Raw genomic sequence first — 288,358 nt, forward strand, 5'->3', positions numbered from 1 at the left:
AAAGTGAAAACCACGACGGAGAGAGAGAAATGGCTGTTTATGAAAAAGAAGCCCAAGCAACTCAAATATTTTCTCTAACCAGGGAAAAACAGAAGTCCTAAAAGCCACTTGGTAATTAAGATAATCTACGTGGAAGGTTTTTTGTCCTCCCTTTAAAATTTACATGTAATAAGATTCACTCTTTGTATCAAGCACCACAGTCATGCTAGATCTTAGTTTGTAGAATATCTCAGTTGTAAAAAGAAATGGATTTGCACTCTGGGGGGTGTCGTAAGTCTTGCTGATGGCCTGTTGAAGGTGTTACAAGTTTTGACCAAGGCTCAGAAGACCTAGACTCTCATCTTCGCTCTGAGACTAACAGCTGGGTAATTGCAGACAGGTCACCTTTACATCCTGTGAGAAGAGTGATGCAGACTGCATGACTCTGACAGCCTCAGTCGATAGTTTGTTACATTCTTTCCCTCCCTGCCCTGAGGCTCTAGTTAGGGCTTTGTTGAATGTGAAGTTTAGGAAAGGCATTCCCTGGTAAAAACTTTGAGGTGACAGAAGGGTTAATGGGCAAGAAACAGCCTTCCTGCTGAGGCAGGAGCTCTCTGATGACTTTCTAAGGTCCCAACAAGTAGACAGCCCAGTCTGTACCCACCCACAATTGCCTGGGTCATCCAGCTGGGCCAATAAGGAAGCAGAGAGAAAACTAATCCGAACTGAGTGCTCACTGGGTGCCCAGAGCTCGACACGGGTGCTCTCATTTCATTCTTGTTGTAGAATCTCCTTTGAGGTATTTATTATTCTCCCCACTTTCCAGATGAATACGCTGAGGTTCAGAGACATTACATCATCTGCTAAACATCATACAGCCCAGGAAAGCATGAGCTGGTATCAGAACCCATAGCTTCCTGGCCCGAAATACGGAAGTGTTTCCTCAATTCTCAGGTCCTGTGAAGCCTACAATGAAGTGCAGGGAGATTCATCTCCTCCAGATCTTGGTGGACTAATTTCATACCTTTTCTCAAGAATCTAGCTGTCAGGCCTAGCACACTCCTCCCACTCATCTCTGCAGTTCTCCAGACTTCTACATCTGACAAAATCAGCCTCGCCATGGTCCCCGGGAACAGATGTCTTACGACAAAAATGATCTGAACCTCAGGAACAAGGAGGATGGATCGCTCCCTCTGGAGAGAGGGACCCTAGATGTTTTGAAGTATCAACAGCAGCTCCTTCTAATGCTTGAAAAATGGAAGAGACAGCAAGGCTGGTGGTACCATCCTGGGCTAGAGCTGGGAGGCCTGTGTGACTGGGGACGAGCCACCTCTCTGGAGTGTGTACCTCCCAGAAGTGTCAGGAGATACAGAGATGATAGAACTGGTCCAGTGGAGAGGGAGGCATCAATGATGTATGTAGAAGAGACAGAATCTGGGAGAAAATCAGAGGCCTGGGATCCTGTAACAGAAGCTTAGCCTTTGGTAGAGGAAAGGACACTTCTTCCTTTGCGACAGGAAAGAAGGGAGAGAAAGGTTATGGGTACAGGTGGGTGGGTAGCTTTGGTGGAGGGAAGAAGGTAGAGTTCCATCGGCTTTTGAAGGACATACGAGCCAAGGTCACCAGTGGGGTATGGAGTCAGAGAGGGGCAGAAAGGGAGTAGTGGTTTGAAGAGAGACAAGAAGGTATGAGACGTTGTTCTGGAGGCTAGGTAAACCACCACCCCTGGGAAGCCTGGTGGGGGTGGGTGAACGCCTATTTACCTGCAACAGATGACCCCGACTTTAAAGGAGGACCCGTCAGCATGGCTCAGCTGCTAGAGTGCAGGCATCAAGGTGGCAGACAGTTGTGTTTAACTAGCCGGACGATTGTAATGCACACAGCATGAGGCAAAGAAGACGGGGTGTTTAGAAGGTTGTAAGAGTGGACCGTGTGTCCTAAATTGGCTAAAGAGGGAAGTGAGTCATGACTGAGAGTGAGTGAGAAAGCAGGAGACGGTCGGTAGATTGGAGAATGGCTGGAGCTGAAGGATTGTTGGGATGGGAGCACCAAGGTAGGTGAGTGGCAAGAAGAAGAGGCAGTGGTCAGAGAGTGGAGGTGTCCAAGGTGGTGCACTTATTGGTGAGAAGGTCAAAGAAATGACCATGTAGGTAGGATGGAGAAGCATGTCTTCATTGGAGGTGTGGAAATGAGGAGTCTGCAGAACTGACAGCCCAAGGTATTGGATGGCTCTTTTTTATTTTTTTAACTGTTAGCTTTTTGTTTTGTTCTTTCTGCCACACCACGAGGCATGCGGGATCTTAATTCCCTGACCAGGGATCAAACCTGTGCCCCCTGCAGTGGAAGCACAGAGTCCCAACCACTGGACCACCAGGGAAATCCCCCGGATGGCTCATCCATGAGGTTATTGAAGTTGCCAAGAATGACAACAGGAACAATAATAGGAAAAAAGATAATAAACCAACTGCTAGAGCCCTCACTAATGAGGAGGCAGATGACAGCAACAAAGAGGTAGACGTGACTCTAAAAGAGGCAGGAGGAGAAACGGAAGCAGTGATGGGGAACGAGAATAATTCTCCAGTTCCATGAGGAGGGGGCCAGCCTCCCCTGTGGCCTCCTCATGAGAAGACTGCAGGGGAAGTGGCGTCATTAGGTTTCAGTTAGGATAAGAGACGAGGTCCATCAGCTGCTTACTGATGGACCATACATGCTTCCAGAAAGATTGAGGAGAAGAGTGTGGGAAACAGCCCTTGCTCTCCCTAACACAACTTCCACGTACTTTCAGGTTGGTGGGGGGGGCAGGGCTAAGGCAGGAGAGAAGGCTGGGTCTTTTCCATTCTGGTGCTTGTGGGAGTCCACAGAGGAGCTGGCTGTCTTGTGTTGTTTGTTGTCTCAGATTCTTTGGAGCTCGCTGGCTTCTCCTCTCAGGGGCTGCCAACTCCCTGTGACCCCACACCCCTGACATCTCTGTTCTAGCCGGATAGAGGTGGTGATCTCTGCCTGTTGACTTAGCCCCACCCACCCTGGCAAGACGCTGGCTGATTGAGCATCCAGATATGCATACATTGGCCAAATGTCTCAGCCAGATGTCCCCTCTTACTTGCACACCTTTGGCCAGTGTTCCAACTTTATCAGTGGGATTCAGATGGTAGGGAGGAAAGCAGGAAACACCACCATGGCCTGCCCCTCTGGGTCCTAGCCCCTCACAGAGTATACAACAGGCATATTGGAGAACTGCAGCAAAGGCTCCTTTGTCACTCAGATATAATGGCAGCTCTGGGGCCTCAGCCGTTCAGTAGATTCTGCTGCTCTCTGCACACCCCACGTTCCCCTCCCCAGGCAAAAATAAGCTGCCTGAGCTGCTTAGTCATGGGCAGTAGGGAACCTCACTTATTGGTCAGGTTCTGGCCTGGACACCAACCCCTGCTTCATTCGTCTGGCTGTGGGGGATCCAGCCATAATTTATAAGCCCTAAGGACTGTGTAGAAAGAGGTGCCTGGGCACAGAGAGTCCCATACAGGATTCACTGAAAGAGGAACACACCAAGACACACCGTAATCAAAATGAGAAAAATTAAAGACAAAGAGAGAAGACTAAAAACAGCAAGGGAAAAGCAACAAATAACATACAAGGGAACTCCCATAAGGCTATCAGCTGATTTTTCAGCAGAAACTCTGCAGGCCAAAAGAGGATGCCATGATATATTTAAAATAATGAAAGAAAAAAGCCTACAACCAAGAATACTCTACCCAGCAAGGCTCTCAGTCAGATTTGATGGAGAAATCATAAGCTTTACAGACAAGCAGAAACTAAAAGAATTCAGCACCACCAAGCCAGGTTTCCAACCAATGTTGAAGGAACTTCTCTAGGCAAAAAAGAAAAGGCCACATTAGAAACAAGATGATTACAAAATGGAAAAGCTTACCAGTAAAGACAAACATACAGTAAAGGTAGGAAATCATTCAAAACAAAGCTAGCAGGGAGATTAAAAGACAAAAGTAGTAAAATCATTTGTATCCACAATAAGCAGTTAAGGGATACACAAAAAAGTGAGTTGTAAAATATGATATCAAAAACAGTAATCAGGGCTTCCCTGGTGGTGCAGTGGTTGAGAGTCCGCCTGCCAATGCAGGGGACACGGGTTCGTGCCCCGGTCCGGGAAGATCCCACATGCCGCAGAGCGGCTGGGCCCGTGAGCCATGGCCACTCAGCCTGCGCGTCCGGAGCCTGTGCTCCACAACAGGAGAGGCCACAACAGTAAGAGGCCCACGTACCGCAAAAACAACAACAACAACAAAAAAAAAACCCAGTAATCATGAGGGGGAAGGTAGTACAAAAGCAGGGTATTTAAAATGTATTTGAAATTAAAAGGTCAGCAACTTAAAACAATCATGTATATATAGAGACTACTACACAGAAACCTCATGGTAACTGCAAACCACAAACCTATAATAGATAGACACACAGAAAAGAAAAAGGAAGCCACACTAAAGAAACTCATCAAATCATACGAGAGGAGAACAAAAGAAAAAGGAAAAAAAAAAAAAGGCCTACAAAAACAATTAACAAAATGGCAATAAGAACATATATATTGATAATTACCTTAAATTTAGTCCATAAATGGACTAAATGCTCCAACCAAAAGACACAGACTGGTTAAATGGATACAAAACAAAGACTCATATATATGCTGCCTACAAGAGACTCACTTCAGATCTAGAGATACACACGGGCTGAAAGTGAGGGGATGGAAAAAGGTATTTTACAAAAATGGAAATCAAAAGAAATCCAGAGTAGCAATACTTGTATCAGAAAAAATAGACTTTAAAATAAAGACTGTTACAAGAGACAAAGGACACTACATAATGATCACAGGATCAATCCAAAAAGAAGATATAACAATTGTAAATATATATGCTCCCAACATAGGAGCACCTCAATATATAAGGCAAATATTAACAGACATAAGAGGAGAAACGCACTAATAGTAGGGGTCTTTAAAACCCCACTTACATCAAGGGACAGCTCAACAGACAGATCATCCACACAGAAAATCAATAAGGAAACATAGGCCTTAAATGACACATTAGACCAAATGGATTTAATTGATTTTTATAGAGCATTCCATCTGAAAGCAGCAGAATACACATTCTTTTCAAGTGCACGTGAAACATTCTCCAAGATAGAGAACATGCTGGGTCACAAAACAAGGCTTGGTAAATTTAAGAAAACTGAAATCACATCAAGCATCTTTTCCAACCACAACACTATGAGGCTAGAAATCAACTGCAAGAAAAAACTGCAGAAAGCACAAATACGTGGAGGCTAAACAATATGCTACTAAACAACCAATGCATCACTGAAGAAATCAGAAAGGAAATCAAGAAAATATCTAAAGACAAATGAAAATGAAAACATGATGATCTAAAACCTATGGGACACAGCAAAAGCAGTTCTAAGAGAAAAGTTTACCTCAGGAAAAAAAGAAAAATCTCAAATAAACAACCTAACCCTACACCCTAAGCAACTAGAGAAAGAACAAACAAAGCCCAAAGTTAGTAGAAGGAAAGAAATCATAAAGATCAGACCAGAAATAAATGAAATAGACACTAAAAAAAAAAAATAGAAAAGATAAATGAAATAAGGTAGTTCTTTGAAAAGATAAACAAAATTGATAAACCTAGCCAAACTCACCAAGAAAAAAAAGAGAGAGAGCCCAAATCAAAAAAATCAGAAATGAAAAAGGAGAAGTTACAACCAACACCACAGAAATACAAAGATCATACGAGACTACTATGAACAACTATATGCCAATAAAATGGACAACCTAGAAGAAATGGACAAATTTTTAGAAAGGTACAATCTTCTAAGACTGAACCAGGAAGAAATAGAAAATATGAACAGACCAATTACCATACTGAAATTGAATCAGAAATTTTAAAATTCCAAACAAACAAAGGTCCAGGACCAGATGGCTTTACAGGTAAATTCTAATGAATATTTAGAGAAGAGTTAGTGCCTTAATAGAGTCAATATCCTTCTGAAACTATTCCAAAAATTGCAGAGGAAAGAACATTTCTGAACTCATTCTATCAGGCCACCATTACCCTGATACCAAAACCAGACAACAGTATCACACACAAAAAAGAAAATTACAGGCCAGTATCACTGATGAACATAGATGCAAAAGTCCTCAACCAAATAATAGCAAACCAAATCCAACAATATATTTAAAGGATCATACACCATAATCAAGTGGGATTTATCCCAGGGATGCAAGCAGTTTTCAATATCCACAAATCGATCAATGTGATACTCCACATTAACAAACTGAAGAATAAAAAACATATGATCCTCTCAATAAATGTAGAAAAAGCTTTTGATAAAATTCAACATCCATTTATGATAAAAATTCTTCAAAAAGTGGGCAGAGAGGGACTTCCCTGGTGGCACAGTGGTTAAGAATCTGCCTGCCAATGCAGGGGACACAGGTTTGATCCTTGGTCCAGTAAGATCCCACATGCCATGGAGCAACAAACCCCATGCGACACAACTACTGAAGCCCATGCACCCTAGAGCCCGCGAGCCACAACTACTGTGCCTGCATGCTGCAACTACTGAAGCCCATGCGCCTAGAACCTGTGCTCCGCAACAAGAGAAGCCACTGCAATCAGAAGCCCATGCACTGCAATGAAGAGTAGCCCCTGCTCGCTGCAACTAGAGAAAGTCCACATGCAGCAACGAAGACTAAATGCAGCCAAAAAAAAAGTGGGCATAGAGAGAACATACCTCAACATAATAAAGGCCATATATGACAAACCCACAGCTAACATCATACTTAGCAGTGAAAAGCTGAAAGCATTCCCTCTAATATCAGGAACAAGACAAGGATGCTCACTCTCACCACTTTTATTCAACATAGTTTTGTAAGTCCTAGACACAGCAATCAGAGAAGAAAAAGAAATAGAAGGAATCCAAATTGGTAAAGAAGTAAAACAGCCACTGTTGGCAGATGACATGATCCTATACATAGAAAATCCTAGAGATGCTGCCAAAAAACTACTAGAGCTCATCAATGAATTCTGTAAAATTACGATACAAAATAAATATACAGAAATCTGTTGCATTTCTATACACCAACAATGAAATATCAAAAAGAGAAAGTAAGGAAACAATCCCATTTACCATCACATCAAAAAGAAAAAAATACCTAGGAATAAACCTACCTAAGGAGGCAAAAGACCTGTACTCTGAAAACTATAAGATGCTGATGAAAGAAACTGAAGATGACACAAACAGATGGAAAGATATACCATGTTCTTGGATTGGAAGAAACAATCTTGTTAAAATGACCATATGCAAGGCAATCTACAGATTTAATGCAATCCCTATCAAATCACCAATGGCATTTTTCACAGAACTAGAACAAAAAAATGTTTTAATTTGTGTGGAAACTAAAAGACCCCAAATAGCCAAAAGAATCATGAGAAAGAAGAATGGAGTCGGAGGAATCACATTCCCTGACTTAAGTCTATACTACAAAGCTATAGTAATCAAAACACAAAAACAGACACATAGATCAAGGGAACAGGGTAGAAAGCCCATAAATAAACTCATGCACTGGACTTCTGTGGTGGTGCAGTGGTTAAGAATCTGCCAGCCAATGCAGGGGACACGAGCCCTGGTCTGGGAAGATCCCATGTGCCACAGAGAAACTAAGCCTGTGTGCCACAACTACTGAGCCTGTGCTCTAGAGCCCGTGAGCCACAACTACTGAGCCCACATGCTGCAACCAAGTCAGACACAAAAGAGTACATACTGTATAACTCCACTTACATAAAATTTAATAATAAGCAAAACTAATCTATAGTTAAAGAAGTCAAATACTGATTTGCCTCTGGGAGCATGAGACTGGGGATTGATTGGAAAGGGCATGAGGGAACTATCAGGGTGATGGAATCATTCTATATCTTGATTAGAGTGTGGGTTACACATGCATACACATTTGTCAAAATGCATCAAACACAAGATTGGTGCATTTCACTGGGTGTAAATTTTAACTAAAAAAATTAGAACTGTAAATAAATATTGAATTTTAGCTAAGGATATGCCTGCTGAAGTATTTAGGAGTGAAAGGCACTGATTTCTGAAACTTATTTTTAAACACCTAAAAAGATAAGATGGATTGATGGACCTGTGATCAAGTAAATAAGCAAAATGTTAATTATAGAATCTAAATGGCAAATATGTGAGTGGTTAATGTACAATTTTTTTCATGTTGTCTGTATGTATGAAAAATTTCAGGATGAAATAATGAAGTAGAAGATAACATGCAACTCAGCCTCTCAGGCTCCTAACATCCCCTCCCGCTCTTACAGTAGGTTCCAATAATATTTAATTGCGTCTTGCGGCGTTCTGACTTAAAACTCATCTGTAAGCTACCAGGTCCCTTGATTCAGCCAAGTCCCTCTGCGCTCCTTCCTCTCTGAGATAAAGCACCAGGCAGAAGGGGATGGGGGATTGGACTGGAAGGACCCCTGAAAGCGGTGGCCTCACCTAGAAAAGAGGTCGGGACCTGAACTATCACAAACGCCCCGGGACCCTTACGGCAGAATCGAGGGAGACAGTTAGGAAGTGGTACCTGCTGCCTCAAGTGTTGTGGTCTCTAAGCTAAACCTGATCACCTCTTTTGAGCAAAGAGCCCTGGGATATGAAGAAAAGGAGACAACAGTCATACACCCAGCCGTGTGGATGAAAGGCTCTTGGTGCTGAAGCCAGGAGTCACTGCTGTGCCTCTGAGGTGGGACAGCTAACTTCAGGACACTGGTCCACAAGAGACCTCCCAGCTCCACATAATATCAAACGGCGAAAATCTCCCAGAGATCTCCATCTCAACAACAGCACCCAGCTTCACTCAACGACCAGTAAGCTACAGTGCTGGCCATCCTGTGCCAAACAACTAGCAAGACAGGAACACAACCCCACCCATTAGCAGAGAGGCTGCCCAAAATCATAAGTCCACAGACACCCCAAAACACACCACCAGACGTGGATCTGCCCACCAGAAAGACAACATCCAGCCTCATCCACCAGAACACAGGCACTAGTCCCCTCCACCAGGAAGCCTACACAACCCACTGAATCAATCTTAGCCACTGGGGACAGACACCAAAAACAACGGGAATTACCAACCCGCAGCCTGTAAAAAAGGGGACCCCAAACACAGTAAGATAAGCAAAATGAGAAGACAGAAAAACACACAGCACATGAAGGAGCAAGATAAAAACCCACCAGAGCTAACAAATGAAGAGGAAATAGGAAGTCTACCTGAAAAAGAATTCAGAATAATGATAGTAAAGATGATCCAAAATCTTGGAAATAGAATAGACAAAATGCAGAAATCATTTAACAAGGACCTAGAAGAACTAAAGATGAAACAAGCAATGATGAACAACACAATAAATGAAATTTAAAATACTCTAGATGGGATCAATAGCAGAATAACTGAGGCAGAAGAACGGATAAGTGACCTGGAAGATAAAATAGTGGAAATAACTACTGCAGAGCAAAATAAAGAAAGAAAAATGAAAAGAACTGAGGACAGTCTCACAGACCTCTGGGACAACATTAAACGCACAAACATTCGAATTATAGGGGTTTCAGAAGAAAGGAAAAAGAAAGGGACTGAGAAAATATTTGAAGAGATTATAGTTGAAAACTTCCCTAATATGGGAAAGGAAATAGATAATCAAGTCCAGGAAACACAGAGAGTCCCATGCAGATAAATCCAAGGAGAAATACGCCAAGACACATATTAATCAAACTGTCAAAAATTAAATACAAAGAAAACATATTAAAAGCAGCAAGGGAAAAACAACAAATAACACACAAGGGAATCCTTGTGTGTTAACAGCTGATCTTTCAGCAGAAACTCTGCAAGACAGAAGGGACTGGCAGGACATATTTAAAGTGATGAAGGAAAAAAACCTGCAACCAAGATTACTCTACCCAGCAAGGATCTCATTCAGATTGATGGAGAAATTAAAACCTTTACAGACAAGCAAAAGCTGAGAGAGTTCAGCACCACCAAACCAGCTTTACAACAAATGCTAAAGGAACTTCTCTAGGCAAGAAACACAAGAGAAGGAAAAGACCTACAATAACAAACCCAAAACAATTAAGAAAATGAGAATAGGAACATACATATCGATAATTACCTTAAATGTAAATGGACTAAATGCCCCCACCAAAAGACACAGATTGGCTGAATGGATTCAAAAACAAGACCCACATATTTGCTGGCTACAAGAGACCCATTTCAGACCTAGAGACACATAAAGACTGAAAGTAAGGGGATGGAAAAAGATATTCCATGCAAAAAGAAACCAAAAGAAAGCTGGAGTAGCAATTCTCATATCAGACAAAATAGACTTTAAAATAAAGACTATTACAAGAGACAAAGAAGGAAACTACACAATGATCAAGCGATCGATCCAAGAAGAAGATATAACAATTGTAAATATTTATGCACCCAACATAGTAGCCGCTCAATACATAAGGCAAATACTAGCAGCCATAAAAGGGGAAATCGACAGTAACACATTCATAGTAGGGTACTTTAACACCCCACTTTCACCAATGGACAGATCATCCAAAATGAAAATAAATAAGGAAACACAAGCTTTAAATGATACATTAAATAAGATGGACTTAATTGATATTTATAGGACATTCCATCCAAAAACAACAGAATACACATTTTTCTCAAGTGCTCATGGAACATTCTCCAGGAGAGATCATATCTTGGGTCACAAATCAAGCCTTGGTAAATTTAAGAAAATTGAAATCACATCAAGTATCTTTTCCGACCATAATGCTATGAGACTAGATATCAATTATAGGAAAAGATCTGTAAAAAATACAAACACATGGAGGCTAAAGAATACACTACTTAATAACGAATTGATCACTGAAGAAATCAAAGAGGAAATAAAAGAAATACCTAGAAAAAAATGACAATGGAGACACGATGACCCAAAATCTATGGGATGCAGCAAAAGCAGTTCTAAGAGGGAAGTTTATAGCAAGACAATCCAACCTTAAGAAATAGGAAACATCTTGAATAAACAACCTAACCTTGCACCTAAAGCAATTAGAAAAAGAAAAACCAAAAAACCCCAAAGTTAGCAGAAGGAAAGAAATCATAAAAATCAGATCAGAAATAAATGAAAAAGAAATGAAGGAAACGATAGCAAAGATCAATAAAACTAAAAGCTGGTTCTTTGAGAAGATAAACAAAATTGATAAACCATTAGCCAGAATCATCAAGAAAAAAAGGGAGAAGACTCAAATCAATAGAATTAGAAATGAAAAAGCAGAAGTAACAACGGACACTGCAGAAATACAAAAGATCATGAGAGATTACTTAAAAGCAACTCTATGCCAATAAAATGGACAACCTGGAAGAAATGGACAAATTCTTAGAAATGCACAACCTGCCAAGACTGAATCAGGAAGAAATAGAAAATATGAACAGACCAATCACGAGCACTGAAATTGAAACTGTGATTAAAAATCTTCCAACAAACAAAAGCCCAGGACCAGATGGCTTCACAGGCGAATTCTATCAAACATTTAGAGAAGAGCTAACACCCATCCTTCTCAAATTCTTCCAAAATATAGCAGAGGGAGGAACACTCCCAAACTCATTCTACGAGGCCACCATCACCCTGATACCAAAACCAGGCAAGGATGTCACAAAGAAAAAAAACTACAGGCCAATATCACTGATGAACATAGATGCAAAAATCCTCAACAAAATACTAGAAAACAGAATCCAACAGCACATGAAACAGAGCATACACCAGGATCAAGTGGGGTTTATTCCAGGAATGCAAGGAGTCTTCAATATACAGAAATCAATCAGCGTGATACACCATATTAACAAACTGAAGGAGAAAAACCATATGATCATCTGAATAGATGCAGAGAAAGCTTTTGACAAAATTCAACACCCATTTATGATAAAAAACCTGCAGAAAGTAGGCATAGAGGGAACTTTCCTCAACATAATAAAGGCCATATATGACAAACCCACAGCCAACATCGTCCTCAATGGTGAAAAACTGAAAGCATTTCCACTAAGATCAGGAACAAGACAAGGTTGCCCACTTCCACCACTCTTATTCAACATAGTTTTGGAAGTTTTAGCCACAGCAATCAGAGAAGAAAAGGAAATAAAAGGAATCCAAATTGGAAAAGAAGATGTAAAGCTGTCACTGTTTGCAGATGACATGATACTATACATAGAGAATCCTAAAGATGCTACCAGAACACTACTAGAGCCAATCAATGAATATGGTAAAGTAGCAGGATACAAAATTAATGCACAGAAATCTCTGGCATTCCTATACACTAATGAGGAAAAATCTGAAAGTGAAATCAAGACAACACTCCCATTTACCATTGCAACGAAAAGAATAAAATATCTAGGAATAAACCTACCTAAGGAGACAAAAGACCTGTATGCAGAAAATTATAAGACACTGATGAAAGAAATTAAAGATGATACAAACAGATGCAGAGATATACCATGTTCTTGGATTGGAAGAATCAACATTGTGAAAATGACTCTACTACCCAAAGCAATCTACAGATTCAATGCAATCCCTATCAAACTACCACTTGCATTTTTCACAGAACTAGAACAAAAAATTTCACAATTTGTATGGAAACACAAAAGACCCCGAAGAGCCAAAGCTATCTTGAGAACGAAAAACGGAGCTGGAGGAATCAGGCTGCCAGACTTCAGACTATACTACAAAGCTACACTAAGCAAGACGGTATGGTACTGGCACAAAAACAGATAGCTCAATGGAACAGGATAGAAAGCCGAGAGATAAACCCACGCACATATGGTCACCTTATCTTTGATAAAGAAGGCAGGAATGTAGAGTGGAGAAAGGACAGCCTCTTTAATAAGTGGTGCTGGGAAAACTGGACAGCTACATGTAAAAGTATGAAATTAGATCAGTCCCTAACACCGTACACAAAAATAAGCTCAAAATGGATTGAAGACCTAAATGTAAGGCCAGAAACTATCAAACTCTTAGAGGAAAACATAGGCAGGACACTCTATGACATAAATCACAGCAAGATCCTTTTTGACCCACCTCCTAGAGAAATGGAAATAAAAATTAAAATAAACAAATGGGATCTATGAAACTTCAAAGCTTTTGCACAGCAAAGGAAACCATAAACAAGACCAAAAGACAACCCTCAGAAGAGGAGAAATTATTTGCAAATGAAGCAACTGACAAAGGATTAATCTCCAAATTTATAAGCAGCTCATGCAGCTTAATAACAAAAAAACAAACAAACCAATCCAAAAATGAGCAGAAGACCTAAATAGACATTTCCCCAAAGAAGATATACAGACTGCCAACAAACACATGAAAGAATGCTCAACATCATTAATCATTAGAGAAATGCAAATCAAAACTACAATGAGATATCATCTCACACCAGTCACCATGGCCATCATCAAAAAATCTAGAAACAATAAATGCTGGAGAGGGTGTGGAGAAAAGGGAACCCTCTTGCATTGTTGGTGGGAATGTAAATTGATACAGCCACTGTGGAGAACAGTATGGAGGTTCCTTATAAAACTACAAATAGAACTACCATATGACTCAGCAATCCCACTACTGGGCATACACCCTGAGAAAATCATAATTCAAAAAGAGTCATGTACCAAAATGTTCACTGCAGCTCTATTTACCATAGCCTGGAGATGGAAACAACCTAAGTGTCCATCATCGGATGAATGGATAAAGAAGATGTGGCACATATATACAATGGAATATTACTCAGCCATAAAAAGAAATGAAATTGAGCTATTTGTAATGAGGTGGATAGACTTAGAGTCTGTCATACAGAGTGAAGTAAGTCAGAAAGACAGAGACAAATACTGTATGCTAACACATATATATGGAATTTAAGGGAAAAAAATGTCATGAAGAATCTAGGGGTAAGACAGGAATAAAGACACAGCCCTACTAGAGAATGGACTTGAGGATATGGGGAGGGGGAAGGGTAAGCTGTGACAAAGCGAGAGAGAGAGGCATGGACATATATACACTACCAAACGTAAGGTAGATAGCTAGCGGGAAGCAGCCGCATAGCACAGGGAGATCAGCTCGGTGCTTTGTGACCGCCTGGAGGGGTGGGATAGGGAGGGTGGGAGGGAGGGAGACGCAAGAGGGAAGAGATATGGGAACATATGTATATATATAACTGATTCATTTTGTTGTAAAGCAGAAACTAACACACCATTGTAAAGCAATTATACTCCAATAAAGATGTTAAAAAAAAAAAAAGAAGATAACATGCAAAAACAAAGATATTGTAGAATTAAGATTATGGAGGACTTTTTAAAATCACCTAAAACATTAAATTGTGTTTTATATTCAATTTAAATACTTTAACATCATTCTTGCATTACCAAAGTAAAAAAAAAAAGATTATTTTAGAAATTTTGGAATATGCAGAAAAGTAGAAACAAAATTTTTTAAATCTGTAAACCCATGACCCATAGAGAATCACTTAGTAACATATTAGTTTATTTTTTTACTTAATATATCTTGAACATTTTCTTGTCATTAAATGTTCTTAAAAGCATGATTTTTAGATCTTATATTCCATTGTATGTATATACTATATATAAATTATAAAAATCATTCCCTATTGTTAAGCACTGGCTTGTTTCCAAGTTTTTCTGCTGCAAACAAAGTTGGGTGAACATTTCTCTGTGTACATTTTTGACCACATTTTGATTTTTCTTAGGATGGATTCCTTGAAGTTGCATTACTAGGTCAAAAGTTAGACACATTTTTTACATTTAACACTAGCAAATTTACATACTCCAAGGAGTGTACAAGAGTCTTTTTTTTCATGCAACATAGTCACCTTGGGATATATATATTTTTTAATTCAGTTTTTTTTTGTCAATTTCATAGATGGAAGATTGTATCTTATTATAGTTTTAATTTGTATTCCTTTCTACCAAACATTTCTTTTTCCAAATTGTAATAGTGATTTGTATTTCTTTTGTGAATTATCTATCCACATCTATTTCCCTATCATTCTGGGGGATTTTTACTATTTTAATTATTGATTAACTAAAACTTAAAAAAAATTATATTAAAGCTTTTTATAAAATGAGTTTATTATCCCATGACTTACGTGCTTGCTACAGATATTTTCCCCAATTTATTGCTTCCTTTTTTTAACTGAAATTTTTAGTTTGAGATACTTGTAGATTCACATGTACTTGTCAGAAATAATGCAGAGAAATTCTGCACACTCTTCACCCAGTTCCCCCAATGGTAAGATCTTGCAAAATTATAGTAAAATATCATAACCAGGATATTAACATTGATACGGTCAATGAGCAGAACATTTCTATCACCACAAAGATCCTTCATGTTGCCTTTTTTATAGTCATGCTTTCCTCCTGACCCCAGACCCTCCTTAACCCCTGACAAGCATGATTGTGTTCTCCATTTCTATAATTTCATCTTTTAGGAATTTTGTATAAGTGGAATCATACAATATGTAAATGTTTGGGATTGTCTAATTTCACTCAGCATAATTCTCTGTAGACGCATCCCAGTTGTTGTATCAATAGCTCCCTCCTTTTCATTGCTGAGTAGTATTTCATGATACAGATGTACCAGAGCTTAACCATTCCACCCATTCTAGGACATGTGGGTAGTTTCTAGTTTTTGGCTATTATGATAAAACTGTATAAGAATTCCTGTATAGGTTTCTATGTAAACATAAGTCTTCATTTCCCTGGGATAAATACCCAGGAGTGCAATAACTAGATGGTAGGGAAATTGCATGTTTAGTTTTCAAAGAAACTCTCTCTTTTCTAGAGAGGCCATTCCATTTTACATTCCCACCAGTAATATGTAAATGATCCAGTTTCTCCTCATCCTTGCCAGGCTTGGTGGTGTCACAATTTTTTTTTTTTAATTTTAGAAATTCTGCTGGTTGTGTAGTGGTAGCTTATGGTGGATTTAATTTGCATTTCCCTAATGGTTAATGATGTTAAACATCTCTCCAGGGACTTCTCTGGTGGTCCAGCAGTAAAGACTCTGCACTCCCAATGCAGAGGTCCCAGGTTCGATCCCTGGTTGGGGAACTAAGATCCCACATACCACAACTAAGCCCGCCTGTCACAACTACTGAGTCCACGCACCACAACGAAGAGCTCGCGTGCCACAATGGAGACCCATCACAGCCACAATTAAAAAAAATTTTTTTTCCATGTGCCTATCTGCCATCACTACATCCTTTTTTTGGTGAAATGTCACTTCATGTATTTTGTCTGTTTTCTTGTTAGATTCTTTCTTCTTATTTCCTTTTTCTTTTCCTTTCTTTCTTCTTTTTTTTTTTCAAACTGTTGAATTTTGAGAGTTCTTTATGCATACTAGTTACTAGTCTTTTGTCACATATGTGGTTTGCAAATACTTTCTGCCCCTCTTAACATCCTCTTTTCATCCTCTTAACATGGTCTTTTGCAGAGCGCAAGTTTTTAATTTTAATGAAGTCCAGTTAATCCTTTTATGGTTGATGCCTTTGGTGTCAAGACTAAGAACTCTGTGTTTAGCACTATATGTGGAAGATTTTCTCCTATGTTTTTACCTAAAAGTTTTATAGTTTTACATTTTACTTTTAAGTCCATGATCCATTTTGAGTTAATTTTTATATAAGGTGTGAGGCTAAGGTTGAGGGTTTGTTTGTTTTTAACCTATGAATGTCCAATTACTCCAGCACCATATTTTGAGAAGTCTGTCTTTCCTCCATTGAATTGCTTTTGCACCTTTGTAAAAAAATCAATTAGGCATATATGTAGAGATCTATTTCTATCTATCTATCTATCTATTTCTGGATACTCTATTCTATTGATCTAGTGTTTATCCTTCTGCCAATAGCACACAGTCTTGATTACTGTAGCTACTTAATAAATCTTGAAATTAAGTAGATGAATTACTTCCATTTTTTCTTATTTAAAATTGTTTTAGTTATTCTAGCTTCTTTGCCTTTCCATATAAATTTTATAAAAACCTTGCCCATGTCTACAAAAAAATCTTTGTGTGATTTTGATAGAAACTGCATTAAACTTATATATCACTTTAGAGATGAGTGGCATCCTTACTGTGCTGAGCCTTCCAATCCATTCACGCAATGTCTCTCCATTTATTTAGATCGTCTTTGATTTCTTTCATTAGTGTTTTGAGTTTTCAGCACACAAGCCCTCTCATGTTTTGTTAGATTTATGCTTAAGTATTTCATTTTTTGAACAATTTAAAATGGTATTTTATTTTAATTTCAGTGTTCACGTGGTCATTACTAGAATATAGAAATATAATTGATTTTGTTATGTGGATCTTGTATCCTGAAAACTTGCTGAACTCACTTACTAGTTTTAGAAGGGTTTTTTGGGTAGATTCTTTGGAATTTTAGGCAGACAATCATATCATTTGCAAATAGTGCCATTTTTGTTTCTTTCCTAAAATCTTTTTTTTTTTTTTTTTTTTTTTTTGCGGTACGCGGGCCTCTCACCGCTTCGGCCCCTCCCGCCACAGAGCACAGGCTCCAGACGCGCAGGCCCAGTGGCCATGGCCCACGGGGGCCAGCCGCTCTGCGGCATGCAGAATCCTCCCAGACCAGGGCACGAACCCGCGTCCCCTGCATCGGCAGGCGGACTCTCAACCACTAAACCACCAGGGAAGCCCCCTAAAATCTTTATTCCTTTAATTTCCTTTTCCTGCCTTAATGCTCTGACTAGAACTTCCTGCAGTATGTTGATGAAAGTGGAAATACTTGCCTTGTTCCTGAAATTTGGGAGAAAGAATTTGGTCTTTCTCCAGTAAGTAAAATGTTAGCTGTAGATTTTTTTTCTATCAAATTGAGGAAGTTCCCTTCTGTTCCTTTTTTGCTAAGAGTCTTTATCAAGAATGGATGTTGCATTCTGTCAAATGCTTTTTCTGAAATGACTGATATGACTGAGTGATTTTTCTCCTTTAGACTGTTAAAGTGGATTACAGTAATTGATTGAATCAACCTTGCATCCTGGGAATAATCTCCACTTTGTTATAGTGTATAGTTCTTTTTGTATAGTGCTGAATTCTATTTTCTAATATTTTGTTAAGGATTTTGCATGTATATTCATGATGAATATTGGTTTGTAGTTTTCTTTTTTGTACTATTTTTATTTGTTTTTGGTATCAGAGGAATACTAGTTTCATAAAGTGAATTGGTAAGTATTCTCTCTTATTTTCTGGAAGAGATTGTGTAGAATTGGTGTTAATTCTTTAAATATTTTGTAGAGTTTTCCAGTGAAACCACCTGGACCCGAAGCTTTCTTTTGGGGGGAGTTTTTATCAGTTTCCTTAATAGTTATAGGGCTAGTTACTCAAGTTATCTGTTTCATCTTAAGTAAGTTGTGACAGTTTGTGTTTTTTTAGGAATTGGTCTTTTTTCATCTAAGTTGTCAAGTGTATGTGTGTAGAGTTGTTCTTAGTATTTCCTTATTTTTCTTTTGATCTCTGCAGGGTCTATAGTGATAACCTCAATTTCATTCCTGATATTGGTAATTCATGCCTTCTCTCATTTTTGCTTTGTCTTCCTAGTTTTGTCAATTTTATCAAGATTTTCAAAGAACCAGCTCTTTGTTTCATTGATTTTTTTCTATAGATTTTTCTGTTTTCAATTTCATTGATTTCTCTTCTTGTCCATATTATTTCCTTTCGTCTTCTTGCATTGAGTTTATTTTACTCTCTTTCTAGGTTCTTGAGGTTCTTGAGAGCTTAGATTGTTGATCTGGGGTTTTTCTCTCTTTTCTAATGTATGCATTTAGTGCTAAAATTTCCCTCTCAGCACTGCTCTAACTGCATTCCACAAATTTCTATATAATTTATTTTTATTTGAATTCAGTTCAATGTATTTTTAAAAATTTTTATCTAGGTAAAGTCAATTTACAATATTATGTTAGTTTCAGGTGCACAGCAAAGTGATTCAGTTATATATATATTTTCAGATTATTTTCCATTATAGGTTATTACAAGATATTGAATATAGTTCCCTGTGCTATACAGTAAATCCTTGTTGCTTATCTGTTTTATATATAGTAGTTTGTATCTGTTAATCCCATAATCCTAATTTATCCCTACCACCCCTTCTTTCCCCTTTGGTAACCATAAGTTAGTTTTCTACACCTGTGCTGTACAATGTATTTTTTATTTCTCTTGTGACATCTTCTTTGATCCATGAATTTTTTGTTAGTAGTGTGCTGTTTAGCTTCTAATTGTTTAAAAATCTCACTGTTATCTTTTTGTTATTGATATCTAGTTTGATTCCATTGTGTTCAAAGAAGAAACTCTTCATGATTTTAATTCTTAAATTTGTTGAGGCTAGTTTTATGGTCCAGGATATGGTCTATCCTCGCATATCTTGGTATATTCTGTTAGGGCTTCAAAGGAATGTGTAATTTTGTTGTTTTTGGGTGGAACATCCTAAAAATGTCAATGAAATCCTGTCAGTTGTTGTTTTCCTCTTTATCTTCGCTGATTTTCTGTCTAGCTCTATCTCTTGTTGAGAAAGGAGTGTTGAAGTCTTCAACTCCAAGTGTGGATTTGTCTATTTCTCCTCTCAGCTCTATCAGGTTTTTTGTTTGTTTGTTTGTTTTAGCTCTATCAGTTTTTGCTTCATATATTTTGCAGCTCTGTTGTTGGTATATATACATTTAGGATTGTTACACTTTCTTGGTAGATAGGTCCCATTATCACTGTGTAATGTCCCTCTTTGTCCCTGGTAAAATTGTTTGCTCTGAAGTCTACTTTATCTGATATTAATATAGCCACTCCTGCTTTCTTTTGATTGCTATCTGCATGGGAGTTATATTTTCTAAAGAGCTTCTTTAAAATGGAAAATAGATGATGAGAATTCTAGTTACATACTTTTTAAAAATGGAGTAAACTTTTAGTTTTCCATAGTGAAAAGAACCCGAAATTGTAAAGACCAAGCAGCATTGCTGAATTTACTCCCCATGCACTCTCTTGTGGGTGAACAAATTAATAAAAAAAAAGAAATGAATCCTAGTAACTTTGATATGCCTGATTCAAAGCTGACTTATACCAATCCTTGTAGAATTTATGCCAAAGAACAGAACTACAGTCAGAGGTCTTCTGCTAATTTGTATTTTATGGTGATGATTCTCCCAACCCCTAGAATTTTGCTGGATTCCCCCAGGCCTCACATTCACAAAAGATCTTAAATATAAAATTTTAATATTTTTTCCAAATGAAACCATACATATAACCACAGAGGCATGCAAACAAAACTGAAAGAGGCTTATCCAGGAAGTTTAAACTTGTGGTCCATTACTGGACCACATTGCTGATTCTGTGTTGTGAATTAATATTTTTATGAATTCTGTAATTATCTTCTATTAGCACAATTATAGTAAATTTTATTATTTCTGATTTTTTTGTATTAAAATGGCCAATTTTTAAAATGTAGATATTTAAAATATGCTTTAATACTTGTGGCCCCATTCAGACACTTCTTCATTTTATGAAGAAATGGCCCCATTCAGACATTTCTTCATTTAACTTACCAGGAATCCTAAAAAATGGCATTAACAGAGTTCTCTTTTGATGGCTCTGGTGAGTCCTGAGTCCTTTGAGTACAGTATGCCCTGATCTAGGATGACTGGATTCATATTAGCTGATTATCTAGGCTTTTATCTAGAAAGAAACAGAGCCCAGGTATTTTTCCCCTTGTGTTGGAACAGCACCCTGGAAGAATCAACACTAGAAGTGTTGCTTTCTACCCACCCTCATGAAACATCAGGCTGGGATGCTGATCTACCAATTCAAATAAACCATTTAACAAAACCAAAATATATCACATCTTGTCCTTTATGTCTCTAATAGCAGGCAGATTCCCAAACTAAATACAAATACAAAGTAGACATTTTATCACCTTTTCTGGAAAGCCAAAAGCTTTCTCAAAAATCCACTTGAAAGCTGATGCCACGACTGTGTAATATAAATACAGGCCAAGGACCAAGTTCCAGTCCTTCAAGATGGGATATTTTTTGGTGAATCTAGATATTTAAAAAATTCATATCCTCCAAATTATAGAGGATAGTGGAAAATGTCAGGAGAGTTAATGGCCTTACTAAATTGAACACTGTCATGAGTTAAAAGACAAAAAGAGGGCTTCCCTGGTGGCGCAGTGGTTGGGAGTCCTCCTGCCAATGCAGGGGACACAGGTTCGTGTCCCGGTTCGGGAAGATCCCACATGCCACGGAGCGGCTGGGCCCGTGAGCCATGGCCGCTAAGCCTGCGCGTCCAGAGCCTGTGCTCTGCAACAGGAGAGGCCACAATAGTGAGAGGCCCGCGTACCGCAAAAAAAAAAAAAAAAAATGACAAAAAGAAAAATCAGTCCACAACACAACTGACATTCATGCCATTCCACTGTTCACTCACTGGAGGTGACAGCCCGAGGCAGCACTGTGATCAAAGAGAAAGGCGGCGGGCTTCCCTGGTGGCGCAGTGGTTAAGAATCCGCCTGCCAATGCAGGGGACACGGGTTCAAGTCCTGGTATAGGAAGATCCCACATGCCACGGAGCAACTAAGCCCATGCAACACAACTACTGAGCTTGCGCTCTAGAGCCTGTGAGCCACAACTACTGAAACCCACGCACCTAGAGCCCATGCTTCGCAACAAGAGAAGCCACCACGATGAGAAGCCTGTGCACCACAACAAAGAGTAGCCCCCGCTTACCACAATTAGAGCAAGCCTGTGCATAGCAACGAAGACCCAACTCAGCCATAAATAAATAAATAAAATTTATTAAAGAAAAAGAGAAAGGTGGAATTATGTGTGGGTTATATGTTACCATCTTCATATTGGCATGGTCTGGCAGAGCCATATATAGGTGTTATGATGGGATTCAAGCCTTGAAATCATGATATTTGTGATCAGGATTAATGGAGGTTTTCATCTGTTATCCATTGCTACTTTAAAAACAATAAAACAGAATCCTTCTGAGGCTTAAAAGATAAATATTAAAAGAGCAAATGGGTACAGAAGTCTCATTAACTGATTACTTAGGATCACTTCTCTCAAACCACTGACATATTAATTTGAAGCAAAGTTTAAATTGTTTTGTTATGGTTTAAATAAGTAATACACTCACATGGGTCAAAAATCAAACAAAGAGCTGTGCAATAAGAATAAAATACCTCGGATCAAACCTACCTAAGGAGACAAAAGAACTGTACTCTGAAAATTATAAGACATTGATGAAAGAAATTGAAGATGACACAAACAGATGGAAAGATATACCATGTTCTTGGATTGGAAGAATCAATCTTGTTAAAATGACCATATAACCTAAAGCAATCTACAGATTTAATGCAATCCCTATCAAATTACCAATGGCATTTTCCCCAGAACTAGAATAATTTTAAATTTTTTGTGGAAACACAAAAGACTCTGAATAGCCAAAACAATCCTGAGAAAAAAAGAACAGAGCTGGAGGAATCACGCTCTGGGACTTCAGACTATACTACAAAGCTACAGTCATTAAAGAGTATGGTACTGGCACAAAAACAGACACAGATCAATGGAACAGGATAGAAAGCCCAGAAATAAACCCACACACCTATGGTCAATTAATCTACAACAAAAGAGGCAAGAATATACAATGGAGAAAAGACAGTCTCTTCGATAAGTGGTGCTGGGGAAACTGGACAGCTACATGTATAAGAATGAAATTAGAACATTCTCTAACACTATATACAAAAATAAACTCAAAACAGATTAAAGACCTAAATGTAAGACAGGATACTATAAAATTCCTAGGGGAAAACATAGGCAGAACACTCTTTGACATAAATTGCAGCAATAGTTTTTTGGATCCATCTCCTAGAGTAAAAGCAAGAATAAACAAATGGGGCCTAATTAGACTTAAAAGTTTTTGCACAGCAAAGGAAACAATCAACAAAATGAAAAGAAAACCTATAGAATGGGAGAAAATATTTGCAAATGATGAGACTGACAAGGGAGGGAATAATTTCCAAAGTATCCAAACACCTCATACAGCTCAATAAAAATAAAAAATGGGCAGAACCTAAGTAGACGTTTCTCCAAAGTGGATATACAGATGGACAACAGGCATGTGAAAAGATGTTCAATATTGCAAATTATTAGAGAAGTGTAAATCAAAACTACAATGAGGTATCACCTCACACCAGTCAGAATGGCCATCATCAAAAAGACTACAAATAGGACTTCCGGGAAGATGTCGGAAGAGTAAGATGCAGAGATCACCTTCCTCCCCACAGATACACCAGAAATACATCTACACGTGAAACAACTCCTACAGAACACCTACTGAACGCTGGCAGAAGACCTCCCAAAAGGCAAGAAACCCCCCCACATACCTGAGTAGGGCAAAAGAAAAAAGAATAAACAGAGACAAAAGGATAGGGATGGGACCTGCACCAGTGGGAGGGAGCTGTGAAGGAGGAAAGGTTTCCACACACTAGGAAGCCCCTTCGCGGGCGGAGACTGCAGGTGGCAGAGGGGGAAGCTTCGGAGCCACGGAGGAGAGTGCAGCAACAGGGGTGCAGAGGAAAAAGCGGAGAGATTCCCGCACAGAGGATCAGGGCCAACCGGCAGTCACCAGCCCGAGAGGCCTGTCTGCTCACCCGCCAGGGTGGGCGGGGCTGGGAGCTGAGGCTCGGGCTTCGGTCGGAGCGCCGGGAGAGAACTGGGGTTGGCGGCGTGAACACAGCCTGCAGGGGGTTAGTGCCCCACGGCTAGCCGGGACGGAGTCCGGGGAAAAGTCTGGACCTGCCGAAGAGGCAAGAGACTTTTTCTTCCTTCTTTGTTTCCTGGTGCGCGAGGAGAGGGGATTAAGAGTGCTGCTTAAAGGAGCTCCAGAGACGGGCGCAAGCTGTGGCTAAAAGTGCGGACCCCAGAGACGGGCATGAGACGCTAAGCCTGCTGCTGCCGCCACCAAGAAGCCTGTATGCGAGCACAGGTCACTATCCATGCCCCGCTTCCGGGGAGCCTGTGCAGCCCGCCATTGCCAGGGTCCCGGGATCCAGGGACAACTCCCCCAGGAGAGCGCACGGTGTGCGCCTCGGGCTGGTGCAACATCACGCCGGCCTCTGCCGCCGCAGGCCCGCCCTGCATCGTGCCCCTCCCTCCCCCCGGCCTCAGTGAGCCAGAGCCCCTGAATCAGAGGCTCCTTTAACCCCGTCCTGTCTGAGCGAAAAACAGACGCCCTCCGGCGACCTACACGCAGAGGCGGGGCCAAATCCAAAACTGAGGCCCTGGGATCTGTGAGAACAAAGAAGAGAAAGGGAACTCTCTCCCAGCAGCCTCAGAAGCAGCAGATTAAAGCTCCACAATCAACTTGATGTACCCTGCATCTGTGGAATACATGAATAGACAACGAATCATCCCAAATTAAGGAGGTGGACTTTGAGAGAAAGATTTATGATTTTTTCCCCTTTTCCTCTTTTTGTGAGTGTGTATGTGTATGCCACTGTGTAAGATTTTGTCTGTATAGCTTTGCTTCCACCATTTGTCCTAGGGTTCTATCCATCCTTTTTTTAAATATTTTTTTTCTTAATAATTATTTTTTATTTCAATAACTTTATTTTATTCTACTTTATCTTCTTTCTTTCTTTTTTCTTTCCTTCCTTCCCTCCTTTAGACAACGGATCATCCCAAATTGAGGAGGTGGACTTTGAGAGAAAGATTAATGATTTTTTCCCCTTTTCCTCTTTTTGTGAGTGTGTATGTGTGTGCTTCTCTGTGAGATTTTGTCTGTATAGCTTTGCTTCCACCATTTGTCCTAGGGTTCTATCCATCCGTTTTGTTTTTGTTTTCTAATTTTTTCTTCTTTTTCTCTTAATAACTATTTTATTTTAATAACTTTATTATATTTTAACTTACTTTATTTTACTTTATCTTCTTTCTTTCTTTTTTTCCCTCCTTCCCTCCTTCCTTCCTTCCTCCCTGCCTCCTTTCTTTCTTTCTTTCTTTCTTTCTTTCTTTCCACTAATTCTTTCTTTCTACTTTTTCTCCCTTATATTCTGTGCCATGTGGATGAAAGGCTCTTGGTGCTGCAGCCAGGAGTCACTGCTGTGCCTCTGAGGTGGGACAGCCAACTTCAGGACACTGGTCCACAAGAGACCTCCCAGCTCCACAAAATACCAAACAGCGAAAATCTCCCTGAGATCTCCATCTCAACACCAGCACCCAGCTTCACTCAACGACCAGCAAGCTACAGTGCTGGACATCCTATGCCAAACAACTAGCAAGACAGGAACACAACCCCACCCATTAGCAGAGAGGCTGCGTAAAAGCATAATAAGTCCACAGACACCCTCAAAACACACCACCAGACGTGGACCTGCCCACCAGAAAGACAACATCCAGCCTCATCCACCAGAACACAGGCACTAGTCCCCTCCACCAGGAAGCCTACACAACCCACTGAACCAATCTTAGCCACTGGGGACAGACACCAAAAACAACGGGAACTACGAACCTGCGGCCTGCAAAAAGGAGACCTCAAACACAGTAAGATAAGCAAAATGAGAAGACAGAAAAACACACAGCAGATGAAGGAGCATGATAAAAACCCACCAGACCTAACAAATGAAGAGGAAATAGGCAGTCTACCTGAAAAAGAATTCAGAATAATGATAGTAAAGATGATCCAAAATCTTGGAAATAGAATAGACAAAATGCAAGAAACATTTAACAAGGACATAGAAGAACTAAAGATGAAACAAGCAATGATGAACAACACAATAAATGAAATTAAAAATACTCTAGAAGGGATCAATAGCAGAATAACTGAGGCAGAAGAATGGACAAGTGACCTGGAAGATAAAACAGTGGAAATAACTACTGCAGAGCAGGATAAAGAAAAAAGAATGAAAAGAACTGAGGACAGTCTCACAGACCTCTGGGACAACATTAAATGCATCAACATTCGAATTATAGGGGTTCCAGAAGAAGAGAAAAAGAAAGGGACTGAGAAAATATTTGAAGAGATTATAGTTGAAAACTTACCTAATATGGGAAAGGAAATAGTTAATCAAGTCCAGGAAGCACAGAGAGTCCCATACAGGATAAATCCAAGGAGAAATATGCCAAGACACATATTAATCAAACTGTCAAAAATTAAATACAAAGAAAGCATATTAGAAGCAGCAAGGGAAAAACAACAAATAACACACAAGGGAACCCCCATAAGGTTAACAGCTGATCTTTCAGCAGAAACTCTGCAAGCCAGAAGGGACTGGCAGGACATATTTAAAGGGATGAAGGAGAAAAACCTGCAACCAAGATTACTCTACCCAGCAAGGATCTCATTCAGATTTGATGGAGAAATTAAAACCTTTACAGACAAGCAAAAGCTGAGAGAGTTCAGTACCACCAAACCAGCTTTACAACAAATGCTAAAGGAACTTCTCTAGGCAAGAAACACAAGAGAAGGAAAAGACCTACAATAACGAACCCAAAACAAGTAAGAAAATGAGAATAGGAACATACATATCGATAATTACCTTAAATGTAAAAGGACTAAATGCCCCCACCAAAAGACACAGATTGGCTGAATGGATACAAAAACAAGACCCATATATAAGCTGTCTACAAGAGTCCCATTTCAGACCTAGAGACACATACAGACTGAAAGTAAGGGGATGGAAAAAGATATTCCATGCAAGTGGAAACCAACAGAAAGCTGGAATAGCAATTCTCATATCAGACAAAATAGACTTTAAAATAAAGACTATTACAAGAGACAAAGAAGGACACTACATAATGATCAAGGGATCGATCCAAGAAGAAGATATAACAATTGTAAGTATTTATGCACCCAACATAGGAGCAGCTCAATACATAAGGCAAATACTAACAGCCATAAAAGGGGAAATCGACAGTAACACATTCATAGTAGGGGACTATAACACCCCACTTTCACCAATGGACAGATCATCCAAAATGAAAATAAATAAGGAAACACAAGCTTTAAATGATACATTAAACAAGATGGACTTAATTGATATTTATAGGACACTCCATCCACAAACAACAGAATACACATTTTCCTCAACTGTTCATGGAACATTCTCCAGGATAGATCATATCTTGGGTCACAAATCAAGCCTTGGTAAATTTAAGAAAATTGAAATCGTATCAAGTATCTTTTCTGACCACAACGCTATGAGACTAGGTATCAATTACAGGAAAAGATCTGTAAAAATACAAACACATAGAAGCTAAACAATACACTACTTAATAACGAAGTGATCACTGAAGAAATCAAAGAGGAAATTAAAAAATACCTAAAAACAAATGACAATGGAGACATGACGACACAAAATCTATGGGATGCAGCAAAAGCACTTCTAAGAGGGAAGTTTACAGCAATACAATCCTACCTTAATAAACAGGAAACATCTCGAATAAACAACCTAACCTTGTATCTAAAGCAATTAGAGAAAGAAGAACAAAAAAACCCCAAAGTTAGCAGAAGGAAAGAAATCATAAAAATCAGAAATAAATGAAAAAGAAATGAAGGAAACGATAGCAAAGATCAATAAAACTAAAAGCTGGTTCTTTGAGAAGATAAACAAAATTGATAAACCATTAGCCAGACTCATCAAGAAAAAAAGGGAGAAGACTCAAATCAATAGAATTAGAAATGAAAAAGAAGTAACAACGGACACTGCAGAAATACAAGAGATCATGAGAGATTACTTACAAACAACTCTATGCCAATAAAATGGACAACCTGGAAGAAATGGACAAATTCTTAGAAATGCACAACCTGCCAAGACTGAATCAGGAAGAAATAGAAAATATGAACAGACCAATCACAAGCACTGAAATTGAAACTGTGATTAAAAATCTTCCAACAAACAAAAGCCCAGGACCAGATGGCTTCACAGGCGAATTCTATCAAACATTTAGAGAAGAGCTAACACCTATCCTTCTCAAACTCTTCCAAAATATAGCAAAGGGAGGAACACTCCCAAACTCATTCTATGAGGCCACCATCACCCGGATAACAAAACCAGACAAGGATGTCACAAAGAAAGAAAACTACAGGCCAATATCACTGATGAACATAGATGCAAAAATCCTCAACAAAATACTAGAAAACAGAATCCAACAGCACATGAAACGGAGCATACACCAGGATCAAGTGGGGTTTATTCCAGGAATGCAAGGAGTCTTCAATATATGCAAATCAAACAACATGATACACCATATTAACAAACTGAAGGAGAAAAACCATATGATCATCTGAATAGATGCAGAGAAAGCTTTCGACAAAATTCAACACCCATTTATGATAAAAACACTGCAGAAAGTAGGCATAGAGGGAACTTTCCTCAACATAATAAAGGCCATATATGACAAACCCACAGCCAACATCGTCATCAATGGTGAAAAACTGAAAGCATTTCCACTAAGATCAGGAACAAGACAAGGTTGCCCACTTCCACCACTCTTATTCAACATAGTTTTGGAAGTTTTAGCCACAGCAATCAGAGAAGAAAAGGAAATAAAGGGAATCCAAATTGGAAAAGAAGAAGTAAAGCTGTCACTGTTTGCAGATGACATGATACTATACATAGAGAATCCTAAAGATGCTACCAGAACACTACTAGAGCTAATCAATGAATATGGTAAAGTTGCAGGATACAAAATTAATGCACAGAAATCTCTGGCATTCCTATACACTAATGAGGAAAAATCTGAAAGTGAAATCAAGACAACACTCCCATTTACCATTGCAACGAAAAGAATAAAATATCTAGGAATAAACCTACCTAAGGAGACAAAAGACCTGTATGCAGAAAATTATAAGACACTGATGAAAGAAATTAAAGATGATACAAACAGATGCAGAGATATACCATGTTCTTGGATTGGAAGAATCAACATTGTGAAAGTGACTCTACTACCCAAAGCAATCTATAGATTCAATGCAATCCCTATCAAACTACCACTGGCATTTTTCACAGAACTAGAACAATGAATCTCACAATTTGTATGGAAACACAAAAGACCCCAGATAGCCAAAGCAATCTTGAGAATGAAAAATGGAGCTGGAGGAATCAGGTTCCCTGACTTCAGACTATACTACAAAGCTACAGTAATGAAGACAGTATGGTACTGGCACAAAAACAGAAAGATAGATCAATGGAACAGGATAGAAAGCCCAGAGATAAACCCACGCATATATGGTCACCTTATCTTTGATAAAGGAGGCAGGAATGTACAGTGGAGAAAGGACAGCCTCTTCAATAAGTGGTGCTGGGAAAACTGGACAGGTACATGTAAACGTATGAAATTAGGGCTTCCCTCATGGCTCAGTGGCTGAGAGTCCGCCTGCCAATGCAGGGGACACGGTTTCGTGCCCCAGTCCGGGAAGATCCCACATGCCGCGGAGTGGCTGGGCCCATGAGCCATGGCTGCTGAGCCTGTGCATCCAGAGCCTGTGCTCCGCAATGGGAGAGGCCACAATAGTGAGAGGCCCGCGTACCCCAAAAAATAAAACAAAATAATAAATTAAAAAAACAGTATGAATTTAGATCACTCCCTAACACCATAAACAAAAATAAGCTCAAAATGGATTAAAGACCTAAATGTAAGGCCAGAATCTATCAAACTCTTAGAGGAAAACATAGGCAGAACACTCTATGACATAAATCACAGCAAGGTCCTTTTTGACCCACCTCCTAGAGAAATGGAAATAAAAACAAAAATTAAAAAAATGGGACCTAATGAAACTTCAAAGCTTTTGCACAGCAAAGGAAACCATAAACAAGGCCAAAAGATAATCCTCAGAATGGGAGAAAATACTTGCAAGTGAAGCAACTGACAAAGGATTAATCTCCAAAATTTATATGCAGCTCAATAACAAAAAAACAAACAACCCAATCCAAAAATGGGCAGAAGACCTAAATAGACATTTCCCCAAAGAAGATATACAGACTGCCAACAAACACATGAAAGAATGCTCAACATCATTAATCATTAGAGAAATGCAAATCAAAACTACAATGAGATATCATCTCATACCAGTCAGAATGGCCATAATCAAAAAATCTAGAAACAATAAATGCTGGAGAGGGTGTGGAGAAAAGGCAACACTCTTGCACTGTTGGTGGGAATGTAAATTGATACATCCACTGTGGAGAACAGTATGGAGGTTCCTTAAAAATCTACAAAGTGAACTACCAAATCACCCAGGAATCCCACTACTGGGCATATACCCTGAGAAAACCATAATTCAAAAAGAGTCATGTACCAAAATGTTCATTGCAGCTCTCTGTACGATAGCCCGGAGATGGAAACAATCTAAGTGTCCATCATCGGATGAATGGATAAAGAAGATGTGGCACATATGTACAATGGAATATTACTCAGCCATAAAAAGAAACAAAATTGAGCTATTTGTTATGAGGTGGATAGACCTAGAGTCTGTCATACAAAGTGAAGTAAGTCAGAAAGGCAGAGACAAATACTGTATGCTAACACATATATATGGAATTTAAGGAAAAAAATGTCATGAAGAGCCTAGGGGTAAGACAGGAATAAAGACACAGACCTACTAGAGAATGGACTTGAGGATATGGGGAGGGGGAAGGGTAAGCTGTGAGAAAGGGAGATAGAGGCATGGACATTTATACACTACCAAACGTAAGGTAGATAGCTAGTGGGAAGCAGCCGCATAGCACAGCGAGATCAGCTCAGTGCTTTGTGACCGCCTGGGGGGGTGGGATAGGGAGGGTGTGAGGGAGGGAGAAGCAAGAGGGAAGAGATATGGGAACATATGTATACGTATAACTTATTCACTTTGTTATAGAGCAGAAACTAACACACCATTGTAAAGCAATTATACTCCAATAAAGATGTAAAAAGAAAAAAAGAAAAAACCTAAATTAGACCTACACTACTTGAGGAGACAGCTTCTAATTCTGGCAAATCCTGAATCACATGAATTAAGAAATTGAATCATGACAAAATAAAAGATAAAGTCCATGTTTGACAACTCAAAAAAAAAAAAAAAGAAGACTACAAATAATAAATGCTGGAGAGGGTGTGAAGAAAAGCAAACCCTCCTACATTGTCAGTGAGAATGTAAATTGGTGCAGCCACTATGGAGACCAGCACAGAGGTTCCTTAAAAAACTAAAAATAGAGTTACCATGTGATCCAGCAATCCCATTCCTGGGCATATATCTGGAAAAGACAAAAACTCTAATTTGAAAAGACACATGCATATGTATAATAGATAACTAATAATAAGGACCTACTGTATAGCACAGGGAAGTCTACTCAATACTCTGTAATGGCTTTCACAGGAAAAGAATCTAAAAAAGTGGATATATGTATAACTGATTCAGTTTGCTGTACACCTGAAACTAACACATTGTAAATCAACTATACTCCAATAAAAATTTTAAAAAAGAAAAAGACACATACACCCCAATGTTCATAGCAGCACTATTTACAATAGCCAGCACATGGAAGCAACCTAAATGTCCATCAACAGCTACATGGATAAAGAAGATGTGGCATATATGCACAATGAAATATTACTCAGCCATAAAAAAGGAATGAAATAATGCTATTTGCAGCAACATGGATGAACCTAGAGATTACCATACTAAGTGAAGTAAGTCAGAAGGGAAAGACAAATATCATACAATATCACTTATATGTGGACTCTAAAAAAAATGATACAAATGAACTCATTTACAATACAGAAATAGACTCACAGACATAGAAAACAAATTTATGGTTACCAAAGGGGAAAGAGGAGAAGGGATAAATTGGGAGTTTGAGATTAACAGACACAAACTACTATAATAAAATAGATGAACAACAAGGACTTGCTGTATAGTACAGGGAACTGTATTCAATATCTTGTAATAACCTATAATGGAAAAGAATCTGAAAAATATATATATTGGGCTGGCCAAAAATTACCTTCAGTTTTTAACTAAAAATAAAAGACACATTTTTCATTTTCACCAAGAACTTTGTTGAAGAATGTATTCAACTATTTTGTTCCACTACCTTCTCCCATTTTTCAGGCAACTTCATAATTCCATCTTCCCCCAAATTTTATCTTTTTGAGCAAAGAACTGTTCCAGATGCCCTTTACAGTCTTCCAGGGAATTGAAATTTTTTCCATTAAGAGAATTTTGTAAAGACCTAAATAAATGGAAATCCAAAGGTGCAATGTCTGGTGAATACAGCAGATGAATCAGAACTTCCCAGCCAAGCTGTAACAGTTTTTGCCTGGTCATCAAAGAAACATGCGGTCTTGGGTTATCCTGATGCAAGATTCTGCATGTTCTGTTGACTAATTCCGGATGTTTTCGTCGAGTGCTGCTTTTAGTTGGTCTAATTGGGAGTAGTACTTGTTGGAATTAATCATTTTGTTTTCTGGAAGAAGCCCATAATAGAGGACTCCCTTCCAATCCCACCATACACACAACATCACCTTCTTTGGATGAAGACCGGCCTTTGGTGTAGTTGGTGGTGTTTCATTTTGCTTGCCCCACGATGTTTTCCATTCCACATTGTTGTACAGTACCCACTTTTCATCACCTGTCACAATTTGTTTTTAAAACACAACGTTTTCATTACATTTCAGTAGAGAATCGCATGCAGAAATATGGTCAAGGTTTTTTTCGCTTAACTTCTGTGGAAACCAAACATCAAATTGATTCACATAACCAAGCTGTTGCAAATGATTTTCAGTGCTTGATTTGGATATTTTGAGTATGTCGGCTATCTCCCGCCTGGTATAACATTGGTTGTTCTCAGTTAATGTCTTGATTTGATCGCTATCAATTTCAACTGGTCTACCCGACCGTGGAGAATCATCCAGTGCAAAATCTCCAGCACAAAACTTTGCAAACCGCTTTTGACATGTTCGGTCAGTCACAGCACCTTTTCCATACACTGCACAAATCTTCTTTTGCGTTTCAGTTGTGTTTTTACCTTTCTTGAAATAATAAAGCATAATATGCTGAAAATGTTGCTTTTTTCTTCCATCTTCAATAGTAAAACTGCTACACAAAAATTCACCAATTTTGACGTCTTCTTTTCAATGCACACTGATATGACAGCTGTCACATACAATCTAACAAAATTGTTTCGAATGAAGTTAAAGACAACTAAGTGCTACTAGAGCCATCTTACAGAAAAAACCGCATGAACATTTTGGCCAACACAATATATATATATATATATATATATATAAATATAAAACTGAATCACTTTGTTTTACACCTGAAACAAACACATTATAAATCAACTATACCTCAATAAAATAAGTAAATAAAATTAAATTAAAATTTTTAAGGGCTTCCCTGGTGGCACAGTGGTTCAGAATCTGCCTGCCAATGCAGGGGACACAGGTTTGAGCCCTGGTCTGGGAAGATCCCACATGCCGCGGAGCAACTAGGCCCGTAAGCCACAAATACTGAGCCTGCGCGTCTGGAGCCTGTGCTCTGCAACAAGAGAGGCCACGACAGTGAGAGGTCCGCGCACCGCGATTCAGAGTGGCCCCCGCTTGCCGCAACTAGAGAAAGCCCTCGCACACAAACGAATACCCAAGAGCGCTGCTTAAAGGAGTTCCAGAGACGGGCGTGAGCCGCGGCTAGAAGCGCGGACCCCAGAGACGGGCAGGAGACGCTAAGGCTGCTGCTGCCGCCACCAAGAAGCCTGTGTGCGAGCACAGGTCACTATCCACACCTCCCCTACGGGGAGCCTGTGCAGCCCGCCACTGCCAGGTTACCAGGATCTAGGGACAACTTCCCAGGGACAATGCACGGCGAGCCTCAGGCTGGTGCAACGTCACTCAGGCCTCTGCCACCGCAGGCTCGCCCTGCACTCCGTACCCCTCCCTCCCCCACTGGCCTGAGTGAGCCAGAGTCCCCGAATCAGCGGCTCCTTTAACCCCGTCCTGTCCCAGCTAAGAACAGACGCCCTCCAGCGACCTACACGCAGAGGCGGGGCCAAATCCAAAGCTGAGCCCCTGGGATCTGTGAGAACAAAGAAGAGAAAGGGAAATCTCTCCCAGCAGCCTCAGAAGCAGCAGATTAAAGCTCCACAATCAACTTGATGTACCCTGCATCTGTGGAATACCTGAATAGACAACGAATCATCCCAAATTAAGGAGGTGGACTTTGAGAGCAAGATTTATGACTTCTTCCCCTTTTCCTCTTTTTGTGAGTGTGTATGTGTATGCCTCTGTATGAGATTTTGTCTGTATAGCTTTGCTTCCACCATTTGTCCCAAGGTTCTATCCGTCTATTTTTTTGTTTTGTTTTTTAATTTTTTTCTTAATAATTATTTTTTAATTTAATAACTTTATTATATTTATTTTATTTTACTTTATCTTCTTCCTTCCTTCCTTTCTTTCTTTCTTTCTTCCTACTTCTACTAATTCTTTCTCTCTACTTTTTCTCCCTTTTATTCTGAGCCGGGTGGATGAAAGGCTCTTGGTGCTGCAGCCAGGAGTCAGTGCTATGCCTCTGAGGTGGGAGAGCCAACATCAGCACACTGGTCCACAAGAGACCTCCCAGCTCCACATAATATCAAACAGCAAAAATCTCCCAGAGATCTCCATCTCAACGCCAGCACCCAGCTTCACTCAACGACTGGCAAGCTACAGCGATGGACACCCTATGCCAAACAACTAGCAAAACAGGAACACAACCCCACCCATTAACAGAGAGGCTGCCTAAAATCATAATAAGTCCACAGACACCCCAAAACACACCACCAGACGTGGACCTGCCCACCAGAGAGAGAAGATCCAGCCTCATCCACCAGAACACAGGCACTAGTCCCCTCCACCAGGAAGCCTACACAACCCACTGAACCAACCTTAGCCACTGGGGACAGACACCAAAAACAACGGGAACTACGAACCTGCGGCCTGCAAAAAGGAGACCTCAAACACAGTAAGATAAGCAAAATGAGAAGACAGAAAAACACACAGCAGATGAAGGAGCATGATAAAAACCCACCAGACCTAACAAATGAAGAGGAAATAGGAAGTCTACCTGTAAAAGAATTCAGAATAATGATAGTAAAGATGATCCAAAATCTTGGAAATAGAATAGACAAAAGGCAAAAAACATTTAACAAGGACCTAGAAGAACTAAAGATGAAACAAACAACAATGAACAACACAACAACTGAAATGAAAAATACTCTAGATGGGATCAATAGCAGAATAACTGAGGCAGAAGAATGGATAAGTGACCTGGAAGATAAAATAATGGAAATAACTACTGCAGAGCAGAATACAGAAAAAAGAATGAAAAGAACTGAGGACAGTCTCAAGACCTCTGGGACAACATTAAATGCACCAACATTCAATTTATAGGTGTTCCAGAAGAAGAAGAGGAAAAGAAAGGGACTGAGAAAATATTTGAAGAGATTATAGTTGAAAACTTCCCTAATATAGGAAAGGAAATAGTTAATCAAGTCCAGGAAGCACAGAGAGTCCCATACAAGATAAAGCCAAGGAGAAATACGCCAAGACACATATTAATCAAACTGCCAAAAATTAAATACAAAGAAAACATATTAAAAGCAGCAAGGGAAAAACAACAAATAACACACAACGGAATCCCCATAAGGTTAACAGCTGATCTTTCAGCAGAAACTCTGCAAGCCAGAAGGGACTGGCAGGACATATTTAAAGGGATGAAGGAAAAAAACCTGCAACCAAGATTACTCTATCCAGCAAGGATTTCATTCAGATTTGATGGAGAAATTAAAACCTTTACAGACAAGCAAAAGCTGAGAGAGTTCAGTACCACCAAACCAGCTTTACAACAAATGCTAAAGGAACTTCTCTAGGCAAGAAACACAAGAGAAGGAAAAGACCTACAATAACAAACCCAAAACAATTAAGAAAATGGGAATAGGAACATATATATCGATAATTACCTTAAATGTAAAAGGACTAAATGCCCCCACCAAAAGACACAGATTGGCTGAATGGATTCAAAAACAAGACCCATATATAAGCTGTCTACAAGAGACCCACTTCAGACCTAGAGACACATACAGACTGAAAGTAAGGGGATGGAAAAAGATATTCCATGCAAATGGAAACCAAAAGAAAGCTGGAGTAGCAATTCTCATATCAGACCAAATAGACTTTAAAATAAAGACTATTACAAGAGACAAAGAAGGAAACTACACAATGATCAAGCGATCGATCCAAGAAGAAGATATAACAATTGTAAATATTTATGCACCCAACATAGTAGCCGCTCAATACATAAGGCAAATACTAGCAGCCATAAAAGGGGAAATCGACTGTAACACATTCATAGTAGGGTACTTTAACACCACACTTTCACCAATGGACAGATTATCCAAAATGAAAATAAATAAGGAAACACAAGCTTTAAATGATACATTAAACAAGATGGACTTAATTGATATTTATACGACATTCCATCCAAAAACAACAGAATACACATTTTTCTCAAGTGCTCATGGAACATTCTCCAGGAGAGATCATATCTTGGGTCACAAATCAAGCCTTGGTAAATTTAAGAAAACTGAAATTGTATCAAGTATCTTTTCTGACCACAACGCTATGAGACTAGATATCAATTACAGGAAAAGATCTGTAAAAAATACAAAAAAAAAAAAAAAAAAAAAAGGAAACGAAGACCCAACACAGCCATAAATAAATAAATAAATATTTTAAAAGGTGTGCAATAAAAACTTTTGCATCCTCCAATTACTCAGTTCCTATGTGCTGATGATACTAGCATCACTACTGATACTACTGATGATACACTTGCATCACTTTTTAAATTACTTCTAAGATATTTTTCAAAAAGGAATATATCATAACTACCCCCCTTCTTTACACAAAAGGTAGCATTAAGAGCATGATCTCTGAAGCCAGATTGCCCATGTTTAAACCCCAGTTCTTCCACAAATTAGCTGTGACTTTAAGCAGGTTTCATAACCTCTTAGTGCCTCGATTTCCTCACCTGTATAATAAGGTTGTCTCATATGGTTATTTGAGGATTAGATGAGCAAATATATGTATGAAGCCCTTAGGACAGGGCCTAGCACACAGTGAGCCACCTATATGTGACATGTGGTGCTGTCACCATAAGGAGGTGTGGTATCAGAAGTCCAAGTGCGTGAGCTCTGGAGTGAGACTGCCCAAGATCAAATCTTACTTCCTTACATGTGAAATGTAGAAAATAATAGTACTTACCCTCACAGGGTCGTTGTGAGATTGAAATGGACAGTGCCTCATACTGGGTAAGCATGGCTGTATTTCCTCAGGTCCAAAATGCCACGTATGTAAGACACATCATTATTTTATGGACTAAGAAAGAAAAAAAACATCCAATTAAATTATGACATGCCTTTGACTATAACACATCCTCATTTCAAGTACGTCACAAAGTGAAAAAATGCACATCTTAGAATTGATGAAATATGGGATACAAGTGTTAGCTATTACACTCTTATTTTCACTTAAAAATACATCTTGGATATCATTCTGTATTGGTGCAAAGAGAGCCTCTCCTTTTTTTTTTTTTAAGTGGCTATATAGTAATCCATTGTGTGGTTGAGCCATAAATTATTTAACTGGTCTCCTATTAGTTTCCAGTCTATTGCTGTTACAAACAATACCGCAATGAATAACCTTGCAGACGTGTCATTTTGCAAGCCTGCTAGTCTATCTGTAGGATAAATTTCCAGAACTGGCATTGCTGGGTCAAAGAGCACACGTATTTGAAATTTTGGCAGGTATTCTAAGCTCCAGTTTAAATGGTCAGTCTAATCTCACAAATTCTCACTCTAGAAAGCGATCTTACAGAAATTCTAGCACAAGTTGCAAAGACATATGGAATAACTATAGCAAGAATGTGTGACGTGGAGACATAGTGCAAAGAGCTCTACAATATAAACTCATCTAAGCCTCGCAGTCCTATGAGGTGGGGCTAATTCTCCCCGTTTTACAGTTACGGAGACTGGACACAGAGGGGAAAGCTGCAGAAAGAGGATTACGCCCAGGCAGCCTGTTTCTAGTCTGTGCTCTTAGCATGATACAAATATACTCTTTTGAAATTGTAAAAAAAAAAAAAAAAAAAAATTGAGAAGCCTGAATGTTCCGAAGTGAGTTAGTTAATATTATTATCGGCGGGGGGGATAACTTAGGAGTTTGGGATTAACGAATACACACTACTACTCATAAAACAGGTAACCAACAAGGACCTACTGTATAGCACAGGGAACTATACTCAGTATTTTATAATAATCTACAAGTGAAAAGAATCTGAAAAAGAATATATATATATACGTATCTGAAGCACTTTGCTGTACACCTAAAACTAACACAACATTGTAAATCAACTATACTTCAATAAAATATATATATGTATTGTTATAAATCTACACTGAGGGAAACAGTGTAACCATGATAAAGAATGAAGTAAATCTTCATACGGCAACCTTAACACATGTCCACAATGTATTGTCTTGTTAAAAAAATTTAAAAGGAGTCTGCAGGGCAGTTAGCACAGGCTGAGGACATTCCAATAGATGTCAGTAGTCATGTATCAATCTGACAGATAGATAATAAAAGGTCTAGAAGGATAATTAAACAATTAAAGATATTTACTCCAGGGGTTCGTGCCCTGGTCCGGGAAGATCCCACATGCCGCGGAGCAGCTGGCCCCGTGAGCCATGGCCGCTGAGCCTGCGCATCCGGAGCCTGTGTTCCGCAACGGGAGAGGCCACAGCAGTGATAGGCCCGCGTACCACAAAAAAAAAAAAAAAAAAAAAAAAAAAAGATATTTACTCCAAATCCCCGATTGTGAGCGAGTGATAGGGACTTCACTTTGTACACTTCCAAATTATTTGAATGTTTTTACTGAACCTGTTGTTGTTGTTGTTAGGAGGTCATTTAATTCCAGACAACGTTTTCCTTCATCCCTGCACCAATGTCATCAGAAACACCAAGAAATGATTGGGTATAAAAGGACACTACGGACCTTGTGAGTTAAAAAAAAAAAAGAACCAACCCAGATTCAGAGAAATATAGTACTGACCTGTACTACTGTATTACTTGGGAAATGATTCAGCACAATCATCTACTAAAGTCACTTATCAAATACTAATAGTATTTAAATGACTACAAGACAGTTCATTTTCCTTTAGCACTTTTCATATTGTTTCCTCCATTTCTAAGTTCTTTTGACCCCCTGGAATCTTCCCGAGCTGACTTGAATTTCTCTTTCACCAGATACCAATTAAAGTAAAATTTAAGATCTTTACACCAGGATGTGCGGGGGGTGCTGTCTATGAATGATCCTAAAAGGAATCCTTTTTTTTTGGAAAGGTCCAGTCTAGGCTGAGGTGGTGGAGTAGGTCTGAGCACACAAAGTCATTGATGATTTCAGGAGAGGGAATTCCCTGGTGGTCCAGTGGGTAGGACTCTGCGCTTCCACAGCAGGGGCTACTCTTCATTGTGGTGCATGGGCTTCTCATTGCAGTGGCTTCTCTTGTTGCAGAGCATGGGCTCTAGGAGCGTGGGCTTCAGTAGTTGTGGGTCGTGGGCTCTAGAGCACAGGCTCAGTAGTTGTGGTACACGGGCTTAGTTGCTCTGCGACATGTAGGATCTTGCCAGACCAGGGATCAAACCCATGTCCCCTGCGTTGGCAGGCAGATTCTTAACCACTGTGCCACCAGGGAAGTCCCTAAAGGCAATTTTTAAGGAATCAGTTCTCTACCAGGAAAGCCAAGAGGACTAAAGTTTCATCTTCCTGTAAAGAACTGGGCTGCTGAGGTTCTCAGGAGGAAGCATCTCTTCCAGTCCACCAGACCCTCTGAGGTCCAAGCCGTTGCACTCACTTCAGGCTCTGGATAAAGTTCCATCAGGGGATCCTAATTTTTCATGCCTCTCTTCTTTTTGTCACCCTTTTCATACTTCTTAAAGTGGTCAGCTCTCCTTCCAACTTCATCTTACCTTTTCTTTCATTGTTAGCTTTTTTTCTCTTTCATACTTCTGCTGAGAGTTTTTTTTGGAGTATGGGGCATTTGGAAAACTTTAGGAGAAAAATGTTCTGCCTCCTTTCTCGTTGATCTAAAAATGTGATGTTCGCTGTATCCTGGGAACCCTTTTTTTACTGTCCCATTATTATTCTGCCCTGGCATCTTGGAGGTGACTGGAAGGGGTTTCTGGAACTGATATGGTTCCTGAATTCGTAAACTCCCTTTGTGTCCCGAGGTCAGAGGGATCCACACTCTCTGGCCATGGTTGGAACCCTAAAGCTAGAAGTCATATTTGATGCTTTACAACAGAAAGGGACAGAATTTGTTGTCTCCTTTGAGATCTTTCCCATAACTTCTCATGTTCCTGGTGGACATTTGCTACTGGTGCTTTGAGGTTTGTACTTCCTTTCTTTTTCTTTACTTTCCTTATTTAACTAAAACATTGTCTTGGTTTTCTTCTGCTTCACGGTAGTATTCAAAACATCTATTCTTTTCAGCTGTTCTTCCTTCATGATGAAAGGGGTCAACTATGGATACTGGAAGAAGCCTGCTTCCTGATCCTGTGTCATTTCAAGAATATGCTTGTGATGGGGCGCCCCCCTCAGGGCCTGCCTCCTCCCCAAGGGGTGGTCCATCCCTCCCTGCCTTTCTTCTCCTTTATGAACCCGCCATCAATTCTCCTGCAAAGCTCAGCATCCAACCCCAAGCCATTTGCTCAGGAAGCTCCCTGTGCAGCCTCAGCCACAATGCCTCCCGTGCTTTTCACTGGAACTAAAGCACCACTTCCTGGTTGTGACTTTATGTGAAATATATAACTTCCTGGATTGCATCATTTCCTGGAGGTCAGCATCTCACCGAACCAACAACTTCCCCATTCAAATTTGTCCTTGTCACCTACAGTGTACTTGGAAGTCAATGCCTGATTTCAGTCCCTCGTTCAAAATTTGTTAAGAGTGTGTTAAGTGGGACTTCCCTGGTGGCGCAGTGGTTAAGAATCCGCCTGCCAATACAGGGGACATGGGTTCGAGCCCTGGTCCGGGAAGATCCTACATGCCACGGAGCAACTAAGCCCGTGCGCCACAACTACTGAGCCTGTGCTCTAGATCCCACGAGCCACAACTACTGAGCCCATGTGCCACAACTATTGAAGCCCACAGGCCTACAGCCCATGCTCCGCAACAAGAGAAGCCACCGCAATGAGAAGCCCGCGCACTGCAACGAAGAGCAGCCCCTGCTCACGGCAACTAGAGAAAGCCCGCGCGCAGCAACGAAGACCCAACTCAGCCAAAAATAAATAAATTAATTTAAAAAAGAGGGTGTTAAGTGTTCTTATCACAAACAAACAAAAGGACATAAGGAAACTTTGAGAGGTGATGTGTATGTCTATTGCTTTGGTTGTGGTAAAGATCTCACAAGTGTGAGCATGTGTCCAAATTCATAAAATTGCACACATTAAATCTGTGTCATTCTTGGTTTATCAGTTAGGCCACAACAGACCTGCTTTAAAATAACTCCAATCTTTTGTAATGCTCTGGGGCACTCTGTTTCTCTAGGCCACACCAGCTTGGAGGGCAGCAAGTATAACTGCATCATAAATAACATGAATAAAACAATGTTTCTATGACCCAATCTCTACCCACAGAATTGCAGGAATCCCAGAGGCTCTCGAATCTCTCTCAACCAGCTTAGGGAATATCCAGGTGGGTCTCACATGTACTTCCCAATTAGTCCACCAGGCCCTTAACTCAGTAGGTTGCCTTTCTCCCATTTGTCCTCCTGCGGGCCAAAGGTCACTGACCAGAATTTCCACAGGGAGGATCTCTCATCCTCCTCCCATCTGCTCTAAATAACCTCCATGTGTGGTGGGGCTCTTTTTTTGTTCCCTGCTCTCAGAACTGGGTCCCTGTACCAAGTCTGTGGGTTGGGTATCTCTCCTGAGAGAGGCTCTCTGACCTGACCTTTATGGAAAATGATTCTCCCCGCTTCAATCTTCCTGTCTATGGCCTACCCACAACCTCCAACTTTCCAGACATGCTCAGATGCACAGGAATTCACAGCTGTGGCAGCTTAAGGCTAAGCTCTAGGTTGAAGGACCCGAAGACATAAGCCCTGTCTCCCTGTATTAGTTTTCTGTTGCTATGGTAACAAATCACCACAAATGTAGTGGCTTAAAACAGCACACTTATTATCTCACATTTCTGTAGGTCAGAAGTCCAGGCAGGCTTGGTTGAGTTCTCTGCTTATGGTTTTCATAAGGCTGAAATTAAAGTGTCAGGACTGGGCTCTTGTCTGAAGGCTCTGGGGGAGAATCCACTTCCACACTCCTTCAGGTTGCTGATAGAATTCTGTTTTTGTTGTGGTTGTAGGACTGAGGTCCCTGTTTCCTTGCTGTCAGCCGGGGGCTGGTCTTTGCTTCTACATGCTGCCTTACTTCTTCTCATGCTTTCCATGTGCTGCCTCCACCCCTCCAGCAATAATCGGTTGCCCTCTCATGCTTTGAATCTCCAGCTTCCTCTTCTTCCTCATCTCTGATTCCAGCAAGATAAAGTGCTCTACCTTTAAGGGCTCACGTGACTGGATCGGCCCCACCCAGGTAATACAGGATATCTCCCTATAATCACCATAAGATGCAAAACTTTGATTATATCTGAAAAGTTGCTTACCATGTAACAAAACATATTCATAGGTTTCAGGGATAATGGCATGGTTATCTTTGGGGGAGCATGGCTTGGTCTACCACACCCCTAATTAGTTTGGAATCTTGCAGAGTGGGTATACGGCACAACCCTGACATTGCAGGCACCTAATAAATTCTGTTTCTCGGAGGATTTGGGGGGGGCCCTTTTGTCTAACAAAGAAGATTAAAGAGAGGGTTAAAATTCCTGAGAATTTAGTTTAAAAAAAGTTCTTTACTCAAATTAATAGGGGAAAAGACACTGCCGCCTTGTGGGAGGTAAATCCCTTAAAGTCAGTGGCTCTGGCTTGGTGGTACTCCTAAAGCTTGGTGTGAGGAAGCCTCTGGGTACTGTCTGCTGTTTCTGGGGTGGACAGAGCAGATGGCCCATCTCCTGTTGTTGATCAGACTGGGCAGAGTGGGTTTGCTTAGGGCCAGGGAGCTGGGGTTAAAGATGCTGGCTTTTCCCAGGCTGGCTTTTAGCCAGTGGCTTGGGAAATCTTGGATGGGGAGGCTGTGTGAAAACAAATTCACATGCGTTCGGTCAGGTACATTTTGTGCTGGGGACTTACACATTCTGGACCTCCTCGAACCTCACAGAAACCCACCGGTAGGCTGTAGGGGCCCCATTTTACAGATAAGGAAACTCAGGCTCTGAAAGAGAGGGTAAATGACACTCTCAAAGCCACTCGGTGAGGCACAGAGGCAGCACTAGAGCCTGCTCTTCTCTCATAGTTCATCCTCTTTCCTCCATTCTGCAGGCACTCCATGGGGAGGCAAGGAGCCATGGTTTGTCACTGATGTACTGGGTGACTATGGAAGCTTCTCCACTTGTCATTCAAGTCCTAGTCTACCTCTCTCCTGACCACCTCAATTTTTTTTCCCCTCCAAGTACCTACGACATGCATTCATTCATTCTGAACTCAATACACTTAAGTATTTATAACACACTAGGCGCTATGCTGGGTGCTGGAAATGAAGGCAAGCAAGACAGACCATCCGGTCCACCCACCAATGAGCTGACAGCTGCCTTCACTCTTGGAGAAGACAATTATACAAGTAACAACAGTGAAGTGTGATAAGCATTAGGATGGGGATATCGAGGATGCTATGAAATAGCAGGGTGTAGGTTCTAACCTATTCTAGTGATAAGAAGAACCTCTTGGAGGGGATATCAAAGTCAAGTCCTGAAGGATAAGGTGAAATTAGCTAGACCAGGAGAGTGGGCAAGAGTGATGCAAGCAGAGACTTCCCTGGTGGTCCAGTGGGTAAGGCTCCACTGTCCCAAAGCAGGGGGCCTGGGTTTGATCCCTGGTCAGGGAACTAGATCCCTCATTCATGCTGCGACTAAGAAGTCCACGTGCCATGACTAAAGATGCCGCACAGCCTAAGTAAATAAATAAGTAAATCAATATTTTTTAAAAAAAGTGATGCAAGCAGAAGGGACATGGCATACAAAGGCCAGGAGGCAAGAGTGCCTGGAAAAATAGTTCATGAAATCAGGAGAACAAAGTGAAACCAAGCAGCACCCTGTGGGGTCCCTCCTGGGTACAAATCCTTTCTGTGCTCCCTGTTTCTGGTTTGTAGGAAATAGGTTTCATTCAGCCTCCTGGACCTTCCCTACGTTCCAAAGAGCAGATTCAAACAATTACTAATCGGGGAAGTAAGAGAATGTAGAAACAAGGGAGGGTCAGCCAAGAAACAATAGTGTAGCAATGGGGCAGGGTCCCGGTTTCTCCAAAAGGAATATACGTAACAATATCTTTGAGTTCTTTTGCAGGCCCCCCACCAGGTGGAGGGTAATAACTTCAGGCTGGGCACAAGATTCCTGGAACACCACCCTGTTACCTCACCAACAACCAATCAGAAGCAAGTCACACATCCTGCAGCCCTCACCTCAAATTTTGCCTATAAAAACTTCTCCCTAAAAACCATCAGGGAGTTTGGGCTTTTTTTTTTTTTTTTTTTTTTTTTTTTTGCGGTACGCGGGCCTCTCACTGCTGTGGCCTCTCCCGTTGCGGAGCACAGGCTCCGGACGCGCACGCTCAGCGGCCATGGCTCACGGGCCCAGCCGCTCTGCGGCATGTGGGATCTTCCCGGACCGGGGCACGAACCTGTGTCCCCTGCATCGGCAGGCGGACTCTCAACCACTGCGCCACCAGGGAAGCCCCAATAATTTAATTTTTGACTTTTTTTTTTTTTTTTTTTTTTAACGGTACGCGGGCCTCTCATTGTTGCGGCCTCTCCCGTTGCGGAGCACAGGCTCCGGACGCGCAGGCTCAGCGGCCATGGCTCACGGGCCCAGCCGCTCCGCGGCATGTGGGATCTTCCCGGACCGGAGTACGAACCCGTTTCCCCTGCATTGGCAGGCAGACTCTCAACCACTGCGCCACCAGGCAAGCCCCAGTTTGGGCTTTTTGAGTAGAAATCTCCTGGTCTCTTTGCTTGGCCCTACAATAAATTGTTCTCTGCTCCAAACTCTGACGTTTCAGTTTGTTTGGCCTCACTGTGTGTTGGGCACATGAACTTCAGTTCAGTAACAAAAGCAAAACAAAAAGTATCCACCTGACACATTTTTGGACAACAACCTATTCTCCAACACCAGTTGGGTGTTCAACAATTCAATTCATTCTGAAACTAACCACCCAGAGTTAGCGCAGACCCTACAGCTCAGTCCCACAACACGACCTCCACTTCAGATACCAGTTTTAAGTCTCAGGCCACCCAAACCTCTGACCTACTGGCTATAAATAAGGGGCTCCCTGGACCCCCTCCTTGGGGTTGATAATTTGCTAGATCAGCTCACCAAACTCAGGAAGTCACTTTACTTACACTTACCAGCTGATAATAAAGAAGTACACAGGAAGAGATCAGGAAGGGTCCGGAGCAGAGGAACTTCTCTCTGTGAAACTGGGGTGCACCATCCTCCCAGCATGTGGACGTGCTGACCAACTCCAAACTACTCTCTCTCGCTTGCTCTTCAAGGGTTTTTATAGACCTCAACCTCCAGCGTTTCCTTACCAACTCCCAGCGGGAAATTCTCACACTTTAATCACCTGGTCCTTCTGGTAACCAGCCCCATCTGGAGGCTATCTAGGGTCCCTGCCCTAAATCACTTCTTTAGCATAAATTTAGGATAGAAAGGGATTCCTTACGAATAACAAGACACTCCTATCACTCAGGAAATCCCAAGGATTTCAGGAGCTCTGTGCCAGGGAAAAGCACAGAGACCAAATATTTATTTAATTATATAGCAGTCTATAAGGAGCAGAGTTTCAGGCAGCAAATGGCAAGAGCTGAGGCCTGAGAGATAAGAGGACCAGATCAAGAAAGATTTGTGTATAGATGAGGTTAAACAATTTCTAATTTAGGGCAGTGGGGTGCCCCTAAGGGTTTAAGTAGGGGAGTGATAGGGTGAGATTTGCATGTTATAAAGATGCCTTTTGGAGAACTGATTATAGGGACAAACCTAGAGTCAGAGAGACTAGTAAGGAAGATATTATGGTAATCCTGGTGGAGACAATGAGTGGCTTTGGGAGGCCAACAAGATGGAAAGAAGTGGGTGGGGTCACGAGAAGGTTGAGCTGGCCCGACTTTGATGTTGGATGCCTTGTGATCTCTATCATTCTTCCGGAAATTAATTGTGCTCTCCCTTACAACATTTATTTTTACATTTACTCGTACTTCTTTAATGTTGTTGTTTGACTTTTCATGCATTTATATCTATGACTCCAACATTCCTTAAAATCTGAGATTATCGCACATACCTAATACAAATGTAATTTTTTCTTTCTTCTTTTTTTTTTGATTCTTTGGGCCTCAGTTTCCTTATTGTTAACGTGGAGTTGATAACCCAGGCTTTTCCTGCCCCATAAAGTTATTTTGAAGACCTGGTATTCAATGAGATGATGGTGAAATGCTTTAATAGGATGCAGCTGTAACAGATGATGCTCAGAAAGGGATTACCTATCTGCATTAGATTAGTACTGCCCAGAGTGTATATTGGTCAGGATGCAGTCAGAAAAAGAGAAGAAAAAAGCTGGTGTGGTCTCTCTTGTGTGGTTGATTCTTAAATTATGACTTAAGTTCAATCAGTAATGGCCACATAATACTGACTTCAGCCAGAGAGAAGCCTGGAAAAATGTTTATTGTGATAATTGAGTTGGATGGTCAATGGTTTCATATACCTACTGGGGTAATCCTAACACCTCAACTCTACATGTGATTGGTTTGAACCCCATCTCACAAGGTAGGGAAAACCCAGGCCTTCTCCAAGATTTCTGTGAATTCCCTGGGCCTATGTTTTTCAGTGTCACCTGACTCTAAACTTCTTTCTTTGTTGTCTTGTGGACACGCCTTTATCTCTATCCCAGAATTGCCCCCAAAGTTGAACACAGCCCGTACTCTTTGCTGCCCACTAGCCCTGCTCCCACAAAGGCAGCTTTGTAATAGACATTTATTGGAGATTTGGAGAATAGGTTACACTGGAGAGAGGACTGGTTTGCAGAATTGCAGTCCAGAGATCTCTCTGTTCTTAAAAATCTTCCCCAATTTTTCACAGAATACGGCATTAGTATCTGACCAGATTGCTTAGTTTTCCTTTTTCATCTCTCCTTTGTTCTTCCTCATCCCCAAATTCTTCTTTTTATTTTGGCTGCACAGTGTGGCATGTGGGATATTAGTTCCCCGACCAGGGATTGAACCCCAGCCCCCTGCAGTGGAAGCGTGGAATCCTAACCATTGGTCCGCCTGGGAATTCCCACCAAATTCTTGTTCAATTCTTAGGCAGAGCCATTGAATATTTAGCTATCTTTGTTGTTTCCTCCCCACCCATGTCCTTAGGGCCTCACCTTCTATCCCCAAGGGGCCTGTCAAGGTATTTTCCTAAACAAAGACACTTCCTTCCCTAAAAAGGAACTCTGGTGCCAGCTGATAAAACAATAGCGTCTTGTATCCGCTACAACAATGACAAGGTTGCCAGACTGTATTTATTTTTCAGAGGATCTGACATTAGTTGGGTCTTTTGGCAAATGGGAAAAGTAACCTGTCTGCATCCCTGGTAATTTAGGTTTGCACCCCTTATGTCATCTGATTTGATGCTCACAAGTTTGGGAGAAAGGCTGGGTCGTTCTGATTAGCCCATTTTATGATGGGCAAAAACAGGGTTTAGAAATGACAAGTGACTGGATGAATGAGCTTCTAGGCTAGACCTTGAACCCAGATCTCAGCTCATTCAATTCTCCTTCCCTTGAGAGTTTTCATGAAAATTGACAACATCCCTTGTTTGTTAGTCAAGTAAGCTGTTTTGAGAATGAACTTAGTGCCCCTGTGTAGAAGGTCAAAAGAGACATGGGTTATTTGACAGATGGGTTTTACATAAGTGCTGGAGGAAAAGATACTCTGTCAGCAGATGCTTTTCTGTGCTGAGACTGAAATGTTAGCCTCCTCAAGATAACTATCTTGAGGCTGTTAGGAAAGGCTGAGGCTAAGGAGGAATCCAGCCAGATTACCCCCTTCTCCCTGGCGTGGATGCTTTCCCCACTTCTCTCCCATCCACACACTATCCTCCTTCAAGGCCCACTTCCCACTCCCAAAATTCTCTGGGAATCCATCCCTGACAGCCACACGTGGATTCAATCCTTCTCTTCTGGGAATCCCGTTGGCAATTACTCTCTGCTTTGCACCATTAGTGCGTTCTCGGATCAGTGGCTTCCAAACTTGTTTGGTTGCCACCCACAGTGAAAAACACGTATTTTTCCTTGCATCTCTGTACACAGCTCCCCCTCTCCCCCACACACAGAGCAATACCTGCATGTATAGCACTGAACAAAGTTTCACGCACAGTTACTCTTATTTCATATGATACACACTAATATATCTTTCCTATTCTACTTAATTCTTTTCTACCAAAAAATGCTGGTTGGAGCGCATTAAATTGACTTCATGACCCACTAAGAATAATCATTCCCCTGATCTCTCTGCAACGTAGTGTAATACTTTATCATACACTGCAGCCTCCACACACACACACACACACACACACACACACACACACACACACACACACACACACACACACACACCCTCCCCCACTGCTCCTGAGCTTCGAGGTCAGTTCCCTTCATATCTCACCTGTGTACTCCCAGAAGCTCCTCACCAGCCTCTTGCCCTAAGTGTCTCTCTTTTGCATTCTCCCCATTGGTTTCTCTCAAATGCAAATTTCATCTGATCAGTCTGATGTATAAAAACCTCCTGGGGCTTTCCATAGTGCGTTCCAGAAAATTGCCTGAGGAAAAGGCCCTTTGCAGACTGTCTGCTCACTAGCTTTCTCCTTCAGCAAGTCCAGGCCCTTTGGGCTCCCCCCGCCCGCCCCCCCCCACCCCCGTCACTCACCTGAGTCAGAGTCAGCTGTTTCCTTCCTCTGTGAATTCGCACACGCTGTCCCCCGACTGGAAGGCCTCTCTCTCTTCTCTGGTGGAAAACTACTTTCACTTTAAGAACTCGGATTACTAGAAAGAAGGAAATCCTGCCATTTGCGACAACGTGGATGGACCTTGAGCGCATTGTGCTCGGTGAGATAAGCCAGACGAAGGCAAATATCGTATATCACTTGCACGTGGAATCAAAAAAAGCCAAACTCATAGAAACAGAGAGAAGAATGGTGATTACCAGAGAACGGGGGGGACCACGGGTTTGGGGAGATGCTGGTCAAAGGGTACAAACTTGTAACTAGAAGATGGGAAGGTAATGCACTGCCTAGTAATTATAGTCAAAAATACTAGTAATTATAGTCAAAAATATAGTATCGTATACTTGAAAACTGCTAAAAGAGTAGATCTTAAACGTTCTCACCACAAAAAAGAAATGGTAATTATGTGAAGTAATAGAAGTGTTAGCTAACACTACGGTGGTAATCATGCTGCCATACACAAATGTATCAAATCAACTCCTTGTGCACCTTAAACGTACACAAACTTATATATCAATTATATCTCAATAAATAAAAAATAAAACTCAGACTACCTATCACCATAAAGTGGTGTTTTGATTGCTCCTACATACTACTTAGGAAACTGTGCACCTCAGATTGGGACTCGAATTCATGCAGCTGGGACTTGAAACCGGCCAAAACCCACAGTCTTCCAACTGAGATCACACACCTGGTTTCAGGACTTAATGAAGGTCAGTTTCTTGACGTCTCATCACCGAAAGAATTCAGTGAGAGACAAAGTGGTAGGTAAGAAGTGGATTTATTTAGAGAGAAACACACTCCACAGACAGAGTGTGGACCATCTCAGAGGGTGAGAAAGGCACCAGGGTATGCGGTTGTCAGTTTTTATAGGAGTGGGTAATTTCATAGGCTAATGAGTGGGAGGAGTATTCCAGCTATTTTAGGAAGGGGCGGGGATTTCCAGGAATTGGGCCACCGCCCACTTTTTGATCCTTATGGTCAGCCTTGGAACTGTCATGGCGCCTGTGGGTGTGTCATTTAGCTTGCTGATGTGAGCATATAGTGAGGCTCAAGGTCTAGTGGAAAAAGTTGACTTGTCCGCCATCTTGGACCCATTTGTTTCTAATCACTTTATGTCATGTCCTTGGGCTATGTCATTCTTTCAAAGGTTGTGCCCTGCCCTCTTGCCGCCTATTTCATTCCCCCCTCAGATTTTACTCCCATATTCTTATGGGAAGCAGAAGGGTGATGGTCCGTCTTGTGTAACTACTTCAAGGCTGAGTAGGGGCATCGACCCTGCCTGTCAGGGAGTAAACATCCCTGGATGCCAGATCTAGGGGGCCCCTGGGGCAGGACAGTTCCTTGTTTTAAGTCAGTATGGGCTTGGAATCCTCGCATAGCCATCATCTTGGTGTGGAACTGTTGTAACTGCTTCCATAGACTTTCTATGAATCTCCCTGATGATGAAGCACTTTTTGTAACAGCATCAGAGTACAAAAATATCTATAAATGACAAAAGACTTAAAAGGCATAGTTAAACATCTGATTACAATGTAATCGATAAAGAAACTTGGTTACAATAAGCAGAAATACGAATGATTACATTTAACATACCAAATAACCCTAGTTAAATATTTCTCTTCTAAGATACCTAGGGGTCCTCTAACGTACCCCAAAGTTAGCTGGAAATCAAAACAAGCTTAATTAAAATTTGACATTTGGGAAGTTTGTCAAAAGTTTTAAAACACTTGGTCAAATAAGATCATAGGTCACTGTGAGACAATACTTAACTAAAGTTACAAAAGATCTCAAAAACAAATACAGATCACTTAAAGGCAAAAAACTCATACTATCTGTTATTAAAAGCAACATTTCAAGAAAACTTTGGAGGGAGAAAACAAATCCAGTCTTGTCCCAGCCCACTCCCAACAAAATCCATTTACCCAACTAAATTTAATCCAATCTTAGAAAATCCTGATCATGTATAACTCTTTTCAGTAGTTTTCATTCTTCACACCTTCTTTTACTAAAAATACATATCTTACTCTTAGAAGTTGTTTTCGGGCTTCCCCGGGTTCGAGCCGCGGAGCAGCTCCCACAGGCCGCGGAGCAGCTAAGCCCGTGCGCCACAACTACTGAGCCTGTGCACTAGAGCCCGTGCGCCACAACTACTGAAGCCCACACACCTAGAGCCCGTGCTCGGCAACAAGAGAAGCCACCGTAATGAGAAGCCCGTGCACCGCAATGAACAGTAGCCTCCGCTCACCGCAACTAGAGAGAGCCCGCGCAGCAACGAAGACCCAATGCACCCCAAAATAAATAAATAAATTTTTTAAAAAGTTTTTTCACATTGAGTTACCTTTCTTGTTGACAAATTTGTAACATAGAATAAGGTCTTATTTGACCTCTAATGAACTTAGATTTATTAGAAGTATTACGCTTAACATCGATGACTCTTACATGTCTATGTTAATAAAACCAACAAGCTTAAGTCACCTTCAGTACCAGACAGCAGTTTAGTACTGAATATTTTCCAGATGACATGAACCTGAAATTCATTCTGGCCAGATTATTTTCTATTTCTGAGTATTTATATAAGCACTTAATTTTTTATATAAGCACTTAATTTTTTTCTGAGTATTTATATAAGCACTTTATTTTTAATTTATATAAGCACTTAATTTTTTTATATAAGCACTTAATTTTTTTAATTAATTTTTTTATATAAGCACTTATTTTCTATTTCTGAGTATTTATATAAGCACTTAATTTTTTTTAATACTATTAAGTAGAGTTCTTTTACGAATCCATTTTTGGCAATATCACACACCTACAACACACGTATAGATACATATGAACACACAAACACAGAGGCCTCACAGTTCCCATTTCAAAATTTCAGCCCTGGGCTTCCCTGGTGGCGCAGTGGTTGAGAGTCCGCCTGCCGATGCAGGGGACACGGGTTCGTGCCCCGGTCCGGGAAGATCCCACATGCCGCGGAGCGGCTGGGCCTGTGAGCCATGGCCGCTGAGCCTGCGCGTCCGGAGCCTGTGCTCCACAACGGGAGAGGCCCCAACAGTGAGAGGCCCGCGTACCTCCAAAAAAAAAAAAATTTCAGCCCTGAGTCAGGCACAATATAAAAGCCATCAGTTACAAGGGGCTGGATTCAAATTGGGCTCCTAGCAGATGGAACTAATCAAGGTCACCTACCTAGATGGCTGAACCCTTTTTACTAGCATTTACAGAAAAGACACTTAAGATTTCTATTTATCCTTGACAAGTAAAGTTCTAAATTACTTTTTCTTTTTCTTTTTTTTTTTTTTGCGGTACGCGGGCCTCTCGCTGTTGCGGCCTCTCCCGTTGCGGAGCACAGGCTCCGGACGCGCAAGCTCAGCGGCCATGGCTCACGGGCCCAGCCGCTCCGCGGCATGTGGGATCTTCCCGGACCGGGGCACGAACCCGTGTCCCCTACATCGGCAGGCGGACTCTCAACCACTGCGCCACCAGGGAAGCCCTCTAAATTACTTTTTAAACATTCGTTTATTTTAAAAGATAGCAGAGATAAGGGTTCCTGAGAAGACCAGATAGGACATTTGTATCTCAAAGGTACAGGCAAGTTCCTCCTAGGATGACTTGGTTTTCCTTACTAGCCTCTTAAGATAAATAGGGAAGGTTTTGGGAGTGGTAAAAGGATTGGTGGGCTTTGTATTATTTTTGGAGCCACACCTCTGATCCCCTAAAGACAACATTTGTGAAACAAAGACAGTTTTGTTTTCTTTTTCAAAGAATTGGGTGGTTACCTCAATGATACTGAAGGACTGACAGACCCATTCACCTATGTTGGAGAGTTTTACTTTTCCTCATTTAGCTTAGGGGAGAAGGCCTCTTCCAAAATTCCTATCGGGCTCTGAATATCAGCTATGGTCCGTTTAGGCAGACCGGCGGCCTGCTGTTTTGGTAATCTACTTGCAAACATTTCTGAGGATCTTCCCTAGGTTTAAGAAATTTGTACCTTATATTTAGATACTATATAACGCTTTTTACTTAATAATCACTGGCTGGATATAGTTGGCCAAGCCCGGAACCTCGATATTCCGTATTCCAGGGTTTACTAAGGCTTTTATTTTAGCTTCAGATTTTATCTGTTCCGTTTTGCTTTTTGTTAGAACCATTTGGTGATGAGGGTGGTTTCCTTGCCCCTCGAGAAACAGAGTGACCCCTCATTCAGTTAATATATCTCTTCCCATTAAAGGGATGGGACAGTCAGGCACAAACAGGAAGGAATGTAAAAACAGCTGGCCGTCGATCTCGCACAAAAGGAGTTCCAGGAAAGTGTGCCCCTGTCTCTTCCCTGAAGACCCCATTACGTATTCCTTATGGCTGCTAAGGTTTCCAGTCCTGGTTGCACCAGTGTCTATAAGAAATCCTATGAAATGGCCGCGACATCAACGACCACCCAAGAGTTAGTTATGCAGATGTATCTCTAGGCGGAGCCGCTTTCGGCCTTGGGTTCCTTTAGTTTTCTGATTTCAAAACCATCAAGGGCTGAGGGGTCCCTGTCGCTCCCTGGCATCTGGGGCATTCCCTCTTCCAATGCCCTGGCTGTTTGTAAAGGGCACATCAATCATAATCTTCCCTCCAGTGCCCCTTTTGTCCACACGGCACACACTGGCCTTGTATGGGTACCCGTGGGCCTTGTGGTCTGCCAGGGCCAGATTGGCCCAGAAAAGCCAGCTTCCCCTTTAGTGATCTCTGAGTGGACAAAGCCACTGCAATCATTTGGGCCTTTTGCATATTTCTCTTGGGTGCATTCAGCCTTTTGGGCCATATCTCTATTACTGAAAACCAAATAGGCCAATTGGAACAAATCATTCATTGGAGTCTGAGGACCAGCAATTGCTTTCTGAATTTTGTGCCTGATGTCTGGGGCAGACTAGGCTATGGAATGCATAGGCAAAAGGGTCTGTACCTCGGGGGAGTAGGGATCCATGGACCTGTAGGGTGAGTCAGTTAAAATGTCCTCTGTGTCCTTCCTAGCGTTATCCCTCCCGAGCTACATACACCTTAAGTTCCTTTTGGGTTTCATTGCCTAGATACAAGGCCATGAAAATTGGAACATAAGGTACTTCACTCCATTTTAAATGTCCTAACTCATATTGTGGCCCAACCTGATTACCTAACCTACTAAATTTTTTCCTTTTAATTCCTGTTGTCCGTATCTTTCCTAATCCTGGAGTATAGGGCCCAGAGGGGTGTTGGTTGGGATTGTTGCAGCCTGACCCATTTCAGACAAGCCTGAGGTGATGTCTTTAACTCCTGAGCTATCCAAAACTCCACTCTTAGGTCAAAATCCACCGTGCAATTTAGTCAAGATTTGTACTTACAATTTTAGATGATATCCCTTCCAAGGTAGTCTCCCAACCAGGTGTTAGTGTCCAAAAAGTCGCAAAGAAATGGCACAGAAGACGTCCCCAGTTGTGTTGACGATGAGTGGGAGTTGTTCTACCTATAAGTTGGGAATAAAGGGTCAGCACTTGTAAGGGTCAGAGGGAGGGGAGTGAAAGCAATAAAAAGTACACCTTGGTGGTCACACAGGTCTTCTGGGTTTAACAGAAGAAAGAAAGAAATAGAGCAGGAATGAACAAGAATACAAGAATATAGAAGAAAAACCTCAGAGGCAAGGAGAAGAGTATAGAGATGAACAATTCTGTCTTGGACCTGCTGTTGGATGTGCATAAGTATACGGGGTTGACCCACTGGTCAAAAATGAGCAGAGGGCTTCTCTGGTGGTGCAGTGTTTGAGAGTCCGCCTGCCGATGCAGGGGACACGGGTTCGTGCCCCGGTCCGGGAGGATCCCACATGCCGTGGAGAGGCTGGGCCCGTGAGCCATGGCCGCTGAGCCTGCGCGTCCGGAGCCTGTGCTCTGCAACGGGAGAGGCCACAACAGTGACAGGCCCGCGTACCGCAAAAAAAAAAAAAAAAAAATGAGCAGACGTCGGCAGAACATCTTCCCCTGTATGCCTGGCTCGTGGCATCCTACTGGCCTCTTTAGGACCAAGACCTGACTCTCAACATTTTCTTACCTTACCACTGTCCCTTTGTGGTCACCAGCTGAAACCGTGCACCTCAGTTTGGGACTTGAACCCACACGGCCGGGACTCAAACCCAGCCAAAACCCTGATTGGGACTCAAACGCATGCAGCTGGGACTTGAAACCGGCCAAAACCCACAGTCTTCCAACTGAGATCACACACCTGGTTTCAGGACTTAATGAAGGTCAGGTTCTTGACGTCTCATCGCCGAAAGAATTCAGTGAGAGACAAAGTGCTAGGTAAGAAGTGGATTTATTTAGAGAGAAACACACTCCACAGACAGAGTGTAGACCATCTCAGAGGGTGAGAAAGGCACCAGGGTATGCGGTTGTCAGTTTTTATAGGAGTGGGTAATTTCATAGGCTAATGAGTGGGAGGAGTATTCCAGTTATTTCAGGAAGGGGTGGGGATTTCCAGGAATTGGGCCACCGCCCACTTTTTTTTTTTTTTTTTTTTGCGTACGCGGGCCTCTCACTGTTGTGGCCTCTCCCGTTGCGGAGCACAGGCTCCGGACGCGCAGGCTCAGCGGCCATGGCTCACGGGCCCAGCCTCTCCACGGCATGTGGGATCCTCCCGGACCGGGGCACGAACCCGTGTCCCCTGCATCGGCAGGCGGACTCTCAACCACTGCACCACCAGGGAAGTCCCACCGCCCACTTTTTGATCCTTATGGTCAGCCTTGGAACTGTCATGGCGCCTGTGGGTGTGTCATTTAGCTTGCTGCTGTGAGCATATACTGAGGCTCAAGGTCTAGTGGAAAAAGTTGACTTGTCCGCCATCTTGGACCCATTTGTTTCTAATCACTTTATGTCATGTCCTTGGGCTATGTCATTCTTTCAAAGGTTGTGCCCTGCCCCCTTGCCTCTTGTTTCATTTACTACACTGAACTGTAATTACTCATTCACATATCTACATCTCTCAATAAACCCAAGGCCAGCAATTTGTGTATCTCCATCGGTTTTATATCACTGGCACCTAATGTAATGTCATTGTCCAGCAAATGTTAACTGAAAATTAGCAAAAAAACTATGTTCTCCAGCTCCATGTCATTAATTAATTTTCTCCAGTTCTAGATTATCTTAATCTCTGGCCATTTTAATGATCCAGGGGTGTGTGTGTGTGTGTGTGTGTGTGTGTGCGTGTGTGTGGGTACGTGTGTGTGTGTGTGCATGCACGCATACATGCATGTTGGTGGGGTGGGATGTATGTGTGTGTGCGTGTGTGTGTGTGTGTGCGTGCGCGTGTGTGCGTGCGCGTGTGTGCGTGTGCGTGTGTGTGCGTGCACGCATACATGCATGTTGGTGGGGTGGGAGGTGGGTGAACGGATGGATTTGGTAAACAACAGTTGTTGATCTTGTAGTGCCTGACGTACCTTCTCCCCATCCCAGCCAGAGATATTCACTGCCCGAGGGAAAACTAGGATTCTGATAGCAGGAATATATAAAAAACAATCAATACTCAGCTTCTGAGTTTCCAAACATATTTTCAAAAATTCATGGCTGAGACAATAAAGACTTTTGACAGCCTAGGGTTTTGATTTGAAGAGGAGAAAGGGCTCAATGCCAGAGGAAGCAGGTCACGGATTCTATGCCACAAACAGTAGATTGGGAAGAGGATGGGTGAAGACCCAGTGCGCCCTGCTCCTCCTTAGGCAAGATTAGGGACTGGGGACACCTGGGGTAGGGTAGGAGGAGGTCAGTGGGTGGCACCAGACCTAGAGGGATCAGGGAAGCCCAAGTCACCATCAAGAGGATCCAGAGTAGCCCAGGGAAAATCTGTGGTCACCTTTGCTCGTGCAGGAATCCATGTGAGCTGTGGTGGCAGGGAGCTGGTGGGGGGGGGGGTGGGGAGAGGTCTCCTATCAGGCTCCCTCCCGTCAAGCGTCCAACAGAAGTGACACGTGGCCAGACGTGCGTTGCTCACCCCATCCAACTACCCACGTGGGCAATCTTTTCTGGTCCAGAGGGGCCGTGGAGACATGGGAGGAAAAGCCCCAGTTCCCATTCCTGGTGAACTGAGCAGAATAAGCTTGAGGTTTCATCCCAAGGGAAACAGTTAGTAGCCAATCCTATGCTATTACATGTGTTTAAAATCTTAAAAAAAAAAAAACCCAAACCTTCCTCTCTTATTGAAAAAATTTGTTTATTGTAGAAAAATGCAGATATTCAAAAAGGATAGAGTTAACCTGTTATCCCATCACCCTGAAAAAATCACTGTTAGCCCTCTAGGTCCTCCCAGACATTCCTCTCTGCATTGCATGTGAATTTTAATTATGAATTAGAGTGGAATCTCTGTGAGAACAAGAGCTATATCTTGTTCATCTCTTTTGTCCCAGCACCTAGGATAATACTTGATGTAGAAAAGGCGCTTGATAAATATTTCATAAAATAGTTTTTTGAATGAAAACTGTCTATTTGCCTCCCAGTAGGCAAAGAGAGACAAATAAGCTACTTTCATTATCATTACAAATGACTTCACCAAAGGATGGACAAATGTGTGAATGTCAGGCATCCTGAGGCAGGTGGGGGACAGGTTAGGGTGGGAGACCCTAGGGTGGGTGGCGGACTTTCACAGGACAGTGCCAAGCAGCCCCAAGAGGTGAACAGTTCTTTTAGTGACAAAAAGAACCCAACGGAGTTAAGAACGGCCATCCCTCTGTGAGCTAGTCTGAAGGTCACTTGTTAAGCAGGGTGCAGCCAGCTCTGTCCTAGGTCCCCCGCTGGGGATGGTGCCGGTTTAAGAGAGGTATAAAGCAAGGTGCCTAGGTCTGTTGGCAGGGGGTGACTCATCTCCCATCCCAGCTCTGGATCCGTTCCTGGGAGGTCTCCTCGCATGACCCCTTTCCTCTCCCTCTTCTCCCCCTGCCCCTCCTCCCCTCCCCCTCCTCCTCCCCTAAGATGAACATCCTGAAGCCCCAGGCACCCCTTCCCCATCCCCTCCCCCCACCCACCACTAAACCACCACCCTCGCCTGGCTCCCTGTTTCACAGCCTCCCCTGATCCCTTCCCTTTGCATCAGCCAGCGGGAGGGGTTCATTCCTGCTTTAGCTGAGTGGCGTCCAGCCTCCCGGGGCAAGGATTCAGGGCTTCCGTGGTCTAGCCGAGACCCTTCTTCCTCTGCCCCGGGCTGTATCCCTGCCTAGGACGCAGCTCCCATTTCTCTCATCGGCGACTTCCTGGAGACTGCGAGGGTCTAGAGCTGGTGAGCACCAGGCCCGGGCTAGGCTGTGACCACCGGGCTGCAGAGATCTGCCTCAGACCCCTTCTCCTCCTTCCCTGCCTTTTCTTCCCTCCCTTCATGTTCCCCGGCGCTTCCTTCTGCCACCTCCTCAGCTCCCAGCCTCTTCGAATTGCAGACTCACCAGGCCCCTCCCCGCCATTGTCCCTTGGGCAGGGCAGGGAGGGGGGAGCCGCTCAAGGTCACAGAGCAGGTCAGGGGCTGGGCTGGGACAGGAACCCCGATCCAGCCTCTTTCCAGCTATTCAGAACAGAACAGGCAGCCTCAGAGGAAGGTGAGGTGAGCGCCCTCCTCTGGCCGTTCCTTGGAGAGAGCTGACCTGGGGCAGCGAGGGTCCCGCTGCCCCCTTCTGAGCCTCCCTTCTTTTGATACTTGGGGCGTTTCAGATGCTGGCTCTTCTGTGTGCCTGCATGCCACGAGGCCCTCGTGCCTATGGTTGGGTTATTCATTCTGGGGTGAAGTGGGAGGTGACAGAAGGGGACCCAGCTCCAAAAAAATGGGCTTGATAAGAAGGCCATAACCTGCCACCTGCTGGCTGGATTCAAGCTCCAAGCAAACTTCCTGGTCTTTGAATCTTGCCTTAATCACTGTGACCTTGAAATCCAAGACCTTTGTCTTCAGTGTCGCCATCTCCCTCCTCCCAGCTGAGCCCACCCTTTTTCATTGCCCCCTTGTTTCCTTTCCTCGGTCCTTCAACCCCGTTCACGTCGGCATCCCAATCCCAGGGGGACATGTATAGGTAGGGCTCTGGCAATAAGGGCAATGCTTAACCCAAAAGGACGGTGCTCATGGGGGGGATTCCAGGCAATGGGACAGCCAGCTATAAGGGAGGGGCTCTGGGACAGGAGTTTCGTAGAACTCTGCAGACCCGACCCTGTAGATGCTCACCTTCTCTCTCACAGTAAGGCTGATCCACTCGTGTCTGTTACTGAATTAAAATTCTAAGGGAAGATAGTGTGCAGGTTGTTCCCAAATAGAAACACACACGCACAGAGAGTAAGGGGCTTCTGTCAACATCGCCCTCTTCCCTTCCCTGCTCCAAGGGCCTGCATCCCCCCTCCCTGGGATGGTGGACTGGAGGGGCAGGGGTGGAGGACAGGGATCTGGTAACGCTTCCTGTGGTGAAGGTGAGTGTCTGCTTCTGCCCCAGACAGCCCTGTCACCGCAGCCCTTCCAAGCAGGAAGGCTAAGGGACAGGGCCCTTGTGGTGGAGGTGTCTGCAATATGAAGGCATTTTCCACAGTGAAGAAGCAGCCACGTTCTGCACGGTCCACTGGCAGTCTGGGATGTCTGCCCAGCGCCAGGAGAGGGTTTAAAAATGCCCAAGCCCATCTTGGGCTCTTGGGAGGCTGGCTGAAGGGAATCTGGGAGTCAGCAAATCCCTAACAACTGCCTGTTCCACACGGAACCTGGCAGAGGGTGGAACTCACCCCAGCCTCCAGGGGCTCCACGTCCTGCTGGGTGACACCATATCCATACATGGACCACTGCTTGGAGCCCCTCAAGGGCAGGCCTGGTTCTTTTTTTTTTTTTGCGGTACGCGGGCCTCTCACTGTCATGGCCTCTCCCGTGTTGCGGAGCACAGGCTCCGGACGCGCATGCTCAGCGGCCATGGCTCACGGGCCCAGCTGCTCCGCAGCATGTGGGATCTTCCCGGACCGGGGCACGAACCCGTGTCCCCTGCATCGGCAGGCGGACTCTCAGCCACTGTGCCACCAGGGAAGCCCCAGGCCTGGTTCTTTCCCATCTCTGGGTTTCCAGCGCCCAGTACTGAGTAGATCCAGCCACTCAGGGTGTGTTAGGCTGAGTTGAAAACCCAGGTAGGTGTTGGTATGTGGAGGGCTGTGAGACAAGAATTCTAGGCATGCCCCAGAGGAACCTCTCCATACAAGAGAAGGGTCTGGAGTTTAGCCTAAGATGTTCTCACTTGGAGAAAAGAAGGGAGCAAGCACCTGGTGGGGAACATGGCAGTGGGAAGGGGTACAAAGAGCTAGAGGGTCTTGTTCTCCTATATGGTTATAATAATCAAAGCAACATGGTGGGCAAGGCCGTAACTGTCAGCAGGATCAGTGTAACAGACGAGGCATGGAGTACATCCCCGTATGTGAAGAACTAAAGGACACGTGGACAACCAACAAGCAATTGATGGGTTCATCAACAAATGCAGCTGGGAAGTGGGCTGCCTGGAGAGAAACCACGTTCGACTCTGACCTTGGACAATCTGCCATAGTAAGTGATGAGTAAAGAGCTGCCCAGTTGGGCTCAGAATTGGGGGTCCCGTGGGACAGAGGCACACATGAGACAGGTCACCTTGTGCGTTCACCTGCTCCCCTGGGCCCAGGTGGGAGGAAGCGTCAGTCAAGGACCCAGCTCCACCCCCCTTCCTTGGCATCCCCGGAGAAGGAGCTCACGGAGGCCAAACTCTCAATGACCTTAGCATTTCTTTCAAGCCCAGGACTGTGAATTGATCTACAGCAGAAACTCCAGGAGTGTCTTTTTCAAATTCATGTTTAGCAAAAGTACTTTTCTGCACCCAAGTCCTGGAGGAAGCCACCCTGCTGCTTCCCTTCGCCTGATATACTTCTTGTTTGTATCACTCGTGCTAGACAATGGGTGGTCTTGGGGATCTGTCCCATTCTTCCAAATGCTGGTGTAGTGGAAACTCAAGTGTTAGACCAGGAATGGACCCTCCAATTTTCCTATCCCCCTTTTTTTTTTTGGCTGCATTGCGTGGCACGTGGGATCTTAGTTCCCCGACCAGGGATCGAACCCGTGCCCTCTGCGTTGGAAGCATGGAGTCTTAACCATTGGACTGCCAGGGTAGTCCCTATACCCTCATTTTATAGATGGAGAAAGTGAAGCCCAGAGAGGAGAAGTGAACTTCTTCCCGTCACACAGCCCGTCAGAGGCAGAGCTGGGCCTGGACCACGCCCTCCCTGTCCCGGTGTCCTGTCCACTGCTCTTCCACTGCCTTTTATCATTTCCTATCCTGCCCTTTTTTCTAAGGCTTTCATTGCTTTCCTGTGGCTCTTCTGAGTTTCCTGTGCTGTCCACACTGCCACATCCCTGTCCACTTTGCAGCCTGACGACTCTGCTCCATGACAAGTCTGGCTGGGTCAGAGAGCGAGGGTGTCCCAGCAGCCTGGCAGCCCCTGGTCTCACGATGGGCCCCAGCCCTCTGCCCAGAAGACACCCTGCCCAGCGCTGAGCCTGGCTGAGGACCGGGAACACATGCCTCCTCTGGCTCTGGGCTCAGAAGATCCTCGTCCCTGTGTGTCTTCTCCGTTACACCCGCTAAATGACCTTCAGCATGTCACACTCTGGACCTGATGGCTCTTCTGGAAAACGGGAACAGTTAGAACATAGCACCTAGAGCCGTGAAAATCAAAGGAGTCAAATACGTGGAAGAGTGCTTTGTAAACTGCGAAGCACCATTCCAATGTGAAACACTGGTGTCCTTCAGACCCCAACACAGGGCTGGACCCACAGCAGATGCCTACTGAATAACTGTGGAACAGTGGTTCTCAACTGGGGGCGATTCTGACACCCCAGGGGCCACTGGGTGATACCTGGAGACATTTTTGTTTATCACAACTGGGTTCGGGGCGCTGTGGCATCTGACTGGTGGAGGCCAGGGATGCTGCTGAACGGCTTACAGGGCGCAGGACAGCCCTCACAGCAAAGAATTATCTGGCGCCGTACGTCCACAGGGCTGACGTTCAGAAGCCTTGCTGTAGATGGATGAAAGTGTGAAATGGCATCTGTAGACACGGATGTGATTTGTTGTTCCACTAAAGCAGAGGAGCTGTGGCCGGGGAGCTGACCGTCAAGATACCATGGTGACCAAGAGCAGGAACCTCCCAGGTTAAATGAGCTGGCCGTGCCCGGGTCCGACAAGTTGAAAACATTTTATTTCAATTCTATCCTCAGGAGGCAGCATAAATAATCACAGAAGACCACAAAGGTCAGGGGGGGAAGAAAAAAAAGCTTCAGAAGTGTGGGGAAGAGGAGATGTAAGCTTACACCGTCTAGCTGCGGGGTCTGGGGGGTGAGGAGACCCTGCTTTAGCTGGCCGAGAGGGTGGAAGGCTCTTGGGGGGAAAAGCCCGAGGGGTCAGGGGGGCTTTCCCTGCCCAGGTCCCTGGGGGGGCTTAGGGAGCCCCGCCTGTGTGGATGGATGCTGTGCAGGGCGGCCGTGGGACAAGCAGTGTGGAGCACAATGCATCTAGTAGGTCCTAGCTCATGAGAGAGAAGAGTGGACACCCACTTCCTGGTGCCCAGGCCAGACCTCACCCCTAAACTGTGACTTTTCTAAGAACAGTGTTCATGGACTCCATAGGTAGTGACAAATGAAGGGAGAGAAAGAGGAAAAAAAGAAAATTGTAGAAGACCAAGTGAAATGTGGCATCTCCCAGGGTCCTGTGACCCTGGGCCGCTTTTCAGTTTCTTTATCTGCAAAATGGGGAGAATGCTCCCTTCCTCTGGGAGCTGAGATGAGGCTCAAATGGGATCCTAAGTGTCGAAGGGCTGTGTAAACTTTAAAGTGCTACACCCACGTGAGGGGCTGTGGTCATCCTACAACTGTTAAGGCTGACCGTGACTGAGAGAGCAGGGCAGAGACATGCACACAGAGCGGCCCCTGGAGCCATCCGGCCCCTGCTCGGCCTCCCCAGGGCCAGCTCCACCCTTCTCAGCCTCAGCCTCCAGGAGGAAGAGGCCTCATCTCAGAGGGAGTCCCCTGGGGGGTGGGAGCAGAAGGTGGGGGCCGGGAGGACGTAGGGACACTGAGTGTGAGGGGCCTCAACTGGGCAGTGAGACACATTGGCACTACTGGTGTTGGGAGGCTCCCAGTCTTCTCCTCCACGGAGACTTGGGCCCTGGTGATGCCCCCGTGGGATTGGCATCTTGATGCAGTGGGAAGGGTCCGGGCCTGAGGTCTGCACACCACTGGTCCTGGTCCTGGGTCCACTGTTCATCTGCTGGGTGACTTAGTCAAGCCACTACCCCATTGCAACCCTCAGTTCTGTCACTTGTAAAATGGAGACACGATTCCCTACCCTGCCTGCTTCACAAAGTCAATGGGAGAAGGGTGTTGCCAGAGCTTTGAAGAGCCTCAGGGGAAAGCAAGGGGGCATTATGGCCTTGGCGAGCGATCCTCTTAATTCCCTGAAGATAAGAGAGAGGGGACAAGAGACAGGAAGGAGTTGGGCTGCTCGCAACCCTTGTCAGGTGAGTGGGCTTCCAGGGCTGCGGGGGCGGGGGGGGGGGTGCGGGGAGAGAGGTGGGGGATGGGAGGGAGAACAGCTGATGCCGGCAATCCAGCCCTTACTGTGCGTCCATCAGGGCCACTGTGAGCCCCAGCAGGGAGCACGGAGATGTCCTGGCAGCCCCCTTTGCAGGGGAAAAGTTCAACCTCTAAGTCTCCTGGGGTCCTGGCTTCCCCCTCCGCTCCCTGGTCCATTGAGGGCACCCCTCGGGGAGTCCAAGGTCTTTGCCAGCCAAGGGGAAGCCGGGGCTCCTGGGGTGGCAGGGGAAGGGGCTGCCGGCCTGGGTCTCCGGGAGAGGCTGGGGGCTTTTGTTAGCGTGAGGTCGACAGGTCAAAGGTCAGCTTCCAGTTCTTGAGGTGGCAGGTGGGGTCCTCAGGCACTCCCCCAGCTCCAGTCCTGGTTCTGTCTCTGGGGTCACCGGAGAATGGGAAGTGAAGGGACGAGTAGAAACAACGGAGAGATCGGCTTAGAAAGCAGCCCAGCCGGGGAGCTAACAGTTCTTGGGGCTGTTGCGCAAGTTTTTCAGCTCCAGCTGTAGCTGCCGAATGCGGATGTCCTTCTGGGCCAGCTCCTCCTTCAACCTCCGAATCTCATCCTGCTGCCGGAAGAACATCCGGAGGAGCTGGGGTGGGCGAGAGAGGGGGCCGGTGAGCCGAAGAGAGCAGGGGAGAAGGTGACATTTCCAGGGGGCACCCAGACCCCCAACTCCACCCCCACGCCCCTTGCAGCCGCTGTCCTCCTGGCCCAGGCCTCCCACCCCTCCCCCATGCCGGTGTCCCAGGTGACTCAGGTCACTGCCGCTCTCCCTTCTCCAGATTCAGCGCATGGCTCCCACCCACGTCCACCCCCAGCCCGTACACCGTGAGGCAGAGAAGAAAAGCTCTGGCATATGCAGACCCGCCTCGGGCACTGATCCAGGGTCACTGAAGAAGGGATGAGTCCACACAGGCCAGTTTTCCAATATCCCAAGCTCACCCTTTTAGGGCTTCAAACCGAATACTTCATTTACCTCCCACTCGGAATAGAAAGCTTTCTAAAATGTTCTGCATCCTTCTCTTCTTAACGAAGCTCAGGATACAGAATGGAATCCAGCTTTTTTTCCTGCTGACAGGGGACTAGCACGGCGCACCAAAGTCTGCACCAGCCATCGCTGGAGTGGCCACGGGCAAAGCATGGGAATCTGACAGACCCTCGCTTAGATGGCTCCCTGGATTAACCAGCCTCTCCATTTCTTCCATAAAACAGACTGACTGACGCCCGCAAAACGCAGCCTCCACAGGCTCCTGGAGGACCCCACACACTTGAGCTGAAAGTTACCAATAAGCAGTCGCGTTGGTCCTCAAACTGCCTACTGTGAGTTGCATCTGTTTTTGTATAATGATTGCACAGTTTAATTAAATATGACATAAACTGATGAAATAGGAATACAAAAAGAGAGTTGCTGTTTCCATAAAAACTAAGTTGAATGCATTTGAGAATCTTGAAGAAGGGTGTGCTGAGAAAGTTGTTACTGAATTAGGTGTGGATGACATACACATAAAAGATGGGGAATATTCTATATCTTGATTGTATGGTAGTGGTCACCCAGCTGTAGGCATATGTCAAAACTCATGGAACTGTACACTACAAAGGATGAATTTTACCGTAGGTCAATTACACCTCAATAAACCTGTCTTAAAAAAAAACCCGGGGGACTTCCCTGGTGGTCCAGTGGCTAAGACTCCACGCTCCCAATGCAGGGGGCATGGGTTCAATCCCTGGTCAGGGAACTAGATCCCACACACCACAACTAAGAGTTTGCATGCTGCAACGAAGATCCCACATGCCATAACTAAGACCCAGAGCAGCCAAATAAATAAATAAATATTAAAAAAAAAAACTGGGGAAAACTTTGAAAAAACAAGGGCTTTGTTTTCAGATTGATTTTAAGCTCCACTTAAAAGAAACTGAAACTGGAAACTGGAGTTAAAGTGTGATTTATTTGACAAAGACATAGCAGATCCCAACTGGGACGTCCTCAAAGAAGAGGCCTTGGTCCTACATCAAAACGTGTGGAATGAATGTATATGTTTTACATTTAAATGAAAATAAATTGTTTAAAGAATATATATATGTCATTTTTGTGATTCTTTCCTTTAACTGACTTTTTTTTTTCATTAACCAACAAACCAGTCCTGGTTACATCTGTTCACAGGGATGCTGTGGTGTTTGCCCTGCACTAAGTGATGCTACGCACTCCTGTGCCTTCCAAGTTCTCAAAGTTTCTCTGTATAATTTTTTGGATCTACTTTTGTTTAAAAAACAGATTTACTGAAGTATAATTCATGTACCATAAATTTCACTTATTTTAAGTCAATTCAGTGAGTTTTAGTAAAATTACAGAGCTGTACAATGATGTCTTCTCCCCTGTGTCAAGCTACCTGTTGTCTCTTCACACTTAGACCCATGTGTCTACTGTTCACAGCCCCATTATCTCATTGGTTGCTTCCAGTCTTCTGTGATGATTAAAACTGTGGGTAAAACCAGAGTAACAGACTCTGAGCAATTTTTTTTTCCCCAAGAAGCAAAGTATCCAGGCTGTAGTGTAGAGAGATTGTGGCATCTGTGCTGTCTGCTCAGAGACCCTTTAAAATATTTCTCCAGGTCCTCCATTCTGATACAGACAAGTCCATAGCTAAAGGTTACTCATTGTAACTGCTATTCACCCTGCCTTCTCCACACCCAGTACTAGAATCAACTTCAGGTTCTTGTTATGGCCCCGGGCTATCGCAGCAATTCAACTATGTCTACCTTCTCAAGGTACTTAAAAGAAAAAAAAAATTTTTTTTAATGGAAAACAAAAACAAGTACCCATCATCCATTTTCAGGAAATAACATGCAAGCACTCTTCTTCTTCTTCTTTTTTTTTTTTTTTTAACTTTTTGGCCGTTCCACGTCGCATGCGGGATCTTAGTTCCCTGACCAGGGATCGAACCTGCACCCCCTGCAGTGGAAGCACGAGTCTTAACCGCTGGACCACCAGGGAAGTCCCCATGTGACCACTCTTGCTTCGGTTTTACTCTTACCTACTTCCCCTGTACCACCCTCCTCGCGATTATTTTGAAGCAAATCCCATGGATCACACGGTCTCATCCAGCCTTAGAAATCTGAACATCCCTCTATAATGGCACATAAACGTATTTTATAGCAATTATCAATTTACCTGCCAGTTTCACCTTTAAGACTGTGAGGTCCCAGAAGTTAGGAATGGTCTTACTTTTATGAATAACAGCGATAATTATAAGTTGGTGTCACAAGAAATCCTGTAAGATGGCCCCATGTTATCCTCTCCTTTCATGGGTAGACGGGGCCTAGTAACTTGCTTCAAATGAATAGAATATGGCAGACATGACAGTATGTCATTTGCAAGGGGAGTTGACAAAAAGACTGTGGCTTCCATCCTGGACACCCTCTCTTCCTCACTGCCATGCTGTGAGCAGCCCTGTGGAGAGGTCCATATCGCAAGGACCTGAGGGAGGTATCCGGCCGACAACCCTTGAGGGACTGAGACCCTTAGTCCAATGACCTGTGAGGAAATAAGTCTTGCTGGCAACCAAGTAAGTGAACCTGGAAGCAGATCCTTCCACAGGTGAGTCTTCAGATGCGACTGCAGCCCTGGCTGATGGTTCACACCCTCATGAGAGACCTCGAGCCGCGCTCACCCACAGATACTATGAGCTAATAAATGTTTGGGGTTTAAGTCCCTAAGTCTTGGGGTAATTTGTTACATGGTAATCGAGAGCTAATACAGTTAGCCTCTTTATGCATTTAACGTGAGCAGGAAGAGTGCTAGATACTTAGCAATGGTCTCTTTAATGCTCACAGCATCTCATAGCCCCGTTTTACCATGAGGAAATGGACTTAGGGAAGTCAGGAAACATGTTCAGGCACAGCCAGGAATTGAGAGGGCCAGGATCCAAATGCAGGTGGGTCCCTGCCACCATCTCCACCGCAGCTGCATCAAGCCCAGGGCCTGGCACACGGTGGGCATTCCGTGAATCCTGGCTGAGCTGAACTACGCTGGTGCCAGGGACCGAGGGTGTGGCTGGAAGGAGAGACCTCTGGGGGGCGTGGACAAGGCCCAGCTCCGGTTACCCCTGATGAGCTGCTCCCTTTCCAAATGGTACAAAGAGTACTTTCATCAACATGCAGCCTCTTCCACAAAAACAGGAAATCATCAGACCCTGCTGCTGCTGCCATGCCAGGGAGGAAAGCAGTGCTGTAATGCATGAGGCTGGCTTTCCCCATGAGTCAGGAATTTATAACTCCAGATGACAGCCACATTCTGAAATGGATTCACGAGGGGACACGTAACTCTGGGTTCGCGCGTTGGAGGGGCATCAGTATCCCTACCGTAGCCCAGCCTCTAGTTATTGGGGTCAGAGGCAACGGAAGCCAACAGCAGGCTACTTATGGTATTTGTCAGAGAAAGAAAAATGCCCCAGAACGGAGCTAGCTTAAAGGCCTGAAGCCCATAATTGAAATGCAGAGGTCTCGCTCTGCCAGGATGTGTGGCAGCAATAACTTATATTCCTTACCTCATTCTCTGTCCTGGGTGGGACATTTTCTAATAAATCTATTCCGTTGACCACAACGCTCTTCTTTTCTTTGATGGGAGCCTTGAATACCATTTTGGGGGACTTCTTATAGCCTTCTTTCAAAGACATCAGCACAGGATCTAAGAAAGGCAAGGGACGTGTTCTCACCGACAGTTCCATTGACTGTCAAGTGATGGTGGCTCTCACTGAACACCACGCCCGACAGTCGGCTGAGTGTGAGGGCAAGTTCAATTAGGAGGATATGCAAGGGGAAGGGGGTGGGCTAGACCGAATGCCAAGGTTGCAGTCTCCTAGCCTCTTCTGGGAAGCCCACCCCTTGCGGTACCTCGGTTGATGCCTCCCAGCCACTCATCGGGGGTCAGGGCTGGCTCTGTGCCCGGCGTCATGGGGTAAATGTCTTCCTGGTAGGAATCCGACTGCAGCGGGGGAAGCAGAAGAGTGGACAGATGGGGGGCTGCTGAGAAAGCCCGTGCTCTCCAGTCAGATTCTCCTCTTTGCTGACGTCCAACCGCATACCTGCTGCCCTGTCTCCGGCCTTTGTACTCACAGTGTCTCCCATTTGGAATTCCCACCTTAGCCAGCCAAACTGTCCTCACCTTAGAACGGCCTCCATCCCCCACCCCAATCCACAGGAAAAGGGCTCCTTCTTCCGGGCTCCGCCAGGCTTACAGTCAGTGGCGAGAAAGCTAGGCTTCAGTGCCGGGGCCCTTTGGAACCAGCCCAGCCCCACTCACCCTCCGGGGCACGATCATGGAGATAGGCTCAATCAGGCCCTTGAGAGTCACCAGCTTGTAGAATCGGAACACCTCGCAGGCAGACACATCCAGCCCGTGCTTGGGCATAACCCCTGTGGACAGGCATACATACGGCTACATGGGGTCCCGGGAATCCCCCCTCATCGCCCCTCCTTCCTGATGACCTTGGCCAGGGGAAAGGCACAGGTGGAGGGCACTAGGTTTGGAGGCAATGACCCATACAGTAGACAGGAAGGGGCTGGGGGCTTCCTGAGTCAGGCTCTGTCTCTGGGTGGTAACTTCTCAAATAAGCCCCGTGGGCCGGACCTGCCTCACCAAGGGGCACGCTATAGATTTGGGGCCTTTGAGAACTGGAAGGAGCTGCAGAACTATTTGAATCTAATCCATTCTTTTTACAGATGAGACTGTATAAGCCACAGAGACCATCACCTTCTGAAATGAACTGGTTTCCCGAAGCCTCTGTGCCCCCAGTCTTCAGAGAGAAAGAAGGAGGGAGAAAGCTTTCCCCGTGCACCCCAGAGGTTTACACGCAGCCCAAGACTGCCGTTCCGTCATGTGTCTTATAGGATCGACAGGGGTGCGTGTGTGCATGTATGTCTGCGTGGGCACCAGATACAACATCCCTAACAGCTGTATCATCTGGACACCGGCTGGGGCAGCAGTGCAGTGTGGGGTTAGGAACACAAGCTTTCGGGTGGGACAGAATCCTGGGTCTAAATCCCGACTCTCCCCTCTTTCTGGCCGGGAGTCCTTGGGCAAATCACTGCTCTCTGAGCTCCAGCTTCCCTGGTGGCCTAGAGGAGTCCAGTAGTGGCCCCTCACGAGATGGTCGGGGGACTGAGTGTGAAGATGCTTGTTAACTGCCCGGCAGTGATGAGCACAGATAACATTAGTTTCTTTCTCCCTGATCTGAATATGAGTTAAGGTTCTACCTCTCCTCGGCTGGAGCAGAAGGCTGCTCTTCCAGAGAAGGGAATTCCAGGAGCTGGAGGGAAGTGGCATCATGGTACCAAGTGAAGCCAGCAGACTTGGGTTTGAATCCTGGCTCTGCCACTTAGGAGCTACGTGACCTGCCTGGGGTGAGTGACAAAGCCACTTGGAACCTACGAAAAGTGCCTGGCTCGTGGCAAATGCTCAACAGTGGCCACAGGTGAGGAGGACAAGGAGAAATAGCTATCCTCAGTTGCCCCTCCCTCCTCCCCACGTCCTGCTGACCCAACTTTCTTTTTTTTTTTTTTGCGGTACGCGGGCCTCTCACTGTTGTGGCCTCTCCCGTTGTGGAGCGCAGGCTCAGCGGCCATGGCTCACGGGCCCAGCCGCTCCGCGGCATGGGGGATCTTCCCGGACCGGGGCACGAGCCCGTGTCCCCTGCATCGGCAGGCGGACTCTCAACCACTGCGCCACCAGGGAAGCCCTGACCCAACTTTCTAAACATCTCCTGGATCCATCCTCATCTCCTCATCCCCATGCCATCCCCCTAGTTACCATTCTCTCTTGCCTAGAAGTCCACAGGGGCCTCCTCACTGGTCTCTCTGCCTCCCTCCTGCCCTTTCAAGATCCAGTCTCCCTACAGAAGCCAGAGCAATCTTAAACCAACCTTTCACATTACATCACACGGTCCCACTCCCACCTACCCATCCACCCAAGAAAAAGAAAATTCTACGAGTTCCCGGTGAAACCCCAACTCCTTCCCCTGGGTGATGGTTAATGTCGGTGGGCCCAGTAAAGTAGGTGGCCCTCCCCAATGTGGGTGGGCATCTTCCAACCCATCGCAGGACTGAACAGAACAAAGGCCAGAGGAAGGAGGAATTTGCCCTTTTTTCCCTGCCTCGCTGCTTGAGCTGGGACATCTCATCTCATCCCCTGCCCTTGGACTGGGATTCACACCATCGGCTCCCTGGGGTCTCAGGCCTTCAGACTTGAGCTGGATTATACCACTGGCTTTCCTGGGCCTCCAACTTGCAGAGGGAAGATGGTGAGACTTCGCAGCCTCCATGATCACATGAACCAAATCCTTGCAATTCCCCTTTTATAAATATACTTGGTCGTTTCTCTGGAGAACTCTAATATACCCTGTCTAATGCATCCCATGGGAGCTGGCCCCTGCACATCTCTCCAGCTTAATCCCCTAACACTTGCCCATCTTTCGCATGTTTATGCTTAGCCACACTCACCTCCCTTCTGCTCCTAGAACATGCCAGGCTCTTTCTGGCCTCAGGGCCTTTGCACTGTTCTTTCTGCTGGCACTGCTCTTCCCCTTTCCTGCCTTTCGGATCTCAGTTTAAAATGTCACCTCCACAGCAAGGCTTCCCCCGACCACCTGGTCTAAAACAGCCCCCGTCACTCTCTGTTCTATTACCCCATCTGATTCTCTTCTTAGAACTTACTACCATCCAATATTTTCCTTACTTATTTGTTTACTGTCTGTCTGTCCCTCAGTGGGATGTGAGTGAGGCTGTGTTCTGTTTTATTGATCACTTTACCCCTGGACTAGTCCAGGGTCTGGCACACAGCTGGTACCCAGTACATGTTTGTTGAATGACTACAGGAAGGAACAGGAGACAAATACTCTGCCAGGTGTTTTGTATACATGATCTCTAAGCTTTACAACAGCCCTTCAAGGTAGGTTTAATTATCCCCATTTTAAAGATGAGGAAACTGGGACACAGAGGGGTTAGGGACACAGTCCCTAACCAGAATATAAACCTAGCTTGGACTCCAAAGTCCAGGCTGCATTTTATACTATTTGATGATGGGGTGACAGCGAGGGAGGTGGGGATGACAGAGCCCTGGGGAAGGGTGAAGTCAGTGGAATGGTCATTCGGACCTCAGGCATATCTCTGGGCCTCCATTTTGCTGCTGGTCCCTGAGAGGGGTCCTTGGGCCCCTCCAGCCCTGATGTCTCTGAAGCTGGCCCTCAGGCCGTGTCCATAATCCCAGATCCTCAGAGGGACAAAACCAGACCCAAATTCTAAGGAGAGGAGGGAACAGATCCCTGAAGAGATTCCTTCCTCTGGGTGATTTGGACCCCAAATGGGGGACTGCTGAATCGGATGCACTGCCAGTGTGAGTCACTGGGCATGAAGATTTCATTGTAAGGCTTTAGCAGTGGGAGAGTGTAGGGCGTGAAGGACGGACTCACTACACTCGCCAATCCTGGAGCCCTCTATGGGATTTGCCTGAGAACCTGGGGATGCAGTGAGGGGGACACCCTGGAATTCCTCCTGTCTTCTCAGGCAAGGACAGAGCTGCTTTGGGGGACTGAGGGTCCTGACTTCCCAGAGGCTTCAGGAAGGGACATGCTCCTGGACCCCGTTCTGACCTTTAGTTACTGAACCTCCTCCCACCATGTCAGAACAACAATGGGCTTTGGCCTCCCCATCTGCAAACGGGAATGAAGGTACCGCGCACACTCCTGAGGCTGCTGATGGCCAGAGATGACGGAGCACACCAAGCCCCATGGGGTGACGGAGCCGGTCTTCAGGCTGGCTGAAGGAGGGCGGGCTGACCTTCACAGGGCAGCACCCAGAGGTTCCATTCTGACCTGCCCATGAGCCGTGGCCTTCTGAGTCTGACTTTTCATTTTGGGGGCAGGGTGGCCCGAAAGCCAAATTCCAGTGTCTCCTTCTACAGCCTAACAACCGCAAGAGCCCCCGGACCCCCTTACCGAGGCCTTTCTGTGGGGCCGGGGAGCGGAACTCCATGAGGTAACTCAGGTAGGGCTTCTCGGTGCTGATCTCGTAGTATCTGATGTTTCCATCTCCCTAGGAGCCGGGTGTGGGGAGGGAGGTGAGGAAGGAAGAGAGGAAGGGGCGGGCTCAGCAGGTCCTGGTCCAGCGGGCTGCTGAAAAGAGCCTCTGCCATGCCTCCGAGGTGGTCAAAAGACCCAGGAGGCCTGGCTACTAGGCCCCCAGTAAGGGACTTGCTGGGGGCGGTGGGGGGGAGGTCGGGTACTGTGCGCGTGCGTGCACGGTCACGGGCCTACAGACAGACTTTCTAACAAGATCTCCTGGCAGGTGCCTCCAATCCCATCATTAGGGATGATTCACGTCAGGCTCTGATCCTTATTCCCAAGTCAAACCCCACTCCAATCCACCCCTGAAGGAATTCTCAGTCACTGACACCTCAACAGAATGAGTGTCCGACTTGAGGGTAGGTTTTGACCCATGTTGGGTCAGGGGAAGGGCAGGGAGGCTAGGCTCTTCTTGGGAGGTAGGGCAGGAGCGGGGGCCCAATGGGGGCAGGGGTCTCCCACAGCCTGTCCCTGTCCCTCCCCCATCTTCTCCTACCTTTCCAGCCAGGTAGAGCATGTGTGTGTCGGCGTCGTAGAAGGGGAACAGGAGGCCGGAGAGCCCATCGATTTCCTCCTCGATCAGGGGCATGGACAGGTCCTCCTGCGGGCCGGGGGCCAGGATCAGCCCGTATCCAGGCAGGATGGTACCTCGCCTTCCCCAATCCCAGCAAAGCCCCCGGAGTAACAACGCTTTGACGTTGCCCCATCCGCTCCGGCCTCCCTGAGGCTGACCTGGTCCCAGAGGGCGATCTGTCTCGTGTTCCACCTGGAGACCCCCGTCGTGAGAAGCCGCTTCATGTTTCCCAGGAAGACCACCCGGTTCACTCTGTGGTTTTTGCAGTTCGCCTCCTGGCAGGGACAGAGAGCTGGTGAGCCAGGCCCCAGACAATAGGGTGCTGGACTGGGCTGCCTGGTGGCCCCCAAACACACGTCCATGTTTTAATCCCCGGAACCTCTGGGTCATCCACGGGGGCCCTAAATGCCATCACAAGTGTCCTTATTTAGAAGAGAGAGGTAAAGGGAGATTCCACAGACGCAGAAAGGAGAAGGCAGTGTGACCACGGAGGCAGAGATTGCAGAGGTGAGGCCACAAGCCAAGGAAGCCACCAGAAGCCGGAAGAGACCACGAAGGCTTCTCTCCTAGAGCCGCCGGAGGGAGCCAGACTTCCGGCCTCCAGAACTGTGAGAGGATCAGTTTCTGTTGTTGTAAGGCACATCGCTTGTGGTAGCTTGTCACAGCAGCCACAGGAAATGACTACAGGTGCTGTGGGGCAATGGAGGCTGGGGACCAAGAAACCAGGCCTCGCTGCCAGGTCCCAGAGCGGATGGGGGATGGGGAAGGAGGGAACTAACTGGACCAAGTCCCAGGCAGGGCCTGAGCTGGGCTGGGTGCCAGGTGCTCTCACCAAGGCATCTCTGAACTGTCACAACAATCCCTACTGCAAGGACTCTCTGAGGATGGAGAGCTCGAGGCTCAGGAGGCCGGGGACTCATGCTGGTTCACTGCGGGGCGACTCACTTCACCGGGGGCTCCTTCTAACTGGGCCATCCTCTGCCTTCTCTCCTGCCTCTGGACTTATGACACCTCCTTTCCCTCCTAACACATGGCGGCCCCTTGCCAGGATGAGTCAGCGTGAGGCAGGACCCAGAGGCTGGTGGAGCAGTGCAGAGACCCAGGCTGGCGTCACTCACTCTGGATTTTAGTTCCAAGTTCTGCCGAAAAAGTGTAACCCTGGAGGAGTCCCTCACCCTCTCCGGGCATGTGTCCACATCTTTGAGAAGGAGGTTGGGGTCTCTGCTCTCTTACATCTTTTCTGCTTGGCATGGGCTCTGGGGTCCAACTGTCCGGGTTTGAATTCTAGCTCCTCCTGTAACTGTGAGAATCAGGTCAGCCCCTCTGCAAGGGGCAGCGTTGCCATGTGGGAAATGGGAAGAGTAACAGTACCCACCTCAGAGGATTAAATGAAGGGACGATGGGGAGGCCCGGGCACAGTGCCACACAATGAGCTCTGAGTAAATGGTGGCTAATACTAACGACACTAATAACTATGGTGATTATTGTTTGTAGTAGTAGATGACATTCTGGTCCTGCAATATTGGCTTTTTCCAAGATAAACACAACCAGGTCACGCACCAATCTTTCTTGTGTTAGGAGGTAAACCTCAGATTTCATCCAAATTTTCCATCCCATCTAGCTCCATGACTGGCACGCAGTAGGTGCTCAAGAAATGTAAATTTCTTACTCCCAAATGACATCGAATCCCTTCCTCAGAGTTAAGACCCAGAGTCAAAGACCAAAACTGGAGCTAAGTTCACCATCCACCTCCCCTCTTGGAGCTGTCCCTGGGACTGACACCCCGAGCCGCTTTCTCCAGGCTCGTCCCATGCAGGTGGCTGGGCAGTGAGTCCAAAGTCCCCTCCTCCTGTGCCTACGATGGTCAACACCCAGGGATTCAGCGGGGGTTACCAGTTTGGCCCCCAGAACAGGCAGAAGAGTCCCATCTGGGGAGAGGGGTGGAGTCTGTGGGAAGGCTACTGAGGTCCCTCTGCTTCCAGAACAAGGCAGGGCTCCTATGAGCGGAGAAGAGCCCAGAACAGATGGGGTGGTCCCCAGAGGTGCAGGCCAGGTGCTCGGGAGAGGGGAGCTGGCACAGCCTTTCCCTCCAGGGCCGGCTGAAAGCAGAGCCCTGGGTCCCAATACCTTTCCTTCCCCTCAAGAAAGATGCGGGGCTTCACCTGAAGAACGCGGCCGGAGCGGGGCTCGATCACACGCAGTTTCTTGTCCTTGCACGTGGTGGTAAGCAGGCTGCCGTCAGTGTTGAAGGACATGCAGAGGATCACGTCCGAGTGGCAGTCTATCATCTTCACCGGTTCGCCCACGTCCAGGTTCCAGATGAGGACCTGGGAGGGCGGATACACAGGAGGCGGGCTCAGCCCTGCTGCCGCTGGCACGGGGTGGCTGTCCCCAGCCTGCACCCGATGGCCCTGGGAGAGACGCCCCATGCGGGGTTGGATGTGCTGGGATGAGGGTTGGTGTCGGTGGGTTCTATATCAAAGGCTGATGTGTCCCTGTCACACAAATCCACAACTATCCTTGGGCAGATCCCAGCCCCAGCCTGGGCTCAGTTTCTGCTTCTAGCAAGAAGTGTGAGTGTTCCTGGCCAGGTTCCACTGGCCGGCACACCTCTTTTGAGGGCATGCCTGGGGGTAGGGGCTGGGGCTCCATTCTCCCCACCAGCAGCTTTGGATGCTTCTTTTTTCTACTAGGAGGGCAGCAGCTACTTCTTGGTTAAGAAGTGACCAGGCAGAGAGTGTGGGCACGGAGTGGGCATTCTTCTCCAATGTACCAGTGCCTCCAGCCTCTGTGAACCCCAGGAATGACGGGCGCACAGAAGATGCTCAGCTGTGTTGTTGAACGAGCGAATGAATGGATGTGACAATACTGGTTAACAGGCTCGGGAAAGTAACAGTGCTCCCTACAGGCCCCCCAAAGTGCCTCTCTCTCTCCCTCCACTTCCCCGCCGAGTCGGCTCTGGCCACAGTGCCCACCAGCTGCCCACCTTGTAGTCGTAGCCAGCACTGAACAGGATGTTGTTGGTGGTAGGGTGCCACTCGACCAGCCCCACGCGCCGGCTGTGCCCATGCAGCTCCAGAAGAGCCTCCGTCATGTTCCGCTTCAGCCCGCCCTCGGGGATCTCCCAGATCCGCACCTGCAGAGGGGAAGGAGGGCCTGGGCTGGCTGGGCAGGGCCAGGAGAAGCCCCTGCTGCCCTCTTCCTCAGACACCAGGCTTTCGGAGATCTGCCTAGTAAGGTATCTCCTGGCCAGGGTGGTGGGCAGAGCCCGACAGGCCTGAGGGGGAGGTTGCAGGGTGTGGCTAGAGAGAAAAGAGACCATCTCCTCTGTGCCTTTGGGAGGGTTTCCTCCAAGAAGCCTCTGCAGACCTTGGCAACTGTTCTTACTGGATATCGTGATTCTTATTGTCTAGCCAGGCCCAGAGGATCACACAGGGAGCAGCTTTTAGCAAGTGCTGTATTCAAAGCCTATCTCTGCTTCCCTTCCACACCCTTGTAATAGTGCCTTCAGCCCCAGCGCCTCTGTTTGTACCACATGGCCTGTCCCTCACTCTGTTCCCCACCCGGGATGGACACCTGAGCAGAGGGAAACCCATCTGGGAGACTGGGAGGCCCGGAGTCTCTCCTGAAAGATGATGAACCGAGGGGCAGAGACCGATGAGATGCTGGAGCCTGAGCCGAAAGGATGCAGAGCCTGGATGCAGCTATCATCAGGCTTATGGATGCTGATAAAGAAGCAAAGAAGAGAGAGGAGGGTGCAACTCATGGAGAGAAGCAATCACGCGGCCCTGGAGAGAGAGAAACTGAGCAATTTCTCTGCGATCTTTGAATAACCCCCTGATTATTTACATCAATACTGGTAGGCTTCTGTTTCTCAAGCCAAGCATACCCTGCAAGTTTCAACTGTTTCATCTATAAATGGAGCGGGGTGGGGGGAGTCTTTGCCTTGCCTGGCCTACTGGCAGAATAAAATAAGATAGTGGTTGTAAGAGTTTGTAAACTATAAAGTGCTCTAAAGACCTATGGAATTATAGTTCTTGTTATAATTGTTATCATCATCATTAATGCTGTTTATTACGATCTAACTGGGTGGAGAAGAAAAAGCACACGTGACTATAGCTTAGGACACCTTTAACACAAACATTTAGAAAATCTGAACTCCACCCTTGCCAGTAAGGAGAAAAACAGGGAAGACAGCTTTGAGATACCATTTATAATCTTCTAAAATAGCCAACTGAAAGAAACAAAAAAACAAAACAGTATGGACAAGATTATACGGGAACTTATAGATTCAGTTGGTGTTCGTGGTATTACAAAACAGAGTAACTCTGTTTTGGAAGCAATTCGGCAATCTTTAATAGGAACCATAGAGACATTTGTATTATATTCCTTGATCTAGTAATTTCACTCTTAACATTCAATATAAGCCCAAATCTCCACGCACGAAGATGTTCATTGCAATACAGAAAATTCAGAAATACTCCAAGTGACCAACATTAGGGCAACAATTTACTATGTTACAGCAATATGGACTATTAGCCATTTGATGATAATTCTGAAGGCTATGAATAAAGAGGAAAAACATGTTAAAGAAAGCCAAAGGCAGTCCCGAAGACAGGGCAGCAAGGCTGGGAACCGGGGGTACCTCTAAGGGAATTCCCTTGTGGGTTTCCCTTCTTGGTGCTTTACCCTGAGACTGTAGAAATGAGTACTGCCCACATGTTGTGTTCCCCTGAAGACCCAGCTTGGCACATGTAGACCATGGGAGCCTCCAGGTCCAGTCAAGGATTAGGGGTCACCCTTAGGAGTACCATTCTCAGTTTCAAAAACATACTTGAGAAAAAGTTTATAATTAGGGGACAGTTTGAGGTTTTCCTGTCGTCATTGAATCATCTCCTGTTGTTGCTCCAGCTCTCCGGGAAAGCCCAACACTCACATAAGCCTGCATGGTGGCAGGAGCCTGGGGGAGGGAGGTGATGGAAAGGGGGCCCAGCATGCCCTACGGTCTTTCCCCGACAGCCCTGTGCAAGCGCCTTCTGAGATGAGGTCTCGTCTGGAAATGGCAGGGAGGGTGGAGTGGGGACCAGGGTAGATGACTCAGTAGTCACCAATAAGACACTCATTCTTCTTGTCCCCAAATGTTCCAGAGGAAGGTGACCCTTGAAGAGCGGAGACTAATGCTTGTGTTACACACACACACACACACACACACACACTTCATACATACAATACCTCCCCCATCCTCCGCATTTCCTTCTTTTTTACCCAAAGGTATGCTATGACACGTGTACTTCTGCAACTTGCTTTTCTCATGTAACAAGTGCTAGTGGGCGTTTTTCCACACCACTACACATGGCTCTACCTTATCTTTTTAAGTGGCCAGAGGGACAGCTGTTATGTGGCCATGCCGTGATGGGTTTAATCAACTTCTGTTAATGGACACCTGGGCTCTGCCCATTTTTTTCATTGTTACAATTCATTCTATGATGATCAGGCCTGTCATACAGGTTTGTGCATGGCTGTGAGTATTCCTGTAGGACACATGCCCAGAAGTGTTTCACTTTTTTAGTTACTGTAAAATTGTCCTCAAAAGCTGTCCCAGGGACTTCTCTGGTGGCGCAGTGGTTAAGAATCCCCTTGCCAATGCAGGGGACACGGGTTCGAGCCCTGGTCTGGGAAGATCCCACATGCCACGGAGCAACTAAGCCCATGCACACAACTACTGAGCCCATGCAGCTAGAGCGCCTAGAGCCTGTGCTCTGCAACAAGAGAAGCCACCGTGCAATGAGAAGCCTGCTCACTGCAACTAGAGAAAGCCTGCACGCAGCAACGAAGACCCAACGCAGCCAAAAATAAAAAAAATAATTTAATTAAAAAAAAAAGCTGTCCCAGTTTTTACCAGCAGAGTCTGAGAGTGTTTCTTTACCCATGTCTCTAAAACTATACCTTCGAAAACAGGTTTCTGCCCATCAGATCAAAAATGCCATCTCCCTGTTGTTTGGATTTGCATGTCTTTGATTCTTAGAAATACCAGGCATCTTTTTCCGTGTTGATAGGCTACCCTTGTTTACACTTGAGCAGGAAGCTTGAGATGCTTTCAGGGTCAAGGGGACGAAACTTGAAGGAGCAGAAAGGCAGGCCAGCGTGGAGGCATTTGGGGGCAAAGGATCTTGTCTATGGCCAGACAAGTACATACACACGCGAACCCATGTCATTCAGTGTATAAGTGTTGATTAGGAAGGGGAGAAAATCTGGCCTTTGAGAAAATCTTTGAAACCGAAAGTTGAGTCTCATTCATTCCACTCACACCTCTTATGAGCCAGGCCGTGGGATAATGAGGCAATGGGAGGGGCGCTGAGCTTGCCCCATAGCCTGCTCCTGAGCGCACATGGCAGAGAACCTACACGAGCACAGAGCTGGGGGCCCTGAATCCAGTCTTGGGGGTGACGGGGTGGGAGGGTCAGGAGGCACAGTGTTATTAGAAGAGGGGATGTGACCCACGTTTGAAAAGACAGGCTGGGAATGTGGGGAAGGATGAGACAGAAAAATGACCCCGTGTGTGGGTTCAGGCACAGTGGGCAGAGAAGCCGCAGGAGGGTCAGCCCGGCTGGTGTGGGGCAGGCTGGTGGGTGGCAGAGGAGGCCAGAGGCCATGTGTGTCATCCCTGGTTATCGACGTCCCAAGGAATCCTGCTCGGGCTGAGGCTCAGAAGGAAGCCTTTTTCCAGAACAGCCTAATTCCCGAGAAGCCAGCTAACGGAGGCATCCCTGGATGGCATCACGTGCAGGGTAAGGTAGAGAGACACGGGGGAAGCTGTGAAGGGCGGGTCCACTCAGGCTCTAAGCCCACTGACCAGCTGGATGACCTTGGACAAGCCAGTTAACCTCTCTGAGGTTCAGGATCCTCATCCGGATGATGAATTGAGAGGTACGGACCTTCTAGAGGTGTGTGGGTTGAGCTAAGCTGAGCTTCAGGGTCCCTGTGAGTCTGAGGCTTTCTAGCCATAGGAGCTGATTTGTTGGCGTGACAGCTCTGTCTAGGAACCGAGGGGCTAAGTCAAGCGGATGGAGAGGGCAGGCACTGTCTGTGACCAGGCTCAGCCCCCGGACCGGCGCCAAGTCCAGAGGAATGAAGGGCTGCAGGGGGGAAGCCTAGAGCTGTTTTCACCAATAACTGCTAGAGTTGGGTCTCAAATGGAAAATGTCCCACAGAGAAGGAGAGAGGCGTCTTGCCTCATAACTCCATTTGATTCCAGCCACTTCTCTCCCTGGGCCCCAGTTTTCTCTTCTGCACACTGAGACGGTATTAATCTTCCAAACTTCTCTGCTTTTGACATCATTGAATGTTATCACCGGGGGGGAAGAGACTAGCTCCGTTTGATCCACCACTACAGCTAACGGTCGGCAGCACGCACGACAGGAGCTCAGAGGAGGAGCTGCAGTTCACAGTGGGCCTAAGTAGCTGGAAAAGGAATTCCAGTCCCTAAATATTCAAGGGATTTGCTGGGAACAAAGAGTGGATGGGTGTGGGAGGAGCGCTATGGATCTGTTCAGAGGTTGCTCTCAGAGAGGTTACTTCAATTCAACAGGAAACCAAACAGAGTCTGCCAAACGGGATTTCTGGAAGGAAGGGGAGGGGAGAAGTGGCAAAAGCGCTTTCTCCAGCAAGCCAGCTGTGCCTGGGACTGTCCCTTTCATAGGTCCCTGGGTCAGAGCCCTGTTTAGTTACATTCAGTTCCAATCAATCCAACGAAATATGCCTACCCCCCTCCCCCGCCCCGGTCACAGTGTTGGCCGCCGGGGGCCAGTCCTTGGTCTCAAGTAGCTCACAGTCTTGTGGGGTTGACAGCAGACGCGTGCAGACAAGGCTAAGCCACGGCGGCTGAAAGGGACAGTTTATAAAGCTGCAAAACCAAGTGTCCCTGTGCACGGGTGAGGGAGCAGCTGGGCCAAGAGAGTGAGAGCTTTGTGGCCTTACAAGCTCCGTTCGAATCCAGGCTCTGACCTTATCGGCTGTGAGACTTCAGCCAACTTATTAGCCTCCCTGAACGTCAGTCTTCCCAACTGTAAGAATAATTACACCTACGTTATAGCTGTTATGAAGACTAAATATATACCCTACGAAGCAGATTACTAAGCACTCTTAGTGATACTTAACAATGCTTGCTTAACAGTACATTAAGGATTCTATACAAGTCTTAGATAGGTCAGATTCTAGATGTGATTTCTATTTTCCATCTGTGCTTTGTGGCCCCCTGTGTAGTCAATGAATGTGGTATGAAGTCTGTCTCCATTTTATGGAATGCAAATACATTTCCTCTTTAAACTTATGATGTGATTAGGAAGGTGTCTGGCTGGGTCTCTCTGCTTTCTGATACATTGAGGATTGTGGCTGCTAGTGACTCAGGGTCAGGGCCTAGTGAGGGCCTACTCAGCCCCTCTGACAACACTGTTCTAAGGGAGAGAATGCTATGGTTAGGGGAATCGCTTGTTACACAGCTACAGCAAACAAACTACTTATTGTCTGTATCTGATGTACAGGAGCTAAGAGAAGGAGCTGGAGTTCACAGTGGTCCCAAGTAGCTGGGTGAAGCTATGGATTCCAACTCCTTAGTATTTACTTCAAAAACAACCCCGTCTGGAGTAGTGCGGGGAGGAACAGGCAAGTATAAGATATGGTTACTGCCCTCTGATGGCATCCAATTTAGCTGTACTACATTACACAGCCATTGGCCCTAGGATTTCCATCCAACAAATCCACAGAAACACCGCCTGGGGCTGAGATCAGAGCAACTCTCATGTCTCTTCTGCAGCGAGAAGAAAGAAACCGTGAGGGTCTCGCCCAGAGGGTCTTGGAACTCCCACCTCCTCATTTCTTGCCAACTATTCTGTTTACTACTAGAAATTGAGTTTACTGTCACTTACCTAAACAAGAGGTAGAACCTCAAAGTCTACCTTAATGTTATCTTCTGACCACTTAACTGTTTCCCAACATGGGCAACAAATCACTCCTAAGAGAGGGAGGTGAGAGAGGCCACCTGACGGCCCGGAAGGAAGCACGACTGAGCATCTACTGCTGAGAGTCTTGTGAGGTAGCTGCCAGCAGATTAAATGAAATGGTAAATGTGAGGCTGGACACATGAAAGGATATGTGCTACCTATGATTATTACTATTATCATTAATGACTATTCTTACACAGGTAAGGAAATGAGGCACAGAGAGGTTAGGAAACTTGCCCAGGTTGCACAGCCAGGAAGTGGGGAGCTGGGATTCAAACTCAGGATTTGAATCAGGCAAACTGCCCTGTTTCTCTCTTCTGAACCCCTGCCCCTGCCCAATCCCTTCCTTCTTCCCTGGATGGACTCTGACAACCTGGAGAGGGCATGGTCTGTCTTTCTGCTCATCTGTTCCAAAAGGGAGGTGCCACTCCCTGGCCTCGAGAATCTAAAACTTACCCCATTTGGGTCACAGACAACCTTCAAGGCTTCCCACTGATGGTCAACTCCTCCATACACGGGTGGGGTCTTTAAATTCACTGCCCTATCTCTAGGGTGAGGAACAGTGCCTGGAATATAAGAGGCACCTAAGACATACTTGTTGAATGAACAAACCAACGGAAGAAGCTGAGAAGCCCAGAAACTTTCCGACCATTAGCAGATTCAGCAATGAGTCACGTGTAAGGAAGCAGGCTAGCCCTTGCTCTGGCTGGTGGCGAGCTAGATAGATGGCAAATCACCCCTTTAGTTCTGAATGGGAAGGCTGACCTGGTGGGGATTTCTTTCCTACATTTTGAGGCTTAGCATTCAGCTTAGTCTTTTTTGGAAACCAGTGATGGAAGGCCTATTTGGGGCCTCAAGAAGCAAAGAGTGAGATACAGTGGAAAGAGCACTGTGTCTCTCTCTTCCAACCCTCTGGCCAGCCCTCACCGGGGCAGGTTATCTAAACTCTTTGGTCCCCACATTAACGGTTATGGAGTTCTTAGTAGCCAAGAAACACTATATTCCTTTTGTTCTCATGATAAGCCCAATATGGTCCCCATTTTATAGCAGGACTGTTTCAAGATCACAGACACGGGAAGTGGCAGGGCCAGGATTTGAACCTAGGCCTATGGCCTCCGGAGCCTGGCTGCCTAACGACTGAGCCACACCTGCGCACTGGTAGTGTCTCTGCAGCTGCCAAGTGCATTGGTAAGGCCTCTCGGGGCTGCTGTCCTTCCATCTCTAAAAGGAGTGTGTTGCTCCCTTTCACCTCAGAGAGGTATTGGTTCTCAAACTCGTGTGTGCGTGTGTGCATGTATGCATGTATGCGTGTGTAGGAGCAGGGTGGTGGGTGGCTTCCGGCTGCTTCCAGCAGGGTTCTCATCCTGCCCCAGCCCACCCCCAGGTTCTTCGGGGAGGAGCATCACCTGGGGGGTGAGGGCAGCTGCTGGATGGAGAAGCAGAGGAATAGAAGGGAAAGGAAAGATGCTGAGCCTGGGAGAGGGGCCTGCCTCCCTCCTCCTCCTCCCTCTGGGATCACTCTCTCCTCTCCTTGAGATGTCAGAAACCTCTCTCTGTGGCTGCTGGAGAAGGGCTGGGAGCACGAGGCTTGGAAACCCATAGCGCCCTTCCCTACCGCCTGCCAGCCGCCCTCCCTAGCTGCGGCAGAAGCTATAAAAAGCACAGCCCTTCAACAATAGGTGACATCACCCAGCAGCGGAAAGAACTGGATTCTGCCAGATGCCAGGGAGAGTTACAGCCCCCATCTCTCCCTCAGGATGGAAGCCCATTGGGAAAGGGCTTGGGTATGTGCCGTTGGCTCCCTGGAAGGATGGGGTTAGACTCCTGAGGACCTCCTCACGCTGTCGGGGAGGAGAGGCTGGGGGGAGGGGAGGGTGATCCTGAGGCACATGGGGGATGGACATCACTGGACATTTTTCAAGGGATGGGGATATGGAAAAGGAGCTGGGAGCGGGTGGGGGCTGGCTAGATCCCTTCAGTGTCCTCTGAATGTTGTGAGACAAGTAGAGGGCAGGGGAAGGGTGGCAGTGGGTGTGCAGGGCCTGCCGGGATACGTGGGCCTGGCGTGCTGTGAACGGCATCTCTCTGGGCCCCTTCAGTCTGATTCCCTCCCTAGCCCTGGTGTGTATCACAGTGCCTGGCGCATAGTAGGTGTGCTGACTGACCTCTTAACCTTGGTTCTGGGTGTCATGTCTGATGCGCAGTAAGTTGACCGTGTGGTCTGCAGAGGCTCGAGGGAGGCCTGCCCGTGGAGGGGGCTTTGGCAGAGGCGGGAAGGTCAGTCAGAGTGGTCCTGGCAGCGCTGACTGGCCTCCTCCCCCCACCTTGGGGGCCGCTGGTCCTCTGCCTTTACAGCCCCCCTCCCAGGACCTGGGTGAGGAGGCCCGGCTCCATGTGCTCTCGGTGCTCCACAAGGGCTTTGCACAGAGAGCACGCTGAGATCAAAACACTGAGTGTTGGATGGATCTGAACTGTCAGCCCTTCCAGACTCTGAGCCTCAGTTTCCTCACTTAAAACTAGGGCTGTGAGCAGGTGCTCAGGGTGCTGGCTGGGAGTCAGGAGACCTGGGTTCCAGCCCTGTCTGGGACGTGACTCCCTGTGTGACCTTGGGCAGGGGCTTCCCCTGGGCCCTCAGTGTGCCCTTCTCCAGGAGGGGCATGGTTCCAGCCTCGGGGTGTCAGTGCTGACTCCAGTGCCAAGATCCTTGGCCCTGAGGCTGGCGAGGGCTGGAGACCTGAGGGGCAAAGCGAGGGTTTGTGAGCAGCTGCTTCTGGGCAGCTGGACTGGCACCCAGAGCAAGAGCTTAGTTCCTCGCTGATCTGTGACGTCATCCCCTTCTCTCTGGACCAGTGGCTCCGGGCCATCCTCTCTCTCCCTGTGCCCCTAAGCCCGGTGTCCTTTCTCTTTACGCTCTGACATGTACCCAAGCCATACCCTTCTCTTGGGTGCTCCCCTTCTCTCTGCTGAGCCATATTCCAGCATTTGCCCAGTGTGCCTGGGCTCCACTTCCTCCACAAAGCCCCTGTGACCACCCTCCAGCCCCTTCCCTGACCCCCAGAGCGTGCAGTGTCTCCACACTGCATACGTGGTGTCCTGGCTCATGTTCAGATGGCTTGAGAAGCACAAGTCTCACTTCACAGTTCAGCTGCTCACCCTGGTGTCCCAAGCCTTCTCTCTCTGCTCCCAACCTCCCTTTGCAGCCGCCCCTCCTGCCCACTCCCCTCCCTGGTCACCACCCCAGGACCCCAGCCACACCAGATGACCCCGTCTCCCAAGAACACCATACGAACTCTGCTGTGGTCAGAATGTTTGCCTTGCCCCCAAATTCATATGTTGAAATCCTAACCCCCCAAAGCTGATGGTATTAGGAGGGGGGCCTTTGGGGGTGGGCAACAGGTCATGAGGGTGGGGCCCTCATGAATGGGATTAGTGACCTTATAAAAGACACCCCCACAGAGCTCCACCCCTTCCACTATATGAGGACACAATGAGAAGAGAGCCCTTACCTGACCATGGTGTACACTGATCTCAGACTTCCAGCCTCCAGAACCACGAGCAATACATTTCTGTTGTTTAAAAGCCACTCAGTCTGTGGTACTTTGTTATAGCAGCCCAAGCGGACTAAGACACACTCCCTCCAGGCCTTTGCCTATGTCCTTTTCCTGGGCCTCCTAGAACATTTTCTCTGCTGTCAAAGTCCTGCTTCTCCAGGGTCTATTCAGCCCTCTAACCCCCTCTACCCTGCCTGTACCTCGGCCAAAAGTAATTCCTCTCTCCTCCCTGTGCACATAGTGCTCTGTTTGACCTTCTGTGGATGCAACGACTTCACTCTGCATCCTGAGACCAGCAGGCATAGTGCTAGGCACAGACCTCGCATCCTCACAGCAACTGCCTCAGGGACGTACCAGTATTATTGCTATAAAAAGAGGAGCAACACTGAGGCTCAGAGAGGGTACATAACATGCCCTTGGTCACCCAGCTAGTAAATGGTGAAGCTGAGATTCAATTCCAGGTCCAGCAGAGTCCACAGTCAAGCTGTCACTGAAGCCAGCATCCTAGGCAGGCACACTGTGGTCCAATGTGTGTGAAGCTGAAGAGAGCCGCTTGGCTCGTGCGGTCAGGGCCGGGCCCTATGCTTTTCTTGAGCACACAGCATGGGCGTCTGGTTTATTAGCTTGGGTCCTGGAGGACGTGGTGCCTGACTCAGGTGAAATAAGGTGCTGAGCTAGAACCCGGCAGGGCCATCAGGGCGAGAGACCCCTCCCACCCTCGCCCCGATTCAGGAAGTTCAGACCTGAGGTGGAGCCAGGACAGCCAGCAACTCTGAGAGCCCAGCCTAACCTGTCCCCCGACACCCAGATGGACACTGCCCTTCTCCTTCCCAGCTGGCTCCCCGGTGAAATACGAGACACCAGGAGGGGCCTGAGGCTTCCAACACGGACTCTGTGGATTCGTGTCATCACAAGACTTCATAGATCAGGAAGAGCGTGGGCTCTGGGGCCAGCAGTCCTCCTCTCCTCTCGAGTTCTGTGACCTGACCGCAGCCCTCAGCTTGGGGTGGCAATGCCTGTCGCACAGGGTGGCAATGAGGGCTAATGGCGTATAGAGTGTCCAGCCCAGAGTGGCTGGAAAAGTTAGTGTAAGGCAGCCCTGAGTTTCAGGGGTGTTTGCTCTTCAGTGACTAGTGACAGTGGCTCAACACCAGCACAGGCAGGGACGGAGCGGGCTGTGGTTGCTGACACTCCTTGGACTCCCTGTACCCAGGAGAGAACAGTGGACAGCACCTCCAAGTGCCCTCTCTCCCACTGAGCCCAGTCCTAACCTATACTGACCACTGAGCTCCCCAGCCCCCACCAACTCCAGCTGCCTCCTTCTCAGCCCAGGAAGCGACCAGTGTCCTCGTTGCCCTCTGGGTTTCCTCACTTGTCCTGGGCTCCATCACCTGTGCTCACCCTCTGGCCTGTCGGTTCTCTGACCCCTGGTCACTGTCTCCGTCTTGTTGAAGAAAGTAGCCAAACCTGATCGGGCGTGCCCATCACAAGTTATTGCCCTCCCTGCTCACATGGGCCCTGCCCTTGATGCTGCTGCTCTCAGGAACCCTCTTGGGTTGACTCAGGGCTTTGACCTTCAGGAGTGGGTCAAGCCCATTCCCTTAGCCCCTCCCCACCACTCCCTTTTATTAGGTACTGTGCCAGCTGATCTCCTCCACACCCCCTAATTTATTAACCAATGGAGACTATTTACTGTGAATCTCATTCATTAGTTGGGCTATATTCATTCTCTCATGCATTCATTTATCTTTCCATTCTATCCATCTACCCATTCACCTTCATCCAGTCATCTATTCATCCAATCATCCTTCCTCCTTCCATTCAACTATCTATCCATTAACCATCCATTCAGTCTTCTATCCATCAATGTGGTCATCCATCCAAAAATCCATTCATCTAGTCACTCATCTAGCCATCTCTCCATCCGTCCATCCGTCCATCCGTCCATCCATCCATCCAGCCATCCATCCAGGTATCCATTCCACTGAATACCTACTATGTATTTACCATGTACTAGGCTCTGTGCTGGATGCCTGGGATTCAGAACCAAAAAGGCCATGGCCTCTACTCTCAGGAGCTCTCAGGCTGGTCTGGAAAGACAGGAGACATGAGCTCCAAAGTTCCTTCTAGTTCCAATATCCTGGGAGTCTACGACCTGCACCTGGGCTATGCCAGTGGGCACTAGAGAGATGCTTGTGGCCTGATCTTCCTTCACCCGGGAACGCCAGGGGCTGGAGCAGCACCCCCTCACCAGCTCAGCTGAGGCTCTTGCTTCCATGCTGGGGTGTTGACATTGCTTAAGGGCAAATGAGGAAAGGCATGGGGCCCCTCTCCAGAAACACGGAGCCTGCTGCCAACGCCTGACTCTACCTCCACGTATGAAAGTCAGCAGAGCCTGGGGAAAGGGTGGCCAGACAGCGGCTTCACGTTTTACTCTCCCTGGATTCTTCAACTCCCCTCTCCAAACTCTCTGCCGCCTTTCTTCCCTGTATCTCATCCTTCCCACCTGTTCCCTCTTCCCTTTCCCTCCATCTCCTCTCTGTTCCCTCCTCTTCATTTCCCTTCTCCTATTTCTTCTCCCTCCCCACTAAGTGGTGGAACACATGGTGTTCAAATCCTGGGCCGCCGTTTTGGGTCCTTGGATAAGTCATGACAATTCTCAGCCCAGTGTCCTCCCCTAAAACCGTGGCTCACAGAGGACAAAACTAGATGGTACACTTGTCCAGCCTGCAAGAACAGGGCCTCTTTTCCTCATGGCTCATCCACTTCTTCCCTCTTCCCCCTTCCCCCTTGTCCATATTCTTCTTCCTATCCTTCTCCTTTTGAGACTACAGATGAGTGCCAAATCACACACTTAATCTTTTTTTTCTGATTCTCACCTACAAAGTCAACACCTCCAAATGAAAACATGCTAAAGGTACAAATAGTCCATGGATTCACTCCCTCTGTCCCCTTCCTAACTCCCCATCCTGGGGCTAGCTGGAGGGATGGCCAAGAGAACAGAGGAAGGGCAAAGAAGGGAGAAGGAGGGCATTTAGGGAGGAAGACCTCCAAGAAGAAGCAGGGAGGTGCTCCCATGCACCCACCCTCCCCAGGGAGCACCCCTCCTGCTCACCGACGTGTCCTCCGAGCACGAGGCAATGATGTTGTCGATGAAGGGGTTCCACTTGATGTCCAGCACGTTGCCCTGGTGACCACAGACCTTGGGGTAGTTGGGTTCAATCCTGCCCGTCTGCAGAGGAGAGAGAGAGAGAGAGAAAAGGGAATTAGTTTGATGACTCTGGGGTGACTTGAAAGAAGAGGCTTTATCCTGGGCTTCTGTACTGGACCAGAAGGTCCTTGAGGGCCCACTAATGTCTTTGGGTCCCTGCATCAGGCTGAGCCATATTGCTCTGTGGCTGCAATCTCCCAACATCGAATGGTCGTGGGGAGGGTCCCACAGCAGGGTGGTGGGTGGAGCCGTGCGTGTCCACACGACACCTGTGTGCAACTTAGAGAAAGGTGCCCCTTCCTCAAGTAAAAATGTTTAAAGTTAAGGTGTAACTATCCACCTGAATGACCAAAGCCTGGTGGGCAGCAGCCCTGGCAGTTACTGGGCCATGCGCCTGTACTCCCCGCTGCCTCTCAGGGCGGGGGACACAGCCAGGTTTGGATCAAGAGGAGGCTCTTTCCTGCTGCTCCGGGAATGAGTGGAGAGGCCTGAATCTCGGGGTCCACCCATACACTCTCATATGTTATCCTGCCTGGGATGTGAGCAGTGCCACTCCCAGATGCGGCATGCTTGTTCAGTGTGCATCTTAAAACACCTGTACCCAGTGCCCTGTGGCTGAAAGCACAGTCTTTGGAGCCACACAGGCCTGTGTTTGAATCACAGCTCTGCCACTTTTTAGCCCGGGGGCCTTTGGAAAGTCAATGAGCCTCAGTTTCCTCATTTCTTTTTCTTTCTTTCTTTTTTTTTTTTAAGGCTTCAGCAACTTTATTTTCAGACACATGGATACAAAATCAGCTGGAAAGCTTGAGAGCGCAGCTGTCATGAGAGAGGTTCCTCATTAGTATTGTGAAGATTAAATGAGCTAATGTGCTTAGCAAAGTACTTAGTGTGGAGGTTGTCATCATAGTGAATGCTCAATATACGATACTAGTTATTATCATACAGGTTAGACGGCACTTCCTCCAGGAAGTCTCCCCTGATCCCTCAAAGGATTAAGAACTCCTCTGTGAGCTCAGGGTATTCTGTGCTTTCCTCTATTATAGGCACCATCACGCAACATTGCAGTCTGTTTCTATCTGTCTACGAGCAACTGAGGATAGGCTTCCTTGTCTCTGAATCTCCAGCTCCTTACAAGCCTGGCACACAGTAGGTGCTCAGTACATGACTTGAAAGACATCCTGCAGGGGGGATGAAGTCCACAAAAGATGGAACAAAGGGTGTGGGGGTGAGGGGTAGTTCCATGCTTAGTTGTCTATAAAGGCGGCAGGGAAGGGAGGGGAAATTGCAGGCAGAGGCTGTGTCTCCATTCCCAGGTCTTTTTGATATTAGCTTTTTGGGGTGTGGAGGAAATAGAGAGGGTTTTTCTAGTCACTGCTCATCTGCTAACAGTGGTTAGGTGGTCAGAGGCACCTGAGGCAGGTCAAACCTCACCGTCCTTTAGGTTCCTCAACTGAATAAGGAGGAAGACAACCAGCTTTTGCCAAGCCCCTGCTACACGTGCCTTATATCACTACTTCACCAGTGTGATGGGCAAGAGTTCTTCCAGAGTGTGCAATCTGCCATAACCTCTTCCCCAGCCACTTCTTGCCTGTATATCTATCAGCTCATCTCCGTATCATTTGATTTTTTGTGACACCGCAGTGGCAAGGTGCATAGAGGAAAAAAAAAAAAAAACCTAGAGAAAATGGCAGTGGTATGGAGGGGGAGGAATGAGGTAGAGAGAGAGAGAGGCCAAAGGCCTTGGAGGTTGTACTTAGAAGAACTTCACTGACACTGTACACTGGGGGAAATCAGAGAATGGAGGAAAAGGATTGGGGGTGTATTGCTCTCAGTTAAGAATGGGATCCCCTTTGACATTCCATGAGGGATGCAATTAGAATCGGAATATCTTTTCCAATGACTCTTAGGCCGTTGGACTATGCTTCTTTAGTTGAGACTCTGAGCAGAGACCGAGCCACATGTGGCCCTGGGATTTATTAGGGTTAAAGTAGCTTCTTTAACTCTCACAAAACCCTGGGAATTAGGCACGAGGAAATTAAGGCCCAGAAAGGTTAAGCCACTTGCCCAAGGTTACCCAGCTGAAAGCAAAGCTAGGATTCCCACACAGGTATAACCCTCAAAGCTGAGCTGAATCCTACTGGTTATTGCTAGCCAGCTCCCCTCTCTCCAGCTCTGACGTCCACAGGCAGACAGGCCCTGCATTGTCTGCTTCCACAGCTCACTTGCTCTCTGACAGAGCCTCCTCTCCTTATATCTGGTCCCAAAGGCTGCCCTGAGTAAAGCTGTCTGCATTAAGCTTTCGGCAACCAGGCAGATCTGCATCCGTCAATAGGTGGCCATCAGCTAGCAGCAGCTTCTGGCCAGCAGCCTGCAGGTGATGTCCTGGAGGGACAGGTGAAGCCACATCACTGGAATGTATTCAGAATGGCGAGAGGTCAGGGCCCTGCATCAGGAAGGGAATTAGTAGCGGATGATCCCGACGTAATGTATCCTTCCAGGTGGACCTCTGTGAATGCCTTCCTCAAAGGGGTGTGTAATGATGATTTTCATGACTGAATCATACTGTTTGCAGCCATGGGAAATGGCTCAAGGGGAGGGACCTCCTTTCAACCTGGCAGCTTTGATTTTCCCATTTTATAGAGCAGAGTTCATATAAAAATTTTTTTTTCTTTGCAGCTTTGTGGGATCTAAGTTTCCTGACCAGGGATTGAACCTGGGCCCATGGCAGTGAAAGTGCTGAGTCCTAACAACTAGACTGCCAAGAAATTCCCAAAATTTTGTTTGAAAGACAAGTTTCATTGCTAAGAAGAAAAGTATGAAAGCCACAGTTTTATAGAGAAATCATGCAACTTTTAAAGTGCAATTATTAACTCCAGGAAAAGAGCTGTATAAGAAAGCTAATACAATCACAGTGATAATGACTTGTGTACAATGTTTACATCATGGTAATAACGTAAATCCTGAATATTTATTTAAACACGAGGTGTGCTATAATATACTGGGAAGGCAGAGGTTGGAAAATTGTGTGTGGCTACAGTTAAGAGGGGAGACAGAGCTGGTAGAGAGCCAGATCCCCATCTTCCATAACAGGAAGTCAATAGACAATGTCTAAGATTTAAAAAACCAGACATAGCCGTGAAAGTATGTAACTAAGAAATACGAGGAGAAGTACAAAAAGACACAGCTCCAAACACTGGAAGCAGCTACCTTTAGAGAGTGGGAAACGAGGGGTGTAGCAAAGTAGGATAGGGATCGAGGGTACAGGCCCTGGTGTGCTGGTAAATGTCTAACAACCGGTTTTCCAGGAAAAAAAAGGCCACGGTTTGGAACATATGCCAGTTTCAGGGGCAAATGCCCACTACGCCTAACTTCAAGCTACCAAGGTGATATCACCAAAAGTAGAGTTAAAAGAGACTCACACTCACAGTAGCACACCAGATAGCAGTAAAACAGTTAGTAAGGAATAAGTTTTTAACATTAGTACCTCTGTTTTTAACATCATTCATTTAATTGAAAGTTGCATAATTTAATTTTTAATAATGGTCGTGTTTAAAAACTGGCTTGCAAAACTCCTAAAAATTTAACAGTAAGCTCTCATGAGCTGGTATAAGCCAAGCCCAGCACCTCCCTTGTAGTGCTATAGGCCTTGCAGTACTATTAGACTTCATGAACTCTGCACAATTATTACTCTGATAGACATAAAAATTAAAGAACAAACCAATAAAGTGCATGTATAGGTGTTCTAAAGGAAGCTTGTTCTGAAATTTTTTTTTCTGAATTTAAATAAACGTGAACAATCCTCTCCCCAGACCCTCCAAATGCCTCTGTTTTCTGTTCCACTTTCTGGATAGGGGTGTGACTACAGACCAAATCCGAATCTGGTTCTTAACTGCTACCCAATACTGCCTTCTCATACTTGGGCTCAAGCCAACACTAATAGCTATTATTAATATAATATATTAATACAATCAAATTTACATTGATTTACAGATATCATCAAATTTAATCCTCATAACAACCCCACCTTACATCTGAGAAAACAGATATGTAAAGAGCTTCTCAGGAGCGGAGTCAAGGTTTTGCACTGTTTTATAACTTTAGAATCACTGTTGAGATGGTCAGCTCACAGAATTGTCCCAGTGGGAGGCTTCTCAGGGGTCCTGGGGTCTAACCTGCCATCTGGTGTTTGAACCTCAAAGAGAGCTTGAGTCTCAACAGAGCTGGGGCAGAGACCTTGCTGCATGGGGTGGGGTCGGGATGCCTGTTACACAGCATCTATAATCATTAGGGAGATCTTCATGCTGTTAGGATGGGCCTTATCCTGGAGGCTTCACAGGACAAATTCAATCCCCCTTCGCTGGGACAGACTTTCAATGTCAAATGTTGGGTGGCAGCTGTTATGTACCCCAAGTCTTCTCAAGGAGGAGCCCAGTGCTGGGGATCAGGCTGCATGTCAAACACAGCTGAGCTGCCAAAGACAGAGTTGGGGGGTGCTGGGACATGGCCTCTCAACAGGGTGCAGGGGAGTGAGAAGCATGGCAACTTTCCCACAGATCCATTTGACAGGGTCTCAAAGACTTTTAAAAGGTTCATAGCCTTTGACCAATAACCCCACTTTGGGAATTTATCCCAGTCAACAGGAAAGCATACTAAGACATTCAGTGCCATGTTATTTAAAATAGGGAACAATAATAAATGCTCAACAATGGGGCATTGCCAAAACGAATTACAGGACACCAATATAATGGAATATTATGAGGTAATTTAAATCATATTTTCAAAAAATATTTAATGGCATGGGAATTACTCAAGCTCTAATGGTAAGTGAAATAGTCAGACTCAAGTTATATATGCAAAATGATCCTTAGCTGTTAAAAGAAAAATACATCAAAAGTTAATAGTGGCAGGACTTCCCTGGTGGCGCAGTGGTTGAGACTCCGTGCTCCCAATGCAGGGGGCCCAGATTTGATTCCTGGTGGGGGAACTGTGTCCCGCTTGCATGCTGCAACTGGGAGTTCGCATGCCACAACTGGGGAGCCTGCCTGCCACAACTAAGACCTGGTGCAACCAAATAAAAAAATAATAATAATTAAAAAAAAATTAAGAGTGGCAATCTCTGGCTAGTTGGATATAAGTGGTTTCTAATTCTTCCCCAATGAACATTTACAATTTCTATTAAAGATATAGATGTTATTTAAAACACACACATACACATTCACCATAGTTTTTTATTTAGTTTTTGGTACCCCAGGTGGGAGGTGATCACCACAGTTTTGATTGAAAACTATTCCTCTCCGGTTTTGGTCAAACAGGTCTTAAAGAAATGAGATGCAGACTGGGGTCGACCAGATTTATGTTCCAGAAGCTTCTGTGGAACACAGATGTATCTGCTTATATAGGCTTCTTTACTCCCTTATTACGATGCAGATACTTTAGGGGAAAATACGATCCTTGAAACTTAATAAAATTATATAACTAATTGAAAATAGGTTTTAGAGTGCGTGTGTGTGGCGTGCGTGTGGGCAGGGCAGGCCAGGCCCTGCCTTGGCGGGTTGGTAGGTGTGGCTCACCCAGCAGGCTGCCAGGGGAACGGCGCGTGCCCTGGGCCTCAGTCCAGGCTTTATCTGAACCCATTGAACTGACTGAGGACGAGATATTTTCAAAACAACCTGCACGACAGCTTCAGCTTCCTAGAATTTCCCATGGCTGCAAAGCTGAATTCTGTGCACAGAAGCAAAATGTTTTCTTACCTGGGGTATCAGTGTAGTGAGGCAGAAAGAACAGACTTAGCAAGAGGTAGGGTTTCTAGGCCCAGTCCCCATTCACCTCACCAGCTGAATTACCTTGAACATGGCCCTTGGCCTCTCTGGGCTTCCCAGATTCCTAGACCCTGGGCTAATGCCCTCTCTGCTTCTTCGTGGCTGCCCTTTTTACTGTATGAAGCCAGGCACACCTGCAACTGGAGGGCCTTGCTTCTGGCATACCAGGACAGAAGTTAGGGATGCACACCAGGTCACGGGAGGGAAATACTAATGATAACAAAAAAGACGAGGGTGATAAAGGACCATTTGACAAGTGCTTCAAAAGTGCCTTGTGGGGCTTCCCTGGTGGCGCAGTGGTTGAGAGTCCGGATGCCGATGCAGGGGACACGGGTTCATGCCCCCATCTGGGAAGATCCCCCATGCCGCGGAGCGGCTGGGCCCGTGAACCATGGCCTCTGAGCCTGCGTGTCCGGAGCCTGTGCTCCACAACGGAAGAGGCCACAACAGTGAGAGGCCCGCATACTGCCAAAAAAAAAAAAAAGTGCCTTGTGCTCAGCAATTTGTATACATCATTATATTTAAGTCTGAAACAAAGTTTTATTAAATCCAGCAAGGACCTACTGGATAGCACAGGGAACTCTGCCCAATATTCTGTAATAACCTAAATGGGAAAAGAATTTGAAAAAGAATAGATACGTGTATATGTATAACTGAATCACTTTGCTGTCACCTGAAACTAACACAACAGTGTTAATCAACTATGCTCCAATATAAAATAAAATTTTTAAAAAAGTTTTAGTAAATCCTTACAACCCTCCTGTAACAATCCATTTTCTGGAAGAGAAAACCAAGCTCTGGGCCATGATTTGCCAAAGGTGATGCAGCTGGGCCAGGAGGAGTTGCAGTTTGCACTGGCTGTTGTCTGGCTATGCTGCCCTCCTATTTCAGAATGTAGAGACTTGATAAATTAGGGGGAAAAGTCATACATCAGAAGTAGGGCCTCAGAATTTCTCATAAGGTTCTCAGAAGGGGCTGGCAGGCAACTCAGTTGTGAAGACCCTTATACTTGCTCCTGAAGACCCACACTTCCCCCACTCTGTCTCCCCCGTCCCCCTAGTGATTCTCAAACTTTGCTTTTTTTTTTTTTTTTTTTGTGGTACACGGGCCTCTCACTGTTGTGGCCTCTCCCGTTGCGGAGCACAGGCTCCGGATGCGCAGGCTCAATGGCCATGGCTCACGGGCCCAGCCGCTCCGCGGCATGTGGGATCTTCCCAGACCAGGGCACGAACTGGTGTCCCCTGCATCGGCAGGCGGACTCTCAACCAGTGTGCCACCAGGGAAGCCCTCAAACTTTGCTTTTGTTTTAGAATCACCTGGGAAGTTTTAAAAACCCCAGGGGCCCGATGGGTACCCCATATCAATTTAATCACAGTGTCTGGGAGTGGGCAGCCACGCATCAGTATTTTTTTTTGAAAGATTTCCAAGTGATTCCATTGGGCAGTGAAGTTTGGGAACCACTACCCTAGAGGCTCCATATTCTGCTGGGGCCTCAGGGAAGCACCTGCGCTCATTCATTCTAGGACAGGGGCGGAGACCGTCAGTGTTACTCGAGGTAGGTGCAGGGGGTGGGGTGAGAAATCAAAAAACAGTATTGCGTGTTTCATGCATGCCCAGATAAAGCGAGCAGGAAGATAAACGGTCACGTCAGGTGCTGTACAATTTAAAGGAAGCCCCAGGGCAATGGATAAGCCTGACACAGGAGATGGGTGAGCTAATGGTGGCATCCCAAGCTTCCGCGTGACAGATGTTTGGGGATCCCCACCCCTCTGCCTCCGTCATCACACTCCCTCTTCCACGTGCTGCCCCACGCATCCCAGACCATCCAGGTAGGCTGCCTGCCGTCTTCTCTCCTCTGGATGGAAGGTGACATTAAATGAGAGAGTTATTATACAATGGGCACTGGAGTCCTTCTCTCCAAAACTCTGGGCAAAGTCAGGCCCCCTGTGTCCAAGCCTCCGGGGTGTGAAGGAGGCCTCACCCTCCAGCTCACAGCCCTTGACACTTCACAAAGCGCTTACACATGCATTATCTAATTAGTACTGCCCAGGGAAGGGGTGACTCGAGGAAACTTGAGTTTCCGGTCACCCCACGTCGCAGTGACACTAGGACGAGTTTGTGCAGCTTCAGAACTCTGAGTACCACTGTGGCCTTCTCAGCAGGGGTGAGAGGGGTGTTTCATGTTCCTAAACGCTGGGTGCCCTTCGTCCAAGGTGTGGGTTGCTGTCGCCCCGGGGTGTGCCCAATCTGCCAGCGACGGTCCCCCACACAGCTGCACGCACAGTCACGCACGCTCACTCATTTATACACCGCCCCCCTCCATACAAGCTTCTCTCCACGCCGCTTCTGCCCAGGCCTCCGCACTCCTTCCCTCCCTCCATCCCAATCAGAACTTACTGGGCTCATGTCCCACACTTTAGCGGCCTGCTGTCTTCAGCCCGTTAACCTGAAATAATGTATCTAATAAACGGGAGCCTCCTAAGGAGGACACTGGGGGGTGTAATGGGTCAGTCCATTTCTCCTTGTGGGTCATCTATGTGCATGTTCACAGGAGCCTTTAGAGAAAGCCATTTGGCCCAGAAGTGGACTCTCCTGGGTTTTCAGACTCCCGGGCAGTCCTCTAGGAGATCTATTTTGGGTAGAGGGCTTTATTCCTGCTTGAGCTCCCAGGACTGTCTTGCAGGATTTCTGAAGTGGGTCCACTGATTTGTCCCCTTGCCTCTAGCGTCTGCCCTCTGCAATTCTCTCCAATCCATCTTACGTAATGTCACCTAATTCTTCTAGAGTACAGCTCTGCTGCGATAACTACTCCACTCTGAACTTTTCAATGGCTCCCTACTATCTTGACTTTAAAAGCCAAACTCCTTATGGGACATCAGAGCTACTGTGGTCCCAGGCTGACCCCGCTTTGACATAACAGCCCACCCCACTGCACGACACACACATGACTATACATGCACCCCTAGCCTCCAATGCTCCCGCCGCCTAGATGACCTTTGGTTCCTGGTTCATCCTTGCCACCAGGCTGTGAGCACCTCGAAGACAGTGACCTTGGCCCAGGCATCTTCAGAGCATCCTTCAATGCCAGCTCATAGCAAGAACTCAAGCTGGGTGAATGACTGTCACCCTGTTTCCTACCTCTGGGTCTCTACTCATGCTGTTCCCTGAGACCAGACTCCCTTCCCTTCTTGTGCATGTCCATTTTCGTCACCCAGAAAATATCACCCAGGGAACAGACACATCCCTGTACCTTCCTCATGCCAGGAGATAATTCTGGATCCTGCTCTTCTGACCTTGAGAAATTCTAGATCTGGGGCTGAGCTTCGGGGTAGGTTCACAGTCAAACGGCAGCATGTGCAGCAAAGGCTGTGATGCTGTAAAGTCAGTCACCCAGTCAGACAGAAGTTCACAGCGAGACCTCAGGAAGCCTCCCAACTTCATGACTTCCTGTTTTGATTCTCCCCTCCAGTCTTTTTATCTTTGTGTTTTTCAAGCTGGAAAGGGTTTGCTGGTTTTTCCAGTCGAAATCCCTACTGTGTATGTGCGTGTGTGCGTGCGTGTGTGCGTGCGTATGTACTGGGGGAGAGTGTGGGAGTAGGTCCCCAGGGGCGGGGGAGTTTGTTTGTGGAAGAGATGTAAGGAATTCTGTTTCTCCTGGTATCTGAGCACTTCGAGATGAACTCGGTTTTCCCAGGCTCCAGGAAGAAGAGTGATGGGGCCAGCTTTGTCCTTGGTCCTGGGCAGTGTCCTGTTGCAGAGCCCAGCAGAAGAGATAACAGACTCCTTGAGGCTGGGATAGGAAGAAGTAGAGGAACAGTGGATGCATGAGTGAGTGAGTGAGTGAGAGAGAGAGAGAGAGTGTGTGTGTGTGTGTGTGTGTTTGTGTGTGTGTGTTGGGGAGAGGCCTGCCTGGGACCTCAGAGCTCATGCTGGCCCCTGTGGTTTCCTGATTACTGGCCCCTTCTTATAAAACTCTGTGCTAACACACATGAAGAAAATAAGAAAATTCCAAACTCAGTGTGCCTGATGAATCTGCATGGGGGGTGGTTTTTGATGGGGTGTCCTGGAGGTGTGGATTTCTAGCCCTGGCTGCTCACAGGGGAGACAGACAAAGAGCTGGACAAAGTGTAGGGTGGGCTGTGCTTTGGTGGGGGAAATGCCAGAGCACAGGAGAGGGGCAAGTACTTGAGGCTCTGAAATCCAGAAGGCCTTCCCAGAGGAGGTGTGGAAGGCCCGAAGGATTGATAGCACACAGCCATGGAGGGCGTGGGGAATGCTTAGGACCCAGAAGGACCAGCCCCTGCAAAGGCTGAGGAATATTTGGGAAAGCCAAATAAGTAGAGAGAAAGGCCACAGAGAAAGGCCCAGATCAGAGGGTTCAGGAACTTGCTGGTCTCATGAAGGAGTCTAGACTCTACCCCATGGGCCTAAGTATAATGGGGCTGGGGACCACAGAGAGAAGGAGAGTCCCTCACACCCAAGTCACCCCATCATGTCCCAGGGTCCCACAGTGGGGAAGGAGGGGAGCGAGCCAAAATCCATAGCTGTTGGAAATGCGAAAGAATTGGCAAAAAATACATAGCAGCATCTATGAAAACTGTGGGGGAAGCCATAGTGCTTCTTCTACAATGGGTAGAAAAGCAGATTTCTGGCTGTGGCAGAGAAGCAAAAGCGAAGAGGGCTCGCACCATCTCCAGGCTGTCAACACCAGCCCTGCCCTTCTCCCCTGCCACAGAGTCAAGAGGATAAAAATCCCTATTTCCATTTGCCCATCTGGCCCAGGGAAAAGGAGAGAAAGGTGGACTCTCCCGCCTGAAGCCCCTCCTGCAACCTCCTCACATACTTACTTCCCCTGCAGAATGAAAGGAAACTCATTTGGGGCCATTATTGTCGGCCAGCCCACCTGGGATTCGGGGAGCATCACTAAAGCTCTTTCCCCAGTGGACAGGTCAGCAGCCCGGGAGTCAGGGGACCTGGGCTCATCTCAGCTCTGCCGCTCCCTGGCTGGGTGGCCTGGGACAAGTCTCTGTGTCTCAGTTTCTCCCTCTGAAAAGTGGAGACATTCTGGAGGGCTAACGAGAACACACACAGGGTACACCTGCCACCCCTCAGGCTTCAGGCTCTACAGCAGGCATTGCTAATAGCTCACCACCACTGCATCCCTCCTGAGCCCCGCCATCCTTGGTGATCGGAGTGGGAAATGAGATGAAGTCTGAATGTCTGCCTAGGGCCACGTGACCCCCTAGAGCTCTGACAGCTGTTTGCTGAGCCTCTGAGATCGCGGTACCTCTCTGCATTCAGAGTTGATTCCCAGAGGTCTCTGATAAATTAACCCTCAGAAATGCCCACACATTTGCCCCTTCTTCTCCAGGCGCACCATGCTCACGCCCCGCGGAGGCACGTCAGCACTCTCCCAACTGCTCTCCTTCGCGCTTGCCTCTTCCCAAACCCCAGTGTGACTTGGGCGCTCTATAATGATCACTTGCATTACGCAACTCCTCCAGAACCTTCCACGGTTGGAACCATTTGTAGGAATTTTGGCAGTTGGGTATCCAAGCCCCCTTCCTGATTTGGGGGAACTCTCCCACTGTGTGCTGTACTGATGGGATGCAGTGCCTTACCTCCCATCGTGAGAGCTGAAAGGGGGCTCCTCCTACCCGGGGTCCTCTGCTGGCCAAGGAGGGACACGTAGCCTGGCTTGGCCGATCAGACCTTCCACCCGGGATGGCCAAGGACTCATTTAACTTCCTCTGGGCCCCCAGGAGCTGCCTTGGTGCTCACCTGTGTTCCAAGTCCAACTCTCCACTGCCCCCAGCTCCTTGAATCTGTGAAGGCCCCAAATCCCCTTCTGCTCGGAAAGGCCAGGGGTGACTTCTGTGGCTAGTCAGGGATCTTGACTCGGTCGGCGCCCTTATCCCTACCTCGTCAGATCCAGCTCGTCTGCTTGGCCTTTGAGGGACCCACACACCCTGTTCCCCACCCTCTCTCAACCCTAGCAGCCAGTTTGCTCAACTCTATTGGGGTCCTACTTCTCAATTTTAAATGCTGTGTCTCAGGTCCTTATAAAATACTGAAATCTCCCTAAATCCCAATATTTTGATGACCACATTTTTTTTCTCAGACTGCTTCTCACATATAGAAGAAACACAGAACTTCTTTGCCAGATCATGTGTGTCCTAACTCTTGGATTGGGAAAACATGGTCCCCAAACTGTCAAACGAGAGCCTCACCACTTTCCTCACGACACCCATCCTTGGAAGGACCTGGGCCTCTGGGCCTCTGCAAACCTTAATCATCTTCCCAGAGGCACCCTGACTCCTGCTCCTGCTAAAATGTCTCATCTGACTTCTCCACATGTTGTGATTTCCCTTTTCCTTTGCTTTCACAAGGCTTTCTTCCCATAACCCACCATTTATGATAATGGCAATCATTCACTGAGGGTCTTCTACACGTCAGGCCTGAAACCAAGTGTTACTTCAATTATTTACCATGATAACTGTATGAAGTACATATCATTGTGTCCATTTTACAGATGAAGAAACTGAAGCTCAGTGAAATTAATTAACACAGTGCAAGGCCAGGATTCAAGCTTCAGTCTGTGTGACTTTTGAATTAGAATGTAAGCTACATGAGGTGTGATGCTTGGTCTAGTTCTCTGCTGTAACCCCAGCATCTGGAATCATGCCTGACTGATGGCAGGCTCTCAGTAAATTTTTCTTGAATGAATTAATGATGCCATAAACTGTGGACCTAATCAGGTCCCCTGTACAGTTGCATGGGTTGTACACTGCACAATTCAAGGGGGTCCCATTCACACAGTGTGCAGCCTTCTGTGGTGCTCTGGGCTTAGCCATGATGCTGCCCTGCTTCTTCATTTAGCACCGCCTTGTGTTGTTTGCTTTGTTTCATGGTTGTTGTTTGTCTTTCCCAAGAGGTTATCAGTACCTTCATCTTAAATGAGATAATCACGGAGGGTTCTCAGCAGAGTGTGGGATACAAGTGAAACCTAAGAAGTATAAGACATGCTTCTTATGCCCTCTGGCCACAAATACAATGTCAAGTTTATATTCAAGATCAAATGATTCCTCAATCACATGCTGCCAGTTACACAGATGCTACTTTTGTCAGCAGTGGGAATGGTCACAGGGTATCATCCACATTCTCCCGAGCTGGGCCACTCCTCTGCCTTACCTCTTTGGGATTATCGACTGAGCGAACCCACCATCCATCAAGAGGCCCAACACCCACCGTCTTCCTTGCTTAGACACCACGAAGACTCAGCCCTGGGCTGCCACTGCCCCATGGAAGCTGTGAAATGCATGGGCAGAGCAGGGGCCCTCTGGCTCAGACCCTCAGCCTTGCTCCATCAGGGACATCTAAGAGGCCAAAGAAAGAGCTGTACCACCTCCAAGGCAATGGCCCTGGAACCTCAATGGCCTTGAAAATGCCCTTTAAATAGCAGGTGAGCAGCCCAGTCCTTAGATGCCCCTTCCTCTCCCAAGCCCTCTCCCTGCTGAGGCTGGTGACCCTCAGGGGCTGGGGCTGGTGGGAGAAGGAACCTATTGCAGCACTTCAGGCTCTGAAGCTCCAGGGTCCAGTTTCAGCTCTGCTCTCACTGATGAGTGACTGAGCAAGTTCCTTCCTCCTGGGCTTCACTTTCCTCATGACACAATAAACATAAGCTCACTGGGCACAGCGCCTGGCACCAAATAAGCATTCAATCAATATCAGCTATCGTTATCATCTGCAAAATGAGGGTTTGAGTGCCCCCTCCACCCCTGTGTTCTGCACAGCAACTGCCCCCAGGACCACACCCTCCCCTGCCCTGTGTTCAGTGTCTCACGGCTCTGTCCCCCGACCCGACGGTGAGCTCTCCAAGGGTGGGCATGTGTGTAACCCATCTTCACACCCCAGACCTAGCACAGCCCCTACACATATGCCCAGAAGTGGCTGGTGAACAGAACTGAAATATCAGGGCCCTTCCAGCTCTGATGGTCTATGGTTATAAGTTGAACCTCCACCCATATGCTCATCAAACACAGACAAGGACCCTTCCTGGGTTTGGCACTGGCCACCTAGAGAAGAAATCCCTCCTCCGAATGCCAGCTCCATGACAATATGTGATTTTCTTAACTGCTGTATCCCCAACACCTAGCACAGTGCCAAGCACATAGGAGACTCTACTGATAAATATTTATTGAATGAATGCATGAGTGGGAAGCAGGTGACATTTCTAGGAAGGCCCACACCCTCCCTCACTCACCTGGAGGGCCAGGGCAGGGATTAGCTCCTACTGTCAAGCTGAGATGGGCTGTTGGGGGGGGGGCAGGGAGGGGAACACATCCCCTGGTACGCCTGCCACCTGGCCTCTAGCCAGACCCTTTATGTTTCCAGTGACCTGGGGCTACTCTAATTCTCAAAACATAAATGGGACATGAGGCTTGGCCTGCATTGGGCACTAGGGGACACAGCCATGAAGGCCGGGGGTGGGGTGCATAGTGCCTGTGTGTCTGGAGGCTCTCCACGGGAGACGGTGTGGGCCGCTCCTCTGAGCCTGGCCCTGACTGCCCCACCTGCCGATCCCTGGCACACTCAGGTTGCCCGGTGGCCCCATGGCCACCTCCTGGGGGGAGGTGTGGGGAAGGGGCAGAGAGGGCTCCCATCGGCGTAGAAATTGGGGCTTCCTGGTCCTCCAGAGCCCACACTCTGCCCTGTGGAGCGCTAGGCCATGCCTGGCTTGATGGTCTCCCCAGATTGGGTGGCAAGGGGCTAACCCACCCGTGTTGCAGAATGGGTGCTGAGCGACTCTCCTGGGGATGTTGAGTGCATGTTAAGCCTTAGTCAGGAAGGGACAGTGGCACTTGGGGTGCAAAGGGGGGCTCTTGCCCATTACAGAAGGCCACGATCAGTCTCCTTGGCCAAGGCTCTGGGCCTCGCTGGGCCCCAGGAGGCAAGGGCTTTTCATGGAGCCTGAACTCTGCTTGGGAAGGGGAGGAAGCCCTGGTGCCACCCAGCCTCACATCTTTGTCTTTTTTTTTTTTTAAATTTATTTATCTACAGCTGCATTGAGTCTTTGTTGCGGTGCGCGGGCTTCTTATTGCAGTGGCTTCTCTTGTTGCAGAGCATGGGCTCTAGGCACACGAGCTTCAGTAGGGCTTAGTTGCTCCGCGGCATGTGGGATCTTCCTGGACCAGGGCTCGAACCCCTGTCCCCTACATTGGCAGGCAGATTCTTAACCACTGCACTACCAGGGAAGTCCCAGCCTCACGTCTTTATACAGTTGCAGAGACCCTGTGGCCAGCTGAGCCAGATGATCAGGATGTGTTCTTGACATGACAGTAGAGGAGACCTAGCCACCCAGCCATGGAAGCAGGAGGAAGGCTCAGGAGGAGGAGACGGGACAGGTGGTCACCCTCTGTCACCTCAGTCCTGACAACTGAAGACAATGATCTTCAGCCAGCTGAAGGCCAAGGCGGGCCAGGAGGAGGAAGAAGAGTATCTACACAGCTCATAACAACTCCCTCACTACGGCCTTCATAGATGCTGAGGCTCGAAGTCGTGTTAACCATCCCCAACACACACACACACACACACACACACACACACACACACACACACACACACACACACACACAGCTGACTGGATCAGAATGAACGTCTAATTCAAGCTGAGCCAATCAGATTCCCTGATCTGCCCGCCGCCCCCACCTTCCCAATACACACATACATTCAGCTGATTGGACCAGGATGAACATCTAATTTGAGTGTCGAGCCAATCAAATTCTCTGACCACCCTATTTAAAGTTGTAACTACCCTCCATCCTCCCATACCTCTGTCAGCTTCCCTAATTTATCTTTCTCCCTAGCATTAGTTACCTTCTATTACACTCTATGATGTACTTAATTGTCTGTCTCCTCCACTACAGTGTAGGTTCCACAAAGATCAGAATTTTGTCTGTTTTGTTCTCTGCTGGATCCCCACTGCTTCCAACAGTGCCTGGCACACAGTAGGGGCTCAGTAAAAATTGGATGAGTGAGTGAATTCTTTCCAGGTGATGTAATAATGGCTAACATTTACTGAACACCTGCTGTGTATTCATGTTTTCTAAGCACTTTAAATATATACTAACTTGTTATAACCTTCATTTTACAGATGACATTTTACAGATGACAACAGGTGCTGGGTATATGTGTGTGTGTATTATTCTATCGATGACCTTGGTTTTATGGTTTACAAACATGTTTATTAACATCTTACTTGAGTCTCACCACTCCCCTAATTTTCGAGATGAGAGAACTGAGGCTCAGAAAGGTTAACTGACTTGCTCAAGGTGAGTCAGCAAAAAAGTGTCAGAGCTGAAACTACAACCTAGGATTACACACCCTTCCCCCAAGTCCCCAGCTCTTTCCAGACACCAGGGCACCCCTGCCTGTGTCTAGAAGATGCTGTTCCGGCCCTCAGAAGCTTATGTTTTCCCTGGGAAGATAAGCTAGAGGAAGGGACAGATCTGCAGGCCCAAGCAGAGGTTGAATTCACTGAGGAAGGGGAATTAGCACAAGCTTGTTTCCCTTCAGTTACTGTGAAATCCTCACAAAGGACTGACAGCAAAGCAAAAAAGCAGACGCTGGAAAGGGAACTCCAGAGCAGACTGAAGGGGGATACAAACACTCCAATTCATGCTGGATCAGAAGTATTTTCGCCATCATGGCTGCCTTCTTCAGATTACCTTCTGCTCTATTTCCCAATTAAAGTACGGCTCATGGAGCTGAGAACAATACTGTTCTTCCAGCTTGTGGTCTGACCAGCACAAAAGGGAGGGGGAAAGATTTCCTTCTTCTTTCTTGACTGTAAGATCTTGCTGCCTTATAAAAAGAACTCTGATTCCCCAGTTGACTCAGATCTGAACTTCCACCATTAGGGATTCATTCCTTTGGGTCTACACCTTGCTGCTGTTAACATATAGACACAGCTGAGCAGGGCACAGTGGTGGGAGATGTTGTTGGTCATTGCCAACACATTCTGAATAAGCTTTGGGAACTTTCCTAGAGGCAGAACTCAGGGGAAAGAGCATGAGGGCACTAGTGGAAAGGGTGGAGAGGGGGAGAAAAAGAGAAAGAATAAGGTGGCTGGGTCAATTATCATATTATTACTATTATGAACTCTTAACCTCAGACCTTGCCTGATGAGGTCATTGGGCACCACTGAGTTTGGTGTTGTTCATGCTGTGTCTCACAGAGGCGCCCCTATCCATGAGCTTCTCTCTGGCAGTCAGAGCCTCTGCCTCTCCACCCACCATCAGTGTGAGGCCCAGAGAGGCGAGGCCACTTACTCAAGGTCACCCAGGGAACAGTAGGTGATGTTATGCCCAGGGCCACACCCAGGTTTCCATATACCCAGGTCAGTCCCCAGTCCCGGCCCTGTCAATTTTGGAGGCCCTGTTCCAGAAGGGGGCAGTAAGGTCACCCCGAGAAGGCACAGGGCACGCATCAGTTACTTGAGCGCGGTTTACTGGCTTCCCTCCACGTCACAGAGACTGGCGGGGCATTCTGCTGACCTTGCCCGCCTTTCTGGTACATATGTGCAGGGGTTATACCTCTACTGACTTCCTGAAGTCCCCTCAGCAGAGAGCTCTCAGACCCCAAATGGCTGCTTCCTATCTGGAAAGCCTCCCTGCACCAGAGGAATGGCAGAGGGGACAATAAGGGGAAGCTGTGCTACTGTCATTCTACCAGCAGAGGGCGGTGGCTGCGCTGCTCTCAGCTGCATCCTGAATTCTAGACTGTGAGAGGAAATGTAGCACGCCAGCTCTCTCTTCCTAAGGCTCTGGTTCCTGAGACACACTCCTGCCTTGGCTTGAACGCTTCCAGGCAACTGTAGCTTACTACTGTGATATACTCACTAGAACATTCTTCTTTATATTGAGATGAAAATCTGCTTTCTTGTAACTCTCACTATGAGCACCTAGCTTTGCTTCCGGGCCACACAGAAAAAGTCAAGCACTTTTTTAATCTGCCAGTTCTTGGGAGTTGGAGTCCTGTTCCTAGTTGGCCACCTGCAGTGCTGTGTGACTTTTGGCAAGACACTTTCCTTCTCTGGGTTTTTACTTCTTACCTATGAGACAATGGGGCAGATTCTGGTTTTTTTTTTTTAACCTTTTTTTTTTTTTTTTGCGGTACGCAAGCCTCTCACTGTTGTGGCCTCTCCTGTTGCGGAGCACAGGCTCCGGATGCGCAGGCTCCGCGGCCATGGCTCACGGGCCCAGCCGCTCCGCGGCACGTGGGATCTTCCCGGACCGGGGCACGAACCCGTGTCCCCTGCATCGGCAGGCGGACTCTCAACCACTGTGCCACCAGAGATGCCCTTAACATCTTTATTGGAGTATAATTGCTTTATAATGGTGTTAGTTTCTGCCTTATAACAAAGTGAATCAGCTATACATATACATATATCCCCCATATCTCCTCCCTCTTGCGTCTCCCTCCCACCCTCCCTATCCCACCCCTCTAGGTGGTCACAAAGCACGGAGCTGGTCTCCCTGTGCTATGCGTCTGCTTCCCACTAGCTATCGATTTTACATTTGGTGGTATATATAAGTCCATGCCACTCTCTCACTTCGTCCCAGCTTACCCTTCCCTCTCCCCGTGTCCTCAAGTCCATTCTCTACGTCTGCGTTTTTATTCCTGTCCTGCCCCTAGGTTCTTCAGAACCTTTTTTTCCTTAGATTCCATATATATGTGTTAGCATACGGTATTTGTCTTTCTCTTTCTGACTCACTTCACTCTGTAGGACAGACTCTAGGTCCATCCACCTCACTACAAAGAACTCAGTTTCGTTTCTTTTTATGGCTGAGTAATATTCCATTGTAGATATGTGCCACCTCTTCTTTATCCATCCATCTGTCGATGGACACTTAGGTTGCTTAATGGGGTGGATTCTGATCAATCTAAGACTCCTTCCGATTCTGACCTTCCAAACGACATCCCTTTCACAGTGACCGCTGAAGGGCGGAAGTGCGCACCCCACTCTTGGGGGGTTTCCAGTACTCACGGCACTGCTTTACCACCCTCCAAGCTACAACCTATCTTTAGACCTTTCCCTTAGGATTTGGGTTGTCTTGGCTGCGGCACACTCACCCGCTTCCACCTGAGCTCATCTACAGCCCCGGCCACACCTGACACTTTCCACTAAGTGCACTAACCCAACTGCCATGCAGGGCTGCTGCTTGTGAGTCACCGAGCTCATACCCCTGGCTCTCACCATTCCACCTATAACGCCTGGACATTTGGTGGGGAGGGGAGAGGACAGGTTCAAGGGTGGCAGGTCCCCACCTCATCGTGTGGAAGTGCCTCGATTTTTCTCGTTCCCTTTCCACCTCTCCCCAGGCCTCTCATCCTGGACCAGGATTCTTCCTGGTTCTCATGCTGCCTTTTCTGCTCATTTCCAAAGCTGAGCCACTGCGTGATTTGTGGTTTCTTTTGAGAGTCAGACGGACTCACTGTCGTTAAGACGTTTTTGTTTTAATTTCAAAAGTTATCCATACTCAAAGAAGACAACTTGAAAACACCCCCAAAGCATACACATATACACGCATACCCCAACTCCAAATCACCCAGTTATTCTACTATCCTCAGGGATAATCACTATTATTTTTGGTGTGAGTCTTCCCCAAGCTGCACTCAGTGAACAAGTGGAATCGGGGCCTTTCGTTCCTGTTCACTATCCCTGTGGGCGCCCCCTCAGGCTCTCCAGGGCTCCCCCAAAAGTCGGGCATAATCAGAATTTTGTGAGTTGATGCACAGCGCCCCACAGCCTTGGAACACTACGTCTTCCTGTGAAGCACTTTAACCCAGGGATGTGGTGAGAGGCAGCCTCCAGGATGGCCCCCTGCAATCTCCACCTCCTGGTGTACACACTGTACCCTCCCACGTTGCACCAGCGTCATTGTGTGTGATGCTAAAGAATGCAGTGAGAGCTACAAAAGCTTGTGGTTTCTGCCTTGGGCTCGCTTCCTCTCTTGGATCACCAGTCAGAGGAGGCCAGCTGCCACGAGTGAGGACACTTAGCCTGTGGAGAGGCCTGGGTGGTGAGGCAGTAAGGCCTCCTACCATCAGCCACATGAGTGAGCTTGGAAACAAGTTCCCCCAACTGAGCCTTCAGATGATTGTGGCCCCAGCCGACAGCTTAACTGCATACCTCATGAGAGATCCTGAGCCAGAACTTCCCAGCCAAGTTTGGGGGTAATTTGCTACGCACTAGCAGAAACTAATACAGACATAGTTTCCATTTGTCATGAGACAGGCAGAACAGGCATTATCATCTCAGATTTTGACATGAGAAACCAAGGCACAGAAGAGCTAAGCCATGTGGGTGAGACGTTCACCTACATGTGGGTCCACAGCCAATGAGGAGTGAACCTGATGTGTGAACTTTCTTGGGTACCCGGTATGAACTCCAATCCCTGACTTTTCAGAGGCCCCCTCCTCACTTAAAAAAAAAAAGTCGTTAAAAAAAAAAAAAGAAAAAGGAAAGTTGGGGAATACAGATGAGGGCTAACTACTATTATGACCTGGTGAATATCAGCTCCATTTTATACCCAGCTGGAGAGTTTTGTTTTTTCCTGTGCCATTAAATAGTCTTTGACATCACCATTTTTTTTTTTTTTTTTTTTTTTTTTTTTTTTTTTTGCGGTACGCGGGCCTCTCACCGCCGTGGCCTCTCCCGTTGCGGAGCACAGGCTCCGGACGCGCAGGCTCGGCGGCCATGGCTCACGGACCCAGCCGCTCCGCGGCACGCGGGATCCTCCCGGACCGGGGCACGAACCCGTGTCCCCTGCATCGGCAGGCGGACCCTCAACCACTGCGCCACCAAGGAAAGCCCCTGACATCACCATTTTTATTGGCTGTATTTTATGTCGTAGTATGGCTATACCACAGTACATAAAGCAATCCCCTATTTTCGGATGAACAAGAGGTTCATAATTTCCAACACTTTAAAAAGGTTATGGTCAATGCAGTGGAATCTTTGCACACATTTGTAATATTTTTATAAGGATAAATTCCTGTATGTGAAAATGCTGGGTTAACGAGACTGCGCTAAAAAAAAAATGCTTTTCTTATGCATTTTAAAATGCCCTTGAAAAACGCTGTACTAATTTATATTCCCATCAACAACTCAAGACCATTCCTCGAAACTCTGATAGCACAGGATGTTGTGATATCTTTAATTTGCTTATTTTTAGATGAAGAAAATAAGATCTCATTGTTTTTATTTGCAAATCTTTGATGTCTAGTAGGGTTGATCATGTCTCCCTTTGCTCACTGGACATCTGCATTTCTTTGCTTGTGAATTACCTCATTATATGAGGTATGCAAATATTTTCTCATGGGACGTTTATCTTTTTCTTAATAAGAGCTGTTTGTATTAATCCTTCTTTACATTTAGTGTTCCTTTTCACTGTTGATCCATCTACAAAAATGAATGATTCTAAATATTTTTACTTTGTCTCTTGGTCCCTATCCAGTTCCATATCTAGTTGGTTATCTATAAATAATCTTTTTATTAGCAGGAAACTGTTAGGGATTTCTTTGTTGAACCACCCTTGGGATGATCTTTCCAGTAAGTTCGGATTTATTCCTGGCCCAGGGGCACAGAATCATAGTTAGCTCAGAGATAGCTTTGCTCATAGCTCTCCAAGTGGGGCCACCCAGTGATACACCAGAAGTCAGGGGCAGTCATGGGAATGGGTTTCTCTTGTTAGCTCTCCTGGCCCGGGCCCACTCCTGTGTTTATGCAAAGCACTGCAATTGCTTTCAGAGAATATGTTCCACCCACTAGGCCAGAATAATCTACCACACTCCTCACACCTATACCCACTTGCCCTGGCCAGAGAGAGGCCCTGTCAAGATTCCCATTAGGGAGTCCACCCATCTGTAGGTTGGCAAAGGTACCTGTATAGATTTCAAACACTCAGACGCAAATAAGCTATTGTCCAAGTGTAAACAAGGTGTCTCGCTTCTCAAAGTCAGAGTCCTGTCTCAGGCTTCCTAAGGGATCTATTATTATGTGTATTTCTTTGCCAGCTCAAGTAAGAGGCAACCTTGAGCTTGAAATCCTCCAAAGGCTTCCCTCTGCACTTAGGTGAAAATCCTAACTCCTTCATAAGATCTCTAGAGTTCTGGGTAATCTAGCCCTGCCTATCTCTCCAGCTGCATCTCCCACTGCTCTCCTGCTCATGCAGGATGCTCCCCCTACATCAGCCTTCTTTTCTATCTTGGGCCTTAGCACATGCTGTTCCCTCTGGCTAAGACACCTTTCCCTGTGGTCTTTTTTTTTTTTTTTTTTTTTTTTTTGCGGTACGCAAGCCTCTCACTGTTGTGGCCTCTCCTGTTGCGGAGCACAGGCTCCGGATGCGCAGGCTCAGCGGCCATGGCTCACGGGCCCAGCCGCTCCGCGGCATGTGGGATCTTCCCGGACCGGGGCATGAACCCGTGTCCCCTGCATCGGCAGGCGGACTCTCAACCACTGCGCCACCAGGGAAGCCCTCCCTGTGGTCTTTACATGACTGGATCCTTCCCATCCAAGTTTTCAGAGAGATCGTTCTTAACCATCTTATCTTATATATTCCTCCTAAGTCTCTACTGCATTACTGAGTTGTTGTTTTCACAGCACTTATCCCTATCTGAAATAATCTTACAGACTGGAATGTTTTCTTGTTTATAGTTTGTGTCCTTGTATTGCCTGTGACCGGCCCACACAGCTCCTGAGAACAGGGACCTTGTCTGTGCACCCTGTCTGCACTGTCTGCATGATCCAGAAGGTTCTCTCATCTCCTGTGGCTCCCCTTGTTGCTCTCTCCTCCCACCCTCAGCCGTGCCTGCAGATTGCCAAGTCTGGGCATTCGGGGGTTGGGGGGGCAGACGACCCAGGCCATCTCGCTGACTGAGGCTTCCTATGTGCCAGGTACTGCTAACCTGCTAACCTCTTGGCCTACATCATCTTGTCTTCTTCTGGTTCTATCATTTTGCAGCTGAGTGACTTTAGCTATGTTATGTCACTTTCCTGTGCCTCAGTTTCCTCATCTGTAAAATGGGGCAGCCTTTGTTTCACAGGATTGCTGTGAGCATTCAGTAAGACAAGGAACAGTCCCTGGCCCACTGCACGCGCTCAACAGGTGTGAGTGATTATTGTTCTCATAACAACCCTGCCAGGTAGGATTTATTTATTTATTTTAACATCCTTATTGGAGTATAATTGCTTTACATTGTTGTGTTAGCTTCTGCTGTATAACAAAGTGAATCAGCTATACATATACGTACATCCCCATATCCCCTCCCTCTTGCGTCTCCCTCCCACCCTCCCTCAGGTAGGATTTATTACTTCCAGTTTATAAATAAGAAGACCAAGGTTTTAGGGTCTATAGCTCAGCTGGGAAGTAGCTGAGTCAGGATTCCAGCCCCAAAGCCTATGACTTCATGGCCACATATTCTAATTCTTTTTATAGAGACAGACCTAACCGATCTGAAGTCTCTCTCTTCTTAGCAACTGCCTCCCCACAAATTTAGAACTAGCTCTTTCTGCATTCTTGTAGCGTGAGTCAATGCCACATTACCCCAGGCTTCAGTGTACTCTCCCGTCTCACAGATGAGGCAAACTGAGGCTGAGAAGGAGTACATGGGTGAGCAGAGAAGCCCAGTGCAAAGCTGGTTCACCGGATACTGCTTCCAGACACCCAACCTGGCTAATTCTCCATGTAGGGGTATGGCTGTGGGCAGCTGGGCTGGGATCTGCCGGAAGCCTCTGTCTTGTCCACAGAGCCTGACCCATCACATCCCTTGTCCACGGGTTTAATTTCAAAGATCTGTAGTCAGGCAGACCTGGGGCTTTGGCTAAGACTTGTCACCACTCTGAGCCTCAAGAGGTTTCCTCGTCCAAAAAGATCTCGGTCTAGTATCCTGGTGGAACCCTGGCTGTTGGGAATAGAAGGTTGAGTGGGAATTGTCCCCGGCCTCAAGGAGCCCAGCAGGTAGTAGCAGGAACAGGTGTGAAAACAGACGGAGACCCTCCGAGTGGCAGGGACAGGTGCGAGCAGAACCAGCTGGTAGATCAGAGGGAGAAGCAAGGCAGCTCTGAGAGCCTTCCCCAAGGCGGTGCCCCGGAGCTGTACGGAAAGGATAGGCAGGGTTCCTCCACGTGAAGGGGAGGGGGAAGGGCAAGGAGGTGGGGAAGACCTGGACGCCTCAGGGCTGGTATGGAGGATGGGGTGAATCCCGAAGGAGGGGTGGGACGTTCGGTGGAGCCAGGTAGGTGTGAACTTAATCCTGAAAGGGAGAGGAAGGCTTGGGAACTTTCAGAGTCAGGGTGGCCCCGAGAGAGTGAGGGGAGATCCAGGAGGGGCGAGGCTGGAGAGGGGGACCGCAGTGCCTGCTCGCCGTGCAGGCGGGCACTTCATTGTGACTGTGGGGCCTCTCATGACCCTGAGGAGAAGCCGAGAGCTGTAACTCGCCCAAGGTCACGCAGCTAGTTTCTGGCAGTGCCAAGATCTGGAGCCGAGTCTTCCATAAAGCTGTGTACTACTATAATATATATATTTATGTGTATTTATGTGTACTACTATAATATATATATTTATGTGTACTAATGTGTACTACTATAATATATATATTTATCTCAAGGAGGCGACTGCAATAGTATACATTAAAAATGACAGTGCAGAGGCCTCCTGTCCACCATGGAGCTAAGAGAGACACAAAGCTCCTTTGGCCCCTTCCTTACCCATCCCCCAATACTCAGCTTCCCCCACCCCCCACCAGCCCCCGCCTTACTGACCACTCCAGCTGTCCAGGAAGAGCTCACTCAGGGAGAAGGGAGGCACCTTCTCAGGCCATTTCCCTTTCTTTGTCTGTGGCTCAGACAGGAGGGGTTAGCTGGGCAGGAGCAGGGGTTGGAGAAAGAAAGGAAGAAAGGAAATTCCCACCAGCTGTCAGGAAAGAGACGGTCCCTTGGAAATGCTATCACCCTCTCCCTGGGTCCTGTAAGTTCGAACACTGGGGGATAGGGGAGGCTGTCATCCTTTGCCTTTGACATGAGCATCACCCCACCCAGCTCACGTCCTAAGATCTCAGCTCCCTCCTACTTCACTTTCAGTACGTCTGAGCATCATCTGATGACTTGGCATATGCCAGGTCTTGTGCCAGTGGGACAGAATATCCCCAAGGAATTCTCTGTCTGAAGCCCCTTCCCTACCTCAAACCAATGGGGCACCCAGTTTTGGCAAGTAGAGTAAGCTGTTAATGGTAGAATCTAGGTGGTGTTCACTGCAGAACTATTTAAACTTTGATGTATGTTTGAAAAGTTGCATAATAAAATGTTGGCAGAAAAAAGCTATCTTTCCCAACCCAAAGTATCTAATGGATAAACATGGGACATTTTGCCATCAAAGTTAGGAATGAGACACCACTATTATTTAACACTTTCCTGGAGGTACTAGCCAAAGTAATTAGAAAAGAAAAAGATACTAGAGGTATAAAGATAATAAATAAATAGGTAAAATTATCACTACTCACAAGTGATAAGATAGCACCCCTAGACAACCAAGAGAACCACTGAAAAACTACTGTAAACTATCAGCAAATTTAGAAACATGGTGGGATAAAAAATTTACTATAGCAAGGAGAAAAGCTAAATATGTATAACAAGAAATATATAAGATCTATGTATAAGACCTTATGTATAAGATCTAGGAAAAATTTTAACACACTACAAAAGGCCACAAGAGACTAGAACAAGTAAACTATGTTCATAGATGAACTCAACATTAGAAGGCTGTCCACTCTCTTTAATTTATTCTATGAATTGAACATAGTCCTGGTAAGAACAAGAGGGTTTTTTGTATCTATATAAGCAGATTCTAAAATTAAATACTAAAATAAACAGGCAACAAGGGTCAGCTAACATTTGAGAAAAGATCATGATGAATGATGACTAGCCTTAATGATATTAAAACACATTATAAAGCCTTAGTAACACAGCACTGTGGTACTGGTACATGAATAGAGAGACAGATCCGTAGAAAAGAATGGACAGTCCATAAATAAACCCAAATACATGCAGAAACGTAGAGTGTAGTAAAAACTGCATTTCAAATCAGCAGAGGAAAGATGGATTTTTCATTAAGCGGTATTAAGACAACTGGATAACCACCTGGAAAAAAATTAAGTTGAATCTATACCTCATACTTTACACCAAGATAAACTTCAAATGAAGCAAAGATTTAAATAGAAAAATGAAATTATCAGAGTATCGGAAGGCCTGGTAGGAAGACTACCTTATAACCTCAGAGAAGGAAAGGACTTTCTAACCATGGTCCAAGATCCAGAAAAGACAAAAGACTGGTAAATTAGACTTCTTGAAATTTCAAAGAGGAAATCTCCAGTGCAAAAAGCGCCATTTGAAAGGTATATTTGCAACTCATATCCTAAAAAAGGGGCTAATTTCCCTAATATATAAAGAACTTTTAAAATCAATAAGAAAGGAATCAGTCATCCTACAGAAAAAATGGGTAAAGGATATGGATAGACAATTCACACAAAGAGGAAATGCAAATAGATTTTAAACATATAAAGATATATCAACCCCGTTTTTGATAAGATATTCACTGAAGCTACTCTGAGAAAGTTTCCCACTCACCATCTTGGCAAAAATTTTTAAAGTATGGTAATATTCCATTTTCAAGGGGGTAGGGAAATGTATACTTTGCTGGTGAGAATATAAATTGTTACAACCTCAGTGAAAGACAATTTTGTCAAATGTCTATCAAAATTTCAAAAGCACATACCTTTTCCCCCCAACTTGAAAATTTGAACTATGGTATATTTATATCCAATAAAATACTGAGATCTCAGCTATATAACTTCTTAAATTTGTACATAAGTACATACTCACGTAAGTACTACTGCAATCAAGATTTCTATCACCCTAAACGTGTCCTCATGCCAACTCAAAATGCAACCACTATTCTGACTTCCAACATCACAGATCAATTTTGCCTATTTCTGAACTTTGCATAAATGAAATCATACAGTGTGTATTGTTTTGTGTCTGGCTTCTTCTGCTCAACATGTTTTAAAGATCCGTCATTGCTGCTGTGGGTATTAGGAGTTATTCTTTTTTACTGCTGTGTACTGTTCTATTTTATAAATCTTTCACAATTTGTTTATCCGGCTGAGGGAGGCTTGGGTTGTTTCTAGTTTAGGGCTATTATGAAAAAAGCTGCTACGGACATCCTTCTACAAGTCTTTTTTTTTTTCGTGGATATACGTACTCATTTTTCTTGGGTGTAAGCCTATGAATGGGACTGCTTGGTCATAGGATGGACATTTGCTTAACTTTTTTAGACACTGCGGAACAGTTTTCCAAAGTGGCTGTAACATTTTACCCTCCCACCAGCAAAGTACGAGAGTTCCAGTTGCTCCTCATCAACACTTAACATTGTCAGTCTTCCAAATTTTGGCCATTCTGGTGTGTGTATAGTAATATAACTCACGGTTTTGATTTGCATTTTCCTAGTGAGCAACAATGGGCACTGCATGGAGATAAACAATTTATACAAAAATGAAGAGCAAATAGGTGTTAAACAAATAAAGAGAGTTTCAGCCTCAGTCTTGATAAAAGTATGCTAATTAAAACTACTCTGAGAAAGTAGCAGCTTTTCATAGGCTTATTGGCCATTTGGAGGTCCACTTTCATGCAATGCCCATTTAAGTCTTCCGCCCACCCCTTTTTTTTTTTAACATTTTTAAATTCCTCATGTATATGCATTGCAAATGTTGCCCCTATGTCTGTGGTTTGCCTTTTCACTTTCTTCATGGTATCTTTTGATAAGCAAACGTTTTTTAATTTTGATACGGTCCAATTTATCAGTTGTTTTTATAATTATTGTTTTTTGTGTCCTATTGAACAATCTTTGCCTACTACAATGTCAGGAAGAAATTCTCCTGTGTGTGTGTGTGTGTGTGTGTGTGTGTGTGTGTGTGTGTGTGTTTCCTGGGAGAAAGTACATACCTCTAGAACCATCAGTTCAATTTCTAGAAATTTATTCTACAGTTATATGAAACAAGGCATGTCCACAATTCTTCTCTGCAGCACTGTTTGTGACAGTGAAGTTTGGAAACAATCTAGATAGTCATTAGCGGGCAATACGTGGCTCAACAAATGATGGTGCGTCCAAACAAGGGAACACTGTGTAGCTGTAAAAATGGATGAGGAAACTTTCTGTATTTGATGTGGAAAGCTCTCCAATATATATAATTCCACACAAAAAAGCAAGATACGTAGAGAACAACATAAGTACCGTGCCGTCATTGTGTGAAAAGGAATATGTGTGTATGAATATATATACATATTTCAGGAAAGACATTTGAGAAACTGAGCACTGGTTGCCTCCTGGTAGACAAACTGAGTAAGTGGAAGCTAAGTATGAGAGGCACACTTTTCACTGTATGTCCTTTGCTTTTGAAGTTTAAACTATATGGAGATTTTTACCTATCTGAAAAGAAATACTTGTAAATAGATGTTATTCTAAGTAGGTAAGATTTTCTATATGTGGTTATTGGTGAGAAAGGGCCGCCCAGAGTGGGGAAGAGCTAGAGCAAAGGTGTGGAGGAGAGAAAGTCAAGTCCCCCATGCCTGGGGAGGTGACAGCACGTATAGACCTTTATGTCCAGCCTCACCACAGCCTCAGTGTTGCATTCCAATCAGCAGGGGCTTTCACTGTCTCAGGCGCAAGCCCTCTGGGATGGCTGGTAGCACTGAGCCCACAGGGAAGTGCCTACCACTGTCAGGACTGTGTTGGGGTACTTGATCTACCCTGTGTTATTTAAACCTTGTTCCCATCCCAATGAGGAGTCTTAGGAATTATGTCTATTGGACAGAGGAGGAAAGTAAAGCTCAGAAAGGTTAAGTAACTTGTCCAAGGTCACACAGCCATGAAGTAGCCTAACTGGGACCACGGCTGTGTATCTTCCCCTCTCCAGAACTCTGGAAGAGACGGTGGGAAAAGGGAGGATGGAAAGAGTTAAGCACCCCAGAGCAAGCAACCGGGCTCTTCCCTGGCTCTTTCTCAGGCAGCCCCTCCCCCTCCCACCCAGGTTGCTATTTGGCCTGGGGCCCCATCCACAATTCCCAACTGCCGCCCCCCCATCCCTCCCCCACCCCTCCCACCCCCACCCCTCCACCGACTGCAGGAAGGAGGCACAGATGGCAGGCGAGGATGAAGCCCCCAGCCAGGCTCACCCAGCTGTCACTTTGGAGAGAACCATGCATATCCTCCTCCTCCTCTCTTGAACAATTGGGAGCTGGCCAGCCTGGCCCCAGCTGTTCCCTCTCCCTGGTCCAGGGCTCCTGCAGACACATGCTTCTGAGGCCTTTGTCTCCAGGGGAGGAGAAACACAGACCACCAGAACACGAGAGCTGGACAAGAAAGACCTCAAACGACAATGGGTTCGACATCTCATTTCACAGATGGGGAAACTGAGGCCCAGAGAGGCAATGGGACTTGCCCAAGGTTACAAAGAACCAGGCAGAGAAGTCAGGCTTCCCCACTGCCAGCAAAGTGTAGGATGTGGGGTACCTCACAGGGGTGCTCAGGCAGGTTGCATTGCCCCCTCCCCACCAAGCTTCCACCAGAGCACTTCTGCTTGTCTTGATTTCAGACAATTATAATCTGCCTGCAATTTTATTTCAGCGGTCTTCAACCTGGGTCCATAGACCCTTTAAGAGGTCTATGAGCTTGGCTAGGAGGAAAATCACATCTATATTTTCACTAGCTTCTAAATGAAATTTAGTATGTCCTTTGTTTATAAATGAGGTAACAGACCACAGAAGCATTAGCTGAACCTGTAACTTTTTCATCAATAGACGTCATAGATATTTTCGGATCACCTCGCCCTGTTACTGCTATCTCAAATATTGTTTATACTCATCACTGCTTTGAAATTACAGTACTGATTATGCTGTCTGCTTGATCATGCTATTTAATGCATTAATATAAAAGCACACTGACTACTATATCACAATTTTGGTATATATTTTGATAACTAAATTTCAATGGAATTGGTTTCCTTTGTAATCCTGTATATTTTATTTTATGTACTTAAAAACTTTGTTATGTGAATGGGTCCATAGGCTTTTCTAAACTACGCCTACTGCCCTCAGAAGTTGAGATAACGGAGTAAGCCTGGGGATGGGGGCAGGGCTGGCTGGTGTCCCAATGTGTGTCTCTATGTGTGAGGAAGCCCACACATAGAGAGAGGCTTGCTCTGTGCCAGGCATCCTTCCAGGCTTTATGTAACACCTCACTGAATCCTCAGAACGCCCTTGGGGAGGAGGGTTAAAAGAGACTAGTATTTCTCCCATTTTGCAGATGAGAAAACAGAGGCACAGAAGAGTTAGGTCACTTGCCCAAAGTACATGGCTGGTAAATGGTAGAGCTGGGACTTGAATCCAGATAGACCAAGGCCAGAGCCTTTGTGCCTCCTCATTGGGCATATGGCTTCCCTGTCTGGGTAGATGGGAGCCTCTCACAAAAAGTCCCTAAGGTGTTGCTGCTGCTGCCTGGGTGCTTCTCTTGGTGGCGGTGGTGGTGGAGGAATGGGATCCTGAGGGTCTGCTGCCCGAACTGATCATCTGACACATGGGGCTGTAACTAGCTACGCGACCTTGACCAAGTCCATTGACCTCTTTCGGCCTCAGTGTCTCCATCTATAAAATGCAGAGTTCTAAGCACTGCCACCCATACCTTCCCCCTCTGGTGTTCACTTGAGGGATGACCCACTTGGAAACTTAGGCACAGGTTGCTTAGTAACTAAAAGCAAGGTCTTGGCTGAATAGAATGGAAAGTGGGGAGGACAGGCTAGCATCATGCTAGCTGATGTCACACAGCAGTCTCCTGTCTTAAGAGGCTGAGTGCTGTGACCTATCTCACCCCATCCTGCCTCCCAATCAAGGTGGCCTGGCCCTTTAGGAGCCTTGGGATGGGGATGGAAGTTGGGGAGGGACTTGAGGAAGGCCATCCTGAAAAGGAACTGCCTAAGGCCTAAATCAGAACTGGAGTTTCTGAGGCAAACACAGACTCATCGTTCTGGAAGCTGCCAAAAGATGACCAAATAGTAGGGGTCTTGGCCAAGGCCTCAGGGCCCCACTGGCCCCCAGGGAGATGCTCTGCTTCAAGCTAGTCCACCTTAGTTCCACTTCCTGTGCCCCTCCTGAGCCCTATACCACTTCTGCTCCCTGAAGTGTGGGAGTCCATGGACCAAGGAGGAGGGAGCTTCTGAAACTACAGCCTCAGGCCTGACAGGACAGGGCACGGGGATGGCTGCCCTGTGTGGACAGCTCCCCCTGCTGTCGGTGAAATTCCACTGTTAGCAACACGTTCCTTTGGGTCTCAAGCGTTTGGTCTCCTTAAAACTCATCTAACCTTAACCAAGTGAAAAATCCCCTGGTAAAGGAAGCCACTGTCATCACCAACACTTCAGTAGGTCTGATTCTATACTCAGGAGCAGCTGAGTGCAAGGATTCCTGGGTAAGGGCACTGAGGGCGTTCACGCATGCTAGAGAGAGTTGGATAAGACCCTTCTCCTTGGGGCCAGGATTTCTCCTGGGTACAACAAGGTGCTTGGAATAGTGACCACGTAAGACTGGAATTGGAGCACTGGAGAGGTGGGCGTGGGCTGTGAGGATCGTGTGGCCTCAGGCTCAGGGCACAGAATCTCACACCCATGCCCACCCCACAGGCCTGTGCCTCACATCCGAGCCAGCTGGATTCCAGAGAGCCCCTGTTCCCAGTTCCCTTCCCCACCACCAACCTGGAGCTTATTATAGTAGTTGTAATAATAGAAGCAGTACAGCGCAGGTTTATTGAGTACTGGCTGTATACCAGACACGATATGCATCCCTTATCTCTTTTAACCCTGGCGGAGACGAGGACTCCCGACAAGCAGGCAGGCTGACTTAGAGGTACATGATTGGGCCCCAAAGCAGGCGAGTCCCCTCCCCTAATTCCCTTCCTCTGGGCACTCAGCCTGGTACATTCCATCCGTGTGCCCCTCTGGAGGGCTCTAGGCACCTTCCTAGAGCAGGGTGGCGGTTCACTGCTAGGAATGCTCAGGGGGTTGTCTGGTAGGAAGGCCAAAGACAAGCCTCCCCGCTTGCTGACTGTGGGCGCAGGTGCCCAAGGGCTATTTCTGGGCCTGAGTGGACTGAGGAAGGGGAGGGGATGGGCGAAGCCCTCGGCATCACGATAGTTTCTAGTTACCGAGCACACACTCCACGCCAGGTTATGTGCTAAGTGCTTGATACCGCACCTTATTTAATCATCGCAGCTACCTGGGAAACAAGTACCATTATTATGTCACAAACAGAGGAAGTGAGGCACAGAGAGGTTACATGCCCAGGGGTTTCCAGCTAAGGGATGGAGCTTTGATTTCTAAAGGTACCGGGGTCTCCGTTAGAGGGAAAACGGGGAGCAGAGCAAGCTAACTGTCAAGCGGGTTTGGAATCCAGGATGGTACCTGCGGTCAGAGTGAGGGCACGTGGCCGGAGTTCATGGTCCTAGGGGACCAGGCCCTATTACTTCCAGCTTCACTGGCTCTGCTAGGAAAGAGAAGAATGAAGCTAGCAGAGGCCCAGGCCCTGAGGCAGAGGGATGGACTCTTTGACTCCCCAGGATATCCACCAGCCAGGCTGTATCCCTGGCCCATGTACCTCCAATCCAGAGACAGCACCTCATCCCATAACCGAGGAATAAAACCAGGGAGCGACACTTCCCCTTCTGCGGAAACGCTTGCCTTCATTTTCTCAAAAATAAGAAATTGTTCTTCCAAAAAAGGGAAGAACATCAAGCCAGGGTGTCAATCTCACGCCTCAGCCGAACGCAATGCAGTTGAGACTTCTCTCTCTTTCCAGTGCCTTCTCCCCCTTTCCCAAAGTCACTTACTGTATATATACACGCACGCTGTCACAGGCTTTGAGATGCAAATTGCACCAAGCAGAAGGCAGCTTGAAGAACAAAGAACGATTGAGGGAAGATCTGAAAGATGGAATTGGAAAAGGCTCTCTGAATTCTTCTGGAGAGGGGAGACCTCTCTGCAGAGGGGAGCAGGGATGACGGTCTGGGACTTTTTTACGGGAGAGAGGATGGAGAGGCCCAGTGCTGACTGTGGGGAGTGATGGGGAGGGAGTGTTACAGAAATCTGGAGTGGAAGCCAAGGCTCTGGGTGAGCAAAGAAGTCTGGTTTGATTACAGCCTTCAGCACTGAGCTGGGCACTTTTCCCCTCCTCTTTTTAATATTAGGCCTCCAACGTACTGTGAGTCATGGAGCGAACAGGTCTGCCAACATCCGGGTTAGTTCCAGAGCAGCTAGGTAGGGCAATACTGTTCTAAGGGCTTTAAGGGGAGGATGCAGCCCCTCTTCAGTCCGGGAAGCCCCTGTAGGACACCACATTGTCCCTGGAGCCTGGAGGGAAGGGGCTCCCAGGACCAGCAAAGAGAAAACTCCGGCTGGGTAGATGTGGCACAGTGCCTCTGGGACCTGGCCTCACGTCAGCCCAGTGCCCAGTTGCTGAGCACCTACTGTGTGCAGGCCCTGTACAAATCAGACATGTCCCCACTCTCGGGGGCTCTCAGTCTAATCAAGGCAGCTAACTGGACTGGTCTTATTTACTGTGGCATCCCCAATTCTAGAACTGCGATTGAAAGAGCAGGTACTCAATAAACATTTGTAAGATGGATGGGTGAGCGAGTGGGTCGGTGGATGGATGGATGGGTGGGTGGGTGGGTAGATGGATGGATAGGTGAGTGGATGGATGGATAGGTGAGTGGATGGATGGATAGGTGAGTGGATGGATAGCTGGATGGATGAGTGGGTGGGTAGATGGACAGATAGATGGAATAACCATCTAGAAAAGAAGTAAGCATGTAGACAGCACTCTAAGCGATAGACACAAAATGCCTCCGATGGGTACTGGGATGGGGAAAGCTTCATGGAGCTGGCCTCATCTGAGCTGGGCCTTGTGGGATGAGATGGAGCCATTCTTACACTCTTCACAGTGCCCACCAGCACACGAATGAGGACCTATTTGCATAAGATGATGTCAGAAGGGAACAGAATTGTGAGAGCTAAATTGAACTCTAGAGATCATGTGGTCCAACCCCATCATTTTGCACATAGGAAAACTAGGGCACGTGAAGGTTAAGTGACTCACCTAAGGTCACACAGTAACTAAGTGGCAAGGCAGAGATTCCAGCAAGGTCTGTTTGCTTTTAGAGCCTGATCTCTTAGCACCGTCCTGTGCTGCTCTCCTGCTCCAGGGCTCTGCTCTCCTCACTGAGATGCCTTGTGGAATTTTGCTACCATTTCTGCTGCGGCCCAGCTCCACCACCCACCCCTGCAGGGCTGGGGAGACCAGGAGCAACTGCTCAGCCCTGGTTAGGCCTCTACCCTTGAATACCACAGACAGGGGAAGAAGCAAGAGGAGGCCACATTGATTCGGTTGGGAGAGGACAATACAGCATCCCATCCCCAAGACCCAGGGGTAAATGTTCCACCACCAGGTTGTTGAGACTAAGCAGACATGAAGGGGGAAAGTGGAAGCCATAAGGCTTACACAGGGAGTAGGAGTGACCCCTCTCTGGAGACCAAGTCCAGCATCCCAATCCCAGAATTGGGTTATTTGCATTATATGAAGTTAAATCTGAACGTAAGTTAACCAGGGACTCTAGTTTCTGGAGAATGCAATAACGCCCATCATTTTGAACACTGGCAGGAAGCAGTTAAGATGGTCCTGTTCCATAGCTCCCTCCACGCACCATGGAGTTGGTTCCTTGAACAAGACATGGGCAGGACCCTATAGGGAACTCCCAGCTGCCTGGCCCACCAATGGGATGCCCCCTACACATTTCAGAGACAAGGTCTGATGCTACTTGGGTCCCCAGTGCCTGGCACGGGACTGGGTGCCCAGTGCACGCCCCATGACTGAAGGAGTAATGCTCTCTTGCATGGTCCCCTGTTCCAGGACGCCTTCCCTCACCTCTCCTTGCTGACTAAAATTGTTGCTTCCGTCCTTCAGAGAGGAAGCTTCCCCACCGTCTAGGAAATATCTGCTCTCATGGCTTCCAAAAAAGATGGACACGTGAGGCATCAGCACATCACAGGAGCTCATAAAGTACTGGTTGAATTAATGTTCAAGGAAATCCTTGGACATGTGGAGACATTCAAATGACAGTAATAATAATACAAGGCACATCTGGAGACACGCCTCTCCCTAACCCTCTGTAAAGTGGGCTGGCATGTGGCTGGGGGAGCCCTGGCCTTAAATTCTGCCACTTGTGTGCTGTACAGTCCCCAAGGAGTCACCTGACTTCTCCAAGGCTCAATATTTTCATCTATAAAATGGGAAAAATAACTGTACTTTCATCATGGGACTTGAGGTAAGATTCAAAAAGAGCTGGTATGTTACACCCTCAAAAGCTCCCAAGGTGATTCTAGTGGACAACCAGGGCTGAGGACTGCTGGGTTACGGGGAAAACCCAGATCCCTGATGTCCACGCCAGGTTTCTTTCCTTTCTCCTAGGTGCCAGGGAGGTAGTAGGTAGCTGGCTAAAGCTTAGGCACGCCAAGCTCGCCTTCCAGCTTCGGCCTTCTTGTGGTCTAGATGTAGACGCGGCAGGCAGGCGGCCCTGATGGAGTGCAGCAGGAAAGGGGCCGTGTACCTGGGGAGGCCCAAGTCATTAATCAGGCCTCTGGGCACCGCGCCTGGTCTCTGGAATATTCATAAGGCCCCTCCAGCTGTGCCAGGCAATCAGGGTGCTGATTGCTCCCCCATCTGCAGCTTAACATTCCACTCCAGAGAGGAGAGAGCTGGCGGCTGAATGTTAACCAGGGAAAAAACCGGCCTGAACAAGAGCCCCAGGAAAGACAAATCCACTCCTTCGAGATCTGCCGGCCCGGCCAGAACTTATCCATCCCCCAGCGTCACAGGCAGTGGAAAGAGTCGCGGGTTCAGAAATAAGTGAACTGGTTTCTGGCAGCTCTGCAGCCTGTTTCCCCAGCTGTAAAATGGCTCTACCAAACGCCCCAAGAGGATTGATGAAGACGGAGTTTCTTGGACTGGAGTGCTGTACAAAGGCAAGGCATCAGCATAGCTTGTAGTTGTTGTGGGCATGCTTCCTACCCTTTGAAGTCTCAGGCAAGCTGGCTTTAAGGGAAACTGAACAAAGGAAGAAAAGTTCTTGGAAAAGTCAGCCTCGGGCTCGGCCTCGGGCAGGGATTTGGGGGTGCCGGGCTTGCTATTCTCATCTGCCCCAAACCTCTCAGAGAAGCAAGAAAGGAATGGGAAGGACATTTGACAGTAGACGGCCAAAAATTCAGAAAAGAACTACAAAAGCAGACAGTGCTCTGTGGCCTTCTGGTTGCCCAGGAAAAGAGTCTGGATCCAAGCAGTGCAGGGACAAAAGCGTGCCACTGCGAGTTCACAGCTCATGAGTGACGCTCTAAGCAATGATTAGGACTCACCAAGATATGGCCAAAATCTTTCCTGTGTCTGTGTTGAATAATACAGGAAACTGTTTCTAGAGAGATTTCTATCTAAACGGAGGGAAAAAAAAAAAACTGGAGCTAAAATAATATAACCTTCTTCCTAGAAAACCGACCAATGTGGAACAGCTCATCTCTCCTGCTGACAGACACTGAGGGTCCTGAACTTGGCATTATTGTTATTGCTGTTTGTTGCTGCCCCCCCTCTATCCCCAAGACCAGCCAGCCCACAACAGTGTGCTCAGCCCTGACCACAGAGGGCAGGACACTGACAGCCCTGGCCGAGGCAGCAGGGGAAGGTAAAAGTCGGCCTGATTCCTAAGCAGCCCCTCTCTGGGGGCAGGACCCTGTTCTGCAGAGTCTCAGACATCAGGGTCCTGCCTCAGACTAAAGGAACTGTTCAGATCCAGGAGCTGCCTTGCGCCTACCCTCCAGCCCTTCACCCTCACTCTGGGTACTTGTATCTTGCTAGCATTTTCTCCAGCCAGCTCAGAAGCACGTGTTCCTCTGGAAGAAAACATTTGTCATATACATCAAATGAGTGCTGAACTGAGCCCCTCCTCTGGGTTATTTGTTCTCTGAAACCTCACAGGTTCCCTCTTCATGTCAACAAATTGCTTTTATTTCTTTTTTTTTTCTAAAGTATAAAACATTAAGTGTTCATCTAAAAAACATTTAGATAATATAGTTAAGGAAAAAGAAGAAAATGAAAGAGCGCTCATGATCCCAATACTCAGAGATAACCCCTTTTAACATTAAATGTGGGACTTCCCTGGTGGCGCAGTGGTTAAGAATCCGCCTGCCTGGGCTTACCTGGTGGCACAGTGGTTGAGAGTCCACCTGCCGATGCAGGGGACACAGGTTCGTGTCCCGGTCCGGGAAGATCCCACATGCCGCGGAGCGGCTGGGCCCGTGAGCCATGGCCGCTGAGCCTGTGTGTCTGGAACCTGTGCTCCGCAATGGGAGAGGCCACAGCAGTGAGAGGCCCGCGTCGCGTATCGCCAAAAAAAAAAAAAAAAAAAAAATCCTCCTGCCGAATTCTATCAAACATTTAGAGAAAAGCTAACACCTATCCTTCTCAAACTCTTCCAAAATATAGCAGAGGGAGGAACACTCTGAAACTCATTCTACGAGGCCACCATCAACCTGATACCAAAACTAGACAAAGATGCCACAAAGAAAGAAAACTACAGGCCAATATCACTGATGAACATAGATGCAAAAATCCTCAACAAAATACTAGCAAACAGAATCCAGCAGCACATTAAAAGGATCGTACACCATGATCAAGTGGGGTTTATCCCAGGAATGCAATTCTGGATTCTTCAATATACGCAAATCAATCAATGTGATAAACCATATTAACAAATTGAAGGAGAAAAACCATATGATCATCTCAATAGATGCAGAGAAAGCTTTTGACAAAATTCAACACCCATTTAGATAAAAACACTCCAGAAAGTAGGCATAGAGGGAACTTAACCTCAACATAATAAAGGCCATATATGACAAACCCACAGCCAACATCGTCCTCAATGGTGAAAAACTGAAAGCATTTCCACTAAGATCAGGAACAAGACAAGGTTGCCCACTGTCACCACTCTTATTCAACATAGTTTTGGAAGTTTTAGCCACAGCAATCAGAGAAGAAAAAGAAATAAAAGGAATCCAAATCGAAAAAGAAGAAGTAAAGCTGTCACTGTTTGCAGATTACATGATACTATACATAGAGAATCCTAAAGATGCTACCAGAAAACTACTAGAGCTTAATCAATGAATTTGGTAAAGTAGCAGGATACAAAATTAATGCACAGAAATCTCTTGCATTCCTATACACTAATGATGAAAAATCTGAAAGTGAAATTAAGAAAACACTCCCATTTACCATTGCCACGAAAAGAATAAAATATCTAGGAGTAAACCTACCTAAGGAGACAAAAGAGCTGTATGCAGAAAATTATAAGACACTGATGAAAGAAATTAAAGATGACACAAATAGATGGAGAGATATACCATGTTCTTGGATTGGAAGAATCAACATTGTGAAAATGACTATACTACCCAAAGCAATCTACAGATTCAATGCAATCCCTATGAAACTACCACTGGCATTTTTCACAGAACTAGAACAAAAAATTTCACAATTTGTATGGAAACACAAAAGACCCCGAATAGCCAAAGCAATCTTGAGAAAGAAAAATAGAGCTGGAGGAATCAGGTTCCCTGGCTTCAGACTATACTACAAAGCTACAGTAATCAAGACAGTATGGTACTGGCACAAAAACAGAAAGATAGATCAATGGAACAGGATAGAAACCCCAGAGGTAAATCCACACACATATGGTCACCTTATCTTTGATAAATGAGGCAAGAATATATAGTGGAGAAAAGACAGCCTCTTCAATAAGTGGTGTTAGGGAAACTGGACAGCTACATGTAAAAGAATGAAATTAGAACACTCCCTAACACCATACACAAAAATAAACTCAAAACGGATTAAAGATCTAAATGTAAGGCCAGACACTATCAAACTGTTAGAGGAAAACATAGGCAGAACACTCTATGACACAAATCACAGCAAGATCCTTTTTGACCCACCTCCTAGGGAAATGGAAATAAAAACAAAAATAAACAAATGGGACCTAATGAAACTTAAAAGCTTTTGCACAGCAAGGGAAACCATAAACAAGACAAAAAGACAACACTCTGAATGGGAGAAAATATTTGCAAATGAAGCAACTGACAAAGGATTAATCTCCAAAATTTAGAAGCAGCTCATGCAGCTCAATATCAAAAAAACAAACAACCCAATGCAAAAATGGGCAGAAGACCTAAATAGACATTTCTCCAAAGAAGATATACAGATTGCCAACAAACACATTAAAGAATGCTCAACATCATTAATCATTAGAGAAATGCAAATCAAACTACAATGAGATATCATCTCACACCAGTCAGCATGGCCATCATCAAGAAATCTAGAAACAATAAATGCTGGAGAGGGTGTGGAGAAAAGGGAACCCTCTTGCCCTGTTGGTGGGAATGTAAATTGATACAGCCACTATGGAGAACAGTATGGAGGTTCCTTAAAAAACTACAAATAGAACTACCATATGACCCAGCAATCCCACTACTGGGCATATACCCTGAGAAAAACATAAATCAAAGAGAGTCATGTACCAAAATGTTCATTGCAGCTCTATTTTCAATAGCCAGGACATGGAAGCAATCTGAGTGTTCATCGACAGATGAATGGATAAAGAAGATGTGGCACATATATACAATGGAATGTTACTCAGTCATAAAAGGAAACGAATTTGAGTTATTTGTAGTGAGGTGGATGGATCTAGAGTCTGTCCTACAGAGTGAAGTAAGTCAGAAAGAAAAAAACAAATACCGTATGCTAACACATATATATGGAATCTAAAAAAAAAAAAAAGGTCATGAAGAACCTAGGGGCAAGACGAGAATAAACACACAGACCTACTAGAGAATGGAGTTAAGGATACGGGGAGGGGGAAAGGTAAGCTGGGACAAAGTGAGAGAGTGGCATGGACATATATACACTATCAAACGTAAAATAGATAGCTAGTGGGAAGCAGCCGCATAGCACAGGGAGATCAGCTCTGTGCTCTGTGACCACCTAGAGTGGTGGGATAGGAAGGGAGATGCAAGAGGGAAGAGATATGCGGACATATGTATATGTATAACTGATTCACTTTGTTATAAAGCAGAAATTAACACACCATTGTAAAGCAATTATACTCCAATAAAGATGTTTTTTAAAATAAATAAGTAAATAAAATAAGCATTGAAAAAAAAAAAAAAGAATCCGCCTGCCAATGCAGGGGTCACAGGTTCGATACCTGGTCTGGAAAGATCCCATATGGTGCGGAGCAACTGGTCCCGTGTGCTGCAACTACTGAAGCCCACGCACCTAGAGCCCATGCTCTGCAACAAGCAACTGCAATGAGAAGCTCGCACACCGCAACAAAGAGTAGCCCCCGCTCGCCACAACTAGAGAAAGCCTGAACGCAGCAACCAAGACCCAACGCAGCCAAAAAAAAAAAAAAACCAACATTAGGTGTCTTTTCCAAATAGGTGGATGGCTAGATAGATATTTTTCAACGGGATTAATCGGATTTTACCTCTTTTTTCCCTCAGTTAACAATGGGTGATAAATTTTTCTCTCATTAAATATTCCCCTGCATCAGTGGTTCTAAAAGTATTGTCTGGGAACCCTTGGAGATCCCCAAGGCTTTTTCAGGGAGTCCGTTGGGTTAAAACTATTTTCATAATAATACAAGACATTATTTGCCTTTTCACTCATTCTCTCAGGACTGTACAGTGGAGTTTTCCAGAGGCTGTATGATGTGTGATATTGCAACAGGCTGAATGTAGAAGCAGATATGCAAATCCAGCCATCTTTTATTAAGCCAGACTAATTTAAAGAGATTTGCAAATGTCATTCTTCTCATTTTTTTTTTTTTGGAAAATATAATTATTTTTCATAAAAATATGTTTTTTGGGAGTATGTAAAATGGGTTTATTATTAGGTGAATTAACAAATGCATATTTTTGAAATTCCTTTTTTTTTTTTTGCGGCTTGTGGGATCTTATTTCCCCAAGCAGGGATTGAATACGGGCCCTCTGAAGTGAAAGTGCAGAATCCTAACCACTGGACTGCCAGGGAATTCCCTGAAATTCCTTCATTTTTATTTTGAATATGCTAAATATTAATAGATATAGCCATATAAGCAAAAGCTCTTTGGGGTTCTCAAAAATGTTTAAGAGCGTAAAGTGATTCTGAGGCTGAACACTTGAGAACAACTACTCTACACCATCCCCTTTGCTGACTGAATAGCACCCCTTTCTGTGGATGGCCCCTAATTTGTTCACCCATTTCCTTATTGAAATGAGTTGCTTCCAATTTTCACTACTATAAAAGCGCCGCACAAATCATCGAGTACCTACGTAAAGTGAAAATTTCCTGGAATGAGAGAAAACAACAGAAGCCAGCTGGAAGGGTGAGCCAGCACTATTAGTCCATTATTAATCAAATTAAACAAAATGTATCACAGGATGTGAACAAATAAAGTTGAAAGGCTATGTGCACGTTGAATATATATATATGTGTACAGATACATATGTTGGCATAGAGAGCAAGACTTACGCTCTGTAAAGAGTCCTTTTTTTTCTACTGTCTATGAAGTGGTTACAAAAGCTGATCAGGGCTTCCCTGGTGGCGCAGTGGTCGAGAGTCCGCCTGCCGATGCAGGGGACACAGGTTCGTGCCCCGGTCCGGGAAGATCCCACATGCCGCGCGGAGCGGCTGGGCCCGTGAGCCATGACCACTGAGCCTGCGCGTCCAGAGCCTGTGCTCCACAACGGGAGAGGCCACAACAGTGAGAGGCCCGAGTACCGCAAAAAAAAAAAAAAAAAAAAAAAGAAGCTGATCATATTCTAGAGCAGTGCTATGGATGGTGTGAAACTCTTTGGTACCATTACAGAAACTGAGAGGAATTTAGAAACTTTAAGCAATTTGAGAGAGAAATTTTATTTCTGTAGGTAGGAAACAATAAAAAATGATGTTTGTAAAAAAGTTGAGTACAAAAATGCTGCAGACTTTCAAAAATATATACTTGAGAGTACTTCTGTAGAACAGATTCCTAGAAGTGGAATTGCTGGGTCAATGGACACGCATCTTTAAATGTTAATAGATATTGACAAGTTACCTTCATTTACACCTCACCAAGAGTAAGATGTAAATATACCAAATGTCCTGAGAGTGTACGTGAGTGCCTGCCCTCTGACATCTTTGGCAAAACCAAAGATTATGATTCTTTTAAACCTTTTTCTACTTAGTAGGCTAAAAGTTACATTTTGTCTTCTATGAATTGCTTATTCATATCCCTTGCCCATTTTCTATTGGGTCCTTTTTCTTATTGATTTTTCTTAACTCTTTATATATTCTGGACAAGCATCTTTTGTCTGTCATATATTGCAAATATTGGCTTGCCTCAATTACGTGGCTTGCCTTTCAATTTTGCTTACATGTCTCACTAGAGTACAAAAACTGACTTTAAAACTTTTATTCTAAATTTATTCTAATCTATTAATCATTTCCTTTATGGTTTTATGGATTCTCATCTGGCTTAGGAAGCCTTTTCTTGTTGCATGATTTTAAAAATACTCTCCATTTCCCTCTAATACACTTGCAGCTTTTCTTTTTATTTCTTAATATTTAGATCTTCAATCCATCTGGAATTAATTTTTGTTATGGTATGAGGCATTGACTGTTGACCTTTGTAATCCATGTAGTGGAGTATGGCAGGGTGCCGGCAATGGGCTTGAGCCCCAGTAAGAACCAGCTCATGCATTGCTGGGGACCTGTAGGCCTGCCTGCTGCAGCTGGAGCTAAGCTGGTTCCCAAGTGGACAGATATCTGAGCCCACCTGGTTCAGGAGGGGAGGCAAGCTACATTTCAGAATCCTTCCCAATGAGATAGAGCTGTTGTGGGCATCTGCAAAGTTGACAAGCAGAGCTGATGACACTCCAAGAAAGCACCAAAACATCTTTACCATGTAGTTTGGTTCTCGGAGAGCTTTCTGTCCATTACCCTCCTTGATGCCAACATCGCTATGTAGGTGGAAGGGGGTTTAAGATGCCCACTTTACCATTACAGAAAATAAGGTGCAGAGGGGTTAAGTGACACGCCCAAGGTCACGCTCCTGGTGAGTGGCAGAGCCCAAATAGAACCCAGACTTCCTGTTCCCAAGTCCACAGCTCCTCCGACCTCTCTATGTATCAGGCTCTGAGTCCCTGTCACCGCAGCTGCCCCCTTTAGTGGAAGGGAGGGTCTGGCCTAAGGCTTTCCCAAAACTGTGCTCCCCCACTGTGGGCAGGTGAGACTGGAAAAATCCATCCTCCACCACCAGCTGATGGAGGGTTTCGAGGCTTCCTTGGGCATGTACCTCCTCCTCTCCCCGAGTTTGGTGGAGGGTGGGAGTGATGAGTCAGGCCGGGGAGGGAGAGCTCAGCCATAAACAAGCGGGGCTGACAGCGAGCACTTTCCTGGAGGCACGTGACCTCCCACGGGCCTCCGGGGACTCTGCCTGAATGGCAAAGCTGCAAAATTTCATGATCTAGGCTCCGCACATTTAATTTGCTATATTCTCGAAGGCAGTCACAGAAGGGAAGAAGCTTTTAGAGAGGAGGTGGGGGATGAGGGAGAAGGTAAATTATTTCTAGCCCCTCAATGAAGAGTTTGAAATGTTATTTTTAATGAGTGTGTCATTTTTGCAGACACCCAGTGTGACTATGCTGGGTCTTTATCCCCTCCAGCTCCAAACCAAAGGACACCCAGGATGCAGAATTGTAGAGTTGGGTCTGGCCTTGGAGGTCAGACGATCCAGTCCCTTGGGGTTAATGGGAACCCCATGTACCCCAAAGCAAGTGACTTGTCCAAGTTGGGGAAGTTCTGGGAACAGATCTCAGGTCTCCTGGATGTACTTGTTCTCTCCTTGGATATTGCTCAGGTCCCCCACCTACACTTGCTCTGGTGACCCTCGGGGAAAGCCTTGGGGAAGGCACAGCCACTGGACACGCGATGAGAAAGTAAGAGGTGAGGGTCAGAGAGAAACAGGGGCAACAGGCCCAACAGTGACCAAGCAGGGCTTCTCTCCACCCTGGGGCTGCAATCAGGCCTACGGAGGTACGGGTGCCTACCTGTTCCAGGGGGATGACGAGGAAGGAGCCACCTCCCGCGCTCTCAGTGACAATGGCCAGGAAGCGGGCGTTGACGGCGCAAAAATGGTTATCATGCACATTCTTGGTGATGGGGATCCCGTCGAAGCAGTGCTCCCGGTTGGCCACCTTCCCGTAGACGTTCCGGAACTTGGAGCTGCGGTATTGCGGACGCCAGGACATCTGTGAGGGGCCAGAAGAGACAAGGGTCAGGCCGGGGACTGCATCCCGAAGGGCTGAGCTGGGCACATGCGGGAGGTCTCAGGGATGCAGGAGGTGAGGAAGGCCCAGTACCTGCCCTCAGGATGCGGGGAGAGGGGAAGGAACCTCCAAGAATCGGGTGCCTGGCCCTGTGCTGGAGGACTTACTCTTTCAATAAAGTCCCACAAGAGCAAAGACTGGCATGAGGGCATCCACACACTTCCTGCTTTCCGTATACACGTCCACACCACCTTCCAGAAAGGATGGAGGATCCTTTCACTCTCAAGGGACGTGCCACGTGATAGAGCAGACCATCCATCCAATAACATGTCTGGGCTGCCTCTTGCGTGTCAGAAACTGTGCTTAATTTAGTATGGGACGTGCAGACAGAGGAGGCTGGGTGTTCACAAAGAGAGAGAACAATTCTAATGATGAGGGGCGGGGGAGGAAGACAGCCCCTTCACGGGCAGCAAGGCAAATGACCACCCATTATCATACGCTCCTCTGATTCTCTCTAGGGCTTCTAACCCACAAGTACACCCTCAGAAATCTCTTGGTCCTATACATCATCACCATCATCATTATAAGCATCATCATCATCACCACCAGGCCCAGAGAGGTAAAGTAATTTGTCCAAGGCCACACAGCTAATGAGTAGGGTCATGAACACAGGTCTCCTGATTGGAAATCTGAGACCCTTATGCCAGATTACCCTTTGGAGCAAGGTTTCTCAGTGTGTGGCCCACAGATCACCTGTATCAAAATCATCCGGGATGGGGGAGGTTTCTCAACCTCCTACATCATTTGTTAGAAATGTCGATTCCTGGGTCCCAATCCAGACCTACTAAATCCAATATTTTGGGAATGGGGCCCAGAAAGAGGCATTTTAATCCAGCTTCCCTGCCCCAGAGTGAGATAGAAATACGCCGAGGTTTGAGAGCCCCTGTTCTAGAGGATGGAATGGTACCCCTCTCTACCCCTCACCACCCACCAACCATGACACAGGGTCCAACCTACTGCATGAGTGTCCCATGCTGTGCACAGTGGAGAACACAGATACACAGATGTGCATGTGGGGGTGTGTGGAGGACAGAATGGGCAGCCCACCGTGGAGTTCAGCTTTGTGGTAGGATGGCGCCTCCTATGGGGAAGCCCTACGAATGGGCGTCACGGCAGAGGGAGCTCAAGTCGGTGCTCTCCTGGCAGACACGCATCCAAGCTCAATGAGCTATGGCAAGTTCCCAGCCGGGGCCTGGCATTCAGTAGGCGCTCAATAAGCGCTTTATTAAATGAACATCCTTCTGGCCCGACTTCGCCATTATCCATCCTCTCCCCTTCCTGCCAAATCTCCTGATATGCCTTGAGTCTCCCACCCCATCTCAGGACAGAAATTTCTTCAGATGAAATTTCCAAGGGGCAGAAGACAAAAGGAAATACCACCACAGAATCAGGAAACCAACCCTGGGAATTTGACTGAAAACAAAACTTTGCATCTGATTTAAATAAAGCCAGGAGCTCAGCCACAAAGGCCTCTGTATTGAAGGAAGAAGTTCAGATCCAATGAGGAGAATCCCAGGGATTCTTCAGGCAAGCCCTCTTCCGGCCAGCTCTCTGGGCCTCCACCCACCTTCTCCAATCCCCCAGGCCACTCTCCACGCCGCAGGGCCAGCCGCCCTACTCTCCACTCCTCCCCACCTCCCAGCCTCTGCCCACTCTGTACCCCTTTTCCTCCTGCCTTCTCCCCTCTCTGCCGAGTTCTGCCCAAGACTGTTCAGAACAAAGTCCTGCTGGAGAGGCAAGTGCACTGGATGGGAGCCTGGTTGGTCATTTCTGGCTGTGTGACCTGAGACTATCCTCTTCTGACAGATTCCTCATCAGGATTATATCAGTGATGCCCCGAGTGTGGTCCCAGGCGGTCACTCATGGTTCCTTTACATGGTACAGAGATGAAGTTTTAAATTTTAGTAGTTACATATTTATTTTTAATTTGCATTAGAAAAAATATAACTTGCATGCCAAGTCCATGATTTCACAGGTATTAGTGCTAAGAAAGCTAAGTTTAAAAGTAATGAATTAATTCAAAGAAAAATACAGCATGAAAAATACAGTCTCGGTGGTACATGGTCCCGGCAGAAGTTCTGTCTGATATGGGAGTATTGGAGATCACTCTGTCTCTTTCAGGTAGAACATTCTAGATTCCACAGTTCCCTCTGAAGACAAAGGAGGTGGTGAGCCTGCTCATTCCAACCTCTTTTTCCTTGTTGGTGCAGTTCTGGCCTGGAATGCCTTCGCTCTCTTCTCTGTCCAGCCCAACCTTAGCCTTCAGGGCCTGAGTTGAATCTGACTGCCCTCTCAAAGGTCCAGCAGAGAGAACTCTGTGGGGATCAGCCCCAGCCTGCATCCTAGGAAAAACAGAGAGCGTCTCTCAGCAAGCCCGGCGCTGGCCTCTCCCCATTGGCTGGTAGGCTGAGGCTGACCTCTCCGCTGGACCTTTGGAAGGGCTGGGGGAAGGAGGCCAGGGGGCCCTTATCACTGGGCCTGCACCTTCACCCCTCTTGAAGCCACAGTGAGCATGCCTGGCAGAGCGCTGGACCGGGAGTCTGCAGTCCTGGGTTTTCACTCCCCATTCTAACTCCTACTAGCCTTGGGAAGACACTTTGCCTCCCTGAGATATTCTAAAATGAGACCCATAATTCCTGACTTTATCTGGTTACTTTAAGAGTCAAAATGAGATATGTAGGTACAAGGTCTCATTCAAGATAAGATATCACTGCTGGGCTTCCCTGGTGGCGCAGTGGTTGAGACTCCGCCTGCCGATGCGGAGGACACGGGTTCGTGCCCGGTCCGGGAGGATCCCACATGCCGCGGAGCGGCTGGGCCCGTGAGCCATGGCCGCTGAGCCTGCGCATCTGGAGCCTGTGCTCCGCAACGGGAGAGGCCACAACAGTGAGAGGCCCGTGTACCGCAAAAACAAACAAACAAACAAACAAAAATATATCACTGCTGCTCCCGTGGGCCCAATCTACTGAGAGGTATCTGGAAAGCATCAGACACGGACTCCACTTTCAAATATCTTACAAGCCAACGGAGGAGATGAAATGGATGCTTGACAAGTTTACGGTAGTGAGAGGTCAGGGAAGGGGGGGTCAGGGTGGGCTTCATGGAGGAGGGGCCATCTGCCAGCACGGGACACTGACAGAGCACCAGGCACTGTGCACAGTCCCCTGCGAGGTGGGAATGATGACTGTCCTTGTTGCACAGGGTGGGAAACAGACCCAGCCCAAGTTCAGACAGTGAGCAGGCACAGGATTCACTGGAACCTGTTCTGACCCTGCAGACCATATTATGTTCTCTCCAACTTCTTATTATAAAATACTTCAAAATGCAAAAATAGTTGAGAGCGTGGTACAATCATCACCCACCACCTGGGTTCATCATCCTTAACATGTTGACACGTTCCTTTATGTACCTACTTCTTTCGGTTTTTTTAGTTTTGTGGAATTGTTTGAAAGGAAGTTGCCAACGTGATGACTCCTGCCCCTTTATTAAGTCAGCACACATTTCCTACAAAGGAGGACGATTTCCTACATGAGCACATCACTATTACCACTCCTAAGAAAATGAACAACAATTCTTCAATACCGTCTAATACCCAGCCAATATTCAAAATTCTTCAAAATGCCTTTTACAGCTATTCCATATTTTGAATCAGGATTGGGAGCTGTGTTGCTCCCATGTATTTCATTTGGTTGTGATCTCTCTTTTGACTCCTTTAAATCTAGAACACTCCCATCACTTTTTTTTTTTTTAGTGACACTGACTTCTTAAAGACATCAAATCAGTTGTCTTAGAAAATGTTCTAGGGGCTTCCCTGGTGGTGCAGTGGTTAAGAATCCGCCTGCCAATGCAGGGGACACGGGTTCGAGCCCTGGTCTGGGAAGATCCCACATGCCGCGGAGCAGCTAAGCCCGTGTGCCACAACTACTGAGCCTGTTCTCTAGAGCCCGCGAGCCACAACTACTGAGCCTGTGTGCCACAACTACTGAGCCCGCGCGCCTAGAGCCCGTGCTCCGCAACAAGAGAACCCACCGCAACGAGAAGCTCGTGCACCGCAACAAAGAGTAGCCCCCGCTCACTGCAACTAGAGAAAGGCCGCGTGCAGCAACGAAGACCCAACGCAGCCAAAAATAAAGTAAAAAAAGAAAATGTTCTAGCGATTTGTCTCATGTTGCTTTGTGGTCTCTTCAAAGTTATTCCTGGATTCTCTATAAACTTTAGGAGTCAGATGTAAAGCCTTGATTCAATTCACATTAAAGATGCCCCTGTTGTTAATCCCTGGCTTGGGCGGGGTGAGGATAGGGAAGAAGGGACAGAGGGAACTTGTGAACATGTACCTGGCCTGGCTGGCAGCAGTGAGGGGGCCAGCTGGCCAGTGCCGAGTGTTTGCTCTAGAGGGTGGTGGGCAGACAGCTAGAGGACCTGGGAGGTCAGATCAGGCACTGGCACACACTGTGGGCCAAAGTGGAGCATCTGGAGGCCCCAGAGTTCTGACCTTTCCTCCTGTGCTTACCAAGGGGCTGACTTCATTCTGAGGTCAGATGCACGGGTGTGCAGGCAGGGAACAGAAAAGCCTCCTCCCTATTCTGCAGAGAGAGGAGGCCACGCTGAGGCTGGGACTGAAAGAGCCACCCAGACCTCACAGGGAAATCAGTGTGGCAGCCAAGAGGTCACCTGAAAATCTGGCCCTTTGCCCCTTGCCCTCAAGTTCAGCCCAGATCCTGGTGGATTCTTCCCTGCTAGTTCTAGTGAGGGTAGGACACTCTCTATGAACCTTACAGGAGCAATCAGCACAAGACTGAGACACATTTGAGTTCCCTAAAAGGAAGGACTTTCTTAGTGGTTAGAGCTGCCTGAGTTGGAAAGGGAAGTTATCATGATAGATAATGAGCTTCCCATCCCTGGAAGGGTTCAAGATTGAGGTGGATGATCTCTGGGTTAAGGGCAGTGTGGAACAACAGATGGGACTAGATGGCTTTCCAGCCCCCAAATAATACGGTTCCTCTACTTTATTAAAAACATTGTGTTGCAAAGAGAGGCGTGCTGGGGTCAGAGAGCAACAAACAGGACACCCTGGCCAGTGACATTTCTTCTCTGTAAAACAGGGATCGTAACGCCTCCCCGGCTGCGTTGCTGTGACAAGGAAGGACAACGGCTCTCATGGCAATTGTCATCTCCCCCTAGGCCTTCCCACATTGCAGATTACTGCACGGTCACTTATTTCAAGGTACGTATGTTTTCTCTCTCCCGTTACTAGATTGTAAGTTAGGCGATCATCCAACTCCTACTGGCCCCTGCACAGCCGCCCTCCACCCCAGGCCTGGCGCTGGATTCCTGTCTATAGGAGCCTCCCAGTGACCCTGGTTGAATACTCTCTTGGTATGCTGGGAGGGCAAGGGCCAAGTTCAGGCACAACTTCCCAGTTCCTTGGAGGCGACAGGGTGAACCTCACCCCAGGGCTGTGACTTCAGTTTACTGAAGTTTTGAGTTTTGAGCGGATACCCCACTCCTGGCCTCGGGATGAGGGCCTGGTCATTACTCTCACCCCATTAGGGCTTCTGGGCCCAAGCCCTTCCTTGTAGTGTTTGTCCTTCCGGTCACTCAGCCTCATCTCCTCTGGCCTCCTTGTCACCGGGATGCCAAGGCCTCTTGAACTCAGTACACCCTTCAGGCTGGGGCTTAATGAGTCCCTTACCACTGACAGTGCAGTATCAGCAAGGCGACCAATTCCATGACGCTCCCCAGCCGCCACCTCAACATCACCTCATTTGCCCCCAGCCGCAGCTGTCCAGTGCGCAGAGCTGGACAGATACTACAGTCCCATTGAAAATATTCGGTACATGTGTGACTAATTTGAGGCTCGGAGAGGTTGAGAGACTGGCCCAAAGTCACAAGCGGTGAAAGTGGCAGAGACAAGACCTCAGTCAAGACGTTCTGACTCTTCAAAAGACTTGGGTGAAAGCAATCTACAGATTCAATGCAATCCCTATCAAACTACCAATGGCATTTTTTACAGAACTAGAACAAAAAAATCTTAAAATTTGTATGGAGACACAAAAGACCCTGAATAGCCAAAGCAATCTTGAGGGAAAAAAACGGAGCTGGAGGAATCAGACTCCCTGACTTCAGACTATACTACAAAGCTATAGTAACCAAGACAATATGGTGCCAGCACAAAAACAAATATAGATCAATGGAACAGGATAGAAAGTCCAGAGATAAACCCATGCACCTATGGTCAACTAATCTATGACAAAGGAGGCAAGAATATACAGGGAAGAAAAAACAGCCTCTTCAATAAGTGGTGCTGGGAAAACTGGACAGCTAATGTAAAAGAATGAAATTAGAACACTCCCTAACACCATACACAAAAATAAACTCAAAATGGATTAAAGACCTAAATGTAAGGCCAGACACCATCAAACTCTTAGAGGAAAACATAGGCAGAGCACTCTATGGCATAAATCACAGCAAGATCCCTTTTGACTCACCTCCTAGAGAAATGGAAATAAAAACAAAAATAAACAAATGGGACCTAATGAAACTTCAAATCTTTTGCACAGCAAAGGAAACCCTAAACAAGACAAAAAGACAACCCTCAGAATGGGAGAAAATATTTGCCAATGAAGCAACTGACAAAGGATAAATCTCCAAAACATATAAGCAGCTCATGCAGCTCAATAACAAAAAAACAACCCAATCCAAAAATGGGCAGAAGACCTAAATAGACATTTCTCCAAAGAAGATATACAGATGGCCAACAAGCACATGAACACCTGCTCAACATTACTAATTATTAGAGAAATGCAAATCAAAACTATAATGAGGTATCAACTCACACCAGTTAGAATGGGCATCATCAGAAAATCTACAAACAACAAATGCTGGAGAGGGTGTGGAGAAAAGGGAACCCTCTTGCACTGCTGGTGGGAATGTAAACTGACACAGCCACTATGGAGAACAGTATGGAGGTTCCTTAAAACACTAAAAATAGAATTACCATATGACCCAGCAATCCCACTACTGTGCATATATCCAGAGAAAACCATAATTCGAAAAGACACATGCAGTCCAATGTTCATTGTAGCACTATTTACAATAGCCAGGTCATGGAAGCAACTTAAGTGTCCATCGACAGATGAATGCATAAAGAAGATATGGTACATATGTACAATGGAATATTACTCAGCCATAAAAAGGAACAAAACTGGGTCATTTGTAGAGACGTGGAAGGACCTAGAGACTGTCACACAGAGTGAAGTAAGTCAGAAAGAGAAAAATAAGTATCGTATATTAACTCATATATGTGGAATCTAGAAGAATGGTACAGATGAACCGGTTTGCAAGGCAGAAATAGAGACACAGATGTAGAGAACAAACGTATGGACACCAAGCGGGGAAAGTGGTGGGGGGGGTGGGGATGAATTGGGAGGTTAGGATTGACGTACATATACTAACATTTATACAATAGATAACTAATAAGAACCTGCTGTATTAAATAAATAAATGAAAATTAAAAAATAAAAAAGTAAAAAGTAAATGATAAAATAAATAAATAAAATAAAATAATGTTGAAAAACCAAACCAAACAAAAAAAGACTTGGGTGGCCTCAGGTCCTTGTTCTACCACTTAATGGCAAAGTCCCTCTGGTCAAGTTTCTAAACTGATCTAAATCTCTGCTTCTGTAGCTATAAGATGGAAACAATTATGTTAACTGCCCAATAAGTTGTAATAAGAATTAAATGAGATATTTGGATAAAAAGCTAAAAAAAAAAAAAAAAAAGGAAATTCTGACTCTTAGTTTACTGTTCTTTCCAACATAGTACACATCTCTCCTCTTCCAGCCTCTCCACCCAAGCTCTTACTTCTCCCTACTTGTTCCATACAGTACAGGGCACTACACAAAAGTGTAAAGAAACTGTATAGGAAGCAGGGTTTGGAGGAGTCAGAAAGAATCCAAAGGTTTCTATCTTGGCTGTTATTTGCTAGCTGTGTGACTTCAGACTAGTTACTCAACTTCTCTGAGCATCAGTTTCTTTACCTGTAAAATTCGAATAACGTTATCCAGCTCACTGGATGCAATGAAGTGACCAAATGCTAAATGCCTGGCAAGGTGTCTGGCACGGAGGTGGGGTGGGGAGGCCGTGCTCATCACACACTAGTTCTACCCTCCCCTCTTCTCCTGTAAGGGAGAAACTCTGACCTCAATTAAGTGTTTACTTGGGGAGGGCCAAGCTCTGGCAGGAGAAGGAGGGGGCTGAGCTGGGCTGAGGGTCAGGAAGAGGGAGGGAAAGGCTCTGGCCTCCAGATGTGCGTGGCTGCTGGGCCTGCTCCCTGGCGGCCTCTCCCTGGGCCCGGGGCCATCCTGGTGTCCCTCTGAGAGGGGGAGGGCCCGGAAGGAGGAAGTGTTCATTTTGCAGCTGAACGGCCCTTATAGCCTCTCAAGAAATGGAAGCAGGCTTTTTTCTCCTCTGAGATAATCTCTGTGTACACTCCAGGTGGAGACAAATTGTATCCTGTCCTCCAATCCTAAAAATGATTTATTGTGGCCAGCGGGTGCACTTTCTAGATGACGATGGCTAAAACTCAGTCCTGTAACCGGAACACAAAAAAATGTACGAGGGCAGTTTTTGTTCCCGTCTCTGACTCAGGGGACGGGCGGAGCTCATGGCTACATCCTTGGGGAGAGCTGTCAGCTGGGGAGCCCAGGAGGCCTCAGGATCTGCCCTGGTGGACACTGGACACTTGTTCTCATGGGGCAGCCCGCCAGGATCTGTGGGAGAGCCACTCCCTGTCCACGTGCTGTCAGAGAAAGGCTGACATTTTTAGTCTTGTTTGGTTCACTACCTGTGTGACCTGGGATAAGGCATCTTCTTTCTCTAGGCTTGGTGTCCTTTTTGGTGAAATGTGGGTATCAGCCACACCTATGCCTTGGAATCCCTATCAGGATGGGACATGAGAACACTGGGGACGGGGCTTTGCAAAAGGTGTGCCGAACGACAGATACTATCATCAATATCTCCAGTGAATTCTCCCACAACATTCTGGGTTCACGAGCGACCGCTGGTCAACTGGTCCTCCTCCAACTCTGAGTCAGACCTGCTTTCCAGAGCCCAGGGCTGGACACATGGGAGGGATACAGCGCATGTTCCCAAACTGAAGGGAGCAGAAGTGGATCAGCCTGGGGTCTTGAGAAGCGTGTCAGGTCAGGCAGTAATTACTGACGGACTCTTCACTTCAGTCTCCTCCTCTGTGAAATGAAAGGCTAGGATCTTTTTAGCAGAACACTTTCTCTAAATAACATATTACTCAGAACTCCAAAATGTAAAATGGGCAAAGTTGGAGATGTTTGCATTCAAATCTAGCAGGAAACTGGGAGTACCTTCAAGCAGTGGTCCTGGGACTGCACCGTGGAACCCAATTTGAGAACCTCTGGTGTGAGGAAAGGTGCCAGAAACCCACGTTCCAGCTGGCTCAGCCACTAACTCACTAAGGACCCTCAGGCAGATCCCTCCTTCTTCTCTCACAGGAGGTATTTGGGCCAGATGGCCTACCCTCTAGCTCTGCCATGTAATGGTCTCACTGGGTTCTCACTGGCTACCAGGACTTCTGAGAAGATCTTGTAGCCATGCAAGAGATACCCAGCATGGGCTTCCCTGGTGGCACAGAGGTTGGGAGTCCGCCTGCCGATGTGGGGGATGCGGGTTCGTGCCCCAGTCCGGGAGGATCCCACATGCCGCGGAGTGGCTGGGCCCGTGAGCCGTGGCCGCTGAGCCTGTGCGTCCGGAGCCTGTGCTCCGCAACGGGAGAGGCCACAACAGTGAGAGGCCCGCGTACCACAAAAAAACAAAAAAAAAGAAAAAAGAAATACCCAGCATGAAAAAGCTGGACCACAAGTGTTCTTGCTTAAATGCTCTCTGACTGCAGAATCCGCTGGGTTTGGGCCTCCAGGGATCCAGGAATCCCTCGAGGGTCTGCCTCTGAAGTCCCTGTACCCCGTGGCACAGCTGATCTCAGCAGGGACGCAAGACGGAGGAAGCTGACCCACTGACCCACTACCATATTGAACAGCACAGATTACAAATCATTTCCATCATTGCAGACAGTTCTATTGCATGGCGCTGGTAGAATATCAATTAGCCCCCCAAAGTCACATCCTAGAGGAAAGGAATCCAACTCAACGTCCACACCTGGGAGCTCCTGGCTGGGATGCACAGGGACCACAGAAGGTCAGGATCTGGAGTCACCCCACTGACTTTCTCTCCATCCTTAGCAGATGTGCAATTCTCAGGTTCCACGCCAACTCACAGAGCCTCTTGGGCAAGCCCCTTAGTCTTCTCAACCATGAAATGGGGATTCCTCCCCTCTGTCATGTTCCATCTTGCCTCCCTTAGACCATCAGGGAGTAGATCAAAGTCAGGCGCGGCTGGGATGGCATCTTCTCAACAGACAGATGGAGGATTCAGATCTGGCACCCATGGATGCTGCACTCTGCCCATCACCCGACGCAAGTCCAGCCAGATATGGAGTCTATTCCTGCAGCAGGCTTCTGCCCTGAATCCCTGCAGCCTTTCCTGTTCTGCTGAGCAGGACTGGACACGTGAGAAGGCTTCCAGCCTCCTCTGCTCCAAGCTCTTCAGGAAAGCTTCCCATCTCCCCTGAGATGGCTCCCGAGCTGGGCAGATCCCAGATTCTGAAGTCCCCAGATTCTGTCCTGTGTTCCCTTTTTCTGGCTCATCACGCTAATAACAATAGCCTACATTTATTAAGCGCTTACTGTGACCCAAATATTTTACATTCATTACATCCTGTAATCCTTATAATAACCCTGAGGTAAAGATACAACTATTATCCCCATTTACAGGTGAAACTGGGCTTGTTCAAAGTCACTTAAGTGGAGTAACTGGGATCTGAGCTCCGACCTGACACCAGGGTCTCTTACTTTACACGTTTGCTCCCCAGTCGCACTGGATGTTAGCGAGGGCAGCAACTATGTCTCATTCTTCTCTATTTTTCCAGGCCTTACCATTAGGCTTAATATAGTATTGATGAATGTTTACTAAATATGTGAATGAGTAAAGGAATAAGAGGACAGGAAGAAGGAAGAGTGACCCTGTCACTTCCCCTTAAAGCCTCTAAAAACTCCCTTGGCCCTCCCACATCATAAACCTTGCCCATCCCCTTGTAGGGATCTGCAGGACCAGATCCCAACTTGTAAGATCCCACCTGGGCAGAAAGCAAGGAGAAGGAAATATGTTCCTCCCTATGGGCCCAACTTCTCTTACATGTGGTCCTAACACAAAAAGGCTTTCATAGAACCATAGCCTGCCAGCGCAGCAGAGGACCCTTGGGTCCACTAAAATCTAGCCTTTCATTTCACAGACTTGGGTCCAGAAAGAGGAAGTGACTTGTCCAAGGTCACACAGCAAGGTCACCTGATGACCAAGCCTCCTTGTGGGAGGGCGGGGGATAAAGGGATGGGGGGTGAGGGGACAGGACATGGTGCTGCCACCTCTCCTCTGCAGGTAGACCTGGGGGGACTGTCTGGGGTGGGCAGGCCCCACCCTGGGAAGTACCCGCCTTCTACTGGGATTCTGAGTTCTGTATTCCTCAGCCCAGGGAGGGAGGGGGCGGTGGAGCCCAAAGCACAGGCCCAACAGATGGTTTCTATTTGCAGCCACTGCGCCTGGTCTGTGCCAGACTCCTGACCTATTTTGAGGAACTGAGGGCCCCACTGGCTCAGGGATGGCCTCCCACTCGCACCCCTTAACCCACAGTTTGGCAGGAGATCAGATGGGTGGTTCAGGGCCAGTGGAGGTGGGGACTGGAGGAGGAAAACCTTTGAAAATGAGGCTGGGGTGGATGCCTGCAAGCTTGAACTCCAGAGCAGGGATCCTCAGAGTGTGAGCCCCAGGCATCATCTGGGGTGTTTGTGGAAATTCAGGTTCCTGGGCCCCACCCACTTCAGGCCTGCGGGATCACACTCTCTGGGAGTGCGCTGGGGACTCTGCATTTGAACCAAGCTCCCCAGGTGATCCCTGTTATTCAGTGTACTGTCTGTGGACCAGTAGCACTGGCATCATCTGGGAGCTGGTTAGAAATGCAGAATCCCAGGCCCCACCCAGGACTGAAGGAGAACCTGCAGAATCTGCGTGCATCAGAATCACCCCATGAGCTTGTTAAAACACAGATCGCTAGGCCCCACCTCCAGAGTTTCTGATTCAGGAAGTCTGCGGGCCTGGGAACATGCATTTCTAACAAGTCACCAGGTGATGTGAAGCTAAGTAAGTCCCTGAGCTGTACTGCAAGGGGCGCTGCACCCTTTGAAGCCCTGGTGCTCTCACCTTTCAGAAGTCCCTTTACCTCCCCGAGTTTCAGTTTGTCCATCTGTAAAATGGATATAATTCACACCTTTTTCCTAGGGCAGTTGTGAGGCACCAATGAAATAATAACATGTGTGAAAGTGCTTTGTGAACTACTATTGTTATTATAAAAATTATTATATAAATCAATTTGTACCTTACAAAGTGGTATAGGCCCTGCCATTGGCCTTTGACAGCCGCCCTGCCGTACAGCAAGTCAGTCAAAGAGCTATGCATTCCTAGAGGGCTTTATTCTGCGTTCCTGGACTGTCCAGCACAAGACCAGGCCTGGAGTAACTGCTCAATAAGGGCTGGCGGAATTCAGCCCAAGATGGCTGATTCCCAGGCCCACTCTCTTTCCACTGCGGTCTCTACTTCTCACATCCTCCTTCAAGGCCCTCTGGTCCCTTGGTAGGCGAAGCTAAGCAACTTTCTTTTAAAAAACGGTTGTTTGATAGTTGAGGTTAAAGGGCGAGCTGGGGACACACCAGCCCCAGCTGCCACCCCTCAGGCTCCTCCCCCGTGAAACGCCCTGACTGATTCTCAGGATGAGCTGGGATCCCATACTGAGAGCACCTGGCCCAGCCCCTGGCACATGGTGGGTGCACCCTCCATGCAGGGGTCCTTCCCACGATGGGATCTGATCACCTGAGCGTCCCCGAGCTGGGGCACTGCAGGGCTCGTACGTTTATGGTCTAAAACGATGTGCCAAGTGTGCTCCCCAGGCAAGGGGGTGATTGGAGCTGCCCACAGGTGGAATCCCATGGGCCTCCCCAGGGCACTGCAGAGGAGCCCTTCTACTTGTTGGTCCCTGTACGCAGGGGACCCTCAGACCATCCACCTCATGGACCAGGACCTTGGCTCCCTGTTGCCTGGAAATGCAGGGAAGATGGGCTGCTAAACAGTCCCTCAGGGAATGTGTAATGTGGCTTGGGCCTTCTCCTTCCCAAGAGATAACTTATCTAAATTGGCAACAGGGGAGGGCCACACTATCTCTGTAGAGAACAGAGGAAGCTAGCCCATCTCTCAGTGCTCAAATGAGAAAGGAAAGGTTGAAAACCTTTATGCTACTGTCAATCATATTGGGTACAAGAGGGGGCAGTGAGCAGACACCAGGCCACATGCACAGAGCTTACTCAGGGACAAACTCTGCATTGATTACTCTGCACTGTCCCCAAGGGATGTGTGTGTGTGTGTGTGTGTTTGTGTGTGTGTGGCTTTTGTTTGAAAAACCCTCTGACCGATGACTGTCTCGTGTTCTACCTTTCACCGACTGCATTATGAAAAGAATCTACTAGTTAATTTAGGACCCGGCAAGGAAAGCGGACTCTTCCTGGATCTTTGGCCAATTCCCCTAGCACAGCCTCTGTTCCCCAAACTCACAAGGGACACAGCCTCCTTCTAGGTGGCTGTGTTGTGTCCCCAGGGGACCTCCAGCTCAGCTCCAGAGCTCTACCCAGTAGAAGGGACCCACACTCCGTGGTGACTGGCTTGGGGTTTAAATGTGAGCTATGTGAGGCTGTGGTTGGCAACAGAGAGAAGGGCAGAGAGAAGTGTGAAGAGCATCATTTTTACTTTCTAGATATGTCGCTGTGCTTTTTTTACTCCTTAGCACTTTCTAACCGTGGACCTTCCCTCTCTTCCTCTTAACGGCACCTGTTCACCCAGAAAGGGTTAGGACTGTTCAAGCAGGAATCTGAACAATTCAGGTTCTGACATCCAGTATGGGATCTGCAGCCACACAACAGTCTCCAGAGTCAGACTTGAGAGGCTTTTCTTGACTCCCATCTCCCCCTGATAGCAAATGAAGGATGTCACCTGGCTGACCAGACAGCAGAGAAGTCCTGGTCAGACACCAGAGGGAGATGAAAGCCCACTCCTTGCAGACGGAAAGACTGAGGAGGGGAAGGAAACAGAGAGGGAAGTGCAGGTTCAGACGTGTGCCCTGATTTTCCATACTCTGGGCCAGAATCTCAGCGGGGTGGTGCTCCCATAGGTTGAGGGTGGTGCTGAGGGCAGAGGGTGGAGGCGTTTCTCTCCAGCTTCTTGACTGGGATTCTAGAAGGAGAGAGACCACTACTCAGGATGGCCCTGGGCCAAATAAGAGGTGGCCTCTCAGAATTAAGATGGCCAAGGGGAATGGTCAGAAAGAGAGGACCGGGCACGCACTCTTGAGCCTCCTTCAGCTCTTGGCTGGTGGAGAGAACCCAGCAGTCAGGCCCGTCACATCCCAGAGGAGGAGGTGGAAAATCTAAGAGCCACAGGCCACCTGGAGTTTGCCACCGTGAGAGGCAAGCGCACTGCAGCAGAGGCTGTGGGGAAGACAGGCCTGGGGCAAGATGAATAGTGAGACAAAGGCCCAGCGGGGGATGGACCCTGCCATCAGGGCCAAGGGAAAATGGACCACGAGTCTGTCCACAGCAGACTTCAGTGGCAGATACCCAAAGAACGCCCTGGGATGGGACAGACCAGCCACACCTCAGTGGACGTCAGCTAGGACATGTCTGAGGACCGGCGCAGAGCCAGAGGTCTCCCTCCCCCTGACACCCCGGCTGTCTACATGCCCAGATGCCATTTTACAAAAGAGCCGGAAGAGGAGGAGCTCTGAAAGATGAGCCTTTGGAGTCACTCAAGCAGAAGCCAAATTAGCCCAAAGAGGCTGAGTCTTTACATCACAGGACTGTGCAAATCACTGAATCAGATCAACTCCACTGGACAGGAATGAATGTGTTTTATCACTGTGACCCTTCGAGGTAGGGCTCCTAAATGGCATCAGATCAGCTTTAGAGAAAACAAAGAAGCTGTATCGTCGTACACACTACTATATATAAAATAAACAACGAGGACCTACTATACAGCACAGGGAACTATATTCAGTATCTTATAATAACCTATAGTGGAAAATAATCTGAAAAAGAATATATGTATGTGTGTGTGTGTGTGTGTGTGTGTGTAACTGAATCACTTTGCTGTACATCTGAAACTAACACATTGTAAATCAACCATGCCTCAATTGAAAAAAAAAAAAAAGACTCTGTATATTCTTTGCACACCCAAGTTGTCAGGGCCGCCATGTAAAGCCATGAAGGCTGTGCACTGCACAGCTTGACCAAGTGAATGGCGCACCCTGGAGTTATGCAATGTGGGGGCGGGGTTGCCTGCGGGTCCCTTCACAATGGAGAAGTGGCCTCAGAAGCAGGAGGCAGAGTGAGAGAGCTCCCATCACAACCACAGAGGCCAGGCTTGAGTAGACAACAAGATAACCAGGGGGATCCCGTGCACTTGTAGCTCTGAAACGTCATCCCAGGCTTCTGATGCCATGTCTTGTGGCTGCCCTGGGAGCTGGGGAGCCTGCCTGCTGGTCACTCTCTTGTCTTCCATTAGTAATGGTCAACAGAGAGAGTCTGTTTCTAGCAACAAACAGAGATCTCACTCCAGCAATGCAGAGGGACAACATGTGGCCCTCCTAGGGCAGCTGCCCTCAGCCATTCCAGCCACCAGTCTACGCTGACAAGTGTCTACACTGGCAAGCGGAAGCGTCTTGTCCCTGGCAGCTCAGGAGAAGCGACTCCCCTTGCAAGGTTGTGTCAGGACTTTCTCTGGTGTGGCTGGCGGTGTCAAGGGGCTAATGAATTGGCTCCAGTGGGTCTCTGACCACCCCGTCCCTGGGGACTCGCCCTTCCTAAGCACCTGCAGCATTTCCTAGCTGCAGCTCCCAGTGGGCACTCGGTGTACACTTCATGGTCTGATCTGTTCTCTTTACATGCAGAAAGAAGGCTCAGGAAGGCTGTAAGCTGGGCCCCCATGCCAGCTTTGAAGGCTGGAAAGAGCAGGAACTCTGAAATCAGACAGACCTGGGTTTAAATCCTAGTACCACCGCTTACTAGGGACGTACCATACTTTGGACAAGTTCATTAGCTTTTCAGAACATGCATTCTCAACTGTAAAAATGGAGAAACACAATACCTACTCCTCTGGGCAGTTTCCAGCCTCTTGGTCTCTTTCAGAGTGTCCTGCACATACAGTCAACAGCCAGCTGTCGGGTAAGTGACCGGCTTCTGAGGGGCTGGAGGGAGGGAGCCAAGCACAACTTTAACCGTTCCGTGACTCTGCCATCTGGGTGTTCCCTGGGAGCAACGGGACAAGTGCTTGGAAAAGGGAGGTGCGGCAGCTGTCCTGACTGGCTACATACCAGCCATCCCCACCCCTTTCCACCCACCTCCACTACAGGAGGGATACTCACACTTAGGGATCCCTCACACTTAGGAGAGACCCTATGACCCAGTTTTGTGGGGGACTTCTGGGAAAGTTTTTTTCTCATTAATAAAAGAAGAGAGACTTCAGAAAAACTCTTTCTTGACAAACTGGCTGATACACTGCTTCCGGCCTTTGTTTGCATTTGAGAATGTAAAGCCTGGAGCTGTGGCAGCCATCTTGGGCCCATGAGGTGACAAGCCCAGGATCAAGAGCTAACATGATGAAGACGCGACCAGAAGAACAGAAAAAGCCTGTGTTCTTAATGACACTGCTGAGCCACAAAACCAACCCTAGACCTCCTCCCTCCAGGCCTCTTGTTCAATAAATCGTAAATATGCCTACAGCTTGAGTCATTCTTAATTGACTTTTGTTACTTACAGCCAAAAGCATCCCAACTGATAGAGATGAAGCAGAAAGGGCAGGGGTAGCAGATGCCTCGGTCTTTGGCCGTTGCCCGTGACCTGCTTCCATGAGGTCTCCATGTCTCAGAGGCTCTGCTCCCACAGCCAAGAACCTAGAGATTATGAGGAGACCTGGATACCACACAGCCCCACTCATGCCTGGCATGCCCACCCCTGCCAGACGGCAAAGGAAACCAAGGTCCCTCCATTCCCTTTCCAGGTTTTCTCTCCTCTCCCAGTGGAGCTCCTCCGGGTGGTCTGACGCAGCCCCCTCTGTCTTCTGTGCACTTGTGGGAAAAGTTGCACAGCTCGGGGGTTAATAATGACGACCGCTGGGGAAAAAAAGCGATAATCAGATTCATACTGCCCGTTGCTACACAACCACAACACACGGCACCTCCCCAGCAACACTGTTAAGGCTTGAAAAGAGGTTTCCCCCATCCCCCCTCTTCTTCTTTATTCCACTGAATGCTGTCATTACTACAGAAACCATGAGGAAGAAGGGTGAAGATGAAAATGAGGTTATGTATGTTAAACATCTGGCGCAGTGCCTGGGGGGTAATGAGCAAACACCAGCACCCTGCCTTTCCCTTCCAACATGATGGCAGTGCGGTGACAAAACAAAGACGCCGAGCAGGTCCTAAAGGGCGGGGGTGCCTTCGGCAGAGGACCCTCCCATTGTCCTTATGGGGTTCTTGGTTTCTGAAGTACCTTCTCCTTTCTCTCATGTTACACACACAAACACACACACAAACACACACACAGCTGGTTCAAGAGCCCAAGCTCCTTCATTCCACTGTGAGTTGGGGTCACGGTCACAGGGTCAGGGTTCTCAATTAGCATCTTCTTCAGCCCCATCCCAATGCGCCTGACCCGATCCCCACCGAGGCTGCTCCCATCACTGACCCTTCTGCTGGTCCCCCGTCTACTTCATGAGCACATCACTAAGCCCTTGAAGTTGCTGGGTGCTCAACCTTTTCACACACATCATTGCATCCCAGTCCTGGCCCACAGGATGGGTTCTTTGCTTCAGTCCTCCCAGGTCACTCCGGTTCCCTGAGTGCCAACCCACTGGCGGCATCTGGCCTCTGCAGTCTCACCTCTGCAGATACAGTTTCTCTATTGGCAAAATCCATGGAGTCAGGACCACCCCAGTCTGTACGGTGCTTTGGTGAGAATAGACAAAGATGCCTCTTCTTCTGGGCAGACACAGCTCCAGGCTAGAGCCCACAGCTTGATAAGTGGAACACGGGCTGGACTGCAGCCCCAGGTGCTCCTTTGCCGGGTGCACTTGTGCAGGGCACAACACACACAACTGTCTGTGGCGGCCATGCATGGAGCCTCTCCAATCAGCCTCCTGTGTTTCTGACCTAAATGCTATTCTCGGACACTGACCACCCTAGAACTTTTCGTTAGGGAGCGTCCCAGTTCCGGGGGCAACAACTTTCCAGAACACCAAGACCAAGGTTCTGCAGTACTCTCCAGCACAATCCCATGGCTCACTCAGCACTCCCTGCGGGGCTCCCCTCTGCTAACACAAGTTAAAGTCATAGCACCTCTGCCACCCAGTTCCAATTCATTCCTCCCTGTCCTGCCTGGAGGTGAATCACACAGCTGTCGCTGGAGACACAGGCGTCCTTGTGTTAGCATCCCACCCTGGTTAGAGGCCCTTTTCTACCACTAACAAGCTACTGTCACGGATAAGTTGCTTTACTTCTCAGGGCCTTGTCTGCAGGTCAAGTGGAGATAATACTGGTGCTTCCTCATGGGTTTGATGTGAGGATTAACTGAGAAAATGCATGTAAAATGCTTACATCATCACCTGACACATACCATGTGATCAATACATGCAGCTACTGTAAAATCCTTTGACTCAGCAGTTGCTGTTTCTTTGTCTATAACATGGGTAGGGCGATATGTTGCAGGTTTTAATGTTTTTGACAATGTGTAGGACTTGCTGTGTGCCAGGTACTGTAGTCCTAAGCATATCACAATATTAATTCATCCTCAGAGCACCCTGGTGAGGTAGGTACTATTATCTTCCCCTAATTGAGGAGAGGAAACTGAGGTACAGGGGTTCAGTAACTTGCCCAAGGTCACCTCAGGAAGAGGTACAGCAGGGATTCAAACCCAGGCCTTCCAGCTCCACTGGGTGTGTGCTTAACAAGTAGGCTGTGGGGCATCGATGCCTATTGTGGGAACTAAATGAGAAAACACATGCAGAGTGCTTGGCACACAGAAGGCACTCAATATACGGTCATTATGCTAATGTAGCATTATTGTTGAATGTTCATCATCATTATTACTAATATATGCAAAGTGCCCACCGAAATCAAGCGGCCCTTTCTTCTTCTCCCTCCCTCCAGCACTGATGTTGCTGTGTTTTGGTGGTGGGTGGGATTCTTGGCACTCTTTGGAGAAGGTTTCCTGCTGGGTTTCCAGTTTGGGGGCAGGGAGAGAAGATTTGGGGTACAAAGGAGAGGATGAATAAACTCCCTTGGCACCGAGCCTCATTGAACTGGTGGTACCTCAGACACAGAGCAAATCAAGTTGCCTCCAACAGGGGGAGGTTGGGTGGTGTGGGTAAGCAGGGGGCGCCCAGGGGCCTGCGGGATAGGGAAGCAGATGGAGGGAGACCAAGCTGCCCCTGCAAGATCCAATTCAGCAAATGATAACTAAGACACCTAAGACCATCTCTGAGGCCCAGTGCAAATGCTCCTTCCTCCAGGAAGCCTTTCTAGATCTCCCAGTCGGATCAACCCCTTTCCCTTCTGCTCCTATAACACTTTATATTTCTAGCCCAGCCCCACCCGTATTTTGCCTACTGTTTTAGATTCACAGCACAAAGAGGCCAAATGTCTTTTTGACTATAGGCTTCTGGAGAGCAGGGACCAGGTCTGTAATATCTGTATCCCCCGCAGGGCCTTTTGTACAGTAGAGGCTTAATGAATGCTTGTTAATTGAATAGTGAATGAATAAGACACAGCTCCTGCCCGCTTGGGGCCTTTCTCTCCTGTGGCCTCATCACTGCAGAGCAACTAACTGTGTGGTTGTTGAGACCCCGAGTTAGCCTGAGAGGTGAAAAACATGAGGGCCTGGGGGAATGTCGGGGGGACATGGGGGATGACAGCCTCTGTTCCCAACAACAAGGGCTCGGCCGCACGAGGAGGAGGGCAGTGTCACCCTGGGCCGCCTTTCCTTCCCCGCCCTAGCTTCGGCCAGCACCCAGTCATCCCCTCGGGCTGGGGGTCTGTCCAGGCCCCTCTACCTCCTGCACACTTCCTCCTCACGTCATCCCATCCCACCCTGAAGACAATGACCAGACCTGCCCCGGTGCCTCTCACCAAACCATCACTCTGGGTCTCTCCTCCCACTAACTGCTACAGCCAGACTCATCTGGTCCCAGGCACGTGGTTACCTCCCCCTCCCAACCCCAAAACGGCCCAAGGGGACTCCTGGCCTCTCCTCTCTGTGTCCTGGAGTCCCACCCATCTCTCTCACACAGTTCCTGTGCCCTCCCCACCGACATGCTCTTTCTTCTTAGGGTCCGTCCACACTGCGGGTCCCTTCACAGTGCTTGCAGGCACTTAGAGTCAGGTGCTCCACCCTGGTGCACTGCTTTTCCTGTGTTCAGATCTTGCCTCTAAATTCCCTGAGGGTTAGGATGGTGCCTTAGTCATCTCCAGATCCCCCATATGAAACCCACACAGGGAAAAAATAATAATGAATATACAAAATGAAAGTAAAACAAATAAGCAAGCAAAAATAAAAATTAATAAGTAATAAGTAACTTAACAAATAACATTTATTCAGTGCTTACTATGTGCCAGGCACTGTGAGAAGAAATTTATGTGAATTAACTTAGTATTATCCTTCTTAGGCTGACATTATTGTACCCATTTTGCAGATGCAGGAATGGAGGCAGAGAGAAGGCAAGTCCCTTGCTAAGGTCCCACAGTCAGCAGTGGTGGGACTGGAGGTTAGACCCAGGAGTCTGGCTCCAGGGCCGGTGCTCAGAGCCCTCACCACTCTCATGAGTAATTGCTGAGGGGCTTGATGATACGCACCTCTTACCTGGTCTTCAAATCTGAACTTCCACAGAGAGACTGGCAGCTAGAAGCTAGGGATACGGCTCCAGCCTCTGGTCAGACCTGCAGGCCACTCTCTGAAGCAGTGGTTCTCAGCCCTTGCAGCACCTTAAATTCACCTGAGGAGGTCTTTTTTTCACAAGTATTGATGCCTGGGCCACCCCAGCCAAGGAGATGGAATGTTGATGATGGGATCTGGGCATCTGTACTTTTAAGAGGCCCCCTCAGTGAGAACTAAGAGCCGCTGCTGTAAAGGCGGTGATTCTCACGGGGGCCCTGGCTAGATCTCGCTACCTCGTCCTCTCACTCAAAGGCCGGCAGTCCTGCATCTGTATCATCCAGGCCGCTGTCTTCTTTTTGTCCACATCACTCCTCCCCAAAGGGCCCAGGGGAGGCAAAAGAGCAAAAACTCAACCAGTCACGACACCAGGCCCCCTATCTGCAGCCAGAGAAGGCGCTGGAATATGAATGAGTCTGGAGTAGACTCGAGAGGTTTTTCGACTTTCTCTGGGGCACTGAACCTTCCCCCCGTCAGTGTTTCCATCCTTAAGGCGTAATGACATAATTCCAACCCCCTGGGGATTGGTGCAATTTTTCCCATTATTTACATGTTTGTACAATTTGGTCTTCACCCTTCCTAGGAACGGGCTTTGATGGTATAACTTGCAGGGCCCTTGTGTATCTTTGATCCGCCGAGCATATCTGGTGGGGAAGGGCGGAGGGCCCTAGAGCCCTGGGCCTCCCAGGGAAAGCGGTAAGCTGCCGGAAATGAGGCCACAGCTTGTCCTCCAAAGGGTGCAGCCAGACTTCCAGGACAATGGCCAGTTAGGCCTTTGGTAGAGTATGTTCCAAGAACAAAACAATCCAGGGGCAGTGCCAACTTCCTGGTTTGAAAATACAGCATCTCAGGGTCAAGTCCTTGAAAGGAATGGATCATGAATCAACCCCTGTGCCCAAAGTGCCTGCCCGGACCCGCTGACCAGCCACTCTCTGCAGGGTCCAGCCTCTTCCATGCCACACCCCCTGCCCATGCTCAGCCTTCCGAATGGTCTGTCCCTCCGGGTGGGCAGACTCTTACTCATTCAAGGTCACCTCATCTGGGGAGCCTTTCCTCATAGTCCTAGGGACTAGGTACAGTACTGTCTTCTCAAAACATCTTTTCACACAGCTCACGGAGCCCTTACCCCAGTGTGTAGCTTCTACACATGTAGGTCGGTCCACAGTCTGGTTTCTCCCACTAGTATATGACCTTCCTCTCCGCAACCCCAGCACTTAGCCAGCACAAGCCACAAGAGACACAGACTCAAGCTGACCCGCAGATGTGAGGCTCAAGGGCCAGCACAGTGATTCAAAATGTTCTGACTTGGCTGCCAACATTAAAAAAATCAGGACATGTCCCATCAAAAAACCTGGATTTCTTGCTTTTCTTGAAACACCAGGAATCAGAAGATCTGGCCCCTCTGGGCCCACATTTCCACTGTTGCTCCTTCAGGGGCTAAGTGGGTTGTCCCAGTCCTGCCCAAGCCACCTCCTTCATCATGGTTCTTGTCTGCGTCTTGTAGACACTTGAACGCTGAGCGCCTGGTAGAGGCATGCTGTAGGTAATTAAAAAAACATTGCTGGGAATTCCCTGGCAGTCCAGAGGTTAGGACTCCATGCTTCCACTGCAGGGGACATGGGTTCGATCCCTGGTCGGGGAATTGGGATCCCGCATGCTACCCGGTGCAGCCAAAAAATAAATAAATAAAAGAAAATTGCTGAAGAATGAGTCTACTTTGACTTTCGAAGCAGCCAGTTCAGAAAGATCTACATGTGAATCAAACAAACTGCATGTCTTGTTAGACAGCATTTTTGGACGACAGCTGGGGACAACTAAATTACCCCAAGAGGATACACTGTGGCACCTCCACACGATGGACTATACTACTCAGCAATAAAAAGGAGCAAACTACTGACACCCCCAATGCCATGGATGAATCTCAAATACATGACGTTGTGTGAAACAAGCCAGACACAAGGCTGCCTGAGTGATTCCACGTGCAGGCAGACCTCGTTTTACCGTGCTTCGCAGATGTTGCATGTTTTACAAATTGAAGGTCTGTGGCAACCCTGCATCAAGCAGGTCTATTGGCGCCGGTTTTCCAACAGCATTTGCTCACTTTGTGTCTCTGTGTCCCATTTTGGTAATTCTCACAGTATTTCAAACTTTTTCATTATTATTGTATTTGGTGGTCTGTGATCAGGGACCATGTTTTAAAATTTTTTATTCTCTGGCTGCGCTGTGCAGGCATGTGGGATCCTAGTTCCCCGACCAGGGATTGAACCCTTGCTCCCTGCATTGGAAGTGCAGAGTTCTAACCACTGGACCACCAGGGAAGTCCCTGTGATCAGTGATCTTTGATGTTACTATTGTAATTTTTTTGTTTTGTATTTTTCAATTAAGATAGGTACATTGGTTTTTAGACATAATGCTATATTACACACTATTAAGTGTGTATAGACTACACTATAGTGTAGACATAACTTTTGTATGTCTACACTATACTGAGAAACCCAAAACTTTGCGTGGCTCGCTTTACTGTGATATTTGTTTCACTGCAGTGGTCTAGAACAGCAATATCTCCAAGGTAGGCACATATATGATATTCTGGAAAAGACACAACTATAAAGACAGAAAACAGATTGGAGGTATGGCCAGGCGCTGGGTCCTAGGAAGAGCTGACTACAAAAGGGCGGAAGGGAATTTTGTAGGGGGGTGACGGCAACATGCTATATCATGATTTTGATGGTGGTTACACGCTGTATGTAGCTGTTGAAACGCACAGAACTGTACACTAAAAAGGATGACTATTACTGCTGTAAATTATACCTCAACAAACCTGGCCTTTAAAAAAATTACCGAAAGGAATTTTTGTCCTAGTTCTCAATACAGAAACTTGCATAAAAGAAAGCTTCCAGTGAGAGATTCCTAAGCCCTGTTTGGTGGACTGAGCAGACCTGGGTCCCTTTGCCCCTGCGGTGACGTTCTCTGCATACTCACTGCAAGGAGCCTTGCAGTATAGCATGGAGAAAGGGTCCCTGGGAATGCTGCGGATTGTCCCCACTTGTCCTGTAATGTCCCCACTTTGGACAGGTGTAGCTTTCGGCCGCTAGCACTGGAGCTAAAAACAAGAGACTCTTGGCCCAAACTAAGAGCCACTGAATTAGAATCTCTGAAGTCAGACCCCAGGAACCTGCCACTCTGATGTTTAGAAAGTCCCTCAGGTGCGTTCAGCATATACTATTTGAGATACATGATATATTGGTTTTAGGCCCTACAGACAGTAGTTCCCAATATGAGTTCCAGGCTGGGGAAAACAATGAATGGTACCTTTCAAAGACACTGATGCTCTGCGCACCATTATTATTATTTGTGTTAGTAACTGTGTTCACTGTTGATTCTAATATCCAACCTCGGCAGGATGCTTCAAGTTTACAGAACGCCCTGACATGGATGACCTCATCTAATCCAGGCAGCTGGCTGGCTTGATTTATCCCCTCTGAGGAAACAGAGAGGTTAGGTTGCCTGCCAAGATGGGGCAGGGGCAGGACCTGTGACCCTGGTGCTTTGAGTCCAGCTCTCCTCTCTTTCCATCCCTCTGGCCCTCTGGCTTGAAATCCTCCTTCCCACTGGTGAATGAACTGAGGAGGGCTGAGCAGAGAGGGAGGAATCAGAAAGGGTTTCCTCTCAATCCAGCTGTCAATAAACCTGTCTGTGTTCCCTGTGCCCAGGCTCAGAGTGGCTGCTGAAATCATGCTGAGGGGGTGGACTGCTCAAGGTGCCCGTCTCCAATCTCATTCCTAGCAAGTTACCCAGGAGTTACCCAGGAGCTGTGATCCAGCAAGCAGTGATCGCACCCGGCCCTAGCTGCCTGTATCTGCTGCTCCCGGGAGCACCAGGAGCCTGGGTGCTGGCACGGAGAAGCCCTGCAGGATCTCCAGAGCAAAGGAAGCTGAAGGCTGCCCTTGGCCCCTCCCACCAGGATGCCCAAGATGACTCCTGGACATTGTCCAAGATGGCCTCACCCACTTCTGTTTCTTTAGGAGGGGACGGGGTGGAACTGAGGAGGCGGGATAAACAGGGCAATGAGTGGGAAAGGCTGGAGGTCATTCCTGGCAGCTTGCACATGTTGGATACTGCCAGCATGCCCACGTGACCTTCCAACAGTGCTGCAAAGGGCCCACAGTCTCTGTCTAGCTGCTTCAGTTCTCACCCCAGCTCTGCCACTCTGGAAAGTCTTGGGGCCTCAATTCCAGAGGCACAGGGTGAAGGTGAAAAGAATAGAGCCACATCCTTGCTGCATGACCCTAAGCAAGTAACATCACTGCTCTGAGCCTGTTTCCTCATCTGTAAAATGGGGATGTCATTACTAGTGTTTACCTCATAGAGTTGATGTGAAGGTTAGATTTCATAAAATATAAAAAGCACCTGACACGTTCTAGGCCTCTATAAATTTTAACTGTCACCATTATCACCACCACCCTCAGTTTCTCAGTCTGTGAAATGGGAATAATTCTAAACCCTGCCCTGCCAACCTCACAGGGGTTTTGTGAGGTAAGGTAAAACTGAAAATTCCATGAGGACAGAGACTGAGTCTGCTTTGTTCCCCTAAGGCATCCCCAGGATTTAGAACAGTGCCTGGAAATATTAGGTGCTTAGCAAATATGAATGAATGAAGTGTGGGGATATATCCTGTGACTCTGAAGGTACTCCATAGTGATGAGCTGCTTTTGTTTCTAATGAGTAGTCAGTGATGTCCAATGACAGAATGGGTCATGCTGGGAAGTGCTGAGTTCCCCATCACTGGATGCAATTAAACTGGAAGGTCACTTGGCACAGGTGTCAGAATGGGACTCACACATCAGGTTCAGGTTGAACTGGATGACACCTCGAGAGTCCTTGCAACGCTCTTATGCTCATGCATTCCATCCCAAATCCTTCAGCCACCAACTGCCTTCTCAAGCCAATTCAATTACATTCATGGTGAACGTAAAACCAGCCCTGGCATCCTCATGCTGTGGTCACAGACTCCACCCAGATGCGTGGCCTCAAACCACACTCACGTCCACACACACTTACTCCACTCGGCACACACAGCCACTCACCGAGCAGTCGTCACCATCACCACTAACGACGGCAGCAGCTGAAGTACTGAGCGCTCACTGAAAACCAGTGGGCTCAGCTCTGTCTTGCTCCAAAGCCTGTCCTCTTGAGCCACACTGCCTTCCTAACACAAACCAACAACCAAACCAAAGCAAACTCAACTGGTTCTCACAAGGCTGATTCCAGCGCAGCTGACATCCCAACCTCGATGGCAGGGCCAACTGAGCAAACCTGCCCATTGGGAAGGTAGGTCATGAGCCCAAAGGCACATTTTCACCTCAAGTGCACGTGCACTGGTCTCCAGGGTCATGCAAGTGTGGAACCCCGGCCAGCAGTGGACTCCTGCTGGGGCATAAGCCGCACGTGGACCCCAGCTTGCGAATGGTTCCAACCCACCTTTGTAATTCATCTCTATTACTGCCTTCCTCAACCGTACATCACGAACTGGACCCTTCCTGGTCACCTCTGGGCCTCTGCCTCATCAGGAGTGCTTTCTCTTCTCCTGGCAAACCCTATTCTCCTGCTCGGCAAAGCCCCTTTGATCCCGCTCTGATCCTCCCTCCTCCGTGCTCCCTCTAGAACACCTGTTCCAGTCCTCCATTCCAGTACTTACTGCAGTGTTCTCTGGCTTGTTGTTTACGTGTCTGCCTCCCTTGCTAGACTGTGAGTCCCTAGGGGCCGGGGCAGCGTCTGATTCAACGTGCAAGCCCATCTGTGAGCGCAGGGCCTGGCACTGCAAAGATGCCCCGTCAACACTGTGGTTTCATTACTAATGGCCAGGAAGGTGCCCACACAGGGCACTGGCAGGGTTAGCGGTGGTCATACAGTGGAGACTTTTCACTGCTCATATAATCCATCCACATGGAGCTGAGTAAGCAGGCGAGGAGAACATCTGTGGCTCGTTTCGAAAGCAGTAACTTCCCAGAAGTGGATGGCGTGGCATCGGGAGGTACCGTTCACACTGCTCCTAAGTGGAGCCCGGCCAGTAGACTGCCTTGCTTTCACCCAGCCGACTTTCTACCATTTGTTGGGGGATTTCATCACAGAAACTGGCTCCCCACCCAACCTTGCCCGACACGCACGGCAGGATGACCTGGAAATCCTCTAACCCTGGTCCTGCCACAGCTGGCTGGGTGATGGCAGGCCCACCCCATCTCTGGGCCTCAGTTTGCTCATCTGAAAAACAGGAGAAACCGCCCCTGGTACATCTGCCCTATAGGGCTGGGGTAAAAGGGGATGAGTGAGTAAAAGACAGAAGGCACTTTGGAAATATGAAAATGATTCAAAACCAAGATGCGGGGCCAGATGAGGTTGGAAGAGGAAGGCTCTCTTCACTCTTGTAGCTTCAAATCTCCTACAAGACCCACAGGCAAGGTCCTATCTGGGCCTTGGCTTCATCACTTGTCAGATGGGGGGTTCAGCTGAATCAGTGTTTTCCAAACTTCATAATTTGTGAACCCCTGTCAACACGTTTTCACCACCTCTACAGATCACCTGAACCACATTTATTTTAAAATTTTGTTTAAATTGACTTTTTCTAAAATTTGAGCATCTGCTTGAGCCTGATTCTAAGCAATTTTACACATGACAAAACAGGTTTCATGTGTTAACTACATTTGTTTCTAATATACATTACATAAATATGGGACAATTAAACCAAACCACGTTCAACCAGGTCCCACTGAAACCATCTTGTGCACCACTAGCAGTCCATGTCCATTCTTTAAGAAACACAGAGAGAGGATCCTTCAGGCGCTTTCCAGCTCCAAGAGCCCAAGGTTTACATCTGTGTGATGCACCCACCTGGCACCCAGCCCTGGAACAGAAGCCCTAGGAGATGGTAAGATAATCCCCACTTTCCAGAAGATTCCAATCTTGTTTGTGAAAAACTGTTTTCCAGTTGCTTCAGTGTGCTTTACTTGTATTTTATTTAAAGTTTGCTCTAAGGCATTATGCCTAAATGTATATATTATAGTGGGATGAAAAATTAAGTAGGTGACAAAATTCAGATTATAGGAAAGTCAGGGTAGGAGAACTGAGGCAAGGCAAAATGAATACATAAAAGGCTTCCTGGAATTCTTGAATGCTCCCTGGAAGAGTACCACAGATTGGAGCTCTGAGCTTCCTAGAAGCCGAAGTAAAAATGGAAACATGATTCATTCTCCTTTCATTCTTATCAGCATGGTATATATAAGCAACGTCCTCATATGCATCCCTGAGATAAGTATGATGTGCTGGTCTCTGAGGCTGCTGACCTAGGCAGAAAGATGCTGCTCCCTTCTCCTGACAGGTGTCCTTGCCTCTCTTTGAGCTCAGCTCCTGTGCTGATGCCACTGTGCTCTTCCCTCAAATACAACTTGGATCAGATCACTTCCCTTTCTCAAAAATGTATGTTTTCCTCTTACCTCCAGAATGAAATTTAAAACTTTCAGACTTGTATTCATGCACCACCATGAACTACCCCCGAAGTATCTTTAGGGTCAAATCTCTGGGAACCTCATACTTGGATCTCAGTGAAACTGCCTGAGTCAGATCTCGGCTCTACCACTTAGAAGCCGTGTAACCCCAGGCAAGACACATAACTTCCCTCAGACTCAATTTCCTCACCCTTAACATGAAGACATAAAGAGCTCTGTCTCATGGGGTAATTCTGAGAACCGAATGTGATGACCCTGGAAAGGCACAGCTCACATGCCGTTAGCTCTTCTGCAGGGCCCTCTCGTTATCTCCTGGCCTGTGCTCTTGCTGTGGCTTCGCTCTGGCTGCCTTTCCCCTTTCTTTGTTGACTGAAATCCTATCATTCATCCAGACGCAGCTCAAGTGCCACTTGAACCAGGGGCTTTCCCTGATTTTCCCAATCAAAAGGACCCATTCCTTGCTCTCTTTTCCCACAGCACATAATTTATATGCAATACAATACATGCATTATGTGCAACACTCAGCTGCGTTTCTCACCCTGGAGGGTTACCTCCTACTAGTAGGCTATAGAATCCAAGTGGTAGATTGCTACTGTCACAAAAAAAGAAAAGAGAAGGGAAGAAAAGACTAGAAAATATCAGCATGCATGGCATGACTTTGTATTTAGTTTTGTATATATAACATATATATGTGTGCATGTGCTCGGTCACAACACAAAATGATTTTCTTACTAGAAGTCAGAGCCAAAAAATGTCTGGAAGCCGCAGCACTATCTGTGGGTTCGTGGAGGGCAGGAACCAAGTCAGGTTCACCTCTGTGTCCCCAGCAGTTAGCACAGAGCCTGGCACATAGTAGGTGCTCAGTAAACACCAACTGAAGTGAACTGAAAATCTAGTAATCCGGAACAGTGTGTTTACTAGGGTATTCCAGGTGCCCGAGATTCAACTGTAAACCCCCATGTTCAGCCACAATTTCTGGGGGCCCCATTCAGGCACAGGGTCCATCCAGCAGGATTGCAGTTACCCAGTGGGGATTCCAAAATCGAGGATGCTGGGAAAAGAACAGTGTGGCTTAGTCCCTGCTTACCCAGGACCCCCTCACAAGACTCCATTTTCATCTTCTATAAGATGGGAGTGATGATGCCAGCAGCACCCACCCCACAGGGAGAGAACGCAGTGAGGAAAGGCCTAGAGTTGATCTGGTCCTGCTCTTCACATCAAGTTTGCTGAGAAGGAACACACACAAGCACATGCTTATCCACATACACATGCATGCACATACTCACACTCACACACACACACACACACACACACACACACACAGTTACAGACATGCACATACACATACGTTTCACAGGTGGGAGCGTGGAGGCCCAGTGAGGGCAAGTGACTTTCCCAAAGTCACACAGCAGACTAGGGGCAGAGCTGGGACTAAACAAGTCCCTTGGTTCCCAGACCAAGAACGAAGAGAGGACAAATGATGTATTCAACAGAAAGATGTTTGGAAAAACACAGAAGGTCCCTTTCAAGAGTGAGAGGCGATGTCAGGCCCATCTGCACGATCTGCAGAGGCAAGAGGCTGCAGTGGCCGACATGGCCCTCTCCTCCCGCACTGCCCCTGCATTCCGGCCCATCCCCAGCTGCCAGTCCCCTAGGGCCACCTGTGCCAGGACAGCACCCTGTCCTGCTCTGTAGAGCCAGAGGGAGCCAATGTCTTTGGAAAGCATGGACTCGGAGGCAAATAGACCCGGCTGTTACTCAATGCCAACAATTCCTGGGCCATTTTCTTAACCCCTCAGGGCTGTGGATTCTCATCTGGTAACCACAATTACTGCTCCACTTCCATGATTCTTGGGAGAATGAAAGGAGACGAGGTAAGTTAAGGACCTGGTAAGTGTGTATAAACTTTAGCTCCTGCCCTTCTTCCGTCTTCCTCAAAACCCTTTATTCCTTCCTCAGAGATTTCTTCCAAACAAAAACAAAACACCTCTGACCATATCTTCTCCTGCTCTAACACCTTCAATGTCCTACACCAAGAGAAGAAAGTCCAAGCCTCGCAAAACACTCAAAATCCCTCATGGATTGGATTCTGTTTCTTTACCTTGTTAACCCTTTTGTCCATCAACGGAGCCATCCGTTTTGTCCATCCCCTGTCACCCGGGACCACAGGGTTTGCTGAGAATGAACACACACACACGTAAGCACACACTTTCATGTATACATGTGTGTGTGCACACACACGCACGTGCACACACACACAGCGCTCTCGCCTCAGACTTGCCTTCCCCACATCCTCCCTTCAAAACCCCAATTCCAAAGCCTTCTCAGATCCACGCGGTTGGAATTAGTCTGCCTGTGTGAGTTTCGTTCCAGAACTGAGTGCACTTCAGCACGCCGTGTCATCACTCCTTGCGTGCCGGCCTGTCTTTCCCCAGAGACCACGAGCGCCCAGGAGGTAAGACCCCAATCTTGGGGCCGCTGGGTGACACTGGGTCCAGGCACCCAGGGCTCTCACTGAAGACTGCGGTGCAGGACTCCCTGTGCGTGTTGGGGCCCACGTGCCAACAGCTGCACTCACGGCCTGTCAGAATCACTCGGGCTACGGCCTGGAACATTTGCACAACTGCTCACAGCATCCAGCAGGCATCTGAATCTGGATCCAGGGCAGCCACCGGCTTTCAAGGGAGTGTGGCATGGCAGAAAGGCCAGCAGGCCAGGCAGCAAGAGACCCTGGTGGGGGCTGGGGGACCTTGAGCAAAGACTTCCCTTCTGTAGGAGTCACAGTCGAATTCTGAAACCTATAAATAACACTGAAAATAAGGCTACATGCCTGTCTGAGAAGGAACTAGGACAACCGAGAGCTTTTTCAAGCTCCATGCCTCCTGCCCAAGATCCTTAACTCTCCTCCTCCTAATAAATGTATATCAGAATCTGGGATGGTAGAGAAGAGGCAGGAATATTATTCTGAAAGGCCCCTGAGATCATTCTGATTAGTCATGTCCCCAACAGCAACCCAGTTAGGCCCACGACTATACTGTTCGGTACCGAAGCACAAGCTGTATAGTCAGTCCTTGCGCAACCTACACCAGGGCACGATGCTCAACCAACCCGAGGCAGGACACAGTGCGCTCCAGGCAGAGCGCAGGGCAGTGGAAAAAGGGTTCTTCCAGCACAGAAGGGAGAAGAGGGTTTGCTGGCCAGGGCTGCTGGGTGGAGGGAGTGAGCCTGCGTGTCAACCACCGGCAGGTCTGGCCTGCAGAAGGGGCTCTATAAACGGCAGCCTCCTCCGCCCTCCTCCTCTGGGGGAAGTCTGTCTTCCATCAGGCAGGAAGCATCTAGGAGGGAAAGCTATCCATCTTCCTTCTGCTCCTCTGGGCCTGACCACAGCCTCTGGCTCAGTAATGGGCCCGTTACAAAGGCTCGAAAACTCTCATTCCACAAACATCTACTGTATGGTTGCCCCGTACCAGGTCCCCAAGTTAGGGGCTCCAGAGGAGCAAGACCCGCCTGCACCCCTCAAGAGGCTCCCCGTCTCGGGGGATGACTGACTTTCTGTCCACCCTGATTAGGAAGGTCCCCATTAGTCCCGTCTCTTGAGTGCCTGAGGCGCTCAGGCCACACCACAGGTGCCCCAGGGAATTACTGGCTGACTGGAGCCAGGGTTAGCCAGAGAGCCTCTGTTAATGACCAAACAGTGCGTTCTGAGCAGATCTGGGAGCCCTGGGAGGTGGAGGGAGGGGGGACCGTTTCCCTGACTGCCCTGAACTTGCAGTGAGCCATCGATCCTGCTTCAGCCAGGAAGGTGGTGTCCACGACGCCTCACCTCTCTCTCCGCTCAGAGGCCCTGCCGCAGAGCCCATCTCCTGCACGCAGCATGCCCACCATCCCATCCTCTGGGCATGCAGTGCCTGGTAAACAGGACTCTGTAGGGGGCAAGCCCCCATCCCACCCGGCTCCCACACACAGAAGCTTTGTCTGAGCTGCTGATGCATAATACATGGGCACAGGCCTGGACCAGCCGCGGGCCCATCTTGGACAACAGGCCCATCACTAAGAGGCTGTGAGGGGCGCAGCCAGGACACAATGTGCTCCAGTCAGAGCTGAGGGCAGTGGATAAAGGGCTCACTGGGGCCCTGGAACCAGCCCCTCCCCCAGCGCACAGTGCAGGGGTGGAGAAGGAGGCTGTCCTCAGAGGGCCCCGGGGTTGTCCTGAAATCCTCCCAGCCCCTTTCCAGTGCAGCCTCCAGCCACATCCGTGACTCCTGGGCTTGGCTGTTTCTCCCTGTGGCCCGTGGAGAGTCATCCAGGACCCTTCCTTGTCTCGGTCCCCACGTTCCTTCCTTAAATGAGTTTCTCTAGCAGGCATTGCCACCGTCAAGGTCTAGTTTGCTCCTTGGGGTCTTGGGCTCCCTGATCTTGGCTACCCCAGAGGCCCCTCACCTACCCACACCCACACATCAGCGGGAAAACAACATGGAGATAACAGAGACTAAGAGAGAGACATAATGAATCACCACCTACTACGCACTTCCCAAAAGAGGCCATGCACAATTTTATGTGTTAGAACAGCACCCTTTGTCTTGCAGGGTATTTAAGTAGGATAAATCCACGTGCAGTCATCTCTATATAAGCAGAATTGGGGAATTACAGGTACCGCTGCTTTAGCAATAAGGATCTGGAAGATTCCCTCTTGAACCACCATGCAAACACGTTGAAGACGTGTTCAGAGGGTCTCGCTAGCACAGAGATGCTTACTCTGAGGCCCGCTCCCAGAAATTCTGATTCAGAAGGTCTGGAAGAGAGTCCAGGAATCTGCCTCTGAATAAGCACCTAAGAGATTCCAATGCAGGTGGGCACAGATGATGCTTTAAGATGTATTGGTTAATGAAAAATTATAGGTTTCAAATACGCAAATAAGTACTACACACTGGTGGTTCACTAAACAATCCACGACAAACTAAATCAATAATGATAGAGTTAAACTCACAGCAATTTTCAGTTAAAAAGCAGAAACAGCAGCAACTGGACATTGGAGCCAACTCAAGATGACACGGAGGGCAAAGAATGCTTACTGAGAATTTCTGGATTTCTGGTACACAGTAGGAGCTTTGCCAAAGACTGCAAGGCACCAGCCACGTTTGTCAATTTTAAGACCCCAATAAACTCTAGGGATGTACTAATTTGGGTTTCCAGATACCAAATATGGTTTGATAATCCTTGGGGTTTTTTTTTTTAACTTTTAATTTTATATTGGAGTATAGCTGATTTACAATGTTGTGTTACTTTCAGGTGTACAGCAAAGTGATTCAGTTATACATATAAATGTATCTATTCTTTTTCAAATTCTTTTCCCATTTAGGTTGTTACATAATATTGAGCAGAGTTCCCTGTGCTATCCAGTAGGTCCTTGTTGGTTATCCATTTTAAATATAGCAGTGTGTACAAGTCAATCCCAAACTCCCTAACTATCCCTCCCCCCACCCTTACTCCCCACCCCCGGTAACCATAAGTTCATTCTCTAAGTCTGTGTAAAATAAAAATTTATGGAATTATGCTTCATTGGCTGTTAAGACTCTAAGGAAGGGCTTGCAATTCCAAATCTGTTCTCAACCCTTCAGGGACAGACTGGTCCCTCTATATTCACTTTTGGTTCTTGTCAACACGCACATGCATCTGCAACAAGAGCTTTTAAGACCTTCATTAATTTTATCTATTTCTGGAGTCCACCCCAATAAAAAATGAGCAATGCGGACACATTTTCCATATCAGGATGTTTCTGAAAAGGAGAAAGTTGGACCCACCTAACTGTTCAATAATAACGGGCTGATAAAATCAAGTATATTTATGTTCACATGACAGACTATTATAATACAAGCATGAAAAGTGTGTTTTTGAAGCATATACCATATTTCATCAAATCTAACTCAACTGATTGTAGGACTGACCATTATTTCACGTTCTTCCGAGAAAGAAAAACATGTAGTGATAAACTAGGACATGCTGTCTATTGAAAATATATCCCAATTTCAGAAATCACAAAATGTGCAATATTGTAATCAATGAGATATGGTAATAAATAATACCATGAGAAGATGGTCCTGATACAATGTTATAATAATAAATGCAAAATGGAGGATATACTTAAATACACTCATAGGAAAAAAAAAAAGTGAAAGGAAAAGCAGAAAAATGGTCCAGAATGAACACATATCATCTTTATAATCTGAAAAAGATATCATTTTTTAAAATAATCATAAAAATAAATCCACTGGAATGGGTAAAATCATGGCAAGCACGTGCACGTCCACAGAGAGCCAGTTCCCACAGTCACACTCCCTCATGCTGAGGAACCGCAGCTGGCTTAAGTCAGTTGTTGCTCAGTACATGGGATGGTTCCCAATGTTTTGCTAACAGAAGCCTTAAAGTGCTTCGTTCATTTTCACTCTTGGGTTATTTCCGTGGCCACCTGCAGGGTGTGGCATGGAAGGTGTCAGCTGGCAGCTCTGTGAGTTGGAGTTAAGGGACAGGTTGGTGTGTGAGGTCCATTTTCTCTCAGATCCTATTTCTCTGTATGTGAACATTCTGGACTGGCCTGAGGCCGTGCTGGCCTCCCTAACCCACCTCACAGAGGTTGAAATTCCTCAGCTGGGGAGCAGAGTATCATACTCTGCAAGGTGATAAGTCATTTCAGTAAGTGAGATGAAAACATCAGTTCCTCGAGAGATGGGACCCTGGGAGAGATGTACCCTCAGGTACTGAAGATGGATGTAGGATCTAGTCTGAGGCCAGGTTTCCACAAACAGAACTTAAAGGCACAAGGGGCTTGGGGAGGACGAGGGAGGGATGGGAGAGTAGGGGGGGCGATGAATGAGAGGAAGGGACGTGAGGGAAAATGCAGAAGGGACATGACACCAAAGGAAAGGGCACGAAAAAGGAAACCTGGTGCCTGGGAGACAACCTTCTCCAAGGAAAGCAGCAAGTCAGAGTCCATGCCCGCCTCCCGGCAGGGCCAGGGAAATGCCGAATCTCTACCATCTTTGGATGCCATGCCAAACTCCCAAGAGGTATCTGGATCAGTAGGAAAAAAGGGAGGGGGTGGAGGTAAGCAGAGGGGTGTGAAGATGCAGGACTCTCACACAGGATCCATGTCCCATCAGGTTGTCCCCCGGCTATGCCCATGCCCAGCAGCCCCAAGGGACCAGCCAACACGTCAGGAATGGTCAGAACATTGAACTGGGACCTGGAGACTAAGGTTTGAATTGTGACTCTTTCCAGTGACCTTCAGTACATCATATGCCCTCCAGTACTCAGTGTCAGGAAATGTAAAATTGGAGGGTGTAAATCAAGTGATCTTTGAGGTCCTTTCTGATTTGGACATCTATGTTTCCAAAACAGGTGCAACTCAGGGAACTCACTCACTGAAAAAAAATTTTATTTTATTTTTTAATAATAATATATATACTTAAGGTGTACAACATGATGATTTGGTATATATCTATACACAGTGAAACGATTACTAAGGTCAGGCTAATTAATCCATTCATCTCCTCGAATAGTTGCCATTTTGTATGTGTGTGTGGTGAGAGCACCTGAAATCTACTCTCTTAGTAAACGTCCAGCATTCAATACAGTATTATTAACTATAGTCATCCTACTGTGCATTAGATCTCTAGACTTGTTCATCCTATTAACTGCAACTCTGTACCCTTTCACCATGACCTCCTCATTTCCCCACCTTCCTGCCCCTGGTAACCACCATTCTGCTCTCTGCTTATACGTATTTATTTGGCTTTTTAAGATTCCACATATAAGTGAGATCATGCAGGGTTTTTTTCTTTCTGTGTCTGACTTATTTCACTGAGCATAATGTCCTCCAGTTTCATCCATGTTGTTGCAAATGGCAGGAAATCCTCTTTTAAGGTTGAATAATATTCCACTGTATATCTACATCACATCTTCTTTATCCGTTCATCTGTCGATGGACACTCAGGTTACTTCCATATCTTGGCATTGTGAATAATGCTACAATGAACATGGGGGGTGCAGATAGCTCTCTGAGATACTGAATTCATTTCCTCTGGATATAAACCCAGAAGAGGAATTGCTGGATCATATGGTAGTTCTATTTTTAATTTTTTGAGGAACCTCCACACTGTTTTCCATAACGGCTGTACCAATTTACATTCCCACCAATGGTGTACCTGGGTTTCCTTTTCTCCACATCCTCAACAACCCTTATTATATTTTATTTATTTTTTAATAACAGCCATCCCAACAGGAATGAGGAGATATCTCACTGTGGTTTTGATGTGCATTTCCCCAATGATTTGTGATGTTGAGCACCTTTTCATATACCTGTTGGCCATTTGTATGTCTTCTTTGGAAAAATGTCTGGTCAGATCCTTTGCCCGCTGTTGTAACTGGGTTGTCTTTTGTTGTTGTTGTTGATTTGGTTTTTGTTTTTTGCTATTGAGTTGTATGAGCTCCTTTTATATTTTGGATATTAGTTCCTTCGTGGATATATGGTTTGAAAATATGTTCTCTCAATCCATAGGTTGCCTTTTCTTTTTGTTGATGGTTTCCTTTGCTGTGCAGAACATTTTAGTTTGATATAGTCCCACTTGTTTATTTTTGTTTTTGTTGCCTGAGCTTTGGGTGTCATATCCAAAAAATCATTGCCAAGGTTAATGTCAAGGAGATTTTCCCCTATGTTTTCTTCTAGGAGATTTATGGTTTCATGCCTTACATTTAAGTCTTTAATCCATTTTAAGTTGATTTTTGTGTATGCTGTTAAGATAAGGATCCAACTTCTTTCCTTTGCGTGTGGATAGCCAGTTTTCCCAACACTATTTATTGAAGAGACTAATCCTTTCCCCATTGTGTTTTCTTGGCACCCTTGTAGAAAATTAGTTGACTGTATATGCTCGGGTTTATTTCTGAGCTCAAGTCACTCATTTTGTTCATCAAACAATTACTAAACATATATCATCTGTGCAAGGCACAGCGTTAGGACCACAGGAGAAAATGCAAAGCAGAATGGGAGGCCACACTCACGGAACATTTAATACTTGTCAGGCACCAAGCTACCCTATATTAGTGACAATCCTAAGGGGCAGGTATTATTTTTTCCACTCTACAGACAGTAAAACTGAGGCTCAGACCTGTTCGGTTATCTGCCCAAGGTCACAGAATGGTAAGTGGTTGAGTTGAGAGCCTAACCCAAGTTAACCCACTATGCCTCATCTTCCTGCTAAGAAAAAGAGCTCCACCTTTGCCTTCAAAGAACTCACAGTCCAGTGAGTGTCTCAGTTAGCCAACCAACAGAACAGCAATACTGAGCGGGAGGCAGAACAATGCCTGACTGACCCAACAGAGAGATGAAGGAGTAGAGGAAACGCTGGCATGGAGTCTGCCTGAAGCTTGACTCAGATTCCAGATTCGCAGTGCGGAACCAGGGGTAAGGGAGGGGAGGAGTGGCACTGGCATTTCAGGTAGAGGATACGGCACAAGGCGTGAATGCAGAGAGGGTGAAGTTCATGGGCCATCGGCAAAGGGCAAGGAGTCTGCTGCTGCTAGAACAGAGGAGTCTGGAGACAAGCCTCGGAAGACAGGTGGGGCCAGGCAGCAGGGGTCTTGGATGTCAAGTTAAGGGTCCGTAGTGAAGGGGTGCACCCCTGGACCTAAGGCAGCCCCCAGCCCTTCCTCCACAAGGTCAGGAGGAAAACGCAGAACTTCAGGGCAGGGAGTGGCTCACCACTTGCTTCCTAAACCAGTGGAAGCACCAGAGACCCCATTCACCCTGCAGAGCCGGGGCTCTTTCTCTAGGCTGCATCCACCCACATTTACTGAGGGCCGCTAGTGCCGGGCCGCAGGACTGCAAACTCCCTGAGGACAGGGCCCATTTCTGAGAGATCTTCAATGCCTACCCTGTGAGAGGTGCTCCAGAAATACTCACCTAGTTAATTCTGAATAACAAGTAGAATCATTACCACATCCTTTTTCTCTCTGTGTCTGAGCCTCTGGCCAGGTTTCCACCAAGAGAACTAAGAGGGTGGAGGGGAGAGGTTGGTTACACAATTACAGGGCCCCCTAGGGATGCGCCAGCTGGCCAATCTGGATGACTCATGCGGATTCCAGGTCCAGCCAGTGTACCGAACGGGACCTCTTTGCGCTCCCCCGCCCCATTCCAGCCTGTCTGCCATCACTGCCAGTGACGAGTCCCAAAAGGCCCCTCCACAGGCGTGTGGTGAAAATCGGCTCTCAGATCCCACGTCCTCACCAGCTGACCCCAGCTCACCCCTGGGCAGCCAGCGCAGCAGCCTGCCATCAGTAGCTTGTGTGCCTTGGGTTAAGTCACACAGGAGGCTCTGGGAAAAGAACAACAGTGAGGGGGCCAAGGACCAGGAGGACAGGCCTGGCAACGGAAGGAGCTGGGAGGCCAGTGGCAAAGAGAAGACAGAGACGCCAGTGACCTCCTAAATACACATCTACTCCCCAGCTCAGGGAAACCTTCCATCAAAGACAACACAGCACTTCCTGTGTCACCAGCCACTAGCGGGAGGTAAGGCTCAGCCCCAGGGTTCAGAGATCCCCCTTCCTTTTCCTCTCCATTGACCCTCCTCTGGTTCAGTCTCTCGTTACCTCGAGCCCTGCCCTGCTTCCCCTGCCCGCTGTGCTCTCACCCAGGGCCCTCAGGACTTGCCACTGCACTGGCTGCAATCACAAGTCAGCTTCCTCTCTGCTGCCCCTGGAGGATGGGGTCTGAGTCTGAGTTCTCTCTCTGTGCCTGGCATCGAGTAGGGGTTGTAGTAAATACATGGTGAGTTTTAGTAAATACTTGTTGCAATATCTGTTGAATGGATGGATGGAGGGCTGGAATAGTGGACACAGCAGGAGGCAGATGACGATGATAAAGAATTCCAAGTCCCCTCCTGGAGCCCCATCACTCCCTTGGTGGGAAGCCTGAGAAAAGGCATTTAGGAGTCTGGCTGGGGAGGGGCAGAGAACAAAGCCTTGAGGCTCCAACCACTCAGGATTCAAGAATCCTGGTTCCTGGGGGCAGTCCCTCCTTAGGAGAGGAGGAGCTGGGAAGAAGAGGAGAGTGCGTTCCCTGACCCTTGGTTCTCACATCAGCCTCCAACAAATCCCTGCGGTGCACAAAGAGCTAAATTCTTGAAAAACAGAAATGTACGCCCCCCCAACACACACGTAGAGGGAGATGGGCCGGGCAGGCCCCAAGGCCCCAAGGCCACAGGCTTCCAGGGAACTAGAGCGTGGGGGAGGGAGTACCCGCCTTGCTGGCCCTTTTCCCAGAAGGCCTGGACACTGTAACCACCACCTGCGGGTCTGCCCATGGATAGCCAGCCATAGGAGGCCAAATCTTGATCACTGAACCGTGGGCACTGGCGCAGCCTCTGACTTCCAGCCCTCAGACTGCAATGGCCCTGTCGAGGCCCCTCGGTCTGGTTTCAGTTGCCTAGGTCCACGGGAAAGGAAACACTTGCCCAGAGGCACGTTGCAGGAAAAGTGTGGTAAAGCCCCCTCCTAAGGGCGGCATCTCACAGTCTATAAACCTCTTTTTGAAGTTAGTCTAGTAGCCGCAGCTGAGCTGGAGGGTGGCAGCCAGGCACATGGGAGTCCTCATTCCAAAGACCCTACTTCACATCTGACTTTGACTGAAAGATCATACACTCCCTGGGGTCTCGGGAAAGTAGGGGACGTGAACATGGGATGGCATGTGTTCCTGGAGACCTAGTCTGACCCACCTTAGACAGGGGCTGGAAGTTACTAGCCAAAAAAGCACTTTTTGAAAAGGACTCTGAGGTGGGTTCCATGTCCCCTCCCCTTGAATCTGGTATGGAAGTGACACTATGTGACTTCTGAGGCTAGGTCCTAAGAGGTCATGACCTTCTGCCTTGTTTGCTTGAACACTTGTTCTTGGGACCCTGAGTGGTTACGTAAGAAATCTGACTCTCTGAGGCTGCCATGCCACGAGGATGCCCAAGCCACATGGAGATGTCCTGTGTAGATGCTCCCGTCCACAGGTACAGCTGGGCCCAGCCTTTAAGTCACCCCAGTCCAGGCACCAGACACGAGAGCGAAGAAACTTTCAGATGATTCCAGCCACTCCCCCCTCCACCGGTGTTCAAGTCACACCTAGTCATTTGTGTTTTCCTAGCTGAGACCCCCAGACATTGTGGAACATGGACGCGCTGCTGTCCCCTCTGTGCCCTGTCTGGATGTCTGCCCAACAGAACCCATGCAGCCCCTTGCTAACCCCTCCACCCACTCCAAAAGCCCAATGTCTGTCTCCACCCTGGTAAGCCAGGGAGACTCGGGACGCTTGGGGAAGGCTCCTTTTTGTAGCACCGTCCATCGCAGGATGCCCTTTCCACAGCTCCGAATCAATCAGGCGAATGCAGGATGTACCGAGTACCTGCAAAGCGCCTGCCCCATGCCCGCAGCTCCAGGAGATGCTGAAAGCATCTTCCATGCCCACCCCCTGGGCTCAAGTAACTTGTCCTCTATCTGGAGCCATCAGAGGCTGATCAAAGATATCGGGGGAAGTGTAAGTCAATGTTCAGTTATGCTCTGGATTTTTCTCTGTCCCAGTTTCAAATATTCTGACCCACTGTATCCATGAGCTATCAAAACATCTGCGTCATTTCAATGTTTCTATATCCAAAGCTACATTTTCTACATTGACCTCTTCCACCCAGAAGCAGCTCAAAAAACTTGCAGACCATGGGCCAGAATTTGGGGTATGGAAAACGTTTACTTTAAGGAAAGCAACTGACCAACAAATGCTTTGTTCAGTTCAACAGAACAGATGCTGACAGCCTGCGAGGTCCTGTGCTGGGCACTGCAGGGCCCATCTACGCAGTTCTAGACTCAGGAATCCCAGAGCTGAATGGGCCTCATCCACACTGACCAACACAGAGCCCAAAGCCCCCTCACGCTTGCCCTCCGGACGGCAGCTGGTGCAGGTGACCTCTCCCTCCTCCTTGACTTTCCCTCGGCCACACCTTCTCAGTCACTTCTGAAGCCTTTTCCCCTCCTCGGTCTCAGCCACAGAGAGCTTGGGGCTCAAACCTGCCACTTCTCTTTCACTTTAACCCAGCCCCTAGCCTCCATGGGAATTACCTGGGCAGCTCTGAATAAATGCTGATGGGCCACCACTCCAGAGATTCCGATTCACTGACCTGGAGGGACCTGCAAGGGACTCTGAAGACATCGGTGGATGAGACCCACTGCCTCTACTCTTCCCTGCCTGAGGTCATCCACACTCAGAGATTTAAACACCTTCTACAAGCTGATGGCTCTGAAATTTCCACCTGACACCTGGACCTCTTTCCTGAGCTTCAGACCTATCCCTTTAGATTCTCGCAGACACCTCTAACCTAACACGTCGGGAACCAACTACTGATCTCCCCACCCCAGGCTGCTCCTCCTCGGCCGCCATGACTCCCAGTAAATGGGACTTTTATTCCACAAACCTGAGAGCCATCTATGAATTCCCCCTTCTTCTCTCCCTCAGCCCACGTGGAGGTCCTGTCAATTCTCCCTTCACTTTTCAATCTCAGAGTATCTGCATTTTCCAAAGAACTTTTACAGTTATAATCCTGGTCTGCATACACCTTTGTACCCGGCCCTTTTCACTTAGCAGGAAGTTTCCCACATGCACAGCATTTGGTATTATGCTTTTTAATGGCTGCAGAATGCTCCATTGAATAAATGCTGCTTCGTTTGCTTAGCCAGTCTCATACTGTAAAGCCTTTATTTTGCTTCCAAATTCTAGTTATAAATAACGCCGTGAGGAGCATCTTGATGCACAGAGCCTTCCCCCGCCCTTGGATTATTTCCTTTGGACAGAGTCCCAGACGTGGGATTACTAGGTCACAGGATTGTGGACATTTTTATGGCTTGTGAAGCACGTTGCCAAACTGCTCTCCAAAAAGGGTGAAACTACTTTACTTTCATGTGTCTTTTTGATGGCTTATACAGGTTGGAATATGCCACCACAGACCTAGGACAGTCCTGGCAGCTGAGAGTCTGGAGTTCTTCTTCTTTTATTTTAAAAACTTCTTAAGAGTTTGCTTAACTCTCTCCTAATTATCAAAGTGATAAATACACAATATAGAAAGGCAAACCCAGGGGCTTCCCTGGTGGCGCAGTGGTTGAGAGTCCGCCTGCCGATGCAGGGGACGCGGGTCCGTGCCCCGGTCCGGGAAGATCCCACATGCCGCGGAGCGGCTGGGCCCGTGAGCCATGGCCGCTGAGCCTGCGCGTCCGGAGCCTGTGCTCCGCAACGGGAGAGGCCACAACAGTGAGAGGCCCGCCTACCGCAAAAAAAAGAAAAAAGGCAAACCCAGAAATGTACAACCAAATAAACAAAAGCACCTATAATCCCACCTTCCCATAGGTTCTCAGAAGACAAGACTCATTATCGTAATGCTAGAATGAGGAACTCAGCCTGAATTTACACAGAAGGGAGTTGGTTGTTTTATTTTTTAAAAATTTATCTATTTGGCTGCACCGGGTCTTACTTGCGGCACACGGGATCTTCGCTGCCGCGCACGGCATCTTTTGGTTGCAGCATGCGGGATCTTTAGTTGCGGCATGTGGGATCTTTAGTGGCGGCATGCAGGATCTAGTTCCCTGACCAGGGATTGAACCCGGGCCCTCTGCGTTGGGAGCACGGGACCACTGGACCGCCAGGGAAGCCCCGAGGTGGTTGTTTTACTCACGGCTTTACATAGAGAGACCCTGGCCTTTCTGGAGTAGTCCTCTGGGAAGGACATGTACATATTCTTGCCACACTGTTAAGGTCAAATCACCTCTTTTTTAAACAAACAAACAAACAAACAAAAATCACTTTTTAAACTCCTGGTGTGAAATCCCACTTAGGACTGGCTAGGGATATCCTCAGTGCCTATCGTTGCCCTTCCGTGATAGGGTTCATCTCCTCAGTCACATCCAGAGTCATTCAGACACAAGCTTGGTCCTTTCCAGGTGGGGAAGATGGCTTGGGGGTGGGGGAGGAGGCCGGCTATGAAGTGTCAAACTGATTTCTGACCTTAGGAGCTGGTACTGAAAGCTGCTCCCAAGGTGGTCCCAGAACGTTCTTAACAATGGCTGGAGCCCCTGGAACACATGTTAAGAGAAGGGAGCACCCGGAGTGACAACACTGATAAGCAAACAGTGAAGAGGAAGAGGGGCAGCTCTGTTGAGGATTTACTATGTGCTGGGCTGAGGGTTACGCGCTTTGCACATGTAAAATAAATGTAATGCTCACAATGCTACTTGTACAACAAGGAGTTACAACAGTAACTACTATTATTATCCCCATTTACAGACAAGACACTGAGGGATTAGAACTTGTTCAGGACCCCAGCAGTCCGGCTCCGCAGCCCAGGCTCTTACTCTGAATCTCCCGGTGCACGTATTGCGGGATGAGCCTCCAAAGGAGACCAGCTGCCCTTCTGAATCCTGTGAGGCAGCACTCCTCCCCCTGTTCCGTTCACCTTGACCACCCACCTTAGACACAGCATCCCCACGTGTATTAGTATGCTAGGGCTGCCATAACAGAAGGCCACCGACCGGATGGCTTGAACAACCTCCCAGTTCTGGAAGCTGGAAGTCCAAGATCAAGGTGCCAGCAGGGTTGGTTTCTGGCGAGAGCTATCTTCCTGGCTTGCAGACGGCCACCTTCCCTCTGTGTGACACACACTCCTGGTGTCTCCTCCTCTTCTTATAAGGACATCAGTCCTGTAGGATTAGGATGCCATCCTTATTACCTGGTTTAACCTTAATTACCTCCTTCAAGGCACTATCTCCAAATTCAGACACACTAGGGGTTATGGCTTTAACATATGAATGGCGGGGCACCATCAGTGCATAACACCTTCCTGACCTGCGAAACACTGACTCCTGACGTCTGCCAGATGACCCTGCACTGTCCCCATAGCTCATCCTCCATGAAGGCTCTGCTGTCATCATGCCTAGGATTAGCTTTTTCTTACTAGATTATGATTATTTGAAGGTTACAGGCCAATCTTCACTCATCTGTGCATACCACCCCATTCATTCATCCAACTCATTCATTCACTCTGCTGTCCACAAACTAGTTTAGGAATCACCTACCAGGAGCCAGGCCCTGTGTTAGCCCTGGCACTTGAATGGTGCCCAGGGTACAGCGATAACTCTGCATCCTAACGCAGCCGACCTGCCCACTTCTCTCTTCTGTACTCCCTAACCCCAGGCCACCTGACAGCTCTCACCTCCTGTCCCAGACCCAGATTGGGCAGGGGGCTCTTTAAACCTTCCTGCTCAGAGGAATCAGATGGTATTAATCCAACGGGGCAGCCATTTCTAAGCAAGGGACTGCCAAGCTGTGTGTCCCCTCCCTGTAAATAAAATTATACATGTCCCAACCAGGGAAATAAATGTGTGCTTGCAAGACTCATACAAGCAGTCCCTCTTGCCCAGGAAACAGGTTTGTTTCCATGAAATATTTCTATTAGAAAACAGAAAGGAATTGCCTCTTGGTGTTCTCAGATAGGGAGAAGGTGGGCGTTGCGTATCTCACTGAACCTCCCTTCGCTGAAGTAGAGAACCATGAAACTCACAGCAGCCATCCTTACCCCAGGAGGGGCAACAAAATGAGGGGAAACCTCAGTAGGCAAACCATGGCGATGACAGGTGGACCCTATTTAACTTGGTACATGAGAGGGATGGGCAGGGGTTAAAGACACATATTCCAAAGGGCAGTGGGAGCCCTTTTTGCTCCTCTTTCTCTTAGTGGCCTGAAAGTCCCATATCAAACTGAATTAAAACATCTAGGTACAATGTATAAAATAGATAAACAACAAGGACGTACTGTAGAGCACAGGGAACTATATTCAGTATCTGTTAATAACCTATAATGGAAAAGAATCTGAAAAAGAATAGATATATATACATATAAGTGAATCACTTTGCTGTACACCTGAAACACTGTAAATCAGCTGTACTCCAATGAAAAAGGAAACCATCTACGTACAATGTATGTGTGTGTGCCTGGGGTCAGTCCCTCATGTGGGCCAAATATCCCAATCACTCCAACACTCTCCCTCCCTCGTTCCCTTCCACAGCACCAAGTGGCCTTAAATGAAAAACTAAGAATACTTTAATTTTTGAATCACAAAGAAACGCTTGCCGGAGTGGCCTTTTAACATCTAAATCTGGTGCCATTCCCCTGCACAGTGCACAGCTCCCTCCTCCGCCCTCCGAATCAGGCCCACGGTCCTTACGTCTTGGATTCTGACGGCTCTCTTGGCTTTGGCCTCACCATGGCACACTCATGCCCTCACTGTGTTCAATTTCTTTCTGTTCCTCAAGGCCTCTGTCTCTCTCTTCCGGGCCCTGGCACACGCCACTGCTTCCTCTACCTTGGTCACTCCTCCCAACTGTCCACTGGCCAAATCCTCCCCCTCCTTCTGGTCTCTGCTTTAGTGCCTTCCTAGCCCCCTAGGCTGCATTAGCCGCTCCTCCTCTGGGTGCCTGACCCCCCCCCCCAACCCGCGTAACCCTGTAATAGTTGCCTGGTCAGACCCTGCGCTCCCCACCGCCGCATTCATCACTTCATCCTCAGGACCATCTAAAAGGCAGCAGCACACAGGCAGAGCTCAGGGGATGCCGGCTGAATGAAGGGGTCCAGTGAGAGGCGGGCCCCTCAACACCTCAGTGCCCACCCTCTGCCCAGTCATGGAGGCCATGGGCTGTAACTCACCCATTCCTACATCTCCAGGGCCTGGCACAGGGACTGGCACCCAGCAGATGCTCAAGAAATGTTTGCTGCACTAAGGGGAGTGGATACGCAGGAGAAAGGAGAAAACTCAGCTTTCTGGATAGATCTTCAGACCTCTACTCTGTCAGCTGTTCACACACCCACACACCTGCATACCATGCCATCCTCCTCAATGGAGACCCACCCACGTCACAAGTGCCACTGGGAGGTGTCCTGTCCCTTTTAATTAAAACTCAAGACAGGTGGCCTCCTCCCTACTCATTCCTCTCTCTCCAGGTCATTTCTGAAGACTGAGAATCAGCAGGACAGCTGAGAAGGAGTTGTGGATGCGGAGAAATCGCTGGGTTTGCATCTCTGCCTTCCAACCCTCCTCCCACATTACACAGTCTTCCTGTAGGTGACCAGGCCCAGGGGCAGTAGGGCCAGGGGCCTGGAGGTCTTGCAACCAGGAGGCTGGGGGCTGGGGCCAGGGCTGTCCCTGGCTTACTGTTTTTATTTCCTCAAGTCTCCTTTTCTTTTCCACTCCTTCACCAAAGGCCCAGTTTTAGGGGATCCCCTTCCTCCTCAGGTGGGGAAGGCAAAGTGCCTGGTGCAGGTCCATCACCCGCAGTCATGGAGGCAGGAAGGTCTCTGAAGGTCCTGGGAGCCACATCAAAAGAGACGCTCCTGGGCCTGGTCCCTGGGGTGGGACTGAGGGTAGAGAGAGGCTGCTAGCAAATTCCCCTTTCTCCTTCAGGCTGAGCTTCCTCCGAAGACGAAGGTGAGGGGTGACTGTGTTGGAGGAGCTTGTCACCTGGCGGGAAGCAAACCTGGTATGTACTTGCCTAAGTCCACTTCTGGGCAGACTGTGATGAAAAACATCCCGGATGCACAAGCCAAGCAGAGAGGCACAACAGGGCTGGGAGAGAGGCAAACGTTCCAGGAAGGCCTCTTGGAGGGGACTGCAACTTCCACATTTTAGCAAGATTTGGAAAACAGACAGCACTCAAACCACTGGAATTGTGTGTGTGTGTCTGTGTGTGTATTTCAGATGAAGGGGTGTGTGTGTTCTTTGTGGAGGAAGGGAAACCCCCTGACCAGCAATGAGGCTGTGGAATCTTCTCTGAGTGTCTTTTATCCCCGCAGCACTGGCAGGAATAGTGGACTACACCACAGGGGCCTGGGTGGCTGCTGCAGAGGCTGTTTCCATCACCTCTCCCCAGCCCAGGGCCTCTACTCTCCCTGCCAAGCAACAGGGATAGTAGCAATCCATACAGAGGAGTGGGTGGGGGACCCGTGAGCCAGTCTCCAAGGACGCAGTTCATTAGGACGCATCCTCTGTTGCCATGGAGATTCCCGGCCCACAGAGCCTGGCTAATAGTTCCTAAATTCACTCAGGCCTCGAGCACAATTAGACAAGATGAATTTTCGAGTTGGAGCATAATGAGACCCGGACGTCCGGAAAGCATATGGCAGCCTCCCAGGGGACGGCAGAGCCCCGGGAGAGCACACTGCTGCCACAAGTTCACCAGGCCACCACCTCTCTTGGGCGGGAGGTCTGGGAGGCACTGGGGAGCACTTCCCCTCCTTTAGAATTCTTCAGCAGCACAGCCTCTGTCTGAGCAGTGCTGGGGGAACGGGAGAAAGGAAAAATAAGCTCTCCATATCTGTCCCAGGCTCTTCTAGGGAGAGGGCTGGGAGCCTTTTTCCTGCATCCTCTGATAAATTTGCCAACAAATGCATCTCACATGGCTGAAGCTATGCTTCGCGCACAGAGTAGATCCTCCTATCCATGCAAAAACACAAATATGTCATTCAAAAATTTCTACTTGAACATACACAGGGCCAGACACAAGAAACACGCCATGCGGTTTGCAGCATCGCACGCTCCTTCCCACTCAGGGCATGGGGCTTGCCCTCTGGCAGGGGAGACAGGGCATGTTCAACTAGAACCATCTCAACATGGCAGTGACATGAGAAGGATGGAGTTAGGAGTGAGGAGAGATCAGAGAAGGCTCCGTGGAGGAGGTGGCATTTTGGCTGGGCCTTGCAAGCAGGGATCAAGAGACCTTTTGAGCAGAGAGGGAGCAGAAAAGCACAAGTTGAGTTTGGGGGCAGCCAGCGGACCAGTGTGGCTGGAGGGCAGGGTCTGGGCAGGGGCCAAGGAGGTAAATGGTGGCTCTAGAGGGAAGGCATTGAATGCTCAGCTAAGTAGCCCAGGCAGGGGGAAGCCAAAGAATACTGCTACCCAGGTGGGCAATGGAGTCCAGGCTGATAAGACCCCAACTCCACGCTCCCCTAATCCAGGGCATTCCCAAGCCCAGTTTGGGCCTGAACCCAGGACAGGCTCCCAGTGCGGCAGCCCCAGCTCCCATCCCCACCAGCTTCCCTCAATCAGTGTCACCCTTCCAGGCCTCCAGGAGCTCCGGTCAGAATCGAAACTCTCCTCTGACAGGCTCCTGCACAAAGCCCCCAGTGTTCTAAACACAGACCAGCCTCTTGGTGCCCAGTACAGAGAGGGTCAGGGAGAGGGGAGAGTTAAGGTTTGCTGTAGGATTAAAAGTAGGGAGGAAGGAGTTGGGGAGAGAAGACAGCAGCAAAGAGGGGCAACTTGGGCCTGGCGGGCTCTGGGGAGGAACGCTTACCAGGGACTTGCCTCTCTAGGGCACCAAGCTCCTCCTGGCTTCTTGAAGGTCCATGCTTTCTTAGAAGGCAGGCCTACTCTCTTGAGAAAACTGGATTACCATCTTTGGATCAATTTTTTCTCCCAGGAGTTTGCTACTAGCAAAAATCACTGACCCCGCATGATAGAGAAGCAGAGATGGCAAAACCTCCTGTTTGTTCTCTCTCATTTTCTCCTCCTCCCATCCCCACCCCCAATCTCTCTCTGGCCAGGAACCCAGCTCAGTTCCCCGGAAACCAGGATACCCCAATTTTCCAGCCGGCTGCTGCCCCTCTTCTCCTGGGGTTGCCTACAGAGCCTGAGGCACTGAGCTGCAGCCTCTGTGGGATCTGATTTTCCAAATCCAAAAACGCTCTCAGAGCCAAGTCTGTGGAACAAGGGAGGTGGTCTGGTTTGAGGGGGGCTGGATCTGGGACACAGAACTGCTGACCAGAGAAGACTCCTCCTGGGTTTCCCGGGAGCCCCTGGACCCCCACTGACTTCTACCTCTCAGGCACCTCCACAGGTTCATCAACCTCCAAAACATGACCCCGAGTCCTGTTTCCTCTCCAGCCCTCACTGTTCCTTTCGGCCAGCTCAGGCCTTGTGCTTGGACTATCACAGTGGCCCCCAACAGGTCTGCTGCCCTTGAGCCCACCAAGCGCAATGGGTCTAACTGTGCGGTCCCCCAGCAGAGGAACAGGGACAGAGCGAGAGCCCAGACGGAATGTTGGCCCGTGCCCACTCTCTGCCCTGGTTCACCTCAGTAACTCTGGCGAAGCCTCTGTGTTCCACAGCAACGGAAGGGCTTTTTGTGTTTTGTTTTTTGTTTTTTTTTTAATGGGAGGGAAACAATTTAGGGAGAAGCCATTGGTTAAAGGAAACGCTTTTGAGGCACTAATGAGCCAGGCAGTTAAGGGCATGGGCCCTGGAGTGCATCAAGGATGGGACAGAACCTTGGCTCCATCTCGGTTTACCAGTTGTGTGACCGTGGACATGTTACTTAACTCCTTCGAGCCTCAGTATCCTCATCCACAAAATGGACATAACAGTAGCACCTTCCCTCTCCCGTCCCTGCGGCTCACAGGCTGTTGAAAGGATGATAGTAAGATGCGTGTAAAACAGCACAGTCCCTGGAACATGGTCAGCACTAAGTAAACATTTATCATTAGTATTTTGTTACTGGTGAGTTCCAGTCCTACAGCGCCGCCCTCCTTGCCGCTCAAACCCAGGCCAGCCCAGAACAGATGTGCTCAGCAGCCAGCAAAGCGGCAGCACCGCTTCCCTCCGTCGTTTCTCCTTGACCCAGGAAGGCTGGGCCTCTTAATTGCTCTTTGGTTTTACTCAATTTGAAACGAGCAGGACACCAGTTCCCCACAGGGAAAAAATAAATATACTAATGAGGCTAGAGACGACGGAGGCTGGCAGGGGAGGGCAGCCCCTGAGGACTTCTGCCGGCCCTGCAGAAGGGTGCGGCCCAGCGTTGAGCATCCTCAAGAGGGGAGGAGGGATGGGAGGCTCTGGCTGTGCTGCACAGGCCCCAGATCAGGGCCAGGCTGGCTCAGGTAACCCACAGAACGGGGTGTGGGAAGCCCACTGCGGGGATGCCCACGGATTCACGATCCAGCTCTTCTCCGGGGAGCTCCGGGACCACCCTGGCTGTCATCTTCCTCTCCTCCTATTCAGTCACCAAGGCCTGGAGAGTCCTCTTCCCGGGCCCACTGTCTCGGCCCTGGTTCAGACACTCACCGGCTCCCAGCCTCCAGCCTGTCCCTCTCCTGCCCGTCCTCCCCTGAGGGGTCACTCTCGCTTAGTCAGTTGACAAACATGAGCGAGCAGGAAGCCCGTGCCAGCCTGGGGGAGGCAGGAGGACTCTGAGGGACCCAGGCCCAGGTTCCCCCTCCTTTCTGACCTCTCCCCTCGTGCTCCCCCAGACAAAAGCCTCACAGCTGTGCCCTGAGTGGGAGGCAGCCCCCTCCTCGGAGCCTGGGAGCTCTCTGTTCTCTCAGCCAGAAAGATCTTCCCAGATTCCACGTGCCTCCTCCCTCCCCTCGTTCCACCCTGGGCCCCTGGCATCCCCTTTTCAGAGCTGCTCTGTCTAAAGCAGCCCCTCCCATCACTCTGCCCTCTGACCCCACTGCATTTTTCTTCAGAGCATTTACCACCACCTGATACCTAGTGTTTATGTATTTGTGTTCTGTCCTGTCTCCCCACCCTCCAGGGCCAGTCCCCTGAGGGCAGGGACTTTTTCTGTTTCGTTCACCTGTGTGGATATGTCCCATCATCTAGAACGGTGGCTGGCACAGTACGTGCTTAATGATGTTTATTGTCGTGGAATCTAATGACTGGATCACATCCATTTCCCACGTTCAACGCATGCGTAGCTCACCCTGGCCTCCACCTTTACCTCCCCTCTGGCTACTCCCTGAGTGCACTCCCCACCTTCCCAGCTCCTGACCCTCTATGCTCAGACCTCCCCGGACAACCTGGAAGCTCCAGAACATTTCAGGAGTGACCCTGCCCTTGTCTTTACTCATCTGTGCCTTCCCTCCTCCACCCTTTCCCAAATCCTACCCACCCTTCAAAGTCAGACTCAAATACCACCTCCCCTTGGAAGCCTTGTCCAGTCTCCCAGGGCACAGAACTGTGGCCTTCAGGACCTGTGTTCAGTGCTACTTCAAACACTCCATCAGTATCTGTGTCTGCCTCCCAGGCAGAATTCAACTTCCTTAAAGGTCAGGGAGATTGGTCTCTTCTGTGTGTCCCCCGAGGCCGCACAGTCCCTGGCATGGAACAGGTGCTTAGTGGATGGTAGTTTGTATTAAGATTCAGATTGTTCTAATGCTAAGACCTGTTATTAACGGTTACCTCTTACAAGGTCCACCACAGGAGACAGAACAGCAAGCCAACCCTGGAGCTGAGAACAGAAGCCCAGCCCCAGGGGCCAAACTGAGGGCAGGGATCCAGGTTCCCTGAGTGTGGACAGCAGATGATCTGAGGTTGGCCATGAGGCTTGGGCGTGGAGCCACAGACTTCCACATCTGAATACAAGGCTGATCCCACTGTCAGGGAGAAGTGCTGCCTGCCAACTCCCAAGGGATGGAAACCGACACCCCCGTCCCCCTCCTGGGAGGAAATCCGGCCAGCATTCTCAGGGACATGGGACAGCAGGGCTCAGCTGAAGGAGGAAGGAGGGAAGGGGCCACAGGGTGGGCCTGGGTCGCAGAGCACCCCCTCCGGCTTGACCCCACACGCCACAGCTGAGGCTGCCAGTGGCACTGGCCACTCAATCCTTCTCCTGGTCAGTTCTCTGGCCTTGAACACTGCATGGCTAGGACTTTTGCCTGGTACAATGCTCCCTACATCCCTTCCTACCCCTTCACTGCTTCAGAGCAAACCCACTCCACAGCTCATCTGACTCTCCAAACACTATCAAGGGGCAAACAGAACTGGACTGATACCCCAGAGAGGTTAAGCAACTTGCCCAAGGTCACAGAGCATGTTAGAAACAAAGCCCAGAATAGAAACTAGGCTGAGATTTCAATTGTCATTTGGAGTCACCAGGAAAGCATGTGCTGAAAGGCTTTCCTGGGGCTGGAGGCAGGAGGTTGAGAGGGCTTTGTCGCCTCCAGAAATCCTACTCCCCTTTATTCTGCAAGTACACAGGCTCTGTCTGGCTTCAAACCCAAAGAAATCTCTGCTCACTGGCTCTCAGACTCAGGAAGCAGCCCATTCCCTGTGGCTTCTTTCCTGGAAGATGCATTCAATAAACAGAGCTCCTTTCTCATCTTCCTGCATAAATATTTCAGGAGACTAAGAAACAAACAGATCTGTGTTTGATCTGCTGGCCACTCAGAAAGGAGGGCTCCTCTATCCCAGGCAGGACCCCCGCCCCCTCCCCAGGCACTGCAGCGTCCACCAGGCCGTGGGAAATAAGAGACGGCAGACAGAGCCACTTTCCTACAGCAGCTCCTCACCTGGGTTGGGGAACCTGGTGGGAGCAGGAGAGCAGAGTCCAGTTTTACCAGAAGGGCCCCTCCCCTCACCACTTGCCATTCCTAGAAATGGAGAACATGGTCTGCCAAGAGTCTGTTGTTCTTGGGGACACTTCAGTCGCTGCGGCCCAAGAGCACACGGCAGGGGACAGGGGGTTCCGCACAGACAGGCACCGCCTACGGGGAAGGGGGCGCAGAGCCTCCCAGAACAGGTGGACCACAGTCTGGCTGGAGACCTCGGCAACTTATCGGGCCAGTTCCCCCAAGCCTCCTCAAACAATCCTCTTATTTATCCATTCAAACGCTCATGGAGCACATTATTCTTGGACCCGGAACATTCAGCGGCTCCCCACTGCAGACAGGACTCTGACTTCTCAGACTGTCACCTCCTGGGCTTCCCAACCTTGCCCCACCCCAGCCTCCCAACCACATCTCTCCCTGCCCAAGTCATACTCCGCACTCCAGTTAGCCTGGTTCCTCCCTTTCCCCCTCGAGTCTTTCCCTCTCCTAAATGCTGTTCTATCTTTGCCTTTTCTCCTATCTTTCTTTTCTCTTGCCCTTCTCAGGATGGTGCATGCGCCACCTCCTCCAGGAAGCCTTCCTTGACCACCCCACCCCACAGTGATCCTGCCTCTCCCCTGAGCTCCTTCATGGTTCGCTGCCACCACTGCCTCCCCGGGGACTGCTCCTGTGACACTCTCATGTGTGAGGGCTTATCGTTCCAACTGAGTTACAAGCATCTAGAGAGCCAGGCTCTAGCTCTTGTTTCAGCCGAGTGTCTGAGGATGAGGGCTGCGTCTGGACTGGGCTGCTCCAGAAAGAAACTCAGCTCTGAGGAAATTTTGATGCCCAGGCCCTACCTCCCAGAGATTCTGATTCTGTTGTTCCGGGAGGTGGGGGTGGGTGCAGGGAGGACCAACTACATAATCTGCAGGGCCGCTTGATCAAAATTTATGAAGAATTTCAGGACAGTGTCAGCAGAGTACTAAACCAAGCATCGCACAGGTCACACACCTGTGACACTGACCCTGAGCACAAGCATATAAACCTCCCCAGGTGGTCTGCAGCCAGCATTAGAATCACCGCTAATGGCAGCGAGGAGCCACTAAAGATTCTGCACCTCTGAGCTCCCAAAACAGTGCACGCATCTGCGTCTCCTTCACCTCTGCAAGCCTGGGCTGCCTGGGGCACAAGCAAATATTTGTAGAGTGAATGAATACGTGAATGGATGGAGAGATATGGAGCTGGAACCAGAAAGCTGAGAAGAATCTTTTTTCCATTAAAAATGTATTCAATTATTAATAGATAAATAGAATAATTATTCCTTTATATAAAACCAAACATTAATGTTTTAATATTCCTATATTAAAATAGATCCAACATGCCTAGAGAGCACAAGTCTTAAGTGTTCAGCTTGCAAAATTTTTACACAGGTACACATTCACCTAACCACCATCATTCCAGAAGGGTCTCTCGTGCGCTATCCCAGTGAATACTACACCCCCAACCCCCAACCAGGTCACCACTGAAAACTGGAAAGAATTTTCATCGAAGAAAGACTCTGGCTGAAGGGGGCAGAATCAGCACAGGGGAGGGTGTATTAAAGAGATGTGGAAGAGGCTGGCTCATAAAATTCCCTTCTTGTGTGTGGAGGGCTGACGTTTACTCCAAATGGGAGGGGGTAGGCACAAAGGTTCAGACAGGCTGAGCGACTCAAAGCTCAAAGGCGCAGGGCAAGCCAGGGGCAGAGCTGGGACTCGAACTCCGGTCCTCAACCTCCAAGTTTCATAAACCCTCAGCAGTTTGGAGTGAACGTGTGTGTGTGTGTGTGTGTGTGTGTGTGCGCGCGCGCGCGTGTGCTGGAGGACGCAGCTCAGAAGGAGACTCTGGCTGTAGGGTCTGGGAGAGCTGGGGGAGGGTAGCTGGGCAGCAACAGGGCATAAGCACATCTGTAAGCTCACTCCTGCACCCAGCCTCGAACCAGGTGATACTATCCTAAGCTAGTTGGGAAAACTGAGTCCCAACCAGAGGGGATCAACCCAAGATCACACAGCCACACGGTATCAGAGCTGGAGTTTAAGCAGGGGGCTCCAAAATCCCATTCCAGGAGTCTTCTCACCAGGCCATAAGCAAGGCTTCCTAGAAGGAGACTTAGGGCCTCTCTGCCCCCTCCCCACACCCTGTCTTCTCAAGCCCAGATTCAACCTTTCTGGCAGCCCGAGGCAGATGAGAAAGGCCAGTACCATGCAGTGGTCCCAGCCAGGGGTATCTCCTTGGGGGAGAGAGGGGCACGTGCTGTGCTCACCCAGGCATGGGAAGATGCCAGCAGGAAATCTAGGCTGGGGGCCCGGAACCCGCACTCCTACCTCATGATACGTGGGCTTTGTCAATGTCCACTCGCCGCTCTGCCTCCAGGGCAACATGGGTTGGGGTGGACCATCTAAAGTGCAAGTCAGGGCTTCCCTGGTGGTGCAGTGGTTAAGAATCTGCCTGCCAAAGGAGGGGACACAGGTTCGAGCCCTGGTCCGGGAAGATCCCACATGCCACGGAGCAACTAAGCCCGTGCGCCACAACTACTGAGCCTGTGCTCTAGAGCCCATCAGCCACAACTACTGAGCCCGTGTGCCACAACTACTGAAGCTCATGCGCCTAGAGCCCGTGCTCCTCAACAAGAGAAGCCACCGCACCGCAACAAAGAGTACCCCTGCTTGCCACAACTAGAGAAAGCCCGCGTGCAGCAACGAAGACCCAGTGTAGACAAAAATAAATAAATAAATTTATTAAAAAATAAAGTACAAGTCGGACCACATCACTCTTCTGCTTAAAACCCCTTGGGGGCTCCTGGCACCACCAGGGGTGAAGTTCACGCTCATTGGTTGGGCAGCCCTGGCTCCCCAGCTCCTGCCTGCCTCCCAGCCTGTTCGTCACTTGCCGTCCTACCCTTTCCACCCAGCAACATCCAACTCGCCTCTCTCCTGGAATAAGCCAGACCTGCGCCCCCCTCCATGCCTTTGTTTATGCCAGCCCTCTACCTGGAATGCCTTCCCCTCCCTTCATCCACCTCTGCCTACTCATCCTTGACGGCTGACATGAGATCTCTTCCTCCAGAAAGCGTCCTGGGCCCGCCACCCTGTCCCCATGGCTTCAGAGTTCTGTGCTCACATCTCCACTCCCCCGCTCACTGGCCTCCCTTCCCCACATCCCCGCGGCCGTGTGTCCTTCTGAGCCACCATCTCCTCCACGAGACTGCGCTCCCCCAAGGAGGGGGCAGCCTGGGTTCATCCCTGCATGCTCAGTGCCACGTGCTTTGGGCCTGGCACACAAGTGCTCAGCAAAAGTTTTCTGAATGAATCTAAGGCCTCATTTGATTTTCATGAGGGTGAGGGGTGGGGAGGGTGGTCGGTGGTCAGGGAGCAGGGCGGCCAGGGTGCAGAGGTGCGCAGAACAAGGCTGGTCATCCTCTCCACGTCTGTTCCCTGGGCAAAACAGCTCTCCCCTCCTGTCTCACCTTCCCCCTCAGGAGCCTCTCCTGAGTCTCATTGCTTAGGGTCTTGCTATCAGCAAGCTAAGGCATCATCCCTCCCAGGGGAATTTATATTTTAATAACATCTAGAAGGCCCCAAGGAACTGAATTCTATAGTGGCTTCTGGGAGGGTATTCTTTAAAAAGCAACCACACAGCAAGATCAGCCGTCCACTGCCAGGCCAGCGCGCTGCTAAGTTTCTGCATGTCCGTGGGGCTATGTAATCAGACGTACCAGGCTCAGGTCCCAGCTCATCCTTCCCCACTGTGTGTGCCAGGGTGGGTGCTGCCCTCTCGGAGGCTCAGTCTCCCCACCTGTAAGGTGGGAATGACAGCAGAGTGCGGGGGACCGTGCGATAATGGATGTGCACTGGCCGGTGGCGGGGGCAGGTTCAGCAGAGCAGTGTGATTCCTGCTGCTTTTCTAAAGCAAAGGCCCACAGAGCTTGCAGCTCCCACGGCCACCCCCCAGCACCCGGGCCCCCCCGGGGCCTGCAGAGGCGAGGCTTTGTTTGTGGCTCCTGAGCCCCCCTCTCCTTCCCTCCGCCCACTCTCCCTTCCTCCCTCCCTCCATCCCTCCAAGCCAGAGTTCCAGGGAAAACTTTGTCTGGAGACTTCTCAAGCCAGTGATAAGGCCTGGCCAGAGGAAAGCTCTTAGCAACCCAGACTCCCAACCCGGAGGCCCTTCTAATGGTTTCAGAGAAACAAAGGAGGGAAAGATTGCCTGCAGCTCTGCGTGCCAGGTGGGCCGGCTTCCAGGAGGGAGAGTGAGGTTCACGGGCCGCCTGTGGAGGCCAAGGTGGCGGCCTGGCATGTAGGACACATGGGCCACCAGATCTGGGTAATCACAGCCCCACGGCCGAGCAGAAAGAGCCTCAGAAGTTGTTCCTTCTGCCTTTGCCATGGCCTGACCAGGCCCTGGGGCAGGCTGCTCCTGGCTGGTCACTTGGGGAGCCAGTCCTCTTCGTTTGGGTGCCCACTGCCAGCTAGACTGAGTTCTGAAAGTCTACTTTCTGGAACTTTCTCCCACCCCCACTTCTGAATCAGTCCTTGGCCTGATTTCTAGTAGAAGCCTAGAGAAACCCACTAAACTGAAGTTCATCCAACCCAAACCTGCCACTAGGCAGGAGGCAGCCCCAGTTCCTGCTCAGCCACTGGCGCCCCTTTGAGTAAACCTTCTGTGGCCTCAGTTTTCTCCTCTGCAAAATGAGGGAGCCCATTACATCTCTTTAGAGTCCCTTCCAGTTCTAGCAGTCTGTAGATCTCTAGGAGTAAGGACTTAGCCCAAGCAGCAACATCCAGGGAATGGTCTAGGCTTGTTTCAAATCCTGCCCAATCTCGCCCCTTTACACCAGGTACCCCATGGTCTATATCACACCTTTTCTACCGTGCACAGCCCTTTGATGAACACTGTGAAAGGTACTAAAAAGAATCAGATGTAATCTCTGGCCTCAGCAAGCTCGTAATTAAGGAGTCAAGGTTCACGTTCATAAAGCAATCAACAAACAACATAACACCTTGGGCTTTTATTTGTATCTGGTGTAGTGGAGACTGGGTGCTACAGGAGTTCTCGGGACAGAGAAATTAACACAGATGCAGACCCTGAAAAGGCCAGTTTAACAGGACAACTCAGGCCCTGAAATAGCCTCAGTGCATAACAGCTTGAGTTTGTCCTCAGATATCATAATGATTAACGCAGGAAGGTAGACCCCTGGGCTTTAGAGGACAGATGTGTGATAATAAAAAGTTATCAGATGGCTGCTCAGGTGCACAGAAATCCCCTTTCCCAGAATTCCAAATTTCCCAGAATCCCAAATTTCCCCATGCATTCCTGCAAACTGATCCTTCACCCGGAGGTCGGCAGGGCAGGCAGAAACAGCATTATCTTTAGGAAGTTAAACAAAAAACCTCAAGAATTAAATCGTTTTGTCCCCATCCACCAACACCTTTCTTTTCATCAGCTGTTCCGTGTCTTAGAAATTCCGCCAGATCCCAGATCATAAAGCTGTTAGTTCTGAAATCACACTTAAGGTGTTTAAACGGTTCGCTGTAAATGCTTCAAGCTACTGGAGCATATTCCTTTCCATAAACCTAAAGGAAAAGCAAGTCTGAGCCCCAAAGGCATAAGGACGCGTCTGGAGCAAAGGTCAAGGTCCCTTGCCACGGGGGACAGGATGGGATTTCTCTGCCCAGAGACCCAGGCAGGACTGTGCTCTGGGACCCATCCTCCCCAGCCTCCCACAGGGAGCTGGGGCTTGCAGGGAGCCAGGATGATACACATCAAGGTTCGGATGCTTTATTTGGCTCACTTTTCAAATGAAAGCAGGACGCCCAATTTTTACTGCCAGATTATTTATCCCAAGCATATTAAAACAGCCAAAATAGAATAGGAAGAGAGAAAAACAACTTTTTATCTGCACCCAACTAGCCTGACGGAGCAGAAAACAGATAGAGGCTGTTTGGAAGAGATGAACTCCTCTTTTTCATACCAACAGAGTATGAATCAATTCTGAAGTCAGGACTACAGCGCAGGAAAAGTGGGTTAGCTATTGGATGGAACTGCCAAACTCTGAAGGCCGTGAAACGCTGGTGATGGGAGGGGGCGGGAGGGAGCGCGAATTAGACATGACAATAACCATCCCCTTCCATGACATCTACGACTGCCTTACTTACACATTACAGCACCCTAGTAAGGTTGAGTCCTAACTCCATTTTCAAAGATGAGAAAACAGAGGCTCAGAGATGTTGAGGGACTAGCCCAGGGTCACAAGGTAAGAAAAAGTGGCAAGAGCAAGGCTTGGATCTTCCGCCTCCGGGCCCCCTGCTCTGGTCCCATGTTTTGGGGTCATTCCAGCCTGATGGAATGGCAAGCCAGAAGGCCCGGGAGGTGGGCTCAGGCCCTCCCCAGCTTTGAGACCCTAGTAAGTTACCTCCCTGCCCTCTCTGGGCCTGTTTCTGCTACTATGGAAATGGGAACAGTAATAGCACAGACCTCAGAGGTAATCAGGAAGATTAAAAGAGTAAATACATATGAAACACTTTTTATGTGCTTGGCATAAACTAAGCACCCTCGAAGGGTTAGCTACGTTTGTTGTTGTGTTTATTTCACCGTCAGCTCCTTGAAAGCAGGGACTTAACACCTGGTGAAAGGCTCCAAACAGCCTACTAAGAAGTTAGTATTTATTACGATTAGGAGTCATTCTCATATTCCTAGAAAGCGTGGAGTTCACGAAGGCAGAGGGCTGGACCAGACGACCTCAGACGGCTCTACAGTTAAGCCCTGAGCGTGGGGGCTTCTTCCCAGGGATTGGCGTGAGCACCACCCAGAATGAGCCTCCCCACATTCCCATCTGCGGGCAGCCAGAGCCTCCCACAGTGTCACCATCTGTCTCACTCAGGGGCCAGTAAATTTAAGCCTGTGAAAAATGTCACCTTCTCTGAGCTCGGGCAGGGCAGACACCAAAATGCAGACACCCAACAGAATTCCAACATTAAAAATTCTGCATCTGTCCCTATGGTTTTACTGTAAAGACCAAGGCCCAATCCAGATAAGCAGAAAGGTTTAAAAAAACAAAATCAGTCATAATTGGGTCCAGTAAAAATGGAAGGTAGAAATTTTCCTGCCAGAGCAAAGTTTCCTTTTGGGGAAAAAAAAAAAAAAAAAAGACCCCTCCCCAGAGCTGCCTGCGAGCCAGGAGGGCCCCTGCCCTCCCTTACGCAGCCCGGGGAGGCCCTGGGAGGGCAGCAGAAGGCTGGGCAACGGCATGTAGCACTTTCACACCCCTCAGGTCAGTTTAAGAAGTGGCCCAGTGACAAGCCATCTTCCAGCTGCGGGGAGGAGGAAGGAAAGAGTGCCAGAGTCAGGAGGCCCAGGTCTGGACCCATCTCTGTTCTGCCTCACTGGGCGAGCTCTTGCAGCTTCCTTGGCCTCTCTGTGCCTGATTCCTCATCTGTAAAGTGGAAATAACAGTAATCTACGCCATAAAGTCTCTTTGATGATGAAATGAGCCAATACCTGGGCTTAGCCCTCACCAATGCCTGGCATGCAGGAAGTGATCCTGGAGAGTTGTTTTTGACTCCAGACGTCTGCTCATTCTGCCCTGTTCCCTCTGCCTGTTATCCTCTCCTCAGCTCCCCCCATTTCACCTGCCATCTCCTACTCTTCCTTCGTGATTCAGCTAACAGTCACTTCTGAGCCCCCTGATTAGGTCAGGCCCCCTGCTATTATTCCCAGAGGTCCCTGTACTGCTCATTTCATAACCCCCAGGACACTCACTGTCAGCATTTGTTTAATTTTCTGTCTTCCCGGTGTTAATAGCTAACGCTAACTGCCAGGCGTGTGGTAAGTGCTTCACACAGATCAGCTCATTTAATCTTTACAATCATCCTTTTAAGTACTACTATTATCAATCCCAATTAAAGGATGGGGAAACAGATGTTCAGAGAGGTTAGGCAACCTGCCCAAGAACACACTGCAAGTAAATGATACAGTGCCATCTGTCTGACTCAAAAGCTGGCCTTCTTAGGCACCCCCTGGGAATCAAGGGCCATCTCAAGAGAAGGCTGCTTCTCGTAAGGGCTGCAGGCCTGGTCCACAGACCTGCGTTCCCTGGACAAAGCTAGCTTCACGGGAATGAGGAAGGCCCTGCCTCTGCCCCACCTTGTTCTGCTGCTGTGCTGGCCGCCCTACCTATAAGCAGCCTTATCTAATGCCGGATACCACGTGCAGGATGTCTTCCTTACCCAGCACCATTCCCCCAGTCATTCACATTGTTCCCAGCTCCAGCAAAGGCCACAGGAAAGTCTAAGGATGATGCACCCACGAGTGTCACCCTCAAGGCGAGCACACCTCCATGGCAGGGCCACAGACACACAGACAGGAGCCCTACGCTTTGGGGGTAGGGGCTGCAGAATATGACAGAGCTCCAGCAGGAGAGGCCTGGAGGTCAGAGGAATGTGTGCTCTGGAGTCAGACAGCCCAGGTATAGATCCCTGCTCCCCCACCCGCTAAACCTGCAACCTTGAGCAATTCACCTACTCTCACTGAGCCTCAGTTTCCTCCTCTGGAAAATGGGATCATCCAATAATAGAATCACTCTCATGGTGAACAGAGTAAATGCAATCATGCCCGCCCAATGCCTGCTTAATAACTGTTATTCTCATCTTCACAGGATGTGGACCATTACGTGATCAGATTGAGAAGGTTCTGGCTCAAAGTCAGAAGGTCTGGGTGTGCAGCCCGGCTCTGACCCACATTAGCTCTGTGACTAGGGTGTGGTCATCCCTCTACTCAGAGACTCTGTTTATTCATCTGTAAATAGGGGGAACCCTCCCCACCATGGGACGGGCGTAGGGATTCACTGCAGTAACCCATGTGTGTGTTCTGTAAACAGGACAGTCGTGAGCAAACCTGGGCGCCTCCCATCGCTGTGTTAATTAATTGGAAGGAGGGTGCCAGCCAGAAACCAATTACCAAGTCCCTCCAGGGGCCTCTGCGGGGGTGGGGGTGGCAGGGGGGGAGGGAGAGAGGAAGGGTGAGTGGCAGTTCCACCCCCAATCCCCCCCCTCACCTCCCACCCTACTTGTGCCTCCTTCGCAGCTGGTCCCACACTCCAGGCCCACAAAGGAGAGGCTCATTCTAAACAGCTTCTTTTCATGTGGAAGCCACCGGATTTGCATCTGTCCTTCCCTGGCAGGGCCTGCTCCCAGCCAGCTGCTCCGAGCTTCCCAGGCTGCAGGCGGCTCGGGGCTGGGGCCTGAACCTGCGGGGTACAGGGGCAGGGAAAGGAAGGGAACAGAACGAGCTGATCAGAAGAGGGAAGGAGAGGGGGCTGGGCACAGAGGGAATTTGCACATTCCCTCATCTCCTGGACACCAGACAAATTCTGTGGCCAGCTATCCAAATCAGAATCTGGGCTGCCCCGGTGCCAGGAGCCGGCGGCAGCTGAGGCCATGTCTGCTCCAGGCTGGCCAACCCGGGAGAGAAGTGGAAAAACTCACTCCATCGCTGAGCTGCCAGGGTCTGATGCTGCCAGGCCATTGGTCCAGCCAGTGTCCATACACTCAAACTGGCCGAGCCCATGTCTGTGCTGACTCCACAGGCTTGGCTGGCTGTGGGGTGATTCTGGGGCCCTGGGGAGCCTCACAACCCTTCCCAGATGCCTCTAGGCGCTGCCATAGATGCCAAGGTGGCAACACCCCCAGCCGAGAGAACACAGGGCCTCCGGGCACACTGAGGAAGGGAGTAACTCGCCAGGGCTTTTCTGGAGAGTGAGGGAGAGACAGCAGAGAAGGAAAGGGCCTGTATTTACGAAGCACTTACAGCATGCAGCCAAGACCAGCCTCTCCCAGCTTGTGTCCACTGGACCTTGACACTCCTAACCCAGGACGCTGAGATACCTCCTTCCACATCCATCTCCTCAAAGGGCCTGGACAGCAGGGGCTGTGGCTATGCACTCTGTGACCCTAATGCCTAACACAGGGCCTGGCCCAGAGGGGGAGCTCAGAGGGTGCTGGCTGAACGAATGAGTGAATGTTAGCTAGATACCTTCTGCGTGAGGATGCCAGCGATCTGGAAAAAGCCCCGCGAGGAAGGAGGAGGTATGGTGAGTGCATGGAGTGTACAGGAGGCAGAATCCCCACACTACCCCTACGTGTCTGGGAGCTGGGTCTGTGCTGGTACCTCTCAGCCTTTCAACTGAGGTTCTCTCATCTCTTCTCGCAGTAAGAGCCAGAGAGGAAAATGGTGCTGGGAAGTGGGATATCTGGGGGTCCAGGTATACTAGGTAGACTGCATCTGGGTCCATGAGTTGAAGCAGAAGGGCTTGTAACCCCCTTCCCTATCCTGACCCTGGGCTCCCTCACACCCAGACCCAAAAAAGGGAGAGGGAAACCCAGACACTAGCAGTCCAGGCTGGGGCGATGCAGGGGGGCAAAAACACCTGCCCCTGCTCCGGCTTCCTGAAGTCCCCCCTCACCGGGCAGCCAGGAGGAAAGAGCACTGATCAGGAGTCAGGAGGACCCAGGTTCCAGCCCCTCCAGCCTCAAACTTGCTTGAGCGGCTTTAGGCAAATCACAGTTCTGTTCCCTGAGCCTAAGTTCTCTCATTTGTCAGGGGAGAGAACTGGATGATTAAACTGCTTGAACATTCTGTTCTCCTATAAGCCGCTCCACAGGGGCCCTAGAGACATGTGATCTTTGCCAAACAATTAACTGTTATTAGCTACCTGGGCAGGACAACACCGTCCTATCACATTCAGCAGGAGCCAGGGGCTCCCACCAGCGAGCTGAGCTCTGCTGGAACAGGGGCAGGAGAGGAAGGCTGACCTGCAGAAAGAAGGGCCAGGGCGCGGCTGACAATACTGCTTGTGGACCTGGAATCGACTGCTTAGAGGGGGATGCTGGCATCCAGTGTCCTCTCTTTGCCCACATTCCTTCTCCTAAGTCCTTCCTAGGTGCAGCAGGCATTCCTGCTGCCCAGGGTACTTTGTTCTTGGTCCCCTGGCCCCCTGAGCTAGCCTGGGGAACTTGGAAAGCACTGAGCTCAGCAGCACCTAACTTACAAGGCACACCTGGGAACAAGGCTACCCAGTCACTAGAAGCCACCACCTTGCTTACCTAGAAGCCACATCTCTGGTCACATCACAGACAAAAGCCAAGAAATCACTCCAAAGGACCCCTGAGCAGCGAAAAGGAGGTGGTAAGGCCTACGTTACAGCTCACAGGCTTTTCTTATAGCCTATTGACTAGTACTCTACACACATTTCTAATATAGTTTGTTCTGTTTTTCCAGGTGAGTGCAATTTAGAAACAGATATTTAGACACAGAAAAGCACTGCTAAGTGCTAAGTCAGGTATATGACTGAAATGGAATAGAGACAGAAAAATTATAAGAATCAGGCACAAGGATTTGAAGAATAAAATCATCTGGAATAAAATCATCTTGTTACTGGGAGGGCCGCCTTCACTCCCTCACCCTTGACTTGCCCTATGGAAGGACACTGGACCAAAACTGGGAGGAGGCTGGGCCTTGACCTCCTGTGGATATCTGCAGGCTGGGAAGCTGCATCTGGTCCTTCCCTCTCCTCTCTAGTTTTTCTTCCTTTCTTCTCCTCCTCATTATATAAAGAAACTAAGGCAGCTTACTAAAATATACACAATAAAATAGAGTTTAAAACATCATAACCAGGAAAAATGTCATCAGGCTAGAAGGTCACGATTCAAAATCTGCATGGCTCCGAGTCTCTAGTGTGTTAGGGCAGGAGCCCCTCCAGAAAACCCCCAGGTTTTACATGCAGCCTCACCAGCTGTACCCCACAATGAAGGGGGCTAGTTGTATGTATGAGAGGGAGGGTGGCAAACGGAAAACAGAGCCCCTCTGCCCCAAGGAAGTGCTACTGAGGATCCAGCAACTGACCATCTGGTTTCCTCTTCTCCACTTCCCAGGCTCTCTGAGCTAACAAGATTGTCTCCTACAATACAATCCACACCTAACCCTGGCCCTGAGGATCTGCCCTGCGGGGCGTCTGACACAAAGGCTCAAAGCAAGGGTCCAAGGGGCAGGAAGCTGGGGCTTGCCCAAAACGGGTGACTCTGCCTAGAGGCAGCAAGAGCCAGGGCCTCACCCTCTAATCCATTCCCTCCCCAGCCTACCACCCCACTAAGCAGTGATCCCACCTCCCAGACTCCTGTTAGGGTTCTTGTAACCAGACCAACTCCAGAGAAAAAAGAGCTTCCTGGTCTCCATCAGAGCTGACTTCCTTGCCAGAGTTGAAGCTGTCCCAAAGCCCCGCAGAAGGTGGAACCAATTCCCGCATTTCACAGATGGGAAAACAGAGGCCTAGAGATGGAAGTGACTGGTCCAAGGTCACACGGCCTGTTAGTGGCTGATTTAGGACTACAGGCAAGGCCTTCAGACTCCCAGAGCACTATGGTTTCTTCTCAAACTCAGAGAGGAGCCTTTACCAGCAGGCTTTTAGGCTTTTAGGCCTGCCCCCAGGCCCCTCCCCTGTAGCCCTCTTGCTCCTCCAGCCCTCCCCACTAGTCTGTGAAGGGCTGGCAAAGGAAGAGAAGACAGGGTTAAGGTGGGGGTTTTATTTAATCCTCTGAGCTGGCTTAAACTGATACCACATTGGTTAGAACAGGAAGAGAGAGACAGAGGGATTTGGTGGGGGATGGGGTGGAAGGGGGTGCATTAGTGAATAATCACTGGATACCAAGAGGCCAGGCCTGCCAATAGGTTTAACAGACAGGTACTCACCTTCATGGACTCCCCACCCCAGGGCCCAGGCCTCCAAGCAGTGCCCCTCTACCACTGGAATCACCCAGTCTCCAAGGTGCAGGGCAATGGAACGATCACAGGCCATAGTTCAGGATAGGCCTGAGGGCAAACCCCAGCTCTGCCACTTACTCACTGTGTGACCTCAGGCAAGTTACTTTACCTCTCTGAGCCTCAGCTTCTTCCTCTGTTAAAGGGGCCTGAACACACCTTCCTTGCAGGCCTCCTGGGAAGGAAGGCTGCCTGAGCTCACATACTTAAAGAGACACAGGGGAGGCATCTAGTCAAATCTCGGTGCTGTTATTACAAACCTCACATCCTTTCTCTCTCATCCAGGCCCATCCATTACTCTTCTACTCCAACCTGCTTACGTCTTTGACATTAATAACCTTAATGACAATAATCCTTCCCAGACAAACAGCATTTGTATCATTTCAAATCACTAAGCATCCTGCACCCTGTGGGTCACAGCAGCCCTGCCAGTAGTAGCCAGAGCTAAGGTAGCCCCTCAGCCCCCAAGTGCATCTTCCCACAATGTTTCCAAGTCCTGATTTCGGAATTGAGCCCAAAGACCCTGAATGAACACTCTGTCTTATGGCAGATCTCAGGGGGGCATGGGTAGCCCCTGGCGTATCAGATGGAGCCAGAATCACCTCTCCCATCACTTCCATGGTTGACCCGCCATCCGGCCCACTGCTCTGACCACAAACAAGCTGCCCTTCCCACTTTGGCCTCCACCTCTCCAATTATGAGAGCCAGCGGGGCAGCTGGTGGAGTCTGGCCTTGGGTACATGGCTCCACAAACCCAAGGCCAAGCCCAGGCTGTGATCTCCTTACCCTGACACAGCTGTCTGAAAAGTGTCACAATCACACCCTTGATTTTATTGGCTCTTCAACTGCCCGTCGCCACCCCCAGGGTCCATATTATCATCCTGATCCTCACATTCCACAGGAGGAAACTGAGGGCCAAAGCAGAAGGGCCCAGCCAAGGTCACCCAGGGGATTTGGGATAGTGATGGAGAGTGAACTCGGGTCTCCTAAACCCTGGACACTTTCCACTATCCAGGTCTGCTTCCCACTTAACTCTTTCTTCCCCACAGCAGGGAAGCTCCCAGTCTCTCCAGTAAACCTGGGCACCTATGACAAGGTCCAAGAACTCTCCTCCAACATGGGAGCTGCCACTGTGCGCTGCTGCCTTCCTCGCCACAGTCCCTCCCCATATCTTCCAGCCGGCCACGGCAGAACCTTTCCCATGCCGGGTAGCAACTCCCAGGACTGGGGAGAACCTTCTCCACAGGCTGCCTGTGGAGTGGGGCCAGAGTTCCTGGGATGGGCGGCAGAAGCCGGCAGGTGGGGTGGGCTTTCACCTCGGCGGGCCTCCTCAGGGCGGCAAGCCCATTCCCACACCCACTGCCCAGCTCCAGTCCCTGCCAGCGACGCTCCCTGCGGCCCGCACCAACGGGGATCCCACGGAGCTGCCCCACACTGCTCTCCAGGGGTTAAAAATGCAGCATCCTAAACAAGGGTTAAAAATGCAGTCCTGGGGTTGAGCCGGTGCGAGGGATCCGGTCCAAACCAAGGCGGCTGCCAAAGCGGCATCCTCCCCCTTCCCTCCGCGGTCCTCGGGGGGCCGGAGCGACTCGGGCGACTGGGGGAACAAGAGAAGCGCACGCAGCACCTTCCCGACACCAGTGCCCCCTCCCCACGCCCACACCCCCGCGCTCCCCGCAACCCAGGCCTGGAGCTGCAAGCGCCTGCTGGTGCCGGGCGCGGCGGGCGAGGGACGCTTACCTTTGTGACAGTCATGCAGAAACTCCGGGGCGGTGCGGGGGCGCGGGCGCGGCGTGCGGGGGCGGCGGCCGGGGTCGGCGGCGGGCCCCGGGAGGCGGCGGGAAGGGGGTCCGGCGCGGCTCGAGCGCTTCCCGCGCCCCGCGGGAGGCTCAGCCGAGCCTGGGGGCAGCACTTCGGGCGGGCAGCGCGCAGGGACCGCTCGTCGGCGCTCGCCCGCCGCTCGTCGCTGATGTCAGCCCCGAATGTGCATTTATAATAGATGAGCCTCCTTCGCCGCAGGAAGGCGAGGCAGGAAGAAAGGGAGCGAGGGAGAGGGCCCGGGCTGGGGGGCGGGGGGAGGAAGAGGGGCCGGGAACTCGCTACAAAGGAGGAGGCGGAAGGAGAAGGAGGAGGAAGCGCACGCCCGCCCGCCGCCGTGCCCCGCGCCTCGGGGCTCGGTCGCGGGCCGCCGGGCACCGCTGCTGGCGAAGCCGGGGGCCGGCGCCCAGGCCCGCGGCCTTAACCCCTTCAGGCCCACGGCCGCCACGCGGCTGGGCAAGGCTGGGTCCTGGCACCTGCTGGGTGGGGGGTGGGCAGCGACCCGGGCTCTCGGTGCCCTGTTGGCCCCGGGACGCTGGTGAAGTCACACCCTAGACGGCCGAGGCGCCTCTTGGGCTGAGAAGAGCGCCGGGCTCGCCCCCTGGAGGTTCGCAAAGTCGGCCAGGAGTGCCGCGCTGCTGGCGGCGAGGGGCGTGGCACCGCCCGCGCGGAGCTCGGCCCGCACCCCTGCCTCGCGCAGACCTCGACCCGAGGGGCGTGGGATGGGAGGCGCCAGCCCTGGTCCGAGTCTCATTCCCGCAGCGAGGCGGTGGCCCAGAGGGGTTCGTAGCCAGTTTTACAGAGGAGGAAACTGAGGGGCAGGGTGGAAAGTGACTTGGACAACGGCACGCAGCCAGGCGGGCGTTTCTCCAGGAGCCCGCTCTTTCCTTGTCGCCGCAAGCTCTGTACCGAACCTCCTGTGATAAAAGCTACGTTCTGGAGAGAGGACGGACCCTGCCCCAAGTGTGTCTGTACGACCCCTGGGTGCGGCGCGGCTTTGGGGGAACACAGGTGCGTCCTCTGTGGCGAACTAATCCTGACCTGGGTCACACCATATCCTGGAAATGCTTCAGGGACTTGAGGGACAATCACCTGAAAGTGTCCCCGCAAGTCTTCCGAAACCAGTCCTCCAGCTGAGTACCTGAGCAGAACCGGTTTCGGCTGATCCTGAACCGCTGAGACTGAGGAGGGGCGGGGTTAGCGGAGATGGAGGCGGAGGGATCGGCTACGCATCACAATCTCCTTCCACGCCCGGAAGTGCTGGATTCCTGCTGCTGATGATCATGCAATTCAATTAACTAGACGACGTGGTCGCTGTGGTGCGCACACCTGATCTGTGGAAGGTGCCGGAAGAACAGAGAGCAGATCGGATGGCTGCCTTCAAGGAGCCCACTGTTTAGAGCAACAATAATAAAGTAATCCGCAGCTGTAGAGCTCTTTGTGGATCATCATGCTACTTTTATTTACATTTTCTCCTGTAATCCTAAATTAGTGCAACAGTATGAGGAAGGAATTACCATTCTCAGTTTGCTGATGAGTGAACAGACAAAGAGAGGGGCGAGGACCTCCCCCAGATGATACAGTGACAGACCCAAGACTTGAACAGGGTCTTTTTCAGTCAAGCACAGCACTGTGCTTTGGATCTGTGAATTCCAGGACCACTCACACCTGCTGCCTTATTTGAGCTTCACACTTGTCTTGGGAGGTGGATGGACAGCTAGTGGTCCTGTTTTCACCCATGAGGAGCTTGAATGACTTACTCGATCTCTTGGGTAGCAGATGTTGTCGCAAGCCTCAGGCATCTCCTTTGTGCGGACCCTTCCTAGTTGTGTTCCCATGTTGGACCTCATGCTTTTGACCACATTGCTCACCTGCCAGGAATGCCCTCCTTATTATTCTGCACTGATCCAAACCCTCCCGGCCTCTCATGGCCCCACCTCCTTGCCAAACCCCTGACAACTCCAACCCCCTGGTTGCCCGTGTTGCATGTGGGTCCAAGTGTCTGGTCTTGTTTTCATGAGCTTCTGGTCAATATAGACGGTGAGCCCACAGGCGTTCTGAGCACTAAGGCATGCCTTCTCTTACCGCGTACCCCTCAGTGAATATTTAATGCCAGTAGGTGCTCAGTGAACATTTAATGCCACCAAGAACAAATTAAGCAAAATAGACCTTCAACCTGCAGCAGAAGAAATTTAAATAGGCTACATGAACGCATTTGCCCTTAGCGAGCTCTCCAGCATCAGAAGTGGTCACATTCCCTGTCTGGGCTGTCTTGGGCAGGTCAGCCTCAAGCAAGACAGGAGGATGTACCTCAAAACCTTTCCAAGGCCCCTCCAGCCCCTGGAAACCGTTAAAGGGCAACTCAGGAACACTAGTCACCCTGCCCCCATGACTGTGACTCATCCATTTTTATCTCTCATGGATATTTAAAATCTCAGATTGTCATCCTCGGCTACCCAGCATGCCTCTTGGCACCTTCCCCACCATCCACCAGCATTGTGGGCTCTGGGAACGAGACAAATACTTAATATCAGCTTAAGCCAAATGTAATTAGGAACATCAATCTGCTGCCCACAACCCACATGACACACTCCCAAAGCAGAAAGAAAATGTTTCTGATTTCTCACATGCTGCTGGCTCGCCCCTTCTGTCACTCTCCCCAATCAGAACAGAGGTCTGGAAGAGCTAGGGCCCTCTCAAAGAACTTGGCATTCCCTCTGCAAGTCAAGGGCTTGGCCCCTAGGAGATACTCAGAAATGTGTGCATTTTCTGTGGTGTGAGTGTCTATACCACAATACCTCCCGCCTCCCGGTCCCCTGCGACCTGGCCCATCTTAGTTTGAATTCTCCCCAAAGCAGTGCCTGAGAAAGGAATTGGATGCAGGTGGCTTAATTGGAAGGTGATCCCAGGAAGCAAGAGTGGAGGAGTGAATGGGGTAATTAGTGAGATTGGGAAGGAGGAAAAGCCAACATAAAAATTGGCTTTATATTGTGTGTTCTCAAGGTCACTGCTGGAGCCAAGGGGGCCCACTTCCCTGGAGGCATCTGGGATGTGTCCAGATTGCCTGCCAAGAGTCATTCAGTGGGCATTCATCCACGGGCCCCTCTTCCCCACTGTTTGAGGGCTGCCCCTTATGGCATTACTTCAGCTTGGAGAATGCCCTGGGGCAGAAAGTAGAAAGACACCCCCTCCCCACCGGCTCTTACTTGAGGTGGGATGCTGTTAGTTCGAGTCTGAGCTCTCTTGGACCATCCACTGAGCTATAGGTGAAACTGGAGGGAGGCCGAGGGGACGTGTTAAAAATTGTGGAATAGGGCTTCCCTGGTGGCGCAGTGGTTGAGAGTTCGCCTGCCGATGCAGGGGACACGGGTTAGTGCCCCGGTCCGGGAAGATCCCACACGCAGTGGAGTGGCTCGACCCGTGAGCCATGGCCACTGAGCCTGCGCGTCCGGAGCCCGTGCTCCGCAACAGGAGAGGCCACAACAGTGAGAGGCCCGCGTACCACAAAAAAAAAAAAAAAAAAATTGTGAAATAAATGAGAGTTTGCAGTGGAAGCTCTGGTCTCCTTTAGACTCTTTCACGCCTCAGTGCTGTAAACCATGCTCTGTCCTCAGCCTTGAATACCTTTATACCTCTTTCTCTGCATGGCAAACTCCTATTCATCTTTCAAATCTCAGCTCAGAAGGCACTACCTCTATGTAGCTGTCCTGATACTACCTCCACTGTTGCCTGATTCACACTGTAGTATAATTATCATAATTAAGTATATTTGTCCTGTCTCTTTTGATGGGGCTGTGACCATGTGTTCTGTCTCTTTCTTTTTTTAATCACAAAAAGCAGTTGACACATAGGAGATGCTGGATAACTGCTCAACCAATCCAATAGGGCTGCCACGGGCACCTGTAGCTTCAGCCTTAATAATCCCTTGGCTCAAATCCCAGCATGCCATAGGGAGACATCTCGACATCAGGCTCTGACCCATTCAGTATGTTTGTTTGCCTAGCTTTTTCCCAGGCCCCGTATTGGATGCCACTGTGCAGAGGGAGGAGGGCTTGGTCCTTGCCTGCAAGAAGCTTGTAGTCTCCTAGGAAAGACCCGCAGCTGTGACCACACATCCCAGACCGTGGGTGGGAGCTGCACTGTAGCACGGGGCCAGGGGGAGGGAGATTCCCAAAGTTGTGGAGCCCATAGGAGGGAGGTTCTCCTCCAGTCCTCACTGGCTGCCTCGTTCATGCCACCCCCGGACACACATCCATATACCACCTGCCCTCAGGAACTCAGTGTCACGCCCTGCAGATCCTACTGTCCCTCAATTCCTTTCCTTCCTCTCTGTCTCTACTGTTACTGCCCTAGCACAGCAGTGTGTTTTGACTGGTCCTTCTGCCTCCTGCCTTATGCCAAACAATCCATTCTCCACCCAGCAGCTCATGCACCCCTGACCAAACGCACACACGTCTGCCTCGCTGAAACCCATCAGGGGTTCCCAGCTGCCTCTGGGATGAGGTCCAAACCGGGTCCTCCGAGACCCTTCCCAACCCCTGCATCTCTGTGTTTTCTCTCTCATCACACTCTTGTCTTTCTCTCCACCTGAGCACTTTCCAGACTCTTCCTCATTCTTTCCTCAGATGTTGCCTCCTCCAGGAAGCCCTCCTACACTGTGACTGGGATGGTTTAGATGCCCAGCCTCTGTGCTACTTTCCATAACTCCCCGAGCCTCCTTCTTTTCTGCACTTCTGCATTCTTTTTTTTTTTGTTGTTGTTTTTAATCATTTCCTGGTTGTGTGTTTGACTTCCTGCTGGAGAACAAGCTGCTTGAGGACAGGGATTGGCTCTTTCTCTTAGTAATTCCATCACACAGCAAGAGCCTTATTCAATACCCTTACCTGCATATAATTCTTCTGGTCTTCATTTCCTTCTTCTTTTTTTTTTTTTTTTGGCGGTACGTGGGCCTCTCACTGTTGTGGCCTCTCCCCTTGCGGGGCACAGGCTCCGGACGCGCAGGCTCAGCGGCCATGGCTCACGGGCCCAGCCGCTCCATGGCATGTGGGATCTTCCTGGTCCAGGACACGAACCCGTGTCCCCTGCATTGGCAGGCGGACTCTCAACCACTGCGCCACCAGGGAAGCCCCTTTCTTTCTTCTTTATTGTCTCCTCATGCTCTCTCCCCCTTACCTGTCTCCACTGGTGCATCTACTCTTCCATCTGCTTCAAGTCTGTATGTCTGTGACCTCCCCACACCTCTTCACTAAATCGCTAGTGACTACCTTTCCCACTCTGCCCCCTCCCCTCCTGGCACCCCCTCTGCTGCTCTTCATGTCTGGGTGTGGGGTTCTCCCCTCTCCACCTCCCCTTGGCTTTCATGGTTTCTCTCTTCCTCCTGTCTCTCCTTCAGCTCTATCCTCCCACCACGTCTGCTTGTTTTTGTCCTACAGCCTTTCTCATCTCTGTGTGTTTCCCTCTCCCTGTCCCTGTGGCTCTGTCTCTCTCCTCTGTCCCCCTCGCTCTCTTTCTTTGTCCCTCACCCCCTTTCTCCATGGCCTCTGTACAACACACACATGCTGACTCTGGTGTGGGAGAAATGCTGGGCTGCTCTCGGGGTGTCCTCTCTCACCCCATATCTGACAGGTGATGACCGGTGAGCCACCTGGAAGCAGGCAGGTCTGGGGCCTCTGAGAGCTGCATCCTTCACTGGGGATGCCTTCACCTGGGCAGCAGGCTCTTTGCTCTCAATCCACTCTAGGAGCTGGTGCGCATGTGTGTGGGACTGGTTGGATCCATATGTGTACTGCGCATAGGTGGGGGGTATGGAAATGGATGATGGCGGGAGGAGCCTCGTAACTGGGCTCAGTGAGGGAACCTCGGGGTCAGCGTCCCCAGAGCTCTGCTCTCCCAGCTCTCCCTGGGGCCATGATGGCAAACAGACACATTCACTCACAGGGAGGACAGATGGCTCACCCTGGTAGGGCTCCCTGGCAGAGGCTGCACGTGCGTGCAGCCCAGAGACAGATGTGCTCCAGAAACACTGTGCACTCCCACAGAGTGCAGTGGCTAAGTACCCGGCTCCAGAGCCGTAACGTGTGGGTTCAAACCCCAGCTCCCGCACAATGTCATCAGGACAGTTGTTTGACCTCCTTGTACTCCATCTCCTTTTATTCATCATGAAGATAATAATAACTCTGGCCTCACAGAGCTCTTATGAGGTGTAAATGAGAGAAAGCACTTGGGGCAGTGTATCCAGTCCATAAATTCTGCTATTACTATGAGAAATCAACAGTGTTCCTTGAACGGTGTTCAATCCTTCAGTCCTCATAATTTTTAAGTCAGGGTGGACTAAACAACTATTTTTTTAAATTTGTAATTAATTTTTAACGTGAGAATACGCATTATAGGGAAGAACATCTTGCCAATCATTATCAGCATCACTGTCACCATCACCATCACCATCATTATCATCATCATCATTCTGTTAATCTATACAGTACTTATTATGTGCCAAGAACTATTAATAGTAATATAAATATAATATATGTGCATGTGTTGGACTAAACAACTATTATCTTCCCCATTTCTCAGGAAAGGAAACTGAGGCTGGGAGAGATGACGCAGGTTGCCCAGGCTCACAGCTAACGTGTAGCAGAGTGGGCCCAGGGCCCAGGCCTGACTCCGTCTTTGCTGCACTTTCCACAACCCCAAGGATCTGCCTGAGCATCTTGTGTATTAGGGCCCCTCCAGGGTGGGAGTCAGGAATCTGAGCTCTTGCTCAAGCGTTGCTGCATATAAGCGTGTGGTTTACCAAAGCCCCAGGTCCCAGTCAAGCCATGGTTCACTCATTTACAGAATGGGATCACAAAAGCCCATCTACTTAAGAACTATAAATTGGCGAACATTATAGTCAACATGAAAAATGTTTGGGGAAAAAAATAAAAGGAAAGAAAAAAGGAAAAAAAGCCTGCCATGCCACCAATAACCAACAGAAGGCGAAAGCAGTCCCTTGTATAGAGCCACTTGGGCCCTGGGAATTTCCAGCCTTTAGATCCTTTGGATCTAAACTTTGATAACACCCACATCAGTGGTTCTCAAAGTGTGGGTCTCAAACCAGCATCAGCTTCACGTGCGGGCTTGTTATAAAGGCAGATTTGTGAGCCCTGCACCAAGTTTACTGACTCAGGGTCCAGCAGTAGGTTTAAATAGGTAGCCCTCCAGGGGATTCTGAGAATCACTGATTTACATCATAAGGTATCGTGAGCACCCCGTCAGATAAATTCTATGTCCCAGGTAATATAGTTGAATTTTAACTTGGCCTTCAATATCTTAACCAGCGGCTTTCAAAATCTTTCCTCTGACAAGATTACAAGTATGGCAGGGGGCAGAAAGGTGACCACAGGTGCCTGAAACAGCTCCAGCAAGGGACTGTAGCTTTGACGCTTCCTGCTTTGGTTGAAATTGTGTGCAAACTTAGTGGCTCCGGGTACTGTCCTGGTTTAGCCCCACTTGCTTCTCTGAGGTTGAACCTGAAGTTACACCCAGGAGTGGAAATGGCAAGTATCCTGACAGGCTCATGGGAGAACAAGGGTGGGGTCTCAGAGCCTGAAAGCAAGGTCTTGGAGATCCACTTAGAGTCTAGCAGCCTCTCCCAGATGCCCCTCAGTCAGACCAGCCCCTAGCAGGCCCCCCCTGGTCCTGCTCACCCCTGGCCCTCTGTGCCTGCCCCCAGGACAGTGCTCCTCCATTCTCCTCCGGGCTGGCCAGATCTGGCTACACTTCAGGGCTCAGCAGAAAGCCGCAGGGATACTCTGTCCCCTCCCTCCACTGCGCTCCCAGAACTTAGCAGCTCTTCCATGTTAAATACCCCGAGGCCTCTGCCATTGCTGCGTCTCAGTCCCTAATTCTTTGTAAAGAGCAGGCTTTGGACCAGATGGTCGCCAAGGCCTTCTCTGCCTGCTCCAAGATGTTCTGAGCTCTAGTTCACAAGAGCAACTCTTATCTCTCTCAGTCAAATCTGCCCTTAGCATGTGCAGGGCCTTGTGTCTGCGGGACGCTTGTTAAAAAACAAAATTCAACTGAGTAAACTTGAAGATCTAATTGGCTTTATTAGGTGATTCATGAATCGGCAGCAACCCATCTTGCAACTAGAAGGGTGCTCCGAGGGGTGGTACAAAATGGAAGGTTTTTATAGAAAGACAGGAGAGGCAATTTACAAAAGAAAAGAGGGGATTATTTTTAGGTCAGGACGTCCTCTTTTTGTAGGGAAGGGACTGGCAAGGGTTTTATCATGCAGATTGCCTCTTTTTCCTCTGGGGCCTGGAGAGGGCCTATGTGATAGATTACCTCATTGTTGGTGACCAGAAAATTCCAGACTGGTTTGTTATGATTACATTTCTGGTGAAGACTGAAGCTGCAATTAGGTTAGGTATTAAATCTAGGTTTGGTATCATGGGCTTTAGCACAAGCGACGCCGTTTGGGGCATGCGGTTTTTCTCTTTAACACCCCTGTCTAGATCAACAATTTGGTTTTTAAATATAATACAAAATTCTTGGCCCTTATGAGGTATTGTGATTTATCAACAAATGGGTAGAGAAAAGGTCTTAACATATTTGTTTATTGTCCAATCAGTGCACATGAAGATTCTTTGTAGGACCCAAGAACCAGCTTTTCCTGTTCAGGTCCAGGAACCATCTCTTCATGTTCTTTATTGTCAAATATGTCATTCCTGGTTAATTTCCTTTCTTCCATCATGAAAAACAAAGTGAGAATGCTGTTATTATGCACAGTGCCGTGGCTCACAGGAACCTGTTTGTATCGAAACAACATGGATGTTTTTGCCTCTGCAGTTTCCTGCTACCCTTTACTTAATGCTGGTTGCCGCCTTACTCCTGACCCTGCATCATCCATTGTATTGCCATGAATCCTGGCTTCCAGTGACTCTCTCACAGGGTCAGCTTCACTGGTGATGACCATAAATGCAAGTCTTACCCAATGTGCCGGACAATGAGAAGGATCATTTGTTTTCTGGTCATAAACTGACCATTCAGAATGTTCGGGTGTAAATGACAAACGCTTTAGGCCACAGAAGACCGCAATGGGGTGGGGGATGCCCTGGGTGCTCTTGGAAATTAGCACCAGGGTAAAGGATGCTTGCTGCCACCCTGCCACTCTTGGTGCTGCATAGGCCGGAGGTGACACCACGATCAAAGCACAGATGGGCAAGAGCCACCGCACAGACCCACACACGGGGCTCAAGCCCAAGGGTCAGCAGTGGACTAATGGTAGCCCAGGATCCGGAACTTGTCCTGAGTCTGATGTGAGGATCACTCAGAATCAGCACATCAGCACCATTCCAGTGGCCCAGTCTCTCAGGATCTCAATCCTGCAAAAGCCATATGGCACAAGCCAGGCTGTGGGAGCAACCAGCTCACCAGACCGCTCTCTTAGACCTGGAGCTTGGCCCCAAGGGCTCTAGGACAGCTCCCCGGTGTTTTTGAGTCCTGGGGGTGCTGGTGGAGCGTTATTGCACAAACTCCATGTCTGGGAGAAAGGTCGGAGAATACCCAAGGGAGAGAAATGGGGGCCCCAGGCAGGGTCCAGTCCAGGCTCTCAGGCACCTTGCCTAAATGGCACTGTTGGCCCCAACAGGTCCAGGTACTTGTGTTCTCCTCAGCGAAGCTGGGACAGGCTCAGCTTCCAAGACTTCACTGAACCCCAGGGAAGAACAAAAGGAGAGCTTGAAAGCACCCCTACTTTCCTACTTGGGGTTCCCCAGGCCCTCTGACCAGCCCACTTCGCTTATTCCCAATATTTTAGCCCCTGGTCTCGTCTCAAAGTGAGGATAACAGTTTATGAATCACCACCCAGAAGTTTCCCCTAAAGTCTTACAGTTTCATGATCAAGACCTACAATAGCCCCTAACACATTCTATGGGCCCAGAATTACCCTGATACCAAATCCAGACAAAGACATCACAAGAAAAGGAAGCTACAGACCAATATCCCTTATGAATATAGATGGTCTAAGTTCTAAATAATTGCTGTGTTACATGCAGACATTTTGATCCTTCCAACAATCCCATGAAGTTGCACCCATTTTTCAGGTGGGAAAACTAAGGTGCGGAGGCTAAGTGACTTACATGCAGTCATACAGCTTCGAGTGGCTGAGCCAAGATTCAGACTTGTTTCCAACTCCAGCTCCTTCTATCACACCACCCAACCAGCCACCGAGGGAAATAGAAACAGCTGACCCTGCAGGTTTGTCCCTTCGTTTCAGTGTCACCTCTGCAAGACTCCTTGCTCAGGTGACTCACCACAGTAGCCTCTCCCTGCAGGTGAGATGCTTCCCCAAGCCTGCTGTGAAGGGCACAGGCCCCACTGGAAAATGACTCCTTAGCCAAAGAACACACATCAGCCTGCACACTGTGGGAGTTACGTGTGTAGGAATGCGGTGGAGTGGGAGGCAATCTGTCACTACCTGGGCAAGGCCTTTAACGTAACTCTATGTACCTCAGTCTCCTCATCTGCTAAATGGGGGCTAAACTCCAAAACACTGACAACACTGAATGCTGGTGAGGATGTGAGGCCATGGGGACTCTCATTCATTGCTGGGGGGATGCAAAATGGTACAGTCACTTCGGAAGACAGTTTGGCAGGTTCTTATCAAACTAAACCTATCCTCACCATACAACCCAACAACCGCACTCTTTGGTATTCACCCAGAGGAGCTGAAAACACGTCCACACGAAACCCTCCACATGGATGTCTATAGGAGTAGGCAGCTTTATTCATAACTGCCAAAACTTGGAAGCCACCAAGATATCTTTCAGCAGGTGATGGATAAATAAACTGTGGTGCATCCAGACAATGGAATATTATTCAGCGTTAAGGAAATAAGCTATCAAGTCATAAAAAGACAAGGAGGAACCTTAAATGCATATTACAAAGTGAAAGGCGCCAATCTGAGAAGGTTATATACTGTATGATTTCAAGTATATGACATTCTGGAAAAGGCAAAACCATAGAGACAGTAAAAAAATCAGCAGTTGGGGTTAAGGGCAGGGAGGAAGGAATAGGGGTAGCGCAGAGGATTTTTAGGGCAGTGAAAGTACCCTGTATGATGCTGTAATGGTGGATACATGTCATTATACATGTGTCAAAACCCATAGAACATACAACGCCAAGAGTGAACCATAATATAAACTACGGACTTTGGGCCATCATCATGAGTCAAGGCAGGCTCGCAGATTGTAACAAATGTACCCTCTGGGGGGGATGTTGATAGAGGGGGGCTGGGTCTGTGTGAGGGCAAGGGGGATATGGGAAAGCTCTGTAATTTCCGCTCAATTTCTCTGTGAACCTAAAACTGTTCTAAAAAATAAAAATCTATTTTGAAAAGTGGGGCAAAACCACCCAGGTCTCAGGCTGGGATAAAGAAGCTAATGCCGGTGGAAACAGTTTGCGGACGGCAAATCGGTTTGCTGATATAAGAGATTGATACTGTTATGTGTTTAAATCCCAGCTGTGCCAGAGCTCTGCAGTGGGAGTTCAGGTCAGTCATTTTGACTTTTGCGTCCCAATGGCCTTCGCTGCAAACCAAGACGATGACAACCTCTCGATTGTAAGTGGCAAGTTACGACGATAATGATGATGATGGTGGTAGTGGTGGTGGTGGCCACCATTTATGCCCAGGCACTGTGTTAAGTCCTCTATACACATTATCTCATTTAATCCTTACAATTGTCCTGATTTTACTGATGAGAAACTGAAGCATGGGGTTGGGGGAAGAGGGGAGGGTTGCCGGGTGGAGGACAGGCAACTTGCCCCGGGTCACACAGCTGGTCAGCAGCAAAGTAGGTTCTGGAAGAGTCAGTGCTTGTACTCAACCGTCAGCTTTGCCCCCACGCCGCCCAGGCTTACCCTGGAGGGCACCCCAGGTGGTGACCCCATTGCCTGATGACTGGGGACCGGCTTCGTAACAAATGATGGCCATGTCTAACATTTCTGTAGGACTTACTATAAGCCACGACTATTCTTAAACATGTGACATGCCCTGTTCCTCTTAGTTCTTAGAGTAACTCCACGAGGTAGGTACTATCATTATGTCCATTTTACAGATGAGCAAACTGAAGCCGACAACTCAAAGAACAGAAAATGTCAGACCCAAGAGGGAATATGGGGATCAATTGGTCCGAGTCCTTTACTGGACATTCTGCTTCCCCCAGGTGAGCTTAGGTCCTCCAGCTGCTGCAAGGTCAGTCGAGTCAGGTGTGAGCGAGTGAATGAGTGTGTGTGTGTGTGTGTGTCTATAATGCCCACTTTGCTGTGTTGTTGCTGCAACAGTTCTATTTGGGACCCACCAAATCAATAGCCAAGAGAGGCCACACCTGGGCCTCCAGAGCCCTGCCCTCTGCTGCGTTCACCCCGGGAGCTCATGGCAGTACAGGCCCCTTCCCCCACCCAGAACAATTTGTTGTCCCCATATTCCAGGCCGGGGAAGGAAAGGGAGGAGCTTGGAGCGTGACTTGCCTCGTAAACACAGAGGAGCCCTGTGGAACAGGAATGGGCCACAGTGGGAGGACAGGGCAGCCAGTAGCCCGGGGAAGCAAAGCATCCAGGGCCAGCAAGTCCATTCAGCGTCCTGACTCCCAGCAGGTGTGGCCCGAGGCTGGAGGGGTGGGGCCAGCATCCCTATGGGCACCTCCTCTTGGTATCCACTGGATCCAAGACTGGATTTTAAGTGGACCCCTGAAACTGAACCCCTCAGAGAAGACATTCTGTGTGGTGATCAGGAGCAAAAGCCTTTAGCATCACCCAGATCTGAGTCCAAATACTGTCTCTGCTACTCCCTGGCTGTGTGACCTTGGTTGAATTACTTAGCCTCTCTGGGCCCCAGTATCCTCCTCTATCTAATGGGGATAAGGACAGAAGCCACCTCACAGGGCAAAGTCTGGTCTGTACCTGGCCTGGGTCAGGGGCTCAGAATATATTAGCCTCTTTCAGGTATAAAATGGGATTCCTGGTGGCGCAGTGGTTGAGAGTCCGCCTGCCGATGCAGGGGACGCGGGTTTGTACCCTGGTCCGGGAAGATCCCATATGCCGCGGAGCAGCTGGGCCCGTGAACCATGGCCGCTGAGCCTGCGCGTCCGGAGCCTGTGCTCCGCAACGGGAGAGGCCACAACAGTGAGAGGCCCGCGTACTGCAAAAAAAAAAAAAAAAAAAAAAAAGGATTCCTAATAGTACCCGCCCTGTCATCAAGGTTAAATGAGCAACACACATAACGAGTGCTTAGGAAGGATCCTGGCACAGAGAAAGGGCTGGCTTTTTATTATTAACATCCTCCTTCTCCCTGCCCCTTCTCCCCATCCAAACAGGGCACCTAGGGCATGGGGATGGGGGCTGCTTGACTTTAGGCTACAAAGTGCAAAGCTGGCATTGTTCTCAGCTGCCTCCCGTTGGCTGTGGAGGAAAGATAGGGCTGCGGGAATTCTTTAACACCAATTAGCACCGTGAGGCTCCCTTCTGCTCTCACCCTGGTCTGCCTCCCTGCTGGCTGTGGGCCTGGAACCACGTGGCAGAGGAAGCAGCCAGGCCGGAGGAAGGGGGATATTGTGGAACCATCGGTTAAGGCTGGGGGGCACCAGCGGAGCCCCGGCAGGTACTATTCCTAGAATGCAGGAATGATCCAGAAGGAAGTGAGGTGGGCATGGAGCCTGGGGCGGGCCTGTTCTTCAGGGCTTCAGATAAATGCCTCTCCCAGTCAGTCACCCTCCTAGTGCATCTGATACCCAGAGTGAGGGGGTCATCCCTTCCTCCATACAACAAACACTCTGAGTTATAATCTTGCACAGAAAGAAATCATAAACATGGCTGGAAAAAAATGCTGAAGGTGAAAATGTTTTTTTGAACTTCATATATATCCATGCCAATAAAAAAAATTTTTAATAAAAACACAAAAAAGGAAAATAGTACTGATTAATACTTTCCAACTACATTAATGTGTTTTTGAAAACGGGGCAAAACTTATATTTCTATACTAGTCACAGCGGCAAATAAAAACATTACAGTTTCTGTAAATCTGTGAATGACAATGTCCAAATATCTTCTCAAATTCATGTTCAGTGGACAGTAAAGCCATATTTGCCCATCTATCTTTGCTCATAATTCATTAAAGTACCTCATTAATTTAATTTTTTTTGAATTTGAAACTATTTTATCTCATCAAGAATACAGAAACATTGTAACTAGCCATTCCAAATGACTCAAAATATTTTTCTCTTTTGATAGAGTTCTATGTATACATATATACATAATAAACTAAAACACACATATATAGCTGTGTAGAAACAAACTATTTGTTTATAATTATTTATTATCTATATATATGTACATGGAATTTAAGACTTAATCCTGGGGTTATAAAGTTTCATTTTATTTATTTATTTTAAAACAAATTTTTGGAGTACAATTACTTTACAATGGTGTGTTAGTTTCTGTTTTATAACAAAGTGAATCAACTATAGTATACATACATCCCCATAGCCCCTCCCTCTTGCATCTCCCTCCCACCCTCCCTATCCCACCCCTATAGGTGGTCACAAAGCACGGAGCTGATCTCCCTGTGCTATGCGGCTGCTTCCCACTAACTATATATTTTACATTTGGTAGTGTATATATGCCAATGCCACTCTCTCACTTCCTCCCAGCTTACCCTTCCCCCTCCCTGTGCCCTCAAGTCCATTCTCTATGTCTGCGTCTTTATTCGTGTCCTGTCCCTACGTTCTTCAGACCTTTTTTTTTTTTGATTCCATATATGTGTGTTAGCATACAGTATTGGTATTTGCTTTTCTCTTTCTGACTTACTTCACTCTGTATGACTGACTCTAGGTCCATCCACCTCACTACAAATAACTCAATTTCGTTTCCTTTTATGGCTGAGTAATATTCCATTGTATATATGTGCCACATCTTCTTTATCCATTCATCCGATGATGGACACTTAGGTTGCTTCCATGTCCTGGCTATTGTAAACAGTGCTGCAATGAACATTGTGCTACACGACTCTTTTTGAATTATGGTTTTCTCAGGGTATATGCCCAGTAGTGGGATTGCTGGGTCGTATGGTAGTTCTATTTTTAGTTTTTTAAGGAACCTTCATACTGTTCTCCATAGTGGCTGTATCAATTTACATTCCTACCAACAGTGCAAGAGGGCTCCCTTTTCTCCACACCCTCTCCAGCATTTATTGTTTGTAGATATTTTGGTGATGGCCATTCTGACTGGTGTGAGGAGTTCTGATTTGCATTTCTCTAACGATTAGTGATGTTCAGCATCCTTTCATGTGTTTGTTGGCAGTCTGTATATCTTCTTTGGAGAAACGTCTATTTAGGTCTTCTGCCCATTTTTGGATTCGGTTGTTTGTTTTTTGATATTGAGCTGCATGAGGTGCTTCTATATTTTGGAGATTAATCCTTTGTCAGTTTCTTCATTCGCAAATATTTTCTCCCATTCTGAGGGTTGTGTTTTCGTCTTGTTTATGGTTTCCCTTGCTGTGCACAAGCTTTTAAGTTTCATTAGGTCCCATTTGTTTATTTTTGGTTTTATTTCCATTTCTCTAGGAGGTGGGTCAAAAGAGATCTTGCTCTGATTTATGTCATAGAGTGTTCTGCCTATGTTTTCTTCTAGGAGTTTTACAGTGTCTGGCCTTACATTTAGGTCTTTAATTCATTTTGAGTTTATTTTTGTGTATGGTGTTACGGAGTGTTCTAATTTCATTCTTTTACATGTAGCTGTCCAGTTTTCCCAGCACCACTTATAGAGGAGGCTGTCTTTTCTCATTGCATATTCTTGCCTCCTTTATCAAAAATAAGATGACCATATTGCGTGGGTTTATCTCTGGGCTTTCTATCCTGTTCCATTGATCTATATTTCTGTTTTGTGCCAGTACCATACTGTCTTGATTATTGTAGCTTAGTAGTATAGTCTGAAGTAAGGGAGCCTGATTCCTCCAGCTCCATTTTTCTTTCTCAAGATTGCTTTGGCTTTTCGGGATCTTTTGTGTTTCCATACAAATTGTGAAATTTTTTGTTCTAGTTCTGTGAAAAATGCCAGTGGTAGTTTGATAGGGATTGCATTGAATCTGTAGATTGCTTTGGATGGTATAGTAATTTTCACAATGTTGCTTCTTCCAATCCAAGAACATGGTATATCTCTCCATCTGTTTGTATCGTCTTTAATTTCTTTCATCAGTGTCTTATAGTTTTCTGCATACAGGTCTTTTGTCTCCTTAGGTAGGTTTATTCCTAGGTATTTTATTCTTTTTGTTGCAATGGTAAATGGGAGTGTTTCCTTCACTTTACTTTCAGATTTTTCATCATTAGTGTATAAGAATGCAAGAGATTTCTGTGCATTAATTTTGTATCCTGCTACTTTACCAAACTCATTGATTAGCTGTAGTAGTTTTTTGGTAGCATCTTTAGGATTCTCTATGTATAGTATCATGTCATCTGCAAACAGTGACAGATTTACTTCTTCTTTTCCAATGTGAATTCCTTTTATTTCTTTTTCTTTTCTGATTGCTGTGGCTAAAACTTCCAAAACAATGTTGAATAACAGTTGTGAGACTGGGCAACCTGTCTTGTTCCTGATCTTAGTGGAAATGGTTTCAGTTTTTCACCACTGAGAACGATGTTTGCTGTGGGTTTGTCATATATGGCCTTTATTATGTTGAGGTAGGTTCCCTTTATGCCTGCTTTCTGGAGAGTTTTTATCATAAATGGGTGTTGAATTTTGTCAAAAGCTTTTTCTGCATCTGTTGAGATTATCATATGGTTTTTATCCTTCAGGATGTTAATATGGTGTATCACATTGATTGATTTGCGTATATTGAAAATATACCTGGGATAAACCTCACTTGATCATGGTGTATGATCCTTTTAATGTGCTGTTGGATTCTGTTTGTTAGTATTTTGTTGAGGATTTTTGAACCTATGTTCATCAGTGATATTGGTCTGTAGTTTTCTTTCTTGGGGGCATTTTGTCTGGTTTTGGTATCAGGTTGATGGTGACCTCGTAGAATGAGTTTGGGAGTGTTCCTCCCTCTGCTATATTTTGGAAGAGTTTGAGAAGGATAAGTGTTAGCTCTTCCCTAAATGTTTGATAGAATTCGCCTGGGAAGCCATCTGGTCCTGGGCTTTTGTTTGTTGGAAGATTTTTTTTTTTTTTTTTTTTTTTTTTTTTTGTGTGCAGTACGCAGGCCTCTCACTGTTGTGGCTTCTCCCGCTGCGGAGCACAGGCCCTGACGCGCAGGCTCAGCGGCCACGGCTCACGGGCCCAGCCGCTCCGCGGCATGTGGGATCCTGCCAGACCAGGGCACGAACCCGTGTCCCCTGCATCGACAGGCGGGCTCCCAACCACTGCGCCACCAGGGAGGCCCCTGTTGGAAGATTTTTAATCACAGTTTCAATTTTAGTTCTTGTGATTAGTCTGTTTATATTTTCTACTTCTTCCTGGTTCAGAGTCGGAAGGTTGTGCTTTTCTAAGAATTTGTCCATTTCTTCCAGGTTGTCCATTTTATTGGCATAGAGTTTCTTGTAGTAATCTCTCATGATCCTTTGTATTTCTGCAGTGTCAGTTGTTACTTCTCCTATTTCATTTCTAATTTTGTTGATCTGAGTCTTTTCCCTTTTTTTCTTGATGAGTCTGGCTAATGGTTTATCAATTTTGTTTATCTTCTCAAAGAACCAGTTCTAAGTTTTATTGATCTTTGCTATCGTTTCCTTCATTTCTTTTTCATTTATTTCTGACCTGATCTTTATGATTTCTTTCCTTCTGCTAACTTTGGGGTATTTTTGTTCTTCTTTCTCTAATTGCTTTAGGTGTAAGGTTAGATTGTTTATTTGAGATGTTTCTTGTTTCTTGAGGTAGGATTGTATTGCTATAAACCTCCCTCTTAGAACTGCATTGCTGCATCCCAAAGGTTTTGAGTCGTTGTGTTTACATTGTCATTTGTTTCTAGGTATTTTTTGATTTCCTCTTTGATTTCTTCAGTGATCTCTTGGTTATTAAGTAGTGTATTGTTTAGCCTCCATGTGTTTGTATTTTTTACAGTTTTTTTCCCTGTAATTGATATCTAGTCTCATAGCGTTGTGGTTGGAAAAGACAGTTGATACGATTTCAATTTTCTTAAATTTACCAAGGCCAAGGCTTCCCTGGTGGAGCCTCTGCCTGCTGATGCAGGGGACACGGGTTCTTGCCCCAGTCTGGGAGAATCCCACATGCTGCGGAGCGGCTGGGCCCGTGAGCCATGGCCACTGAGCCTGCGCGTCCGGAGCCTGTGCTCTGCAGCGGGGAAAAAAATATAATAATAATAATAATTTACCAAGGCTTGATTTGTGATCCAAGATATTATCTATCCTGCAGAATGTTCCATGAGCACATGAGAAGAAAGTTTATTTTGTTGTTCTTGGATGGAATGTCCTATAAATATCAATTAAGTCCACCTTGTTTAATGTATCACTTAAAGCTTGTGTTTCCTTATTTATTTTCATTTTGGATGATCTGTCCATTGGTGAAAGTGGGGTGTTAAAGTCCCCTACTATGATTGCGTTACTGTCAATTTCCTCTTTTATCGCTGTTAGTATTTGCCTTCTGTATGGAGGCATTCCTCTGTTGAGTACATAAATATTTACAATTGTTATATCTTCTTCTTGGATTGATCCCTTGATCATCATGTAGTGTCCTTCTTTGTCTCTTGTAATAGTCTTTATTTTAAAGTCTATTTTGTCTGATATGAAAATTGCTACTCCAGCTTTCTTTTGATTTCCATTTGCATGCAATATCTTTTTCCATCCCCTCACTTTCAGTCTGTATGTGTCCCTAGGCCTGAAGTCAGTCTCCTGTAGACAGCGTATATACAGGTCTTGTTTTTGTATCCATTCAGCCAGTCTATGTCTTTTAGTTGGAGCATTTAGTCCATTTACATTTAAGGTAATTATCAATATGTATTTTCCTATTACCATTTTCTTAATTGTTTTGGGTTTGTTATTGTAGGGCTTTTCCTTCTCTTGTGTTTCCTGCCTAGAGAAATTCCTTCAGCATTTGTTGTAAAGCTGGTGTGGTGGTGCTGGATTCTCTTAGCCGTTGCTTGTCTGTAAAGGTTTTAATTTCTCTGTCGAATCTGAATGAGATCCTTGCTGTTTAGAATAATCTCAGTTGTAGGTTTTTGCCTTTCATCACTTTAAAAATGTCCTGCCACTCCCTTCTGGCCTGCAGAGTTTCTGCTGAAAGATCAGCTGTTAATCTTATGGGGATTCCCTTGTATGTTATTTGTTGCATTTCCCTTGCTGCTTTTACTATTTTTTCTTTGTATTTAATATTTGAAAGTTTGATTAATATGTGTCTTGGCATGTTTCTCCTTGGATTTATCCTGTATGGGACTCTCTGCACTTCCTGAACTTGATTGATTATTTCCTTTCCCATATTAGGAATGTTTTCAACTATAATATTTTCAAATATTTTCTCAGTCCCTTTCTTTTTCTCTTCTTCTTCTGGGACCCCTATAATTCGAATGTTGATGCATTTAATGTTGTCCCAGAGGTCTCTGAGCCTGTCCTCAATTATTTTCATTCTTTTTTCTTTATTCTGCTCTGCGGTAGTTATTTCCACTATTTTATCTTCCAGGTCACTTATCCGTTCTTCTGCCTCAGTTATTCTGCTATTGATCCCATCTAGAGAATTTTTAATTTCATTCACTGTGTTGTTCATCATTGTTTGTTTGCTCTTTAGTTCTTCTGGTCCTTGTTAAACGTTTCTTGTATTTTCTCCATTCTATTTCCAGGATTTGGGATCATCTTTACTATCATTACTCTGAATTCTTTTTCAGGTAGACTGCCTATTTCCTCTTCATTTGTTTGGTCTGGTGGGTTTTTACCTTGCTCCTTCATCTGCTGTGTGTTTCTCTGTCTTCTCATTCTGCTTAACTTACTGTGTTTGGGGTCTCCTTTTTGCAGGCTGCAGGTTCATAGTTCCTGTTGTTTTTGGTGTCTTCCCCCATTGGGTAAGGTCGCTTCAGTGGGTTGTGTAGGCTTCCTGGTGGAGGGGACTGGTGCTTGTGTTCTGGTGGATGAGGCTGGATCTTGTCTCTCTGGTGGCAGAACGCGTCTGGTGGCGTGTTTTGGGGTGTCTGTGAACTTATTATGATTTTAGGCAGCCTCTCTGCTAGTGGGTGGGGTTTTGTTCCTGTGTTGCTGGTTGTTTGGCATGGGGTGTCCAGCACTAGAGCTTGCTGGTCGTTGAGTGGAGCTGGGTCTTAACATTGAGACAGAGATCTCTGGGAGAGCTCTTGCTGATTGATATTACATGGGGGCCAGGAGGTCTCTGGTGGACCAATGTCCTGAACTCGGCTCTCCCACCTCAGAGGCTCAGGCCTGACACCCGGCCGGATCACCAAGACCCTGTCACCCACACGGCACTGTCTTCTACAAAGAAATAGAAGATGTCCTTGGTTGCCTTGCTGCCTTCATTCAAGATGTAGTAGATCCTTATTGCATCAACACCAGCTTCATTTAGAAGCTCTTAAATGGTCCATATAAAGAGAAGCAAATTGGAACCATATTACTGACTTGCACCATGATCCCAACACCTAGGAAATTCTTTGATGAATTTAACAGGTCAAAAATCTCTAGATCTCACATGGAACTCCTTGGTTAGTCTAGAGGGCATTGAGGACCTGACTCTCCAGAGAGCCTCTACCTCTACTACTAGTGCATCCCATTATTTTTAACTTAAAAAATTACCTTTACATGAAGCAATAGATAAATAAACAGTTAGGGAAAGTAGAAGGATAGATTTGGTAGAAATTCTAAAAATTCCGTGTCACAACAAATCCCAGAAATTGCAATACTGTTTATATCTTTGTTTCTTTGGTACTGATTATAGTGGGTTTTTTTTTTTTAAATAGTGTTTTTTAAATGTTTTTTGTAGTCAAAAATTTCCCGTAAAATATCTTCACCAGAAATTTCTTTCACTCTATTTGGCAAAAACTTCTGAAGTTTTCCTTCTCCAAAAATCAGGGAAAGTGGCTGCAAGACAGAGAACATTTGACCCACGGCTTTAAAAAGATGACAGAATTGAGTAACTCAGGTTCTATTTCTTCATCTTTATAATGACTGTAATCATTGATAATTTTGAATCTACTGAGATACAAACTATGTCAGAAGATGGTTTGAAGGATTTCATTATAATTAAATTGATCTCCAAATCATCCCATATAGAAGCTTGGTTCAGGTGTGTCAAGGCCCACTGTATAACTGGGAGTTTACATGTTGAAAACAATGTTTTTTAAAGGGTAAATAATAAAAAAGTGCCAACATACAATGCACTCCTTCCCCACACACATTCAACAATAAATACAGCAATTATTTAGAACTTAGACCATCTAATGTTCACAGGGCTATTGGCTTGCAGTTTTCTTTTCATGTAACGTCTTTGTCTGGATTTGGTATGGGGTAATGCTGGCCTCACAGGATGAATTAAAAAGTATTCCTTCCTCTTCTATTATTTTGGAAGAGTTGCAGAAAGATTAGTGTTGATTCTTCTTTAAATGACTGGTGGACTTCACCAGTGAAGTCATCTGGTTCTGGGCTTCTCTTAGATGGGAAATTGTTTATTATTGATTCAGCCTCTTTACCACATATAGGTCTGTTCAGATTTTCTATTTCTTCTTGAGTCAATTTTGGTAGTTTGTGTCTTTCTAGGAATTTGTTTATTTCATCTAGGTTATTCAGTTTTTTGGCATACAGTTGTTCATATTCTCTTATAATCTTTTTTCATTTCTGTGTAGTTGGTAGTAATGTCCCCAATTTCATTTCTGATTTTAGTAATTTGAGTCTTCTTTCTTTTTTCTTAGCTAATGGTGTGTCAATTTTGTGACCTTTTCAAAGAACCAACTTTTTGTTTCATTGATTTTCTCTATTTTTCTAGTCTCTTATTTTCTTTATCTCTGCTCTAATCTTTACTATTTTCTTCCTTCTGCTTGCTTTGGGTTCAGTTTGCTCTTTTTTTCTAGTTTCTTAAGATATAAAGTTATCGATTTGAGATCTTTCTTCTATTATAACATAGGCATTTACAGCTAAAATTTCCATCTAAGCACTGCTATTGCTGAATCCCAGAAGTTTTGGTATGTTGTGTTTTTGTTCTCATTGTGTCAAAGTGTTTTCTAACTTTCTCATCTCCCTTGTGATTTCTTCTTTGACCCACTGGTTGTTTAAGAGTGTGTTGCTTAATTTCCAAATATTTGTGAATTTTCCAGCTTTCCTTCTGTTGTTGGTTTCTAGTTTCATTCCATTGTGGTCAGAGAAGATCCTTTGGATGATTTAAATTTTAAAAATTTATTGAGACTTGTTTTGTGACCTAACATGTGGTCTATCCTGGAGAATGTTCCATGTGCATTGAGAAGAATGTATACTCTGCTAATCTTGGGTGGGGGGTTCTGTATGTGCCTGTCAGGTCTATTTGGGTTATAGCTCTGTTCAGGTCCTTTATTCCCTTATTGATCTTCTTTCTAGTTGTTCTATGCATTATTGAAAATGGGGTATTGAAATCTCCAACTATTATTGTAGAACTGTGTATCTCTCCCTTCAGTTCTGTCAGTGTTTTCATCATGTATTTTGGGACTCTGTTGTTAGGAGCATTTTTGTTTATATCATTATATCTTCTTGATGGATTGATCCTTTTATGAATATATAATATCCCAATCTCTTGTAACAATTTTTTATCTAAAATCTATTTTGTTTGCTGTTAGTATGTATAGCCACCCAGCTCTATTTTGGTTACTATTTGCATGGAATATCTTTTTCTATCCATTCATTTTCAGCCTATTTGTGTCTTTTGGGGGGGTTTCCAGTATAGGGTTGCCAGATTTAGCAAATAAAAATATAGGATTCCCAGTTAAGTTTCAATTTTAAGATACAGTGAGTAATTCTGTGCAATATTTGGAGTGCATTTATACTAAAAAAAAATATTCATTTTTTAATCTGAAATTCAAATTTAACTGGGCATCCTGTATTTTATTTGGGAATCCTATTCCAATAAGAATTTAAAGATATAGGCCCTACCCTCTGAGAACTTCTGATTTAAGGGGAAAAATTAGGACCTACCTTGGCAAGGCTCCTAGTTCAAGGAGGAGAATGGAGATGGGAAGAGGCTACACAATCTTACCATGAGGTAAGGGGAGTTGGCCAGGCCTTTGCCTCAGGGTACCTGCTCCTTCCTGGGTCTCCCAAGTTTCCCTCCCACTCAATGCATTGTAGAACTGGGAAGTCCCAGCTAGCCCACATTAGGGACAAGGTCTGTGGGAAAACAGGGCACTCACAACCCCCAAATCACCCACTTTCACGTGTGCATGCACACACCACAGCACACTCATGTTCACAGGCACACCCTTTACTATATACACATTTTCACACACTACCATACACACAGGCCCGCCAAACACACTAGCAGGATAAACACGGTCTCGTACATGCAGACCCACTGAAACATGTTCCACTCACACCGACACGTGGTCCTGCACATGAGTGCATCCCTGTTGACGCTCACTCAACGCTGTACACAATAATAGATCACAGTCACAACAAACCTCGCACTCTCTGCCCGTCCTTTCTCAAGCTCTAGATGTGTGTGTGTGTAGGGGGGAGGGGGACATTTTTTTCCTGCTATCTCTATCTGGATAACTGTCCATCTTCCACTCTCCCACCCCAGCCGTCTGCCTCCCTCCCTGCAGGAAGGCTGAGGGACGATGGGCAGGTGGGCCTGGTCTCCATGACAACCAAGGACTCTCTTCTCTGGAAGGAGAAGGTGCTGGGAGGCAGTGTTGGCTTTTGCCCAGGTCCTTGCTCTTCGTGGGGCTGGGGGTGAGGCCAGTGGGGGGAGTAGGGGGAGGAAGGGATGGGATGACCATCTGAATCTGGGAGAGTGGAGCTGCAGGCCCTGCCCAAGTCCTCTAAAGTGGCAGATGGGCATCATGGTGCCTGAGAGGAACTGGGAAGAAGGGGCAGCCCAGTGTGGCATATGCAGGAGAACCCCCGCCCCCCACTCCCCCAGCACAACCTGCTGCTGATCTCCTTGAGCCACCCTCAGATCTGGTTCTGGAAAAGTCCCTTTCAAAGCTCCCTTTCCTGGGCCCCCCTGAGTGCTGAGAGGTGAAGCTGTGCTGGGGGTGTGGGAGAGGTACAGACCCCTTAAAACCACCAGGGCTCTTGTGCACTTTGTGTGCCATTCCCTTGGGGGGGAGTGTAGCCCCTCCTACATTTCTGTTTTGGATCCTATCCTTGGTGGCTGGTAGGGAAGATTACCCTGATTGTGCTACAGGAATTCCATAAAGAGTGGGTGCTAATTTGTGCAAACCCCAAACAGGGTGAGGAGGGCTGGGCTCTGGTTCCTCCGGGCGCCTCAGGTTGTCCTGGCTCTTCCCTCATATCGGACACATTAATACGAAGACCAGCTTATGCCAGGCTCCCTGCCCTCGAGGGCCGGAAAGCTGACCTGAAAGCGAGGGGTTTAGGGAGGGCAGCTAGAGAGAACCCCCACTAGCAAGGAGCAGAGAGGAAGAACATGGGTTGGTTTGGTCGTGGAGGACTGTGCTTGGAGAGGGAGGAGGATGTGTGTTCCGCTTGATCCCTGATCTCTCTTGAAGAAAGAATGGGCAGATTGGCTGCAGGGAGTGCAGTTAGCTGACAGCCTCCAGCACCTTCTGTCCACAGAATATTAAGCCTTATCTTCCCAAGCAGCCCTCAGCCAATGACTAAGCACCGCAAGTTTCAAGGGCCTGCCCGTTTCAGCCCACAGCAGGACTCCTCAGACGGCAGTCTGGGCTTCAGAGCTCCCTGTGGGTAGGGGCTGGTGGAGATGTTGTCAGACCTGCATCTCTGTCTGAGGCTCTTCCTGCCAATCCTGCTTCCTCCCTCCCCATCTTTCACAAGTTTAAGCCGCAGCCAAGCTCTTGCACTCCTAACTCCATCTCAATGTCCTCTTACCAGAGGGCCCAAACTGACACAGATGTCAAGAGCCGCACTCGTGGACCCTCGCGCGCACGCCACACTTCTGGGGGAAACAGTTCCACTTGAGCCCTAGAGTTAAGAAGGATGCGGGCCGCCCCGCCCCCTGCTGGACACGCTGCGGAACTACACCTCCATACTGCAGCCGGTGGGGAGCATGGCGTGGTCTCGCTGAGGCATCGGGCTCAGAGACTGTTCGCTGTGAGAACTTCAGGGATCACTGTACCAACAGGGAAACTGAGGCCCGGAGGAGTAAAGGATCAAACACATAAAAGGCCGTGGGGGACATCCTGCCACCACCAAGGTCGTTTCCTCTGCCCCCCATCTTGTCCCTTCAGCTCTTCTGTGTGTGCTGGCGTGGGTACCATCCGCTGTGCCCTCTTTTCCTTCCGTGGTGGGCATCCTTGCTCACACTGGCCTTCATCCCCACTCCTAGGACCCCTGTGACTGCCTCCCCATAGGTGCTTTTGGTCCACCCACCTCTCTGCAGCCAGGGTGACCTTCCTGGATCTCAAGTCAAACCCCATTCCTTTCCAGCCTAAAGCCCACCGTGGCACCCCGCCTGTAAGGTCCACTGCAGTGGGTCCCACCTCCCTCACTCCGCACCCTCACCCAGTTGTCACCGAGCACACGAAAACTGCAAAAGCCCCAAGTCCCCAGCCAGTGATGCTGTTTCTTCCACATATACTGAGCCCCCTGCGCCCGATGGCCCGTCTCAGAGCCCGGCTCACATCCTCCTCCCCTCCTCTCCCTGAGCCTGCGCACTGACCTTTATCTGACACGGCAGGTGCAGTCATTTCTTAGTGCTGCTGTAACAAAATGCCACAAACCCGGAGGCTTAACGACAGTTTATTCTCACACAGCTCTGGAGGCCAGAAGCCCAAAGTCAGTCTCGCTGGGCTAACATCGAGGTGTCCGCAGGGCCGCTTCCATCTGGAGGCTCATATTTAGCCCACCTATTCAGGCCAGTATTCAGTAGGGGGGCGTTCAGTCCAGGCTCTCAGAGCGTAAGAAGGGGGACGAGGTCTTTATTTTCCTGAGCCTAATTGACCTTTATCGAGGTACCCCAGCGTGTATTGTTTTTCCACACCACCAAGTAATTCTCCATTTCTCAGCGGACACTGACGGGATGCCCAGAAATTTTAACTCAATTCTGACACTATCTACCTGGAGATGGTATCAAATCCCACAAGTTAAGGGCTCAGTCCTACAAGACTGCCTCCCCCTCCGACTTCAGACGCCAATTACAAGTCCCAGGTTACCACCTGTGCTTCTGACCGGCTGGCTATAGATCAGAGGTAGCTACGACCCCTCTGCAGGTTTGATCAATTTGCTAGTGCAGCTCACAGAATGCAGAGAAACATTTACTTACATCCACCAGTTTATTATAAAAGGATGTCATTTAGGAACAGCCAGATGGAAGAGATGCACAGGGCAAGGCATGTGGGAAGGGCACGCAGCTTTCATACCCTCTCAGCACGCCACTCTCCCCAAATCTCCATGTGTTCACCAACCCAGAAGCCCATCCACTCTGGTTTTTCAAGAGTTTTTATAGAGCTTAATCGGTAGCCCTTCCCCCACTTCGCAGAGGTCAGTAGGTGGGTCTGGAGGTTCCAACCCTCTAATCACTTGGTTTTTCTGGTGACCAGCCCCATCCTGAGGCTGTCTAGAGCCCCACCCTAAGTCATCTCATTAGCCTACACTCAGGTGTGCTCAAAAGAGACTCCTAACACTCAGGAAATTCCAAGGGTTTTAGGAGCTCTGTGCCAGAAATGGGCGACAAAGACCATGTATACATATTTTTACAACACTGGCACACCAGCCAAGGGTGTCAGCAAGAAGTTGACCGTGGACTGCCCAAAAGACACAAGAGAACTGTTAAGTAGAGCTGTTTCCTAGGCCTCTGGCAGTAAAGGAGAATCCACCCTCACAGGCTGTGTCCAAGATGGGGCAGTCACGGAAGAGCACAGATAGGACGTTAAGACCTGCGCTTGCTTAAAGCCGGCAGGGAAGTGGTTGGGATTGGGGGAAATTTAGAGTTTTCGACTGCAGAGCGCAGGGATGTGAGGATCTTGAAGTGAGCCCTGATGATCTGCTTGTGAGTGGACAGTTCCCAAGCAGACAGTCTTAACAGACAGTCTTAGCATTCCTGGAGCAAGTAACTAAGGCATTTTTGCTTGGTCTCTCGGTTGACACAGGGACCGGAAATCCTCTTAGTTCGCTCACCTCACAAACGACTTCAGCTGCATAAGGTCACCGCCTCCCTACTGGGCCCTGCTGCTCCCTGACAGGGGCTGCAGAGAGCAGAGACGCCCCTCGGGCGTGGTCCCACTGCAGGGATCCCCCCGCCCAGGCTGCGAGGGCCCCCAGCTTGTGGTTTGTCTGACAGGGTTCACTGAGGCTGTCCCTCGGAGGCTCTGGTTCTTCCCACTCCAGCCCTCGGGGCCCACAATGCCAGTCTGTCCTGCCAGCTCATCAGGGAAGCCACAGGCAGTGCCAGGGGCCCTTCCTGAGACAACGTCTTCAGTGACTACGAGGGCAGGGGGAGGGCTGGTGCCTGTGATGGGATGGCTGGGCCTGCCCAAGGCTGGACGGTGTGCGAAGGGGCCTCCCACCTCAGCCCCTGCTGTGGGGCAGGGGGAGGGGGTGAGGTGCGGGGGGAGCCAGGCCCTGGAGGGGGTCGTGGAGGAGCAGAATGGAAACAACAGCCCTGCAGGACTGGGACTAGCAGAGGCCTGGCTGGGAAGAGCTGGAAGACACCCAAACAGGAAACAGCACAGGGGCTCTGGCTCCTCGAACCTGAGCCTTAGGGTGGGCAGGGAGCAGACAGAGTCCTGCTGGGAAGGCCTGATGTCTGGGCCCACTTTCTTATTCCACCTCTAATTAGCTGTGTGGCCTTGGACAAGACAGCACCCAGGAATGCTCAGGTGGGAAGGGACTGTTAAGAGAATCGAGCTCTCCTGGGTGCACACTGAAACCACATGGAGACTTTAAAATGCAGATGTCAGGGCCCCACCCCAGAAAGTCTGGCTTAATTCGCTTGGGGGGACAAGGCCTCAGCATCTGTAGTTTTGAAAAGCTTCCCAGGTGGCTTTCCTGTGCACCTGGACTGAGAAGCAGCATGTCCTTCAGTCTACAACTTCCGGTGTTGATACCCCTGGGTGTGGTATCACACCTTTCAGAGTCAGACAGGCCTGGGTTCAAATCCCAGCTCTGCCATTTACTAGCTGTGGAGGGTGACCTTGTCTGACCTTGGCTCCAAACACTGGGGCCCCTTCCTGGCTGTTAGTACTTTGAGTAACTTAACTGTCAGCTTACTCAACCTCTCTGAGCCTCAGCTTCCTCATCCACAAAGTGAGAGCAACACCTTTTTCACTTGATATCCGGCAGACAAGGAGAATGAGACTCGGAGATGTCAACTCACTCCCTTGGGGCACTGGTGACTGTATCAGAGCCGGGAGCGCCCAGGTGATTGATTTGTCTGTGAGCCACCTTCTCCTGGAAGCTCACTGTCACTCACTTGCCCACTTTGGGGAGTGGGAAGGGGAGGGCTAGACCCTCATCTATCTGAGGAAAGCCCTGAGCTTATGAAACACACCAGCTCCTGATTTCCAAATAGACTTTTTGGTTTTAAACTTTTTTCTTTTTGTTATGAATATCGGTAGAAAATGTGGGGGAAAAATTCAGAAAATTATAGAAAAGCAAAAAAAAGAAAGAAAGAAAGAAGAAAGAAAGAAAGAAAGAAAGAAAGAAAGAAAGAAAGAAAGAAAGAAAGAAAGAAAAGAAAAAGAAAAAAACAAAATAACAAAACCAAAACAAAACACACAAAGTACCAAATATATGGTCAGTCAAGTTTTTGCTTTGGCATATTGCTTTTAAATTTCTTTCTTTGCAATTTTCTTGGTAGACTTGAGTTTATACCATTAAGACAATTTTGTATGATATATATTTATTTATATTATGAGTATGTACATTTATGAGTATTTTCTCACATCATTAAATTTTTTTTTGCAAACATCTTTTTTTTAAGGCCTCATAATAGTCCTTCTGAGGGGCCCTAGAGTCATAACTATTGCCCTGCTGTGGAACAGTTTCCATTTTCCCAATTATAAGAACTGTCGTGAGGTACATTTTCTAACGTAAATCTTTCCTTACACATCTGTGCCTATTTCCTTAGGACACATTCCTAGAAGAGAAATTGCTGGGTGAAAGGAAACAAGCATTTCTAAGCTACAGATTCTCAAGTCGCTCTCCAGACGGACTTACCAACTCACGCCCCAGTGTCCCACCCCACACGGGGCATCGCCGAATAGGAGGATGCTTTGCAGCTTAATAGTTATTTCTTTGATTTCTCATGAAGGTTAGCATCTTTCTCCATGTGCTTCCTGTCATTTGCTAACGGAGAATTCAAAGCCTCTAACCCAAGGCCAGGGTCACACAGGCTGTGAAGGGGACATTCTAGCCCCCAGCTTTCCTCCATTGTGGGGATCTGCCGGTGTGAGAGTCAACAGTTCTACAGCCCCTGCCTCCCCCAAAGCCCAGGCCTGACTCTGCGTGTGCTGTGATAGGGAGTTTGGAATAAGAGGGCAGGGTTGTTTCTCCAGGAACCTGGACAAATGTCCCAGCCTGGGCAATGGCAGTCATGGGTCTTAGAACTGGAACGCTTTTCCTGCTAGGACGGTGCAGAGGAAGGGGCCGGGGGGTAAAGCTCTGTTCAGTCCTGGCAACCACCTTCTCTGGGGGGAACTCCCTGGTTTCCAGGTGGGCATCTCCTGAGGGTTTTGCTTGGGGCCCTCAGCAGAACTCAGCCGAGATTCCTGCTCAGGATTGCCCCCACCTGCTCCCGGTCCTGAGGCACGAATCCCTGGACGGTCCTTCGAACAGTTGCCTCTGAGTCCAGTCCCCTTGACCTCCCAGCTGCTCACCCCAGTTCCCCAAATGGGACCAATGGCACCACCTACTGGCAAAGTTAAAATCTCTGTGTTACTTGCCTCTTCTCCCTCCTTCTCCCCATATCCCAATAGTACCAGGACCTGACCAGTCCACCTGCTGAGCTTCTTCTGACCATCACTGCCTCTCCAGCCTGTCACTGCCATGCTCACCTTCCCACTGGACTACTGCATAGCCACCAACTTGCTCTCCCCACATCCTTCTTGTCCCCTGTAATCCTTTCTCCCTTAGGAAATCAGAGGGACCTTTCTAGGATTCCAGTGTGATCTAGCCATCCCCTGCTTATAACCCTCAATGGCTCCCCGTTCCTCTTAGGAAATATCCAAACCTCCTTCCATGGCTTGTAAGATCCTGAGTGGTCTGGCCCCTGCCCTGGTCTCTCTCCTCATCTCTGACAGCTCCCCTCACCTGCAATCCTCACTGTACCACGTATGGGGCATGAAAGTGCCAGGAGCTCTCTCACTTTTTCGCCTTTGCCCGGGCTGCTTCCTCTGCCCCTTTGCTGGACTCACTCCTACTAACACTTCAAAACTCTGCTAAACATCACCTCCTCCAAGAAGCCTTCACCCTCCTATTAGTTTCTTGTGGCTGCTGTAACAAATGATCACAAGCTGAGTGTCTTAAAAGGATTCAAATTTACTCTTACAGTTCTGGGGACCGTTAAGTCCAAAATGAGTCTCACGGGGTCAAATCAAGGTATTGGCAGGAGTGCACTCCTTCTGGAAGGTTCAGGGGAGAATGTGATCTTTGCCTTTTTCAGCTTCTGAGGCCACCTGCATCCCTTGCTTCGTGGCCACTTCCTCCCATCATTCCAGCCTCTCTTGTTTCCATCACCTGTCTCTTCTCTCTCTCTGACCCTCCTGCCTCCCTCTTATAAGGACCCTTGTGATTACATTGGTTCCACCCAGATAATCCAGGATAAACTTCCCGTCTCAAGATCTTTGATTTAATCACATCTGTAAAGTCTCTTTTGCAACATAAGGTAATGTTCACAGGTTCTGGGGATTAGGACACAAACGTCTTTGGGGGGAACCGTTATTCAGCCTACCACACCACCCCCTCTCCCTCGGTTACGGTTGAGATGCACTTCTTCTGTGCTTACACAGCTCTCTGAGGTCTCCTCTTTACTGGAGCACATCTCCCTCTATGCAATTCTCCCTTCTCTTGTCTGACTGCCCTGCTAGGCTGAGCTGCAGTGACTGGGCTGTCCTATGTGCCCCTATGTTCCAGGGCCTGGCACCATGCCTGGCGTGTAAGCAGTGCTCCCTGAATGTTTGTCAAGTGAATGAATGGCAACCTCTCTGCTTCTTCAGTCACCCAAAGGCTGGCGGCAGGAAGCCCAGCTCGTGGGCAGTCTCTGTAACTACCCAGCACCACGGTTGGGATGCAAGCGTCCCTCTTCCCTGCTCTCTGCCGCTCAGGGGCAGAGACCCCAGGCAGCCCACCAAGTTGTGAGATCTGCTTAAGCAAAAGTCTGGAAGTAAGACCAACGATATTGTAATCAGAGAGGCTGACAATTTGGGGTGGCTGAAGCCTGAGATTCTGTGAAAAGGAATGGAGGAGGCGGCTAGAAATGAGGCCGGAAAGGGTCCTTATCATGTTTGGGGTGCCTCAAATGTGTGCAGGAGGCTGTCTTCCATGGGGAGGAGGTGGTTCCAGCCAGCTGGTGCTAAAAAGACTGAAGACTCATGAGCACACACACTCTGCACACAGCCTCCCTCTGATGGGGCTGTCACCGAGGCAACAGATGAAGCTGGTTGCCCAGCAACAAGACCCTGTCTCCCCCATCCCTCCTATGGCCATTTCTGCCCCTTGGGAGCTTTGAGCCCTTTCTAGATTGCTCCAGTGTTTAGATGGGGCCAGATTCCCTCTGTGTGCAAATGCCAAGAGTAACAGATGAAAGGGCTGTTTTGCGGTGGTTGGGGTCAGGGCCGTGGATTCAGCGTCAGGAGAGAGGAGGACCAAGGTGGCCTAGCTGAGAAGGGGAACAAGGGGGTGTTTCAGCCTCTCTCTTTCCTGGGTGTTTTTCCTTTTCCATTTTACTAAAGTGAAGCAGGAAGAGCACCAGCCTGGGAGTCAGGAGAACTGCTGCCGTGGCCTGGATCTGCCTCTCGCCTGCTGAGTGTTTCGAGCAAAGGATGTTTCCTCCCTCCTTCTCAGTTTCTGCATCTGTGACAGTAGGGTTTGGGCAAGCTGATCGCCAAGGCCCCTTCTGGGCCTGACATTCTGTGATTCCAGAACCTCAGGGGCAGAGATGGACAAGACACCAGATCCGAGGTTCCAGCCAGGGGTCTGCCCTACCCTACCCCACTAACCCTGCAGCCTCTGGTCTTGGTCTATGGGGAGAGTGGGAAGGAGGGCCATTTGGCTCTGAGCATCACCTTGATGAAGGGCCCTAAATCCAGACTTCAGATGTCACACCAAAGAAGGTTCTAGTCACTCTCATGTTTCATAAGTGAAAAGTATTAATCAGTAATCATAAGCATTTAAAATAAGCTGCAGTCTTTGTAACTCTAGTTGCCATTTTTCATTTTTCAAATATATCTCACTCTAAAGAAATCAAAACAGCCCAGGTGTCCGTCTACCTGCGAGGGTCCTAGCTCACCAGTTCCAGGGGGCTAGCTGCTCAGTGGCCCTTCCAGGGGATCTGGGGGTCTGGGCAGCCTGGAGATGATGTGGGACCTTCAGAGGGAGTGATGTGGCTGGTCAAGGGCCAGGTCTGTGGGGGGCAGTAGGGGAGCTGAGTGTTGAGGACAAATTGAGGCTGAGAAGGCAGAGCTGGGGGAGGGCCTTCCCAGACACCCACTTATCCCTCTGCTCCCAAAGCCGGGAGCGATACTACCTTACGCACAGTCCACGTGGGGATCTGGGGACTAAGGAGCTCCAAGATACAAGCCACCCCTAGTGCCAGGCTGCACCTTGAGCCTGCACTGAGGACGCCTAGGGTTATTCTCTGGGTCTACCGATGCCCAGCACACTGAGAGTGAGGACTGGGGTGGACTGGGCTGGGGGTGGGGCACTCACACTGAACGAGGCCCTAGAGCATCCTGACTCTGCGCCCTTTGAGCTGCCTCTCTTTGGGGTCAGGCCTTAGCTTCTCCCAGCTGTGTCTTCCCCACCCACCTTGGCAGATGATGCGTGGGGAACCCCGTTCAGGGTCACTGAAGGGGTGGACACCCTGGGCCCCCTTCCCCTGGAGAGTCAGGAGCCTCCTCTCCACCCAGACACACACCCAGCACGGCTGTGGGAAGCCAATCATCGCAACCTCTTCGAGCAGGCTCTGCCCACCAAACAGCCCACACCTGTGGTGGAGGCGGCAGCCTGCAGGCGGGACAGAGATGGGAAGTATAAGGAGAGTAAAGTGTCTCCCTCTGGGATGCATGTGGCCTGGGTTCAATCCCTGGCTCTGTCATGACTGCAGGAAAGCAGCATGCCCTCTTTAGTCTCAGGGTCCCCCTCTGGAAAAGCTGGATTCTCCAGAACCCCTTCCATCTCAAATGTCCTCTGGCTCCAGAGGGTCCTCCCCTGTCTGCTGGAAAAAGCCTTCCCCTGGAGCGACTGGGAGATTTGTTCTGATACAGCACCACCTGCTGGCCATTCTGGGAATGATGCCCATCCTTTCTCAGGTGACCCTAGAATCCCAGAACTCAGTGGTGTCAAAATGTACCCGTTGAGCCTTACTTTGCACCTGGAACATTTCATTAAAAGCTTACAGCAAATTGTACTAGATAGGTGCTATTGTGTTCCAATTTTATAGATTATGCAACTGAACTTTAGAGAGGTTAAATAATTTGCCTAAGATGGTCTGAGGTGGGGCTGAAATTCAATGCTGCCATTCTGACTCCATAGCCCCTCACATCACCAAGTAGCCCCCATGACAGGCAGGTTTCAGAGTCCTGAAGCCCAGGCAGAGTGACTTGCCAAGGCCACATAGCAAGTCAATGACAAAGCTGGGAGAAAATCTAAATCAACTAGAGGGAGCATTACACCAAGCTTGCTTCTGGGGCTCGTCTGAGCAACGCTGCATTTTCATGTGGCAAAATGAAGTAGCTTCAAATCTGCCTCAGGCAAGGAGGTTTCTCTATAGAGAACTCTCAGCTTCAAGCACACCTGGGGCCTGGCATCTCTCCTCTCCACCTCTTGGCCGGCTCTACCTTCTTCCAGGTCTGGAAAACCTACCAAGTGTAGTTTGCACCCTCCAGGAAGCAGGAAGCATAGCAGGACTGAGAGAAGCTAAGTGACTTGCCCGTGGTCACCAGCAGTTTCGTGGAGGAGCTGGGGCTGCAGTGGAGTGACCCAATCGCCAAGTGACCCAAGAGCTCAGGGCCTTTCCCATTCCGTCCTCCCTGGGGCCCCTCCCCCCCGCCCCACAGAAGGCTCGAGCTGGTTCTGCCAGAGGCTAGCCAAGGGCCAGAGTGGAAGCAGGAGGGAAGGAGCTGGAAGTCTTTGCTCAAGACAGCAGGAGGGCTTGGTGCTACAAGAGCAGACACATGAAACAACCCGCCAATAAAAAGGAAAAAAAAAACAACAAGCATGTAAAGTCCAGCTCTAAAACGCCAGGAAGGAAGGTTAACAGATTAAAAACTGCTAATCCAAACTCTCAGAGAGCTGCACACTACACAGCAAGATGCCCTCAGTGGTGCGATGTCACTGATGTCACTGGCCACCTCGAGGGACAGTGTAGACAGATATATACACAACAGAAGGTAATATACCAACATACTGACAGTGTTATTTCTGGGTAGTAGGGCTAGAAGTGATTTTTCATCTCCTTGCTTGTATGTATTTTCTACTTTTTCTGCAAATAATCTGTATTGCTCTTGTAATAGAAAAAAAATATCTGCAAAAAAAGAAAGAAGGAGGGTATCTATGATTTGGGGAAGAGGAGGAAGAATTCCTTAAACTATGAAAATCATAAACGAATAAAGAAAAGATTAGTAAGTTAGACTAAAGATATTTGCCATTCATATAACAGACAAGGGATTAGGATATGATGTAGGAAGAGCCCCTATCAAGCATAAGAAAAAGATAAATAAATCAAGATAAAAATGGGCTAAGAATATGAAAAGCAATTTGCAGAAGAGGACATCCAAGTCATTGATAACTACATGAAAAGGTGTTCACCCTCACTTATACCACTGCTCATTCATCATACTGGCAAAAATGGCAAAGTCTGAAAAGCACTGAGTATTGGTAAAGAGGTAGACACATGAACACTCTCGTGTGCTGCTAGGAGTGTAAATTAGGCCAACTTGGAAAGCAATTTGGCAATTGTGATAACTTTGAGAGTACCCACAGCAGCTTCATTTTGACATGTATCCCTAGAGAAATGCTCACATATATGTGCAGGGAGAGGTACATGCAGTGGTGGTGCTGGAGCTGACTTGTACCAGCTCAAGAGATGGATTGTGTCAACTCTTCCCAACTCTGCATTCAGTGACGTCACGTCAGTAGCTTGAAATCAGTCATGGTGAGATTATTTATACCCTGGAAATCAACGAACACTACAGACCAGGGCTCTTTTTTACAGAAAGCTGATGGCTAAACATTTACCAGTACACCACTGCAAAGATGCTCTTTGCAGCTCTGATTTTAATAGAAAGACATTGGCTAATCCACATGTCCATTAACAGAAGAGATGAATAAAATGTGGTATACTTATTCTATAAAATAGTGTACAGACATTAAAAGAAAAGAATTAGATTTATATATCAACAAGGACTGACCTAAAAATCACACTGTTAAAAAAAAGGTGACTGAAATATTTAGTAGGATGCTATGCAGATTAAAAATGATAATTAATACTATTTATGTAACGTATGTCTGTATTTTGAATTGACTGGAAGAATAAACACCAGATTCATTGTGGTAGTTGCCTTTGGGGAGAGGAAGGTGAGAAGAAGGAGATAGGGGACTTTATGTGAGGTGTTTTATTTCTTTTATTTACTAAAATAATTCTGACAAAATATTAATGACTATCATTATAGATGGTAGAGTTGCACATATTTGTGATGGTCTCTATTTTCTGTATTTTTAAAATAAAGGGAGCAGTGCTATGAACTTTCTTGCTCTATCTGTGGTTACTGGGTGCAGTTGATTTACATGAACTCGCTTTATGAGGAGGCATGAGTACTTGGGCTCCTCTAGCTGATTGTCTTTATCAATCCTGTAGCTAATAAAGTTGTCCTCTTTGCACTGGCTGCCAGGAAGCTCAGCAGCAGATATCTGGCCTATCTCTAGCAACTGTACTGGATCTCCCAGTTTGTATTTACCTCATTCCTTATTTTATCTTCTCTTTCTTACCATTACTTCCCCTTTGTTGTGATTTCTCTTATTTTTCAAATCCATCAGATATATAAGATGTGATCCAAACTGAGAGAAACTATCCTGATTGCGTACCTAAAACATTAGCTAGTATTTGTAGCTTTTTTTTTGTTTTTTGTCCTGGCCTAAAGGACCGGGCGTGGACAGAGGGCAAATACTAGCTAAGGTCAAGGCTAACGTCAGTGGAGGAAAAGGTCAGCATAAGACCAGCAAGGGGCAGGACCAAGGCAGGATCAAGAGCATAACAAGGCAACATTTGTTCATTCATTCATTCATTCATTCATTTTCATTCACTAAGTAACTGTTGAGCGCCAGGCACTGGGTCAGAGGCAGGCAGGCTGCGAGAGAAGAAAAAAATGCACTGTGTTGGGCAGTGAAGACAGGCCAGGTAGGAGGCTAGCAGCAGCTACTGGTGGCCCACTTAGACCCCCAGGCTCTAGAATTACCAAAACCCAACACAGAGTGGCAGAGGATCTGGGCTGGAGGCGGCAGACTGTTCCCACTTTGACAGGACTCCATGCAGGTCCCTGAACACCTTGGAAGTCCTTGGGGTAGCTGAGCCAGGATTCAATTTACAGAAAGTCACTCCACACACACACACACACACACACACACACACACACACACACACACACACACACACAACACACTGCAATTAGATGACAGAATCTTACACCGAGTTCGGGGAAGTCTAGGAGCAAGTCACTCGTCTCTAGATGTGTTTCTTTTTTTTTAAGATTTAATTTTATTTATGTTTGGCTATGTTGGGTTTTCATTGCTATGCACAGGCTTTCTCTAGTTGTGGCCAGTGGGGGCTACCCTTCCTTGTGGTGTGTGGGCTTCTTGCGGTGGCTTCTCTTGTTGCAGAGCATGGGCTCTAGGCACGCGGGCTTGAGTAGCTGTGGCATGCAGGCTCAGTAGTTGTGGCACGCAGGCTCAGCAGTTGTGGTGCACGGGCTTAGTTGCTCTGCAGCATGTGGGATCTTCCCGGACCAGGGCTCGAACCCATGTCCCCTGCATTGGCAGGCGGATCTTAACCAGTGCGCCACAGGGAAGCCCTCTAGATAGGTTTCTTCAATGGCAAGGAACACTACAATTCCTTGTCTGGTCAACCTCCAGACAGAAAATGTGAAGGGGGAGGAGTGGAATATAATGGACAGTCAACAAGACAGTGGTTCTATATTCAGAAAAGGGCTTCGAGCCCATTTTTCACCTGGAGAACTGAGGGTGGCCAACACAGTTCCTGTTGGAATTTTGCCCTGGAAAATGAGTGACACAAGCTGGCAAGAGAGGAACATCAGAGTGGGGTGAGGTCTGGGTGTTTAGGAGACCCCGTGCTGAGGAAATGGGACCTTTCTGGAGGAAATGCCAAGTCTCTGAGTGGCCGCTGGCCCTCACAGGCTTTCTGGGTGCAGGCACAGCTGTCGTCACTTTCTGCAGCACGACCTTGGGCTGGGGGCTGGGGATGTCCGGGCCTGAGCTCAGGAGGCGACCTCGGCTCCCGCCGCCCACCCCCCTGGGGGGCCCACAGCCTCCCAGACAGGCCTCATTGACCCTGGATCTTTACCCTACTGACCTGGACGATGGGATTTCTCTCTCCTGAAAAAGGAATGTTTCTGCCAGGACCAAAGGAAGGGGAAACCTCTTTGGCTCCTTCAAGGGCTTCCCTGGCTGCTACTCTGTCCCCTTTCCCAGGATTACCACCCTTCCTACCCTGGTCCAGGCAGGGCTCCAAGGGGAGGAAGGAGAGAGTCTGGTTGGGGAGCAGTGGGTCTCAGCCTCGGAGAGCTTCTGGGCTGGTGGGAGAGGCCAGTGGCGAAACCCCATTCTTTATCTCACGAACTTTAAAATGTGGGGAGTGGACTTCCCTGGTGGCGCAGTGGTTGAGAGTCCGCCTGCCTATGCAGGGGACACGGGTTCGTGCCCCGGTCCGGGAGGATCCCACATGCCGCAGAGTGGCTGGGCCCGTGAGCCATGGCCGCTGAGCCTGCGCGTCCGGAGCCTGTGCTCTGCAGTGGGAGAGGCCACGGCAGTGAGAGGCCCGCGTACCACCAAAAAAAAAAAAAATGTGGGGAGTGACCATACCGAGACAGGCAATGCAATTCAATTCACAGGATTGAATTTACTACCTCATGGCTGCCAGGGACTGGGCTGGGTGCAATAGGGAGGCCACAGACTTTGGAGTCATATAAAACCCAGACCTAACATTTATAGCAGCAAATGCCTTTATATATCAATGCAGTGAAAAAGTGAAAATAAATGAACTAAGCCCCTAGATTGAAAAGTTAGAGGAAAATCCATGAAAGCTCAGGGTCTTCATTTATTTGTACCTTCCTCACTGACTGAATACTCTGCATGTGCTGGGCATCGTGACTTTATTTATCATAATAACTCCTTCAAACCTCAGAGTCCCACGAAGGAGGGACTATTATTTCCACCATTTCATAGATGCAGAAAATGAGGCACAGAAAGGTCACTACTAGTCAGTGACTTGACTCCATTGCACGACTCCTGCAGTGAGCAGGGCCTGGTGCCAGGCACCAGAGGGAGCACGGAGATGTCACTGTGCCATCCCCATCCTCTTAAGAATTTAGGGTCAACTTGGGGTGTGGTGCCCTTCCCCGGGCCACCTTGGGAGCCCCGCTCAGGTGCTGTCCCCCAGACAGAGGGTCATTCCTTGTTCTCTGCTCCTACTGCAGGGCCTGGACTGAGTCCTAGGCTTCTCTGCATCCCCAGCAACTAGCTCAGAGCCTGGCAAAAATGAGGGGCTCAGCACACAGGTGCCGGGTAGGTGGGTCAATGGATGAAATAAATGATGCTTAGTGCCATTGGTCACTGGTCACACACACACACACACCACTGCGTATTGTTACATGCTGTCCTGCAATTGCTCCACCCAGTAACCCTCTAAGGGAGGTACTGAGGCAGGAGATAGATGGGCTCCAGGTTAGACATTTACAGCCAGCCTCCTGTTTACACTTCCAGATAAAAATAACAACAGGAACAGGGTAAACAGCTGGACTCTGCCTCCAGTGGACTCTTTAAGATAATAGCAGCGGCAGGGGCAGAGAAGAGCTGAGCCCTGCCCAGATGGGAGATGAAGAGACCACATATTTCTCTTTCTCGAGGTCAAGGAGACCTTCCCGACTACACAGATGCAGAAAAAGGGAGGGGGCGCCACCCCACAGTATGTGATGTCAACTTACCCATAGGCCTCTTCGCTAGAATCCATCTTGGCTAAGAGATGCGTGCACACGCATGGGAGGACCCAGAGATATACCAAATATGGACTAGAGCCAGGCAATGCGATATGACTGGCCAGAGGAAACACGGAAAAAATGCCCCATTTAAGTGATCCAAACTACCATGAGGGTGTGGCTCTCTCTCTGATCTCGCCCGTGTGAGTCTATCCATGTGTACCCTCTTTCCTCCTAGTAAACACTTCACTTGTTTCCCTACTTTCCGTCTTTGTGGGAATTTATTTCAATGAATGCCAACAGGCCAACAGGCCAGGGCCTTGTCACTGGCCACTGGCCCTGTCGGTCTAGTGGCAAGGTTCAACGCTCTCACTGCCACGGCCTGACTTCAATCTCTGGCTGAGAAACCAAAATCTTGCTTCAAGCCGCTGCAGGCCAAGGCCACCCAAGATCAGTACCATCATGATCTCCTTTTTTACAGATGGGTAAACTGAGCCACACAGAGATACAGCCACTCTCTCAGGAGGAGGAGAGCCAGGGTGTGGATTCGCAGTCGGGGCGCTGGCGCCCCTGCTCTCAACCACCACCCTACACAGCTAGCTGTCTACAGCAGGGGGCATAAGAGCTTGGGTTGGGCTGGTGTGGACACCAGGGTGGGGTCTGAGATACCCCTTAGATAACCAGAGAAAGGGATGGGGGTATATTCTAGGAGGAACACACGCCACGTGTCCAGCAGACTGTTCCGAATCGAGGGCTGGGGAGAGGAGCGGGGGGGATCTGGAGTTGCAGGGGGGCTTCATCCCCTTACCTGGGCAGCCAGTGAAGGCTGCTGGGCAGGGGGCCACAAAGGGGAAGCTGGGGAGACAGGACTGGCAATCACAAGCAGTGGTGGATGAGGGGAAGACGGGAGGGAACAGGGCAGGAGGACAGAGGGGAGATTTCTAGAATTGTCTTGCGGGGAGGAACGGAAGCCCTGAGCTCAGAGACAGGCACAGGGCCTGGAAAGGAGGCATAAATTCAAGAACCATTACAAGAGATGGATCCTTGGAAGCAAACGGGAGGGTCTCTATGGGAACCACTTGACTCTGTCCCTGGGAAACTGGCCTTGCTGGCCTTCTAGTAGCATTTTTAGTCATTCCCTCAAGCCCCTGGGGTGAGAGACAAGGGAGGGGAGAGGGTGGTAAGGTGGGGGTGGGGACCCACCAGCCTCCCGAATGCTTTTAGCATCTGTGTCTCTGCAATGTCAGGAATGGGCTCAGACACCAAGATAAACAACTTGTTGACCTGGCCCAGCCTGAGAATGATGCTGATAGTGACTGTGAATCAGTCCCAGGCTCGGGTCCAGGAGCAAGAGACGTTTCCCTGCGGGGGGGAGGGAGCAAGCCAGCCACTCTTCTGGAAATTTCCACACATTATTCCCCTTTTAGAGGAGAGAAAGCTGAGGGCTACAGAAAGGACATGACTTGTTCAAGGTCACATGGCAGCAGCAGAGCCAGTGCTGGAAAATGCCTCCGTCGAAACTAAGCCCAGGGTTACTGTGATTGTGGGTGCTCCTGATTCACAACGCCTCCCCTACTGCAAGCCCTCCTGAGCTATCTCCGCCTGGCCAGCCTGATGCTTTTCAGATCTGCACTGCCCTGGTAGTTCAGAGTTTCCTCTGTTCTGCAATAAACTCTGACAACCCAGCAGAAGTCTGGAACAAGGCATTTCTTGTTAAATATTCCGGGTAGCGGAGCATCACTCAACAAATCACATATCGATACTGACTGCTGATTATCAAAGAAGGAGCTACACGATATGTGAGTGGGCGCTGGGGTTGGTGGAAAATATTCCCATTTCCCTCCTTCTTGGCACATGGTAGGACTGAACGTCTCTGCTCTCTTTGGGAATTAAGTGAAGCCATATGACTTGCCCTGACCTATAAAATGTGAGCTGTACAATTTTGGCAGTGTCCCCCTTCCTGCTCGGCAACTGTGAAAGCAAGTGTTGAGATGGATCCTGGGGTGGCCTGGTTGCTGGGTGACTACCATGAGCGAGGTCCCCTTCCTACTGGACATGAAGTGTGAGCCAGAAATCAAGTCTTGTTCATCTGGGGGTTGTTGTTAGCATGGTTTAGCCTATCCTATTCTGACTGACAGAAATTTGTATTTGAAAGTGGGTTGCTGTTGAAATAAACAAAAATACGTGGCATACTCTTAAGAGTCCCGTGGCAGACAGTGAGAAAACTGATGTTGGAGGCTGGAAAGATGGTGATCCATGCAGTGGAGAAGCATTAGGTAAAACAACTGGCTGCGGTTACTTGGAACGTAGTCTAGGGAAAGAAGTTTGAAGACAGAAAGCTAATAGTGTAATTTGCTTAATGCTGGCTGCATTTGGCAAGGCACTGCAAAAAAGTGATAAGCTCAGATATTATGTGGTTAAGGATGGGTCAGCCTAATACATAGGCGCACACGGTAGGATGGGATCTGGAACATTTGGGGTCTTCCACCTCCAGCCAAGAGGAAGTAAAGGACTGGATTTACTGGCTTACCTGAAACAACTAAAAATATGAAACAATGGTTTTCAAGACACTGGACCTCAGTCAACAAAGGACAGGGATCCCCAAACACAACAAACAAATAAGATGGCTGCCTCATCACGCTGCCTTGAGAGAGTTTCCCAGGCACAGTGCAGGGTGAAGGAACACAGGCAGATCCTGGCAGACTCCCTGAGGTGAGGAGACAGTACTGAATCTAGGGAGACCAAGGCAGCTAGAACTTACAGGGCACAGTGCTGGAGAGGAGAGAGCCACACAGAGAAAGAACTGCAAAGATCTGCAGAGAGTCCCCCTCAAGTCTTCAGCAGAGTACTGAGAAGCACACTGTATGCGAGGAGACTACCTGAGCCAGAGGAAGAAGCACCTGAAAGGATTAGAGGTGCAGAAGCTCTAGGGCCAGGAATAGTACTTGTTATCCAGTCAGACTGAACAACCTCACAAATCACAGAGCATTGGGCAAAGTATTCAGAGGGTCTTGCTTCAGTGGTGGGGGATAGTTAGCTCTAAATGATGTTATTTGGGGACTTCCCTAGTGGTCCAGTGGTTAAGACTCCACGCTTGCACTACAGGGAGTGCGGGTTCGATCCCTGGTTGGGGAACTAAGATCCCACGTGCCACGTGGCATGGCCATAAAACCATTTTCTTTTACATGATGTTATTTTGATGAAACTAAACCACCATGGCAATATGATTACGGTACTGACTGCGCTGATGTAGATTCTTTTAGGTTCAGCATATTATTATCTTGTGCTGTGTGATGATCCAACTCCCCCATCACTTTTTCCTCTATCCAAACTACTATAAAACCTTTGTTCATTTAGCGGGTTTGACATCACTTGGTGTGAGCTCATCATCTATGTGCTATGCCTCCTTCTGTTCTAGTTTTACTACCCCTTAAAATAAAACAGTATTACTTGGTGCCAATAGGACTCTTAATTCAAATGAAAATTAGGGCCCTGAAATTACATAATGATACTTATTTATAAAATGTTAGATAGATCCCTGATCTTCAAAGTGTGGGCTGCAGAACCCTGGAGGTTGCTGAGACCTTTCAGAGGCTCTACAAAGTCAAAACTATTTTCATAATAATAGACATTATTTTCCCTTTTCACTCTGTTGAAATTTACACTAATGGTGCAAAAGCAAAGGTGAGTAAAACTGCTGGTGCTTTAGCATGAATTGTGGTAGTGGCCCAGAGTGTACTAGTAGATTCTGACTGTGTTTTTCACCACCACGCACTTGCAGGAAAAAAAAAAAGCCAGTTTGACTTATGGCCTTGATGAAGCAGTAAAAATTATTCATTTTATTAAATATTGAATCTTGGCTACATGCCTTTTTAATATTCTGACTCTGTGTGGTAAAATGGGAAAGATGCATTAAGCAGTTCTGCTGTATGCAAAAGTATGGGGGCTGCCTAGAGGACAAGGACTTGTGTGACTGGTTGAGTTGTGAGTTAAACTAGGTACATTTTTCATGGAACGCCATTTTTATTTGAAAGACAATGTAGGGCTATTCAGACTTGGGTGTTTGGCTGACACAATCTTGAAAATGAATGAAGTGAGCCTACCATTTCAAGAAAAATAACTGACATTGTTGCTGCCCATTATAAAATTCAAACTTCCAAGTGCAACTTAGTATTTTAGAAAATGTGTATTTGCCACTGTGAGGTTGACAGCTTCCCAATTGGTTGCAATATTAAGGAATGTTATTTTTTAATACTGTATAACGAAATGTATCAACATTTGGAAGATCTACGTAACTCAGTGAACAAATGTTTTCCAAATGATCAATGCGTGACGTTTCAAAATCATTCACAGGCAAGATATCCATTTAAAGTGCAAGGCTGACAAGTGGATTTCAGTGTAACAGAGTATAGGGAGTTCACTGATATGGCTTCAGAGTCCTCACTGCAACTAACCTTTAAGAAGCCACCACTTGTTGATCTTTGGTGCACTATCAAAGAAGAATATTTACAATCACCTTTAAAAACTATTAAAATACTCCTCTCCCCTTTTCAACTACCTATCTGTGTGAAGCAAAGTTTTCTTTTTTTTAACTTTTAAAAACAGCTTTATTGAAATATCATTGACATATAAAGATATTATTTAAGGTGTACAACTTGATGTTTTGATATACATTGTGAAAATATCAGCACTATCAGCCCAATTAACATATCCATCACCTTACACAGTTACCACTGCGTGTGTGTGTGTGCGCGTGCACACGCATGTGTGGTGAGATGCAGACTTTCTTCATATACTTCAACCAAAACAACATATTACCCTAGATTGACTGCAGAAGTAGATAGGAGAAGCCAGTTGTCTTCTACCATATCAAACATCAAAGATATTTCCAAAAATGTAAAACAATGCTACTTTTCCCACTTATTTTATTTGTCTTGGAAAATAGTTATTTTCATTAAAATGCATTATGTTAATATATAACAGGTTTATTGTTGTTATTTTAAAGAATTAATTAGTAAATATTTCAAAAATTTCTCCTTTTTTTAGTATGGTAATTGTGGATAGACATAGCCCATATGTGTCAGTTATCTACTTGACTCTCAGTTCTAAATTCGCCCTTCACACCTAGCTCTGCAAAAATGGAGCTGGGCCCTTCAAACAATTTTTTCTTTGCCAGCTGGCACAACGTTAAGCTTTGTCAGTAGAGGGTGCTAGAGAGACACTGCAGGAGGAAGGGGTTTTCCTTTCTGGTTCCAGTGTGCTTTCTTGGTAGGCTTCTGAAGCCTGGGCTTCTGTGGTACCCAGCTCTGTTATATTGTGACTAAACTTTCTCTTTGGTCACTGAACTGTTTCCTATGTTGTAGAAACTTATGGATGTTAAGTAGTATAATACAATTCAAATATATTGCAAATGTTTCAACTTAGGCACAAAAACTGAAACATAAGAGTGTGATTACCATTCTGTGATATAATTTTTTAAAAGGATTAATAGTTTTTCAAACCATTAATGCCTCAGGACTTTAGTTGGCTCACCTCATAGAAATGAGGACCCTCGGCCAACTCTCCTTCCCTGATGAGACAAAGCGAGAACCAGATCTGTTGACAACACCTAGTCCCCTCCAGGAATCCTCCTCTTTTTTCCCACTGGATCTAGGGGAGCTGGAAGACAACACAGCTTTTTTTTTTTTTTAATGTATGCATAAACATGTAAGTTTCTTTTCTCTAGGTAAAGATATATTCACATAGAATGAATTTGAAGACTAGGATTTAATTAAAATAGCAGACAGCAAGAACCAAGGAGGGGCCAAATCATCTGGGGCAATACAGGCTCTGACCATGCCAAGGAAAAGGGAGTGCAGTCCATGAGATACGACAGCCACAAACCCCAGCAATGATGCCGGTGCCACACCCAGGACCTCCTCACAGTCACCAGTCAAGGGAGCACTCAGGACCAGCTTTTCTGAAGCTGAAATCAGCAATTCTAGAGGATACAGCATGAATCTGAAGACCTATCTCTGCTCCAAATGCCACACCTGTTCATTTTTACCTAATGAAACCAAGCATTGTTTTTAAAAAGACTAAATTATTTTATGAACTAAAAATTATTGGGGTAAATGAAATTGTAGTGTTTTTTGCCTCTGCTCCTCAATGAACAGTGACTTGAAGGAGATCAGATCAATTATCGGAGAAGAAAAATAAAATTATCAATTTATCTGATTATCCGAAGGTGACATAAGTATGCATGAGACCTTGCTACCTGGGCATACTTTATTGTTCCCCTTAAACTATACCCACTCTATGAACAAGACTCTCCCCTAACCCCACATCAGACATCTGATATTCAACATATACTTATTCAATTGAAGTTACTGAACTACAACTATGTGCTCATTAGTAGGAGTTGGCAGTTTTTCTGTACAGGGCCAGACAGTAAATATTTTAGATTTAAAAAAATTTTTTTTTAATATTTTAGATTTTGCAGGCTGCATATGTTCCCTATAGCAACTACTCAATTCTGCTGTTGTATTGTAAAAGCAGCCATATGTAAATATGGTTGTGTTCCAATAAAACTTTATTTACAAAAACAAGCAGTAGGCCAGTGTGACCCATGGGTTCTAGTTTGCTAACCTCTGCTCTAAGGCATAGCAGCCAGAGTCTGCCCATGCTGTTGCCTATTACTGTCTCTGGAGACTAATGACCTCTCCTCTTCTGCCTTTCAAATATCACATGAGTGCCTCTCACAGGCAAACTAATCCAGAACCACATTGAAGGGAATTCTGGGAAATGTAGTTCTTGGCTTTCCCTCTTCAAGAGCATGGCAGTGATTATTAGTTGGCAACAGATAATCCAGTGATGATTAGTTGCCAACAGATAATCTATAAATCAAGAAGATTTATAGACCATGATGCCAGAATGACAGAAACCAAGTCTTCAGAATCATCTATCATTCGTTAGATTAAAACAATGGATTTGGCTTGCTTAAATGAGGCAGTTAAATGAATTCTCTCTCATATCGTGTAGATAGGGTTGGGATGGCACACCCCAGGGTCAGGAGCCCAGGCTCCTTCAATCTCAATGCTCCATCATTCATGGCCTCCCTGCAAAAATCACTTTATCATTCAAGTGGGCTGGCTGCTGGAGCCAGGTCCACATTCCAGCCGCAGAAAGGAGGTTGGAGAGACGAAGCGCATAGCACCTCCATATATGGACATTTTCTAGAATATGTGTGTGTGTGCCACTTCTGTTTACATTTCATTGGCCAGAGCTTAGTCACAAAGACAAACCTGGATGCAAGAGAGGATGAGAATTTAGTTTTAATTTCAGGTGGCCATGTGCCCAGCTAAAAATCAGGGGGTCTATAACCAAGAAAGAAAGAAAGAACAGACATTAAAAGACAACCAGTGATCTTTGACATATCAAGGTTTCGTGAGGGCACTTTATAAAGACTAAGGTTCTGAAACCATACCATGTTGCCACATGCCAGGTACATACTCATGCCACATTCTTACTGGCCAAAGTTCTGAATGCTGTGCCATTATATGCCAGGATTCTGAATCACGTAAGAGTCTCATTGGCCAAAGTTCTAGAATTAGACAAGATTCTTTCAGGCCAAAATTCCAGATTCACATCAAATTCTCATAAGCCAAGATTCAGAATCACAAAGTCCAATAAACTAACCTTCCCAGATCGCAGGAGATTCTTTTGATCGAGCACCCAGAATTATATGAGACTCCTACAGAAAAAGCTTTCAGACTCACGCAAGATTCCTATAGGCCAAGGTATGGAAATCAAGATTCCAGAATTACCGTAAGTTTCTTATGGACTAGGCTTCTAGAATCAGATAATATTTTTGTAAGCAAGTTTCTGAAATAACACAGTGTTAACCCAGTAATATTATGATAGGCAGGATCCTGGAATCAAGCATTTCTTTCAAGCCGAATTTTCAGAATCATGTAATGTTTTAATAAATCAAGTTTCCAGAATCATGCAACTTTATTACAGGTCAAGTTTCCAGAAGCACATAAAGTTATGAAATGGCATAACATCATTATTAGCCAAAATTGCAAATCACATAACATTTTCACAGGCTAATGTTCCAGAATCACACAAAGTTCTTTTAAACCATTGGATCTAGAAACACACAGCACTCCTGGAGTCTAATGTTCCATAAGCCTATACAATTCTCATAGACCAAGTTTCCAGAATCATGCAGTGTCCTTAAACTACCTGAGTTCTAGAATCCCACATAATTCTTACAGATGACATTCCTGGTTTCTGGTTCCTAAATCTCCCCCTGAGCCACCATTTGAAGTTGACTGCCTGCTCCCAAGTTAGGATTCACAAAACATTACCCCCTCCAATGCAGATGGCAGGCACTCTTCCTCTTTCTAAGCACCTCCAACTGTGGCATAACCTCTAACAGATTCCAGAAGTATTTATGTATGTGTGAGAGACAGGAGGACCAGAGTGGTAGCATCATCAGTGTACTGAGGGTTAATAGTAATAATAATTAGAACAACATTTATTGAATGCCTACTATGTGCATCATACTAAGTTTATGATGTACTTTATCTCATTTAATCATCCCAGCAACCCTGTGATTGAATTATCATTATGACTAACATCATTGATAATTATCATCAACACCCTCACTTTATAGATGATCAAACTCAGTCTCAGAAAAGTTAGGTAACCTAAGGTCATGCAACTATGAAGTAGTAGTTTCAAAATTATAAGCCTTGCTCTTGGTTCCAGGGCCACGGGGAGATGCCTCCAGCTTTGGGGGCAGCACATAGATAGGAAAAGACAGTCCTACCCTTGAGATCAAAACTACCATCTTTCATTAGCAAAATGATTAAAAGGAGCCATCTACTGAAATGATCCTTCTTAGGAGTGAATAGAAAGAGAAGAACCAAGGAGACATGGGGAGGCAAGAGTCTAAATAAGGTGACCAAGATGAAGCCTTGAGTGTTCTCTCACGTAACTAAGAACCATGAACCAGGACTCATTGTTCTGGCACATGTGGAAAGAACAGATGTATTGGCAAAGGGGCTGTAACCATCAGTATGTTTTCAAAGGTTAATTTAGCAGTCTTTAATCAGCAGTGACTGGGGAAAAGGGGATGCCTTCATTGGCTGGCATGAGTATTCTGGTCCAGATAAATTCCTAAGGTAGAAGAGAGTATACCGTTCAGCAGTCATGCGTTGAGTTTCTATCATGTTCCTGGGTCTGGAGATAAAATACTATAAAAATGTATAAGGCAAAATCTTTGTCTTTAAGAAATTCCACTTGAACAGGAGGAAGAGGTGAACCAAGATCAAACCTAAGTACAGTTCCGGGGGTGCCCACATGCGCGCGCGCGTGTGTGTGTGTGTGTGTGTGCACATATACATGCATAGAGAGGTGAGTGGAGAAGACTTCATGGAGATGGAGATGGTGGGCTGGCTCTGTAAACACAAGAAGGAAGAAGTCTGCTGGGGGTGGAACTGGCAGGGGTGTTGGCAAGCCTTGCCAGCCAGAGGACCCCACCAGACACACAGGTTCCTCAGGGAAAAGGCCACATGTGTACATGAAGAACCACGAGGAACTCTGCCTGCGTTGGACAAAGCGCTCCTGTTGGGGAGCCTAGGGAGCAGGGAGATTAGGGCCAAACTGAGCCTTGTTTGGATCTATCAATGGTTATATAAAGATACTGAATGTGAGGCTCTAAGACGGGGGCTATGCCCAAGCATGTGTGGAGACTGGTAGGAAAAAGATATATATTGTAAGCTGTAGAACAACCAGCAAGAAATAAAACAAGGATATATACCTAATTAGTCAATAAAGGTCCAGACAGTTTGTAAGTAAAAGGATGGAATCAGATATTCCATGAAAACAACAAGCATAAGAAAACTTGTGTGATTGTATTAGTATTGGAAGAAGTAGTGTTTAGAAAAAAGAATATTACTAGAGATAAAAATGAATATGTAGGATGGAGACCTTCAAGATGGAGGAGGAGTAAGACATGGAGATCACCTTCCTCCCCACAAATACATCAGAAATACATATACATGTGGAACAACTCCTACAGAACGACTACTGAATGCTGGCAGAAGACCTCAGACTTCCCAAAAGGCAAGAAACTCCCCACCTACCTGGGTAGGGCAAAAGAAAAAAGAAAAAACAGAGACAAAAGATAGGGATGGGACCTACACTTCTGGGAGGGAGCTGTGAAGGAGGAAAAGTTTCCACACGCTAGGAAGCCCCTTCACTGGCAGAGACGGGGGGTGGCAGGGGGGAAGCTTCAGAGCCACCGAGGAGAGCATAGCAATAGGGGTGCAGAGGGCAAAGCAGAGATATCCCCACACAGAGGATCGGGGCCGACCAGCACTCACCAGCCTGAGAGGTTCGTCTGCTCACCCACTGGGACAGGTGCGGGCTGGGAGCTGAGGCTCCAGCTTCTTCGGAGGTCAGATCCCAGGGAGAAGACTGGCTGCGTGAACACAGCCTGAAGGGGGCTAGTGCGCCACAGTTAGCTGGGAGGGAGCTCGGGAAAAAGGCTGGAACTGCCTAAGAGGCAAGAGACCATTGTTTCTGGGTGCACGAGGAGAGGAGATTCAGGGCACCACCTAAACGAGCTCCAGAGATGGGCGCAAGCCGTGACTACCAACATGGACACCAGAGATGGGCATGAGATGCTAAGGCTGCTACTGCAGCCACCAAGGAGCCTGTATGCAAGCACAGGTAACTATCTACACCTCCCCTCCTGGGAGTCTGCGCAGCCCGCCACTGCCAGGGTCCCGTGATCTAGGGACAACTTCCCCGAGAGAACACACGGCGCGCCTCAGGCTGTTGCAATGTCACGTTGGCCTCTGCTGCCGCAGGCTCGCCCTGCATCCGTATCCCTCCCTCCCCACGGCCTGAGTGAACCAGAGTCCCCGAATCAGCTGCTACTTTAACCCCATGCTGTCTGGGCAGGAACAGATGCCCTCAGGAGACCTACACACAGAGGCAGGGCCAAATTCAAAGCTGAAACCCAGGAGCTCTGTGAACAAAGAAGAGAAAGGGAAATTTCTCCTAGTAGCCTCAGGAGCAGCGGATTAATTCTCTACAATCAACTTGATGTACCCTGCATCTCTGGAATACCTGAATAGACAACGAATCATCCCAAAATTGAGGTGGTAGAATTTGGGAGCAACTGTAGACTTGGGGTTTGCTTTCTGCATCTAATTTGTTTCTGGTTTTATGTTTATCTTAGTTTAGTATTTAGAGTTTATTATCATTGGTGGATTTGTTTATTGATTTGGTTGCTCTCTTCCCTTTTTTTTTTTTTTTTTTTTTTGCGGTACGCGGGCCTCTCACTGTTGTGGCCTCTCCCGTTGCGGAGCACAGGCTCCGGACGCGCAGGCTCAGCGGCCATGGCTCACGGGCCCAGCCGCTCCGAGGCATGTGGGATCTTCCCAGACCGGGGCACGAACCCGTGTCCCCTGCATCGGCAGGTGGACTCTCATCCACTGCGCCACCAAGGAAGCCCCCTTTTTTTTAATATATAGATATATATACATTTTTTTCCTTTTTCTCTTTTTGTGAGTGTGTATGTTTCTTTGTGTGAGTTTGTCTGTATAGCTTTGATTTTACCAGTGTCCTAGGGTTTTGTCTGTCCTCTTTTTTCTTTTTTACTATAGTTTTTAGTGTTTGTGATCATTGGTGGATTTGGGTTTTGGTTTGGTTGCTCTCTTCTTTCTTTCTTTCTTTTTTTTCCTTTTTTATTACTTTTTAATTTTTATTTTTAATAACTTTTTTATTTTAATAACTTTATTTTATCTTATTTTTTTCTTTATTTCTTTCTTTAGTTCTCCCTTTACTTCAGAGCCGTGTGGCTAACAGGGTCTTGGTGCTCCGACCGGTGTCAGGCCTCTGCCTCTGAGGTGGGAGAGCCGAGTTCAGGACACTGGTCCACCAGAGACCTCCCAGCTCCATGTAATATCAAACGGCGAAAGATTTCTCAGAGATCTCCATCTGAACGCTAAGACCCAGCTCCACTCAACGACCAGCAAGCTGCAGTGCTGGACACCCCATGCCAAACAACAAGCAAGGCAGGAAAACAACCGCACCCATTCGCAGAGAGGCTGCCTAAAATCATAATAAGTTCACAGACACCCTAAAACACATCACTGGACGCAGTCCTGCCTACCAGAAACACAAGATCCAGCCTCATCCACCAGAACACAGGCACCAGTCCCCTCCACCGGGAAGCCTACACCACCCACTGAACCAAGCTTAGCCACTGGGGGAAGACACCAAAAACAATAGGAACAATGAACCTGCAGCCTGCGGAAAGGAAACCCCAAACACAGTAAGTTAAGCAAAATGAGAAGAGAAATACACAGCAGATGAAGGAGCAAAGTAAAAACCCACCAGACCAAACAAATGAAGAGGAAATAAGCAGTCTACCTGAAAAAGAATTCAGAATAATGATAATAAAGATGATCCAAAACTTGGAAATAGAATGGAGAAAATACAAGAAACGTTTAACAAGGACCAAGAAGAACTAAAGAGCAAACAAACAATGACAAACAACACAATAAACGAAATTAAAAATTCTCTACGAGGAATCAATAGCGGAATAACTGAGGCAGAAAAATGGATAAGTGACCTGGAATATAAAATAGTGGAAATAACTACCTCAGAGCAGAATAAAGAAAAAGGAATCACAAGAATTAAGGACAGTCTGAGACCTCTCAGACATTAAACACACCGAAGTTCGATTTATACGGGTCCCAGAAGAAGAAGAGAAAAAGAAATGGACTCAGAAAATATTTGAAGAGATTAGAGTTGAAAACTTCTCTAATATGGGAAAGGAAATAGTCATCAAATCCAGGAAGCATAGAGTCCCATACAGGATAAATCCAAGGAGAAACATGCCAAGACACATATTAAACAAACTATCAAAAATTAAATACCAAGAAAAAATATTAAAAGCAGCAAGGGAAAAGCAACAAATAACATATAAAGGAATCCCCAAAGGTTAACAGCTGATCTTTCAGCAGAAACTCTGCAGGCCAGAAGGGAGTGGCAGGACATATTTAAAGTGATGAAAGGCAAAAACCTACAACCGAGATTACTCTACCAGGCAAGGATCTCATTCAGATTCGATGGAGAAATTACAACCTTTACAGACAAGCAAAAGCTAAGAGAATCCAGCACCACCCAAGCAGCCTTACAACAAATGCTAAAGGAATTCCTCTAGGCAGGAAACATAAGACAAGGAAAAGACCTACAATAAAAAACCCAAAACAATTAAGAAAATGGTAATAGGAAAATACATATCGATAACTACCTTAAATGTAAATGGACTAAATGCTCCAATCAAAAGACAAAGACAGGCTGAATGGATACAAAAGCAAGATCTCTACAGGAGACCCACTTCAGACCTAAGGACACATACAGACTGAAAGTGAGGGGGTGGAAAAAGACATTCCATGCAAATGGAAACCAAAGGAAAGCTGGAGTAGCAATTCTCATATCAGACAAAATCAACTTTAAAATAAAGACTATTACAAGAGACAAAGAAGGACACTACATGATGATCAAGGGATCGATCCAAGAAGAAGATATAACAATTGTAAATATTTATGCACCCAACAGAGGAATGCCTCAATACATAAGGCAAATTCTAACAGCCATAAAAGGGGAAATTGACAATAACACAATCATAGTAGGGGACTTTAACACCTGACTTTCACCAATGGACAGATCATCCAAAATGAAAATAAATAAGGAAACACAAGCTTTAAGTGACACATTAAACAAAATGGACTTCAGTGATATTTACAGGACATTCCATCCAAGAAACAACAGAATACACTTTCTTCTCAGGTGTTCATGGAACATTCTCCAGGGTAGATCATATCTTGGGTCACGTAACAAGCCTTGGTAAATTTAAGAAAATTCAAATCATATTAAGTATCTTTTCCGACCACAGTGCTATGAGACTAAATTACAGAAAAAAAACTGTAAAAAATATAAACACATGGAGGCTAAACAATACACTACTAAATAACCAAGAGATCACTGAAGAAATCAAAGAGGAAATCAAAAAATACCTAGAAACAGATGACAATGAAAACACAGTGACCCAAAACCTATGGAATGCAGCAAAAGCAGTACTAAGAGGGAAGTTTATAGCAATACAGTCCTCTCTCAAGAAACAAGAAACATCTCAAATAAACAGCCTAACCTTACACCTAAAGCAATTAGAGAAAGAACAACAACAAAAAAAAAACCTCAAAGTTAGCAGAAGGAAAGAAATCATAAAGATTAGATCTGAGATAAATGAAAAAGAAATGAAGGAAACAATAGCAAAGATCAATAAAACTAAAAGCTGGTTCTTTGAGAAGATAAACAAAATTGATAAACCATTAGCCAGACTCATCAAGAAAAAAAGGGAAAAGACTCAAAACAATAGAATTAGAAATGAAAAAGGAGAAGTAACAACTGACACTGCAGAAATACAAAGGATCATGAGAGATTACTACAAGCAACTCTATGCCAATAAAATGGACAACCTGGAAGAAATGGACAAATTCTTAGAAAGGCACAACCTTCCGAGACTGAACCAGGAAAAAACAGAAAATAAAAACAGACCAATCACAAGTACTGAAATTGTGACTGTGATTAAAAATCTTCCAACAAGCAAAACCCCAGGACCAGATGGCTTCACAGGTGAATTCTATCAAACATTTAGAGAAGAGCTAACACCTATCCTTCTCAAACTCTTCCAAAATATAGTAGAGGGAGGAACACTCCCAAACTCATTCTATGAAGCCACCATCACACTTATACCAAAAGCAAACACAGATGTCACAAAGAAAACTACAGGCCAGTATCACTGATGAACATAGATGCAAAAATCCTCAACAAAATACTAGCAAACAGACACCAACAGCACATTAAAAGGATCATACACCATGATCAAGTGGGGTTTATCCCAGGAATGGAAGGATTCTTCAATATATGCAAATCAATCACTGTGATAAACCATGTTAACAAACTGAAGGAGATAACCCATATGATCATCTCAATAGATGCAGAGAAAGCATTTGACAAAATTCAACCCCCATTTATAATAAAAACCCTCCAGAAAGTAGGCATAGAGAGAACTTACCTCAACATAATAAAGGCCATATACGACAAACGCACAGCCAACATCATTCTCAATGGTGAAAAACTGAAACTATTTCCTCTATGATCAGGAACAAGACAAGGTTGTCCACACTCAACACTATTATTCAACATAGTTTTGGAAGTTTTAGCCACAGCAATCAGAAAAGAAAAAGAAATAAAAGGAATTCAAATTGGAAAAGAAGAACTAAAACTGTCACTGCTTGCAGATGACATGATACTATACATAGAGAATCCTAAAGATGCTACCAGAAAACTACTAGAGCTAATCAATGAATCTGGTAAAGTTGCAGGATACAAAATTAATGCACAGAAATCTCTTGCATTCCTATACACTAATGATGAAAAATCTTAAAGTGAAATTAAGGAAACACTCCCATTTACCACTGCAACAAAAAGAATGAAATACCTAGGAATAAACCTATCTAAGGAGATAAAAGACCTGTATGCAGAAAATTATAAGACACTGATGAAAGAAACTAAAGATGATACAAACAGATGGAGAGGTATACCACGTTCCTGGATTGGAAGAATCAACAAGGTGAAAATGACTATACTACCCAAAGCCATATACAGATTCAATGCAATCCCTATCAAACTACCACTGGCATTTTTCACAGAACTAGAACAAAAAATTTCACAATTTGTATGGAAACACATAAGACCCCGAATAGCTAAAGCAATCTTGAGAAAGAAAAACAGAGCTGGAGGAATCAAGTTCTCTGACTTCAGACTATACTACAAAGCTGCGGTAATCAGGACAGTATGGTACTGGCACAAAAACAGAAATATAGATCAATGGAACAGCATAGGAAGCCCAGAGATAAACCCATGCACCTATGGTCACCTTCTTTTTGATAAAGAAGGCAAGAATATACAATGGAGAAAAGACAGCGTGTTCAATAAGTGACGCTGGGAAAACTGGACAGCTACATGTAAAGGAGTGAAATTAGAACACACTCTAACACCATACACAAAAATAAACTCAAAATGATTAAAGACCTAAATGTAAGGCCAGACACTATTAAACTCTTAGAGGAAAACATAGGAAGAACACTCTTTGACATAAATCACAGCAAGATGCTTTTTAACCCACCTCCTAGAGAAATGGAAATAACAAAAACATACAAATGGGACCTAATGAAACTTAAAAGCTTTTGCACAGCAAAGGAAACCATAATCAAGACGAAAAGACAACACTCAGAATAGGAGAAAATATTTGCAAATGAAGCCACTGACAAAGGATTAATCTCCAAAATGTACAAGCAGCTCAAGCAGCTCAATATCAAAAAAACAAATAACCCAATCGAAAAATGGGTAGAAGACCTAAATAGACATTTCTCCAAAGAAGATATACAGATTGCCAACAAACACATGAAAGAATGCTCAACATCATTAATCATTAGAGAAATGCAAATCAAAACTACAATGAGATATCATCTCACACCAGTCAGAATGGCCATTATCAAAAAATCTACAAACAATAAATGCTGGAGAGGGTGTGGAGAAAAGGGAAACCTCTTGCACTGTTGGTGGGAATGTAAATGGATACAGCCACTATGGAGAACAGTATGAAGGTTCCTTAAAAAACTAAAAATAGAACTACCATATGATCCAGCAATCCCAGTACTGGGCATATACCCTGAGAAGGCCATAATTCAAAAAGAGTCATGTACCACAATGTTCATTGCAGCTCTATTTACAATAGCCAGGATATGGAAGCAACCTAAGTGTACATCAACAGATGAATGGATAAAGAAGATGTGGCACATAAATACAAGGGAATATTACTCAGCCATAAAAAGAAATGAAATTGAGTTATTTGTAGTGAGGTGGATGGACCTAGAGTCTGTCATACAGAGTGAAATAAGTCAGAAAGAGAAAAACGAATACCATATGCTAACACATATATATGGAATCTAAAAAAAACAAAAAGGTTAAGAAGAGCCTAGGGGCAGGACAGGAATAAAGATGCAGATGTAAAGAATGGACTTGAGGACATGGGGAGGGGGAAGGGTAAGCTGGAACGAAGGGACAGAGTGGCATGGACATATATACACTACCAAATGTAAAATAGATAGCTAGTGGGAAGCAGCCACATAGCACAGGGAGATCAGCTCGGTGCTCTGTGACCACCTAGAGGGGTGGGAGAGGGAGGGTGGGAGGGAGACACAAGAGGGAAGAGACATGGGGATATATGTATATGTATAGCTGATTCACTTTTTTATAAAGCAGAAACTAACACACCATTGTAAAGCAATTATAATCCAATAAAGATGTTAAAAAATGAATATGTAATTATAATAAAACACAGTTCATCAAGAGGATACAAAATCCCAAATATGCATACTTCTACTAATACAGCTTTAAAATGTGTGAAGTAAAACTTACAGAATTGCAAAGATTAATAGACAGATCCACAATTATTGTTGGAGATTTCAATACTCCTCTCTCAATAGAAGTAATCAGAAAATCAGTAAGGATAGAAAAGACTTGAACAGCACTTCCAGCCAATTAGACCTAATTGACATTTATTGAACATCTACTTGACAACAGAATGCACTCTTTTTTTCAAGTGCAAATAGAATATCTATTCAGATAGACCATTTTCTGTAACATAAAAAAGTCTCAATGTATTTTGAAGGACTGAAAACAAAGTATGCTTTCTGATCAAAATGGAATTAAACCACCAATCAATAACAGACAGGTACCTAAAATCCCAAATACATGGCATTTGAAATAACTCTTGATTCAGAGAGTAAATCACAAGGGATATTTTAGAAAATATTTTAACTCAGTGAAAATGAAAACTCAACATAAAATTTCTGGGACACTGCTGAACGAAAAAATTTTGGCTTTAAATGTTTATTTTAGAAATGTGTTTTATCAATATTGTAAGCTTCGTTCTTAAAAACACTAGGAAAAAACAAGCAAATTACACCCAAAGTAAGTTAAAAGATAATAATAAGGAACGGAAATAGGAAACGGAAAAATAATTGAGAAATCCAACAAAACCAACAGCTGACTTTTGAAAAGATCAATAAATTGAGAAACTTGTGACAAGATTCATGGGAGAGACAGAGAGAGAGAGAGGAAGGATACAAATTACTAACAAAATGAATGAAAGAGAAGGCATAACTACAGATTCTAGAGAGGATAACAGCATAGTAAGGGAATGTAATATAAAACTTTATGCTAATAAAATCAACAACTTGGATTAAATGGCCAATTGCTTAAAGACACAGCTTATTCAAGAAGAAATAAAAACCCAAATAATCTCATATATGTGAAGAATATGTTCCTTGAACTTGTGAATGATACCTCATCCTTAGCATTGTTTGTATTCCCTACTGTGACCTACTTTGACTGATATGACTTGTACATGTGAAAGAACATGAGAAAATAAAATGCTTTGGCTATTTATCCCTAAATTGATAAACACACAGAGCAAAAAGTAGTGAACAGAGTTATGCTTACCAAGACAGTAAATATGGAAGCATATGGAAAAATATTGTATCTCCTGATCAGTCACCATAAGGACACACACAGAGAGTCAGGGAATAAAACCCCAGTCTACCACACCATCATCATCTACCACTTCCCAATGAGCAACCCATGTGCTGGGCTCCCTGCGTCTCTCCAGAAAACACTGGAATGCCAGATCAGAAGATCTGATAGTGACTGAGGCAGACAGAAAGGCTGACTAATTCAGGAATTCAGGTTTCTACCCCAGTACCACCTTTTAAGTTTGCTCTGGCCATTTAGCTTTTAAAGGAAATAATTGCTTGAATTTATGAATGTTTAATTAAGTCATTTGTGTGGTTTCTTAGTTCTGCTTCTGCATATAGGTTTTGCTAACAACTGAGTAGTAAAATTGAAATTGAAACTGAAATCAGAAAGTCAAGCACAACACATATTTCATCAAAGAAACTGAATAAATAATTTAAAAGCTTTTCCCTAAATTAAAACATTCCAGATCCAGATGACTTCACTGGTGAATTCCAACCAACATTTAAGAAAGCAATCATACCAATTCTAAACAAATTCTTTCATAACAAAGGAGAAGGAAAGAACTCTTTATGTCCCAACTCTTTATGAGACCATCATACACTGACACTAAAACTATACAAAGACATCACAGAAAAAGAAAAACTACAGACCAGTATCACTCATGAACATATATTCAAAAATCCTTTAAAAATATAAGGTTTATCCCAGGAGTGCAATGCTGCTTTAATATTCAAAAATTAACTAATGAAATTCACAATGTTAGTAAAATGAAGGATGAAAACCACATAACCATCTTAATAGACACAGAGAAACTATCTGAGAAAATTTGGTTTATGATAAAAATTCTCAATAAACTAGGAGTAGAAAGGAACTCCCTTGACTTGGTAAGAGAGGGTAGGTTAATTTTGGAAGACTACGCTTTGCTTCTAATGTGACAAACAAGATGGATGTCTGCTTTTATCACTTCTACTCAAAATTGTCCTAGAGATCCAACTCAGGGCAAAAAGGTGAGAAAATGAAATAAAAGGCATCTGAACTGGAAAGGAAGAAGTAAAACTGTCTTCACTCATAGATGACATGATTCTGTGCATAGAAAATCCCAAGCAATCTTTTTTTAAAAAATTACCAGAATAAATAAGTGACTTTTGCAAGGTGACGAGGCCAATACACAAAACTCAACTGCTTTTCTCTACTAGCAACAACAACTAGAAATCAAAATTTAACAAAACACCATTTACAGCAGTATCAAATAATAATTTTTTGGAAAGTAGTATTACTTTAGTAATACTTAGGGATACATTTAGGAAATACTTAGTGATAAATTTGACAAAAATATATGCAAGACCTATACTTTAAAACCTATGAAACATCTGTGGAAGAAATTTTGTAAGGCCAAAATAAATGGAGAGCTGTATTAGGTTCATGGTTTAGAATACTGTTAAGATGTTAATCCACTCCACTTTGGCCGATAGATTCAAGGCAATCCCAATGAAATCCCAGAAGGCCTTTTTTGAGATTGAGAAGCTTATTCTAAAATTTACATGAAAATGCAAAAGACTTAGGATGGCTGAAACGATTCTGGAAAAAAAGTTGGAGGACCTATATTACCTAATTTTAATACTTACTATAAAGCTACAGTTAGCAAGAGAGTGTGGTATTGGCATCAAGGTAGTCATATAGATCAATGGAACAGAATAAAGAGTCAAAAATAACTCAGATAGATGGTCAATTATTTTTGACATAGTTCAAAAAAGGAAAGGACAGTCTGTTAAAACATGGTGCTGGAATATCTAGATGACTATATGGGAAGACAACTCCTCAATCCCTACTGAACATTACACATAAAAATTAACTCAAAATAGGTAAAATACCTAATGGTAAAAGATAAAACTATAAAACCTACATAAAATATATGGGAGAAAATCTTTGTGACTTTGGGGTAAGCAAGGATTTCTTAGCTAGGAAAGAAAAAGCAAAAACCACAGAAGAAAAAATTGATAGGGACTTCCCTGGTGGTACAGTGGTTAGAATCTGCCTGCCAATGCAGGGGACACAGGTTTGATCCCTGGTCCGGGAAGATCCCACATGTCATGGAGCAGCTAAGCCCGTGTGCCACAACTACTGAAGCCTGCGCACCCTAGAGCCCACATGCCACAACTACTGAGCCCATGCGCCGCAACTACTGAAGCCTATGTGCTCTAGGGCCTGCGTGCCTCAACTACTGAGCCCACATACTGCAACTACTGAAGACCACACACCTGGAGCCCATGCTCCACAACAAGAGAAGTCACTGTAATGAGAAGTCCGCAAACCACAACGAAGAGTAGCCCCCACTCGCCACAACTAGAGAAAGCCTGTGCACAGCAATGAAGACCCAACACAGCCAAAAAAAAAAAAAAAAAAAAAATTGATAACTTGGTCTTTGTATTAGTCTGCTAGGCCTTCCACAACAGAATACCACAGACTGGGTGGCTGAAACATCAGGAATTGGTATTCTCATAGTTCCGAAGACTAGGAGTCTAAGATCAAGGTGCTAGGAGGCTGGTTTTTACTGAGGCCTCTCTCATTGGCTTGCAGATGGCTGCCTTTTCACTGTGTCCTCACATGACCTTCTCTCTATATCTGAGCATCTCTATGTCTCTTCCTCTTCCTATAAGGACACCAGCTCTATTGGATTAGGGCCCCACCCTTATTACATAATTTAACCTTAATTACCACTTTAAAGGTCCTATCTCCAAATACAGCCACTTGGGGCTTAGGGCTTCAGCATATGAATTTCAGGGGGAACACAATTCAGTTCATAATGATCTTTATCAAAATTTAAAACTTCTGCTCTTTGAAAATTTCTTAAATAAATGAAAAAACCGGCCACAGGCTGGGGTGAAATATTCACTTCACATACATCTGACAAAGGACTTATATCCTGAATCTTTGAAGAACCCTTGGAATTCTACAATAACAGAAAAACCAACTAAAAATGTTCAGTAGGTTAGAAAAGACACTTCACCAAAGATGATATATTAATGGCCAATAAGCACATGAAAAGATGCCCAACATCATTAGCCACCAGGAAAATGAAAATTAAAAACCACAATGAGATATAACTATATATCCACACCTACCCATTAAAAAACTGACAATTCTAACAATTGGAAGGATGTGGAGCATTGTTGGTGATAGTGTAAAATGATATAATCCTTTCAGAAAATTTTGACAGTTTTATTAAGCAGACTGTCATATGCAGATTTATCATATGACCCAGCAATTCTGCTCCTAGGCATTTACCCAAGAGATATGAAAACATATGTCCATGAAAGACTCATACAGAAATGTTTGTTAGCAGCTTAATAAAAGCCAAAAACTAAATATAACCAAAATGTCCATCAACTAGTGAGCGGATAAATTGTGGGACATACATATAATGGAATATTACTCACAGTAAAAGGGAATGGCTATTGATACATGCAACCACATGGATGAATCTCAAAATAATTATGCTGTGTGAAAGAAGCCAGGTACAAAAGAAAACATATTTAGGATTCCACACGTTTGAAACTCTAGAAATTCTAGAAACAACAAATCTATGCTATAGTGACAAAAGGCTGATCAGTGGTTGCCTGGGGCTGGTTGTCAATCACTCTGATTGGAAGATGGCACAAACATACTTTTGGGGGGGTGAAGAAAGTTTTTTTTTTTTTTTTTTTGGCTAGGAAAACTTTATTATGCTCCATGTGTCCAGGGAGCTCATACATGCACATGCACACTCACACAGGCACACAGAGCTAATACTGCTCACGGCATTGGCCATGGGCACAGAGTGGCCCTCGAGTTGGGAAGAGGCCCAGAATTCTGCTCTGGTGCCTCCTCACCACAGTCTCCTGCACTGCAGGCTGGGGCCCAGATAGGTATCGTGGAGGCAGCACCTTCACAATTCCAGGCCAGGATGCTTGCTCAGTCCTAGTGCCTGTACCAGGTCCTCTGCGAGCCCACTCTTCAACGTCCGTCTCAAAGACTTGTGGTTGCCACGGGAACGCTTGCCTTCCAGAGCAGCTAAGGCACGAGGACTGCTCTTGGTCACTGACTACACCAGCGGGTCCATGATCGCATCTGAAGTGTCACTGGGTAAACTGGAGCCTGGAGGTTCTTCTCGGGGTACAGTGCAGGGCCCCACTGCTGTGGGCATGACTAGGGAGCTGCCCTGGACCATGCCTGAGGGAGCCAGATAGGGAGGTCAGGCCAAAGTGTTGTTTTGATGTTGTTTACATGGATGTATACATTTGTTAAAACTCTTTGCACTGTACACTTTAAATGGGTTCATTTTACTATATACACACATATACACATGTATATATAAATGTATATATACATGTATATATAAATAATACCTCAATAAAGTTGATTAAAATAATTTTTAAAATCCAGCAAATTGGACTCTCTACCCAGCAGCCCAACATAACCAATGCTGACAATTTCAATCTTCATGGATTGCAGTTTCTGTGCCGGGGACAGATGTAAATTAGGCTAAATTTGATACAGGAGTTTAGAGATGTTCATTGAGTGAACAAGTAACAGAAATCACACTTCTAATTTTAAACAAATGAAAAATATTTTCCCCAAACTCTGTCAAGAGTTGAGTTACTGGGACTTCCCCAGTGGCGCAGTGGTTAAGAATCCACCTGCCAATGTAGGGGACACGGGTTCGAGCCCTGGTCTGGGAAGATCCCACATGCCGCAGAGCGACTGAGCCCATGCGCCACAACTACTGAGCCTGCGCTCTGGAGCCCACGAACCACAACTACCGAGCCCTCATGCCACAACTACTGAAGCCTGCATGCCTAGAGCCCGTGCTCTGCAACGAGAGAAGCCACCACAATGAGAAGCCCGTGCATCATGATGAAGAGTAGCCCCCACTCACCACAACTAGAGAAAGCCTGTGTGCAGCAACGAAGACTGAACGCAGCCAAAAAATAAATTAATTAATTAAAAAAAAAAGAGTTGAGTTACTCCCAGCTTGGTAACTCACAAAGCCTTGTTGAATCCTTCTGTGACTCAGAATGAGGGGACGCTATCCTTTTCCAAATTTTGACAAGCTCACCAGTAATCTGTTTCAAAACATCTGTAGTCCTTCCTGACTTTTTCAGCAATGTTTCACTGCTCTTTTCTTTTCAAATGCTTCAGAATTGACTTTGAAAATAAAGGTTGTATTTTCCCCACTCCTCAAATTTTGAATGACTTATTTCAGAAATGGCTTCAATTTATATGCCTGTCACTTTAGACCATAACAGTCCCCATTAACTGTTAAATGATGTCAGTTTGCTTTACTTTTCGGTTTTAGTGGGGATTTTTTGCTGGGTTTGCTGCCTGTCTGAGAGGGGCAGATTTGTCTGATTTAGTTATACCCAGATGTGCCTAAATAAAAGACAGAGGAGAACAAGATACTGAGTCAGTGTTTCAGTGAATTTATGTTGTATTTCTCATAAATTCCTGTGGGTTTCTTTTGGCACCAAAATTTATTATTCTCTGTTCCTTTTAAAATACAATCTGATGCAATAGTTAAGGGCCAGTGTCAGGCTGGGAGCCTCCACCTCTGATCAGCAGCTGCCACACAACATAAATCAATTCAGCAAGCATTCCCAGAGCATCTGCTGTGCACTCAGATCTTTGGTGAGCCCGATGGAATATTCAGAAGAAGCTCTGGCTTCAGGGAGCCTACAACAAAAAAGAAGCACGAATGGCTGCTAGGCTTCAGGCTAGGGTAACTAAATTTTACTTAAGATTCCTCTGTTTAATTAGCAACATTCATTCAAGAATTCATTTAACTTCTTTGCTAAGTGAATTTTAATGAGATTCCACGTCATGATTTTCAAAATAGGAAAAAAATGCTTTATATTTATAGGATTGGGGTGAGGTTCAAAGAAGATAATGCTTAGGTTGTCAGTTTATAAAATATAAATGCAATAAAATTGTAAAATTCATTTATTAGAATGTGATTGGGGAGATAACCCTAAGACAACTCAGCAAAAAGTGTATGAAAGTATGATTTATTTGTTTATGCCCTCATAGAACAGCAAAAAGGGATCAGGGTAGGGCTTCCTATGTGGTGCAGTGGTTGAGAGTCTGCCTGCCGATGCAGGGGACACGGGTTCGTGCCCTGGTCTGGGAAGATCCCACTGCACTCACAGGCTGGGCCTGTGAGCCATGGCCACTGAGCCTGCGCGTCCGGAGCCTGTGCTCCGCAACGGGAGAGGCCACAACAGTGAGAGGCCCGCATGCTGCAAAAAAAAAAAAAAAAAAAAAAGGATCAGGGTAAACAATAGTTTCAATTAACTTGAAAATTATTAAAACAAGATTTTAAAAGATGAAAAGGTAGGGATCCACTTTGGGCTATGATGGAATAGCTTGTGTCAATGACAGTTTTCATTGAGATCAACTGGAAAAGCTGGATAAAATTTTTTAAAAAATCTCTTTGAACCACTGTAGGACTCCCAAGGCAGTCACTATTCAAGGGGCCAAGATTTTGGAGAAAAAAAGAAAGTCCTTTGAAAGATATGACCATTTGTTCATCACTTTTCCCCTTGGGATGTCTGGTGTAGGGTGAGAAGCTGAGGGGCCTGGCAGAGGTTACCCACAAAGAAGCAGAGAAGCCAGCAGAGTTTAGGCTATCTCATAGAGCAGAAAAATAAAAGCCACAGTTCTGGGCTTCCAAGGCAGCCAGGATTTGAGGAGTCAGATCTAAGAGACAATGGAGGCACAGAGAAGTGAGCCTGGCAGTTGGCATTTTTCTCCTTGAGATATTTGCCAAGTCTTAGCTATGTAGGGTAAGGAGCTAAGAAGCCAAGCAAAAGGTGGCTGAAAAGTTTCATGGTCCCTGGGAGACAAAAATCTGAATTTAGGGTTTTCCAAGGATGAAGGACCCAAGAGTTACCCCAGGTTCTCAGCTGGGACCCATGGAGGGCTACTGTCTGAAAGATTAACCAGAAGAAGACTGACTCTTAGAAAGACTGAAACCAGGCCTCAGGTCATTCAGCCTTCGATTGAACTGAAGTAGACCAGTGGCCCCTACTCTAGCTGCTTGCCAGAGGACAGCGTGAATCCTCTACAGAGGAAGGTGACATCATCCAAAGCCTCCACAAATTTAAATATAAGCTTACCAGTACTGAATCAAAAATACTAGGTGTACCAAGTCACACGGCCAAGAGAAGAAACAGACAAGAAAAAAGGTCAGGAAAAACAAACCCACAGAGAGCCTAGATATTAGAGTTATGAGACCCTAACTTTCAAATAACTCTGATTAATGTTCAGAAAAAGAAAGAACAGGATGGAGAATTTTAGTTGAGAACTATAATCTATATTTAAAAATCAAACAAATTCTAAAACTGAAAAGTTATGTAATTCATGGTATTAAGAATTCAAAAGATGATGCAATACCAGATTGAAACAGCTGAAGAGGATTAGTTAAATTGTACTTAAGTCATTAGAAAATATCCAGTCTGAAGTCCAAAACAAATAAACAAAAATACTGAAAACAAGACACATATGGGATGTGGTAGAATGTTTAAATATACATCCAAATATGCATATAATTGAAGCCCTGGAAGGGGGAAGAGAGAAGAATAGAGAAGTAGTGGTATTTAAAGAAATAATGATCAAGAATGTTCCAACAATGACAAGACATCAAGCTACAGATTTAGGAAGTGCTAAAAGTCCAAGCAGGATAAATACGAAGAAGATCACACCTAGGAACATCATAGTGAATCTCTAAACACCAAAGAAAAAGAGAATATTCTTAAAAGTACACGGAGAAAAAGATGTATACCTTCAAAAGCAGAATAATAAGATGAAAACCAGAAAAAAATGCAATGATTTCTTCAAACTGCTAAAATAATAATAATAAAACCTAGAATTCTATACCCAGCGGAAAAAATCTTCCAAAAGTGTAGGCAAAATAAAGTTATTTCTACACAGACAAGAACCAAGAGAATTCAGCACCAGTAGACCAGCACTAAAAATACCACTAAAGTGTGTTCTTCAGGCAGAAGTAAAATGATCCCAGAAGGGGAAAAAAGGACATGCAGGAAGGAATGAAGAACAACAGAAAGGGTAAATGCGTGGGTAAGTCTAAATGAATATCGACATAAGATAATGTAATATGAAGTTTCACATACATATAGACTTGCAGTGCATGACAATAACATAAAAAGGAGTAAATGGAGTTTGTGTTCTAAGTGTCTAGCACTGCCTAAGAATTTACAAAAGGACTACTTTCTATTAGACTCTAATAAGTTAAATAATCTAAGGCAATCTCTATAGTAAAAGAATGTCAAACTGACAAGATAATGGGTAAATGGAATAATGAAATGTATTTTATTATTGCAAAAGAAAAAGGAACATAAAACAGGTAGGAAAAATAGAAAACAAATGGTAAGGATGGAAAATATACAACCAAATGTGTCAGCCAAATAACGAAATACTCCAATTAAATGTAAAAAAAGAAAATACTGAAAAGACGTAAGAGACATATGGGGCATGGAATAAATACTCCATTTAAAAGACATAGATTTTCGGACTAGATTTTTTAAAAATATATGTGTCTTACAAGAGACTCGTCTTAAATATTAAGTTGAAACATATGAAAAGGCCAATATTCAACCATGTTTTGAGTTACAAAAATGGCAGTTTCATATGGTTCAACCTAAAATGAGGGCACAGTGAAGCTGAAGGGACAGAAAAAAATATACTATGCAAACAGTGGCCAAGAGAAAGTAGAGATTAAGGTAAGAAGCATTTCTAGCATCAGAGGGATATTCTATAATGATTAAAGTGCCAATCCATCAGGATGACTCAACTATCCTAAATTCTTATGAACCTAATGGCATAGCTTCAAAATATGTAAAGCAAAAATTAACAGAACTCACAGGAAAAATAGACAAAATCACAATCATAAGGAGAGGCTCTAATATATCTCTTTGTAACTGATGAAACAAGCAACAACAACAACAAATCTATAAGGATATAGACCTGAACAACGCAATTGACTAAATTCACCTAATTGGCATACACAGAACCTGCACATAACATCAACAGAAAACAAATTAATTTCAAGTGTACCTGAAACATGTACCAACACTGACCACATGCTAGACCATAAAGCAAATCTCAACAAATTTCAAGTGGTAGAAATGATTCAAAGTATATTCTTTGACTGTAGTGGACTAAATTAAAAAAATCAATTTAAAAAAAGATAACTGGAAAACTCCCAGATGTTTGAAAATTAATCATTATGCTTCATATGATACATGGACCAAAAAAATCACAATAGAAATTAGAAAGCAGTGTGAACTGAATAATATGATAAATATGACCTATCAAAACTTATAAAGCTAAAACTGTACTTAGAGGAAAGTTTATAACCTTAAATGCCTATATTAGAAGAAAAACTGAAAATCATTTATGTAAGTATCCATCTCAAGAAATTAGAAAATGAGCAACAAATTATAGCCAAAGGAAATAGTAGAAAGAAATAATAGATATAAAAGCAGATATTAGTGAAATAGAATATAAACAATAAAAGAAAATCAACAAAGTTTGTTGTTGGAAAGACTAATGAAATTGATAAACCTCTAGAAAAACTAATCAAGGAACAAAAGAGAGACGGCACAAATTACCAACATCAGTAATGAAAGGACAAATATTCATAATGAATTAATATAGGCCACACTGCAGAGTGATTAAGAGTACAGCCTGTAAAACCAGACTGCCTAGGTCTTTGGGGTTTAAATAGAATTAATATTATTCACAATAGCCAAGATATGGAAACAACCTAAGTGTCCATCAAATGGATTAATGAATAAAGATGTGGTACATATACACACACGATGGAATGTTATTCAGCCATGAGGAAGAAGGACCTACCTAACGTTGGAAACCTATTTACCGTTTGCAACAACGTGGATGGACCTTGAAGGTATTATGCTAAGTGACACTGAAGAATGATATATACTGTATGATATCACTTACATGTGGAATCTGAAAAAGCCAAACTCATAGAAACAGACTAGAATGGTTACTAGGGGTAGGAGATGGTGATCAAATGTACAAACTTCTAGTTACAAGAGGAATAAGTTCTGGGGCTCTAATGTACAGCATGCTGATTAAAGTTAACAATAGTATGTTGTATACTTGAAAGTTGCTAAGAGAGTGGATCTCAAATGTTCTCACCACAAAAAAGAAATGGTAATTACATGGTATGATGCAGGTGTTAGCTATGTTGGTAATCATTTTGCGATATATAAATGTATCAAATCAACAAGCTGTACACCTTAAACTTATACATTATATGTCAAATATATCTCAATGAAGCTAGAAACTTAAATTAAATTAACAACGTAGAATTAACCCATCGGATGGTTTTGGAAGATCCATGGCCGTTGTCTTTTCAAATATGGCTTTTGCTCCATTTCCTCACTTTTCTCCTTCTAGGACTCTAACCACACACGTTTATGGATGTGTGCTTCTGTGCATTTGCACACTTTCTGAAGTCAGATCTCCTGGGCCCTTGTCTGTCCTGGACACATTCTCTGCAGGCTACTGGGACTGGCTTCTCCTGGGGCGCCCTCTGCAGGATACTTTAGTCCTGGAGTGAGGTGGGGGAGGGGACAGGCACAGCAGGAGCGGCCCTGCAGCAGTGGTCCTGTGCACATGCACGATGAACGGCCCGGTCAGGGGCTCCCCAAATGAGAGGGGCTCGCTGGCGCCCTGTGTGTTCTCTCTGCCTTTGCTCCCGTACATGCGGGATTGGGCTGGAGCTGGAAAGCATGGGCGTGCTGTCTGAAATCAGTGACCAGAGAGCACAGGCCCTGCCCAGGCTCCTCCTAGACTGGAGGTCATCCCAGGGCGCTGAATGAGGGACCTCACACATCTGGCTTGCTCTGTGTCTACACAGGCCCCTTGACCTCTCAGTGTTTACAGCTATGAAGAGAAGCCCTTTCTTTCCTTCAGCCAGGGCACCGCCACCCGCCTACCCCACTTCATCAGAAAGAAGCAGAAAAGGTCATCACAGGGTTACCAGGGAGCCCCTGGGAAGCCCTCGGGTGGAAAGCAGCCCAAAGTGTGTTTCTCCAGCTGCAGCTGAAGCACATGCCCAGATGGTCCCAATTCTAGCAGCAAGAATGTGGTGCTGCTGATTGAACTCACCACAGAAATAAAGGCCTGGCCGCTGTTTCCTGGGAGCAAGGGGAGAAGAGGCCAAAGGCAGGAGGAGAGACCAGAGGTGAGGGAGAAGAGAAAAACAACAACAAGGGAATTGGGAGGGAACAGCAAATGGAGGGTGGGTGGGAATCGGCAAGACAGAGGGGAGGGAACAAGGCCAGGGGAGGAGAGAAGTGGCAGAGGGGAAATGGAGGAGGGCAGAGAGGAGTGTGTCCCTAGGTCATTGCCATCCACACCTTTCACGTGATGGCTAAGACGATTTGCATTTTACCAAGGATAGAGGCTAAAATCCTAAAGCATGAAGCACTAGTGGTGGGATTCAGGCACAAGAATCTCAAGGGCCGGAGATGGCCCTTGATCTCAGAGGCCCCTTACTTCCCTTCCTAGGTTTGGGATTCATCCCAGGAAACTGCAGCCTAATGCTGGCAACTGAAAGCTGGAAATGGGAGAAACTTTTCCTGTTTTCAAAAAGCATCTGCTCTTTGCAAACAAACTTCAGTGAGAAACGTGAAAACCAGAATCACTCTCAAAGAATAAAACTGACTCCCTCCAAGCCCATGTTCTAGATCACAGAAGCTTCTCTGTCACCCTGGGATTGTGTGCTCAGGCTCCCCATGGCTTCGGGAAGACCCAGGCAGTATGAGGAATGTCATTTCAAAGCCGGGACAGCCAGATTATGGTTTGGCTGCATGGCCCTTCTGGGAATGGGGATTCAGGGCAAAGGAATCTGCCTTAATGTTTTTTCCAAAGGCCCAGTTCTGTGCTTTCGTGATTCTGGCTCTTGGAGGCTCCCTTTACCTCTGCCTGGCCCTTAGCCAGGACCATCTCCTCCCTGGGCCCTCAGACTCTGAAACCGAAGGCGGCTTGTGGCCTGAGAGACTGGCGCTCAGCTGTCTGAGAGATGGATGGAGAAGGCGGTCCGTCCTTTGCGGAGAGGAGGAGAAGCGCTACCAGCTGCAAAACAGAACATGCGAGCCAGGCCACCGCTGGCAGGGGAGGGTGCTTTCCAAGTGGAAAGCAGTGAGAAATATGTTGGAATCTGCCTCCAGAGTCATGGAGGCAGATTTTCTTTTTTTAATGTCCTTTTCAAACACATACTTTGAAAAGCTATTTAAAGGCGGGGGAAATTAATTAGGGCCCTTTGTGCTGGATCCCCTTCCCCAGAGTTCCTCTAGCAAGAGAAGTAAAAATAGAACCTGTGAGGGGTTGAAAATGTACTGCAAACAAAGATCATATTTAAGAGCCCAACGAAGCATGACTGTCCAAATAGGAAGAAAGGAGTGAATTATTTCCATCGCTGCAGAGGGAAACGGTGGCAGTCTTCTCGGGGTCGTTGGGAACAGCCTGGAAACTGGAAAAGCCCTAGGAGGCTGGGAGGAAAGGCCTTGCCAAGAGACAGACCCTGTTTGTGTCCCTCAGATAATCACCACTTTTGTCCCAGCTCTATTACTGAGGAGGACTGAGGAAATCAGGAAGAAGTAGAGAAAAGCAGAGTTTGGAGGATATTAAAAAGCTCTTCCACTTACGGAACAATTCGACCTTTTAAATATACTCTTCCATTCATTTGATCCTCAACTGCCCCCCAAAAAGGTAGACGGGGTGGGAGTTTTCATTTTCTCCCAATGAGAATGCTTGGCGAGTCCAAAGTAACACAAAAGTGTTTCTGGCAGGCCACGTAAGGTGGGGAGTCAGATGTATGATTCCCAGGCTGGCCAAGTTTCAGTGCAGCACAGCAGTGAGGAGCACAGGCTTGCAGCCAGGGAGGCCTGGGAGTGAGGCTCAGTCCAACCACTCATCGGCAAGTCACTCCCACACTCGGAGCCTCAGCTTCCTCTTCTCTCCTGGGAACATTCTCTCCTGGGAGCATTCAGCCTGAACAGACCCCACACACACACTTTTAAAGGCTGTCATGATGATGAAAGGAAAGGAGGTATCTGAAAACTTAGCACGTGCCTGGTGAATAGCAAGCACTAGGTCAACTGTTGCTATCAGCTTTGTCATCATGCTGGGATGCAGACAAAGGAGAATGATGCTGGAGAAGGGAGGGGGGATGCACACCTTCTACACTGAGGCACAAGTCCTAACTCAAGGAGTCAAAGATCCTTGAGTCATGCGACCTGGGATACATTACATCATCTTCAAGTCTCAGTCTCCTCATCTGTATAATGGGGATAATAGTACCTTCTGTGGCTGAGACAATGCTCTATGTTCACCCTACCATGTCTTCTTCCTGAGTTCACAGTAGACCTATATTTCCCAGCTCCCTTGCTGTTAGATCGAGGGCCTAGAACTGAGTTCTTCCCAATGGAATATAGGTAGAAGTGACGCAAGGTATCCCAGCCCTGAGTCTTAAAAGCATCCACGTGTTCCTGCAGCCCGATTTTCTCCCTCAGAGGAGATGGAGATGGTGTAGCTCCAGGATGGAGGAGTCATGACACAGAATGAAGCCACCCAACCTGCACTGGATTCTGCTGTGAGGGAGAAGAAAGCCTTTGCTGTGAAGAGTCACTGAGATTAGGGGTTATTTGTGTCCCAGCACATCCCAGCCCAGTTAACACACCTCCCGGGGTCGGGGGAGGGGCAGGGGGTATGAGGATCAAATGAAATCATGTGGGGCAGGACTCAGCCAAACACGGATGGCTACTCTGCCGGTTTCAGGACAGAGGGCTTGGGCACAGAAACGGTACTAGAAACGCTTGGGTCCCTGGGATCTTTAGGCTTACATACTACTAATACACAAAAAGCTGCCCTCTAGTGAGCTTATACTATGTGCCCGACACTGGCTGAGGAGCTTTCTCTGCGTTAGCACTCACACCCGGGATGGCCCTGGGAGCGAGGGTATAGGGTGCACCTAGAGGGTCAGCGGAGCCTGGTAGTTCTGAGTGAGGACACAGGGGCCCTCTGGCCAGGGTGTGACTCTGGATTTACAGTGTGACTTTGGACAGTTTACTTGACCTTTCTGTGCCTCAGCAACCACATCTGCACAATGTTGTGAGGGTTTAAATGAGTTATTCCACGTAAAGCACTTAGCACATAATAAATACTCGAACAATGTTGGCTATTCCAAGTGCTTCCTTTTACAGATGATGAGGCTCAGAGAGGTAACATGACTTGCCCGTGGACACACGTGTAGTGAGAGGTTAAGCCTGCAACTGAAGACAGTGTGACTCCAGAGCTGGTGCTCATCTCTCTGTATTTGCAGGAGTAAACGCTCTGTGCCCCATCAGGAGACCCCAGGAGAATCACAGCTATCACTCCTCATCATTGTCACCATCATCACCACCACCAGCACCCCCTACTTTGTAATAGCACTTCACAGTTTTCACAATGAGTTTTAACATTCTACCTCATTTCATCCTCACAGAAATTCTGATTCCCACTGTACAAACAAGAAAGAGAGCGATGGCTTACCCAGGATTGCTCACTCCATGGTGGGAGAGCAAGGCTTGAACCCAGGTCCTTTCCCCCACATAGCAGTGCCACTGGGTGGCACGATGGGGCACCTTCAGCCTTGCCTTAAGCAGCCACATTTTCCTCCACAGCCCACTCCTCTCTATCTAGATTAGCCTCCAGCTTCTCTGTGGTCAGTGGACTGGGGAGACCTGGCCTGGGGGAGCAGGGCAGTGCCATCTCCTGCAGCGGTGCCACCTGACTATGTTGGGAGCAGAGTGACACACCATCCCCAGGGCTGAGTGGAGACCCTGTGAAGGGGCAGGGCCAAGATCTGCTGTGGCCCAGGTTGCTAAGGAGGATCTGGCTGGAGCACATGCTATACAGATGCCCAGAACAGAGGATGTTTGGCCAAAGGGATCCAGCCTGGGCCTCTCTGCAGTGTACAGGGTAGTGAGAGCTGCTCATGGGGTCAAGGCCAGCCTCACGCCCCACATGAGCTGTGCTCTGGTCCATGGTCCAGCCACACACTGATGTCTAACCCTAGCCAGGACTGACCTCAACCCTGGCCACACACAGACCCTTAAACCAGGCACAGACTGGCTCCAAACCTCAGTTACAGGCTGACCTTGAACCCAGCCATGGTGTTACCCCACCTAGAGACCGACTAGAGACTGCCTCTGAGAATGACCCATACTTGACCCCAGCCCACAAGGGCTGCCCTTAACTGCCATGAACTAACCACTCACTGATCACAGACTGACCCCTGATCACTAACCCCTAACCCTGGGCCAGCCTGACCCTTCAATAGCCTAATCTAGAGCATGTGTCACTGGACATACAAATAAGAGGGCAAGTGAATCTTCACTGTACAGCACTTAGACGCCCCATTAGGCTGGGGAGCGGGGGGCATGGTCACCTCTACAAACACGTATGTAAGCCGTATTCTCTGAGGAAGAACCCTGATGTGAGGAAAACACATGGTGAGATGGTCTCAGCTACCTCCTCCAGGCTGGGCAGCACTTGAGTCCCCCCTAGTAGAAATCCTAACAGAAAGAGAGAAACCTGCCTAACTCTTTTATGAGGGCACTGTAACCCTGCTTTCAAAACTTTATAAGGACATTACAAGAAAATTACAGACTATTTCACTCATTGCCATAGCTGTAGTTCTTCATAAAACATTAGTAATATTATTTTTAAAATAGCACATCTTGACTAAGAAAGGTTTATCCCAGGAATGTAAGGATGGTCCAGTATCAGGAAAGCTAACCATGTAACTCACACATTAATAAACTAAGAGATAAAAATCACATGTGTCTCAAAAGGCACATAGAAATTGTTTGAAAAGGTCATGTCTCTTTATGATAAAAAGTCTTAGAGCCTAAAAATAGAAGGATATTTTTTTAACCCTAAAAAGGTTCTCTACTAAAATCCTACAGCAAATATACTTTATGATAAATTTTTTAAAAGTTTAGATACATTCTTCTTTCGTTAAGTACAAGACAGTTATGACTACCATTATTCAATATAGTACTGGAGGGCCTGGTCAATGCAATATAATAAGAAAAAGAAATGAGAATTATAATACAACTATTGTAATGGAAGAGATGAAACTATCAGTGATAGAGAATATGATTATCTACAAACAAAAACTAACATCGAGCAGGTAAACTAATAGAACTAAAATATAGTTTCACAAGATGGCTGCATATAAGATCAACCTACAAAACTCTTTAGCATTCCTCTAAAATACCAACCAACAATTAGAAAATACGGTAGAAAATAAACTTCTATTCACAATAGCAACAAATCTATAAATCATGTGAGGATTAACCAAGTGAATAAATAAGACGTTTGTGAATCAAATTGTAAAACTTTATAACAAAGGTAAACACCAGCTGGATGTAAAAGGTAAATTTAAACAACTTATAGAAGACATACTAGAAGAAAAGCCTTGTCTGGGGCTTCTTATGTGGCCCCAATGGTACAAACCTTAAAAGGGAAAAATGATTTGTCTACATTAACAATTTTTGTTCAATAAAAAACACAATGTACAGGGGCTTCCCTGGTGGCGCAGTGGTTGGGGGTCCGCCTGCCGATGCAGGGGACGCGGGTTTGTGTCCCGGTCCGGGAGGATCCCGCGTGCCGTGGAGCGGCTGGGCCTGTGGGCCATGGCCACTGAGCCTGCGCGTCCGGAGCCTGTTGCTCCACAGCGGGAGAGGCCACAGCAGTGAGAGGCCCGCATACCGCAAAAAGAAAAAAAAAAAACCACAATGTACAAAGTTAAGCAAATGATAACCTGGGAGAAAATATTTTCAATGACTAAAATGGAGTACGGATGTAAAAGATACATAAGGAATTCTTGCAAATCAACAAGTTAAGACACACAACCCAATGCCAATCGATAAATTGTCAAAGGTGATAAAAAAGCAACTTGCAGGGCTTCCCTGGTGGCGCAGTGGTTGAGAGTCCGCCTGCCGATGCAGGCGACACGGGTTTGTGCCCCGGTCTGGGAAGATCCCACATGCCGCGGAGTGGCTGGGCCCGTGAGCCATGGCTGCTGAGCCTGCACGTCCGGAGCCTGTGCTCCGCAACGGGAGAGGCCATAACAGTGAGAGGCCCGTGTACCACACACACACACACAAAAGCAACATGCAGAAGGAAAATGCCAAATGGCTAAGAAGTATATGAAGGGAAACACAATCTCATGGCCCTTAGAGAAATGCAAATTCAGACAACTACGACATGCCCCCGATACCCATAATCCTAACAAAAATTAGAAAGCTGTATAATATCACCCATAATCCTGACAAAAATTAGAAGGTTGGAGAAGTGGGGGAGCAGAACTTACTCAGGTGGGAGCATCTGTTCTGAAGAGTGACCTGGTCATACTTAGTGAATGAATTTTCTGCAGTACAAGCCCACCACAGGTATTCCATCCGGAGAGACTCTCCCACAGGCCTACGGAGAAGACAGGGAAGGATAATCACCCCAGAAATGCTGGCGGCAGCAGAGTATCAGCAGAAATCCTAGCATTCTAAGTCCACTGTTGTTGATACGCACTGTGGAACCTGTGCCACAGGTGGAGCAACACTGCATGTACATACAGCAATTAGGGGTAGGTCTTAAAAAACGTAGCACTGACAAAAAATGCAAGGAAGTAGACAGCTAAATCACATTAACATTTATGTAAATTAAAAGCAAATACACATAAAGAGCACTACATATTTCCCCAAGATACACACATTTCTAAAGACATATATTACATACTTTGGAGTGGGGTCCAATGTGAGGAAGGGAACTAGACCAGTTGGGGGAAGAAAGCAAAAAGTAAAATAAAACAAGACAGTGGTTTTATTAGTTTCTATTACTGGTAGACATTTCTACAAACCCAGTGGCTTACCACAACACAAATGTATTATCTTACAGTGCTGGAGGTCAGAAGTCCAAGATCAGTCTCACTGAGCTAAAGTCAAGGTGTCAGGAGGGCTGGTTCCTTCTGGAGGCTCCAGGCTGGCACCATGTCCTTTCCTTTGCCTTTCCTTCTAGAGGGTGCCTGCACTCCTTGGCTCACGGCCCCTTCCTCTATCTTTGGAGCCAGCAGTGTAGCATCTTTCCATCTCCTTCACTCACTCTGCTTCCATCATCACATTGTTTTTTTCTGATGCTAACCCTCCCGCTTCCCTTTTATGTGGACCCTTGTGATAACATGGAGCCCACCCAGATAATCCAGGACAGTCCCTCCATCTCAAGATCCTTTTCTTAATCACATCTGCAAAGTCTGTTTTGCCATGTAAGATAACATATTCAAAGGTTCCCGAGACTAGTACTCGGGCATCTTTGAGGGACCACTAATTTGCCTACCACAGTGACTTTGCATGGACAGATGATGTTGGAATTCCATGAATCAGAGTAATACTCTCAAGTCTCTATAACTTAGGCTTTATAGAAAAGCACTCTGAAGGAGAAGTGTGGAGTGCTGAGAGAGTGTATGTCACTGGTACTATGTCCCTCTTAGAAGGCTTGGGATGGTTTGATGCCTATGTTTTCTTATGGCTGTGGTAACAAAGTACCACAAGCTGGGTGGCTTTAAAGAACAGAAATTTATTCTTTCACAGCTCTGCAGGCTTGAAGTTCAAGATCAAGGTGTCACCAGGGCCATGCTCTCTCTGAAAGCTCTAGAGGAGAATCTGTTCCATGTCTTTCTCTTAACTTCTGATGATGCTGTCAGTTCTTGGTTTGTAGAAGCATCACTCCACTCTGCCTCATCACATGGCCTTCTCCCTGTGTCTGTGTCTCTTCTCTTCTTATAAGGACACCAGTCAAAATGGATGAAGGCCCATCCTAATGACTTCATCTTTACTTGATTATACCTACAAAGACTCTATTCCTAACTAAGGTCACATTCACAGGTACTGGGGGTTAGGATTTCAGCATATCTTTTGGTGGGGGACACAATTCAACCCATAGCAGTGCCAGGTCACAGGCTCCCGTTGCACAAGCAGCACTTGTCCACTGTATTATGATTGCTGGTCCACCTCCCTACTCCCCTACCAGACCGCAAGTGCTGTGAGAACAAGACCATGGCAGTCATACTCACCACTCCGTCCCCAGGGCCTGGCACACAGTACACAAAATATTTTTTGAATGAGCAAATGCCCCCGGAATGAGTAAGGAGACCCCTGCTCCAACTGTACCTGTTGCTCCCTCTTGCCTTAGTGGCCTGCCTGGATGTGATTGTATCTGGCAATTACTCCCATTTAGCACCACAGGGGAGCCTTAGTTTGAAAGAAATGGACAGCAGTGGTCAGAGTCACTCCTGTGGCTTCACATCAGTTCTGCCTGGCAATAATCCAGGTGCAGATGTGAAGGTGAGTGCTGTACGCTTATCCCCAAATTGGCCCACCTGCAAACTCACTTGGAGGCTGCAGTCAATGCTGCAGGCCCAGTTCCAATTATCCCAGCTGCATAGACTCACTGTTCAGAGGGGAGGGGATATGCCACACGCCAGCACCCTGAAAGTTATCTGACTCCTCATCTGAGAGCTTCCTCACCAGTGTCAGAGGTGGCGTGGGCGGGACGAGGTGGGAGGGAAAAGCGGTGAAAAGCAAACGCTTTGCCCTGGCTGTTATTTAGAAACCATGAGTTGCCCTTGTTGACGTCACCTGTGGGAGTTCAAAACAAGGGAGAAGCTGACCTGGCCCCATGGTCACTTGCTACATGGGTTTGTGTAAAGGGATTTGGAACTCTTCCAGGGCATGCAAATGTCAATATGGGAACAGTAACCACAGACAGGAACTGATTATTCCTCTAGATCTAAAAGCACCACCGATTTAATTACTTGGTGTGAGGCGCTGAGGGGGTGGCCTGAAATGAATTCTGTACAAAGGAAAAAAACAAATTATGGGAACCTTGAACCAAAGAAGCACAAACTCCTACAAACAGTTGGGACAGCGTCTGACCATTACACTTATAAAGTCTCATGGACTCATTTGCTCAGCCGCCTTATGAGGTAGGAGGGCAGGAATTGTACCCAGGGAGCCCCAAGCACAGAAGGCAGAGGAGGATGCTGACCATTCCGGAGACTCAGGCCTGAGCCTGGGACCCCTTGGTACCTCCTGGCTAAAGGCATAGTTTATAATAACTGGATTTTGTCCCATCCAGTAAGACCCCAGGCCGTGGTGGTTTCTCGGAGGATGGAGAAGGCATCAGGGAGTCTGGCTGGGGGACTCTGAGACCCCAAAGCAACGGGTGTCGGGAGGCCGAGAACTGCCGTGCACAGGAGCTGAAACACTGGCCGTGGGGCCTGCAATTATCATTACCCCAATGAGACGTGTCTGGCTGTCCAGAACTTTCTAGTCGTTGATGAAAACCAACCTGTTAACGCTTTAGGAATTTGCTGGCTGGCTCCCTCTGCTTCCTCGCGGATGGCATTTGCAGCAGAAGCAGGCCAGGTGTGGGGTCAATGAAGATGAACAGGAGCAGGTGGTGAGACGGGGTTCAAGGAGAGTGAGCTAGGTGCGGGTTCGGGCGGAACCGCTGACGTCTGGACCGGCTCCAGGGGCTCGGAGCAGACATTAACATCTACCCGGAAAGGGAAATAAAATCCCCTGCTGGCAATCCACAGAAACCTAAAATTCGGTGGGGGTGAAATGGGGAAAATTGCACTAAAGGGGTAAGACGAGAAGGCGGGCTGTTCTGCCGCGAGGACGGCGGAGGGCTTCCGGAAACCGCCCCGCTGTTTCCGGTTCTGCAATCCTTTCTTTCCGCGGTTCCTTTCTTTCCGCGGTTCCTTTCTTTCCGCGGTTCCTTCCTTCCGCGGTTTCTTCCGCGCTGACGTCCTGTCTCTGACAGAATCTTTCCCTTCCCTCAAGGCAGAGCTCAAAAGCTTCCCCTCGGCGAGGAGACTTGTCTTGTCCTCAGACACTGCCTGGAGCCACTGAGTCGCTGCGTGAGCAAGTAGCCTCCAGCTTCGTGTGCTGCTGCCCAGTGATGGCCGACCCCGCCCCACCGAGGAGTCTCAGGTACGAGCTCTCTTTGTTCTCAAAGCTAAAGATGTTGTTTGTGCGAGTCCCCAAACACCGCCACCCTCCAGTGGCTCCAAGCAGAATCACGCTCTTCATCCTGTTCCTGCCAAAATGTTAGCCCAGTGCTAGGGGCTCTGTGACCCAGTCAGGTTATTAAAATCAAAGTCTGTTGGGTGATTGTCTAGATCATTTAAGTAATATTGTCACCATGCACCGTTCTAACTTCTCTTTAACTCTGAATCGCACTCCTCCCCTGCCCCCCTTTTCTGAGTTCAAATCCTCTTGGAGGGGGTGCTGTGGTGGCTCCCCTCCAGCATGGCCCCGAGGACCCACCTCCTGCTGTTCACACCTTGTGTGGCCTCCTCCCACTTGGTGCCAAGGTTGTGTGAACAATGGTGTGTGAACAGTGTAATATGGCAGAAGTGAGTGGGCCACGTACAAGATTCGGTTCTAAAAGACACTGCAGCTTGGGGTGTCTCTCCCTCTCATCACTTACTCCGGGGATAGCCAACTGCCATGTTATGAGCAGCTCTGTGGAGCTGAGGCCTCTTGCCAATGGCAACATGAGTGAGATAAGAAGCTGGTCCTCCAGCCCCAGACAAGACTTCCAATGTCTGCAGCCCAGGCTGACAGCTTGACTACAACTTCATAAGAGGCCCGGAGCAGAGTCACCCAGCTAAGCTGCTCCCAGATTCCTGCCTGTCAGAAACTGTGGGAGACAATCAGTGTTTGTTGTTTTAAGTTGCTAAGCTTTGGGGTAATTTGTCATGCAGCAATAGCTAGCTAATAACCAGGGCTCTTGGGTAGGCGGGGGACCTCAGGCTCAGCCCCTGCCAGCAGCCAGCCAGGGCAGCAGGGAGGGGAGATTTACTCACAGGACTGGGGGCACAGCCAGGAGAAAAGAGCCCCAGGTCTGGGCTTGTTTCTGTGCGATGGCAGCAGCCTCTGCAGATGGAGGGTGCTGGCTGAGTGGGTGGAGCATGTCCCTGGCCAGAGCACAACTTTGCATCGCCTTTCTGTGGTCAAGGAAGTCCCACGTTCAATAAATAGTGGCTATTGCTGTAACTGACTGTGCCATGGTCTTAGTTTGGACCCTACTGGGGATTTCCTTTGGTAGGAGGGTGTTAGGTTTTTGCAAGTTCCAGAAGGTCCAACTGCTTGGAGCAAGCCTAGTGCGCGTGGACAGAGTTCATTGCTGGGGGCAGGGCTGCCATGGGCTGAGCAGGGCTGCCATGGGCTGAGCAGGGCAGGTGTTGGTTGCACAGGGCACTGCAGGGCCAGCCAGGGCAGTGAGTCAGTGGCCCATCTTCCCAGTGAGACCAATGGGTCAGTGAAGAAAGAAGCTGTGACCCGGTCAGTAGACACATCTGTGTCCAGGCTCATCAGGGCCCTGAACACCCAGGGCAGCTAGTGCCAGCCCTTGCCCAGTGGGGGTGAGGATTCTAGAGGACATGCTGCTTGATCAGAACTGACTCACATTATGGGTGAAGGGGCCAAGGGGCTGTGGCTGAGCAGAGGTGGATTGAGAGCTGTAGTATGTGGCCCTGTGGACAGTTCTGTCGTGGCAGGGCCACTTGTCAGCTTTCCTCCATGCCAGCCTTAGAAAACATCCCCAACCCTGGCTTGATGAAGCAGTGAGGACTCTTTCGCTGCAAGTGGCAGAAACCTAGCTCGATATTGATAACAACCAATACTTAACTTAGTGCTTGCATTTCCTTTCTGTATATTAACTCAGGGAATCCTCACAACAACCTAAAGGTGGATATTCTTATCCCCATTTTGTAGATAAGGAATATGAGTTAGATTGACCCAGGTCCCGCCGCCGGGAAGTGATAGAGCCAGGATTTGGCCTAGGCAGGCTGGCTCCAGAGCCCATGTCGTTAACACCATGGAGAGGAAAACTCTCTCTTCAGGTTCACCAGAGGCTCAAATGATTTCACCAGTACCCGCCTCTTCACCAGTTCTCAGGCAGTTCCTGGTGTTGATCTAGCCTCTTTCCTCTCCATGTGGCCGTCAGCAGCCTAAGGCTTACACCACACCCAACTGTTTAAACAACAGCACCAGAAATTAGTCTCAGTGAGCTCCCTGGGGTCATATGCTCACCTCTGAGCCACTTTCTGTGGCCCAAGGCATTTGATGCTCTAAAAGGCCAGGGCTGGGTCACAGGCCCTGAGAGCCAGGCCTGGAATCAGAACCCCAGAACCCCATGGCCTAAGAATGGGGAGAGGGGTCTTATTTGCCCAGAAAACAGGGGAGCAGGTGCTGCACAAACACAGCAAATGTGTCTGAAACAGCATTACTGTCTTCCAATATTTTTTAATGGGGGATGAGGGGATATAACAACACCATTAAAGAATGTTCTGGAAACACACACACACACCCCTCTATGCCACACCAAACACAACTTTTTACTCTTGCTTATTACCTCCAGGCCTTGTCCCCACACATACATCTTTTAGGCAGTGGTAGCCCACAGTACAATTCTCCTGTCTGCCTGGAAGATCTTTAGAGACTATGGCTAGCCTGGGGATGGTGTGGCTAATTTCCTTTCATACGAGACATCAAGGAATCTTGTCACTGTGGGCCTCTGACCATAAGCTTATAGTTTCCAGGGTGTTTTTTTTGGTTGGTTTGTTTTCTCATGTTGGAATTTTGCCCTTGTGGCTCCATGAGATCAACAGTGGCTTGTTTCTGGGGTGCTAGAACGGGTAAGACGGGCAGGCACCAGGTGACAGTGCTGGCCTGACCTCCCCCTCCACAAGCCACACAGACAGCCGTTGCCAGGGTCCTGGGCAGGGGTGGCCCTTACACTTGGGCTCATCCACAAGAGTCCTTCGCCAGGCACTTCTGTGGGCCTGGCTTCCAGTGCCTGGGCCTGTAAGCTGATGGCCAGGATCATTCTGTAATGCAAGTGGTCACAGAAGGAATAATAAGTATAGTGCACTTTTTGGAGCACATTCTCTATATGCCAAGTGCTATGGAAAGCTTTTTTCCACACATTCTTTCACTGAACCCTCATAACAACACTGCGATGTAAGTACAATTGTTGCCCCTGATTCACGTGTGAGGTTTCATAAGCGACCTCATCAAGGTCACACAGGTGGGGAAGGTGGAGCCCTGATTCAGACCCACCAGTCAGAAGCCATGTTCACAACCACTTTGAGAGGGGGAGCAGGAGGTTAAAGGGCACAGACTCTGGACCCTCATTGTCCAGAGATAAATCCAGGCTTTGCCACTTACTGGCTGAGTGGCTCTGAGCAGGCTACTCCATGTCTCTGTGCCTTAGCTTCTCATCTGTAAAATGGGGCAGTGGAGGGGGGGGGACTTTTAATACCTACTTCAGAGGGTACAAGCATTAATGCCCATAAAATACTTCAACTTTGGCCAGGAACAAAGGAAGTGCTCAGTAAATGCTAGCTATTACTATTATGCTGATGCAAAATCTTGAAAGAGAGTGAGTCTTCACGAAGGGGGCTGAGGACCAGTTCAAATGGGACATGGTGCTTGGCACTGGGTGGGAGTGCAGGAAGGAGGGATAGACCCAGAGATACATGGATGGAATAACAGATGTGTGAAGTGAGCTCTAAAGTACAGCAGACTGTGATTTGTTCTAACATACCTTTCAAAGACAGAGAGGAAATTGTTTAATTCTGGGTGGAAATCTGGAAGAGTTTCAAGGAAGAGGCAGCTTTTGACTTGGACCTTGATAGAAGCCCAAGACCATGTAGATAGATAAGGAGGAGACATTTTTAAAAGAGGCAAGGAAGTAAGGAGGGTGTGGAGTCCTGGCATGGGAGTGGAGGGTCAGTTCTGGAAGACAAGGAAAGAGGGAAGTATAGAGGGAGGGCTGGAAATGGGGGAGGAACCCAGAGTGCCCAGCAGGGTCCCGCAGGAACTTGGAGGTGTGGCTCGGGGAGGAGGTCTGCCTGGTAGCAGAACAGGGGTGTTTATGATAACGTCCTGCAGCCTGGGCCACGCTCCCCACCACCTCGTCTCTGTGTTTCGGGGAGGAGGTCTGCCTGGTAGCAGAACAGGGGTGTTTATGATAACGTCCTGCAGCCTGGGCCACGCTCCCCACCACCTCGTCTCTGTGTTTAGGACCCATGGGGGTCACAGCCCCATCTGCCGCCACCTGGGTGGGCCGTGCTGCTTCGCCCAGGATCAGTGGCAACCCCCACCCACACAGACCCCAGGAGGGAAAGCAGTCACTCTGCTCAGACTTGATTCCTCTTCCAGGCCCCGTCCCTGAACAAAGCCAGCATTTATAGCTCGGGCACTGTAGGGTAGGGTTACCCAGGCTGTTTATGACTTGGGATAGAGGATTTTCCTGGAGAGGAGAAGCCCCTTTCTGTCCCATTTGAAAGCCATTTGGGCTTTTGGGAAGGGGCTGGGTGATGGCATTTTGCCCTTAAAAATACAGTGAAGACCAGAAATGAAAGAATCCTGATGAAGTCATTCTTCCTTCCAGAGAGCTACTTAGGGCTTGGTGGGACTCCCAGATTTCAGAAATGTGGGAAGCCCACAGAGAATAGCGGTTTTGGTCAGGAAGAGCCGTCCTCCAGGACAGGGGAGACCCGTGGTGCCCTAGCACCAGGCCAGCCTGCTGGAGGCGGGGAGCAGACCCCCAGGCCCTTGCCCAAGTGTGCTGGGGCCCATCCCTCTCCGGTCTCCTGTCCAGGTGCTCCACCTGCAGAAGGAGATGGGGCTGAGGGACTAGCCGGGCTCCCCTTGTGTTGATGCTGTGCCCTCTTCTGAAGCCCCTTCAGGCCAGCAAGCTGGGAGTAGGGGTGGGGCATTGAGAAGATTTTCAAGCCACTGCCACTCTCCTTACTGGGAGCCATGGCTGTCCCTTTGACCCTGAGGCCCAGACTGAAGGCCTTAGCTCATCTCACATTCCATGGGCCACCCAAGGATCCCAGGCCATGCAGAGAGATGGGTGATCTCTAGCACCCCTCTCCTCGCCAGGGCATGCCCCAAGCTGTCCCCACTTCCTACTGCACTGTGTGATTGAGGGGCTCCAGGAAACCTCTTTCCTTTCCCAAATTGTGCCTTCAACCCCTGCCATGGTCAGGCATTTCCCTGGTCAGAATCATCACTTGGGCTCCAGGGTCTGTGTCTCCAGAAGGCTCCCCTGCCAAGTAGGCATCACAAGCCAGGGAGGGGGGGAGTGAATTAGGGGCAGGGAACCAGGCAAAGGAGACAGGACTTGCGAGGATTTGCAAACTCAGGAAAGAAGAGGGGTTTGGAGAAAGTTTTTGACCAGAATTTAAAATCTGGCAGGATGATGAAAAGTAAAGAAGAGAGGAATGGAAGTAAAAAGGGAGCAGGAGGGAAGGGATGGAGAAGTAGGAGAGAGAAGGAAAGGAAAAACAGAGGAATGAGAACAAGGAGACAGGGGTCAGAAAGGAGAAAGGGGGGAGAGGGAGGGGAGGGAAAGAGGGGTGAGAGTGATAGAAGGGAACCTGGAAGGGGGGAGGGAGAGGAGGAGGCAGAAGGAACATGGGGCGGGCAGGTCTTCAGGACCTGGCCTGCCCTCTGTCCTGGGTGTCCTGGTGGTAGGCCCTCGGGGGCAGCCAGTGCCTCTCAGTGGGGACTCCTCTTCCAAGGTTCTGGGCTGGGGGCTTTTTATCTCTCCCTCTACCCACCAGTTTATTACCTGCCAAAAAAAAAAGCTTCTCTTTCCATTTTGGGGGAAAGAAAATATAAGTATTCCCAGAAAAGTAGAGGTCATTAACTGTGGGAAACAGTTGGTTACCTATCCAGTAGATAGACAGACATGCACACATGCACATGCATGCACACATGTACACTTACGTAGCCCTCTAGACCTGCCAAGCCGAATATGGTAGGCATGCTGCTCTGTGTTGTACAGAACAGATATAGAATACTTCCATCATTGCAGAAAGCTCTACTAGACTGCACTGCTCTTGCCAAAGCCCTGCCTGTGCTTAGATGCTCACTTTCCCACTTATTCTGGAAGGTGATGCAGAGCCCCAGGCACACTCGGGAGCGGGGTGGGAGGGGGGTGTTCATTAGCTTAAGCCAATCTTGGTAATTCCCTGCTCAGTGATGGGTTTAGTCTGGGCCTGCGACGCAGCCCTGGCCAATAAGACATAGGGTTATTCTGCTAGGGGAGAGGGGGTAGCTTCTAGAATATCTTCCTCACTAGAGATACTGGCAGGAAATGCCTGCTCCTTCCCCGAGCTCCATCCTGCCTGTGTTAATCCCCCAGAACTGCCACATCTACCCAGCCACTCACTGGCAGTGGCAATGGGCCCCGAATCCACCAGTTCTGGGGTCCCTGGACTGCTGGTTGTGTGATGTTGTACATTTTCCTCATGTTTTAGTTATGAACTTTTACTTACAGCCAAAAGCATCCTAAAACATACAACAGTTTTTAATGAAAGAATTCACTAGCTACTCTCAGAAAGCTGAGAGATGTGACTGTCTCAGCCACAAGATGGATATTTACATGGGGAGGTAACTATTGGGCTTCTGGCAAGTGGAAGAACATTGAGCTTGGAATGAGCAGAGCTAAGATCTAGACCTGAACCTGCTACCAACTCACTGTGTGACTTGGACAAGTCAAATACTGACTCTGAGTGTTAGTATTCCCATCTGTGAAATGGGGAGAATGAAATACCCTTCGGAGAAAAGGGTCTCAGGCAGTTATTATTGCTGAAATTGATAATTCCTTTCCTTTGTAGAGTTGATAAATCACTTTTATTGTCTGATCTATAAAACCCTTTTGAGATAGGAATTACTGCCTTCATTTCAGAGAAGAAAATACCAAGGTCCAGAGTGTCTTAAGCTTTGTCCAAGGCCCCCATTGGCAAGTCATAGAGCTGGGATGTGTACTTAACATCAAATCCTGGGCTCTGTCCACTCTCACCTGGGCGGGGCTGAGTAGCATTCATTCACCCTTTAGAGTGAGTTAGCTTCAGACTGTCCAACTGATGGTCATAGTTGAAACCTAGGCTCTAGGAAACAGGCCAGGGTTAGGGAGTAGGAGGACAGGAGCTTGACAGGCCTGGAGACCTGGCTCCATGTGAGGGTGAGGGTGCAGGGGCTACTGCATGGAGGCTGAGAGCTGGCACCTTCAGAAGTGACTGATGCTGGGCAGAGTTCTGACTGAGGCCTCAGGAGACTTGGGTTCAATTCCCAGCTCTGCTCTTTCTAGCTGTGTGATCATAGGCGAGTCCCTTAACCTTTCTGAGCCTGTTAACTCACCTGTAAAATGGAAACAGTAATCCTTGCCCATTCATGTTGATATTACATAGATCAACTGAGGTGCTCTATGAACTGTAAAGCATTAGAGACATCAAAACGATTGCTTGGGCTTCCCTGGTGGCGCAGTGGTTGAGAATCCACCTGCCAATGCAGGGGACATGGGTTCGTGCCCTGGTCTGGGAGGAGCCCACATGCTGCGGAGCGGCTGGGCCCGTGAGCCTTGGCCGCTGAGCCTGCGCGTCTGGAGCCTGTGCTCTGCAATGGGAGA

The 288,358-nt window shown here is 47.2% G+C and overlaps 1 protein-coding gene across 2 annotated transcripts; it reads right to left on the reverse strand.

The window, feature by feature from the left end:
- Window positions 1-62,526: 62,526 nt before the first annotated feature.
- On the reverse strand, window positions 62,527-201,778 carry CORO2B (coronin 2B). Of its 2 annotated transcripts, none has more exons than XM_060005705.1 (12): window positions 201,475-201,778; window positions 133,517-133,717; window positions 89,286-89,402; window positions 76,607-76,756; window positions 75,783-75,947; window positions 73,779-73,895; window positions 73,543-73,647; window positions 72,921-73,017; window positions 69,233-69,345; window positions 68,824-68,914; window positions 68,478-68,617; window positions 62,527-64,522 (listed from the first exon to the last, which is right to left on the reverse strand). In XM_060005705.1, the coding sequence occupies exons 1-12, from the start codon at window positions 201,487-201,489 to the stop codon at window positions 64,391-64,393; spliced, it is 1,443 nt and encodes a 480-aa protein (XP_059861688.1). In that variant the 5' UTR covers window positions 201,490-201,778; the 3' UTR covers window positions 62,527-64,390. The 2 variants fall into 2 exon arrangements, with proteins under 2 accessions (XP_059861688.1, XP_059861687.1); XM_060005704.1 differs by lacking the exon at window positions 201,475-201,778 and adding an exon at window positions 133,903-133,920.
- Window positions 201,779-288,358: the final 86,580 nt, after the last annotated feature.

This window comes from Delphinus delphis, chromosome 2 (assembly GCF_949987515.2).
Source record: "Delphinus delphis chromosome 2, mDelDel1.2, whole genome shotgun sequence".
Classification (NCBI taxonomy): Eukaryota; Metazoa; Chordata; class Mammalia; order Artiodactyla; family Delphinidae; genus Delphinus; species Delphinus delphis.

What these genes read in the sequence shown, in the direction of transcription:
- CORO2B (XM_060005705.1), bottom strand. An exon ending in GTGCTGGCTACGACTACAAG is followed by an intron (nt 75,948 to 76,606) that starts GTGGGCAGCTGG and finishes CCGCCCTCCCAG; the next exon opens with GTCCTCATCTGGAACCTGGA. An exon ending in GGCCCCACAGAAAGGCCTCG is followed by an intron (nt 69,346 to 72,920) that starts GTAAGGGGGTCC and finishes GCCTGTCCACAG; the next exon opens with GGGTTATGCCCAAGCACGGG.